This window comes from Emys orbicularis, chromosome 13 (assembly GCF_028017835.1).
Source record: "Emys orbicularis isolate rEmyOrb1 chromosome 13, rEmyOrb1.hap1, whole genome shotgun sequence".
Taxonomy (NCBI): domain Eukaryota; kingdom Metazoa; phylum Chordata; order Testudines; family Emydidae; genus Emys; species Emys orbicularis.
Window position 1 is genome coordinate 5,631,572 of NC_088695.1, and position 282,462 is coordinate 5,914,033.

The following is a 282,462-nucleotide window of genomic DNA, read 5'->3' on the forward strand; positions in this document are numbered from 1 at the left end:
GAGATTGAAGATTGGGATGGCTCAGTGTATGGCTTTTCTACAGCTGGAGTTATTCTAGAACAGCTATGCTTGAATTACTTCAGATTCAGCATGTCCACACATGGAATAAGAGCACCTTGATCTCATTTAGTTTAATCCACTTTCAAGGGGGATTTGAATTCGCTTAATCCATTTTGGAAGTAGATTAAACTAAACCCAAAAAAGGTACTCGTCTTCTGGAATAAGTGTCCACACAGAGCTCTTCGGGAACAGCTATTACATTTTAAAATTCACTTACCTTATGCCAGAGTAACTTTCACACGTAGACAAAATCTTAGAGGCAAAGAATAAGAGGGAACATGATAAGAATCAGGGCCGGCTCTAGGCACCAGCAAAGCAAGCACTTGCTTGGGGCGGCATATTTGCAGGGGCGCAAGAATCCAGCATGGGAGCTGAGAACAAACAGGGGGCCCTGGGAGCTGTAGTTCCTTCGTTAGCTCCCTGCCTATAGAGCCAGCCCTGGAGCAGGGAAAGAACTACATTTCCCAGCATTCCCTTGGCCACTAGCAACAGGAAAGGGTGGGGGAAGGAGTATGGAACTGAAACCTGCAGCTTGCTGTGAATGGTAGGGACAGAGCCAGCTCTAGGTTTTTTGCCACCCCCCACCACAGCCCTGGGCTCCTGCCTCACCCCTGTGTTGCCTCAGCCCTGAACTCTCCCCCACTCACACCCCCTGCCACCCCAGCTCTGGCCCCCAACTGCACCCCCCTGCTGCCCCAGCCCTGGGCTCTCCCACCACCCGCATCTCCTGCCACCCCAGCCCTGGGCTCTCCCCCCCCCGCACCCTCTGCTGCCCCAGCTCTGGCCCCTCCCCCACCCACACCCCCTGCCGCCCCAGCTCTGGGCTCTTCCCCCCCCCCCCGCACCCCCTGCTGCCCCAGCTCTGGCCCCCCCGCGAACCCTCTGCCGCCCAAGCTCTGGCCCCCACCTGCACCCCCCTGCTGCCCCAGCCCTGGGCTCTCCCCCCACCCGCACCTCCAGCCGCCCCAGTCCTGGGCTCTCCCCCCCCACACACACACCTCCTGCCGCCCCAGCCCTGGGCTCTCCCCCAAAGAAAGAATTGGGTGGACTAAATGGACAGTGCCCCTCTCTATCTGAAGCCTAGCAAGGCAGGTACGTGGATCCCACTAGAATTTACAATGAAAAGTAAGGGAGGGGAGGCTCTACTAGACTGGGCAGCTTTAGATACAGTACCAGGCACATAGGAGGATTTCCACTTCTGCGCCATGGAAGCAGATATTGACTTTCCAGACTTAAACACCCTCAAAATTCAGGAGTGCTCAAGCTCAATTTGGGCAGCTGTTACTTCGTTTCTCCCAAATCAAATATACTGATCCACTGTAACTTGCTGTAGAAAAAGTAGAATAAGTTGAGCAAGAAATGCTTCCCAGTGGTTATTAGGACTGGAATTGCTATTTTCAACAGCCATTGCCCTTTTTTTTTTTTTTTAAGTTTTATTTTTATTTGTTTAAAAGGAAGACCGTGATATCGCATTGGCAAATTCCCCATAGAAACAAAGAATGGAACAAAAGAATATTAAAGGCACCTCAACTTTTCCTCATTTATGGAGGAAAGTTTTAGGATATGCATCCAGATATCCTTCAATCACACAAGCTGAAAATTGTTCCACTTTACTGCAGTTCTGTAACCATATGGGAACCAATCCTGTCTGTGTTCTGTGCACATCCCAAATTCCTGCTGAATGACCCGCCCTGGGAGCGAGTTACCAGTGACCCAGGGCTGCGGCGGAAGGAGGGTGCAGTTGCGGGGGAAGGGGGAAGAAGAGAGCCCAGGGCTGGGGTGGGGGGCAGCAAAAAAACCTAGAGCTGGCCCTGATAAGAATCTATAGAAATATGACTAAAATGGAGAAGGGAGAGAGCAGGTGAGCAAGGGGACACTGAGGGCAGGTCTACATTTAAAACATTGCACGCATGCAGCTGTAGCGTTCCGTGAAGCTGCTCCTACGCCAATAGGAGAGAGGGCTCCTGTTGGTATAGTTAACCCACCTCCCTAAGAGGTGGTAGCTATGTGAATGGGAGACGCTCTTCCATCGATAATAGCACTGTCTATACACGGGGTTAGGTCAGTATAACTATGTTACTCAGCATGGATTTTTCATACCCCTGAGCAATGTCGTTGTACTGATATAGGTCTGTAGCGTAGACTAGATGTCAGGGCTCGTCTACATGAACCAGTTAATTCAGTCAGGGGTGTGTATGAATGCACCCCATACTAACCTGCTAGGAACTCTCTCCATGTAGACCTTGCTGATGTGCATTAAGTTTGTTAATGTGTTTTCAACTAGTCCTCTTTGAAACAGGATTAATCAAAGCCCATTAACTACTAATGCACATCAGCAGGGTCCACATGGACACAGTCCATGGCAGGTTAGCATGGGGTAGATTCTCACACACCCCTTACTGTGCACTAAATATTAATGCCCTCAGTAAAATTAAAATGTAGGAAATCCAAAACTGATCAAAGGAAATACTTTTAATCATATGTGAAAGACTGTGGAACTCATTGTCACACGAAGTAATTCAGGCCAAAACTTAGCAAGAGTCCCATCTCATCCTTTAGGTTAGGGGTCAGCATACCTTGCCTGTGAATTACAGCTAAGAGCTTTCGTTCCAGTGTCCCTATTCCCATATTACAGAACGGGGGTGACTTGTCCAAGGTTATGCAGCAAGTCACTGGAAGACCTGGCTCTGCCAGTCCTGAATCATATCTACTGGACAATTATGTTTTCATGAAGGTTCTTAACTCTTCACTGGCTACACACAAAAAATTATGCACCAGGGCTCAGTGCTTCGACTACAGAACTTAAAAAAAGCAATTTTCAGCAGTTATGTTTAGCTGGACTTTTTGCCTTAGGGTTTGTCTGGACAGGAAGTTACATTGGTATCGTTAAATTGGTGCAACTGCCAGTGTGGACACTTATTCTGTTATAAGAGTGTCCACACAGGGATTTATACCAATTTAACTATACTAGTTTAAATTCACACCTTACCTTATAGTGCCATAGCTTCCCAAGCAAGCAAATCTTAAGTGTCACATACCCCAACTGATGCCACGACTACGTCTACCCAAACTCTCCCCCGTCAGTGGCAGTGGGGTTACCTCCTGTTTATAGGAATTGCAGAACAGCAGGGGCTGTTGCACCCCAATAATCTACTTTGCTTGCTATGAAGCACAAGAGAGAAATCACAAATGACTCAATTCCCCCCCTAATCAGCTGAACGATTACTAAGGTGCAGTGAACATGATCATGGTCCAATTTAGTTATGCAAATTGCAAACAAAGACCACTTTCTGTCCAAAAGCATCAGAACAGCAGAAAGGGAATAAATACATTCAGATAAATAGAAAAGTGCAGACTTTCCTGCCAGGCAACCCTCCTCCTCCCTCCCCTCAGACCCCACCCATCCCAAACTTTCTCTTGGAGAAACCGGAGACTTGAGGCTTGTCTCTGAAACAAGCCTTTTTTTTTTTTTTTTTTATATATATATATATATATATATATATATATATATATATATATATATAAAGACAGGTGTTCTTAAGACACTAGGGCAGATCTTCAGCTAGTATAAGCTATCAGAGCTACATTAAGCCATGAAAATTTACACCAGCTGATCTGTACCACTAGACCTCATTAAATATGGTTTACTAATAAAGCAATCAATTTATCTCATACATTTTATTGTTCTAAATTCATCAGGTACTTCTATCCTTGGCCTAATATCAATGGACGAGCAGGTTTTACAAATTCCCAAAAATCAGTTATTGGCCAAGGAATTTTAACTAGTATTTGACCTGCTATAAACAGTTCAGGTTACCAGAAGCAGAGTAGGTATTAGTGGAAATACAGACTAAAACATGTAGTAGCAATGAAATTCAGTGTTACACTGGTATATGCCAAAGCTGCTTGAACTGATTTATTGTCAAACAAAAAGAAATAATCCATCCTTCCAATCCAGAATAGTTGAATATTCCAACTCCATAAGCATTTCAGGTGCATCTACATTCCACGCCCGAATGCTAAAAAACTGAACAGAGCCCCAAATCAAATAAAGATTAATGGCCAATGCTGTCTTTTCAGTTATGCATCTGTAGAGATCTTTAAGCGAATATGAAAGTGGTGGATAGAACTGGAATGTGCACAAATCCCTAGTGTTATTTGTTCTTAATAGGAGACTAAAAGTTCCCTTTATTATAAATACAACCACAATCTGCAGAAGTTCATGAGACGATAAATATATTTGTTCCTTTAATGCAGCCCATTGTTTCTTCATTGCGCATCAGGATATTTAGACAGAGGCAGCATTCCAAGAGACCAGATCAGTTGATGCCAATGTGAGAGGAAGAATAATCTACTCAGTTAGGGAATGGTTTTGTTTTGGGGACAACAAGCTTTGTTAGGGAACCCATCAGTATCTTGGCAACTAGGGAAAAGGAGACGTGACTGACACCGAAGCGCTACAACTTAGAGGCTTCTAAGTCTACCAATGCAGAGACTGGAGATTTCAGCATTTCTGAGACCTGCACATGGCTTAAAAAGGAACCGATTAATCTGTTAAGGTAAGTGCTTTTGCAAAATCATTACATCTTAGCTGCCTCACTCCCATAAGAACTAAATGAGAGTTGGATGGTTAACAACTTCTCTAGATGTTTCACAAAATCTCAACCCTCACACGCAGACTGAAGAGTCAATAAAGAACTATTATACCCCAGATCAACGGCCATGGGGGCTGCAGTGAAACGTGGAACAGGGCAGTTAGTTTTGTACCTGACCCGGGGCAAGTCATGAGCGCCTTCAAGTCCAGTTGTCTTCACCCAATTCATTTAGCTCCTTGGTGAATGTAGTGATCAGCCCCATCTCTTGCTCTACGTTACGGATCCTCTGCTCCACAGCGCCCATGCTTTGCACCAGCTCAGCCATCAGCGACCTCATTGCCTCCTGGTTTTTCACAATAGTTTCTAAACAAAAAGGAAGAACACTCGTATCGAATAGAACACAAGTTTCCCCTTTGCCAAAGAAAAACTAGTACACCTCGACCCCGATACAACACTCTCCTCGGGAGCCAAAAAAAAAAAATCTTACCGCGTATAGGTGAAACCACGTTATATTGAACTTGCTTTGATCTGCCAGAGTGCGCAGCCCCACCCCCCCGGAGCGCTGCTTTACCGCGTTTATCCGAAGTCGTGTTATATCAGGTCGCGTTATATTGGGGTAGAGGTGTAGAATATGTTACTGTTCAGTGAAAGAAACACACATGCCTTGTAGAGCTCATTGGAAAATAGGCTCCTCCCTCCCTCAAAATTTTGACAAATATAGTCAAGAACCAAACTATTTTGATTTAGAAATGCTGCCAGTGCCTCACGGGAGTTGTACTTCAGTTTCCTCATATATCCCCATTCTTCTTTATGAGCCAAGCTAATTTTCCCATTATGCACTACAGCACGGGACTCCCATGATGGAAGACTAGTGCATCATGGGAAAAAGTAGTTTGGCCAGAGATCCTGGCCCACATTGATCATAATCCTCTCAGCTTGTTGTCACTTCTTTCCATTCCTTTTTGCCCCACCACCAATCTTATCTTCTACTTAATTTGAAAGCACCTAGAGGCAGGAACCCTCTTTTTGTTGTTTGTATAGCAACTAGCAAATATTCATAGGGTCATAATCAGCGCCTCTAGTCTAGGGACTACAGATAGAGAGCGAGTTCTCACTTTGCTTTCAGCAGACAGGAGCAGCTGCACTTCCTCTCCCTCCTTCCATTAACCTGAACCCCTTTAAACAGCATAAATTCAGTTTTTGTGCTGCTCACCTAGTGCCAACATGCCCATCTCTTGGTTCATGTCCTGCTGGATGGGAGAGGGAGCCTCCAAGGCAAACGCCTCCTCCCGTTGCTGGGGTGCAGGAACGGTTGCTGGGATAAGTTCCTCTTGGGACTTGCTTTGATCATCTTCCTGTTTAGCAGATCTGTGGGCTGCAAGGACACCCAAGCCGCGACACTGGTTAGAGGATCCACAGCAGTCAAAACAAGATTCCTACCGCAGCCCAAACTGTTTTTTTAAGGAGCAACTACTACAGAGCAAATCACATACTGAAGAGTATGGTACCTTTGAGTGCCCCAGACTCTCACTGTTAAGACGCTGAGCTGCTAATTCCTCCCAGTTCTCCTGGGCTGCAACATAAACTCAGATTTTTCTCCCACACAAAAAATAATATATTCTATCTAAGTAGGATCCCTCACGGACCATTTTAATCAAAAGTGCGACTTCCAGCACTATATGCTTCTATTACAAACAGAAACCTCTGCAAAGCAAAAATGGGGGACAGGAATAAGGTACTAAACTCCTGAACACCAGCCATACCAATCCACAGAGCTGGAACAGCTCTTGTTCCCCAATCTCCATCCCACAGCTCAGAACCTACAGTCAGATTGTCTACCTCAGTGGTTCTTAAACTTTGGGTCATGACCCCATGTTAAGGGGGGTCACCAGAGCTGACTTAGGCTTGCTGGGGCACAGGGTCAAAGCCCAATCCCCACCACTAGGGTTGCCAATTTTGGTTGGATATATTCCTGGAGATTTCATCACATGACAATCTTTAATTAAAGATTCATCTTTAATTCCTGGAGACTCCAGGCCAATCCTGGTGGGTTAGCAGCCCTACCCACTGCCCCAGGCCAAAGCAGAAGCCTGAGGGTTTCAGCCCTAGGCAGCAGGGCTCAGTTTATAGGCACCCTGGGGCTGAAGCCCTGGGACTTTGTCCCATCCCCCACGGCAGCAGAGCTCAGGTGGGCTCAGGCTTCAGCAGGGCCAGCTCTGGCTTTTTTGCCGCCCCAGGCAAAAAAGCCTCCGGCCGCCCCCCCCCCCCGCGGGGGGGGGCGGAGCCGGGGGGGGGCGGCGAGCCCCGGCAGGGGCTCCGCTCTCCCGCCGGGGGGAGGGCGGCCGGAGCCCCGGGGCGAGGGCGGTGAGCCCCGGCGGGGGCTCCGCTCTCCCCCCGGCGGCCGGGGGGGGAGGGCGGCCGGAGCCCTGGGAGGAGGGCGGCGAGCCCCGGTGGGGGCTCGGCTCTTCCCCCCCCCCCCGGCGGCCAGAGCGGCGAGCCCCGGCAGCCGGGGGCAGGGCGGCCAGCCCCGGCAGCCGGGGGCAGGGCGGCCAGCCCCGGCAGCCGGGGGCAGGGCGGCCAGCCCCGGCAGCCGGGGGCAGGGCGGCCAGCCCCGGCAGCCGGGGGCAGGGCGGCCAGCCCCGGCAGCCGGGGGCAGGGCGGCCAGCCCCGGCAGCCGGGGGCAGGGCGGCCAGCCCCGGCAGCCGGGGGCAGGGCGGCCAGCCCCGGCAGCCGGGGGCAGGGCGGCCAGCCCCGGCAGCCGGGGGCAGGGCGGCCAGCCCCGGCAGCCGGGGGCAGGGCGGCCAGAGCGCCGCGGGGAGGGCGGCGAGCCCGGCTGTGGCCCCGCTCTCCCCGGCGGCCCGAGCGCCGCGCCGCCCCCCTCCAGGTGCCGCCCCAAGCACCAGCTTGGTTGCCTGGTGCCTGGAGCCGGCCCTGGGCTTCAGTCCCCTCTCCTGGGGTCACAGAAATGTTTGTTGTCAGAAAAGGGTTGTGGTGCAATGAAGTTCAAGAAGCCCTGGTCTACCCTCAATACATTTGTATTGAGTACCTGAAAAGTACTATAATGAAATCCCACCTAGGCCATAAATCTCTAGGAACAGAAAGATTAGGATTTTTCTTTACAAAACAATGTTAAAGAACAGAAAAAACTTTTCTAGTAAAAAAAAAAAGTAAACAAAGAGAAAACACACAGAATTAAGATCATTGGTGTTTGGTGAAGGGCAGATCCTAACTGCAAAAAAAATAAAAGGCCAGAAAGAGCCAAAGAAAAATCAAACAAACTAAACCGAGATGACAATCCATTTAGAATTGCATTGAAGAGCAGAATAAAAAGGACACCTTTTATAGGCAGGAAGTAGTAACACTTACCAAACCACGTTTTCTTTAAAACTCCCATAGCAATCTAGACAGCCCTACCCTACTAAATTACCTCGATTGTGTACTTCATTGTACCCTGATCCCCAGGAGAAAAGAACCCTAATTTATCCCGACCCCCTTTAAGTACCTGGGCACCGCTCTGCACCCCCACTCCTCAGCGGTTTCAGCCTGAGCTCACCCAGCCTAACCAATAGGGTCGAGCTCGCCCCAATCTTCTCCGGCTGCAGCGCCTGGCCGCCTTCGGGCTCCGCCGCTGTAGCTACCGCCGCTAGTTCTTCCTGCAACACGGCTCGCAGCTCAACTCCTGCAGCCACCGCGCTGCGGGCAATAGCCGCCAGCCGCTCCCCTACCGCGGCCAAGCGACCCCGCCGCTCCCCGCTCATCCTAACTACTGCGCTCCCGCCCCCACCCACCGGGGCTTTATATAAAGCAGAGCCGGACGCCACCGAATCAACCTGCTCTCCGCCAGACCTCAGCGGGGCAGTTTTCACACCGGTCCGCTCAAACTAACATTCTAACCTCCCCATGTTAATAGCAGCGTCTAGTCCACCTTCATCAGTTCTGTTCTCATCCACCTGTTTCACCCCCATTGCGTTTTTAGCCCAGCCGGAGTAGTTCCCTTTTCAGTCACGTCATCTGCTCACAAACTTCTCTCGCTCTGCTCCCAGAACAAACAAACCTGGGCCTGTTCAGTTTCCCCTTGCCACCCAGCAAACCTACTGGAAATTCAGGTAACCTTATTTGCTGAAGCAGCAAAAAGTCCTGTGGCACCTTATAGACTAACAGACGTATTGGAGCATGAGCTTTCGTGGGTGAATACCCACTTCGTCAGATGCATCCGATGAAGTGGGTATTCACCCACAAAAGCTCATGCTCCAATATGTCTGTTAGTCTATAGGGTGCCACAGGACTATTTGCTGCTTTTACAGATCCAGACTAACACGGCTACCCCTCTGATACTTATTTGCTGCGTGGCTTCATGTTTATTGAGGGCAGTGGTAGGAAAGAAGTGTGAGCTACCCAAAATTAATCCCCTAAATTATTCTACCAAATATGCTTTAGGAATTATTCTAGAATACTCTGGCCTGTGGTATACAGGATGTCAGATTAGATTGTCACAATGGTCCCTTCTGGCCAGAGAAGCTATGAATCTGTATTTATTTGTAGGGGAATACACACAGGTATAGCTTTACACACCTCATATCTGTACTTGATGTCATAGTTTGATACCCTATGATGGCATCTTATTCTCATCAGGAATCAATAATCTGAGTTAACATCAGGTTAAAGTTGTTCCATGTTAAAAAAACCTCGGCAGCCAATTAAAACCCTAGAGATTTAAAACAATGGCATGGAAGGATGAAAAGAAAAGCAGCTAAACAGTGAAATATCCAAATGGCTCAGTTACTTAAATCAAATATCGCATATTGGACGTTGAAACTAGCAAGCCACCTTAACCCTGACCTCAGCAGGAGAAAAATTGACTCTAATCTTAGTAACTCAAAGGGGAGAAAAGAAAAACAATCTTAACTCTGGCCTCAGAATGTCCAAGAGGAGATAAAAAAACAGAACCTTTACTCAAATGAGTTAAGGATTTGTTTTTCCTTATGAAACTTTTCTCATTCTCTAATTGAAATCAAATGAATACTATCATTGATTATTTATATTATTCTAGTGCCTGTGAACCTCAGTCACAGACCACGACCCGCTGTGCCAGGCACCATACAAAACACAGACCAGATAATGCCTGCCTCAAGGAGTTTACAATCTAAGTATGAAGTCTTGACTTTTTGGGAGACTCCTGCACCCCATCTAAGGCCCATTCTGACTCGTGTTTTTTCAGAACAGAGGACTCCGGACTCTGGGAATATTGGAAACTTAAGCGCTACTTTATTACAGCTAGTGAAAAGCAAGAAACAAAATGAAAGAACCCTTCTGCCCACCCCGAATGCACTGATCCCGATCCAGGCGGCTGCATTTACAGGGGAAAGATATCAGAGTCCATGGCTGATTCTAGGTCCCGTCACTCCAAACGGTAAAGAGCCTTAAATTACAAGCAAACAGACAGACCAATGAATCCAGTTCTAAAAGCAAATGACCCAGCCCCAGGAAATTCCAGGATCGGGGTTTAATGGGAGGTAAGGAATCAGTTGTTACAGTTACAGGATATTGTAATGTTAACTCCTTCTCTGCTGACAGCCGATCTCCCAGGCAGGGGACAGGTTCCAGCAGGGCCTCTGTCTCCAATTCCAGTTCTGTCCCCTTGGTGCTAGTGTACCTGTGGGGGTGAGTGTGAGTGGACAACAGCTGGGCTGTCAGGCCTTTCTGCCTGTGGCTTGAGTAGAGGGGATTGGCCTGGATTCTGATGCGACCTGGACTATTATCTCTCCCGGCTTCCTTCTCAGGTCAGATTCGCCCTCTTGAGGAACTGGGGGGAGACACCTCCCTTTACTCCTTCTGCAGAGTCATTTGTAGCCACAGAGATCAGCACCTGCCGCCCCAGATATTTCTGGCTTCTCACCCGTGCAGCGAGTTCTCAGACACGGCTTCCCAAGACCAAACCCGGCCGTGTCCCAGATCCAGCCTCTCCCTCTCTCCTCCTTTCACTCCTATCTCATGTTGCTAATGGGATCGGGGTCTCACTTCCTTCCCCCGTGCGGGTCTCTGCCTCCCATGCTCGATTGTCAGTGTTGGTGTAGACAAAAATCCTGGAGTCTCCTGTGAAACCTCCCTGAATCAGAAATGTGAATAATCACTTGCCTAACGGTGCAAATGTGACACCACCGGGGGCTATTGGGGAACAGTATAAATGTACCATTCAGGCTGGGAGGCTGTTGGGGAATCATATAAAAGTGGCACTCAGGTTGGTGGGGGGGGAGGCTGGTTGATGGGGAATGGTATAAATGTGACACCCAGAGGAGCTATATTAATGTGATGCTCAACTGAGTGTGGAGATGAGATTCTTCCTTCCCACAATGCTCAGTCAGAGGCCGACTCTTCTTAGCCCTGCCAGCACCCCGATCTCCTGCACCCCCCCTGCACCCATCAACCATCCCCACCCAGTTCCCCAAACACAAGTCCCCACCTCTGCCAGCCCCCCAAATAGGTTGGTCACCTTTCTAATGGCTGGTAACCGGAGCCCTGAAGCCCCATCCCTTGCTCTGCTTCTTCCTCAAGGCCCTTCCCCCTTCTCCGCCTCTTCCCCCGAGGCCCCGCCCCTTCTCCGCCTCTTCCCCCGAGGCCCTGCCCCTTCTCCGCCTCTTCCCCTGAGGCCCCGCCCCCTTCTCTACCTCTTCCCTTGAGGCCTTACCCCTTCACCTCTTTCCTTGAGGCCCCACACACCTGCTCCGCCTCTTCCCTGTTCCCCCCCAATTAAAAAAAATGGACATCAGGGCTTGTCAAATGGCACCCGGACACACAAGCCAAAACCCAGACTGTCTGGGTGAAAACCACATGGGTGGCAACCCTACCCCCCAAGCACTCAATCCAGCCCCCTCCCAGCACCTCGTCCTCACCTCCTCCTTTGTGCTCCAGGTGCTTAATTCGCCCCCCTCCCCTGCTAATTCTCATCCCCCCACACCTCCCCAATACTCAAGTGACCTCCTCCCCTCTGGTTCCCATCCCCCTCAGGCGTGGGATCCGGGGGTGAGCCTGGTGCTCTCGGGGGTGACACATCCTCAGGCCAGTGGCGGCCGTGGGACAGGGCACGGGTGGGTGCGTGCGTGGCGGGAGACCACCTCTCGTTGATCAGACCGTATCCCTGCCCTGTGGGGCGGCTGGGTTAGCGCCCGACAGCTGCCAGGAGCACCCACTGTCTGTCCTAGAGAGGAGGGCCTGCTGCCTGTCCCCTGTTCTGGGAAGGGGGCGGGGGGCCACTGGCCCCAGTAAACAGCTCCGGAGAAGGACGGGAAGCTGGTTAGGAAGTAGGCGGCAGCTGGGGCCAGGCCTCCTGGGGCAGGGCGGACGCCCAGCCTGAGCTACCATCCCCCAGCCGCCACGGGGTGGGAGCCACGTCCGGGGCAGGGAAGGCTTTCATGCCCCATCCCCGCAGCCCCCCGGCAGTGTGGGGGAAGGGCACGGCTGCTGCTGTGGCGTCCTCCGCCCAGGCCGGGGGCTGGCTGCTCCTCCTCTCCCCTTCCCCCCACCAGGTTGGCAGGAGGGAGAGGGCAGCCTCGGCGGCGGCGGCGGCGGCAGGGCCTCTCTGTGCTTTGGCCGGGCCAGAGGGGGCGGAGTCTTTCTCCGCCTCAGCCCCACCCCCTCCCTTAAAGGGCCGGTGTTGGGTGGCAGCAGCGTGGGCGCGCTGGTGGCGGTTGCGGTGGGAGCTGCGGCTGAAGGCCTTGCCACAGTCGGGACACTTGTACGGCTTCTCGCCCGTGTGGACGCGCCGGTGCCGCTCCAGGTGGGAGATGAAGCCGAAGCTCTTGCCGCAGACGCCGCAGGGGTAGGGTTTTTCGCCCCGGTGGGCCCGCTGGTGGGCCAGTAGCTGGGCCCCTGCCGCGAACCGCTTCCCGCAGTCCTTGCAGCGGTGGGGCCGGCCGCCAGAGTGGACGCGCTGGTGCTGGGCCAGGGTGGAGCTGACGGCAAAGGCCTTGCCACACTCGTCGCATTTGTAGGGCCGCTCGCCAGTGTGGACGCGCCGGTGCCGCTCCAGGTGGGAGCTGACGCTGAAGCCTTTCCCGCAGTCCCCGCACTCGTAGGGCCGCTCCCCGGTGTGGATGCGCCGGTGCCGCTCCAGGTGGGAGCTCCAAGCGAAGCCCTTCCCGCAGTCCCCGCACTGGAAGGGCTTCCCGGCAGCATGGGATTTCTGGTGCTTGGCCAGTGCCGCTGGCTCACCGTAGCCCTTCCCGCACTCGGGGCAGCGGTGCGGCTTGTCGCCTGCGTGGACGCGCTGGTGCCGGTCCAGGTGGGAGCTGACGCTGAAGGCCTTCCCGCAGTCGCCGCAGCGGTACGGCCGCTCCCCGGTGTGGATGCGCCGGTGCTTGATGAGGGCCGAGCACCAGCCGAAGCATTTGCCGCACTCGCCGCACTGGAAGGGCCGCTCGCCGGTGTGAATCCGCTGGTGCTTCACCAACGAGGAGCTCTGTCCGAAGCCCTTCCCACACTCGGGGCACTTGTGGGGTTTATCCGCGCAGCCTGAAGGCGCCGGGGCAGGCTCCGGTATGGCGGCCGGCGGCGGCACGCGCCGGCGCCCACAGTCGGCACACTTGGTGGGATCCCTCCCGCTGCCGGCAGGCGCGGCCTGGAGCTGGGCCACGGTGGCGGCGCTGAGGTGGTAGCTCTTCCCGCAGTCGGCGCATTTCCGCGGCTTCTCCCCGGTGTGGACGCGCCGGTGCCGGTAGAGGTGGGAGCTGCGGCTGAAGCTCTTCCCGCAGTCGTCGCACTGGAAGGGCCGCTCCCCGGTGTGGACGCGCCGGTGCCGCTCCAGGTGGGAGGTGAAGCCAAAGGCTTTGCCACACTCAGGGCATTGGAAAGGCTTTTCCCCCCGGTGCTTCCGCTGGTGGGCCAGGAGGGCAGCGCCCAGCCCGAAAGCTTTGCCGCAGTCCTGGCACCGGTGGGGCTTGTCGGCGGCGTGGACCCGGCGGTGCTGGGTCAGGGTGGAGCTGACGGTGAAGCGCTTGCCGCACTCCTCGCATTTGTAGGGCCGCTCGCCGGTGTGGACGCGCCGGTGCCGCTCCAGGTGGGAGCTGACGCTGAAGCCTTTCCCGCAGTCCCCGCACTCGTAGGGCCGCTCGCCGGTGTGGATGCGTCGGTGCCGCTCCAGGTGGGAGCTCCAGTTGAAGCCCTTCCCGCAGTCCCCGCACTGGAAGGGCTTCCCGGCCGCGTGGGACTTCTGGTGCCGGGCCAGCGCCGCCGGCTCGCCGAAGCTCTTCTCGCACTCGGGGCACTTGTGGGGCTTGTCGGTGGCGTGGAGGCGCTGGTGCCGGATCAGGTTGGACCGCTGGCTGAAGGTCTTCCCGCATTCGGCGCAGCGGAATGCCTTGTCCACCCCCGTGGGCGCCGGCGGCTGCTTGAGGACTCCTGTCTGGCCGGCAGGTTTGTCCTGATTCTTCCCCTCCAAGTTCTGCAGTTTCCCATCCGGCCCTGGGCTGGGATTCTCCACCTCCTCTTTGTCCGATGATGTCTCCTGCAGCTCTGTTTTCCCAGGAGATCCTGGTGGCTGCTCCTCCTCTTCCTCTTCCTCCTCTTCTTCCTCCTCCTCCTCCTCCTCCTCTTCACTCGCTGACCCTTCGCCTGCAGGGAAAGAGAATCCAGATGTGAGTCACGAGGGAGGAGGGTCTCCCCACTGCAGCATGTTGTACCAGGGGGTGAAATGATGCTAACCCTAAGGGTGTGAAAGGAATCATCGTCATTCCCTGTACTGGGGGGTGCAATGTGGTAGAACCTAGAGAAACTGAGAGAGATCAGGGCCCCATTGTGCCGGGCGCTGCACAGACACACAGTGAGAGACAGTCCCTGCCCCAGCTGAGATCAGGGCCCCATTGTGCCGGGCACTGCACAGACACACAGCGAGAGACAGTCCCTGCCCCAGCTGAGATCAGGGCCCCGTTGTGCCGGGCGCTGCACAGACACACAGCGAGAGACAGTCCCTGCCCCCGCTGAGATCAGTCGTTGTGCCAGGCGCTGCACAGACACACAGAGAGAGACAGTCCCTGCCCCTAAAAGCTCACAGTCTAAATATTTCACTTATATATGGTTTTCTCCTGGGCTTTACTCCTGCTCACCTGGACTGCTGCTTCTCGGGATCTCCCTGTCCTCAGAGGCCTGGAGATCTGGGACCCACGGTTCTTCCCCTCGTTCCATCCAGGAGAGCAGGTCAGGCTTAGAAATCGGAAATCCCGCTGGCAGGAGGAGAGAAGAGGACAGATTAAGTGTTGATGGGATACTAATCAGGCTGGGTTGATTGTTTTACAATAGCACATAGAGGCTCTAATCGAGATCAGGGCCCCGTTGTGCCGGGCGCTGCACAGTCACACAGGGAGAGACAGTCCCTGCCCCAGCTGAGATCAGGGCCCCATTGTGCCCGGCGCTGCACAGACACACAGGGAGAGACATGAATTGACTCCAGCACATGGTCCGTGGTTAAGAAAGGGGCTGGACCATCTCCATGACATGCATTTGACACCCTGACCTAGGTAGACAGATCAGAAAGACACAAAGGGAAAATGCTACAAACTCAGTATCTTTCCCCTAACTCCCTTTCAAAGCCCAAGGTCGTGGATTATCATTGTGGGCCCAAATCCTGTGGGATCTGGACACAGGAATCCGTCAGGGTTTTTGGAAATTCCAGCCTGAATTATTCAGCTGGGTGAAAGCCTTCCCCATGGAAGCCCCTCAGCCAACAGATCCAGTACAAAATCCCCTTGGCTTCAAGTAGCAAGAGCCACTGGTCATTCTATTTCTGAGACAATCACAACCTGGCATCCCTTAAAGGGACCTGGGTGGGCACAGGGCGTCTGGGTGAATAACAGATGTTTTGGTTCACTGCATATTCCAAAGAAATTGAGGGGGGAAAAAACATTGTTTCGGGTGGAACCAAAAATGATTTCCTTTTTTTTTTTTTTAAATTTTGGGGAAACCAAAAAGGTAAAAAACCCCGGACACAACATTTCCTTTTGACAAAACGCCAACCGTTGTGTTTGGATTTTGACCGTTCTGGAACGGTTTTTCCTGGCTCGTTGGTTCCCTTAAAGAAAAGGAGACGTTTGAAACAAAATGTCCTCTCGAAGCGGAAAATTGGACTGTTTCGTTTGGGAAAAGGTCGAAACGCTTCAATTTTCCAGAATTTTTAAAAAAGTTTTATTCGACCGCAACAGGCACCAATTCGCACAACGCTTCGGGGTCGCTGCCGCTGTAGTTTTCGTCCACAAAAAGGTTCCTCCAAAACATTTAATCCACCTCTGCTCGGGGCTTCCAGGCCTTGAGAGGTGACTCAAATAGCCCCCCCCCCCCCCCCGAGTCACTAACGGCTTTTGCAAATCTCTCGTCGCCTCCAACTCGCAGGGACTTACCCGACACCAGCTCCCTGCGGTGGGATTCGGCCATCGCGGTGATCCGCGGCATGCTGATGGCCATCTCTTCTGCTAACAAGAAACGGATGAGACGGCGATTAGACGCACCGCAGGCTGGGACGGTCTTGCCTGGGACAACCACCAGCCCAGCTCCCCTTCCCTTAGCAAAAGCAGCGCAAGGCGAAAGAAGACAGATCAACAGTGCAAGATCTGCTCCATTACCGTTGACTTTCCATTGACTTCAGATCTCTCTTACGGGGCTCCCTATTGCCACAGGATCTGAGTTCCTTTCAGTGTCTAATTAGGCTTTGGGAGAATTCAATTTTTATTTCGGTATCATTTGGACGGAGAACATCCATGTTTATTTTTAAGCATTTTTTAAAATTATCATCAATTTCAGTGCTCACGGTTGTGGGAAATTATGGGGGGCGACCCCCGAGAATAATTCTCTAATGACAGTAGACGTTGCGATTCAGAAAGTTAAAGCTTTATAATGGTTAACACACAACTGGTCAACCTCACATCAGATCTTGCTCTAGGTATTATTTCGGGGCAGTTCTCTGGCCTGTATTAGGCAGGAGGTCAGACAAAATGGATACAATGGTCCCGTCTGGCCTAGGAATTTTACAAAGTAAATTGCCTTAAATCAAACTCTACTAAATTCTCCAGCAGCATTTTCCTTGCTTTGTCCAGCCATGAATTTTGACAATTATCACTGGAAATACTGTTTGCCAGAAGTTGGAAATGGGATGGGATCACTTGATGATTCACTGTTCTGTTCATTCCCTCTGGGGCACCTGGCACTGGCCACTGTCGGAAGACAGGATACTGGGCTAGATGGACCTTTGGTCTGACCCAGTATGGCCATTCTTAGGTTCTTATGAAATAGTTTTTCCTTGCTTTGTGCATGTGCGATGAAATTGATGTTTCCCGACATTCACCAGTAGCAGTCGAATTCTGTCTGTAACATATTGTCCTCTATATAGGTAGAGCCCTGCCAAATTCACGGTCCATTTTCGTACATTTCACGGCCATAGCGTTTTTAAAATCTTGAATGTCACGGTTTCAGATATTTAAATCTTAAATTTCACAGTGCTGTAACAAAACATGAATAGGTATTTAAAAACGGCAAAATATAAACACGCAAAGCCCTGAAGACTCAGCGTTTCTCAAACTCGGGGTCCCAACCCAAAAGGGGGTTGCAAATCTATTGTAGGGGGGTCACGGTATTGCCACCCTTACTTCTGTGCTGCTTTCAGAGCTGGGCGGCCGGAGAGCAGCAGCTGCTGGCCAGGTGCCCAACTCTGAAGGCAGCACTGCCGCCAGCAGCAGCACAGAAGTAAGGGTGGCAATACCGTGACCCCCCTACAATAGCTTTTCGACCCCCTTTTGGGTTGGGACCCCCAGTTTGAGAAACGTTGTGTACTTTTGTATACTTTTACCCTATAGTATAGAGTAAAAGCACACAAAAGGCCAGATGTCATGGTCCGTGACACGTTTTTCATGGCCGTGAATTTGGTAGGGCCCTAAATATAGGGCAGAGCTGTTATCCCCATGTTACAGACCAGAATCTGAGGCCCAGAAACACTAAGGGTGCGTCTACACAGCAAGCGGCAGTCTGCGGCACTGAGTCCCAGAGCCCGGGCTGACAGACTCCGCTCCGGCGCTGAAAATAGCCATGTAGACGTTCAGGTCAGAGCTCGGGCTCTGAAGCTAAGGGATGGGGGCGGGCTGTCATTGGCCGTGTAGATGTTCCCTAAGTGACTTACCCAAGATCACGCACACAGAGTCCGTGGCAGAGCAGGGAATCGAAGGCTGGTCTCCCCCACCCGACGCAGAGACCCTCACCACTGCACCAGGCTTGCTCAAACAGCAAGAGCTCACGGCATGTCTACATTACACCATCAGTCTGGACCCTGGCTTGTGAACAGGGTGTTTCCAAGTCCATGCTTGAGCGTCTGCACTACATTGTAAATCTGGGCTTATAACTGCTAGCCCCGGGTCTCACAGCCAGGGCAACGCGTCCACACTGCACTCGGGTTTGCAGCTTGAGCTGTGTCCACACTGCAAAACGACAGGGCTTGGACCTGAGCCACAGCGGGACTCGGCCTCTCACCCAGCTAAGTCCTGAGTGCTCGCCGACCCGAGTCAGAATGATTTGTGTGCAGACAGAAGAGGGGCTTGGGCTGAAACCAGAGTCAGAGCCCAGGCTTAATGAGCAGTGTAGACACACCCTAAAAGAACTCCGCAGGGGAAAGATCTCTGGCTTGGATTCTCCAGGTGCAGAGACAAGGGGAAATCTGTAAGGAGGCAGGGCTGGGAAAAACTGAGCAGATACTTGCTAGCCAGAGGTGCAAACCTACTAGCCACTGTGAAGGAGAAGTATCTACAGCCCTTCTGCCCCCACTGAAGTCTCTAGGGAGGTTAGCAACTTGGCTGTTTCTGAATGTCCCTCGGGGAGAAGACGGGTGTGTGGTGTGGAAAACGGTCTCTCTCTCTCTGTCTCTCATGAGATCTCTAGGGGCTGAGCTTCTCCCTGCAAAAATCCAAGGCGCTCACGTTCCTTCAGGCCTATCAGACAAACCACTAAGCGAGGGAGAGTGAATCCTTACCCAGAGATATCAGCGTCTCATAATTCTCCTGCATGGCGTCCTTGCGGAGGGCTCTCCGCCAGCCCACTGCACCCTGCAGAGAGGCGCAGACTCCTCATGGAAAGCCACCAGCTCCTGGGGAAAAAAATAAGCATCCCCCACTCAGTACCAGCTGCTCCCTGGAAAATCCCACCAGCTCAGGATGGCAGGCTGGTTGCTCTGCTCTGGAATCTGGCGGCGGTTCCTGAAATCAGCAATTCCCCAGTTTTGGGGGGGACTAGGGCTCCGTCCCCACTCGAGCCAGGTGGCCACCAGAATTTCCGTTTCAAGAGAAATCCTGGGATTTTGAAATTGGCTTTCATTCCGCAAGGAGAAAAATGTCCAAATGGCCTGTTAAAAAACAAACAAACAAAAATCGCCCTCTGTCGGGGCAACCAAAATGTTTTATTTCAATAAAACTGCAATGTTTCATTTTGATGTGGGCTTTTTAAAACGGTACGTTCTATTGTACTTTATAATAGAACAAAAAACAAAATAAACTTGGGGAAAAATTCAGTCCTTTTGAAATGAAATTTTTGCAGAAATCGACACGTTCCTGCAGAATGTTTTGATGTTGAAGAAATGGCGTTTTCTGGTGGGAAAACGTTCTCTTGGACATTTTTTTGGAACTACTCTGTTCCCATCCTCCGACTCTGGGATGTCTAACCCAGGAGAACATGAGGTGGGGTTTCTGTCTCCCTCTAGTGGCTGCACCGTGCAACAGCCAATGCCCCAGTGTACCCCAGGCTAACAGCCTGCGCGTTTTTGTCTCCCTCTAGTGACTGCACTGTGCAACAGCCAATGCCTCAAAGTATATATTGCAGGCTAACAACAGGTGATTTTTGCCCCATCCCCCTTACTAGCTTCACCGTGTCCGCCACAGATTATGAGCTACAGAAACTGGGTCTTTAGATTTACGTCGTCAGATCCAGCCGTCCAGACTTCAATCCTTGTAATATTATATGCACATTTTTATACAGTGTGGAAGGATGACTGACATAAGCCGATGGTTGGGAAGGGATCGAACTCTGAATCCTTCAGGACTTACACTAACCCCTGGCTAAGAGGGTTAGGGAGGGATCTGAATCCACCATTGTCTGCTAGGCCAGTAGTTTTCAGCTGGTGGTCCGGAGATCCCTGGGGCTTCGCAGACTATGTTTAAGGAGTCCGCGAAAGGTTGTTGTTACCATAGGCCACTGGTTCTCAACCTGTGCTCCGCAGACCCCCTGGGGTCCGCAGGTCTAAGATTTCCAAAGGGATCCACACCTGCATTTGAAATTTTGTAGGGATCCTCAAATGAAGAAAAGGGTCGAGAACCCACTGCGCTAGGCGGTTTTCTGGAGCGGCTGATGCCGCCAGAAAGGCCACAGCTCAGCCTGGCAATTCCTTGTCTGTTCCTTGCTGGATGTTTTTAAGACCCCCCCCCCCAACACAGAGGGATAGCTCACTTGCTTGAGCATTGGCCTGCTAAACCCAGGGTTGTGAGTTCAATCCTTGAGGGGACCATTTAGGGAACTGGGGTAAAAATCTAATAAATTTGTTAGTCTCTAAGGTGCCACAAGTACTCCTGTTATTTTTGTCTGGGGATTGGTCCTGCTTTGAGCAGGGGGTTGGACTAGATAACCTCCTGAGGTCCCTCCAACCCTGATATTCTGTGATTCTGATTCTGACAACGCTGGGTCTCTTTCTTCCGGTGCAGATCTGGCCCCTCCCCAGCAGGACTAAACCCACCGGGACCCTGTGCCAAAGAACAGTGTCTCCGAGCCAAATGCTAGGAAAGGGGCTGTTTGGGGGGGATTTTCCCTGACACTGTCCCCTCAAAGTGGCGGGTTTGGGCAGGAACTGGCTTTTCCTCTCTCAGCTCCACAGCTTGTCCCCAGGAAAGTCAAGTCTCCCTGGGGTGATGCCAATGGGTCAGGGCAGATTTGGTGGGTGGGGGCTGGGAGCCTCTTGCCCCCTTTCTGACTCCGCCCCCCCCTTTTCTGTCTCCTTCCCCCCCTGCCTGGGAGACTTGGCTCTGATTCCTGGGCGGGTTTGCTCCCCCCCTTTCCTGCCTGGCCCCAGCGCTTCCCCCGGGTCTCCCCATCACCTGCAGGCTCCGGCTCAGGGGCTGGTGTGCGCAGAGCCCGGGGCTGGTTCCAGCCCCCCGGAGAAAGTCCCCCCCGCCCCAGGGCTGGGCGCGGAGGGGGCTCGGATCCAGGTCTCTCCCCAGGTCAGCAGCGGCTCAACCCCCGGCTGGCTCCCGGAACTGCAGCTACATCCGTCTCGCCCAGGAAACTCAACCCCCGGAGGTAGCAGCGAGTGCAAGGAAGAAACGCAGCAGCCCGTGCAATAAGGAGGGCCCTCTAGTGGGGACAGCCAAGGGGGGACCCCCCCCCCGCCAGCCAAGGGGGGACCCCCCGCCCCCATCCCCAGGCTCCCCAACCTCGGGGACAGAGCTGCCAACCAGGCAGGAGCCCAGTGCCTGGAGCTTTCACCACACGACCTGATCTTTCATGAGCCACGAATCTTTAATTCCTGGAGACTCCAGGGCCACCCTGGAAGGGTTGGGGCATCCCACACCGCGGCCTCCCCCGGGACCCCGTCGCCCCCCGGCCGCGGAGAGCAATCAGGGGAAAGGGCAGTCGCTCCCCCCTGGGGTCCCGGCCACAGCCCGGCCGAAGAGAGGTCCAAGCGCTGCGTCACGCCGGCAAATCTTCGGGCCCACTTTGGGGTCTCGTTCGAGGGCTTCTCCGCCCGCCCAGAGGTTCCCGCCTCCGGAGACGCCCGCCAGGGCTCGCTCGGAGCTTATAGCGTCAGAGAAACGCAGGGCCGGGAGAAGTCAGCCCTTAATACACTGGAACAGGGGCCCGGGGCCTGCTTGGGGGGCTGTGAGCAGGTTTCCGGGGGGCCACCAAGCCGGGCTGGCATTAGATTCGCTGGGGCCCAGGACAGAGAGCTGAAACCCCACCGCCTGGGGCCAGTCCCGGGTTTACAATGGCACCAGTGGTGCCACGGAGCCAGGCCCATGCTCAGAAGGGGTCCCAGCCGGCTCTGCTTGCACTGGGCCCCGAGACCCTGCCAGCCTGCTTGCTCCCTCCCCCACCCCCACTTACTCCTCTCGACCGGCCAGCCAAGGGCTCCTCTCCGCTCCCTGGCCCCACTCGCCGGCTCCTCTCTGCTCCCTGGCTGGACCCCAGCGCACCTCCGGCTCTGGGCAGTCTCTGCTTCCCACCACCTGTGGGGCCCCACCTGTCTCCCCGGAGCTGAGCCACCTGGGACTGGTGCAGAAGCCTGGTCAGGGTCGGTCAGTTGGAGGGGGGCAGTATGGGGGGCTTGGCTGGGCTGCTCCAGGCAAGTGGGTCCTGAGGAAGCCCGGCTGGGGCAGGCCCTGGCCTGGCTGATCTCACCACTCTTGAGGGGCCAGAGCGATTCCCGGCCCCAGGACCAGCCCTGGCTGCACTGCCAGCTTAACTTGGCAGCCGCAGTCACCTCCCAGCAGGGCCGGTGAGTGCGGCCGGGAGGCAGGGCATGGGGGAGGGGGTCTCTGGGGGGTCTGTGGGGGGGGGTGCTGGTGTGAGGGAGTGGGGAAGATCTGTGTGTGTCAGGGCACTAGGGAGTGGGGGTTCTGTGGAGGGTGCTGGGCAGTTGTGGTGAGGCAGTGGGCAGAGGGGCGCTGGGCAGAGGTGGTGTAGTGCAGGGTGCTGTGAATTTGTGAGAGGGTCTGAGGGCTATGCTGGGCATAGTGGGTCTGGGGGGGCTCTGGCCATAGGGAGTTGCGGGGCCGCTGTTGGGCAGGGGTGGGGGCTGTGTGGCATAGCATGGGCCCACCTCCAAGGGCAAGGGGCGCGCTGGTAGCACAGGGCCGGGCGGGCCACTGTGCATCTGGCAACTGCCAGTTTGTCCTCACACTGGGCTGGGCGGAGCGGGGATGCCCCCGCCATGCCATGCCCCATTGCTACCAGCCGGCCCCTCATTCTGGGGACCGACCTGTCTGCGCCAGCTCCATTGTCCCCAAGGGGGACCACAAATATATTTGGCGCTGGGCCCACAAAAGGTGAATCTGGCCCTGCCTCGGGGCTGAAACTCGGGGCCCTGAGCCCCGCCACCTGGGCTGAAGCTGAAGCCTGAAAGAAAAAGGTTGAGAACCCCTGCATTGGAAGGCTGTAAACACGCCCAGGTTTTTTTTAAACCTTTCCTTCTAGGGCAGGTTTTCTAAACCTCTGATCCTGTTTGTTGCTCTCTTCTGGATCCTCTCCAATTTGTCCACATCTTTCTTAAAGCACAGTGCCCAGAACTTGACACCGGATTCCAGCGGAGGCCTCCCCAATGCAGAGCAGAGCAGGACAACGACCTCCCATGTCTTACGTACGACACTCCGGTTAATACACCCCAGAAGGATATTAGCCTTCCTCACAGCTGCCGTCACATTGTTGGCTCATATTGAATTTGCGATCCACTAGAACCCCCAGCTCCTTTTCAGCAGTACGGCTGCCTAGCCAGCTAGTCCCCCACTTTGTAGCTGTGCATTTCATTTTTCCTTCCTAAGCGTAGCATTTTGCACTTGTCTTTATTGAATTTAATCTTGCTGATTTCAGGCCAATTCTCCCCTTTGTCAAGGTCCTGTGATTTAAAACAGGTTTAAAACAAACAAAAGGCAGTATTTCTTCACACAACGCACTGTCAACCTGTGGAACTCTTTGCCAGAGGATGTTGTGAAGGCCAAGACTATAACAGGGTTCAAAAAAGAACTAGATTAGTTCATGGAGGATAGGTCCATCGATGGCTATTAGCCAGGATGGGCAGGGATGGTGTCCCTAGCCTCTGTTTGCCAGAAGCTGGGAATGGGCGACAGGGGATGGATCACTGGATGATTCCCTGTTCTGTTCATTCCCTCTGGGGAACCTGGCATTGGCCACTGTCAGAAGACAGGATACTGGGCTAGATGGACCTTTGGTCTGACCCAGTGTGGCTGTGCTTATGTTAATATAAAATAATTATAATTAATATATAATATAAATGAACAGAATGTTTTTATTGGCCTGAAACAATTTTTCCATTCGGCAGGAAATGTTGAAATTTTTTTGTTTGTTTTCATTTCAGAACAGAAACAATTTCAAAATCGCGGCATTTCCCCTGAAACGGAAAATTGGGTTCCCACCCAGCTTTATTCGTCAGCCAGCCCCTTCTATTGCATTATGCATTGCTGCCACTAAGGGGTATTGCTTTCACATGTATTCACCAGTGTATCACAGAGATGAACGAATTTGGGGAGAAATTGGGACGGAAATCCCCCCACAACCACGGCCCAAGTTGGGCTCTGGGTTTGGGTCAGTTCTGATGAGCTCTGATCAGCATATGAGAGATTCCTTTTATAAGAAATCCCACAGCATGGGTTATCAACGTTGTTTGAACCTACGATCATTAACAATGCGGCACCGACCTCTGCCACTCCAGCTAAAGGCTGGGCTCCGTTAGGCGGTAGTAGTAATATGCCATTATCCTGTATGTGTAGCCATCACTAGCGGAGAGGGATGCAGCACAAGTGTGTTTTTGACAATGTCTTACACTGGAAATTCTGTCTGGTGTACCTACCGCCCCCGTTTCTCCCTCTTCCACCTACAGAACCATTCGGAAGTATGTCAGAACAATTGGCCTGGCATTGAACCGTTACTCTGACAGGAATGGCGAGGCCCGGTACCTGGTGAATAAAGTCTGGGCCAGGGTCAGCGAAGTGGAGAGGAACCCAGACGTTCTGGGCCATCCTGTGCGACTCTCAGAGCGAGGGAAATCCTCCGTGGAGCTGTTCTACGAGGCTCTGAGAGATGCGAGGCCTTCGCCCCGTTATACAACACAGTGCTGCCCCATTCTCCGGGTCTCTGATGTACTCCCTTTTCCTGCTATCTGAGCACCCCTGGGAGGTCGGGCAGTGCCATTATCCAGAAGTAAAACAGAGAGGCTTAAGTGACTTGCCCAAGGTCATCTGTGGCGGAGCAGGAATTGAACCCACATCCCCAGATGTAACTGTAAACGGAATGATCATCACGCGGGGGTGTTTCCAATGGGGTCCCGCTGGGATTGGTTCTTGGGCCTACTATAATTTAAGACTTTTATCAACGACCTGGAAGAAAACATAAAATCATCATGGATCAGGTTTACAGATGACACAAACATTGCGGGTGTGGTAAATAACCAAGAGGAGAGGTCACTGACACGGAGCGATTTGGTAGACTGGGCCCAAGCAAACAATATCTATTTTAATACAGCTAAATGTAAACATCTAGAAACAGGAATGCAGGCCGTACTTACAGGGTGGGGGACTCTAACCCGGGAAGCAAGGACTGAAAAAGATGAAGGGGTCGTGGTAGATAACCAGTTGAACACAAGTTCCCGGTGCGACACTATGGCGAAAAGGGGTAATGTGATCCTAGGATACGTAAACAGGGAAATCTTGAGTAGAGATCTATCTCCAGCGTTGGGAGGGGAGTGGGATCTACTGGTTGGTGCAGGGGTCAGGGGCAGGGCTGGGAACCAGGACTCCTCAGCTCTCTATTTAGCTCTGGGAGGGGAGGGGAGTCTAATGGGTTAGAGCAGGGGTGGGGTGGGGTGGGAGGGGCTAGGAGGCAGGACTCCTGGGTCATACTCCCAAAGCTGTCATTCAATTAACATCTCAGCTTCCCCATCCTGAGCCCTTTCCTCCCTGGTAGGGCTGCACCGTGCTAATTGGCTTAATGAGCATTTGTAAAACTATGGGCGATCCCAAGATTAAAAGGTCCCAGAGCAGCGCAAGGTGTTATTATTATTAATCAGCTCCCTGAACCGCATGAGTGTCTGGGGCGTGGGACACCTGGCAGCCCGGGAGGCGAAGCCAGGATGGACGTGCGGTCCCGAGCCGGAGACACGGCCCTGTGACCGCAGCCAGGGCTGTCCCAGTCTGTCGGACCCATCTTTCCGGTTCCTCTAGGGCTCCATTGATTTCCTCTGGACCCTTACGGAAGATGGCGCTGGGCGGGGAAGGAGGCTGAACCTGATGCTTAAGTGGGAATGAGGCCAGATGGCCCCAGGTCTGCTATTGTTAGAAGGAGACTTGGGGTAATTTACGTACCTTCAGTGTTTAGGGTCCAGTGTGTGGATAGTTCATTATTTTTTGTCAAGGTCCAAATTTTTTGATCAAGGTACAGGCAAGGGCCAGGCTCCAGAGAAAATAATACAAAAATAACAACAAAAATGGTACTAATGGTCAATAAAAAGATTTTGCCATCCGTTCTAAAGCATCTGACGGTCTGGATTTGGCCCACAGTCCGCCTACTGACTACCCCTGGTCTAGTGTTATGTGTGTTACAGTAGCGCTTAGACCGGGCTCCACGTGGGGAGTGGGGTCTAGTGGTTGGGGGGCTGGGAGTCAGGACTGGGGGTTCTGTCCTCAGGGCACTGCACGGACCCTGACCGAGATCAGGGCCCCCGTTGGGCTTGGCACTGCACAGACCTTGTCTGAAAGCAGCAGCCCCCAAACCTTTTGTTTTCATCACACACAAAAACCAACAAATTAACCCCCCCCCCAAAAACCAACAACAACAAAAAACCCACAACTTTTTAGTCCCCCTACAATTTTTTTGTAGTTGCTGAAAAGCTAAACAACGGTCTGCATTTGGGTTTTCAATTTAGACGTTTCGATGAAATCAGACATTTCCCTCCTGTGTGACAAACCGCCCCCCTTTGCCCCACCCCCATTTTCAACCCGCTCTGCAGCAGACATGCAGGGCCGCCCAGAGGATTCAGGGGGCCTGGGGCAAAGCAATTTCGGGGGCCCCTTCCATAAAAAAAAAGTTGCAATACCATAGAATACTATATTCTCGTGGGAGCCCCTGTGGGGCCCGGGGCCTGGGGCAAATTGCCCTACTTGCCTCCCCCCTCTGGGCGGCCCTGCAGACATGACCCTGCTCTCACGTATGACCTGGCATGGCTTCTGCGACTCCCGTCCTGATGGCAAACAGGCAAGCCATGGGAAGGCTGTGCACCCCTTCTGGAGCGGGGAGATAGCCAGAGGGCCTTGGTCTTGGGGCGGGGTCTGATTTGTCACTCTACTACTTTACTGAGCTGGGATCAGTCTTCGGGTAGCTCCGTGATGCAAACTGGGTGTAAAGCCACAGATGGCGGGGGAGGGGGAGGGGGAGCAGACCAGATAGCAAATGTGACAAATCAGGACACTTTTTTGGGAGTGGGGAGGGAGGGGAAGTTGTGTATATAAGACAAAGCCCCTAATATCGGGACAGTCCTAATAATATCGGGATGTCAGGTCACGGGGAGGCGGGGGGAATCTCCCCAGAGCAGGGCAAAGGTCCCAGGCAGGGGTCCCCTCCAAACTGGTTGGCGAGGGCTGGTCACGTCTGAAAGCCGCTTGTGTGTGTCGGTCGGTCGGAAGAATTCAAGGAACGCGTGGGGAGCTGTCGGGATGGAATGTCCTGAACCAGACGCCCCCACGACCTTCGTCACCCTCCAGGACTGATTACGAAATCGGCCCTGGCACCATCTAGCGTGTTACAACATCCCCGCTGGATGCCTGGCGCTGGGTGCTGCTAATGAGGAATGACAGGGTTGGGTCGAGGGGGGCGGCTTTCCCCTCTAGGGGGCGCTTGCTCTGTTCTGGCCCCAGGGCAGGGCGACTGGCTGGCAGGGGGAGTGAGGGAGATGGGATGGGGGTCTTTCCCCTCTAGGGAGCGCTGGGTCTATCTGTATCAGCAAATGTGTGTGTGTTGCTGTCTCGCACGCTCATGTGCACACACTGACACAATCACTGCAGGTGTCTCTGTGTATTGTGGTCGCTGTGTGTGTCATTGTGTCTGTGCCAGCCTGTCTATGTGTAGTGCCAGATCTGTGTGTGTGAGTGCAGTGTGTGAGTGCAAATGTCTGTGCATTACTCTGTGTGTGTGCGTTGCTGCCTGAGTGTGTATTGCCAGATCCATGCCCAGTGTGTGTGGCTAGTGCGCTCTGTCTCTCTGTGGGAATGTGTGTTTATGTGTGCACCAGCGTGGCTGCGTATTGCCATCTCTGTGCCAATGTGTGTTGTTATTTGTGTGTGTTTGTCAGTGTGTGCGTTGCTCTGTGTGTGTGTCAGTGTGTGCATTGCTCTGTGTGTATTGCTCTGCGTGTCAGTGTGTGCATTGCTTTGTGTGTGTCAATGTGTGTATCTGTGTGTCAGTGTGTGCATTGCTGTGTGTGTGTCAATGTGTGTATTGCTCTGTGTGTCAGTGTGTGTGTCAGTGGGTGCACTCCTGTGTGTGTATTGCTCTGTGTATGTGTCAGTGTGTGTGTCAGTGTGTGCATTGCTGTGTGTCAGTATGTGTGTGTCAGTGTGTGCGTTACTCTCTGAGTGTGTTAGTGTGTGTCAGTTTGCGCATTGCTCTCTGTGTGTCATTGTGTGTGTCTCAGTATATGCGTTGCTGTGTGTGTCAGTGTGTGTGTTGCTCTGTGTGTGTGTCAGTGTGTGTATCAGTGTGTGAGTTTTTGTGTGTGTCAGTCAGTATGTGCGTTGCTCTGTGTGTGTGTCAGTGTGTGCACTACTCTGTGTGTATCAGTGTGTGTGTGTGTCAGTGTGTGTATTGCTCCGTGTGGGTGTCAGTGTGTGCACTGCTGTGTGTGTATTGCTCTGTGTCAGTGTGTGCGTTGCTCTGTGTGTCAGTTTGTGCATTGCTCAGCGTGTGTCAGTGTGTGTATTGCTCCGTGTGGGTGTCAGTGTGTGCATTGCTGTGTGTGTATTGCTCTGTCAGTGTGTGTGTTGCTCTGTGTGTCAGTGTGTGCGTCAGTTTGTGCATTGCTCTGTGTGTGTGTCAGTGTGTTCACTGCTCTGTGTGGCTGTCAGTGTGGGTGTCAGTGTGTGCGTTGCTCTGTGTGTATGTCAGTGTATGTGTGTGCGTTGCTCTGTGTGTGTGTGAGCATTGCCACCTCGGTGCGTTGCTGTCTCAGTATGTGTCTTGTTGCGTGTGTGGCACCGACACCGGGTGTGTTGCCATCCCTCTGCCAGCATCTGCGCATGCGCTGCTCTGGCTCTGGAGCGGTGCACGTATTACTCTGCGTTTGTTTGCATCCAACTCCCCCTTCCTCACCACGCCCCCCCCTTCCCCTCCCCCTCCCCCTCCCCGCTGGAGTCCGGTTCTCCCCGCAGCCACTTCAACAAAATAAAAACCTGCTCTCCTTCGAGCCGGAATCGAACCAGCGACCTAAGGATGACTCTTCAGCGTTCTACAGTCCTCCGCTCTACCAGCTGAGCTATCGAAGGGAGTTGCTTGGGGCCCTGAGTCACGCCTCTTAGTGGCGATGTCTGGCAGGGCTGGGCAGGAGAGGGTGTGTCTGGGTCCAAGGTCTGCGGGTGTAAGAGAGCCCCAGCCTTTCACTCCCATCTGCTTAGCAAACCACGGGTCAGAAGGGGTGTCTGGGCGTGTGTGTCACCATCTGTTTCTCTCTCTCATCCAGTCTGTCTCCTTCGCTCTATTTCCTCTGCCCTTCGCTCTCTAGGGTGACCAGAGAGCAAGTGCGAAAAATCAGGACACTTTTTTTCAGTGTGTGTGTGTGTGGGGGGGGTATAGTTGCAAATATAAGACAAAGCCCCTGATATGGGGACGTCTGGGCACCCTACTCTCGTTCTGCCTGTTTCAATCTCTCTTTCACCAGCTTCCGCCTGCTGAGGGACCGGACACCTTTTCGACCTTGCTTTGTAATCTGGCTACGTTGGGTGCATCTGTCAGGAGGTGGAGTTGTGGGGACTGGATGCGGTGTGCCCAGTGCATTTCTCTGTTGAGTTCATCCTTTCGGTGGGTGTGTTTTCCGTTGCAGACCCCTCAATCGTTTCGAATAAAGGGGCGGGGACCCCTTTGGAAATCTTAGACACCGTCCACAGGCGGCAGATTGAAAACCACAGTTCTATGGTCATGACAACTGTCCGCAGACCCCTTAGACATTACCGGGGTCCCCTTAGACATGACCGGGGTCTGCGGACGACAGGTTGAAAATGGATCATGTCTAAATTGTGCCACTGGGTGTGTGTTAGATGGGATTCAATGGGGAAGGACGGTGTTTGTTTGCCACATCTTGCTCTGGGAAAGATGTTATTTTTATACAATCATAGGACAACGGGAAGGGACCTCGAGAGGTCATCTAGTCCAGTCCCCTGCACTCAAGGCAGGACTAAGTATTATCTAGACTATCCCTGGCAGGTGTTTGTCTAACCAGTTCTTAAAAATCTCCATTGATGGAGATTCCACAACCTCCCTGGGCAATTTATTCCAGTGCCTAACCACCCTGGCAGTTAGGAAGTTTTTCCTAATGTCCAACCTAAACTGCCCTTGCTGCAATTTAAGCCCATTGCTTCTTGTCTTATCCTCAGAGGTTAAGGAGAACAATTTACCTCCCTCCTCCTTGTAACAACCATGTATGTACTTGAAAACTGTGATCATTTTCTTTCTTTCTCTCTGCCTCCTTCCATCTTCCCTGCCTGCACCCTGCCGCTCCAGTAACTTCTAGCGTCACACCCTCTGTAGCTCGGTGGGTGTTTCTCTTTCGCCAGCCTTCTCTGTCTGCCTTTATGTCTCGCAAGGGATGGAGGGAAGAAAGAGAGACAGATGAGGAGGAAGAGGAGCAGGATCTGAGCAAAAAGCCAGGCAGAGAAAAGAGGTTAGTACCAAGGTAGACAGGCAGACACCACTAAGAAGAGCGACATAAGCAACCATGCCCATTCCTTCGATAGCTCAGCTGGTAGAGCGGAGGACTGTAGAATGCTAACAGAGTCATCCTTAGGTCGCTGGTTCGATTCCGGCTCGAAGGACAGGACTTTTTCCTGCCTGTTTTGAATATGATATCATCTAAGAGTGTCGGGATCAGGGGAGGGCAATAGCCCCTCTGTCAAAGGATGGATGTGTTTCTCTTCCCATATCTCCCTGCTTTCTGGAAGCCTCCCAAGTCACTCACTCAACTTCAGGTGCTCGCGTTAGATGGGAAGATCTTTGCTGTCTGTGCAGCGCCTGGCACAATGGGGCCCTGATCTCAGCTGGGGCAGGGACTGTCTCTCCCTGTGTGTCTGTGCAGCGCCTGGCACAGCGGGACCCTGATCTCAGCTGGGGCAGGGACTGTCTCTCCCTGTGTGTCTGTGCAGCGCCGGGCACAGCGGGACCCTGATCTCAGCTGAGGCAGGGACTGTCTCTCCCTGTGTGTCTATGCAGTGCCCAGCACTGCATAGACACATAACAAAAGAAATTAATAGGCAGCAGGTTTAAAACAAATAAAAGGAAGTTCTTCTTCACGCAGCGCACAGTCAACTTGTGGAACTCCTTACCTGAGGAGGTTGTGAAGGCTAGGACTATAACAATGTTTAAAAGGGGACTGGATAAATTCATGGTGGCTAAGTCCATAAATGGCTATTAGCCAGGATGGGTAAGAATGGTGTCCCTAGCCTCTGTTCGTCAGAGGATGGAGATGGATGGCAGGAGAGAGATCACTTGATCATTGCCTGTTAGGTTCACTCCCTTTGGGGCACCTGGCATTGGCCACTGTCGGTAGACAGATACTGGGCTAGATGGACCTTTGGTCTGACCCAGTACGGCCTTTCTTATGTTCTTATGTTCTTATGCACAACGGGGCCCTGATCTCACCTGAAATAGCAGCTGGCCCTAATAGGGACAAAATTAGGGTAATAACCTATCTCTCTGTGCATGTGCATCTTTAAAATTTATCTCCCAAGACAGGATTATGAAGAACAGACAATGGTTGGAGCAAGGGGGCAGGGGTTGGATGTCAGGACAGCTGGGTTTTATTCCCAGCTCTGGCAGGAGAGTGGGGGTCTCGTGACTAGAGCTGGTGGGGGGGTGGGTGTCAGGACTCCTGGGTTCTATCCCCAGTTCTAGCAGGAGCAAGCTGGTTTAGTGCTTAGAGCATGGTGGCAAATGGGTGTCAGGACTCTTGGGTTCTGACTCCCCTCCTCACTGTTTAACAAGCAGGTAGACATCTGTGACTCAGTTTCTCCTTCGGTACAGTGGGGCAAATGCTCCCCTCCCTCTTGGGGAATGTCATTAACAAGCATCTGCCGAGAGCAGGTGCCTTTCACAAGCTGTGCCTCGCTGTCAAGCTTTGATCTGTCTCTTCCTCTCCAGAGTCGGCTGGAGCTTGCTGGATTCTCCCCAGCTCTTTACCCGGCACGGCATTTCCTGGCCTGGAGGCTTGGCCCTTTCACTAGTTACAGTGGTGACCTCCGGGCTCTTTGTCCTGCCTGTGCCCCTGACAGCCATTGTACATTTGGGCCAGGCCTAGCCCGTCCCCAAGATCAGAGCAGCGCCTCCCCACTGCGCGGGGCAGCATCATGGTAAGCCTCTTTTCACTGGGGAAACTGAGGCACCAGACCTTGCCTAAAGTCACACAGGGAGTTAGCGGCACAGCCAAAGATAGACCCCGGGAGTCCTGACTCCCAACCCCCTGCCAGTTCTATCCCACTAGATCGCACTCCCTTCTCAGGGCTGGGCACAGAACCCAGGAGTCCTGACTCCCAGCCTCCCCTGCTCTAACCCACTAGACCCCACTCCCCTCCCCGAGCTGGGGAGTAAACCCAAGAATCCTGGCTCCCAACCCCCCCGAGATCACAACACCTTTGCAGAACCAGTCAAACCCACACGCTGCCTGTGCCGCATTCCTGCCAGGGAGAGAAGCTGGCGGAGTGGAAGAACCAGACAGTTACGCAAGGGGATGTTTACCTGGAGCCTCTCCAGCCCCTAGGGGATGCTCCTCCCTCTCCGCCCACACCCTGCATAAAGGGGAAGGAGTTGCCCGAGCAAAGAGAAAGGAGCCATGGAAGGCCGGGGACCGGTGGCAGAGTTGCAGCGCTCCATCATCTGCCCTATCTGCAGGGGTCCCTTCAAGGACCCGGTGCTGCTGGACTGTGACCACAGCTACTGCCGAGCCTGCATCACGGGCCAGTGGGAGCGGGAGGGGGCGGGGGTGCTGTCCTGCCCCCAATGCCAGCAGGTCTTCGAGCGGCGCAGCCTGCGCACCCACGTCAAACTGGCCGTGGAGGTCAAGATCGCCCAGAACCTCAACGCCAAGACAGCCCAGGAGGCCAAGCCCCGTCGGCGGCGCGGCGGTTGGATCCCAGTGTCGGTCATGCCAGAGGGGCAGGTAGGTGGCTGGTTAACCCGTGGGATGCCCTGCTGCAGGATTCTAATCTGTGCACGGGAGGGTGGCCCGGGAGACAAAGCACCAGCTGGGCCACAGGACCCCTGGGCTCTTTTTCTGGCTCTGCCATTGGCTTTCGGCACTTCACTCTCCCGAGCCTCAGTTTCCCCAGCTCTAAAATGGAACTAATGATCCTGACCTCCTTTGCGAAGCGCTTTGAACTCTGAAGATGAAAAGCACACGCGCAAGGGGTTATTATGATTATAATATAGGCTCCAGCGCAGCTCTCATTGCTGGGGAGCGGAGCGCCTACCCGTCGTGCATGACACAACGCACTGACACATCTGTCACCAGCTGTTCATTCTCCCAGCCACCCCACCACAGGGGAGACGCTTGTGCAGGGGAGTGTCTTGTTTTGGTAGGGTTGCTTTGTTGTTTTCTTGAATAATACAGACATGGAGAGACTGGGGGACCCAGGGATGGGGGGTATGAGGGGTCCACAGAGACGCTCCTATGGAGGGTGGGGGGAGAATGGGAGACTCTGGCAGGGGGGAAGGGCGGGCACGCAGAACTCCTGGTGTGGGCGGGGGGCGGCGGGGGGGAGACGTGATTCATTGATTCCAAGGTCAGAAGGAGTCATTGTGATCATCTGGTCTGAGCTTCTGTAGAGTGCAGGCCGGAGAACTGCCCCCCAATAATTCCTAGAGCGGCTCCCGGTCTGGGGGGCAGGGAGGGGAGAACGGGGGGGGGCACACAGCACCCTTGCCATGGGGGGGAGAAGGGAAGTGGGGGGAGAATTGGAAGCCCTTGGAATGGGGGGCAGGCAGAACCTTTGCCATGGGGGCAGGGAGAAAGGGGTGCCAAGAACTTCCATTTGGGGGGGGAGATGGGAAGCATCTGGTATGGGGACACACAGAGCTCCTATCATGTGGGGGAGAATTGGGGGCATAAAAAGCCCTTGCCATGGGGGTGGGAAATGGGGGAACAGATGCCCCCAGAGCCACCGGTATGAGGGGGACACAACTGGGAACCTTGCTATGGGGAGAGGGATCCTAAAGCTCCCCTCCATGGGGGTTGCTGGTATGGAAGAAGAGGAGGCACCCAGAGACCCTGGGAGGGGGAACACAGACAATTTGAGGTGAGAAGCTAAGAGCCCCTGCCCGGGGTCTGAGCCGGGTGCAACGAGCCAATGCTGGGGATTGAACCGAGAACCTTCGGGGCTAAAGATAGGAGCTGCGTCCCCTGTGAGGGCTGTAACAGTTACCAGCCCAACCCCTGCTTTGGGCAGCAAGGAGACACTCTTCCATGCTGAGCAGTGGGGCTGGGTTTTAAGCCATCCTGGCTCCAGCTCGTGACCCTCCTCCAGTTCCACCCATCTCCGCCCCCGTGCTGTGGTTCTGCCTGGAGGTCTCACCCCCCCCCCCGCATCGCGCCGGGCGCTGCACAAAGCAAATAGCAGCTCCCAGGTTCCCCAGGGCCTGGTCTTGCGCTGTGTGTGTGTGTGTGGGGGGGGATTTCGACAGCTCCCTCGGAGGCACCCACCACACGGCCGCTAACAGACGCTGAATGGGCCCCGTTGGTCTGATGTGGATGGCGGGGAGCCGGGATACCAGGCTAGATGGGCCGATTCCCATGCAGGGTGTCCATTATGTGGCGGGCAGGCCGGAAAGGTTACGGGTCTGTTATTTCAGTGCTGCCTACACACAGGACCCCTTTAACTGCCTCCTACGGTAACCCAGAAGCCACCCCGGTCCCTATTTTACTGGTGGGGGAACAGAAATATAGTCGGGGGGGGCTGACTCATCCAAAATCCTGACTGCCCCGCCCGACCCCCTTCATTTCTATCCCAGCGGCTCTCAACCAGGGGTACGCCGAGGTCTTCCGGGGGGACATCAGCTCCTCTAGACATAAGCCTAGTTTTACAACAGGCTGCATAAAAAACATTAGAGAAGTCAGGCCAAACTAAAGTTTCAGCCAGACAGTGACTGGTTTATCCTGCTCTATAGACTATGCACTGAAATGGAAGTACAAGATTTCTATTCCCCTTGATTTCGTTTAGAACGATATGGTAACAAGGAGAACATCAGCACTCACAGGAGCTGTGACACTTGTAGTTTTAGGTCTGATTTTGTGAGCATGTTGTTTTGAAGTGAGGGGAGACTTGGGGGTACACCAGACAAATCAGCCTCCTGAAAGGGGGACAGTAGCCTGGAAAGGTTGAGAGCCACTGGGCTAGTGCAAAAGGCTCTAGCTGTGGTTCCCATTTGTGTACTGGGGCTCCTCCCACCAAGCCATCCAGCCTTAAAGGTCATGGGGGAAAGTGCCAGCCAATCACAATGGGACAGTGCCACCATTAGACCCCACTGCCTACCCAGAGCTGGGGCTAGAACCCAGGAGTCCTGGCTCCCAGCCCCCACTCATTTCAACCTGCTAACCCCTGCTCCTCGCCCAGAGCTGGGGCTAGAACCCAGGAGTCCTGGCTCCCAGCCCTCCCCTGCTGCAAGCACTTGCCTGCGCATGCAGCTGGGCTCGGTGCCCACGTGCTGTTTACCTGGCGGTGGCAGCGGGCCAGGCCAAGGCGTGGAATGTAAACACAGGCCGCGCCCTGGGGCCCTGTCCTCGTGAATTAGTCAGCAGCCCCCCGGGCAGGTGGGAATCCTGTCATCAGCCACCGCGACCCGCCCGTGGAACCGTCCTGGCTCGTCCCACTGCATCCTTCCCCGGCTCATCACAGACCTTGGCTCACCGCACGCACGAGCCGTTCCAGCCCCACTCACCCTCTTGGAATTTATGAGCCGGCCACGTCAATATCTCCTCCTGGCACCAGCCAACCTGGGCACGCCAGCCTCAACCACGTGCCGTGGGCAGCTTGGGCCAGGCCCAGCAAAGCCAGCGCCTCTTGCCCAGCCAAGCTTTCTCCTCGCCCTCTTCCCCTGCGGGCTCATTTCCCCTCCGTCTTCTTCCTGACCCTGTTCCGGGGCACGGAGCCTGATTGGACCCCGCACCACACACTGTTACCGCCTGGGTCTATGGTGTCCAGATAGCAAGTGTGAAAAATCAGGATGGGGGTAGGGGGTAATGGGCGCCTATAGAAGACAAAGCCCCCATGGGTGGCACGTGAACCTCCCCTTTGGGGAGGTTAGCCCCCCAGCCCCTCCCCTTCCACCCAAGGCCCCACCCCTACCCCAGCGCTTCTGGCCCCCCTTGACTACTGGATCCCCCCTCCACTGCGGCCAGAGGAGCCTGCCCCGAGCCCTGGGCCAGCTGCCCCAAACCCTGGCCGGCCTGCCCGCCTCTAGTCCCAGGCCGCTGGCCGGCCTGACCCCTGGCCCCAATCCCTGGCCACCGGCTGGCCCAAGCCACTGGCCAGCCAAGTACCGAGCTTCAAGTGTCCGACCGGACTTGAGACCCCATCAGCTTCAGGAGAGAGCAGCCATTTTAGCACTTTTGAAAAGTTAAAAAAAATTGTTACGGGTTGAGTGGAAACCAAAAGTTTTTGAAATGTTCAGTGAAGCGAAAAGTGGGGGAAAAAATCATTTTGAGGCGAGCAAAACATTGTGTTTCAATTATGACCCTTTTAAAACTATTTTTGAATTTTATTAAAAATAAAAGGAAAGAAACTTAAGAAGTGAAAAGTTGTTTCCTACCAAAAAAATTGAAACATTTTGGGGTTTTTTTTGGGGGGGGGGATTTTTTTTCCCTAAAATAAACAGATCAGCTAAACTGACACAAATTTTGTGGGGGAAATTGCTTGTTTTTCTTTCAAAACAAACAATTCAGCGAAATTGACATGAATTTTGACTTTAGTTTCCAAAATGAAGAATTTGGCAAAACAGATGCAAATCCACGACACAGTAGTTTGCCAAATCTGCATTTTGTTACTCAAAAAAGTTTCTACCGAAAAATATCCCCCAGCTCTGTCCAACAGCTCCTGTCCCGTGGCCGATGGCCAACTCTACCCTGAGTCTAATGACGTCTCTCTCTGTCTTCTCTCCACCAGGGTGTCGGGAAAATCTGCAGATAGTGAGCGCCCCTTTCTTCTCCTGCATGGTGTAAGTTGGCGGGCACAGGGCCTGGCACGGATGGCGCTATCACCGGCCACCATTCACCTGCCCCCAAGGCCCCGATCTATGATTTCCCCCAGGTGTGAGCATGGCAGGGAGGAATGGCCATAATCCAAGTGCAACCTCCATGGGGGGATGTCCGGCCCTTGAGAATAGGGCGTGGAGCTTAATAGGGGAGGCGGCACCAACAGCTGATGGTCCCAGGGTCAGTGATGGAGTGTGGCGAGAGTGGCACAAGAAATGCCTGTGCTGCGGGGAGTGGGACAGAAGTGCAGTAGGGGGCGCTTTCCTCTCCCACTCAGTGCAGACCCCAATTCCCCAGTGCGGCACTAGGGGGCGCCTGATGCCGTTCGGCCATAAAGCCGCTCAGGGTTATTAAAGCTGCTTTCCTCTCAAAGCCGGGCCACTGACACTGAATTCCAGTCCGTTTAATTCCACCGCCATAAATTCTCCCAGCTGTTGCCGTTACATCCTTCTGCGCTCCCTGTCCTAAATTGCTGCGCCGCTCTTAACCAGCGGCAGCGCCCCCACCCCAGAAGTAGCTGCAGCTCAGCTCTGGGTGAGTGATCCCCGTGGAATGTCATGGTGCAGCTACCTCCCACCCCAGAGACGGCTGCATCTCCATGCTGGTGAATGACCCCAAGGAAGCATTTCGGTGCGGCTGTTCTCACCCACCGACCCACCCAGGGGTGGCTGCATCTCAGCCCTGGGTGAACGATCCCTTGCTGTGGGGCTGTTCCCCAACTGCCCCACCCCAGAGGTGGCTGCATCTCAGCGCTGGGCAAGTGTCCCTAGCATAACAAGCCTATAGATCCCTTTGGGGTGATTATCATCCATACCCTCCCTCTCTCTCTGCAGCTAACGTGATGCCGGACCCTCCCCAAACCGTCCACTCTGACCTGAGCCTCTCGGACAATATCAGGACCGTCCACCTGGGCGTTGGAGACCAGCCCTGGCTCCCAGGCAACCCCTGAGAGATTCAATGTGCTCCCGAGCCATGCCAGGCAGCCAGGGTGTCTCCTCCAGCCACATGCACCAGAGCTCGGGCGCGGCACATACAGTGACCCCCTGCGGATAGGCCTCAGCCTCGTGCCCACAGGGGTCCCCCCTCCAGGGGACAGGGACAAGCTGAATGTCGATGGACCAGCCCTGGGGACAGATGCAGAAATGCCTCCCCCTAAGAACAAAAGTGGGACCCACTGGCCCATCTTATGGAGCACAGCTAGGAAGAACCGTCTGGGGCTAATGATCAAAGCTGGCGCCCCCTAGTAGGGAAAGGCCCCATGTCCCATTCTCCCCCCCGCCCCCCGCCCCAGCCAGCTCGTCTCCCTGTCCTGGACCAGATCGGATCCTGGGACAAGAGTAGAGCCAATGCCCCATAGAGGGGAAAGGTTCCATGTCCCATTCCCTGCCCCCCGAGCCAGCCAGCCCCCCAGCCCTGGGCCAGATCAGAGCCATAGAAGGGAAAGGCCCTGTATCCTAATCCCCGAACCAGCCAGTCCCCCCCAGCTTGGGGCCAGATGAGGTCGGCCCGTAGCCCGTTCCCCTACCCCACTGAGTATTTTCATGCCGTCCGCTCTCTCGTCTCACCAGTTTTCCCTGCCGCTCTCCGCTGCAGCTGTGTTGTATTCTTGTGTGGCTGCCCCTGGAGTTTGTATTTAGTCCAGTGCAGGCCTCTATTGTGATGATTTTTTTTTTTTTTTTGAGCACAAGGGGAAAAAATAAACTCCTCTGGGAAACATGGGCCAGCCAGTCCTTCGCTCTTGGGTTTTCTTTTGAAGACCGTGGTGTGCCCCCGAAACCCCTCTATGCCAGCGGGCAAGAGAATTTCCTCACCTGGCACGTGCCATCTGGCTCACCCAAGATATCCTGGGAGGTGTTAAATGAAAACACGGGTCACATTGGTCATTAATAGCGGCATGAGGAATTGGCACAGATACTCGCTGAGACGTTTCCGATGGCTGCTGAAAGTCTGTCCCAACCAGTAGCCAGGCAGAGCTCACAAACAAGTTTCTGCCAGCCAATGCCTGCAAACTCACCTCTCTCTGCAGTCAGCCAACACAATGAGCGCTCCTTTTACATCCAAAGGCCACAGGGAGAGGTGGCACTGGAGAATGGACTAGGGGCCGACAATGAACTTTGGGGGATATTAGAGGATGCCACCCCCTTACCATGCACCTAGGAAATAATTGAGCAGTGAGATTAGTCATGAAAAAACAGGATCATCCTGAAACTTGGGCAAAAGCCCTTTGGGGCAAGGGAAACGTGATGGGTCGGTTTTGTTTAGTCCCTAGACAGTACGTTACGATTTTGTTTACTATATAGCTGGGCAGATCCATTAGCTGTACTCACTGGCTCTTGGATCTCACACAACTGGCTGTTTTCACTATCAACATCCCTCAGTGTCGCGGTACGGAGTTGAGTGCTGGAGCTGAATCAGACAAGCGGGTGTGTGTGCCATCCCCAGACGAAGACAGCAGGCCTGGGATTGCTGTAAGTGGGTAAGGGCTGCATGCTGCAGGGGAACATTGCAACGGGCATGGGGGGTTGAGTGCCCCCCCGATTGGCCTGCCAGGGGTGAGGAGGGAGAGGGGCTCTGTCCTTCTCTCCCTGCACCTCTCCCCCGGCACGTTCGGCCGCGCTCTCTGGCAGCCCAACGGGGAACGGGACGGAGCCGCTTCTGCCTGAGAGAGCCTGGCTGGGAGGCAGCTGTGGCCTGTTCCCTGCCCTGGCTGGGCTCCTGGGGACAGGGTGGTTTTGTCCATGTGGCTCTGAGGTTAAACCTCTTTGTGCATCAGTGGGGATACCAGACAGCCAGCTAAGCTTGTCGCGTGTTTGGAGGTTCACAAGCCTTTAGCCCTCCCACTAGTGGCTTGCCCTCAGGGCCGGCGCCTCAGCGGCGTTCAGGCCCCTAACTCTCATTGGGTTCAGTGGGAGAGAGGGGCCCAAAACTCTTTAGGCTCTGGACCTAAGTATTTACAGTTACGGATGAGTCACTAACAAGAGAGCCAACTGAGGCTGAGAGAGAGGAAATGACTAACTAAATGGAACCCAGGCATCCTGGCTCCCAGCCCCGCCCCTGCTCTAATCCACTAAACCCCACTCCCCTCCCAGAGCCAGGAATAGAAACTAGGTGTCCCGGCTCCCAGCCCCCCCTGCTCTAACCCACTACACCCTACTCCCCTCCCCGAGCAAGAGAACCCAGGAGTCCTGCCTCTCTCTGACCTCCCCAACCGCTTGGCAAATCAAACTCTCGGAGAAGAATTCCTCCATAAAAGGCAACTCTTTGCTGCACGCACAGAATCCCGTCCCTGGGGGCCGGCTCATGCCAGGATAATGACAGCTTCCCTCTTCCAGGCTGTTTTTCCTGGGAGTTCCCCTCAGCCTGGCTACAGGAAGATGGGCAGCCCCGCCTGGCTTGTTCCCATTATCCCAGCCTTGGGCCTGTACCAGCAGGAGCTGAGATGAGAGGGGCTGGGACGAAGCCAGGTCTGGGGCAGGGCTCCAGCTCCTTCCAGCTAGCATTGGAGTCCTCTCCGGGTCCCAGGTGCGGAATAACGATCCAGGAGCCTCTGCTGCTCCGGGAGGAAAGCGGCCGCTCCTTCGCACTCCCCCCAGCGCCCAAGCCGCTGACCCAGCCCCAAGAAGCTGGCGTATGGGGCAGGCACTAGAGGGCGACAAAGCCAACGTGGTGGTGAATGACCCCTGCCACAGTGCATTGTGGGAGCCTGCCTCAGTTATCCCCGTCCGTCCCTTGGCTGGACACAACGGCTCTCAGGGCCAGTGGGCACCTGGGAGCGCCTGACAGCTCCAGTCCCGGCCCAGCATCTCCCTCTGCACCTTACCACTTCCCAAACAAGGAGTCAGCTCCCGGGAGCACAGTCTCCCCAGGTGGGGCCCAGCAGGCCTTGCTCGGCTGCCCACCGGCCATACAGAGAAGACCGCCAAGGGGATGGAGTGGGGGCACCCGGGCCCGTGCTGCCCTGGTCTTTCTGGGATCGCCAGTGGATCGGGTCTGGCCGTCCCTGTGCACCGGCTGCCGGCTCAGATTTCAGTATCAGGCTCTGATACTCAGCCCGCTCTGCTTTAACCCACTAGACAGCACTCCCCTCCTGGAGCTGAGGATAGAACCCAGGAATCCTGCCTCCCAGTCCCCCCTTTCTCACCCACTAGAGCCCACCCCCCTCCCCAGTAGAACCCAGGAGTCCTGACTCCCAGCTCCCCACCCAGCCACTGAATAAAGAGCTGACGGAAACACTCCTGGTCAGCACTGCCCCTAACCCCCACTCTGCCTGGAGAGGGCGCTGTTCTGCTTCAGGCTGTAGTTATTTAATGAAGAAAAACCACAGCCCTTAGTGCCTGTGACAAAAGTCCCACAGCTGCTGCTCACGCGTCAGGGCCTCGGCCCACGGCATCCGTCTCTCTGAAGAGTCCTCGCGGTTGCAGAGAGGCTGTGTGAGCCAGCTGCTGTGCTCCACCCCGGAGGCAGCTGCCTTTCAGGGCAGGATGAGCAATTCCTCGGGCATACTGCTGCCTGGTTGTCACCCAGCTGCCATCCCCCACCCCAGAGGTGGCTGCATTTCCGCATTGCCCATCGACCACTGCACAGAGTTGCCGTTACAGAGTGGCTGTGCTCCACGCCAGAGGTGGCTGCATTTCCACTGCAGATGTATGATCTGCTGGAGGCCTTTGGATTGAGAATAGAGGACTATTAGCAGCGACATCCTGACTTTCGGGGACACCGTGTCTAACCATCAGAGCTAGCAGAAAGTTCAGGTAGAGGCAGCCCCGAACACAGCTGCTCATCAGGGAAAGAAGAGATACAGAGATGGGAAGGTTAAGTGAGGCATTTACGAGTTCAAAAAGGGCTAAATGAAAACATGCTGCTCTTACTCCGAGACGCACTCCCCTCCCAGAACTGGCTAAAGAACCCAGGAGTTCTAGCTCCCAGCCTCCACCCCCCCTGCCCTCTACCCACTAGATCTCACTCCCCTCCCAGAACTGGGAAAAGAACCCAGGAGTCCTAGATCCCAACTTCCATGCTCTAACCACAAGACCTCACTCCCGGCTCTGGGAGAGTACACCCAGAGTCACTGCACACGTGACAGCAGCCTCTAAGGAAAGGAAATACCACCACATATGAGACACAGTGGAGCTGTGGAGCTCATTGCTGCAGGACTATTTCACTGGGACGGATATTTATTGAAGGTAAACCACAGAGCGTGGGTACGTGGAAATCAAGCGTCAAGTTCATGCCCGTAACGAGGTATACAGAAAGCTTTCGAGGTGAGGGGTTTAGTTGGGGGGGGATGGGGGACCGGTGAGAATTTTTCTTATTAATTTAGAAAATAACAGGATGTCCACATCTTGTCTTCCCAGTTTTGCTGGAGGTTACCTCGAAGGAACCAGGAGGCAGATCAGGAGAGGTCGCAAGGGAAGGGGATTTAGGAACAGGGACTCTTTCACGAAGACAGGTTTTCTCCCAGCTGTTTTGGGGGTGTTTGAGATAAAGGCGAAGAAAGAGCGTTCAATTGAACACAAATCAGCGGAGCGCGTTTGTCTTCCAGGGTATCCGCAATGCTGTAAGCACACCAGTTCTTTAGTCACCTAGAGAGACTTCCAGGGCAGACGATACCTAGATTTCTAGTGTTAAAAAGAAATCAAGCAGGAAAAACACACCACCTTTTCCAGGTAAAATCCAACAAGCCTCCTTTATACATCAGGAAGAAGCATGGAAGGAAACAAGGCCACAGCCAAAGATTGTTTGTCCTCTTACCAGGACACTGTAAACGTTTTATGATCAACACCATTTGCAGCTATGAAAGGGAAAACAAGGGTGATTAAAGCTTCTATTTCAGGGCCTTGGCAGAGCTGTGTGTGTGATGGGGGCGGAGGGATAGTAGTAGGTGAGGACTGAGGGGCACTGGCAGAGCTGTGGGGAGGGAGGAGAAGCCAAGGGCTGGGCTAGGAGGGGGCTGCGGGTTGGGAGTGAGGGGCACCGGGCTGGCAGAGGGCTGCAGGTCAGGAGTGAGGGGCACCGGGAGAGCTAGGGGGAGGGGCTGGACTGGCAGGGGGCTGCAGGTCAGGAGTGAGGGGCACCGGCAGGGCTGGGGGAGGGAGGGGCTGTGCTGGCAGAGGGCTGTGGGTCAGGAGTGAGGGGCACCGGTGGGTGGGGGGGTTGGGCTGGCAGAGGGCTACGGGTCAGGCGTGAGGGGCACCGGTGGGACTGGGGGGGGGGGGGAGGGGATGGGCTGCCAGGGGGCTACAGGTCAGGAGTGAGGGGTACCGGGAGAGCTGGGAGGAGGGGCTGGACTGGCAGGGGGCTGTGGGTCGGGAGTGAGGGGCACCGGCAGGGCTGGGGGAGGGGGCGCTGTGCTGGCAAGGGGCTGCGGTTCGGGAGTGAGGGACACTGGCAGAGCTGGGGGGAGAAGCCCAGGGCTGGGCTAGCAGGGGGCAGTGCGTCAGGAGCAGGGGACACCGGCAGAGCTGCGCCCAGCCCCCCCACAGAAAGCAGCAGGCCGCGGCCGCTCGTGGTCACTGACACAGACGTTTAATGGAGAAGCACAGAGACGCAGCCGGCCCGTCGCTTGGTACATTCCATGCCGGGGCACCGGGCGGGACCGACAGACGACAGCAGCTCGCAGGCCACGAGGCTCACGGACAGACGGACACGCCCGCGTCCCCGGGTCAGTCCGGCGGGGTGGGGGGGCTCAGTGCTGCATGGCTGCAGCGTGGTCCTGGCCCGGCGGCTCGGCCTTGCGGGGGCTGCCCCTGCCCCCCCCGGAGCCGCCGCCCCCCCGGCCCCCGTGCTCCCCCTTCCTGTGGCCCCGGATGCAGTGGGCGTTGCCGCAGCCCTCGTCCTCCTCGTCCTCGCTCTCCGTGGAGCTCTCGCCGAAGGCCCGCGGCTTCTCGTAGATGCAGCAGCCTGGGCGGGGCGGTTACATGGAGATGGGAGGGCGATAGGGGGAAGGGAGGTTAGAGGGGATGGGGGGGCCACAGTGGAGGAATAAGGGGGTGGGGGAGCGAGGGGCGTGATGCCGGGGCAGGAGGGGGAGGGTGGAGAGAGACAGAGGGAGTCAGAAGTCCCCGAGCTGTCAGCCTGCACCCAGCCCTGTGGCCCGGCCGAGGGGTGAGGAGTGGGTGAGGAGTGGGACACAGGGCCTTTCCCCTCCAGGGGGCGCTGGCTCCGATCCAACCCCAGGGCAGGGGACTGGCTGGCTCGGGGGCGGGATGAGGAGTGGGACACGGGGCCTTTCCCATCCAGGGGGCGCTGGCTCCAATCCAGCCCCAGGGCAGGGGATTGGCTGGCTCAGGGGCGGGGTGAGGCGTGGGACACAGGGCCTTTCCCCTCCAGGGGGTGCTGGTTCCGATCCGCCCCCAGGGCAGGGGACTGGCTGGCGCAGGGGGTGGGATCCAGCAGCACTGCTGAGGTGAAGAGGTTTGTGTTGAGCATGTGGAAGCAGGAAGGGGAGGGATGGAGAACCCAGGAGTCCTGACTCCCAGCCTCCCCCGCTCTAACCACTAGCCCCCACTGCCCGCCCCATTCGGAGTGATGTGGCTAAAGGCCCTGTACCCAGATGGGGGGAGTCTCGGAAGGGGGGAGCCGTGGCTACTCACATTTGGACGACCTACGGCCCAAGTGCTCGTTGTCCACCGTGTCGCTCGACCATTCCACCTTCTTATCCGGCTTTCGCTTCCTCAGCTTGATGGTCAGGCTGCGGTTCTCCTGCCAAGGGGACAGGGCGCGGGGTGGAGAGAGAGTGGGGGGATCAGACCATGGCCGGTCACAGATGACCCACGGAGAAAGACCTTGGCTGGATTAGTAGGGAGAGACCTGAGACGGCAGGGGGCACCATGCTTCAGGGAGCAGGGTGGGGAGCTCAGTAGGGGGCACTCTGCCCTGGCAGGCAGGGCAGGCCCCAGTGCGGCACTAGGGGGCGCTGTGCTGCAGGGAGTGGGACGGGGGGCTCAGTAGGGGGTGCTCTACCCTGGCAGGCAGGGCAGGCCCCAGGGCAGCACGAGGGGGCATTGTGATGCAGGGAGTGGGGCTCAGTAGGGGGTGCTCCACCCTGGCAGGCAGGGCTGGCCACAGGGCAGCTCTAGAGGGCACTGTGATGCAGGGAGTGGGGAGGGGGGCTCAGTAGGGGGTGCTCTACCCTGGCAGGCAGGGCTGGCCACAGGGCAGCACTAGGGGGTGCTGAGTTGCAGGGAGCAGGACAGGGGCCCAGTAGGGGGCGCTCTGCCCTCAAAGTCAGTGCTGGTTGCAGTGTGGCACTATGGGGCGCTGTGATGCAGGGAGCAGGGCAGGGGGCTCAATAGGGGGCACTCTTCTATGACAGTGAGGCAAACCCTCTCACAAGGCCCCCGGGAGTCCGACTGTTGCCCGGCTCCACGGCGTGTCCCTTCCACCACCGCCTTCGGGACCACTCCGGACTTCCTGGGGACCACACCCTGCGGTTGCCGGGGCTCCCACGCCCTGCTGTTTCCATGGCTACTGTGCCCTGTTCCGGCTGTGGCAGTCACCAGGGTTACCACATTCCGTGGCTGCCAGGGTTCCCTGTGTCCCTCGCCCTGTGCTAACTGATGTGCACCACAAGAGCCACGACCTGCTGCCGCTGCCATAGCTACAACAGACAATCGTCACCGTGACGGCCACCATGAGCGTCACCATGGGTACCACACCCCATTCCTACTGGGATAGTTGCCCCACTCCCACTTCCTGCAGTCACCATAACGATTGCCGTGTCACCGTGGGCACCACGCCCTCCTGTCGCTGGGATGGTTGCCGTGGCAACCGCCGCCCCCCCTTTCACAGCAACGGTTGCTGTGACTCCCACAGCCTGCGGTTACCGTGGCTTCCCTGGCATCACGGTCGCTGTGACAACCAATGCCGTGGCACCCACGAAGGGTACAGCGCTCACGGAAGCGCCCAGCGGGGGCACATGCAGGTGGGGCCAGGGGGCCAGTTTGGGGGCCTCTGAGTGAATTTTTTAACTAACGCTCCCCACTGCTAGTTAATACTCGGCATCTAAAAGAGAGAACCGGGGCTGTTTAATCAAAACCGGATTTGATTTTAATGGTGAAAATCCAAGCCACCCGAAAATGAGTGGTTTCCCCTCAAATCCTCATTTCCCCCTACAATCCCCCCCCCCCCACGATCCCACAGGCTTGCAAAGTCTCCAAGCTCAAATCCCCATGATTTTATATTAATTCTCCCCATGTTCCTGTGATTTTATATTTAAACCCCCCAAACAAAGAAAATACAAAAAAAAAACAACAACCACCCCACATCCCTCTGATTCTACATTTAAAAACCCCCTCAAATTAAAAACCCAATTTCCCAAGATTTTAACCCCCAAAATAAACCCCCATATCCATGTGATTTTATATTAAATCCCCAAAACTAAACTAAAAAAAAAAAAAGCCACTAATCCCCATGATTTTATACTAAGCACCCCCAGATTTAAATAAAACGTACACATCCCGGTGATTGTGTGTTAACCCGCCTCCCCCAGTGTATAAAACCTCTAAAGCCCCGTGATTTTCTATTAGCCCCACACATTTTTAATCTCTCAAATTCCTGTGATTTTACAATCACCCCCATCCCCCAAATTAAAACAGACTGACAGGCAACCCCCGCTTTTCAAACCTGCAGGATTTTATTTTAGTTTTTGTTTTAAAACCCAATTCCTGCGGTTTGGAACGTTATTCCCCCCGCCCCCATTTATAAAACCCACAAACCCTGAGTTTATGTTAAACTCACCAAAAATATTTATAAACCCCCCTAATACTTGGGATTATGTATTAAATCCTCCTCAAAATGTACAACCCCCCAAATCCCTGAAATTTTATATTAACCCCTAAAATTACAACAAACAAACAAAAAACCACCCCCCAAATCCAGGGATTTTATATTTTTTAAAAACCCAAATTTACAAAAAAACCCAAATCCCTGAGATTTTATATTTACCCTCCTCCAATGTTATAAACCCGCCCCAAATCCCCCAGGATTTTAAATTAACCCCCCAAATCTATACACCCCCCCAAATTCCTGGGATTTTACATTCCTCCCCCCACGATTTTTTTTTATAACCTGCCCCAAATCCCTGGGATTTTATATTAACTTCTGCAAAATTTACAACCCCAAATCCTTGGATTTTACAATAACCCCCTCCCAAATATCCCCCCCCCATCCGGGGATTTTATATTGACACCCCCCGGGCCGGATCCCGGTATTTTCCCGCCCCCCCCCCCCGGCCCCCGATCCCGCTCACCGGCTCAATGGTGATGGTCTCGGTCACGGTGGCGCTGGCTGCCCTCCCACCGGCCGTCGCTGTCGCAGTCGCAGTCGCCTCCGCCATGGCGCTGCCCGGCCCCCACCCTCCGCGGCCCCGGTTGCCGGGGGGAAGAGTCTGCGCCGCGCACCGCCCCTGCCTCGCTCCCCCTGCGGCTGCCCCGGCTCTCCCAGCAGCTCGCGGCGAGCGACCGCCCGGCTCCCACCACCGGCCGCACGCCACTTCCGGTCACCAGCCCACTACTTCCCGCTTCCGGGTGCGAGTACCGGAACACAGTCCCCCACCCCCCGCTCCTTTGGCTCTGGAAGGAAGGGAATTCTCGGCGCGGCACTTCCGCCGTACCGGGGCGCGGCGCGCATGCGCGTCCAGAAAAAGGGGGCGGGAGAGAATTCTAGCCTGAGTCACGTCCAAGGCAGGGAGGGGCTGGTGGGAGGCCCCCCCGGGGCGGTAGCCTGAGCTGTCACGTGATGGGTCTCACGGCGGGGGGCGGCATACTCTGAGGGTCATTAAGGGGAGGTCAGTAGGACCATGGGGGGCATGTGGGGGCTACAGGGGAAGGGGGGTGCAGTGGGGGGCTCAGTAGGACTATGGGGGTGCAGTGAGACTATGGGGGTACAGGGGAAGGAGGGTGCAGTGGGGGGCTCAGTGGGACTATGGGGGTACAGGGGAAGGGGGATGTAGTGAGGGGCTCAGTGGGTCTGTGTGGTATAGGGGAAGGGAAACACTGCTGGGGTCAGTGGCACTATGGGGGCACAGGTGGAGGGCATAAGGGAAGTGGGGGGCTCAGTGGGACCATCAGGTGCACATGGGGAGAAGAGGGATACCGGGGGGGTCAGTGGGCCCAATGGGGGGACCAGTGCTGAGTGGGGGGAACATATGGGGAAAGGGGGGCTCAGTGGGGGGTAAAGACTGAGAAGGGCACAGGAGGAAGGGGTTTGCAGTTAGAGTGGGGAGGCCATGGTGGATCACAAAGGGGAGGGGGTTCAATGGGGCAAGGCCTCTGTGGGGGGCATGTGGGGAAAGGGGGGCTTAGTGGGGGGAATCAAGCCTGAGGGGGGCTAGGGCATACAGCTGGGGGGGGGAGGAACTGAGTGGGGTGGCCATGGGGGAAGCTAGGGGGGAAAGAGGCATGGTGGGGAGAGCAAAAAGGGTGGGGCTTAATAGGGGTTGTGAGGGGACAATGACTGAGGGGCATAGGGGGAAGCGTAAATACAGTTGGGGGCAGGGCTTGAGAGGCCCTGGGGGTCTCAGTGGGGCAGCCATGGGCAGGGCCAGGCTCTGCCAGCTTCAGCACTAGAGACAGTCAGGGGCTGGCAGGAAGGTGCAGTCAGTGTTTTAATAGGGAACTCAGGACACCTGGGTTCAATTCATGCCTCTGCCCCTGACTCCATGTGGGACCTTAGGCAAGTCCTTTCACTTCCCTGTGCCTGTTCCCCCTCCCACCAATTGGCTGTGATTTGGGGCAGGGCCTGTCTCTCGCTGTGTGTCTGTGCAGCACCTGGCACTAAGGGGCCCCCATCTCTGTGATTCTAGACCCAGGAGGAGAGTGAGACACGCTTGGTTCATGTACAAAATAGGATTTTATTTACTTCTCCTAGGAGTATGGGGTTGTAGACTTGCCCAGAAATATGCACCCAGGACTCCCCAGCTGGTCTGTCCTCCACAGCCCACGATCCTGAGAGAGGGGAGCAAACCCCCCATGTCTCCCCCCACAAAGCACAATACACCAACAGGCTCTCCCCAGAGAACGCAGCAGCTGGGGTCCAGCGTGGGAACTGCCAGAGCAGCCTTAAATAGTCTTGAGCTCTCCACAAATGGCTCTACATCCCCTGGGGCTGAGGACTTGAGGTTCCCCTAGGGGATGGGAAAGGGGGATGTGGTATCCCCCATGGTTACACCCTTTGGAGTCACCTCTGCAGGGCCAGAGTTGTGTTCACGCCCCTCCTTTGCTTCACTGGGCTGCAGGCACCAGTGGCGGTGAACACTGGGTGGTGGTGGCTGTCAGCCCATAGGTCGACCTGGGCCTGAGCCAAGAAAACAATCTCGTTAGGAGGTGAGGCAAGTTGTTCTGGGTAAAGGAGGGGTAGGTGTTACATCTAGTCTTCTCTTGTCCATGGCCCTCTGCCCCTGTGCTGCTCCATTCATGAGTCTTCCTTCTCCTGGAACCTGCGCACAACAAAAGCCAAGCGTCAATCCTTTGCAGAAGCTTTTCCTTTTGTATTTCTTTTTTGATCTGTGGAACTCACTGCTGCAGGATGCTGCTAAAGTCACAGGGAGACCAGAGACACTGCTGTGGGAAAGCTTCCCTCCCCTCCAGTATCCCTAATCCCTCTGGGGATGGAGATCCCCCATAAGCTGCTCTTTGGGGGTGACCGGGGGTTCCATTTAAGAGGAGATAGAGGATGCCAGCCCCACCCCGACCCACTTTACTCCTTTTCTCCACTTAGGTTGATGAGTTACGTCACACTACAGGCAGGGCATGTGGCTAAGAAGGGCAACTCCACGAAGGAAGCCAGGAGAGACTCAAATGAGGGCAGCAGGACTACACAAACTGCCCCACACTGGAAAATTAGATCTACTCAGCTACGTCGCCCAGAGGTGTGAAAAATACCCCCCCCCCCCGAGCAGAACAGTTAAGCTGACTTAAGTCCCAGTGTAGACAGTGCTTGGCTGATGGACGAATTCTTCCGTTCAACTAGCTACCGCCTCTCGGGGAGGTGGATTACCTGCGCCGATGGGAGAACCCCTCCCGCAGCGCAGGCAGTGTCTACACTACATATTTCAAGTGTAGACAAGTCCAAAGACTCTCCCAAGCTCCCAAGGACGGAAAGGCTGCAGGGAGCAGCAGCCACCTAGGAAGGACGAAGGTGAAGGATGTGTCTGCCAGAGGGAAGTCTTAGCCGGGACAGGGCGAAGAACCCTGCACAGAGTTGGGATTTAGCTGGGCAGGGCTATGCGGGGCAGTTCTTGCATTTCCCTGTGCACTTCGTGAATAAATCCAGACCACACAAGAAGCCTCCGTCCAAGTTCTTAGGCTGCTTTGGTTTTTAATTGGTAAATCTTAGGTTGCCCCGTACACACCCAATCCGACGTCAGCCAATATACAGATGTTAGGTTAGCGTGCACCACATTATACCAAGGCCTGGCTTAGCGTGAGTAAACAGCACTCTGGGAAAAATCTAAGCTACATCCCACAATACCCTGCAGTAATACCACCCAGATAGGAAAATTAAGATACACGCCTTGTGTGTCTAAGTGCAAGCCAGGGAGGCCCCTTCACAGGCCGGTACCTAGAATGCCAGTATCCACAACAAAGATAAGGAAAGGTACAGAACAAAAGGAACTGGGACAAACGGGTGGGTTGGATTTTACTGAAGAGTTTTGTAACGTATCGAATCATCCTATAAATATGACTAGCTGAAATGCTTGGGAGCACATTGTGTACACCTTGTACAGCAAGAAAGCAGAGTTAACGATTTTTTTTCTGGGCATTTCCTTTGGGGGTTTTTTTTGGGGGGGGAGGGGGTTGGGCTAACCGTGATGTCTCATTTTAAGGGAACAACCTGGATCGGTTTAGCTGATGAGGAAATACAGCGAGATCTAGGTGACCTGGGGACGGGTCTCCTCCCCTGCGGGCAATAACTCTCCAGGCTTTCCCCTCGCACGAGAGCAGTAGGGAAGGGACAGCGCCTTACTTGCACTGGCCACAGGTGTAGAAGACAGTCTGTCCTTCATCCGCTGATCTCATCTGCCGGGTGTGGTAGACCATGCCCTCGTGACCACACTGGGGGCACTTCCTGTCGATCTGAAAGGATCACCAAGGCCGAGTCAAATCCATGGAATGAAGATTCCCTCCCACCCCTCCCCAAAAAATCCTCCACTGGGATAAAAGGGAAATAAGTCAAAGTCAGGTGCTAATGTACTGGTGGGACTTCCCGCTGCAGGATGTTAGGAGACTCTTGATGTGTGTTTTCCTTCCCTCCGGTCCACAGAAATCCCCACTCACCATGGGTCCCTTGACCTCCTGCCCATCGTCCATGATCATCAGAGCCACGGAGCCCAGCCGGTTGAACTCGACACAGGACTGGACCACCTTCCCTTCGAAATCTGTGCAGGGAGAGGAAGAGAGTTATTGAGCGATGTGTGTGTCAGAGAGAGGAACTAATGCACTTTAGAGACTTGCCTCTCAGAGGGCCAGCACTCAACCTCACTCCCTTCCCAGAGCTGGGGATAGAACCCAGGAGTCCTGACTTCTAGCCTGCCCTGCTCTAACACACTGTCCGCCCTCCCCCCCTCCCCGAGGGATTTCACTAGTGGACAGAGGGGAATTCAGTTCCCCTAGATAAATGCCAGAACGTGTGTGGGGGGTGATGCTGCCACCCTCACCTCGTACATCGATGGAGAAGGAGCAGCGCACGCACGTCACCTTGTCCTGGACGCCTGGCAGAGGCAGGATGGTCCCACACTCTGGGCAGAAATCCAGGTCCGACTGGAAGCAGGAGTTGCCCAGCTCCATGGCTGCCTGCGAGAAAAGCCACTGGATTAGCTGGGCGGCCAGCGGCACCCTGACCAGCGCTGCTCTGAGCTACCGCAGGTCCCAGCCGGGCCCCCCCACACCGGGACAGGTGGGGGGAGGAGTGGGGCCTTTGCACGAGAGGCCAAATCAGGGCATGTTTATCTGCATCAATTTACACCCCGCCAGCACCCATGAAAACTCCCACCCCTCCCAGGTGCCCCTAGTGCCTCCCATAACCACACCCGCAACCCTCCCCTCACCTCAACCCTCCCCTACCCCCTCTCACCCCCACCCATCCCTGCCCCCTTACCCCAACCCTCCGCCACCCAGTCCCCACCCTTGCCCCCCAGCCCTCCGGGGGACCCCTCAATAAATCTTCCACCCCTGATTATTCGCCCCCAGCATCCCCCGGTGCCTCCTTAAAAAGGGCTGGTCCCTGTCCCTTAATCAATTCTCGTTGTGCCCCCCCCCCTCACCCCCCAGCTGCGCTGCTTCCTCTCTGCCTCCGGCCCCCCACGTGTCTGAGAGTTTGGAGCAGACAACTGCGGCCCGGCGTGGGATAGAGCGTCCCCTAGTCCTCCAGAGGAGTAGAGGGGAGGCGGGAGGCAGATTGTCACCCCCAGGAACTTTGGCTCAGCAGCCAATGGAAAACAGCTGGCAGCCCGGCCCCTCCCCCCCACAGCTCTCCCTGTGCCCCTCACTCCCAACCTGCAGCCCCCTGCCAGCCCGGCCCCACCCCGTGCCCGTCACTCCCGATCTGCAGCCAGCCCAGCCCAGCCCCTCCCCCCCCCAGCTCTCCTGATGCCCCTCACTCCCAACCTGCAGCCCCCTGCCAACCCGGCCCCTGCCCCCCCAGCTCTCCCCATGCCCCTCACTCCCAACCTGCAGCCCCCTGCCAGCCCGGCCCCACCCCGTGCCCGTCACTCCCGATCTGCAGCCAGCCCAGCCCCTCCCCCCCCCAGCTCTCCTGATGCCCCTCACTCCCGATCTGCAGCCAGCCCAGCCCAGCCCCCCCCCCCCAGCTCTCCTGATGCCCCTCACTCCCGATCTGCAGCCAGCCCAGCCCAGCCCCTCCCCCCCCAGCTCTCCCCGTGCCCCTCACTCCCAACCTGCAGCCCCCTGCCAACCCGGCCCCTGCCCCCCAGCTCTCCCTGCGCCCCTCACTCCCGACCTGCGGCCCAGCCCTCCCGGTGCCCCTCACTCCCGACCTGCGGCCCCCTGCTAGCCCAGCCTCTCCCTCCCAGCTCTCCCTGTGCCCCTCACTCCCAAACCGAACCGCAGCCCCTCCCACCCAGCTCTCCAGGTGCCCTTCACTCCCAACCTGCAGCCCCTGCCAGCCCAGCCCCTGCCCCCCAGCTCTGCCGGTGCCCCTCATTCCGGACCTGCAGCCCCCTGCCAGCCCAGTCCCTCCCCCACAGCTCTGCCTCACTCCTCATCCGCAGCCTCCTGCTAGCCAAGCTGATGGCTCCCAGGTTTCCTAGTGCCTCTCAGTGCTGACCCAGGCACCAGCTGCTATTCCCAGCCCTGTCTGCAAGCCCAGGTTGAAGCCTCTGCAGTTAATCCAGCACTAGGAGAGATGCAAGGCTCCATGTCCTGTTCTCCAGCCTCTCATCTGGGGCCAGCTCAGAACTAAAGCCCTAGAGGGGAAAGGTAGAACCCAGGATCCCAGCCCCTCCCTTCCGCCTCCCCTAACCACTAGGCTCCTCTGGCTTCCCAGAGCCAGGAATAGAACCCAGGAGCCCTGGCTCCAAGCCCCCCCTGCTCTAACCACTAAACCCCACTCCCCTCCCAGAGCTGGGGATAGAACCCAGGAGTCCTGACTCCTTGCCTTCTTCCTCTAACTGGACTGCATTACCTGTTATGTGGAGGAATCTGCTGAAAATCTTGAGCCCTTACACTGCCAGGCGGAGATCGATGATCAGCATAAGACGTGTTTACAGGGCCCATATATTAGGAATCCCCAGGCTGGGTCAGCCCAGGGGCTCACCTAGCCCAATAGCTTGTCTCTGGGCAGTGGCCAGCACCAGGTGGTTCAGGGAAAGGAGCGAGACACCCTCTAATATTCTTTACATGGTGCTTCGTTGGGCTTGGATCAGCAACATCCCTCGTCCCAAAGAGCTAAGGCCCCGATCCTGCAAAGACTTAACCGCGCTTAACTTCAGGCACACAAGTTTGACTTTGACAGTTGAGCCCCATGTTAAGTCTCTGCAGGATCCGGGCCTCAAACAAGTGAGTGAGAATAGTAGGGTTGGTGGTTGGGTGGCAGAATTCTTTTCGCCCAGACGCTAGGGTGATGGGCATTCGTCTAAAGCCCTAAGCCAGGGTAGAGCCTTGGGTCCCTGGAGTGGGAGGGTTTGTGGTCACTAGGAAGGAAGGGGAGGTGGATTTCATAGAGAGAGGCTGCTTCTGGCTTGAGCCCTTATCATAGAATCATAGAAACTTAGGGTTGGAAGAGACCTCAGGAGGTCATCTAGTCCAACCCCCTGCTCAAAGCAGGACCAATCCCCAATTAAATCATCCCAGACAGGGCTTTGTCAAGCCTGACCTTAAAAACCTCTAAGGATGGAGATTCCACCACCTCCCTAGGTAACCCATTCCACTGCTTCACCACCCTCCTAGGGAAATAGTGTTTCCTTATATCCAACTAGACCTTCCCCACTGCAACTTGAGACCATTGCTCCTTGTTCTGTCATCTGCCACCACTGAGAACAGCCGAGCTCCATCCTCTTTGGAACCCCCCTTCAGGTAGTTGAAGGCTCCTATCAAATCCCCCCTCACTCTTTTCTTCTGCAGACTAAACAAGCCCAGTTCCCTCAGCCTCTAATCGTAAGTCATGTGCCCCAGCCCCCTGATCATTTTCATTGCCCTCCGCTGGACTCTCTCCAATTTGTCCACATCCTTTCTGTAGTGGGGGGCCCAAAACTGGACGCAATACTCCAGGTGTGGCCTCACCACTTCTGAATAGAGAGGAATAATCACGTCCCTGGATCTGCTGGCCTGGCAATGCTCCTGCTAATGCAGCCCAATATGCCATTGGCCTTCTTGGCAGCAAAGGCACACTGCTGACTCATATCCAGCTTCTCATCCACTGTAATCCCCAGGTCCTTTTCTGCAGAACTGCCGCTTAGTCAGTCGGTCCCCAGCCTGTAGCGGTGCCTGGGATTCTTCTGTCCTAAGTGCAGGACTCTGTACTTGTCCTTGTTGAACCTCATCGGATTTCTTTTGGCCCAATCCTCCAATTTGTCTAGGTCACTCTGGACCCTATCCCTACCCTCCAGCCTATCTACCTCTCCCCACAGCTTAGTGTCATCGGTGAACTTGCTGAGGGTGCAATCCATCCCATCATCCAGATCATTAATAACCCTTATTGCTTGCAAAGGGTTTCTGGGGAGTGTGTTCCTATTGAAAGATTGATTGATGATCGGTTAATTAACCAGCACCATTAGCCAGCGCTTATTGCTACTTGTATCCGAATAGCTCATTAGTGGAGCTAATAGACTCCTAACGGTGAACTGATCTTCTGTTCAGTCGCTGTCAGTCCAATATAGCTATAGCAGCCCTGATTCTCTGGGACTGTTCCTGCATTTGGGAGCAGGTTAAGGGAGCTAAACCACCTTTGCGATCCCTCCGCTCCCGGGCTCTGAGTCCTCTTGTGCCTCTTCTCCACAGCAGCTGCTGGGCCACGGATTTTTCCCAGGTGGCTACGAATGGAGGGGAGGGCCTGGGCCGGAGGCGGGAGCGGGCGCAGAGCACGGGTAGCAGGGGGTGGCCAGGGTGAAGCTGCAGCGCCGGTGATATTCAGCGCCCTTGCAAAGCCCCAGAGGGGCCACGGAAGCAGAGGTGCAACTGGATCTGGATCTCAGCCTGCGCCAAGCTCCGTGGTGACTGGCTCCGGGGCTCACAAGCTGCCTCCCCGCTGTCCCTTTGTCTGTGAGCCACAATCGTTGTGGGGACCCATCTCGAGGGCCTCTAGGTTAGGAATCCCCAGGTTCTGGCCCGTCAAGCCGACGCTCCCATGGGGCTGAGGTGCGTCATGGTCCGTTTGTGGTTACGTCGTTGCAGGATCGGGGCGGACGATCCAATGCGATAAGAGAACGAGACGCATTGGAGCGTCGGGAGACAGGCTGAGGGCTGTTCCCAGGTGCGCTGGGTTTTTCATAGGCCTGCTGGGAAGCAGGGAATGGCCGCAGCGCATTGGCCATGCCCTCCCTGTACCCAGCCCCATCTATCTCACTGCTTGCCTCCAGCCCACCCCTCTGCCTGGGTGGAGGATGGGACCTGGGTAGAGTGGAGTCCAACTGGGGCATGTGCCTCAGTTTCCCATCTGTCACATCATAGAATCGTAGGACTGGAAGGGACCCAAGAGGTCATCTAGTCCAGTCCCCTGCACTCATGGCAGGACTAAGTATTATCTAGACCATCCCTGACAGGTGTTTGTTCAACCTGCTCTTAAAAATCTCCAGTGATGGAGATTCCACCACCTCCCTAGGCAATTTATTCCAGTACTTAACCACCCTGAGAGGAAGTTTTTCCTAATGTCCAACCTAAACCTCCCTTGCTGCAATTTAAGCCCATTGCTTCCTGTCCTATCCTCCTCAGAGGTTAAGAAGAACAACCTTGTAACAACCTTTTATGTACTTGAAAATTGTTATCATGCCCCCTCTCAGTCTTCACTTTTCCAGACTAAACAAACCAATTTTTTGTCAATCTTCCCTCATAGGTCATGTTTTCTAGACCTTTCATCATTTCATCAATGACCTGGGGCAGATGGGTATGGGGCAATGGAGTAAATGGACAATGACCTAGTGTAGAAGGCTATGAGGCACTGGAGTAACTGCACAATGCCTTGGTGTAGAAGGGTATTTAGTACTGGAGAAACTCCACAATGAACTGGTGCAGAAGGGGATGGGGTACTAGAGTAACTGGAGAATGACCTGCTGCAGAAGGTTATGGGGTACTGGAGTATATCCTGATGCAGAAGCGTGTGGGACACTGGAGTAACTGGAGAATGATCTGATGCAGAAGGGTATGGAGCTCTGAAGTAACTGGACAATGACCTGGGCACAAAAGGGTATGGGGTACTGGAGTATCTGCATAATAATCTGGTGCAGAAGGGTATGGGACACTGGAGTAACTGAACAGTGACCTGCTGTAGAAAAGTATGGGGTACTGGAGTAACTGTAGCAGGACCTGGTGCAGAAGGGTATGGGGTAGTGGAATAACTGACATTGACCTGGTGCAGAAGGGTATTGGGGTCTGAAGTAACTGGACAATGGCCTGGTGCAGAAGGGTTTGGAGGTACTAGAGTAACAGCACAATAACCTGGTGTAGAAGAGTAGGGGGTACTGGAGGAAATGGAGAATGACCTGCTACCGACGGGTATTGGAGTAACTTGACTTTGACCTGGGCACAGAAGGGTATAGGGTACTGGAGTAACTGGGCAATGACAGGGGCACAGAAGTGTATGGGGTACTGGAGTAACTGCACACTATTCTGGTGCAGAAGGGTTTGGGTATACTGGAGCAACTGGACAATACCCTGGTGCAGAAGGGTATGGGACGCTGGAGTAACTGGAGAATAACATGGTGCAGAATGGTATGGGGTACTGGAGTAACAGGACAATGCCCTGGTGCAGAAGGATATGGGACACTGGAATAACAGAACAATAACCTGGTGCAGAAGAGTAGGGGGTACTGGAGTAACTGGGCATTGACCTGGTGCAGAAAGGTATTGGGGTCTGCAGTAACTGGGCAATGACATGGTACAGAAGGGTATGGGGGTACTGGAGTAAAAGGACAATGCCCTGGTGTAGAAGGGTATGGGACACTGGAGTAATTGGAGAATGGCCTGGTGCAAAAGGGTCTGGGCCTCTGGAGTAACTGGATAATGAGGTGGTGCAGAAGGATGTGGGGTACTGGAGGAACTGGAAAATGACCTAGTACAGAAGGGTATTGGGGTCTGGAGTAACTGGATAATGTCCTGTTGCAGACGTGTATGGAACACTGGAGTAACTGGACAATGAGCTGTTGCAGATGGATCTGGGTACTGGAGGAACTGGAGAATAACCTGGCGCAGAAGGGTCTGGGGCACTGGAGTCACTGGCCAATGGCCTGGCGCAGAAGGGTCTGGGGCACTGGAGTAACTGGAGAATGACCTGGCGCAGAAGGGTCTGGGGCACCGGTCTGGCTGGCCTATGATCTGATGCCGAGAGATCCAGCCCCTGCCTGTGACAGAGGAAAGTTTGGGCATGGCTCAGTGCCAATTGTCCCATTTAGACTCAGTGCCCCGAGACATCACATCCCAGGGCTCCTCATTAGGCTTCGGGATGCGTCGCGCTGGGCCTTGTTAGCATCTCCGCTCCTGCTTCCAGCTGGAGGATCCAGCCATTGGGGGTCTGGGGGTTATTAAAAACACGTTCTGTTTGTGGTGCAGCCTCTGACGAGGCCCCTGGCGGGGCCATTAAAAAGTTTCCTGTTCGAGATTCAGAAGGGAATCTAAAAGTGAGTCCAAAGGGAGCCAAACACAAGCAAGTCCCACGTGCAGCAGGAGAGCTTTTGTGTTAATTTGAGTGGAATACGGGGACCCAGAGACTCACAGGTGTTAGCATGACCCTGCCAGTTGTACAACTCTAAGCAGTCAACCATGGTTTGGGGTTTTGAGGACGGAGACCTCAATCCCCTGGGCACAGCACTGGAAAATTCATGCCATGGTTGGAAATGTATTGAGTCAGACACACCGGAGGGAAAATAATTTCAACTCAAGACATGCATCAGTTTGAATCTGCCATTGGCTGGTGAGGCGAAACTAACGTAACCCAAACTTTTCCAAGGGCCTTTTTCAGAGAGGATATTGATTAGACTCTTTTATTTTGTCAAACAATCCCTGGTAGGGTGGAAGAAAGGGTTGGAGATCAGTTGATGGCTGTGACTGGTGATTCCCTTTCCTGCCTTTAACAAAGCAGAAGGATACAAGAGGAGAAGAGAGACCATAGCGGGGCAGTCCAGCTTTTCTTCATCTCAGGTGGCTGGTCAGTCTTAGGCAGATATGACTCCCATGGGGTTGGGCACCTAAATGTCTTTGAGGATCTGACCCAAAGTGTCAAACATCTAAGGGTACAGCTGCGACTCAGAGCTCAGGTCTATGCACTTGGGCTTGGACTAAAAATACCTGTGGAAACGTGCGGCCTCGGGTTCTGAGTCTTGCTGCTGTGGGTGTCTACTTGGCATGTAGACATACCCTGATATCTGTCTAGATCCTAATGCTGGGACCTGTCTATCCGCTCAGTCCCCTCCTATTCCACTGGGCTGATCTAGCCCTTTACTTAGCCTTCTGGCCTAGCTAGCTACATTGCAGCCAATACAGAGAGCGCTGTGAATGAAATCTAGATGGGGACACATTTATTAACTCAGGCACTCAGGGTTCGAGTTGGAGAGGCGAGGATGGCAGGGCAAAGTCAGTGGCGCCAGTTCAGCCCGGCGACATTAGAGCATAAAGGGAAGATTTATCACAGGCGACCATGGGTGGAGAGTCAGGAAATCCAGCGTCCCATTAGCCTGGTGACCCCGAGACCTGGACGCGGCTCCTCAAAGGCATTGAGGCTCTTAACTTCCATCGAAATCAATGGATACCGCCCCGCATGTCCTATGAGTCAGGTAGGGCTCATAATCTCCGTTTGCTGGCTGAGCTCAACCTGATGGCATTTCCCTGTCCCTGTCCTTTCTGAACACGGCTCCCGGTCGACTCCAAGACGTCAGGGGATGTTCTGGGCATCGCTGGGCAGAAGCCGATTCGTTTGGGGGAAATTCGGAAAACCAGAAGGGGAGAAACGGGGGATACGTGGAGTCCCTGCGGTCTGTTTAGCACAGTCACAGCTTCAAGCACCTCTTCAGTTGTCTAGAGATCAAAGAATTGGTTGGTGACACCCACTAATGCTTCCCAGCCTGACCATGTGGACCCCCTGAATGAATTGTCTCCCAGACAGAAAGAACAGAAATAATAATGGTGGAGGAAGTTGGGCACACAGAGCCATGGGGAGGGGGGAATGACAGGCAGTGCAGAACAGGGGTGTGCAGAGCCCCAGGGATACAGGGAGAATGGGGGAGCCTGAAATGTGGGGAGAGGGTAACGGGGGAGACACAGAGCCCCTGGTGTGAGTTGAAGGGAGTCCCTGAAACAGAGGGAGAGGAGAGGGGTACACACAGGGAGCTTGTGGGAGGGAGTGGAGGGAGCCCCTGGTGGGAGCAAGGACCTCAGCCTGCACAAGCCGTGAAGTGTGTCAATACCTAGGACAGAGGAGGAAACTGAGGTGCAGAGTGGTTAAGTGACTTGCCCAAGGTCAGACAGCAACTCTGTGGCAGGGCCAGGTTTAGTGTCCAGGACGAATATGCTGCTCTAACTCATTAGACCCCCCTCCCACCCCCCAGAGCTGGGATAGAACCTGGCTCCCAGCCCACTAGACTCTACTCCCCTCCCCTCCCCATTGACTAGCTGCCCCTGCAGGGAGGATAAAAGGATCTAGCAGCAGGACAGCTCTTCTATAGGTCAATTGTTCCTGTGTGTTTAGTGCTGCGGGACAGGGGTTCTATTCCTAGCTCCCCAGAAGTGGGTGTAGCTGGGATTTCAGTTCCTGACTGATCAGTGGGGATTCCCAGTGCGGCTTTGCCACTGCCATCCACCCCCTGGTTTGTGTAGGGCTACCATATGTCTGGATTTCCCCAGACATGTCCGGCTTTTTGATCTATAAATAGCCATCCGGGGGGGATTTCCCCCGGTCGGCTATTTATAGATCAAAAAGCGGCGCTTCTCGGCTCCCCCCATCCCCTGCAGCCTTAGCACGCCCCCGGCCCCGCAGCTGTCTCCCCTCCCCTCCCCTGAACGCTCTGCCCCCCTGCTCCTCCCCCTCCCCCGCTTCCCGCGAAGATCTGGATAGGGCATGGGAGTCCCAGGGGTCTGTCTGGGGGCGGGGGTGTGAATATGGGGTGGGGGTGTGGATAAGGGTCGGGGCAGTCGGGACAGGTAGGGTCCTAGGGGGGCAGTTAGGGTGGGGGGTTCTCAGGAGGGGGCAGTCAGGGGACAAGGAGCGGGGGGGGGTTGGGGGTTCTGAGGGGGGCAGTCAGGGGGTGGGAAGTGGGAGGGAGTGGATGGGGGCGGGGCAGGGGTGGGGCTAGAGCGGGGCTCCTCCCCACCCGTGTCCTCTTTTTTGATTGTGCAAATATGGTAACCCTAGGTTTGTGGGAAAAATCACAGGACAAGTGTGCGACTCGTTGCCTGGCAGGTTCTGTGCTCGGGGAGGCAGCTCCTCCTTATCCAAGCGTCCAACCCCTTGCACCCAATCCTCAGTGCAGATCAGAGAAGACACTCGAGCCCTTCATCTGAGCCTCGATCTCTTCTCTCGGAAGCACCAGGTCCTTCGCGAGGTCCCTCTGCTCCTCCTCCGAGCTGACCGGCCGGTACCCAAAGACCTCCATGGCCGGCTTGCAGATCTCCTGCACTTCCTGCACCTGGTGGAAGCTAAGCTGGTGCCTCCAGGCCTGCGAGACCTTGCTGGCATCCCTCCGCACTGGGAGGACCTCGGGGTCCTGAGGCCCAGACCAGTGGGTGATGTTGTGCACCCAGGCCTCGAGCCGGGGGGAGGAGGCCAAGCCGGTATAGTGGTACCACTCGGCCACCTGACCCACTGGATCCCGGACCAGGTCTTCATAGCGTGTCAGGAGGTAGCGTCCACGCAGGGCAGGAGGTGGGTGGCGCAAGGCGGCCAGGTACATGCCGGCTTGGCTGTGGCAGACTTTGCGCATGACCAGCCGGGCGTTGGGCGTGGCATTGTGGGCCCGGCTGATGAGCAGGTCGTCCGGGTAGAGCGAGATGAGCTGGCGGGAGGCGTAGACGGCCCGGGGGTCCCGCACCAGGTGGATGATGCGGAGGTCGAGGGCTGGGTCGGCCAAGAGCGGGTAAAGCGCCTCCAGCTGGAAGAACCTGACGACCTTCAGCGCCACATGGCTGTAGGTGATGCAGGCCTCTGCCGCCTTCCCGAAGGGGCTGGCGTCGCAGTGGGCCTGGCACTCCACCGGCCTCACGATGTCCCCGCGCCGGAAGGCCTCGCAGGCAGGCGGGGAGCGGAGGGCCCGACTCATGGGCCACATGAAGATCTGGGACGCCCACTGGGGCTGATGCACAAAGTCCTGCAGCGCGGCCCTCTCACACCGGAAGAGGGCGTGGAGCAGGTTCCGGGCGGGCCCCTGCAGTAGCTCCGGGCTGCCTCCGGGCAGGTGGTACCAGACATGCTTGGCTGGCTCCATCAGGTAGAAGGCGTCGGGGTGCTGGCTGAAGAGTTGGCCGGCGAAGGTGGAGCCCGAGCGCCAGCTGGAGAGGAGGAGTATGTGGGTCCTGCCGGGAGGAGGTGGCACGGCGCCGTGCCAGCAGAGGAACAGGAGCATGGACGAGAGCAGGAGCAGCAGGCGCTGGGTGGTGACTCTGGTGAACATCCTGCCCTGGCGGCGGAACCTACCGCAGACAGAACGAGGCTTAGTAGGGGCCCATCCCCTCATCCCTCTCCTCCCCCAGAAGCCTCTTGGGCAGAGCCCTGTGTTGTCATGTAATGGACACCACCTTGGCCGATGCACAGGGGATTGACTGGGGAACCTCCGTACATAAGAACATAAGAACGGCCACACTGAGTCAAACCAAAGGTCCATCTAGCCCGGTGTCCTGTCTTCTGACAGTGGCCAGTGCCAGGTGCCCCAGAGGGAATGAACAGCACGGGCGCCCATCAAGTGATCCATCCCCTGCCGCCCAATAGGTCCAATAGGGGCAGGGAGGGGGCAGAGTTGGGGCGGGGACTTTGGGGAAGGGGTTGGAATGGGGGTGGGGCGGGGCCGGGGGCGGCGGGGCGCGAGCCCCCACTGGTGCCTATGACTTCAGCCCCACTGCCAGAGATGGTTGCGTCGACTCCTGCCCCCGTGGTCGAGTCCGGACCCTTCTCGCTCGCCCAGGCCGAGCCGACAGCTACACCTCCTGTCGACCCTGGAGGTGTTTGAGGCTGCACGGGGTCTGCTCCAGCTCACGGCACCGTTCCCCCCACCTAGCCGGGAGAGGTCGCCGGCACCGGTCGCTTCCCCGGCACCGTCAAGGGGAAAGCCCGCAATGATGGCCTCGCGGTCTCCATCCCCGGTGCACCGCTCCCCTGAGCCAGAACAGGGTCAGTAGCCTCATTGGTCCCCAAGCCCTCGGTGTGGACCCTCGGCACCTCGCAGTACCACTCCTCCCTCGTCCTCCTTTTTGGAGACCTTGGAGTCAGACTCCTATCGATCTCATTGGAGCAGAAATAGATGGTCCAGATCATCACAAGACCGGCACCGTGGCCCGCGCAGTGGCAGCTCCCGGCATAATGGCTTTTGGACTCCCTGGGCCTTCACCAAGGCCAAGGGCGGAGCCACGGGTCGCATTCCAGGGTGGCAGCGGTAGCCTCGGCCACTTTCGTACCGCTTCCGGCATTGTCGGCATTGGCAGGATCGGGGGTAGCTCCATTGCTCTCTGATGCCACCATCGCAACCCCTGTGGCACCGGCGGCAGCTACGCCAGTCCCAGAGGTAACAGCGCTGATGTCCTCGGCACCGACAGCTCCAACACCATCGGTTCCGGCTTCAACAACTTTGCCAGCGGCGGCCTCTGCAACGACGTATACAGCTCCGGCACCGAGGGCCATGGCACCATCCACATCAGCTCCAGCCCCGGATACCCAAGCGCTGCGGGAGCCCTTGGGTATGGAGGGAAGAGAGCAGCCACCCCTTGCGGGGGTCTCTTCCTCCGCCTCTCCAGATGAAGCGCTGGCAGGCACTTTGGTAGCCCTGGCCCTGGAGGACAACAGGGTCCTACAGCAATTGCTGAGGAGGGTTTCCCAGGGCCTGGGTATTCAGGCGGAGGAGGTAGTGGAGGACGCAGATCCAATGGTGGACATCCTCGCCCGCTCCTGACCGGCATGTATTGCCCTACCCCTCATAAAGACCATTGCCGACACCACAAAAACCTTATGGCAGACCCCGGCTTCGTTGCCCCCTACCTCTAAACGCAATGAAAGATGCTATTTTGTGCCGTCCAGGGGCTATGAGCACTTGCATACCCATCCTCCACCAGATTCCTTGGTCATGGATGCTGCTAACCAACGCGAGCGCCAGAGCTACCAAGGCCCCTTCCCCAAAGCAGAGCTGGTGCCGCAGGACTCCTGTGCCGATTCTTGGCCCTGGTGGAGGAGGGCAAGCTCATTTCCCGAGCTTCTTTGCAGGCCGCTCTGGATGGGGCTGATGCGTCCACTCGGATGATGTCTATGGGGATTGCCATGAGAAGGAGCTCCTGGCTCCAGGTATCAGGTCTGCCATACGAGGTCCAGCAGACCATTCAGCATCTCCCCTTTGAGGGTGTGGGACTCGATTTTCTGAAAAGACGGATAAAAGGCGACATAGCTTAAAAGTCTTGCGAGCCACCCTCAGATCGCTGGGCCGCCACACCCCCGCCACACAGCAGAGGCATTTTAGGCCGCAACCTCCTCCGTGGTTCTACCAACCACAGAACCGGCAGGACGGCTCACGGAGGAGAAACAGGAGCGGCAGGTAGAGGCCGCACCCATCCTCAGGCCAGGGCTCTGGACCGTCCAAACTTTCATCCAGACAGAAGCAGGCCTTTTGAAGGGGCGAACAAGGACAGTGCACCAGCACTTGGACTGGATCCAACCTGCCTTACCTTCTCGTCCCGACTATCCCCTTTCTACCCTGCATGGGCCCGTATCATGTCAGACTGCTGGGTGCTCTGCATGGTAGAGAGGGGATACTCCTTCCAATTCTCTGCCCTCCCGCCCTTCCACCCCACTTCCCCATCCCTCTTCAGGAACCCTTCTCACGAGCAGCTCCCGCACTCGCTCCTATTGCTTGGGGCAGTGGAAGAGGTACCTCAGGAGCTGAAAAGCAAGGGCTTCTACTCCCGGTATTTCCTAATAACGAAAGCCAAAGGCGGGCTCAGGCAAAAGTGCCAGCAGTTTTGCTCCTTCCTGAATCACAGGTCAAGCTCCATCGCAGATGCGTTCCTCCTCCCATGGGGAGGCCGTCTTCTCTACGCGTTCCCACCCATCCCTCTCGTTCACAAGGTGCTTCTCAAGATACGGAGGGAACAAGCTTTGGTGATATTGATAGCTCCAGTCTGGCCCTGCCAACACTGATACACATCTCTCCTGGAAATGCCCATGGAAGCCCCAGTTACCTTGCCGCTCTTCCCAGACTTCATAACTCAGGATCACAGCTGTCTCCAGCACCCAAACCTCGAGTCGTTGCACCTTACGGCGTGGAAGATCCATGGCTGAACCCCACAGTGCTCTCCTGCTCAGACCCGGTTAGACAAGTCCTCCTTGGCAGTAGGAAACCCTCTACCAGGACTACTTACCTGGCCAAGTGGAAGAGATTCTCAATCTGGTTGGTGCAGTATCACTCATCTCTGATGCTCGCCTCTGTACCACTCATACTGGACTACCTTCTCCATCTCAAGCAGCAGGGACTGTCCATGTCGTCAATAAGGGTTCACTTGGCCTCCATCTCTGCCTTCCATCCAGGTGCAGAGGGCTGGTCGGTGTTTGCCACCCCTAATGGTCAGTCGTTTCCTGAAAGGTCTCGACAGGCTATATCCACACGTCCGGCAACCGGCCCCGACCTGGGACCTCAGTCTGGTCCTTTCCAACTTGATGGGTCCGTCCTTTGAACCACTGGCGACGTGTTTCCTGCTCTACCTGTCATACAAGATGGCGTTTCTGGTAGCGATAACCTCAGCCAGGAGGGTGTCTGAGCTCAAAGCCCTGACATCAGAGCCCCCGTACACAGTGTTCTATAAGGACAAGGTTCAGCTCAGGCCTCATCCAGTGTTCCTCCCAAAGGTTGTCTCCCAATTTCACATCAACTAGGACATCTTCCTCCCAGTATTCTAACCTAAGCCGCACTTGAGTGGCAGGGAGCAGAGGCTTCACTCATTGGACGTCCGCAGAGCATTAGCCTTCTACATCGAGAGAATTAAAGCATTCTGAAAGTCCATTCAACTGTTTGTGGCCATGGCAGACAGGATGAAGGGACTTCCAGTCTCCTCCCAATGAATTTCCTCGTGGATCACGTCCTGCATCCGTGAATGCTATAACCTGGCAGAGGTGCCTGCCTCTCCGCTCACAGCTCATTCCACTAGGGCGCAAACTTCTTCAGCAGCATTCCTGGCGCAAGTCCCGACCCAGGAAATCTGCAGAGCGGCGACATGGTCCTCCATATATACTTTCACCACGCACTATGCGATTATCCAGGAGGCCAGAGATGATGCGGCCTTTGCTAGAGCAGTGCTCCAGTCAGTGGACATCCAACCCTGCCTCTGTAACAGGCTTGTGAGTCACCTGATTGGAATGGACATGAACAATCACTTGAAGAAGAAAAAACGGTTACTCACCTTCTCGTAACTGTTGTTCTTCGAGATGTGTTGGTCATGTCCATTCCAATACCCACCCACCTATCCCTCTGTCGGAGTAGCCGGCAAGAAGGAACTGAGGGGGTGGTGGTTCGGTAGGGCCCTATATTGAGCGCCATGATGGTGCCACTCCAGGGGACGCCCTCACCGACCCAACAGATGCTGCTAGGGGGGAAAACTTCTGGCTACCGTGCACGCGCGCACATGCACCTGATTGGAATGGACACGAACAACACATCTCGAAGAACAGTAGTTATGAGAAGGTGAGTAACCGTTTTTTCCTTTTGTTTGTTTTAAACCTGCTGCCTATTAATTTCATTGGGTGACCCCTAGTTCTTGTGTTATGAGAAGGAGTAAATAACACTTCCTTATTTACTTTCTCCAAACCAGTCATGATTTTATAGACCTATATCACATCCCCCCCTTAGTCGTCTCATTTCCAAGCTGAAAAGTCCCAGTCTTATTAATCTCTCCTCATAGGGAAACTGTTCCCAGGAGCGTTGCCAGCTTTTCTGCCGCCCTAGGTGGCGGAAGGTCCTGTCCTGAAATGCCGCCCCCCACAGAGGCGGCGGAAGGTCCCGCTGCCGAAATACCGCCGCAGTCGCCGGCCCCCAAATTGTAGTGCCCTAGGTGACCGCCTAGGTCGCCTAATGGGTTGCGCCGGCCCTGACTGTTCCACACCCCTAATCATCTTTGCTGCCCTTTTCTGAATCTTTTCCAATTCCAATATATCTTTTTGGAGATGGGGTGACCACGTCAGCACACAGTATTCAAGATGTGGGCGTACCATGGATTTACATAGAGGCAGCATGATATTTTCTGTCTTATCACCTATCCCTTTCTTAGTGATTCCCAATATTCTGTTTGCTTTTTTGACTGCCACTGCACATTGAGTGGATGTTTTCAGAGAACTATAAACAATGACTCCAAGATCTCTTTCTTAAGTGGTAACAGAGGGGGTAAACAGACCCCACCATTTTGTATGTATAGGTGGTATTATGTTTTCCAATGTGCATTACTTTGCATTTATCAACCTTAAATTTCATTTGCCATTTTGTTGCCCGGTCACCCAGTTTTGTGAGATCCCTTTGTATCTCTTCGCAGTCTGCCTGGGTCTTAACCATCTTGAGTAGTTTTGGATCATCTGCAAATTTTGCCACCTCACTGTTTACCCCTTTTTCCAGATCATGTATGATCCGTAGCTAAAAGTGTGAGCTGCTACAGCTTGAGCTAAAGACACATGGCATCTGTAACAATTCAGATCCCCTGTGGATTGGCACGGAGGGGGCCCTGTGACACAAGGACCAGTGGGTTACAGTAACACAGAGCAGAGCAAACTGGATGCTGAGGAGCTGTATGTCCTTCAACTTCTGACTGCTAGAAGCTGGTAGTGGTCAACAGGGGATGGATGACTCGATAAATTGCCCTGCTCTGTTCATTACCTCTGAAGCACCTGGCACCATCTGCTATCGGAAGACAGGATACTGGGCTAGATGAACCATTGGTCAGATCCAGTATGACCGTTCTTATGTTTGCCCTGAATATTCATCACCGTTGTGTCTTCTGTCTACCACTAGGGGCGCTAGGTAGCTTTGGTCTTGGTCCACATGGACTCTCCATTACAGCTGGTTGGGAAATATTTGACTAAACGTTTTCTCGTCAGAAAAGGCTGATTCATCTGAAACAAAACTTTTCAGGGGGGCAGGTGAGTCAACATTTTGGCGGGAAAGTAAAAAAGTTTCGAAATTGTCGAAACCTCCCATTTTGACATTTGGTTTGGTAAATGAAAAGTTCCATCTTGCTGGTTTGAAACACCTTTTCCCGTAGGGAATTAAAGCGAATGAGAGTGAAAAAGGAGGAGTCAAAATGAAAGCCAAACATTTGGAAAGGATCAAAACAAAACAGGTCAACTGATGCCAATGAAAACATTTGTTTGTTGGTTTGTTTTGTGCAAATTTTCAAGGGTTCAACTTATTATCCTGCTTCCAGATGGGAGAAAGTTTCAAAATTGAAAAAAATGTCATGAAATGGAAAAACTCTTTCCTACCCATCTCTGTTCTCCAGTGTTTGCGTGCCCTGCTCAAGGTGGCATTGGTCTGTGTGAGTTATGTGAGTGGAGTAGACACTGAATTCCTACCCAAATGCCCCTCACTTTACAGCGGCTCTCAGCCTTTCCAGGCTACTGTCCCCCTTCCAGGAGGCGGATTTGTCTGGCGTACCCCAAGTTTCACCTCACTTAAAAACGACTTGCTCACAAAATCAGAGTTAAAAATACAGAAGTGTCACAGCCACTGTTACTGAAAAAGTGCTGACTTTCTCGTTTTTACCATATAATTATCAAGTGAATCAACTGGAATATAAACATTCCTAGAATATCAGGGTTGGAAGGGACCTCAGGAGGTCATCTAGTCCAACCCCCTGCTCAAAGCAGGACCAATCCCCAGACAGATTTTTACCCCAGATCCCTAAATGGCCCCCTCAAGAACCGAACTCACAACCCTGGGTTTAGCAGGCCAATGCTCAAACCACTGAGCTATCCCTCCCTCATTGTACTTATATTTCAGTGTATAGTCTGTAGAGCAGTATAAATGAGTCATTGTCTGTGTAAGGGGTCGGACTCACCCCTGCGGCGCTTCCTGCTGGTCTTCTGGGGAATCAGCTCTGTCCAGCCCGGAGCGCCTCTGCAGGCTGGTGATCCGCCTTGTCCTTTGCACTGGCCCCCTTGTCCCTCCCAGGACCCCGGTGCCCCTTGCTCTGGGTGCTGCCCCCTGCCGGGGGCAGGGCGCGGGGGGGGAGGGCGGCGCTCCCGCCGGGGGGAGGGCGGCTGGAGCCCCGGGGCGAGGGTGGCGAGCCCCGGCGGGGGCTCCGCTCTCCCCCCGGCGGCCGGGGGCAGGGCGCCGGCGGGGGGGGGGGGAGGGCGGCGAGCCCCGGCGGGGGCTCCGCTCTCCCCCCGGCGGCCGGGGGGAGGGCGCCAGAGGCGAGGGCGGCCGGAGCCCTGGGAGGAGGGCGGCGAGCCCCGGCGGGGGCTCGGCTCTCCCCCCGGCAGCCGGGGGGAGGGCGCGGGGGGGAGGGCGGCCAGAGCGCCGGGGGGAGGGCGGCGAGCCCGGCTGTGGCCCCGCTCTCCCCGGCGGCCCGAGCGCCGCGCCGCTCCCCTCCAGGTGCCGCCCCAAGCACCAGCTTGGTTGCCTGGTGCCTGGAGCCGGCCCTGCGCGGTACTCCTCTCGCCGAGCAGGAGTACCGCAGTCGACGGCGAGCACTTCCTGGTTCGACTTATCGTGTCCAGACAAGACGCGATAAGTTGAACCCAGAAGTTCGATCGCTCGCCGCCGAACTACCGGGTAAGTGTAGACCTACCCTAAGAGACCCTGAAAGGTCATTGAGTCCAGCCCCCTACCTTCACTAGCAGGACCAAGTACTAATTTTGCCCTAGATTCTTAAGTGGCCCCCTCAAGGACCGGAACTCACAACCCTGGGTTTAGGAGGCCAATGCTCAAACCACTGAACACTCGAACAGAAGCTGCTAAAGTCAGACATTTAAAAATCAGCAGGTCCAGATAACTTGCATCCAAAAGTTTTAAAAGAGCTGGCTGAGGAACTCACTGGACTGCTAATGTTAATTTTCAATAAGTCTTGGGGCATTGAGGACGTTCCAGAAGACTGAAGACAGCTAATGTTGTGCCAATTTTTAAAAAGGGTAAACAGGCTGACCCAGCTAATTATAGGTCTGTCAGCCCGACATCAATCCTGGGCAGCATAATGGAGCCGCTGATAAAGGACTTGACTAATAAAGAATTAAAGGACGGTAAGGTAATTAATGCAAATAACATTGGTTTATGAAAAATAAATCCCGTCAAACACACTGGACATCTTTTTTTCATGTGATTATGAGTTTGGTTGATAAAGGTATTAGTGGTGATGTAATATAATTAGATGTCTGCAAGGCGTTTGACTTGGTACCACATGACATTTTGATTAAAAAACTAGAATGATGTCAAATGAACATGGCACATGTTAAAAGGATTAAAAATTGTCTCACTGCTAGGTCTCAAAATGTAATTGGAAATGGGAAATCATCATCGAGTGTGTGAGTGTTTTCAGTGGGCTCCCGCTGGGGTCAGTTCTTGACTTCAGGCTATTTACCATTTTTATCAATGACCTGGAAGAAGAAAACATTATATCATCACCAATAAAGTCTGCAGATGACGCAAAAACTGGGAGAGTGGTAAATAATGACAAGGACAGGTCAGTGATTTGGATCATTTGGTAAGCTTGGGTGCAAGCAGACAGCCTGTGATTTAATACGGCTAAATGTAAATGTACGCATCTAGGAACAAAGAACGTAGGCCATAGTTACAGGACGGGGGAGGACTCTATCCTGGGAAGCAGTGACTGTGAAAAAGATTTGGAGGTTGTGACAGATAATCAGTTCAACATGAGCTCCCAGTGTGATAAACAGGAATCTCGAGTAGGAGCAGAGATGTTATTTTACCTCTGGATTTGGCATTAGTGCGACCGCTGCTGGAATCCTGTGTCCAGTTCTGGTGTCCACAAGGCAAGAAGGATGTTGGTCAATTGGAGAGGGGTCAGAGAAGAGCCACAAGAGGGATTAAAGGATTAGAAAGCCTGCCTGATAGCGATAGACTCAAAGAGCTCCATCTATGTCCTTTACCAAAGAGAAGGTGAAGGGGTGACTTCATCACAGTCCATAACCACCTACGTGGGGAACAAAGATTTAATCATGGGCTCCTCAATCTGGCAGAGGAAGGTCTAATATGCTCCAATGGCTGGAAGCTGAAGTGAGACAAAATCCAAGTGGAAATAAGGTGTAAATGTATAACGGTGAGCGGAATTAACCACTGGAGCAATTTATCAAAGGTGGCGGCAGATTCTCCATCACTGACCATTTTTATATCAAGATGGGATGTTTTTCTAAAAGATCTGCTCTAGGAATTATTTGGGGGCAGTTCTCTGGGTTGTGTGACACAGGAGGGCGGATGAAATGCTCACAGTGGTATCATCTGGCCTTGGAATCCATGAATTCCCTCTAGGGGGCGTTGTCTCCGATCCAGCCCCAGGGCAGGGGGAATGCTTGGCTCAGTGGGGCATGGAGTGGGAGATGGGGCCTTTCCCCTCTAGCAGGCACCAGCTGTGCTCAAGAAAGACCACAGGGAGGGTGGCCAATCCTCCAGGATTGTCCTGGAGTCTCCGGGAATTAAAGATCAATTTGAATTTAAGATAAACGTTGTGTGAAAATCTCCAGGAATACATCCAACCAAAATTGGCAACCCTAACTGCAGGGGTTGGAGTTACTGCTGCCGGCACTAGGGCCCTGCAAACGTGGACTTTGAACAGATAATGCTCAGGGCTTAGAGGTTTGCCTCCTTACAGCCGTCCACAAATAGTGCCACATCAAACTCCCCCAGAGAGCTAAACCAGGGAGTCCTGTCCCGCTTCCTGCCCATGCCTCATTCCCAACCAGCTGTTCAAAAGGGGGAAAACGGGTGAGGAGGGGACCATGACTTTAACTACAAGTGGCGTGAGTTGGAACGGTTCTCAGCATCCACATGATGTCTCCCATATTGTGCCGCCCGCAGCGAAGACAGGTCCCAGGGATTACCGGCCCTGGAGCAGAAATGCAGGGGCAAACGGCGATCTACCACCATAGCCCACCCATCACTGCCGCCAACTCTCAAAGCCCTTGGCAGATGATAATGAATGAGGCCTCCCCACCCTCCCCACCAGAGTGGAGGGCTGCGTTGGCTGAAGGGATAGATGCAGTTGTGGCTAAGTCACAAGACAGGGAGTCAGGACTCCTGGTTCCAGCCTTAGCGCCGAGTGGGGTCTAGGAGGTTAGAGCAGGTGTGGCTGAACCTCTGGATCCTGGGTTCCCTCCCCAGCTCTGAGCGGGATCTTGTGGTTAGAGCAAGGTGGGCTGGGTGTTACAAAACTGGGACACCACTGGCCCAAGGTCACACAGCCAATCTAGGAATAGAACCCAGGTGTCCTGATTCCTGGCTCTAACCTCTAGACCCCACTCTCCTCCTAAAGGAGAGAATAGAACCCAAGAGCCCTGACTCCCAGCCACCCCGCTTTAGCCCACTAGACCTCACTCCCCTCCCAGAGCTGGGGATAGAACCCAGGAGTCCTGATCCCCCCCACTCTAGCCACCTAGGTTGTAGTCCCTTGGGGGCTCGGAGCAACCCCTGCAGAGGGTAGGGTGACCAGACAGCAAGTGTGAAAAATCGGGACAGGGGGTGGGGGGTAATAGGAGCCTATATAAGAAAAAGACCCAAAAATTGGGACTGTCCCTATAAAATCGGGACATCTGGTCACCCTAGCAGAGGGTCTGACTAGACCATGGGATGAGGTTCTCCCACTGTCCCCTGCTCAGCTCTCCAGGCCATTCACCAGCAGAGAAGCAGCCCTGGTCCCTGCCCCGGGGGAAGAAGGGGATGCATCTTACTTTGTCAGGGTGCTGTCAGCTCCACTCCTCTTTCAGCTCCTTCCAGCCTCTTCTCCAGAGTGACAGTGACTCTGCACCTTCGTGTGTAAACAGTGGGTGGATCCAGGGTGGCCAGAGGAGGCTGGTGGAGCAGGAGCAGCCAATCTGCCCCAGGCATTGATACTGCGATGAACCGATCCCAGCAGAATCCCAATGGATAGACAGTGTTAGCTAGGGATGGGATGGGAGGGGAGTTGACTTGAGTGGGTTAGAGAAGGGGGCGCTGGGAGTCAGGACTCCTGGGGTCTATCCCCAGCTCTGGGAGGGGAGAGGGTTAGAGGCAGGGGGCTAGCAGCCAGGACTCCTGGGTTCTAACCCTAGCCCTGGGAGGGAAGTGGGGTCTAGTGGGTTAGAGCAGGAGGGGGTGGGAGCCCAGAATCCTGGGTCTCTTCTTAGCTCTGGGAGGGGACTGGAGTCTAGTGGGTCAGAGCAGTAGAGGTTGGGAGTCTAGGACCATGGGTTCAGCTCTGGTGCTGGGCCAAACATACTCTTCCAATTTTTTAAAGCACGTGTGTATGCAAGGCCCACTCGGCCCTGGAATTTATTTCACTCGCATTAATACGGTGTCAAGAATTGGGGTAGCCGTGTTAGTCTGTATCCACAAAAACAACAAGGAGTCTGGTGGCACCTTAAAGACTAACAGATTTATTTGAGCATAAGCTTCATGGGTAAAAAACCCACTTCTTCAGCTGCATGGAGTGAAAATGACAGATGCAGGCATTATATACTGACACATGGAGAGAAGGGAGTTACCTCACAAGTGGAGAACCAGTGTTGACAGGGCCAATTTGATCAGGGTGGATGTGGTCCACTCCCAATAACAGATGAGGAGGTGTCAATTCCAGGAGAGGAAAAGCTGCTTCTGTAATGAGCCAGCCACTCCCAGTCCCTATTCAAGCCCAGATTAATGGTGTTAAATTTGCAAATGAATTTTAGTTCTGCTGTTTCTCTTTGAAGTCTGTTTCTGAAGTTTTTTTGTTCAAGTATGGCTACTTTTAAATCTGTTATAGAATGTCCAGGGAGATTGAAGTGTTCTCCTACTGGCTTTTGTACGTTACCATTCCTGATGTCCGATTTGTGTCCATTTATTCTTTTACATAGGGACTGTCCGGTTTGGCCAATGTACCTGGCAGAGGGGCATTGCTGGCACATGATGGCATATATAACATTAGTAGACATGCAGGTGAATGAGCCCTTGATGGTGCGGCTGATGTGGTTGGGTCCTCTGATGGTGTCACTAGAGTAGATATGGGGACAGAGTAGGCAACGAGGTTTGCTACAGGGATTGGTTCCTGGGTTGGTGTTTCTGTGGTGTGGTGTGTAGTTGCTGATGAGTATTTGCTTCAGGTTGGGGGCTGTCTGTAAGCGAGGACAGGCCTGTCTCCCAAGGTCTGTGAGAGTGAGGGATCGTTTTCCAGGATAGGTTGTAGATCGTGGATAATGTGCTGGAGAGGTTTTAGTTGGGGGCTGTATGTGATGGCCAGTGGTGTTCAAAGAGAAACAGCAGAACTAAAATTCATTTGCAAATTTAACACCATTAATCTGGGCTTGAACAGGGACTGGGAGTGGCTGGCTCATTACAGAAGCAGCTTTTCCTCTCCTGGAATTGACACCTCCTCATCTATTACTGGGAGTGGACTACATCCACCCTGATTGAATTGGCCCTGTCACTGGTTCTCCACTTGTGACTTGTAACTCCCTTCTCTTTATGTGTCAGTATATAATGCCTGCATCTGTCATTTTCACTCCATGCATCTGAAGAAGTGGGTTTTTTACCCACGAAAGCTTATGCCCAAATAAATGTTAGTCTTTAAGGTGCCACCGGACTCCTTGTTGTTTTTATTAATATGGTGGACCACCGATAAGCGTTTGAGAGCTGTAAACCCCCTGCAACGAGGGAGAGGAGCATGTTGGGTGACGCATGAGCAAGTGTCTTGGATGAGATGGAGCGAGGGGTCATTTCAGCCAGAGGATCAGGGAACATTCCCTAATGGGGAGGGGTCTGTGAGCCAGGGGAGTTGTCTCCTGGCAGGAGTGGCTGGTGATGGACCATCTCTTGGGACACTTAAATCAAGGGCTGGGCTCCTGGGTTCTGTTCACAACTCAGTCCTACCTTTCACCCAAAGTCTCCCCTTTCCCTTACAGTCTCTCTCTCTGGTGCAGAACCTCAGTGGATGTAAACTGGAACTGTATTGTGGGAGTACCTAGAGACCCCACAGGAGATCAGGGCCCCGTTGGGCCGGGCGCTGCACAGACACACAGCGAGAGACAGTCCCTGCCCCAGCTGAGATCAGGGCCCCGTTGTGCCGGGCGCTGCACAGATACAGAGACAGTCCCTGCCCCATCTGAGATCAGGGCCCCATTGTGCTGGGCGCTGCACAGACACACAGGGAGAGACAGGCCCTGCCCCAGCTGAGATAGACTCATAGACTCATAAACTTTAAGGTCAGAAGGGACCATTATGATCATCTAGTCTGACCTCCCGCATGATGCAGGCCACAAAAGCTGACCCACCCACTCCTGGAATAATTCTCTCCCTTGACTCAGCTGTTGAAGTCCCCAAATCGTGATTTAAAGACTTCAAGTCACAGAGAATTCTCCAGCAAGCGACCCCTGCCCCATGCTGCGGAGGAAGGCGAAAAACCTCCAGGGCCTCTGCCAATCTACCCTGGAGGAAAATTCCTTCCCGACCCCAAATATGGCGATCAGCTGAACCCCGAGCATGCGGGCAAGATTCTCCAGCCAAACCCTCCGGAAAATGTTCTCTATAACAACTTATAATATCCCATCATTGACCATTGTTACTAATTACCAGCGATGGCACGTTATTGACCTATTGACTAAAATCACGTTATCCCATCAAACCATCCCCTCCATAAACTTATCAAGCTTAATCTTAAAGCCAGAGAGGTCTTTTGCCCCCACTATTTCCCTCGGAAGGCTGTTCCAGAACTTCACCCCTCTGATGGTTAGAAACCTTCGTCTAATTTCAAGCCTAAACTTCCCGACGGCCAGTTTATATCCATTTGTTCTCGTGTCCACATTAGTACTGAGCTGAAATAATTCCTCTCCCTCCCTGGTATTTATCCCTCTGATATATTTAAAGAGAGCAATCATATCCCCTCTCAGCCTTCTTTTGGTTAAGGTAAACAAACCGAGCTCCTCGAGTCTCTTTTCATACGACAGGTTTTCCATTCCTCGGATCATCCTAGTGGCCCTTCTCTGTACCCGTTCCAGTTTGAGTTCATCCTTTTTAAACATGGGAGACCAGAACTGCACGCAGTACTCCAAATGAGGTCTCACCAGTGCCTTGTACAACGGAACCAGCACCTCCTTATCCCTACTAGAAATACCTCGCCTAATGCATCCCAAGACCGCATTCGCTTTTTTCACGGCCACGTCACATTGCCGACTCATAGTCATCCTGCAATCAACCAGGACTCCGAGGTCCTTCTCCTCTTCCGTTACTTCCAACTGATGCGTCCCCAGCTTATAACTAAAATTCTTGTTAGTCATCCCTAAATGCATCACCTTACACTTCTCACTATTAAATTTCATCCTATTACTATTACTCCAGTTTACAAGGTCATCCAAATCTCCCTGCAGGATATCTCGATCCTTTTCCGAATTGGCAATACCTCCCAACTTTGTGTCATCCGCAAACTTTATCAGCCCACTCTTACATTTGGTTCCGAGGTCAGTGACAAATAGATTAAATAAAATCGGACCCAAAACCGAACCTTGAGGAACTCCACTGGTAACCCCCCTCCAACCTGACAGTTCACCTTTCAGTACGACCCGCTGCAGTCTCCCCTTTAACCAGTTCTTTATCCACCTCTGGATTTTCATATCGATCCCCATCTTTTCCAATTTAAGATCATGGCCCCATTCCCTTTTCTTGAAGAGTGGTATCATTCGATGTTTTTCTGTCACTCCTCCAGCTGCTCCCTAGCTCGCTGTGACTTTGCAGAAACACTTGCCAGAGATCCAGTGCATTTATGAACTGACTGCCGTCCAGTGTGCTGATGAGGGCTTCGTTATTACAACTCTTTCTTTCTTTCTTTCTTTCTTTCTTTCTTTCTTTCTTTCTTTCTTTCTTTCTTTCTTTCTTTCTTTCTTTCTTTCTTTCTTTCTTTCTTTTTCTTGCTAAAAACAAGAACAGTTTCAAAGAACAGCTGAGTTGTGCAGCCATGTGAGAACCATCACTGACTTTGTCTTTCTAGCCATGGTCTGTCTCTCTTTAGATTTCTCTTCTCCCCTTCTCCTCCCTTCCAAATTTTATATGTGTGGATGGGATAATTTATCTGTATTAATGCAAAAAAAAAAAAAGTTTAAAATGTAGACTTGCCAAGAGAAGGGACTGAATGAGGATGTGATGAATGCCAGATACATACAGTGCTTGGTATCACACTGACGGGTGCGATAGATAGATAGATAGATAGATAGATAGATAGATAGATAGATAGATAGATAGATAGATAGATAGGGGTGTATGGGGAGGATAGATAGATAGATAGATAGATAGATAGATAGAGAGGGGGTGTGGTGGATAGATAGATAGATAGAGAGGGGGTGTGGTGGATAGATAGATAGATAGATAGATAGATAGATAGATAGATAGATAGATAGAGATGGGGTGTATGGGGATAGATAGAGAGAGGGGGGGTGGATAGATAGATAGATAGGGGTGTATGGGGAGGATAGATAGATAGATAGAGAGGGGGTGTGGTGGATAGCTAGATAGATAGATAGAGAGGGGGTGTGGTGGATAGATAGAGAGAGAGGGGGGGGTGGATAGATAGATAGATAGATAGATAGATAGATAGATAGATAGATAGATAGATAGATAGATAGGGGTGTATGGGGAGGATAGATAGATAGATAGAGAGATAGAGAGGGGGTGTGGTGGATAGATAGATAGATAGATAGATAGATAGATAGATAGATAGATAGATAGATAGATAGGGGTGTACGGGGAGGATAGATAGATAGATAGATAGATAGATAGATAGATAGATAGATAGATAGATAGATAGATAGATAGAGATGGGTGTATGGGGAGGATAGATAGATAGATAGATAGATAGATAGATAGATAGATAGATAGATAGATAGATAGATAGATAGATAGATAGATAGGGGTGTGGTGGATAGATAGATAGATAGAGAGAGGGGGGGTGTGGTGGATAGATAGATAGATACTGAAGCATGTTGTGAGGTCAAAAACACCCACAAGCAACAGTCAAAAGGCCAAGCAATGTTACTGGCTTATTGAGGAAACGCACACAAGCACAAGGATTACCCCAGGAACTGTGTGCAATAGAAATCTCTCAGAGATAGCACTACACACTGGAAACTGTTTGACCCAGGTCACAGCAAAAGAGCTTTCCAGCAAGTGGGAAGAGGAAATAAAAGGGGGACAATGACATCATGATGGTACCTCACTCTCCCTACAATGAAACACCTGAGGAACAAAGACTGAACTGTGGGAAGTGATGGTCCCAGGCTAAAGGGGTTTCTAGCCTGTGTATGAAAACCTGGGAAACAAAGCCAAGGCAGCTTGTGCCTTAAGAATCTGCCAGCCCGTTTATCACTCAGGGTGAGAATTTACTAATTCATATGGTACCTATCTAGCGTGTTAAGCTCAGTTTGTGGTTTTGTTTATTTACTAGGTAATCTGCTTTGATCTGTTTGCTATCACTTATAGTCACTTAAAATCTATCCCTTTGTAGTTAATAACCTTATTTTATGTTTTAATCCAAAGCATATGGTAAATCAGGTTTTCAGTAACCTCTCACTCTATTAGACCTGTTTGTCTAGATGGGAGCCAAGGGCTGAAATTTCTTAAGGGGACTGATCTGGCTTCTTGTTAGCCAATGTGGTACTACGGAAGCTCTTTTGTTACTGGCTAATTATAGAATAAACCAGCATTTTTTGGCGAGTGTCTGCCCTATTTCTTGCAGGCTGCCCTGATTGTGGCATCCTCAGTGCGGCCCATCCAGGTCTCCGGTCACAGTTATCAAGGTAAAATGTCTACTGCATAGACAGGTATGGCACTTTCGAATCCTGCAGATAACGCCGAGAGCGCCTCGCTCTATTTGTGCATCGTTCTTCTCAGGAGCAGTGAGCGTTTGTCAAGCCAAGGCAATTGGTTTCTCCCTGCCACCAGGAAAACAGGAGGGAAAGAACTGCACCCACCCTCTACGGTAAAGCGTCACAAGCCAGTTGCAGCGGTAACGAGGCGTCAAAGCGTGTAAGAACTTCAGACGAGATCAGCCATTTCTTTCCTTCCTTCGATGCACACTCAGTCTTTAGTCCATTTCCATTTTTGGTTGGGTTTTTTTTGCTTGTAACGGTTCATGTAAAGGTGCCGATACTGTCGCCAAATTAGGCAGAAACTTACCATAGTCATTGAGCAGTCTTAAGAACATAAGAACCGCCATACTGGGTCAGACCAAAGGTCCACATAGCCCAGTATCCTGTCTCCTGACAGTGGCCACTGCCAGGTGCCCCAGAAGGAATGAACAGAACAGGGAATCATCAAGTGATCCCTCCCCTGTTGCTCATTCCCAGCTTCTGGCAAACAGAGGCTAGGGACACCATCCCCGACCATCCTGCCTAATAGCCATTGATGGACTTATCCTCCATGAATTTATCTAGTTCTTTTTTGAACCTTGTTATAGTTTTGGCCTTCACAAGAATGAACATAACTGTGACAGGTTCTCTGTCGGTGACTGTTGAAGAAGCCACTTTCTCTGGTGATTTCCATAAGCCCGTGGCATCAATTACATGACCAAAGTATTCAAATGAAGGTATGAAAAACACACATTTGTCTCAACATATTCTCAGGATGTGCTCTTCCAAGTGTTGCAAGGCAGCATTCGAATTTCAGAGATGATCTTCGTAATCCTGTCCTGTAACAAGGATGTCATCCAAATAGCATTGAAATCTGTTCAATCCCTTCAGGGTCTCATCCATGACTTTCTAGAGCAGGGCAGGTGCCAATGTGATACTGAAAGACAAACCTGTTAGAGCAAAATAGGTCTTTTGGCATGTTGATTGTGAGATATTTGCGAGATGTTGGATCAATCTCCATTTGTCGGTGTGCACTGAGCCAGAACACTGTCCTTCACTAAGAGTAGCAAATAAACCTTCAGGACGAGGCAGCGGATACTGGTCTGGACATAAAACTGGATTCAGTGTCACTTTGAAATCTCCACAGATTCGATGGAGCCATCCTTCTCGATCACTGGTACAACAGGTGTAGCCAGTGACAAGACTCAACTGTTCATCAAAAGGTCTACATCAGCCTTCACCAGAGGCTTTAGCGTCAACGGCACAGCTCTGGGCTGGTAATATTTTGGCTGGCTGTCAGATGTAATAGTGAGCTTCGCTGACATATTGCTTATCCGTCCAAGTTCTTTTTCGAAAACTTTGGGGCGTTTGGCCAGTATTTCTTGAAGGTTTCTAGGTGTTTTTGTGATCACCTTGATCTTGGTCCAATTCACCTTGAGCTTCTCAAGCCAAGTTCTGCCACGTAATGATGGATACTTTCCTTCGGTCACATGCAAAGGTAAAGCAACTGATTGTCCATCTAGTTGAACTTTCACCTGGAATACCTCTTTTGGGACTAATTTTTCTTCAGTATAAATCTGCAGAACCATGAAGGTTTCTTCCAGAGGAACTTGCGACAAGCGCTGCTGATAGGTAGACGCAGACATCAGTGAGATGGCAGCTCCAGAATCAAGCTCCATTCTTGTAGGAGCTCCCTCGATCAAGGGTGTGACCCAGATGCCATCTCTTACTCCAGCTTCTAACACATACAGGGCTAGATCTTGCTCATTGTCACTAGAGCTCTTGCCTTGCTCCACATTTCGAATTCCCGACTTCCGGCCTTTCTTAGGTTCAGTCTTCACAGGTGTCTTCTTGGAGGGACGGTTGCTCCGTGTTGCTGGTTGTTGAACTGAACGACAGGTCATGAGGATGAGTTCTTTCTTCTGGCACCTTCATCTCAGTGCAGGCTGCAAGCTGTCTGTCTCTGCCTGCTTAGCAGGCCAGCCAAGGTGGCTTTTTTCCCCCTCTCACTGCTCCGTCCATTTCCAGTAGCTCCAGCAGCAGCCACCTCCTTATGTTTATTTTTATTAGCCCACTTCGCCTCTCTTGCTGACTGGCCCACGCTGCCCCTGCAGCAAAAGCAGCCGTCTGCCATCGTGAGTTTCTCGGTGAAATTCTTTTCTTTTTACTCTTTCCTCTGCTTGGTCAGGCAATGGGACCGGCGGACACTTGTGCTAGAAGATTTCTCCTTGTCGATGTTATATTTAGAGGGATAAATACCAGGGAGGGAGAGGAATTATTTAAGTTAAGCGCCAAGTGGACACAAAAACAAATGGATATAAACTGGCCATAGACACGTTTCGGCTTGAAATTAGGTTTCTAACCACCAGAGGAGTGAAGTTCTGGAACCACCTTCCAAGGGGAGCAGTGGGGGCAAAAAACCTAACTGGCTTCAAGACTAAGCTTGATACGTTTATGGAGGGGGTGGTATGATGGGATAGCCTAACAAGGGCATGTGGCCGATCTGCGACTGCTAGCAGCAAATATCTCCAACAGCCAGTGATAGGACACTAGCTGGGGAGGGCTCTGAGTTACTACAGTAATTCTTTCCCAGGTGCCTGGATGGTGGGTCTCGCCCACATACTCAGGGTCTAACTTATCACCAGATTTGGGGTTGGGAAGGAACTTTCCCCCAGGTCAGAGTGGCAGAGACCCCCGGGGGGGGGGGGGGAGTTACCTGCCTCAGCAGCATTGGTCATGGGTCACTTGCAGGTTTAAACTAGTGTCAATGGTGGATTTTCTGTCACTTGAAGTCTTTAAACCATGATTTGAGGCCTTCAGTAACACAGCCAGAGGTGAGGGGTCTATCACAGGAGTGGGTGGGGGAGGTTCTGTGGCCTGCGATGGGCAGGAGGTCAGACTAGGTGATCATGATGATCCCTACTGGCCTTAAAGTCTCTGAGTCTATGAGACCCAGCAGAGAAGGAGAGAGAGATGGGAGAGCTGATTTAAACACTGCTAAACAGAAACTTAACAGAAGTGAGACTCTGGTCTGAGTACAGCCTGCCTGCTCCTTTAGAGGGGCCGGACACCAGAAGGGGAACCCAAGGAGCATGCGACTGGGATAAGATGGGGAGAGGGGTCGTTTTCGCCAGAGGATCAGGGAATGTTCTCTAATGGCGAGGAGGTCTGGGAGCCATGGGGAATCGTCTCCTGCCAGGAAAGGCTGGGTAAGCCATCTGTGGCGGGGTGTGCTTGCCCCCCCCCCGGGCAGGAAGTGGTTAACCCCACACTCTGGGCAGAGGTTAACCCCACACCACCCTGAAGGAGAGGGTGGCCATCTTGACTCTGGCCCTTAGGCCACCCCACTCTGAAGGAAAGAGCGGCCATATTGACTCTGGTCATTAGTCCATACTGACCTGGCTTCTAAGTCCTACTGTCCTGAGGCTGAGGGGAGTCGGGGGAGACTGGGGTGTGCTTGCCCCGCGACACCATCTTATTGGACACTTAAACCAAGGGCTTGGCTGAGAGCAGGAGAAAAGCCCTGGGAGGAACAATCCTCCAGTGACCCTGGAGTAACTCGCTTCGGTGTATGTGTGCGGACAGGCCCTGTGTCTCGTCCCCTACTCCCCTGAGCCAACCAATCGGAGACCCGAGCCAAGCCAATGCCCCCAAGAGGGGATAGGCCCCATGTCCGATCCCCTGCCATCATCAGCCAGCCAGCCCTGCAACTTGGGGGCCCCCTCAAGCGGAAGGGTCTGAATCTCATTCCCCACCACCTTGAGCCAGCCACCTTGGCACTCCAGCTGTAGGCAGAGCCATTCATATTGACTCTGTAACCATTCCAAGTGCTTAAAGACAGAAAACTTTTTAATGGCCCTCATGGGCCCGCCACGGGGCTCATCAGAGGATGTGTCACAAATAGCAAGTGTCTCTGATGAGATGCAGAGTCCCCTGTCGCCACCCTACCCCCGACCCAGCCGGGAGCAGGAGCCGAGATGCTAATGACGCATCCCGGCACCTAACAAGGAGCCCTGGGATGCCGACGCTCCCCACCTTGGCCTTGTCTCCGCAGGGCAAACTCGGCACCGAGCCACTCCCGATCTCTCCTCTGTCGCAGGCAGGGGCTGGCTCTCTCTAAGCAGAACCGCCCCGGCGTCCCTGGAGGGGACAGAGTAGCGAGTCCAGGTGTCACCACAGTGGGGCTGGCCAGAGGGAGAGAATGCCTGCCCCGGATCGAAACAAGGGGCGTTCGGGGCCAGCGTGCTGCCCTCCTGCCTGTGGCAAACAGATCGCCGGCCAGTCAGTCCAGTACGTCACACCCCTCTGCTCCAGATCAGTGGCCAGCTGGTCCACCGGCCCATACCCTGAAACATCTAGTCCATGTCCCAGATCCCTCCATACTGGCTCAGACCTTGGGCCTATGTACTCCAGCATCCCACCTCCCCTCATTGTCCCCGTAAATCCATAGCCTCACGGACCCTGTCCCCATAATAACGAACAGTCATTTTGCTTCCCCGCTGCAGATGTTAGAGGACTTTACAAAGAAGGGGGAATGGCGTGTCCGAGGGGAGCGGCAGGGCCAGGAACAGAGCCCTGATCTCCAGACAGACACCCTACCCACGAGACCAAGGGTAGGCAACCTATGGCACGCGTGCCAAAGGCGGCACGCGAGCTGATTTTCAGTGGCACTCACACTGCCCGGGTCCTGGCCACCGGTCTGGGGAGCTCTGCATTTTAATTTAATTTTAAACATTTTAAAAACCTTATTTACTTTACATACAACAATAGTTTAGTTATATATTATAGACTTATAGAAAGAGACCTTCTAAAAATGTTAAAATGTATTACTGGCATGCCAAACCTTAAATTCGAGTGAATAAATGAAGACTCGGCACACCACTTCTGAAAGGTTGCCGACCCCTGACCTAGACCATGCTGCCCGGCCAGAGGGACAGGCCTCCTGAACTCCATCCAGTGGCTCAGTGTTCACAGTTTCCGGGGACCCCGTACACATTCCTCTCCCGCTTTGTCGGGAGGGCTGGTGATTTTCCGACACTTGGAGGTGGTCCTCATAGTTCCCCTCGGTGGTTAGTGAAGGGAAGGCTGGGAGCGTGGGTACTGCAACAAAGAGATGCCCTGACTTGAAGGACTGATCGGGATCAATAGTAGAGTAATGAACACATCCCATGAGTCCCGACACATAGGTCACCTCCTCCCTTGCTCTAACCCCCTGGACCCCTCTCCGCTCCCAGCAATAGGGATAGAACCCAGGAGTCTGGGCTCCCAGCTCCTCCTTCTCTAACCCACTAGACCCAACTCCCCTCCCAGTGACAGGGAGAGAGCCCAGGAGTCCGGGCTCCCAGCTCTGACTGCCAGACTGCCCCACCGTGCTCTGCTTTCAGCGCATTCTGAGAACTGTCCTGGCTCGACTCACTCCCCCACTTAAAGGGACAGTCTCTGCTCCAGGGTTCTGTGGGCCGCAGGGCCTGGACTGCGTTCACACTCCCAGAGACAAGCCCTGGGGTCGAGCGGAGCCGTTGGCGCAGACGGGGCCATGTCCTAAAGGGAGGGGAGTGATCCTGGTGGTGGGGGATGGGGGGGTAGTGGTCACTTCCCCAGCACCCGTCCCCCCATGTTGTATCTCACGGCCCCTTTGGGGCATGGGGTCCCTGGGGCTCTACAGACATCGCCAGCCGAGTCCCAGCCCTTTGGGGAGGCTGCAGGGAGGCCTCCCCCCTCCTGATTCCGATGCCCATAAAAGACCTAAGTCTCTCCCCCCCCAACGGCCCTAGAGTCGGGGACGGGCTCCTTAGCTGTGCAGGGAGGAGCCTTGACAGGGCTGCACCGAGGTGCTACGCCAGCCCAGGCACATGGAGATATCATCCCCATGAGCCCAGAGCCACCACCAGGGCGGGGTTAGGGCAACGATCAGGGACAGAGGCTGTGGAGCCATCCCTCCTACCAGCCTCTAGCCGTCTTATTCCCTCCAGCATTCTGCCACTTTCTCCTGCTCTGTCTCCCTCCGTTCGTCCGTCTCTCCCCCTCCACATCCTTCTACCCCACCGTCTCTCTGCATCTCTCTCTGCTTTTCCTGCCGGCTATTTCTCTGCTTATCCACCCTTCTCTGTATCCTTCTATCCATTCTCTTCTCCCTCTCTTTCTCTGTATCCATCTCTCTCTCTCTGTCTCTTCCTCTCTTTCCCTGCCCGTCCACATCTAGCATCCATCGCTCCATCCACAATAAGTGTGTGTGTGTGCGTCTCCCTCTCCCCAGCTCTCTCCCCCAGCCGTCTCTGGGGTTTCTCTTACTCCATCACTGTGATGTCTGGGTTCCTAGGAGCCCCTTCCAGCTGAGACAGGCTCAGGGCAGCCCTGCCTGGCTGGGGCACCTGTGCTGGGGGAGTCTTTCCTTCCTCCAGGTCCCTCGTTCACACACCAAGTGGCCCTGGCTTCTGGGATGGGGCGGGGGGAGCCCGAGATCCTGCGACCCTGGCTCTGAGCATCCAGTTTGCCCCATTCCCCTCCTCTTGAAACCCCCCAGGGCCTCAGCAGCATGTGGGGCAACCCCCTGCAGCCTCTGCACTTCCAGAGCTAGAGGCGGACAGTGCTGCCCCATAGCAGGGGGACGGGGTTAGCTGGTCCCACTTAGACATTCAGTGCCAAAGCTTGGACCTGCCTCACGTCCCAGGGCCTCACTGGAGTGGGGGCTCAGCGCAGAGGAGCAGGGACTCCAGACTCTGCCCTGGCATCAGAGCTGCCCGGGCAGGAGGGATCTGGGGAGAACCGAGCCGGAGGTGAAGGAAGGTGAGTCCAGGGGGAAGGGGGTTTGAAATAGATGGAGTACGGGAAGGGGACGGGAACCGCAGAATGAATGGAGAGAGAGAGAGAGAGACGTTATTGATCAGGGTTAATCTATAATGAGGGGGACGGGCTAATGGATGGATTGGGGATAACATGGTGCTATACAGATAGATTGATCAGATTTAGTGAAGATCCCCCCACAAATCTGGCTCGGTACAAGCAAGGGCCTGTTGATGGTACAGAGATTGTGGCCCCAGTCCTGCATGTAGATCCACTGGCACCAGTGGCTGTGGCTACACAGTGTCTTGCTGGAGGCCAGGGGGTTTGTGGATCTCATTGGAAGGCCAGGACTGGTTTTAATTTGTAACCCATTCCCGCTGCTTTTCTCCTAAAGTATCAGGGGGTAGCCGTGTTAGTCTGTATCTACAAAAACAACAAGGAGTCTGGTGGCACCTTAAAGACTAAGAGATTTATTTGGGCATAAGCTTTCGTGGGTAAAAACCTCACTTCTTCGGATGCATCCGAAGAAGTGAGGTTTTTACCCACGAAAGCTTATGCCCAAATATATCTGTTAGTCTTTAAGGTGCCACCAGACTCCTTGTTGTTTTTCTCCTAAAGTTTCCTTGCTTTCCTGCTGACTTTCTCTGGGGCACATCCCCAGTGGGTGCAAACTGGAGCTATATTATGCTTGAACAGAGAAGTCCCCATCTTGATCAGGGCACTTTTTGTGGCGGGCGCTGCACAGACACACAGCGAGAGACAGTCCTTGCCCCAGCTGAGATCAGGGCCCCGTTGTGCCGGGCGGTGCACAGACTCACAGTCTGTGCCCCTATGTAGGGAGGCAAGAAAATAAAGAGGGGGGAAATGAAGAATTATTATTCACACTTTAGAGAATGGGCACAGAGATGAAGTGACTTGTCCGGGGTCACCCAGGCAGCATGTGACAGGTAGGGGGACCAGATGTCCTGATTTTCTAGGGACATTCCTGGTATTTGGGGCTTTGTCTTATATAGGCACCTCTTACCTCCCACCCCCGGCCTGATTTTTCACACTTGCTAGCTGGTCACCCTAGTAACAGATCTCCTGGGCCTTCGTCCACAAGGTCAAGTACATGGACTATCTCTCCCCATCCCCTTTCAGCTGCTCGCCTTTTGCTCTTTAGACTCTTCCCTTGTCATCATGCCACCAGTTCTCCCGTCCTACCAAAGCCATCTCCATTGAGTTAGGGCCTGCAGGTAGAATGAGCAGAGAGCATTGGCTGGGTTCAGTCTTGTTCCCTTTCCTGGAAGAGCAGTCTCGCTTGAGGCTGTTTTCCCATCACTCCTCCAGTCCCTTCCCAGCTCATCCTGACTTTTCAGAAACCAGGGAGCCAGTGCATTTATCAACTGACTGCTATCAAATGTCCGCCTGGTTGTTGTAGCCGTGTTGGTCCCAGGATATGAGTGAGGCAAGGTGGGGGAGGTGATATCTTTGATTGAACCAACTTCTGTTGGAGGAAGGGACAAGCTTTCAAGCTTTTCTCCAGACCAGAGGAAGAGTTCTGTGTCGCTCAAAAGCCGGTCCCATCCACCAACAAGAATTGGTCCAAAACAAGATATTACCTCATCTACTTTGTCTCTCTGCTGTCAAATATGCTGATGAGGTCTTCGTCCATTTCAACTTTCCCCTACTTTATTTTTCTTGCTAAAAACAGTTTTAAAAGAACAGAGCAGATGGTGGAGCCATCTGACCACCATCACGGACATCCTTCTGGCCCTGGTCTGTCTCTCTTTAGATTTCTCTTCTCCTCCTTTTCTCCCTTCCAAGGTTTATATGGAGGGATGCCATTATTTATTTGGAGGTATAAAAGACTCAGGAGGTACCTATGCTACTGTCTGGAAGTCCAATATGTTTGTAAAATTCTTAGCCCTTTTGGATAACACGGACAGAGTTGGAGGAGGGAAGGAGAGATGTGGGAGAAGATGGATGAAGATGAAAGCGAGGGTCGGGGAGAAGTTTGAAATGTGGAATTACAAAGAGAAGGGACTAAATGAGGATGTGATGAATGCCAGATACATACAGTGCTTGGTATCACACCAACGGGTGCCTTAGAAATAGGATTAGATAGATAGATCTCCTTGATGCTTGCCCCAACGCCATTCCTGAGCCACAAAATGTATTCCAGCTCATTTGATTCTGCTTGCTTTGCTGGTTTTCCTCATCGTCATGGTGAATCCCAAACTGATGCAGGGGACTGGACTAAATGACCTCTTGAGGTCCCTTCCAGTTCTACAATTCTATGATTCTACGATTCGATGTAGCCATTGACCACCTGGGTCAATCTCTAGCTTGGTTCTTAAGGTGGTCTGGCTGGATATTCAGTTTTTGGCCATCATGGGCACTCTTTCTGTGCCGTCGTAGCTTTTGGTAAGCACATCGATGCCCGCTATGTATAGTGGCGCTTCTTGGACTCTTCGTAATTCGTTGGTCTTCCATCCTGATAACACGGCCATACCAAGAAAGTTGCCAAAACTGAACCAGTTTTGATAGCTCATGGAAATTGTTACAGGGTTTGGCTTCAAATATCATCACTCTCTGACCCAACTGAGACAGGATGTGACCACAACCAAACCCTGCCAGACCCCACCACTCACACCAATGATCCCAAACGCACTGTCCCTCTCTTATAACTATAACTGGGTTCAAAAAAGAACTAGATAAGTTCATAGAGGATAGGTCCAGCAATGGCTATTAGCCAGGATGGGTAGCGATGGTGTCCCTAGTCTCTCTTTGCCAGAAGCTGGGATGGATCCTTGATGATTACCTGTTCATTCCCTCTGAAGCACCTGGCACTGGCCACTGTCGGAAGACAGGATACTGGGCTAGATGGACCTTTGGTCTGACCCAGTCTGGCCATTCTTATGTTCCAAATCCACTCTCTGTCCAGGTACCTCCCTCCTATATCCTCAGCTGGCCTGACTATGCAGGACTCCTGGTGGACACGTTTGTGTACAGATTTGGAATATACTGAATTATTCCCTGGTTTTAGTCACTATTTACTTCTTGTCAACACCTCCTGTGGATCCCAATGATAAGAACATAAGAACGGCCACACTGGGTCAGACCAAAGGTCCATCTAGCCCAGTATCCTGTCTTCCGACAGTGGCCATTGCCAGATGCTCCAGAGGGAATGAACAAACCAGGTAATCATTAAGTGATCCATCCCCGGTCGCCCATTCCCAGCTTCTGGCAAACAGAGCTAAGGTCACCATCCTGCCCATCCTGGCTAATAGCCATTGATGGACCTATACGCCAGGAACTTACCTAGTTCTTTTTTGTGATGCTCACAAATCCACCATTCCAGCCCCTCCAAATCCTTTCTCAATGTGTATCTAGGCACTTCTGAATCTTCACTTCCCCTGGCTGCCCAGGATTCATGAGGACCAAACCAAAATACCTGCTGAAGAACCCATCTGTGGGCTGGTCTACACTGGGGGGGGGGGATCAATCCAAGATACGCAACTTCAGCTACGCGAATAGCGTAGCTGAAGTCGAAGTATCTTGGATCGAATTACTTGGGGTCCAGACGGTGCGGGATCGACGGCCGCGGCTCCCCCGTCGACTGCGCTACCGCCGCTCGCTCTGGTGGAGTTCCGGAGTCGACGGTGAGCGCGTTCGGGGATCGATATATCGCGTCTTAACAAGACGCGATATATCGATCCCGGATAAATCGATTGCTACCCGCCGATACGGCGGGTAGTGAAGACGTACCCTGTGACACCAATTGTTTGAAAAACCACCATCCCAGTCCCTTCTGAATGAACTTTCCTTTTGTGTAGCTGGCCCCCTGAACAATCATCTGTCTCCACCAGCCAGAATTCCTGGCTATCAAACTGTAGATATACAGCATAGCTAACCACTCTCTGTTTTGAGCGGATGAACCATTGCTTCTCTAAAACACTTGCTCTGGATCCCACCACTGCCTCCAGTGCTAGCTGGGAGCCCACTGCTGTTACCACTACTCACAAACCCATCATTCCAGCCTCTTGCCAATCTACTCTCTCCACTAGCCCCAGGATTCATGGTTCCCAAATGAAATTCCCTACTGTTAAAACAGATGGTTCCTAATCCACCATCCTCATCTCGCCCCAATCCACTCTCTTAGTATTTGCCGAATCCCCAAATCCTCATTTCCCCCTGACCAGCCTGGAGTCATAGAGACAAGTCTCTCTTACAGCTTTGGAACATGCCTAAGTTACGAGGCCAGGTCTACACTGCAAACTTTTGCTGGTATAGTAATGTCAGTTACGGGGTGTGATTTTTAGCGACATTTCTATACTGGCAAAAGCCCTAGTGTAAACACAGTCAGAGCAGCATAAAAGTGTATCACCCTGCTGGCACCAATGCTAACAGAGATCTCACTACTGCTACCAATACTCACAAACCTACCATCCCAGCCCTTCCCATATCTACTCAATCAGTGTAAATAGCTATCTACCCCTTCCAGGATTCACAGTCACCATCCCAAAACACCCACTTCTGTTCCCACTCCTATGATCAATTATTACAAATCTCCTTAATGTAGGTTATTTTTCAGATGGGTTACAGCGAAGTGGCATGGGAAGAGGGAAACCAAAGCTCCTTGGGGGAATTCATCCTGCTGGGGGTGTCTGACCGGCCACAATTGGAGCTGCTGCTTTTTGTGCTCATCTTAATCTCCTATGTCATGACACTGCTGGGAAACACCACCATCATCGTGGTCTCATGGCTGGACCCCTGTCTCCACACGCCCATGTATTTCTTCCTCAGCAACCTCTCCTTCCTGGACCTTTGCTACAGTACCAGCCTTGGCCCCCAGATGCTGGTGAACTTCCGCAGCGCCCGCAAGTCCATCCCTTGGGCCGGCTGCGTGGCCCAGCTCTACATCTCCCTCTCGCTGGGCTCCACCGAGTGCCTCCTGCTGGCTGTCATGGCCTACGACCGCTACGCCGCTGTCTGCCAGCCGCTGCGCTACACGGCCATCATGAGCCGCCGCCTCTGCCTGCAGATGGCGGTTACCACCTGGCTGAGCGGCTCTGGCAACGCACTGGTGAAGACGTTGCTGACTCTGCGGCTGCCCCGGTGTGGGAGGAATCAGATCGACCACTTCTTCTGCGAGGTGCCGGCCCTGCTCAAGCTGGCCTGCGCTGACACCTCCACCAACATGGCTGAGCTCCTCACCGGCAGTGTGTTTTTTCTGCTGCTGCCGCTGGGCCTCATCCTGGTTTCCTATGGCTACATCGGCACCGCCGTGCTGAGGATGCGTTCGGCCGAGGGCAGGCGCAAGGTCTTCAACACCTGCACCTCTCACCTGGCCGTGGTGTCGCTTTTGTACGGCACGGCCAGCTACATGTACCTGCTGCACCCGTCCCAGGACCGGGGCAAGCTCGTCTCGCTCTTCTACACCATGGTGACCCCCATGCTCAACCCCTTGATCTACACACTGAGGAACAAGGAGGTGCACGGGGCCCTGCGGAGAGTGCTGGGGAGGAACCCGACCTCTCAGGGGACCTGATCTGGGGCCGCAGTTGGGCATGGAATCATCTGTGTCTCCCTTGGGTTCTGTAGCATCTTCCCTGCCCACATGGACCTTTCTGCTCTCTGCCCACTTCCACTCTTCCCAACTCTCCTGCCTTCTCCCACCCCAAAGAAACAACCTGCCCTCCCCAATCCATACAAGTCCTCTGCCCTCCTCCAACCCTACAACCCACCAACTCTTGGGGCACGTCTACACTTACAACACTGCATCATCACAGCTGCACTGCTTTGATGAAGCCTCTCTACGCCAACAGGAGAGAGCACTCACATCGGTGTAGTTAACCCACCTCCCCGAGAGGCGGTAGCTATGTTGATAGAAGCTCTCCTCCCGACATAACACTGTCTACAGGGGGGGTTAGGTTGGCATAACTGTGTCACTCAAGGGTGTGGATTTTTTCACCTCCCTGAGTGATGTAGTTATACCGATATAGGTCTGTAGTGTAGACCAGACTTCGGAGTTCTGAGATTACACCGGAATATCAGCTTTCATGAAAAATAAAACATTTCTTACCCCCATGGTTGGGTACTACCCCTGGAAAAGAGGAGCCCATAGCTAGAGAGGAAGACAAGCTAGCCCTTCCTCCGCTCGGGTCTCTGCTCCTCTGGAGGCCTAGAAACTGCGTCGAAGTGGTTACCCAAAATCACCAGTCGCTTTTGTAAATCTTGGTCTGTGCGTCTCGGCTGAGGGAGTTGTTCTTTTGGCTCAATCTTCCCTCTATGCTCCGATGTCTCTGGGTTGAATTGGCCGTCCCTGCCTTTGCTCTGTAGTGGTGGATCTCACCTCTCCCACCTGAAGGCTGAATGCCTGAGTTACTAACTATGCCCCAGCTGCATTTCATTCTCTGGGCTCTCTGCATTGACTGAAGTTTAGATAGCTCGACCCGCAGGCTAAGGGGCTAGATATACAGATAGAGCAGAGGTTGGCAACCTTTCAGAAGTGGTGTGCCGAGTCTTCATTTATTCACTCTGATTTAAGGTTTCGCATGCCAATAATACATTTTAACGGTTTTAGAAGGTCTTTCTATAAATCTATAATATATAACTAAACTATTGTATGTAAAGTAAATAAGGTTTTTCAAATGTTTAAGAAGCTTCATTTAAAATTAAATTAAAATGCAGAGCCCCCCGGACCGGTGGCCAGGACCGGGGCAGTGTGAGTGCCACTGAAAATCAGCTCGCATGCCGCCTTTGGCACACATGCCATAGGTTGCCTACCCCTGAGATAGAGGTTAGAGAGGCGAGGTCGGTGAGGCAGTAACTTTTATTGGACCAACTTCTGTTAGTGAGAGAGACAAGCTGTGGAACTACATGAAGAAGTTGGTCCAGTAAAAGATATTACCTCACCCACCTTGTGTCTCTAATATCCTGTGACCAACATGGCTACAACAACCCTGCGATAGATAGATAGATACATAGATAGATAGATAGCATTAGGATTTAAACAGATAGCTAGTGACTTAGTTTATTTTTAAGCCTGGAAAGTGCCCAATTATCTGCCCAGCACAGACACCTAAATGGAACAGAAGGCTAAGATATAGACCAGCATTTTTCAACCTGGGGGTCCCAACCCAAAAGGGGGTCACAAGGCTATTGTAGGGGGGTCATGAGATCCCCTTTTTCCTTGCCTTAAGACGCGGGCAGCTGGAGAGAGGCAGCTCTGGCCGGCTGCCCAGCTCTGAAGGCAGCACCACTAGCAGCAGCAGGTCAGAAATAAGGGTACGTCTACACTACCCACCAGATCGGCGGGTAGCGATCGATCTATCGGGGATCGATTTATCGCGTGTAGTGTAGAAGCGATAAATCGATCTCCGATTGCTCTCCCGTCGACTGCTGAACTCCAGCTCGGCGAGAAGTGGAAGCAAAGTCGACGGGGGAGCCACGGCCGTCGATCCCGCGCCGCGAGGACGCAAAGTAAGTAATTCTAAGTCGATCTAAGATACATCGACTTCAGCTACGCTATTCTCGTAGCTGAAGTTGCGTGTCTTAGATTGATCTCCCCCTCCCCCCCCTGCCCCGAGACCAGGCCTAAGAGTGGAGTACGGTTACTTAGCTCTGGAGGGATCTGCACTGATGTTGGGAAAGCGATGTCTGGTACCAAGTGTGTATGTGTGTGGGTGGGTCATCACAGCCTGAAATATTTTCAAAGAGGGGCCCAGCAAAACAAGTTTGAGAACCCCTGATATAAACACATGTCGCAGCCAGTCTCCTCGACTTGGGACTGGGCCGGAGCCCCCTAGAGGAAAAAAGGCCCCATATCCCATCCCTAGATCATGGCTGAGCTCATGGTTTTGAAAACGTCTGGGCATGAGGCGATTGTAGAGGTGTCATTCCCTAAGGTGTAAGTGAATCACGGACGGACAGGGGTCAGTAAGACATTTCTCAGCTGTCCATGAGGCGAGTGTTGACACGTCCCCTGAAGCTGGGCCAGCCTTGGAGGGGGTTTGGAAGGACCCGGGTGCAATCCAGCCTGGGGACTGGTACGTTCCTGTTAGATGTCTTTGTGCTGGGCTCCTCCCCAGCATGTGGAACACACCCTGAGGTTGGGTTCCCCTTGACACCCTTTGATTGACTTCTCAACCTGGCACAGAAAAAAATGTTAATGACCTGCCTGGCCCCTGTGGGCTTGTCAATGCCATTGTGTCACAAACAGCAAGTGTCTTTAATGAGACCCAGAGTCCCCTCTCGACGCATCAGCTGCGAGTGGGAGCCGACGTGCTAAAAATGCCCGTTGCGCTGCACCCCGATGCCTAATGAGGTGCCCTGGGGCAACAGCACCCAGCCCCTGGGCCCTAGCTCCTCAGGGGGCGGTGGGCACCAGGCAGCTCCCAGATCTTCCTCTGTTGCAGGTAGGGGCTGGGTCTGTTTGCACGGAGCTGCCACGGAACTGATTGAGGTGACACAGCAGAGAGTCCAGGCTCACCAGCTAAGGGCGGGGACAGAAAGGAGAGAGGCTTGACTGAGATCACAGAAATGACCCATCGGGCAATTGTCCTGCCCTCTGCCTCTGCCAGACAGATCGCTGGGCAGCGAATCCAGTTACCCCATGTCTCCCTGCCCCAGATCACTGGCCAGCTAGTCAGGGCTTGGGCTGGGGTCACAACGCCAGCGATGGGTCTGAGGGCTGGGAGATGAGACCAGGGGTTTAGGGGAGCCCTCAAGACAGATGGGGCTGAGACTAGAGCGAGGGTTGTGGCCCCAATCTTGGTGCATTGCTCAGGGGCTGGTGTCACTCCTCCCCAGGCCACTCTCCCCTAGATGGCGTTGCTGGAGCAGTCTCCTGGCCAATTGGGTGCACGGGGTCCCTGGGGCATCGGAAACCTCACCAGCCAAGTCCCAGCCCCCAGGAGGCTTCAGGGAGTCACATCTCCCGCCCCCTTCCTGGCTCCAACGTCCATAAGGGCCCTGCCTGCTCCCTCCCCTTCACCCACGGCCCCATGCACTCAGGGACAGCTATCATGAGCTGCACAAGGAGGAACCTCCCACAGTCACAGAGACACAGGGCCCTTCTCAGCTGTGCTTCGGAGCTGGGGCAGCCCAGGCGTAGTGTGACACCAGGGCTGGGGTAGGTCAGGGAGCAGGGACACAGCCTGGGATCCTACCTCCTTCCAGCCATCCACTGTACTTCTCCAGATCTATCCAGCTCTCTGGGTCTCACTCGCCATCCTTCTGATTGTCCGTCTCTCTTTCTCTCCCTCTGTATCCTTCTATCCATCTACCTCTCCACCCTCCAGCCTTCTATCCATCCATCTCTCTGCAGATCTCTCTGCTCTTCTGTCCATCTCTTTATTGCTCCTTTTATCCATCCTTCTCTCTGTCTCTCTTTCTGTCCTAACAATTCACCTCTCTCATCCCCCTGCCGCCCATCTATCCTCTCCTCTCTCAGACTCTCCCTCTCTTTTCACATCTGTGCACGTCTGGCATCCATCAGTCCATCCACACTCTCTCTCCATCCCTCTTCCTCTATCCATCTCTCTCTCTCCTTCCCATCTCTGGGATTTCTTTCATTGCATCACTGTGTTCTCTGGGCTTCTAGGAGACCCTGCCAGCTGAAAGAGGCTCAGGGTATCCCTCCTAGCCTGAAGCAACCGGCCCCCAGGAACTTCACTCACACAGTGACCTGGCTTGTTTCCTGGGAGGCAGAGGGTGTACCCTGTGACCATGCAACACTGGCTCTGAGCATCCAGTTTGCCACATTCCCTTCCTTTTGAGACCCACCCCAGGGCCCTAGCAGTGTGTGTGTGGGGGGGGGGGCAAAACATGCAGCCTCTGGGCTTCCAGAGCTAGATGTGGACGGTGCTGACCCACGGCAGGGGGCAAACTTAGCTGGTCTCCCTGACCCCGGAGCATCCTTAGACATTCAGCTCCACAGCTCGGGGCTGCCTCATCCCAAGGACTGGGGGGCTCAGCGCAGGGGAGCAGGGACTCCAGACTCTGCCCTGGCATCGGAGCATCTGAGCCGCCCGGAGCTGCCCGGACAGGAGGAACCTGGGGAGAGCAGAGCTGGAGGTGAATGGAGGTGAGTCCGGATTTTTTTCCACCACTTGTTCCTGCTTATTACTGGGGAGGGTCCAGGAGCTGGGGAGCATGTGGGCTGGTTAGATTTCTTAGCTCTGTCCGATGGGTCTGATAAAACTTCCCTGCCTCCCAGGGGTGATGTGAGGATAAACCCAGTAGAGATTGTTAGGTGCTAAGATACTGTTTCTATTGTAGTCCCTGTCAGTCGCAGAGAGAAGTACATAAACATCATAGATTCATGTTAAAGTGGCAGTAGAATCCTAGAATCCTAGACATGTAGGGCTTGAGGGTACCTCCAGAGGTCATCTGCGCCATACCCCCACACTGAGGCAGGAATAAGTTTACCTAGACCATACTTGACCAGTGTTTGTCCAACCTGTTCTTAAAACCCTCCCTGGACGGCATGGCATTCCGGGGTGCAATTCAGACTAATGAGGGGTTGGGTCACCCCTGCCCTGCTACCTTGGCTGCCTCACAATGTTTTGTTGTTGTAGCTTCCAACCTGGGTCGCTCACAAGCAGCCTGACAGCATGCAGGTCACACCGTGAGTGTCTGTGTATAGCCACAGCCCTGGTCCAGCAACTCTGACCCCAGCAGCCTGTCCGCAAACACCAGCCACACTGTGGCTTCCTGCAGCCTTGGTTACCACTTGCAGGGTGACCACAAGAAACTCCCAGTTCCAAATTCCCCCCCAAGACTTGGGTTCTGCACTGCCAGCCCCTTCCTGGACAGTTCAGATATTGTAGGTCCGTTGCCTCTCTAAGGAGATCAATATCCAAAAGTTTGCTACGTTAAATGGAGTCATCCAGACAATTCAGTTTAAATGCAGTTTGGATTATGGAATAAAACATGTTTATTTAACTACAAAGAGTTAGGTTTCAAGTGAGTACAAGTATAAGACATTCAAGTCAGAAATGGTTACAGGAGAAGTAAAGGGAAAACACTTCCTAGTACTAAAACTAATAAACTAGACTTGGCTCCAGGTGAAATCCCTTCCACATGTTCCCAGTAACATTGCTGAGCCAATTCTCAGACCAGGATCTGCTCCCAAAGTCCAAACGTTGTTTCTTTTGTCTTCTTAGGTGAAAGAGCGAGAGATGGATAGGGAGAGATACCTTGGGGTGTTTCTCCCCCTCACTTTTATAGTCCAGTCACCCTTTGATATGCATTTTATTGAGGGTTCTGCCTAGATAAAGTTCATTCCTGCTGCAAGGGAGGAGACAAAGAGTCTAATGGTGAAGGAGATGCCATGGTGTTGTTTGCTTCAATGCAGATCGGGTTGTTCCTGCCCCGCTTCCTTGCCAAAGACTGGCCACTTGATAAGTGATTGCCCATCGCCTTTGTTGATACCTGGCTAGACTCCTTTGTGTTTAAGAAACTGATTTACCCAGATTTGTCTTGTAAACGTATTTCCGACCTAATGGACATGGAGAACAATTGATCACCATCCTCTTTACAACTTCTTTACAACAATTGATCACCATCCTCTTCACAACAAATTTTCACATATTTGAAGACTGTACCAGGTCCCCCTTCAACCTTCTCTCCTCTAGACTAAACATGCCCAGTTCTTTCACCCATAAGAGGGGCAGAGGATAGTTAGCGGTGCAAATTTGGGATCATAGTTAGAAGCCCCAGTCGCGACCAGGATCCGTACAAATACAGAATAAAAGCAATGAAACAAAACAGCCTCTGTCCCAAAGACCTTATAATCTAAGCATCCATTTATCTATCACATCCTATTGCTCCCATCAACTGCCACAGATCCAGTTTTCTAGGACACTTTAATTCCCTGTTATATGGATCCTTCTTTGTCACTAACTGCCACAGAACCACTTTTCTGCGACAAAGCATTTCCCTGGCAGAAGGATCCTACCTGCCACCCAACTGGCCCAGATTTTCGATGACAAAGTCAAAAGCGGGCGTGGTTCATTCAGAGCAAATGGGGCTGCCCCTGAATGTGTCTCCCTTGTGTATGGCTGCTGGGGCTCCTTTCATCCTTATCTTTGTCCGTTCTCCCTGCAGGAGGAAAGAGGGAACGGGAGCTCTCAGTGGGAATTCATCCTATTGGGGGTCTCTGACCAACGACGCCTGGAGATGCTGCTTTTCGTGGTCTTTCTGGTCTTGTACATCATGAACCTGGTCGGGAACCTGGCCATCATTGTGGTCTTGTGGCTGGAACCCTGTCTCCACACCCCTATGTATTTCTTCCTCAGCAACCTCTCTTTCCTGGACCTTTGCTACACCACCAGCACCGTTCCTCAGATGCTGATGAACTTCCGCAGCACCCACAAGTCCATCACCTGGGCTGGCTGCGTGGCCCAGCTCTATATCTTCCTCTCGCTGGGCTGCACCGAGTGCCTCCTGCTGGCCGTCATGGCCTATGACCGCTACGTCGCCATCTGCCAGCCACTGCGCTACACAATTGTCATGAGCCGCCGCCTCTGCCTGCAGATGGCGGCCACCGTCTGGTTGAGCGGCTTCAGCAACTCCATGCTGCAGACCATCCTGACCGTGCGGCTGCCCCGGTGTGGGCGGAACCGGGTCGACCACTTCTTCTGCGAGGTGCCGGCCCTGCTCAAGCTGGCCTGTGTTAACACCTCCACTACCGAGGCCGAGCTTTTTGCTGTGAGTGCGATCTTCCTGCTGGTGCCGCTGGGCCTCATCCTGGTCTCCTACGGCTACATCGTCGCTGCTGTGCTGAGGATTCGCTCGGCCCAGGGCAGGCTCAAAGCCTTCAACACCTGCGCCTCCCACCTGGCCGTGGTGTCGCTCTTCTACGGCACGGCCATTTTCATGTATCTACAGCCTCCGTCCAGCTACTCCCAGGACCGGGGCAAGATGGTCTCCCTCTTCTATGGCATCATTGCCCCCACGCTGAACTCACTGATCTACACGCTGAGGAACAAGGATGTGCACGGGGCCCTAAGGAGGGTGCTGGGGAGGCTATTCGGGAGTAAGAGGACATGAGCCAGAGAAATGAGTCGGGACTGGTCGGCTTGGTTCTCTATGGGGCAGCAGCTCTGATCCAGCCTCAGGCCAGGGGAACTGGCTGGCTCAGGGGGCCAGGCAATGGATGATGGAGCCTTTCCCATCTAGGTGGTCTGCATTTTAATCTCTCTGTTCATGTCCACCCTGGTGCTGAGTCTGGGAAACAAGAGGTCACTCACCATGAGCCCCAGAAGGCAGAAGAGCATGTCAAGGACTGGCGGACGGTGTTGGGCACCTCACTGTGTCCTTCCTTGGCTCCGTTCATGAATAAAGCTGGCTCTGCATGGAGGAGATGGAGTGATGTGGTCATTTGAGAATCATCTCTCTGCACCAGATCCAGCCAGCACAGACCACAACCCTACCTGCCCCCAATATAAAATACCTCCAATTCTCTCTTATTGAATATTGATTAAAAAACCCACCAATGTTGCCCCTTTTCTATTTAATTCTCTGATATGGATAGTTTGGGGGCTTCTTCCCCATTCTCAGGTTAAACTGCATCTACTTCGGCATTTGGAGGGAAGCAGCTGGCACCGGTCATTCCTCCAAATTGTGGATGGGGTTAATGAAGGAGTTAAACTCATAAGAATCCACTTTCCCCTCAGATTTTGCCTCTTTTCTCTCTAATGACCAAATATTGATCTAAAATCTCCTCAGATTTTGCCTTTTTTCTCTAATTACCAAATATTGATCTAAAATCCCCTGAGATTTTCTCTTTATTGACTATCGATAGAAATGTCCCTCCATTTTGGGACTCCTCAAGTCGGGCACCTTTCCCGCTAAATGATGGAATATTGATCTAAAATCCCCCCAGATTTGACCATTTTCTTCTTTAATTGCTGAATATGGGGGGAAAAACTCTCTCACTTTGGGGTCTTTTTCCCTCCTCCCATTTTAAGTTGAAGCCACATCTGCTTTTGAAGGGAACCAGCTGGCTTGAGTTCTTGTCCCACATGGTGGATGAAGAAAAGGAGGATGTTAACTCCCCTCTGATGAAATTTCTCCTCAGATTTGACCCCTTTACTCACTCAGTCTCAAACAGAGATCTCGCACCCTCTCAAATGTTGTCCCTTTTCTCTCAGCTGTTCAAGGTTCATATGAAATGGCTGCTGTTTTGGGCGTTCCCCCCTCCATTTTATGCTGCAAGAAATTCTCCTGGTCTTGGGAAGAAGTGATTAGACCAAATCATTACCCCATGGGGTGAATGACTGGGGGAAGGAGGTTAAACATCCCAATGAACAACTTTCCCCTCCTGTAGGAGAATCAAATTCTTTTCTCTTGTGTAAATCAAAACCAGTGTGTTTGCTGATTTGAGTGACTTGCGCAATTCTATATTCAGATATTAAAGAGCTGTGTCCTTATTCAGCAAGACAGAGACCAGGGAAGAGATGAGATTAAGGCCTGGTCTATCATGGAGGATAGGTCCATCAATCGCTATTAGCCAAGATGGCCAGGGATGCAACCCCAACCATGCTTTGAGTGTCCCTAGCCTTTGATTGCCAGAAGCTGGGAGTGGACAATAGGGAATGGATCACTTGATGATTGCCCTGATCTGTTCATTCCCTCTGAAGCACCTGGCATTGGTCACTGATAGAAAACAAGATCCTGGGCTAGGTGGACCATTGGTCTGACCCAGTATGGGCGTTGTTATGTTCTTATGTACTAAAAATTAGATTGACCTAGCTACATTGCTCAGGGATGTGAAAATGTTTTTGCCTTGAGCACTGTAGTTAGCTCAACCTAACCCCCAGTGTAGACATGGCTAGGTCGAAGGAAGAATTCTTCTGTCAACCTAGCGACCGCCTCTCAGAAAGGTGAATTAATGACATCAATGAAAAAACCCCTTCTATCGATGTAGGAAGAGTCTACAGAGACCAGCTCTGTGCCAGGGATGGCCACTAACAGAGCCGTCCTTAGGATTTATGGGGCCCAGACAGTACTATTAAACTGGTGACTCTATGCCTGACTGGGTACACAGACACCACCCCTGCCCGCGGACCCCCAGAAGAACCCCCCCCCCCCCCCCCATTGCTGACACACACTGAGCTTCATATGCAGCAGACACTGCAGCAGTCCTGGCTCACAACCTTGTGGGGGAGGGATGAGACAGGAAAGCTGAGAGTCACAGTTACGCACCCAGACCCCCCTACCCTCTCCATCACGTAGAATGCGCCACGCCGGCGCATTCGGCTCTGTGAACATGGCCCCCGCCTAAGGAGACTGCAGAACGCGCTGAATGTGCAGGAGCCAACCCGCTCTTCCCTGCTGTCCCGGTAGTGCCCCAAATTTTCGGGTGCCCTACGCTGCCGCGTACGCTGCGTACACCTAACGACGGCCCTGGCCACTCATCTCTGAGGCTTGCAGAGCAGGAGCTTAGAGCTTGGGAATTTGTGACTCTTTCTTGTTGTAAAGAATCTTAATATCTGCCTGAATAATCTTCTTTAAACAGCAGCTCTGGAGAAAATGAAGTCCCTGCCCAAGAAAGAGCTTCACAAAGGATGTTTGCCTGATGTGTAACCTTGTACTATTTCTTAAAAGACTTGAGGATCATTTGGGCTGAAAGGGGCTGTACATCATTCTCAGTGGCTCCATTCAAGATGTGGCAGGGAGGCAGCAATGTCCAGTGGTTAGAGAGGGGCTGCTGATGAAGGGAAGGGAGAAGAAGGGAATTTGAAGCCAGTGGGAGTCTGGACGCCTGGCTTCTGTTCTCAGCTCTGGGAAGGGAATGGGTCTAGTGGGTCAGCGCAGAGAGGAGACTGGGAGTCAGGGTTGATCTCTGGCTCTAGGCAAAAAAAAAATTTTGTTTGTATGTAATTAATTATAAAGTAATGAATGATAATAAAATAATGACTGCAATAAAACAGTGATGACCATAAAATAAAATAAAACATCCATGCGCAGGCAGACTGAGCGAGACAGCGCCACGAGGCGCTCGCGGAGCCATAAAGGGGCAGCTGGGGAGACTGTCAATATCGCTTCGGTTTAACAGGTGTATCACCAGGCTTGACCGAATTCAAACTTTATGTTTTGATAATTTCGATGTTTATTTTTAGGCATTTTTTAATGTTATCGATTTACATCGTTGCAGTTGTGGGAATTAAGCAGGATCAGCAACAAGGGGGTTAGACAATAATTATTTAATGAGTTAATAGGCGTTGAGATTCAAAAAAGTTACAGCTTTATCACCGTTAACACACACTGTCCCCATCACATGTCTAAATATACAATGGAAATATCCGTATATCAAACTGGAATAAATTCTCAAGCAGCCTTTCTCTTGGGCTGCCTGTCTGTTAATGTTGATTATTACTGATGTGGAAATGTGTTTTGTGAGGCTAGGTGCGTGCATGGTGAAATCGACATTTACGGGTTATTTATGGCTCCTACACGTGCAGTACAGCCTCAGCGCGCCACGTCGCCAGCGCTTTGGCCTGCCGCTCCTGCCGGGGAGTGTAGGCGGCGTGGCTGGCGCCGGTGGGGCTGCGAGCTCCTGCTGCTCTGAGCAGCATGGTAAAGGGGCAGGGAGCAGGGCGATTGGATGGGGGGGCAGCAGTCAGGAGACAGGGAGCGGGGGGGGTTGGATGGAGGGGTCCCCAGGGGGCAGTCAGGAGACAGGGAGTGGGGGGGGGTTGGATGGGAGGGTCCCGGGGGGGCAGTCAGGAGACAGGGAGCAGGGGGGGTTGGATGGGTGGGGGGTTCTGAGGGGGACAGTCAGGGGGCAGGAAGTGGGAGGAGGCGGATGGGGGCGGGGGCCAGGCTGTTTGGGGAGGCACAGCCTTCCCTACCCAGACCACCATACAGTTTCGCCACGCCAATGTGGCCCTCGGGCCAAAAAGTTTGCCCACCCCTGGTCTAGATACACGAATAGAGGTTAGAGAGATGAGGTCGTTGAGGCAATATCTTTTATTGGACCAACTTCTGTTGGTGAAAGACAAGGTGCCGAACTACAAGCAGGGCCAGCTCCAGGCACCAGCGCAGGAAGCAGGTGCTTCGGACGGCCAACGGAAAGGGGCGGCACGTCCGGGTCTTCGGCGGCAACTCGGTGCGAGTCCCTCGGTAGAGCTGCCGCTGAAGTGCTGCCGATCGTGGCTTTTCTTTTTTTTTTTTTGTGCAGCTTGGGGCGGCAAAAACGCTGGAGCCGGCCCTGACTACATGAAGAAGTTGATCCAATAAAAGATATTACCTCAGCCACCTTGTCTCTCTAATATCTTGCACCCAACATGGCTACAACAACCCTGCGATAGATAGCTAGATAGACAGCATTAGGATTTAGACAGATAGGTAGTGACCTAGTTTATTTTTAAGTCTGGAAAGTGCCCAGTTATCTGCCCAGCACAGACACCTACATGGAACAGAAGGCTAAGGTATAGACCAGCATTTTTCAAACTGGGGGTCCGGACGCAAAAGGGGGGCACAAGGGTATTGTAGGAGGGTCATGAGATCCCCTTTTTCCTTGCCTTAAAATGCGGGCAGCTGGAGAGAGGCAGCTCTGGCCGGCTGCCCAGCTCTGAAGGCAGCGCCACCATCAGCAGCAGCGCAGAAGTAAGACTGGTGTACGGTTAGTTAGCTCTATAGGGCTCTGCACTGATGTCGGGAAAGGGATGTCTAGTACCAAGAGTGGCAGGAGGGTGGGGGGTGGGGTGTCATCACAGCCTGAAATATTTTCAAAGGGGGGCCCAGCAAAAAAAGTTTGAGAACCCCTGATATAGAATCATAGAATATCAGGGTTGGAAAGGACCTCAGGAGGTCATCTAGTCCAACCCCCTGCTCAAAGCAGGACCAATTCCCAATTAAATCACTAAATATAGACACATGTCTCAGCCAGTCCCCTCGACTTGGGGCTGGTCTGGAGCCCCCAGGGAAAAAAAGGCCCCATATCCCATCCCTAGATCATCACTGAGTTCATGGTTTTGAAAACGTCTGGGCATGAGGAGATTCAGCACCATTCCCTGATGGTTTTATCCCTGATTGACACTAGAGGTGAGGGAGGAAAAGTTCACTGGCACAGAACAGCGTGACCGTGTTTTTGTAGAGGTATCATTCCCTAAGGTGTAAGTGAATCACGGACGGACAGGGGTTAGTAAGGCCTGGTCTACACTAGGCGTTTATGTCGAATTTAGCGCCGTTACATCGAATTAACCCTGCACCCGTCCACACCACGAGGCTATTTAGTTCGACATAGAGGTCTCTTAAATTCAACTTCTGTACTCCTCCCCAACGAGGGGAGTAGCGCTAAATTCGACATGGCCATATCGAATTAGGCTTGGTGTGGATGGAAATCGACGCTAATAGCTCCGGGAGCTATCCCACAGTGCACCACTCTGTTGACGCTCTGGACAGCAGTCCGAGCTCGGATGCTCTGACCAGCCACACAGGAAAAGCCCCGGGAAAATTTGAATTCCTTTTCCTGTCTGGGCAGTTTGCATCTCATTTCCTGTTTGGACATCGTGGCGAGCTCAGCAGCACTGGCAACGATGCAGAGCTCTCCAGCAGAGATGGCCGTGCAATCCCAGAATAGAAAGAGGGCCCCAGCATGGACTGATCGGGAAGTCTTGGATCTCATCGCTGTGTGGGGCGATGAGTCCGTGCTTTCCGAGCTGCGCTCCAAAAGACGGAACGCAAAGATCTATGAGAAGATCTCTAAAGCCATGGCAGAGAGAGGATACAGCCGGGATGCAACGCAGTGCCGCGTGAAAATCAAGGAGCTGAGACAAGGCTACCAGAAGACCAAAGAGGCAAACGGACGATCCGGATCCCAGCCCCACACATCCCGTTTCTACGAGGCACTGCATTCCATCCTAGGTGCGGCCGTCACCACTACCCCACCACTGACCGTGGACTCTGAGGATGGGATATTGTCCACGGCCGGTTCCTCGGACATGTTAGCGGACGGGGAAGATGAGGAAGGAGATGAGGAGGACGAGGCAGTCGACAGCGCTTACCAAGCTTTATTTCCCCGACAGCCAGGAGCTCTTCATCACCCTTACAGAGATCCCCTACCAACCGTCCCCAGCATTTAACCCGGACACAGATTCAGGGGAAGGATCAAGCAGTAAGTGTTTTAAACATCTAAACATTTATTTTTAACAGAACTGGAATATTAACGATAAGAACAATGTGTTTTTCATGATTTGTGTGCCCTAGGCGATTAACGTTTCAGTCCCAACTATTTAAAAAAAATCAAACAATGTCCGGTTGTCCATGATTCTGCTGCCCAAGCCGCTCCACTCTTTAGTCCCTGCCAGTGCAGCTATATTAAAATGCAGTCTATATGACCGGGGATAGAGCTGAAATCCTCCAGGGACATCTCGACGAAGCTCTCCTGGAGGTAATTTGAAAGCCTGTTCATCAGGTTCCTGGGGAGAGCGGCCTTATTGGGTCCTCCGAAGTAGGAGACGTTTCCGCGCCAGGAGATCCTCAAGTACTCCGGGATCATAGCCTTGCACAGCATGGCTGCATAGGGCCCTGGTCTTTGCTGGCTTTCCCGGAGCATCCTTTCCTTATTGCTGTCCGAGATCCTCATTATTGTTATGTCGCTCATGATGACCTGCTTTGAATTAGGTAGGGGACTGCTTGCCCATTCCTTTACAGAACTGTAACCGCCGGTTTACAGCCACGCGGTGGAGGCGGGAGAGGGGCAGCATACAGGGATCTTTCCCTGGGACAGCCGCGAGGGGGTGGGACAGGGGCAGAGTTCATGCTTGGCCGATTGCTGGCAGCAGAGACTGGCATTGCTTTCAATGTGAAAGGAGGCCAGTGGTACTACTAAAGTTTTAAGCGCCGTTACATCGAATTAACCCTGCACCCGTCCACACCACGAGGCTATTTAGTTCGACATAGAGGTCTCTTAAATTCAACTTCTGTACTCCTCCCCAACGAGGGGAGTAGCGCTAAATTCGACATGGCCATATCGAATTAGGCTTGGTGTGGATGGAAATCGACGCTAATAGCTCCGGGAGCTATCCCACAGTGCAGTTTTAAGCAGCCACAAGTCTACGGCTTACCATGTCTGCCTGCTACAGAAATTCCGGTGTCCTGCCCCGCTTCCCAGATCGGCAGTGCAAGACCCCAGGCACTGAAGGCGAGGTCCGAAAATTCGACCTAGTCCTGAGTGCGCATGTGATAGGTGCAGTGCATGGTCTTGTTCACAGAGAAAGACTATGTTCTTTGCTCACAACTACATTTATCTTTCGGAGGAATTCACTACCTTTTTCTCATTCCCACAGCCACATCTGCGACTGTCTCCCAACCCAGCCTGGCATCACACTCCCAGAGGCTAGCGCACATTAGGCGGAGGAAGAAGAAGACGCGAGAGGACATGTTCTCAGAACTAATGGGCTGCTCCCGAGCCCAGGCAGCCCAGCAGAACCAGTGGAGGGAGAATTTGTCCCAAATGCACCGGACACACATGGAACGTGAGGAGAGGTGGCGGCAGGAAGACCAGCAGGCGACTCAAACGCTGCTTGGACTTATGAGGGAGCAAACGGACACGCTCCGGCGCCTTGTTGATGTTCTGCAGGAATGGAGGCAGGAGGACAGAGCCCCGCTGCAGTCTATCAGTAACCGCCCTCCCCCGCCACCAAGTCCCATACCCCCCTCGCCCAAAGTCCAAAGAAGGAGGGGCGGCAGAGTCCGTGAAAACTCTCACTCCACCCCTGCAGACTGCTCAAGCACCAGAAGGCTGTCATTCCCCAAAATTTGAAAAGTCCTTTCCTGCCCGCCTCACCCAAGCCCCCGTCCAAGTTTCACACCCCAGTTTCATGTGTGGTTGTTAATAAAAAATACGTTTCTGTTCATTACTGTTTCAATCATGTTCTTTTGGAGGAGAGTCTGTCTGAAGGGGGGGAAGGGGCTTGGTAATTGGACAGGACAGTCACCTTTAGCAGGCTACAGAGGCGGGGGCAGGTCCAGCAGCAGGGCACATACACAGTGCAGTGACTAGTTACCCTGGTCAGTCTGGGAGGTGGTTTTCATGTTCTGTGCGTGGGGGGGGGGGGTTGCTCTGTGACTTTGTGGCGGGGGAGGGCAGTTACAGATCTTATGCAGCGGTCCTTGTCCTGGATCACAGAGCCACGCAGCAGGGGATCTGTAACCCTCCTCCCCCTGCCATAAAGTCACATAGCCCCCACATACACGCAGTCCCGCTCAGGAGGGCTGGCAGGCTCCGTTGAAACAACCAGTCCGCCCCTGCAAATCCTGTCATTCCTGGAGTTTAGAAGGATCATTTGCATCAGTACACTACACCCGCTCCCCACCACAGTCTGCGTCCCAGGTTTAAAACATTCCCTCGAAAACAGTAATAAAGACAACGGTGTTCATTAAGAAAATAAAACTGATTTTATTTTTTTGGAAGGGGGTGAAGGGGGTATGTAACTGGAGAGGATAGTCATCATTAACTGGGTAAAGAAACGGTGACAGGTTCAGCTTCTCTGTACAGAAACTTAAAAGTCACTGGTTACCCTGCTCACTGTGGAACCTAGCTTTCAAAGCCTCCCGGATGCACAGCACGTCCCGCTGGGCTCTTCTAATCGCCCGGCTGTCTGGCTGGGCGTAATCAGATGCCAGGCTATTTGCCTCAACCTCCCACTCCGCCATAAAGGTCTCCCCCTTGCTCTCACACAGATTGTGGAGCACACAGCAAGCAGCTATAACAATGGGGATATTGGTTTCGCTGAGATCACAGCGAGTCAGTAAGCTTCTCCATCTCCCCTTGAGACGGCCAAAAGCACACTCCACCACCATTCTGCACTTGCTCAGCCGGTAGTTGAAGAGTTCTTTTTCAGTGTCCAGGGCGCCAGTGTAGGGCTTCATGAGCCAGGGCATTAGCGGGTAGGCTGGGTCCCCAAGGATCACTGTAGGCATCTCCACATCCCCAAGACTTATTTTGTGGTCCGGGAAGTAAATACCTTCCTGCAGCCGTCTAAACAGACCAGAGTTCCTGAAGACGCGAACGTCATGAACCTTGCCCGGCCATCCGACGTTGATGTTTGTAAAACGTCCCCGATGGTCCACCAGTGCTTGCAGCACCATTGAAAAGTATCCCTTTCTGTTAATGTACTGGCTGGCCTGGTGGTCCGGTCCCAGGATAGGGATGTGAGTTCCATCTATAGCCCCACCGCAGTTTGGGAATCCCATCGCGGCGAAGCCATCTATGATGACCTCCACGTTTCCCAGGGTCACTACCTTTGAGAGCAGTACCTTAACGATTGCGTTGGCTACTTGCATCACAACAACCCCCACGGTAGATTTGCCCACGCCAAACTGGTTCGCGACAGACCGGTAGCTGTCCGGCGTTGCAAGCTTCCAGAGGGCTATGGCCACTCGCTTCTGGACAGTCAGGGCTGCTCGCATCCGGGTGTCATTGCGCTTCAGGGCAGGGGACAGCAACTCACAAAGTTCAAGGAAAGTCCCCTTCCGCATGTGAAAGTTTCGCAGCCACTGGGATTCGTCCCAGACCTGCAGCACTATGCGGTCCCACCAGTCCGTGCTTGTTTCCCGTGCCCAGAATCGCCGTTCCACAACATCCACATGACCCATTGTCACCGTGATGTCCTCGGAGCTGGGTCCCGTGCTTTCTGACAGGCCTGTGCTACTCTCAGACTTCAGGCCCTCACCGCGGTGCCGTAGCCTCCTCGCCTGGTTTATCTGCATCTGCCTCTGGGAAAGGTGGATGATAAGCTGCGAGGCATTGACAACGGCCACAACTGCAGCGATGGTCGCAGCGGGATCCATGCTCGCAGTGCTGTGGCGTCCGCGCTGTCACTGACCAGAAAAGTGCGCGAACTGATTTCCCGCCGGCGCTTTCAGGGAGGGAGGGAGGGCGGTAGTGACAGAATGGGCAGCGGGGACTGCGGGAACTGTGGGATAGCTGCCCACAGTGCACCGCTTCCAATGTCGACGCTTTCCCCGTTAGTGTGGACTCACAAAGTCGAATTACTGTCCTTAGTGTGGACACACACGTTCGAATTTGCAATATCGATTCCACATATTCGATTTAAGTGAAATTGAAATACCCTCGTAGTGTAGACATACCCTGAGTCTATGAGACCCAGCAGAGAAGGAGAGAGAGATGGGAGAGCTGATTTAAACACTGCTAAACAGAAACTTAACAAAAGTGAGACTCTGGTCTGAGTACAGCCTGCCTGCTCCTTTAGAGGGGCCGGACACCAGAAGGGGAACCCAAGGAGCATGCGACTGGGATAAGATGGGGAGAGGGGTCGTTTTCGCCAGAGGATCAGGGAATGTTCCCTAATGGCGAGGAGGTCTGGGAGCCATGGGGAATCGTCTCCTGCCAGGAAAGGCTGGGTAAGCCATCTGTGGCGGGGTGTGCTTGCCCCCCCCCCGGGCAGGAAGTGGTTAACCCCACACTCTGGGCAGAGGTTAACCCCACACCACCCTGAAGGAGAGGGTGGCCATCTTGACTCTGGCCCTTAGGCCACCCCACTCTGAAGGAAAGAGCGGCCATATTGACTCTGGTCATTAGTCCATACTGACCTGGCTTCTAGGTCCTACTGTCCTGAGGCTGAGGGGAGTCGGGGGAGACTGGGGTGTGCTTGCCCCGCGACACCATCTTATTGGACACTTAAACCAAGGGCTTGGCTGAGAGCAGGAGAAAAGCCCTGGGAGGAACAATCCTCCAGTGACCCTGGAGTAACTCGCTTCGGTGTATGTGTGCGGACAGGCCCTGTGTCTCGTCCCCTACTCCCCTGAGCCAACCAATCGGAGACCCGAGCCAAGCCAATGCCCCCAAGAGGGGATAGGCCCCATGTCCGATCCCCTGCCATCATCAGCCAGCCAGCCCTGCAACTTGGGGGCCCCCTCAAGCGGAAGGGTCTGAATCTCATTCCCCACCACCTTGAGCCAGCCACCTTGGCACTCCAGCTGTAGGCAGAGCCATTCATATTGACTCTGTAACCATTCCAAGTGCTTAAAGACAGAAAACTTTTTAATGGCCCTCGTGGGCCCGCCATGGGGCTCATCAGAGGATGTGTCACAAATAGCAAGTGTCTCTGATGAGATGCAGAGTCCCCTGTCGCCACCCTACCCCCGACCCAGCCGGGAGCAGGAGCCGAGATGCTAACGACGCATCCCGGCACCTAACAAGGAGCCCTGGGATGCCGACGCTCCCCACCTTGGCCTTGTCTCCGCAGGGCAAACTCGGCACCGAGCCACTCCCGATCTCTCCTCTGTCGCAGGCAGGGGCTGGCTCTCTCTAAGCAGAACCGCCCCGGCGTCCCTGGAGGGGACAGAGTAGCGAGTCCAGGTGTCACCACAGTGGGGCTGGCCAGAGGGAGAGAATGCCTGCCCCGGATCGAAACAAGGGGCGTTCGGGGCCAGCGTGCTGCCCTCCTGCCTGTGGCAAACAGATCGCCGGCCAGTCAGTCCAGTACGTCACACCCCTCTGCTCCAGATCAGTGGCCAGCTGGTCCACCGGCCCATACCCTGAAACATCTAGTCCATGTCCCAGATCCCTCCATACTGGCTCAGACCTTGGGCCTATGTACTCCAGCATCCCACCTCCCCTCATTGTCCCCGTAAATCCATAGCCTCACGGACCCTGTCCCCATAATAACGAACAGTCATTTTGCTTCCCCGCTGCAGATGTTAGAGGACTTTACAAAGAAGGGGGAATGGCGTGTCCGAGGGGAGCGGCAGGGCCAGGAACAGAGCCCTGATCTCCAGCCGGACACCCTACCCACGAGACCAGGGGTAGGCAACCTATGGCATGCGTGCCAAAGGCGGCACGCGAGCTGATTTTCAGTGGCACTCACACTGCCCGGGTCCTGGCCACCGGTCTGGGGAGCTCTGCATTTTAATTTAATTTTAAACATTTTAAAAACCTTATTTACTTTACATACAACAATAGTTTAGTTATATATTATAGACTTATAGAAAGAGACCTTCTAAAAATGTTAAAATGTATGACTGGCACGCCAAACCTTAAATTCGAGTGAATAAATGAAGACTCGGCACACCGCTTCTGAAAGGTTGCCGACCCCTGACCTAGACCATGCTGCCCGGCCAGAGGGACAGACCTCCTGAACTCCATCCAGTGGCTCAGTGTTCACAGTTTCCGGGGACCCCGTACACATTCCTCTCCCGCTTTGTCGGGAGGGCTGGTGATTTTCCGACACTTGGAGGTGGTCCTCATAGTTCCCCTCGGTGGTTAGTGAAGGGAAGGCTGGGAGCGTGGGTACTGCAACAAAGAGATGCCCTGACTTGAAGGACTGATCGGGATCAATAGTAGAGTAATGAACACATCCCATGAGTCCCGACACATAGGTCACCTCCTCCCTTGCTCTAACCCCCTGGACCCCTCTCCGCTCCCAGCAATAGGGATAGAACCCAGGAGTCTGGGCTCCCAGCTCCTCCTTCTCTAACCCACTAGACCCAACTCCCCTCCCAGTGACAGGGAGAGAGCCCAGGAGTCCGGGCTCCCAGCTCTGACTGCCAGACTGCCCCACCGTGCTCTGCTTTCAGCGCATTCTGAGAACTGTCCTGGCTCGACTCACTCCCCCACTTAAAGGGACAGTCTCTGCTCCAGGGTTCTGTGGGCTGCAGGGCCTGGACTGCGTTCACACTCCCAGAAACAAGCCCTGGGGTCGAGCGGAGCCGTTGGCGCAGACGGGGCCATGTCCTAAAGGGAGGGGAGTGATCCTGGTGGCGGGGGATGGGGGGGTAGTGGTCACTTCCCCAGCACCCGTCCCCCCATGTTGTATCTCACGGCCCCTTTGGGGCATGGGGTCCCTGGGGCTCTACAGACATCGCCAGCCGAGTCCCAGCCCTTTGGGGAGGCTGCAGGGAGGCCTCCCCCTCCTGATTCCGATGCCCATAAAATACCTAAGTCTCTCCCCCCCTAACGGCCCTAGAGTCGAGGACGGGCTCCTTAGCTGTGCAGGGAGGAGCCTTGACAGGGCTGCACCGAGGAGCTACGCCAGCCCAGGCACATGGAGATATCATCCCCATGAGCCCAGAGCCACCACCAGGGCGGGGTTAGGGCAGCGATCAGGGACAGAGGCTGTGGAGCCATCCCTCCTACCAGCCTCTAGCCGTCTTATTCCCTCCAGCATTCTGCCACTTTCTCCTGCTCTGTCTCCCTCCGTTCATCCGTCTCTCCCCCTCCACATCCTTCTACCCCACCGTCTCTCTGCATCTCTCTCTGCTTTTCCTGCCGGCTATTTCTCTGCTTATCCACCCTTCTCTGTATCCTTCTATCCATTCTCTTCTCCCTCTCTTTCTCTGTATCCATCTCTCTCTCTCTGTCTCTTCCTCTCTTTCCCTGCCCGTCCACATCTAGCATCCATCGCTCCATCCACAATAAGTGTGTGTGTGTGCGTCTCCCTCTCCCCAGCTCTCTCCCCCAGCCGTCTCTGGGGTTTCTCTTACTCCATCACTGTGATGTCTGGGTTCCTAGGAGCCCCTTCCAGCTGAGACAGGCTCAGGGCAGCCCTGCCTGGCTGGGGCACCTGTGCTGGGGGAGTCTTTCCTTCCTCCAGGTCCCTCGTTCACACACCAAGTGGCCCTGGCTTCTGGGATGGGGCGGGGGGAGCCCGAGATCCTGCGACCCTGGCTCTGAGCATCCAGTTTGCCCCATTCCCCTCCTCTTGAGACCCCCCAGGGCCTCAGCAGCATGTGGGGCAACCCCCTGCAGCCTCTGCACTTCCAGAGCTAGAGGCGGACAGTGCTGCCCCATAGCAGGGGGACGGGGTTAGCTGGTCCCACTTAGACATTCAGTGCCAAAGCTTGGACCTGCCTCACGTCCCAGGGCCTCACTGGAGTGGGGGCTCAGCGCAGAGGAGCAGGGACTCCAGACTCTGCCCTGGCATCAGAGCTGCCCGGGCAGGAGGGATCTGGGGAGAACCGAGCCGGAGGTGAAGGAAGGTGAGTCCAGGGGGAAGGGGGTTTGAAATAGATGGAGTACGGGAAGGGGACGGGAACCGCAGAATGAATGGAGAGAGAGAGAGACGTTATTGATCAGGGTTAATCTATAATGAGGGGGACGGGCTAATGGATGGATTGGGGATAACATGGTGCTATACAGATAGATTGATCAGATTTAGTGAAGATCCCCCCACAAATCTGGCTCGGTACAAGCAAGGGCCTGTTGATGGTACAGAGATTGTGGCCCCAGTCCTGCATGTAGATCCACTGGCACCAGTGGCTGTGGCTACACAGTGTCTTGCTGGAGGCCAGGGGGTTTGTGGATCTCATTGGAAGGCCAGGACTGGTTTTAATTTGTAACCCATTCCCGCTGCTTTTCTCCTAAAGTATCAGGGGGTAGCCGTGTTAGTCTGTATCTACAAAAACAACAAGGAGTCTGGTGGCACCTTAAAGACTAAGAGATTTATTTGGGCATAAGCTTTCGTGGGTAAAAACCTCACTTCTTCGGATGCATCCGAAGAAGTGAGGTTTTTACCCACGAAAGCTTATGCCCAAATAAATCTGTTAGTCTTTAAGGTGCCACCAGACTCCTTGTTGTTTTTCTCCTAAAGTTTCCTTGCTTTCCTGCTGACTTTCTCTGGGGCACATCCCCAGTGGGTGCAAACTGGAGCTATATTATGCTTGAACAGAGAAGTCCCCATCTTGATCAGGGCACTTTTTGTGGCGGGCGCTGCACAGACACACAGCGAGAGACAGTCCTTGCCCCAGCTGAGATCAGGGCCCCGTTGTGCCGGGCGCTGCACAGACTCACAGTCTGTGCCCCTATGTAGGGAGGCAAGAAAATAAAGAGGGGGGAAATGAAGAATTATTATTCACACTTTAGAGAATGGGCACAGAGATGAAGTGACTTGTCCGGGGTCACCCAGGCAGCATGTGACAGGTAGGGGGACCAGATGTCCTGATTTTCTAGGGACATTCCTGGTATTTGGGGCTTTGTCTTATATAGGCACCTCTTACCTCCCACCCCCGGCCTGATTTTTCACACTTGCTAGCTGGTCACCCTAGTAACAGATCTCCTGGGCCTTCGTCCACAAGGTCAAGTACATGGACTATCTCTCCCCATCCCCTTTCAACTGCTCGCCTTTTGCTCTTTAGACTCTTCCCTTGTCATCATGCCACCAGTTCTCCCGTCCTACCAAAGCCATCTCCATTGAGTTAGGGCCTGCAGGTAGAATGAGCAGAGAGCATTGGCTGGGTTCAGTCTTGTTCCCTTTCCTGGAAGAGCAGTCTCGCTTGAGGCTGTTTTCCCATCACTCCTCCAGTCCCTTCCCAGCTCATCCTGACTTTTCAGAAACCAGGGAGCCAGTGCATTTATCAACTGACTGCTATCAAATGTCCGCCTGGTTGTTGTAGCCGTGTTGGTCCCAGGATATGAGTGAGGCAAGGTGGGGGAGGTGATATCTTTGATTGAACCAACTTCTGTTGGAGGAAGGGACAAGCTTTCAAGCTTTTCTCCAGACCAGAGGAAGAGTTCTGTGTCGCTCAAAAGCCGGTCCCATCCACCAACAAGAATTGGTCCAAAACAAGATATTACCTCATCTACTTTGTCTCTCTGCTGTCAAATATGCTGATGAGGTCTTCGTCCATTTCAACTTTCCCCTACTTTATTTTTCTTGCTAAAAACAGTTTTAAAAGAACAGAGCAGATGGTGGAGCCATCTGACCACCATCACGGACATCCTTCTGGCCCTGGTCTGTCTCTCTTTAGATTTCTCTTCTCCTCCTTTTCTCCTTTCCAAGGTTTATATGGAGGGATGCCATTATTTATTTGGAGGTATAAAAGACTCAGGAGGTACCTATGCTACTGTCTGGAAGTCCAATATGTTTGTAAAATTCTTAGCCCTTTTGGATAACACGGACAGAGTTGGAGGAGGGAAGGAGAGATGTGGGAGAAGATGGATGAAGATGAAAGCGAGGGTCGGGGAGAAGTTTGAAATGTGGAATTACAAAGAGAAGGGACTGAATGAGGATGTGATGAATGCCAGATACATACAGTGCTTGGTATCACACCAACGGGTGCCTTAGAAATAGGATTAGATAGATAGATCTCCTTGATGCTTGCCCCAACGCCATTCCTGAGCCACAAAATGTATTCCAGCTCATTTGATTCTGCTTGCTTTGCTGGTTTTCCTCATCGTCATGGTGAATCCCAAACTGATGCAGGGGACTGGACTAAATGACCTCTTGAGGTCCCTTCCAGTTCTACAATTCTATGATTCTACGATTCGATGTAGCCATTGACCACCTGGGTCAATCTCTAGCTTGGTTCTTAAGGTGGTCTGGCTGGATATTCAGTTTTTGGCCATCATGGGCACTCTTTCTGTGCCGTCGTAGCTTTTGGTAAGCACATCGATGCCCGCTATGTATAGTGGCGCTTCTTGGACTCTTCGTAATTCGTTGGTCTTCCATCCTGATAACACGGCCATACCAAGAAAGTTGCCAAAACTGAACCAGTGCTCATGGAAATTGTTACAGGGTTTGGCTTCAAATATCATCACTCTCTGACCCAACTGAGACAGGATGTGACCACAACCAAACCCTGCCAGACCCCACCACTCACACCAATGATCCCAAACGCACTGTCCCTCTCTTATAACTATAACTGGGTTAAAAAAAGAACTAGATAAGTTCATAGAGGATAGGTCCAGCAATGGCTATTAGCCAGGATGGGTAGCGATGGTGTCCCTAGTCTCTCTTTGCCAGAAGCTGGGATGGATCACTTGATGATTACCTGTTCATTCCCTCTGAAGCACCTGGCACTGGCCACTGTCGGAAGACAGGATACTGGGCTAGATGGACCTTTGGTCTGACCCAGTCTGGCCATTCTTATGTTCCAAATCCACTCTCTGTGCAGGTACCTCCCTCCTATATCCTCAGCTGGCCTGACTATGCAGGACTCCTGGTGGCCACGTTTGTGTACAGATTTGGAATATACTGAATTATTCCCTGGTTTTAGTCACTATTTACTTCTTGTCAACACCTCCTGTGGATCCCAATGATAAGAACATAAGAACGGCCACACTGGGTCAGACCAAAGGTCCATCTAGCCCAGTATCCTGTCTTCCGACAGTGGCCATTGCCAGATGCTCCAGAGGGAATGAACAAACCAGGTAATCATTAAGTGATCCATCCCCGGTCGCCCATTCCCAGCTTCTGGCAAACAGAGCTAAGGTCACCATCCTGCCCATCCTGGCTAATAGCCATTGATGGACCTATACGCCAGGAACTTACCTAGTTCTTTTTTGTGATGCTCACAAATCCACCATTCCAGCCCCTCCAAATCCTTTCTCAATGTGTATCTAGGCACTTCTGAATCTTCACTTCCCCTGGCTGCCCAGGATTCATGAGGACCAAACCAAAATACCTGCTGAAGAACCCATCTGTGGGCTGGTCTACACTGGGGGAGGGGGATCAATCCAAGATACGCAACTTCAGCTACGCGAATAGCGTAGCTGAAGTCGAAGTATCTTGGATCGAATTACCTGGGGTCCAGACAGTGCGGGATCGACGGCCGCGGCTCCCCCGTCGACTGCGCTACCGCCGCTCGCTCTGGTGGAGTTCCGGAGTCGACGGTGAGCGCGTTCGGGGATCGATATATCGCGTCTTAACAAGACGCGATATATCGATCCCGGATAAATCGATTGCTACCCGCCGATACGGCGGGTAGTGAAGACGTACCCTGTGACACCAATTGTTTGAAAAACCACCATCCCAGTCCCTTCTGAATGAACTTTCCTTTTGTGTAGCTGGCCCCCTGAACAATCATCTGTCTCCACCAGCCAGAATTCCTGGCTATCAAACTGTAGATATACAGCATAGCTAACCACTCTCTGTTTTGAGCGGATGAACCATTGCTTCTCTAAAACACTTGCTCTGGATCCCACCACTGCCTCCAGTGCTAGCTGGGAGCCCACTGCTGTTACCACTACTCACAAACCCATCATTCCAGCCTCTTGCCAATCTACTCTCTCCACTAGCCCCAGGATTCATGGTTCCCAAATGAAATTCCCTACTGTTAAAACAGATGGTTCCTAATCCACCATCCTCATCTCGCCCCAATCCACTCTCTTAGTATTTGCCGAATCCCCAAATCCTCATTTCCCCCTGACCAGCCTGGAGTCATAGAGACAAGTCTCTCTTACAGCTTTGGAACATGCCTAAGTTACGAGGCCAGGTCTACACTGCAAACTTTTGCTGGTATAGTAATGTCAGTTACGGGGTGTGATTTTTAGCGACATTTCTATACTGGCAAAAGCCCTAGTGTAAACACAGTCAGAGCAGCATAAAAGTGTATCACCCTGCTGGCACCAATACTAACAGAGATCTCACTACTGCTACCAATACTCACAAACCTACCATCCCAGCCCTTCCCATATCTACTCAATCAGTGTAAATAGCTATCTACCCCTTCCAGGATTCACGGTCACCATCCCAAAACACCCACTTCTGTTACCACTCCGATGATCAATTATTACAAATCTCCTTAATGCAGGTTATTTTTCAGATGGGTTACAGCGAAGTGGCATGGGAAGAGGGAAACCAAAGCTCCTTGGGGGAATTCATCCTGCTGGGGGTGTCTGACCGGCCACAATTGGAGCTGCTGCTTTTTGTGCTCATCTTAATCTCCTATGTCATGACACTGCTGGGAAACACCACCATCATCGTGGTCTCATGGCTGGACCCCTGTCTCCACACGCCCATGTATTTCTTCCTCAGCAACCTCTCCTTCCTGGACCTTTGCTACAGTACCAGCCTTGGCCCCCAGATGCTGGTGAACTTCCGCAGCGCCCGCAAGTCCATCTCTTGGGCCGGCTGCATGGCCCAGGTCTACATCTCCCTCTCGCTGGGCTCCACCGAGTGCCTCCTGCTGGCTGTCATGGCCTACGACCGCTACGCCGCTGTCTGCCAGCCGCTGCGCTACACGGCCATCATGAGCCGCCGCCTCTGCCTGCAGATGGCGGTTACCACCTGGCTGAGCGGCTCTGGCAACGCACTGGTGAAGACGTTGCTGACTCTGCGGCTGCCCTGGTGTGGGAGGAATCAGATCGACCACTTCTTCTGCGAGGTGCCGGCCCTGCTCAAGCTGGCCTGCGCCGACACCTCCACCAACATGGCTGAGCTCCTCGCCAGCAGTGTGTTTTTTCTGCTGCTGCCGCTGGGCCTCATCCTGGTTTCCTATGGCTACATCGGCACCGCCGTGCTGAGGATGCATTCGGCCGAGGGCAGGCGCAAGGTCTTCAACACCTGCACCTCCCACCTGGCCGTGGTGTCGCTTTTGTATGGCACGGCCAGCTACATGTACCTGCTGCACCCGTCCCAGGACCGGGGCAAGCTCGTCTCGCTCTTCTACACCATGGTGACCCCCATGCTCAACCCCTTGATCTACACACTGAGGAACAAGGAGGTGCACGGGGCCCTGCGGAGAGTGCTGGGGAGGAACCCGACCTCTCAGGGGACCTGATCTGGGGCCGCAGTTGGGCATGGAATCATCTGTGTCTCCCTTGGATTCTGTAGCATCTTCCCTGCCCACATGGACCTTTCTGCTCTCTGCCCACTTCCACTCTTCCCAACTCTCCTGCCTTCTCCCACCCCAAAGAAACAACCTGCCCTCCCCAATCCATACAAGTCCTCTGCCCTCCTCCAACCCTGCAACCCACCAACTCTTGGGGCACGTCTACACTTACAACACTGCATCATCACAGCTGCACTGCTTTGATGGAGCCTCTCTACGCCGACAGGAGAGAGCACTCGCATCGGTGTAGTTAACCCACCTCCCTGAGAGGCGGTGTTGGGGTCCACTAGGCATAGCTACCAGGTATCTCGGGAGAGCGGAAGACCAAAGTGTCGATGAAACTCTCTTGCTCTGGGTCTATCTGAACCCCCAAACTCCATCTTGTGAACTCTCACCTACTTCTGTGTTTACTGCTTTACATGCTCTGTAGCAGGCCAAAGCAGAAATGTATTGGTCAGCGTTTCTAGCAGATGGCTGCAGTTTTACTCACACTAGCAGAAATAATAGAGATAAGGAGCAGGGGTAGTTAGTTTGCAGATGTCTAATTCAAGGTCGCAGAGACTGGGAAAGTTTTCTCACAAGCTTATTGTAACAGTTGTCTGGAAGGGAGGGGTGGGAGAACAGCCAGACAAAGAGATGTATGCGAACAGTTTGGGGTATAAAAGGTAAACGTTATTTGTATTTGTTGCACTGGATTTGAGACATGCTGGTCTCCTAGTGCCATTTCAGAGCTCTGAAATAAACTTGGCTTGCTTTCTCCCCTCGGTGTCTTCATTGGTGCCAAGCACACCGGGCCACGGACCTTTGATGTCCCCTCGAGCCCCTCGAGCGGCCAACAGCGGTAGCTATGTTGATAGAAGCTCTCCTCCCGACATAACACTGTCTACAGGGGGGGTTAGGTTGGCATAACTGTGTCACTCAAGGGTGTGGATTTTTTCACCTCCCTGAGTGATGTAGTTATACCGATATAGGTCTGTAGTGTAGACCAGACTTTGGAGTTCTGAGATTACACCGGAATATCAGCTTTCATGAAAAATAAAACATTTCTTACCCCCATGGTTGGGTACTACCCCTGGAAAAGATGAGCCCATAGCTAGAGAGGAAGACAAGCTAGCCCTTCCTCCGCTCGGGTCTCTGCTCCTCTGGAGGCCTAGAAACTGCGTCGAAGTGGTTACCCAAAATCACCAGTCGCTTTTGTAAATCTTGGTCTGTGCGTCTCGGCTGAGGGAGTTGTTCTTTTGGCTCAATCTTCCCTTTATGCTCCGATGTCTCTGGGTTGAATTGGCCGTCCCTGCCTTTGCTCTGTAGTGGTGGATCTCACCTCTCCCACCTGAAGGCTGAATGCCTGAGTTACTAACTATGCCCCAGCTGCATTTCATTCTCTGGGCTCTCTGCATTGACTGAAGTTTAGATAGCTCGACCCGCAGGCTAAGGGGCTAGATATACAGATAGAGCAGAGGTTGGCAACCTTTCAGAAGTGGTGTGCCGAGTCTTCATTTATTCACTCTAATTTAAGGTTTCGTGTGCCAGTAATACATTTTAACGGTTTTAGAAGGTCTCTTTCTATAAGTCTATAATATATAACTAAACTATTGTTGTATGTAAAGTAAATAAGGGTTTTCAAATGTTTAAGAAGCTTCATTTAAAATTAAATTAAAATGCAGAGCTCCCCAGACCGGTGGCCAGGACCCGGGCAGTGCGAGTGCCACTGAAAATCAGCTCGCGTGCCGCCTTCGGCACACGAGCCAGAGGTTGCCTACCCCTGAGATAGAGGTTAGAGAGGCGAGGTCAGTGAGGCAGTAACTTTTATTGGACCAACTTCTGTTGGTGAGAGAGACAAGCTGTGGAACTACATGAAGAAGTTGGTCCAGTAAAAGATATTACCTCACCCACCTTGTGTCTCTAATATCCTGTGACCAACATGGCTACAACAACCCTGCGATAGATAGATAGATACATAGATAGATAGATAGCATTAGGATTTAAACAGATAGCTAGTGACTTAGTTTATTTTTAAGCCTGGAAAGTGCCCAATTATCTGCCCAGCACAGACACCTAAATGGAACAGAAGGCTAAGATATAGACCAGCATTTTTCAACCTGGGGGTCCCAACCCAAAAGGGGGTCACAAGGCTATTGTAGGGGGGTCATGAGATCCCCTTTTTCCTTGCCTTAAGACGCGGGCAGCTGGAGAGAGGCAGCTCTGGCCGGCTGCCCAGCTCTGAAGGCAGCACCACTAGCAGCAGCAGGTCAGAAATAAGGGTACGTCTACACTACCCACCAGATCGGCGGGTAGCGATCGATCTATCGGGGATCGATTTATCGCGTGTAGTGTAGAAGCGATAAATCGATCTCCGATTGCTCTCCCGTCGACTGCTGAACTCCAGCTCGGCGAGAAGTGGAAGCAAAGTCGACGGGGGAGCCACGGCCGTCGATCCCGCGCCGCGAGGACGCGAAGTAAGTAATTCTAAGTCGATCTAAGATACGTCGACTTCAGCTACGCTATTCTCGTAGCTGAAGTTGCGTGTCTTAGATTGATCTCCCCCTCCCCCCCCTGCCCCGAGACCAGGCCTAAGAGTGGAGTACGGTTACTTAGCTCTGGAGGGATCTGCACTGATGTTGGGAAAGCGATGTCTGGTACCAAGTGTGTATGTGTGTGGGTGGGTCATCACAGCCTGAAATATTTTCAAAGAGGGGCCCAGCAAAACAAGTTTGAGAACCCCTGATATAAACACATGTCGCAGCCAGTCTCCTCGACTTGGGACTGGGCCGGAGCCCCCTAGAGGAAAAAAGGCCCCATATCCCATCCCTAGATCATGGCTGAGCTCATGGTTTTGAAAACGTCTGGGCATGAGGCGATTGTAGAGGTGTCATTCCCTAAGGTGTAAGTGAATCACGGAAGGACAGGGGTCAGTAAGACATTTCTCAGCTGTCCATGAGGCGAGTGTTGACACGTCCCCTGAAGCTGGGCCAGCCTTGGAGGGGGTTTGGAAGGACCCGGGTGCAATCCAGCCTGGGGACTGGTACGTTCCTGTTAGATGTCTTTGTGCTGGGCTCCTCCCCAGCATGTGGAACACACCCTTTGATTGACTTCTCAACCTGGCACAGAAAAAAATGTTAATGACCTGCCTGGCCCCTGTGGGCTTGTCAATGCCATTGTGTCACAAACAGCAAGTGTCTTTAATGAGACCCAGAGTCCCCTCTCGACGCATCAGCTGCGAGTGGGAGCCGACGTGCTAAAAATGCCCGTTGCGCTGCACCCCGATGCCTAATGAGGTGCCCTGGGGCAACAGCACCCAGCCCCTGGGCCCTAGCTCCTCAGGGGGCGGTCGGCACCAGGCAGCTCCCAGATCTTCCTCTGTTGCAGGTAGGGGCTGGGTCTGTTTGCACGGAGCTGCCACGGAACTGATTGAGGTGACACAGCGGAGAGTCCAGGCTCACCAGCTAAGGGCGGGGACAGAAAGGAGAGAGGCTTGACTGAGATCAGAGAAATGACCCATCGGGGCAATTGTCCTGCCCTCTGCCTCTGCCAGACAGATCACTGGGCAGCGAATCCAGTTACCCCATGTCTCCCTGCCCCAGATCACTGGCCAGCTAGTCAGGGCTTGGGCTGGGGTCACAACGCCAGCGATGGGTCTGAGGGCTGGGAGATGAGACCAGGGGTTTAGGGGAGCCCTCGGGACAGATGGGGCTGAGACTAGAGCCGGGGGTGTGGCCCCAATCTTGGTGCATTGCTCAGGGGCTGGTGTCACTCCTCCCCAGGCCACTCTCCCCTAGACGGCGTTGCTGGAGCAGTCTCCTGGCCAATTGGGGGCACGGGGTCCCTGGGGCATCGCAAACCTCACCAGCCAAGTCCCAGCCCCCAGGAGGCTTCAGGGAGTCACATCTCCCGCCCCCTTCCTGGCTCCAACGTCCATAAGGGCCCTGCCTGCTCCCTCCCCTTCACCCACGGCCCCATGCACTCAGGGACAGCAATCGTGAGCTGCACAAGGAGGAACCTCCCACAGTCACAGAGACACAGGGCCCTTCTCAGCTGTGCTTCGGAGCTGGGGCAGCCCAGGCGTAGTGTGACACCAGGGCTGGGGTAGGTCAGGGAGCAGGGACACAGCCTGGGATCCTACCTCCTTCCAGCCATCCACTGTACTTCTCCAGATCTATCCAGCTCGCTGGGTCTCTCCCCAACTCGCTATCCTTCTGCTCGTCCATCTCTCTTTCCCTCCGTCTCTATCCTTCTATCCATCTACCTCTCCACCCTCCAGCCTTCTATCCATCCCTCTCTCTGCAGATCTCTCTGCTCTTCTATCTGTCTCTTTATTGCTCCTTTTATCCATCCTTCTCTCTATCTCTCTTTCTGTCCTAACAATTCACCTCTCATCCATCCTCTCCTCTCTCGGACTCTCCCTCTCTTTTCCTGTCCGTGCACGTCTGGCATCCATCAGTCCATCCACACTCTTTCTCCATTCCTCTCCCTCTATCCATCTCTCTCTCTCCTCCCCATCTCTGGGATTTCTTTCGTTCCATCACTGTGGTCTCTGGGCTTCTAGGAGACCCTGCCAGCTGAGAGAGGCTCAGGGTATCCCTCCTAGCCTGAGGCAACCTGCCCGCAGGAACTTCACTCACACAGTGACTGGGCTTGTTTCCTGGGAGGCAGAGGGGGTACCCTGTGACCATGCAACACTGGCTCTGAGCATCCAGCTTGCCACATTCTCCTCCTTTTGAGACCCACCCCAAAGCCCCAGCAGTGTGGGGGGTGGCAACACCTGCAGCCTATGGGCTTCCAGAGCCAGATGTGGATGGTGCTGACCCACGACAGGGGGCAAACTTAGCTGGTCTCTCTGCCCCCAGAACATCCTTAGACATTCAGCTTCATAGCTCGGGGCTGCCTCATCCCAGGGACTGGGGGGCTCAGTGCAGGGGAGCAGAGACTCCAGACTCTGCCCTGGCATCGGAGCATCTGAGCCGCCCGGAGCTGCCTGGGCAGGGGGGAACTGGGCAGAGCAGAGCTGGAGGTGAATGGAGGTGAGTCTGGGTTTTTTTCCACCACTCGTTCATGCTTATTACTGGGGAGGGTCCAGGAGCTGGGGAGCATGTGGGATGGTTAGATTTCTTAGCTCTGTCCGATGGGTCTGATAAAACTTCCCTGCCTCCCAGGGGTGATGTGAGGATAAACCCACTAGAGATTGTTAGGTGCTGAGATACTATGGTGCTGGGGGGCAGACAAGTGCCATCGATTGGTAGATTTGATTAGGGTTGGAATCCAGGGGCCCCTAACCCACAAACATGCAGGGATAACTTTGCACAGGTGAGTAGTTAATCACCTGGGCGAGGGTCTGCAGGACGGTGTTTGTAAAGTGCCGTGTAAACCTGTTGTCCCGTGAGGGGCCCTGATCCTGCAAAGATCTACGCACGTGCTTAACATAAGCCCACGGGCAACCCCACTGTAAGTGGTTTGGGTAAAGGAGCTTAGGGCCGGTAGGAAGCATGGGCCACATTTACAAAGGGATTTAGGTGCCTGGAAGTGCAGAAGGGTGGTAGGTGCCTAACTCCTATTGAGACCAAAGGGAGTTAGAAATTTTTTTGGAAAATCCCACTTGGTGCCTATCTGCATATTTAGCCCTATCTGAACCCATAATCCCCCTGAAAATCAGTGTGATTTGGGTGCATCATTCCTTAAAGCTGCTTTGGAAACCCCAGCTCTAACTGCTCGTAGGATTCTGGGGTGCAATCCAGACTAATGAGGGGCTGGGTCACTCCTGCCCTGCTACCTTGGCTGCCGCACAATGTTTTGTTCTTGTAGCTTCCAACCTGGGTCGCTTACAAGCAGCCTGACAGCATTCAGGTCACACCCTGAGTGTCTGTGTATAGCCACAGCCCTGGTCCAGCAACTCTGACCCCAGCAGCCTGTCTGCAAACACCAGCCACACTCTGGCTTCCTGCAGCCTTGGTTACTACTTGCAGGGTGACAACAAGAAACTCCCAGTCCCAAATTCCCCCCCAAGACTTGGGTTCTGCACTGCCCGGCCCCTTCCTGGGCAGTTCAGATATTGTAGGTCTGTTGCCTCTCTAAGGAGATCAATATCCAACAGTTTGCTACTTTAAATGGAGTTACCCACACAATTCAGTTTAAATGCAGTTTGGATTATGGACTAAAACATGTTTATTTAACTACAAAGAGTTAGGTTTCAAGTGAGTACAGGTATAAGACATTCAAGTCAGAAATGGTTACAGGAGAAGTAAAGGGAAAACACTTCCTAGTACTAAAATTAACAAACTAGATTTGGCTCAAGGTGAATTCCCTTCCACATGTTCCGAGTAACATTGCTGAGCCAATTCTCAGAACAAGATCTGCTCCCAAAGTCCAAATGTTTCTTTTGTCTTCTTAGGGGAAAGAGCGAGAGATGGATAGGGAGAGATACCTTGGGGTGTTACTCCCCCTCACTTTTATAGTCCAGTCACCCTTTGATATGCATTTTCTTGAGGGTTCTGCCTAGCTAAAGTTCATTCCTGCTGCAAGGGCGGAAACAAGGAGTCTAATGGTGAAGGAGATGCCATGGTGTTGTTTGCTTCAATGCAGATCGGGTTGTTCCTGCCCCACTTCCTTGCCAAAGACTGGCCACTTGATAAGTGATTGCCCATCGCCTTTGATGACACCTGGCTAGACTCCTTTGTGTTTAACTGATTTACCCAGACTTGCCTGGTAAACATATTTCTGACCTAATGGACATGGAGAACAATTGATCACCATTCTCTTTATGACAAATTTTCACATAATTGAAGGCTGTCACCAGGTCCCCCTTCAACCTTCTCTCTTCTAGACTAACCATACCCAGTTCTTTCACCCATAAGAGGGGCAGAGGGCAGTTAGCGCTTCAAATTTGGGTTCATAGTTAGGAGCCCCAGTTGCGACCAGGATCTGTACAAATACAGAATAAAACAGCCTCTGTCCCAAAGACCTTATAATCTAAGCATCCATTTATCTATCACATCCTATTGCTCCCACCAACTGCCACAGATCCAGTTTTCTAGGACACTTTAATTCCCTGATGTATGGATCCTCCTTTGTCACTAAGTGCCACAGAACCACTTTTCTGCGACAAAGCATTTCCCTGGCAGAAGGATCCTACCTGCCACCCAACTGGCCCAGATTTTCGATGACAAAGTCCCAAGCGGGCGTGGTTCATTCAGAGCAAATGGGGCTGCCCTTAAATGTGTCTCCCTGGTGTATGGCTGTTGGGGCTCCTTTCGTCCTTATCTTTGTCCCTTCTCCCTGCAGGAGGAAAGAGGGAACGGGAGTTCCCAGTTCGAGTTCATCCTATTGGGGGTCTCGGACCAACCACGCCTGGAGATGCTGCTTTTCGTGGTGTTCCTGGTCTTGTACATCATGAACCTGGTGGGGAACCTGGCCATCATTGTGGTCTTGTGGCTGGAACCCTGTCTCCACACCCCTATGTATTTCTTCCTCAGCAACCTCTCTTTCCTGGACCTTTGCTACACCACCAGCACCGTTCCTCAGATGCTGGTGAACTTCCGCAGCACCCACAAGTCCATCACCTGGGCCGGCTGCGTGGCCCAGCTCTACGTCTTCCTCTCGCTGGGCTGCACCGAGTGCCTCCTCCTGGTCGTCATGGCCTACGACCGCTACGTTGCCATCTGCCAGCCGCTGCGCTACACAATCGTCATGAGCCGCCGCCTCTGCCTGCAGATGGCGGCCACCGTCTGGTTCAGCGGCTTCGGCAACTCCATCCTGCAGACCATCCTGACCGTGCAGCTGCCCCGGTGTGGGCGGAACCGGGTCGACCACTTCTTCTGCGAGGTGCCGGCCCTGCTCAAACTGGCCTGTGTTGACACCTCCGCTAACGAGGCCGAGGCTTTTGCTGTCAGTGTGATCTTCCTGCTGGTGCCGCTGGGCCTCATCCTGGTCTCCTACGGCTACATCGTCGCCGCTGTGCTTAGGATTCGCTCAGCCCAGGGCAGGCTCAAGGCCTTCAACACCTGCGCCTCCCACCTGGCCGTGGTGTCGCTCTTCTACGGCACGGCCATTTTCATGTATCTACAACCTCCGTCCAGCTACTCCCAGGACCGGGGCAAGATGGTCTCCCTCTTCTATGGCATCATCGCCCCCATGCTGAACTCGCTGATCTACACCCTGAGGAACAAGGATGTGCACGGGGCCCTAAGGAGGGTGCTGGGGAGGCTATTCGGGAGTAAGAGGACTTGAGCCAGAGAAATGAATTGTGACTGGTTGGCTTGGTTCTCTATGGAGGAGCAGTTCTGATCCAGCCTCAAGCCAGGGGGACTGGCTGGCTCAGGGGGCCAGGCAATGGACAATGGAGCCTTTCCCATCTAGGAGGTCTGCATTTTAAGGTCTCTGTTCATGTCCACACATGGCGCTGGGGCTGGGAAACCAGAGGTCACTCACCATGAGCCCCAGAAGGCAGAAGAGCATTTCAAGGCCTGGTGGACAGTGTTGGGCACCTGGCTCTGAATGGAGGAGATGGAGTGATGTGGGCATTTGAGAGTCATCTCTCTGCACCAGATCCAGCCAGCACAGACCATACTGCTCCCCCCATATAATATACCTCAGATTCTCTTTTATTCAATATTGATCTAAAAAAAAACCTCCAATGTTGCCCCTTTTCTATTTAATTTTCTGATATGGATAGTTTGGGGGCTTCTTCCCCATTCTCATGTTAAACTGCAGCTACTTCGGCATTTGGAGGGAAAAAGCTGACGCCGATCATTGCTCGAAATTGTGGATGGGGTTAATGAAGGTATTAAACTCATTTGAATTAACTTTCCCTTCAGATTTTTCCTCTTTTCTCTCAATTACCAAATATTGATCTAAAATCCCCTCCGATTTTCTCTTTATTGACTATTGATAGAAATTTCTCTCAATTTATGGACTCCTCAAGTTGCGCACCTTTCCCACTAAATTATAGAATATTGATCTAAAATCTCCACAGATTTGGCCATTTTTTTCTTTAATTGCTGAATATAGGGAAAGAAACTCTCCCACTTTAGGGTCTTTTTCCCCCCTCCCATTTTAAGTTGAAGCCACATCTGCTTTTGGAGGGAACCAGCTGGCTTGAGTTCTCGACCCACATGGTGGATGAAGAAAAGGAGGATGTTAACCTCCCTCTGATCTACTTTCTTCTCAGATTTGACCCCTTTACTCACTCAGTCTCAAACAGAGATCTCACACCCTCTCAAATGTTGTCCCTTTTCTCTCAGCTGTTGAAGGTTCATATGAAATGGCTGCAGATTTGGGGGTTCCCCCCTCCATTTTATGCTGCAAGAAATTCTCCTGGTCTTGGGAAGAAGTGATTAGGCCAAATCATTACCCCATGGGGTGAATGACTGGGGGAAGGAGGTTAAACATCCCAATGAACAAATTTCCCCTCCTGTAGGAGAATCAAATTCTTTTCTCTTGTGTAAATCAAAACCAGTGTGTTTGCTGATTTGAGTGACTTGCGCAATTCTTAACGTACATCAAGGCTAGAAACCTTCACCTCTCCAGCTGGTAACTGACCTGACAGAGGCTGTCCATCACAGTTGCCCACATGAGCACCATCTCTGAGCTGTCCATCCTCAGTTTCCACCCAATCCCAATTGCCATGAAATCTTCATATTCTGGTTCCAACCTCCCCTCCCGTCTCTCCTGCTAAAGCGGAAAGCCCAAAGGGACTGTGGAGTTGTAGCGTGGGCAGCAATGCGTCTTGGGAAAGTGGGCATAGATATTAAAGAGCTGTGTCCTTTCCAGCAAGACAGAGACCAGGGAAGCGATGAGATTAAGTCCTGGTCTATCATGGAGGATAGGTCCATCAATCACTATTAGGCAAGATGGCCAGGGATGCAACCCCAACCATGCTTTGAATGTCCCTAGCCTTTGATTGCCAGAAGCTGTGAATGGACAACAGGGAATGGATCAGTTGATGATTGCCCTGATCTGTTCATTCCCTCTGAACCACCTGACATTGGCCACTGATCAAATACAAGATACTGGGCTAGGTGGACCATTGGTCTGACCCAGTGTGGGCATTGTTATGTTCTTATGTACTAAAAATTAGATTGACCTAGCTACATTGCTCAGGGATGTGAAAATGTTTTTGCCCTGAGCACTGCAGTTATCTCAATCTAACCCCCGGTGCAGACACGGCTAGGTCGAAGGAAGAATTCTTCTGTCAACGTAGCTACCGCCTCTCAGAGAGGTGAATTAATGACATCAATGAAAAAACCCCTCCCATCGATGTAGGAAGAGTCTACAGAGACCAGCTCTGTGCCAGGGATGGCCACTCATCTCTGAGGCTTGCGGAGCAGGAGCTTAGAGCCTGGGAATTTGTGACTCTTTCTTGTTGCGATGACTTTTAATATTTGCCTGAATAATCTTCTTTAAACAGCAGCTCTGGAGAAAATAAAGTCGCTGCCCAAGAAAGAGCTTCACAAAGGATGTTTGCCTGATGTGTAACCTTGTACTATTTCTTAAAAGACTTGAGGATCATTTGGGCTGAAAGGGGCTGTACATCATTCTCATCGGCTCCATTCAAGATGTGGCAGGGAGGCAGCAATGTCCAGTGGTTAGAGAGGGGCTGCTGATGAAGGGAAGGTAGAAGAAGGGAATTTGAAGCCAGTGGGAGTCTGGACTCCTGGCTTCTGTTCTCAGCTCTGGGAAGGGAATGGGTCAGCGCAGAGAGGAGACTGGGAGTCAGGGTCTATCCCTGGCACTAGGCAAAAAAAATGATTTTGTTTGTATTTAATTAATTATAAAGCAATGAATGATAATAAAATAATGACTGCAATAAAACAATGATGACCATAAAATAAAAATAAAACATACGTGGGCAGGCAGACTGAGCGAGACAGCGAGACGAGCTGCTAGCGGATCCACAAGGGGGCAGCTGGGGAGATTGTCAATATCGCTCCGGTTTAGCAGGTGTATCACCAGGCTTGTCAGAATTCCAGTTTTATGTTTTTATAATTTCAATTTTTATTTTTAGGCATTTTTTAATGTTATCGATTTACATCGTTGCAGTTGTGGGAATTAATCAGGATCAGCAACAAGGGGGTTAGACAATAATTATTTAATGAGTTAATAGGCGTTGAGATTCAAAAACGTTAAAGCTTTATCAGCGTTAAAACACACTGTCCGCATCACATGTCTAAATATACAACGGAAATATCCGTATATCAAACTGGAATAAATTCTCAAGCAGCCTTTCTCTTGGGTTGCCTGTCTGTTAATGTTGATTACTACTGATGTGGAAATGTTTTTTGTGGGGCTGTGTGTGTGCACGGTGAAATCGACGTTTACTGATCAAACCTAATCCTTCCAAGCCCAATGTATAATAGGGAGGGTTCATTTGGCTCCCAACTAATGCCACATACAGATGCCCCCCGACTTACGCAATCGTTCTGTTCCGGGAAGCCTTGTGTAACTCGAATTTTGCGTAAGTTGAAAACGTATACCCATACGTTACGCAAAAATTTCCGCAACTTGAAAATCCTATTTCTGGCTTATGGAACTTTTTCCGTAAGTGCAAATTTGCGTAAGTTGGATCTTGCTAACGCGATGAGTGTCTGTACCTCCGCACATGTGTGGACATGTGTGCACATGGGTGCAGGCATGGATATAGGCCAGGTGTTTAATTTTTCTCCAGTACAGACAGGAGCATCTGTGGGAGATCCAGGGGTCTGGGAACAATGGGGGGTGGGCTAAGGAGACTGGAAGCAGGGGGAGGACCCAAAGGGGAGGGGCAGGAAGCAAGGGGCGGGGCCAGGAAGTAGGGAGAGAAGACAAGAGGGCGTGGCCAAGGAGGGGTAGAGGGCCATGAAACAGGGGGCGGGCCAAGGGGTTGGAAGCAGGAGGAGGGGCCATGGGAGCTGGGAAGGAGAAATGGAGAGGAACCATTATTCAGTCCCTTAGGTTCGCAGTGAGCCTCACCCCACACCCCCGCTGGGGCCTGGTTTGGTTTCTCCCTCCCGATCCCACAGCCCAACAGAAAAGGTTCTCTTCACCCCTCCTCCCTCGGGCCGTACCACAGCCCCCAGTAGAGGGGAATCTGGAGGAAAGAAACCAACTCTCAGCGCTTCGCCCTCCCGGCCACACCAACGTGATAGGCACGGCGGGGGAAGAGGTGTAACAGCACTGCAAGAGGGGAGATGGAATCCTCCTCTTCCTTCCTGCAGGACTATTCAGCCCCCCCCCCCCATGTGGGATTGGACTGTTCCAGACCCCTCTCCAGGTGGGGAATTGGGCGCGTCCATTCCGTCTATTGGGGGAGACATTGATAGTTACATCAAATCCGTCTGAGAAAGGTGTTTGGGGGGTGAATCCCATAGAGAGAAAGGGGAGCGTTATGGGATGGAGCTTGCGCCTGGGGGTAATTTTAACTACAATGGAAGCAGGGTTCTCGTTCCCCCCCCGCTTCCGATCCGAATGGTTTGCTCCGCAGGAAACCCAGATCTGGCTGCGCCGCCACGGTCGAGCCGTTGGGGTGGGCGGAGGGGGCGGGGTTTCGCATGTGGGCGTGTCCAGCGTTCCAGTAAATGAGGGGGGAGTTTCTTACTGGGGGCGTGGGCCGAGGAAAATTCGGAAGGGGGCTTGACTCCCGGCCGAGCGAGGGGGAAGGAAGGGGGAGTGGTCAGCCTAAAACGTGGGGCGGGGCTAGGCTGGGGCGACGCTGGGCGGGTCGAGCGGTTGCTATGGGTTCGCTTCCGGCGCTGGCAGGCGGAAGTGGCTGGAACCTGGTGGTGATGCTGCTGTTGCTGAGGCGGCTCTGGGTCAGTGGGGAAGGGGCGGGGGGTGGGAGGCAGGAGCAGCCGCCTCGCGTCCCCGCATGTTTCCAGGCGGAGCGGGAAGGCGCTGTCCCCATGTCGCCAGGCGGGGGTGGGGAGGAGCTGCCCCCCATATCTCCAGGCGGGAGGAGTAAGGGGCTGCCCCCCATAGCCTCAGGAGGGGGGAGGAGCTGCCCCCCATATCTCCAGGCGGGAGGAGTAAGGAGCTGCCCCCCATAGCCTCAGGAGGGGGGAGGAGCTGCCCCCCATATCTCCAGGCGGGAGGAGTAAGGAGCTGCCCCCCATAGCCTCAGGAGGGGGGAGGAGCTGCCCCCCATATCTCCAGGCGGGAGGAGTAAGGAGCTGCCCCCCATAGCTCAGGAGGGGGGAGGAGCTGCCCCCCATATCTCCAGGCGGGAGGAGTAAGGGGCTGCTCCCCATAGCCTCAGGAGGGGGGAGGAGCTGCCCCCCATATCTCCGGGGAGGGGGAAAGAGCTGCCCCCTATATCTCCCATATCTCTAGGGGGGAGGCACTCCCCCCACCCCATATCTCCGGGGGGGGGTGGGCAGAGATGGACTGGGGAACTCAAGGATGAATAAATATACTACTATGTGGGGGGAAGAGAGAGGTTTCCAATGGGGTGAAGGTGCCGTCGGGCTGGAGCTCTGTATTAGGGTGAATGTCCCATGGGATTGGAGGGGTTGTTGGGGTGAATATCCTTTGGGAGCAGAGTGAGGGAAAAGATTCTGCAGGGTGGACAGGGCAGAGCGAATGTACCATGGGGCGTGTACAGGAGGTGAGACCACATGGAAATCCCACAGGAGCAGTGGGGAAGCGGCATATTGGGTGGACGTGAGTAGAGGTGGGACATTGGTCAGATATAGTACAGGAGGGTAGGTGGAGACAACATACCATGGGAGCAGTGGGGGGGGGGGACCTTTGGGGAGGAGCATATTGGGCAAACATCTCACAAGGAAGTGAAGATTTTGGGAGGATATATGATTGGAGCATAGTTGGGGAGGCATTATTGGGTGGATATACCACAAGAGAGGAAATGGAGCTATCCATAGGAGCAGAGTGTGGGTGGGATAATAGGTGGATATATTCCAGGAGAGGAGGAGGTTGATGTGACTGGAATAGGATTGAAGGGCCCTGGCTGTGTGATAGATGCTGTTAACATTGGGACTATAAGGCAGGAAACTAAACCTTGTCCTGAGAAGCAGGTTTTTGTGTGGGAGGCAGACCCAGGGAAGCAGGTCTCAGTGATACTCATCCTCTGTTACCCGTCCTGAGTAGTAGGGGAATAAAGGCAGTATGGAGGCTGATCCTGTTGGCATTAATACTAAAGAGCGGGAGTGGAAGCCAGTGTCTAATACAGTTGTGTGTCTGTTACACAGAGCCAAGAAGGAATTGAAAGGAGACGAGGATGGCACTCCGTACCCACCTCCCGGATACGAGACTAGCTGGCTGGGATCTGGTGGGACTTTAGGAGATGGGACACCAGGGCTTTGGTTTGTCCCTGAAACTGGTGGTGCACCAACTTGTGCCTGGGGAGTGAGAGCTCACCAGGAGACACGGATGAGCAGAGAGCTGCCGGACGGTAACAGCGATGAGGCGACGTGACCTGTGGGCAAGCTGCAGCAGCGCTGATCGGGAGCGGTGAAAACCAGACTCTTGTATATGCTGCCGCCCTCCTCCCCAGAGACCCGAGGGGCTGTAATGGCTTGATTCTCTGGGAGTCTTGAAAGACACTTGAGGAGAGACGGGGAGTTATTTCAAGGCTTGGAGAGACCAGTACAGAACTTGTCCGCTCCTTTCAGTGGGGGAAGCTTGGGGTGTGTGTGTTAGCTTTGAACCAGGATAGGGGGAGCTGTGTGGCCCATTCAGGAGGCGGAGAGGCCCTTTTCTGCTGTTTCTCCTGCATTGAGTCCTCAAGTGAGGCCCTGAAAGGGGGAGGGGGGAGCCTAGATACCCCCCTCCCCCAGGAGAGAACCAGAGGCCAGGAGTCCACCAGCAACACTGAGCCGACACCAATCAGGTGAGATTTATTTATGATGTGCCTTTCAAAATTGGGAGAGAAGCTAGGCTTTCCTGCTGTTCTTTCCATTGTCCTCTTGTTTCTGTTGCCCACTGGAAGACGGTTTCCTTCTGCCTTGAGTCCATCCTGCAAAGGAAGTGACTGGGAAAAGAGAATGCGTGTTGGAGGGTAAAGAAATCGCATTGGATGGTTAATCGGTGGAACTCATTGGCACAGGATTTTGAGGTACACCTCTACCTTGATATAACGCTGTCCTCGGGAGCCAAAAAATCTTACCGTGTTATAGGTGAAACCGCATTATATCGCACTTGCTTTGATCCACTGGAGTGCGCAGCCCCACCCCCCCGGAGCACTGCTTTACCGCATTATATCCGAATTCGTGTTATATCGGGTTGCGTTATATCGGGGTAGAGGTGTAGTTCAGTATGAGGCCAATAGCTTGGTAAACTAAAAGGCTGGGACTCTTCTGTGAATACATATAGTGCCTCTGGGATAGGGCTACAACGGTGATGGTTCGAGGTGTAAGATGATCAATAGCTGTGGGTTACCAACCAACATCCTTCCTGCCATGGGATCACACTGTGTGTGTGATGCCTTTGGAGCATCTGGTGCTGGCTGGCATGTGACAGTGGAACAGATGCTTCTGTTCCCTTAGAGATGGTCCCACTGAGGTGATAGAGGGGGGTTGGATGCTGGATTAGATTGGGACCAGTGGTCTGATCTGGCATGGTAGGGTGTGGATACTGGATTAGATAATAACAATAACACCTACCTCTTACCTAGCGCTTTTCATCAGTAGATCTCAAAACGCTTTACAAAGGAGGTCAGGATCGTTATGTCCATTTTACTGATGGGGAAACTGAGGCACAGAGCAGTGAGGTGATTTGCACTCAGGAGGCCAGTTGCAGAACTGGGAATGGAGTAGATGGATTACTGGAGTCCACAGGCCCAGTGGTCTGATCTGGTGGGGGTGAGGAAAAGATACTGGATTAAATGGGCCCAGTGGTTTGATCTGGCAGGGGTAGGATGGGGTGGGGCATACCAGGCTAGATGGGTCTTATCCAGCATGGCAGGGAGGTCCAGTTCCTACATTCTTGATCGCCGATGAGCCCGCCGACTGTCCCATCAGTGGCACCCTGAGCCCTGATACTGGTCCCTTGCCTTCTAATGGTGACCACCTCCCCCCTCCCTTCTTCATAGGTTGCTTGATGCATAACTGGGTGACTTGGAGCAGCGCTCTCTCTGGGCTTTGCCTCCCCAGAGGGTCCAGCAGCACTTTGGGACCAATGCTTTGATGACCACATTGGGGTGGAATCCTCTGCAGGATCCGCCCCTTTCCAGCAAGGCGGGAGTTAAACCCGAGTATTGCTCCCAAGAGGCGATGGTTTTTTCATCAGATGTGCTGGGCTGATGGGCATCTGTACTCCTGAGCTGGCAGAAGAGCAAGCTGCTCCCGCTCACTCCCACCTTCTCCCTGCCACCGGTGTGTCTGGGCCTTCTAGTGCTGAGAGGGAAGTTAAATGCGACTCTTTCAGTTCTTAGCCTCCTTGTTACACTGAAAATCATTCTCATCTGACCTGCAGAGTCCTGCTAGGAACGCAGCTGAGAACGCACATACTTGGTTTATGCACAGACCAGCTGAGAGTCATTTTCAGTGCAACTGGTGCCCTAGAAGGGAAAAGCCAGGTATCCCATTCCCTGCCCTCTCTGAGCCAGCCAGTGCCCCTGACCTGGGGTGTGACTGGAACCAGCTCCTCCTTGAGGGGAAAGGCCCCATATCCCATTCTCCAATGCCCCTGAGCCAGCCAAACCCCCTCTACCTGAGGTTGGATCGGAATTGGCGCCCCCTGTAATAAGAATGCCTAACTTCTATGAACAAGACAAGGTGGGTGAGGTAATAACTTTTCTTGGATCAGCTTCTGTTAGTGAGAGCGCCAAGGTTTTGAGCTCCACAGAGCTCTTCTTTCATATTTTGGGAGCAACATGGCTACAGCAACACTGCAAATAACGGTTATTTTAGCGCTTATCAGTAGATCTCAGCACTTTACAAAGGAAGGCTGTATCGTTATTCCCTATTTTACAGTTGGGAAAACTGTGGCATAGAGCAGGGAAGTGACTTACCCAAGTCCAGAAGGCCCCATTCCCTGAGCCTGCCAATCCTCTTCGACCTGGGGGTCTCTTCGAAGTAAAAATCCCTGTAATCCCATTCTCTGAGCCAGCCCCTCAGCGACATAGGGCTGGATTGAATTTGACCCTGCTGGAGCATTTGTAACGAGGGATGGCTGTAGGCTCCAGAACTCTGGTACCAGTCCCGCTTATAAACATCCTTTTGGTGTTCTCTGTTTAGAGACAACGATCATTGGCAGGCAGGCTGGGGGCTGATGGGTGTTTACAGGTGTTAGGAGGGAGGGATAGCTCAGTGGTTTGAGCATTGGCCTGCTAAACACAGGGTTGTGAGTTCAATCCTTGAGGGAGCCATTTAGGGTTCTGGAGCAAAAAAAAATAGTTGGGGATTGGTCCTGCTTTGAGCAGGGGGTTGGACTAGATGACCTCCTGAGGTCCCTTCCAACCCTGATATTCTATGTGTATACCCCAGTGTCCTATCTCTTCCCAATACCAGCAAAAACCAAGACATGTTTTCTTTTGTTTGTTCTGCACTGCAAACTTGAACGCAACCCATCTTCAGCGAGCGAGTGACAGCACTTTTCTGTACGCTGCTAGTTAGCCGGCAGCTAGATATTGCCTTTGCTCTTGGGTCCATCTCTATCCCATGCTCAATCCCGGCCCCTCATCTCCCCTCTATCTGGCTGTGGGACCCCAAGCTTTAACAGGGCCCGAAGGTGCTCAGAGCAACTGAAAATGAAGTTGCTGTGCCCTGACATGGTGTGTTTTGGTCGGGGGGACCTATTTTCATTTACATCAACACATTTCTTCAGTGTTAACACTACTGCTTATGTCAGTGTCCCCAGCACATTAGTAAGGGTTTGTCTACACTGCAGTCATAGGGTGTGGAGTGGACAGACCTGAGCGAGCCTTGATCTAATTAGTTCAGGTCCCGGAGTGATCTAGCTGCACAAGTAACTACCCAGGGTTCCAGATGGGCTTGTGTAGTCAGTGCTGGCACTGCTTCGCGGCTCTGGTACCTGAGCGTAGCTAAACTAAAGCGGGCTCAAGTACGTCTACATGAGCTGCAATCGCACCCTGCGATTGAAGTGTAGACGTACAGAGGCAGCTACCTAAGGTGTCTTACAAAAGGAGGTGGACAGATCAGACAGCATAAAGTTAACCTGTGAAGGAAAAACAAGTTGGTTGAATTTAATTTTAAAGAAGTGGCAGGTCTAGACTGTTTGTAATTCAGGTGATTCTTTTGTGCCTCCCTGAAAATCCAACCTCTGCACAGTTTCAACCAATTATAGGATTCTTTTCCACTTCATGTATTTTTGTTCTGTGTTTGTACAGCCCCTAGCACGCTGGGGTCCTGATCCATGACTGAGGTACTATGATAATAGAAATTACTACTACTAGCAATTATTGTTTGTTATGTTGTGCGCTGTTAAACAGCTGCCATGCCACACCCCAGAGGTGGCTGCACTTCAGCACTGGGTGAAATGTTTTGTGTATCAGTTACAATCCTTTGGGTTCTCTCGCTGAGGAGCCTGATGTAGCTGCTGAGCGAGCTCCGTCCTTTAGGATGACGGGCCCTATATAAACGCCAGTTTGTTTATTTCTATTAGGGTAGCGCCTGGAGGGCCCGTTGTGCTGGGTTCTGCACATACACAGAGCGTGAGTGCTCGGGAGGCTTGTGGGGGAAACTGGGGCTTGGCAAGATACAGGGCCTTGCCCAAGCTCCGAGAGTCAGTGGCAGAATTGAACCCCAGTCTCCGGAGTCCCAGCCTTAACCACACAGGCTCTTTTACGGTGTTCAGTCGCTCTCGACTGGGATGTTCCTTGTGCTCTCTGAACACTTTGGCAGCTAGACGCTAAACACACTTAGCATATCACGACCGCAGCAAGGATAATTCGCTTAAATTATTATCTCAAAAGGCTTGAGTGAGTTCCTGTTCCTCCATCTGTTATTTAAAAGGGAGACACTTTCAGCCGAGGTTGGCTAATAAATGGAGGCAGTGAGATGGAGAGGGGGGCGGGGGGAGGCTCTCCCAGATGATGGGAACTGTAGAGGGGAAGGTGCTTGTGTCCACAGGGGGGGCGATCGTGGGAAAGGGCAGGGAGGAGGTGGATGCTAGCTGAAGAGAGTAAAGAGACTAGATCTGCTGCTCCCCCATACTGCCCTTCCCCCCCCCCCCGGTGCTCTGGCTCCCCTCACACACACACAGCTCTACTGGGGCCCCTCAATCCTGACTCTCAGCCCCCCTGCTATTCCAGCGCTGGGCTCCCCTCTCCGGTACTACAAATCCATGGTGGTCCTGTACTTGGGGAGGCGGGTGGGGGATGAATCTGAATTGGATCTTGACATGGATGGGAAGCCAGAGCAGGGGTTGATGTGAGACACACGGCCAGTCCGCAGTTCCTGGTCCTATGTGCAGTTCTCGTTTTTTGTGGCAGAGCTGAGAGGAGGGCAGCCAAGGGCTGGGATAGCAGGGAGCTGCAGTCAGGATTGAGGGGCATTAGTAGAGTTGTGTGTGGGAGAGCCCAAGGCTGGGATACTCCAGAATTGGAGACGTTCTCAGCCCCCAACCCAGTGATGGTGCTGCTCTCTAAACTAGAGGTGGCTGCATTTCAGAGGTGGCATGGGTGAGAGAAGCTAGTGTGTTAGAGCAGTGGGGACTGGGAGTCAGGACTCCTGGGTTCTGGGAGGGGAGTGGGGTCTAGTGGCAAGTGTGAGGGGCAGGAGTCAGGGTTTGGAGTTGAGACCTATGTTCCTAATCCTGTCAGTCTCCCTGTGGGACCTTGGCCAAGTCACGGAATCTCCGTGCCTCAGTTTCCCCCTCCATACAATGCATGGTAGTGCAACATGCCTGCCTTAGTAAAGTGCTTTGAGATCAAGGGATGAAAAGTGTGATAGGTGCTTATTATGTCTGATTGATTACACAGTCCTATCATCACTAGGGGCCAGAGTGCAGCTGCCCTTCCCCATCTTCTGAGACTGGGAGGCAGAGCTGATGACAAACTCACCCGCATCTCTTCTCTGTAACCAGTTAGTGACGTAGTCAACTCTGGAAGTGGCTTTTGTCTGCATGCCACGTGGCTGAGCTTGGTTAGCAGCCCTGGCAGGAATCCTGGCAAGGGTTGGCACCTGGTTATCTTGGTGCGATCAGCTGGCCACTCTTACTTGGGTGTGTAGACCAGTTCACGCCCCGCTGCTGCTGGTATAACCAGGTAGGCCGGTTCTCCTTCCTCCGAGCTCTGTAGGACATCCATGCGCGTCCAGCGGGCTGAAGCACCGTGGGATAGCTGACTAGATTTCAGAAGGCAACTCCCTGCCAAACCCAGACATGTGCCTGGTTAGGCTGTAATATAGTCTTCTGTGGCTAGGTCCCAAGGGTGCATGAGGGGGAGTCCAGCCTCTCTCATACACTGGTCAAGATAGGATCTACCAACATCTTGGGAGACGCTTTTGCCGCTGGATCCCTTGTCTCCCCACTGCCCTGGGCTGGGGGTGTATCTCTGTCACTGGGCTCCCCAGGAAGAAAGACAGCGGGTGGCGCGGAAGGCGCTTGGTTATCGGGTTCCCCTGGGCAGCCACAGAAGAGATTTCTCTCCCTGAATTGTGCTGGCTTATCTGAGCCTTGCCCCTGCCAATGTGCCACAGCCCAGTGCCCTTTTAGGGGCAGATGAGTGGTCAGTCTCTGTAAGCCCCTGACTACCTCTCCCCATTTCGTATGCGACGGACCCGTCTGCTCTGAATTAGATTGAGACCCACCAACTCGCTTCACGCAGGGTAGACTGGGTGGAAATGACTTTTAGTCACTGCTGATCTGTGGCTAGATTGGAACCCGCCCGCCCTAAGGGGAGGACCTCTGAGCCAGCCAGCCAGTCCTACCTGGTCTTGGTTTGGAGTTATATCACAGCTAGTGCCCCCTAGTGGAGAAGGGTCCCATGTCCCAGGCCCCACCTGCTTGAGCCAGCCATTCCCCCTGCCCTGGGGCCAGATCTGAGCCAACATCCTCTAGAGAGGAAAGGCCCTGTATCCCATCCCTGCCTCCCTGAGCCAACCCTGGGGCTGGATTGGAGCTGGGACCTCAGAGAGGCAATGCCCTTTATCCCATTCCCTGAGCTAGCCAATCCCCACGATTCTTCCCCTTCGCTCTGTGAGTATTGGCTGTCGGTTTGGCAACAGGCAGGACCCAGCTGGAACCGATCAGGGCCATCTGCATGCTTGAAGTGTGTGTGAGCGGGGTTGTTTTCACTGTCCTCCACCAGGATTAGCCCTACCCTGGTGTAAGATCAGAGGTTGGGCTCCTGATTTTGTCTTGCCCAGAAGCTTATTCTCATTAGGGACTGACCTAGATTCGGACGAGTGTAACGGAGAGGAGAGGCCGGGAGAAGTTCAGGCCTCCAGCCTGCCATGTGCAGGGCTGGGCCGCGGCAACATCCCATCCCTCCTGTGGGGACCCTGTGTCTCACTGTCAACCACTGGGGCGTGACTACCTTATGCCAGCTGTTGAGGCTTCCCCTTAATTGGGAGATGCTGGGCTGGGCAACTCCTGCCCAGCTCCTGGTCATCTGTGTTCTTGAGTGTCACCACCCCTCTTCCTCCAGGAGTACTTAATGGTTTTATTAGATGGGGAAACTGAGGCACAGATTTGAGCCGTGACCGGTCCAGGATTCCAGTGGATGAATGGCAGAGCCACAAATCGAGCCTGGGCGGCCTGACTCCCAGCCCCCTGCTCTAACACTAGACCCAACTCCCTTTCCAGAACTGGGACTAGAATCCAGGAGTCCTGCGTCCTGCTCCAACCACTAGACTCCGCTCCTAGAGCTGGCAGCAGAACCCAGGGGTGCTAATCCCCTCAACCGGCCCTCCTATGCTGGGGGTGGGGGGGGAGAGATCAGCACAGAAGTGGGCTGGATGGGTTGCTAAGTTATTGTGGGGGCCAGGGGATCTGTAGGAGCAACTGGCCTTGGTTTTAACCCTTACTGACCCGACCCCATGCACTTACAATATCTTTCCCTTCCCGGTCTGAATCCCGCCCCGTCCCTTTGGGTTGCTGACCTGATTGGTGCACAGGAGACGCCTTCCCCTTATCCTGGGACCTGCTGTGCTGGCTGGTTTCCTGTTTGCCTCCTGTGCACCCCCTGCACCCCGCCCCCCTTCACAGAGAAGCCCCTCCCATCCTCTGCTGCTCTGTGATGGCTGCCGGCTGTTTCCCATTAGAGAACAGGCAGCAGAGGAGGGGAGGACAGACTGTTCCTCACATCTCCGTGTGTTTACGTCTGGCTCTGATCTACCTTTGGAAGTGAAGTAGATCTGCAGACGGCAGGGCTCTGAGCCCTCCCCGTGGTGGGCAGAGACCAGGGCTAGCTCCCCATGCACAAACCACCATCCCAATGGGGTTTGCCCTATAAGTGCCCCCCACTGGAGGTGGATAGGGGGTGGACACGGAGGCCAAGGGCTAGAGGCTGGCAAAAAGCTACTGGGTGGGGATCGAACCAGTCCTGTGTATCTAAGGGTCCGTGTTTACTAACCCCCTGAGTTACCTCTGCAGTGATCAGGCGTGAGCAGCCCCACGGCAAAGCCCTACCCAGGTTACCGCTCTGATTACTTCCCTGTGAATTGTGGGAGAACTTGTCCGCCCTTCTGGGCGCACTGGGGAATTGTGGGAAAGCGTTGGAGGACTATCAGCACTTGAATGGTTTTAGTCTGTGTCCTCACTGCAAAGTCAGCAGGCTGAGTGGAAATGGATCCTACACTCTAACCCACCCACCCCCCTCCCGCCAGGCCTCGTTAGTTCCTGGGTAGGAGCCTGGGCTAATTGCAGTGAAGAGAGACCCTGAAAGCGTGAAGCTCTACTGCCCGAGCTAAAGAACCTTATTAGCATGGAAGCAACAGCGGCGGCCTAAATCTCTCTGTGGTCCGGCCACAGAAGGGGGCTAGAGAGCCCGTCTGCCTGCCCGGGTTACCCCAACCCGGGGGCTAGTGGTTGTGAACGGAACCCGGTTCCATTGGGGAATTGGGCTGAGACTCTCCAGCTCGTTTCACGCATCCCTCTCTCCACGGGTGCATGCTGGGAAGCGAGCAGCCGTGGCATAAACCCCAGTGGAGGAGAGAGACGGCGACCCACCTAGCAGGGGAACCAGTGGGGGGAGCTTTAGAGAGGCAGCCGGAGTTGAGATTCGGCTGGGGCGCTGGAGGAAACGGCTTAATGGTTGGGCGCCGTTGGCGAACAATCACAAGTGATCAGGGCCTGTTTGCACCGTCTCATGTGAAAAGAGAGAGCCCCCTGGCTGCACCACACCTGGTCACAGCGGATGGCACTGCCCAAGAGGGGAGGGGCGCTCCCTAGTGAGACGCCCCCCACCTCTCTAGGTGCCCTCTGCAGCCCCTAGAGATCTCCCATCCAAATGCTGGCCTGGCCTGGCTCTGTTTGCTTGAAATCTCCGCTTTGAGGTGGAACAGCTATAAAAAAAAGTTTGCCCGTTAATAAATGGGGCAGATACACCTCCAATTTCCCACAGGGAACGCGCGCTTGTGTGTGTGTGTGAGATCAAGAAGGGTGTTGATGCAGATCTCTTCCCTCCATCCATCCCCCCTTTTCTGTGACTGTAACTGTCTCCCCCTGGCTTTTTCCCTTGTGCTGTGACGGGAGGGAATCTGTCTTGGCCTGGGAAGGCCCGGGGTTGTGGGCACAGCACATATGGCTGCTGAGATCCCTGGCTTGAGTCTGAACCCCGCGTTGTAATTCCTCCAGACTCCTGGGGTGGGTGAGCTGAGGACACAGCAGCTTGAATTCCTGGCTGCTTTCAAAGGCGGGGGGGGGGGGGGGGAGAATGTTCTATTTAATTCCTTGTAAGGCCCATTTCCAGACCCCCCCCTGAGCCAGCCATTCGCCCTCCAAGCTGGGGCTGGCTCCCCCAAAAGGGGAAACGTCCCCTTCCGCAACCCCTGTTGAGCCAGTCCTTTGCCCTGGAGCTGGATCAGAGCTGGTGCCCCCTAGATTAGAAAGACCCCCTTTCCCCCCCCCCCCCCCAACCTGGGGTCAGATCTGATCAGCTCCGTTTACCTCCTGAACCTCTGTCTCTGTTTCCAAGGGGAGCAGCTGCCAAAGGAACAGTTAATGGTTAACTCCCCTCTGTATGCAAACGTGGCATTAGAGATTAACTCAGGGGCTGTCTGGTGTTCAGGCTAATCAGCTGCAGGAAAGGGCTCTTTCCCCAGACCGGCTCCCAAAGCTTCATCAGCAAAGTTTGATCCTTGGCCTGTGACCCACTCTCCAATTTCTCACCCTGTCCCTGCTAGGCTCTGGGCCAGATTCTGCTTTGTTACCCCACTGCTCTCAATTCAGGCTGGGGTCACTGAAAGCAGGATCCGGCCCTGGCTCCATTGATGGCAGTGGGCTAGCTTCTGATCTATCCAGGGGCAACAACGGAGATCAGGATCTGGCCCCCTTCACCTCTCTCTTCCTGTCTCCTCTCTGCAAAGATCCTGTCAGCCTTTGATTCTCCTGTTCACCTTTCGGCCAAATATGGGTGTGTGAGGCTTAAACTCTCCCTCCCTTTCAGACTTGGGGGGGGGGGGGGGGGGCTGACTTCCTGATCGAGAGGGCCGCCCCATAGCAACCTCTGACCCTGCCTTCCTTCCTCCTCTCCTAGCCTACATGGGAGGGCCACATTTCCTGGTACCGTTGAGGGGAGTGAAACCAGCCGAGCCAGCAAGAACGGTGCCGAAACTGCTGTGCGTTAAAACTTTAACAGGACACAGCTCGGTATGGTGCTGTCCCCTCTGCTCTGTACCATTGCCCAGAGCGGATCTGTTTGCTGTTTCTCCCCCCATCCCGCCCCCCCCTGCGGCTGGAAATCAGATACCGGCAGAGAGAGAGAGAGAAGCGATTAGAGAGGAGAGTTCATAATGCTGGACTTGGGTCATTTGCCTTGTTGAACAGCGACTGGTACAGAGAGGGGCAAGAGGTTGACACAGCCAGAGTCTATAACAAGTGGGGTCCTCGAGCCGGACGCGTGCCCAGACAGAGGGGAGACTGTCTCCTGAGCTGGAGCCTTGAAGCCAGGTTTGACAGTCAGCTGAGGACCGAGAGGGGGTGAGTGTGAAATCGACACAGCATCTGGAACCCAGAAGCCCGCCTGCCTTGTTATCCGGAGAGACAAGGGGTGTGGGGGGAAGCAGAACCCCTCTCCGAGAGCTTGTGGTGATGGCGAGATAACAGCTACTCCGGTAGGAGGGGAACTTTTTATGGCTGAAACTTTTTTGCCCTCTCCAGGGAAGGGGAACAAAGAAACTTTTTAGAGACGGATCTAAAGCACTCATGACCTTCTATAAGCTGTGATCAGGTGGGTGAGACCACGTCTGCTTCTGTGTGATTGTGATCATGTCAGCTGAGATCAGGGCTGCACTGTGCCAGTTGCTGCCTAGACACACACGGAGAGACAGTCCCTGCCCTGGGGAGTTTTCAGACAAGGCAGGAGGGTGGGGGACAGAATTATATCTCCAATATGCTTTCCAGGAAGAAGCAATATTTAATGTGTTTTCTCTCCTGTCTCCTTGGCTGGTGTTTCCTTCCCATCCCAGGAGGGTTAGACAGTGTGAGGAAAATCTTTCTAGGCTCTGGAAAGCAGCCCGGCAAGGCAGCTGGGTCTGGAGGCCCCGGTGACAATATGGTCGATCCGTGGGTTTGTGTTGTGCTGTGGCGTGCTGTTCAAACAGCATTCCTGAGTCTGCCTGGTTCTGTATGACCGCCCACCATGGTAGCTGTGCTGAGTCCCAAGGCCGCAGCACATACGGGCAGTGTTATATTCTGGGTCGGCTGCTGCCGTGTTATATGTGGCTGTTTTGTACTGAGTGGCTGGGGAAGCTAAAGCAGTGGGGAGGTGTTATCTGAATCCACTAGTGTTTGAGGGATGTCAATTTGTGTTATGCAGGAAGTCAGATGAGATGATCAGAATGGACCCTTCTGGCCGGAATTCTTATCAGAGTTAATGCTGGCCATGCCAGCGCTACCGGTTGGAGGAAACAGCACCAGCGGCAATGCAAAATCCCCCAAAAGGCCGGAGTTTCTGTAGTTCCTCTGGCTTTTCCCCAGCTCAGCAGGTTTCCGATCTAGCTTGGGGGCTGGTTTCCAGGAGAGTTGGTTTCTGGGTGGGGCTGGTTTCCGAGCTAGTTTGAAGCTCCGTTCTTGCTGCTTAAAATTTGTTACAAGGTGGTCGGGCAAACTCTGTCCTTGTCCCAGCGTGGATGTGGGGGGGTTGCTCTGTCTTGAGGGGGGAAGTTCCTTGTTGGTAGCCTGGCCTAGTATGGGGTGAGAGGTTGAACCCTGTAGATCCGGAGGATTTGAGGAATGTGGGGTGTCGGACAAGGGGGAATGCTCCAGAAGGGAGACAGACAACCACAGGATCAGCCCAGGAGTTGTCAAGAAACTGGCCTGGGTGCAGTTCCCAGCTCTGCCACAAGCTCCCCGTGTGACTGTGGACAAGTCACCGTGCCTCAGTTTCCCCATCTGTAAAACAAGGAGATAATCCTTCCTTTGTTCCTTGGGGCAGGGACCGTCTCGCTCTGTACGCACAGCCCCTAGCACAAGCGGGCCACAATACACCGGTTATTAATTTGTATGGTCTAAGAGCCCAGGCCCCTGTTGCGCTAGGCACCATGCAGACAGAACAGAAGGGCAGCCCCTACCTCAAACAGCTGACAGTCTAAGGGTAAGACAAGAGACCACCAGCTGGATTCAGATAGTGGGGGACCATGACCGCCAGTGGTCTCCGAGGCCTCGTGGCAAAGCCCGGCCCCTGCAGCGTTGGACCCATTTTCCTTAACCACCCCACTCCCTTTCCTGGCTCTGCACTTGATTTGCATAAACAGCAAAGGGGGAATGTGTGTTGTTTTGACCCAGGGTCAGTTAGTCAATGTGGCTTTGATTTCAGCAAGCCCTTCCCATCAGGGAGGGAGGAGGAGGGCTGGGCTGCCAGCGCTGGCAGCCCACCCTTGAGGACTCATTACCCCCCTTAACCCTTTGAGTGCTAGGTGGGGAGGGGATGATGCCGGAGACACACCCATCCCTGCACCCTGTGCTGAGACCCCTCCTTATTTTCCTCCCTCCATCCTGGCTCTGCTGACCCAGTGCTTACTCTTGCCCACCGTGAGCAGGGTCCGGATCCCAGAAGGGGGAGGGGTTGGAAATTGGTAGCAGGAGGGGAAGGTTTCTGGGATTATGAGTCGTGTGGGGAGGGAATTTAGGGAGGGCTTTTGGCATTAGTGAAGACTGAGAATAGCAGGATGGGCTGCTGCTCTCTGACTTTACTCCCTCCAGCCTGTGGGACTCCCAGATGTGACTTTTGTTGAACAATGGAGGCAGCTGGAGGGGAAGTGAGAGAACCCACAGGAAAGCCAATGAGATTTTCCTGTCCTGGGGCTGCCCCCAACACCCTGGCTTCCGCTGACGCTTAGAACTGAGACTCTGACCTTCCAGGGTTGCCACGTATCCCCTGGTGCTTTCCTTGGGAGTCGGGGCCTAAATCCCAGAGGCCTGGCCAAATCCCAGCTGGGGGGAGGTGTTCCTTGATTCTGAAATGGTGCCCCCTTGCAGCCCACCACCCTGCTGTTTTCCCTTCCCCTCATGTCCTAAGCTAGAGAATGTTGCGGCTGTGTTCCTCCCCAGAGGCAGCTGCATTTCAGTGAGCGACTGATCTAATTCCTCTCTGTGGCTTGTAAAAGCTGGTGTGCTCTGAGATGGCTGGCAGGGCTCTTCACACAAGGGGCCTGCACTGAAAGAGAGGGCGGGAGCCAGACTTTGGGGTGGAGGAGCAGGAGGACAAAGAGACAGCCAGGCCAGCCCATCCGCATATCAGCCGCCTCTTCAACCTATTGCCTCTGGCCTGTGGTCGGACTAGTTCGGTCACAGCCCTTAGGCCGTCGCCTCTTGATAAGTGCTTTTGAAACTGGCTTCCCTAGCCAGGTAAGTATTTGATTGTGGTGAGCTGGGTGAGAGGTCACAAGAAGTGGAGGAGATTGGACCTGCTGGGCAGGGGATCTGCTGCTGCTGGGTGGCTGGAGTAGACTTCTCTGAGCTCCCGTTACCTCTCCCTTTGCCCTGGCAAAGAGCGGCCCCTGTGTTGACCATGAGCTACCTATGTCCCAGCTCTCAAATCTAAACAGAGTGGTAGGAGGCTGGGACTGGCTGCAGACAGGGAGCATCTATGGCTGCGCCGGTGTTGCCGAGGGGGGTGGCAGAACGGGATGTCCTCGGCCTCGTGAGGAGCTGCCAATGGGATGTCTCCTGTGGCCAGAGCAGCGGTTAAAAGGTTAAGCCAAGCAGGGCCTTGGCCGAGAGGCCCATCGCTCCCTCTTGAGGTTGTGAAATCGCAGTGGGAGTGACCCAGAAGTCAGGCCGGGTACCCACAATGCACAGCTCTCCCTTCCCCTGGCTCTGCTCCTAACCCAATTCCCGAGCCACGGGCCAATCTGCTGAGGCTTTCCCACTTGTTGCCAAATACCCAACGTGACGTTTTAGCTCTTTAACAAACGAACCTCAGCCCCGCAAAGCAATTAACCAGGCCTGGGGTTGGGTGACCAGGCCTGGGGCCGGCCCTGCCTAACATGCTCCTTTGCCCCACAGCACAACCAGAGGGGGCTCTGTGTCGCTGGAGCGGGGGAGCTGCCCTGGTTCTTTCCTCAGCAACCTGGGCGGAGGAGGGGGGGCTCTGAGATACCCACCCTAACCGGGCTCAGTGTCCCCTCTCGCTCTGGCATTCGAGGGGCCATTCCTCCTCAGCCTGACCATAGAGTGCGCTGTGGGGGGCTATTCTGCCTAACCGGGAACATGTTCCATCCCCTTAGCCAGGCCATAGGGGGCGCTGTGCTGTCCACCCTCATTGGGTCAGTGTACCTCCCTCATTCTGGCACTAGGGGGCGCTGTGCCTAGGAGGCACTGCATCACCCTCTGGGTCTCCCCTAGGGGGTGCTGTGCCTAACCTGGGATGCATTCTGTCACCCTCTGGGCCTGCCCTAGGGGGCGCTGTGCCTAACCTGGGATGCACTCTCACCCTCTGGGCCTGCACTAGGGGGTGCTGTGCTGCTGCCCTAGCCTGGCACATGCTCCCTGTCTCCACAGCTTGGCACTATGGGCTGCTTGGCCTGGATAATCCAGTCCCCTCTGCTGTGTTCCTAGTTGGGCTGTTTAACCCCATGGCTGGCACATTAGCAACTGAATGGCCCAATGTACGAGGACCTGGTCCCCCTTCTGCTTCCGCCTCCTGCATTCCCTGGGGGTGGAATTTAGCCCTGCGCTCCCCACTGCTAGCTAGGAGCCAGACTAGTGTCCTGCTCGCTCGCCCTCCTGCACCCGTGCTGGGCTAATGGGAGGAGAAGTTTTGCGCTGTCCTGAAACTCAACAGCTCTGTCTGAGAGCCACGCTGGGAGCAGTAGCATGCAGAGGAAGGAGAGCTGGTTTTCTTGCCCTTCCATGGACCTGCTTTCCCCACCTCCCTTACTGCCCTTTCTCTGCACTGTCAGCAGCTCCCAAACCCGCCGGCTCAATCCTCCCCTGCCCTGGCGAGCCAGGTGGAAAAAATGCAACTTGCTGCTCCAGCTCGCGTGTCTGAGCCCAGCCGCTGCTTTAGAACAACCGTTAGCTTGTCTGAGAGGGACGCAGGGCCAGCCGTTGTGCTGGAGCGGGCCTCTCTGGCGTGGGATCGCCGCCCATCAGACCAGCGGGCCCTCTTGCCCCACTGAAATCATCAGTGGGGCCCATCTATCCTAGTGTCTTCTTCACACCCCCCCTCTCTGTGCTAGATCAGACCCCAGGGCTGGAGATGCTTCAAACCAGGACCGGGTAGAGCCTGGGATTTTCTGTTCTTCAACCTCTGCGTCATGGTTTCTTCCCCCCCCCCCCCCGCCAAAAATATTCCCAGCTGACCTCACCCTATGCCTCTGCCCCCATCCCTTACGCCGCTGGGATTCCGTGGGGCGCAGCCTAGTCTACCCCTCCCCAAGGATCCAAGGTGTGTGCTCCAGTGAATCCAACTGATGGACAGGCTTAAGCAGCCGTGGTGCGAATCTCCGCCCGAGTCCTGCCAAGCAGAGACAGATGGACACCCCGGTTCTTCCTCCCCAGGGGACCTCCTTCCAGCTGGCCCTGGATCACAGCCGCCTGACTTTCCTGGCTCGGCAGCCAGATCTCGCCACTGTCATCCCAAGACAATACTGATCAGTGAGCTCGGCTGGTCAAACAAGCCTTGTGTGTCTTCCCCTTGCGCCCCGGGCTAGGAGCCAAGCTGTGCAGGGTTGGGCTGGGGCGCTTGTTTGGATGGGAGACCTCTGAGGAAATCCCCCCCTCTGGGGGATGTGGCTCAACAGATGGTGCTGGTCCCTCTAAGTCAGTGCTGACCCCAATGCCCCAGTGTGGCACTAGGGGTCACTGGGCTGCAAGCAGCGGGGTTGAGGTGCAAGTCAGTGCGGACCCCAGTGCAGTGCTGGGGGCGCTGTGCTGCAGGGAATGGGGTGGGGGCGCTGTCCCCTCGCAGTCAGCGCTGGCCCTAGAGTTAATTCCAGATGCAAAATGTAATGTGGGTAATGATTTTTTTCCTCCCTAAATCCCTCCCTGCTCTTGTTCTGAGCTATGGGATTCTCCTTCACTTCCTGTCCCAGTCAGTTGCTGGGCAGCTGTTAAATGACTGCTCCACCCCACCCCAGAGGTGGCTGCATTTCAGCGCTGGGCGAGTGACCCCCGTGCTGCATCACTGTGAGGTTGTTCCCCAGCTGCCCCACCCCAGAGGTGGCTGCATTTCAGCGCTGGGTGAGTGACCCCCTTGCTGCATTGCTGTGAGGTTGTTCCCCAGCTGCCCCACCCCAGAGGTGGCTGCATTTCAGCGCTGGGCGAGTGACCCCCGTGCTGCATCGCTGTGAGGTTGTTCCCCAGCTGCCCCACCCCGGAGGTGGCTGCGTTTCAGTGCTGGGGTGAACAGTCCCTGTGCGGCGCTGCTGCACGGCTGCTAAACAACTGCCCCGCCCCACTCCAGAGGTGGCTGCACTACGGAGAGGGATGGCTGCCTACCCAAACAGTAGTTTAGCCACATGCTGCCCAAATGGCCCTGAAGCAGGGAGTCGACCGTACGGTCGCCCTCCCTGGCGTCCTCCCCACGTGGGTTTGCAGCAGCCTGCCGCCGTGTTAAATATAGGGCCGGGGCTCTCACCGGGGGGATTAATGAGGCTCCTGATGCAGCTACTAAGCAAGGGTGGGATTACGGGCTTAAGCCGGTGCTGTGCACAGCTCCCGCCCGTGGGACCAGCGGGGTCCGAGCTGAGGTTTGTGCAGCAGCTCTTGGGGAGGGAGGGGCCTGCCAGGGCATCTCTGCACACCAGCCACTGGGTGGGGAGGAGAGGGGATCTCTGATCCGGTGTGTCTCCAGTCTTGGGCTTCATCAGCCAGTACACTCAGCTTCCCCTCCCAATGCACCCTCCTCCCCAGGCGCGGCGGGGGATTACCCTTTCTGCTCACACCTGGGGTTCCCAGGCCCTCCCCGCCCTGCAACTCCCCCACTCCACCCTATCTGGGACGGGGGGTTTCTGCTGCTTGGCCTAAGGCCCCCCCATCCTGTAGGACAACCAATTCCTGGAGTCAGGACGTGCAGGGGGAGCGTTGGCCTCTGCCCCTCCAGACAGCCGAGCCGATCACGAATTAGCTCAGCTAAAGGATAACCAAGGGGCAGGGAAGATCTTTGTTGCAGGTAGTTGAAGGGGCTGATGCTGAAGGAGGGGAGAGAGGAGCCTGGGGGTATCCCTGGGAGGAATGTGGGGACATGAAGAATGGGGCAATATAGAGTAAATGTCAGTGAAAGAGTCTGGAGGGGAAGATGTATCCGGATGGGGAATCGGCTCCCTGAGGGACGGGCTGGGGGCCCCTTTGCTGGGGACTCGTAAAACCAGGAATGGATGGAGCCCTGGAGAATAGGCTGTAGGGGCTGGGCCCTGATGGGGCGTCTCCATCTCACTAGGGGCTGGGCCCTGATGGGGTGTCTCCATCTCACTAGGGGATGGGCTGGATGGGGCGTCTCCATCTCACATGAGGATAGGCCCTGATGGGGCGTCTCCATCTCACTGGGGGCTGGACCCTGATGGGGCGTCTCCATCTCACTGGGGGCTGGACCCTGATGGGGCGTCTCCATCTCACTGGGGGATGGGCTGGGTGGGCCCTGATGGGGCATCTCCATGTCACTGGGAAGAGGCTGTAGGGAACAATCCCACCCTGGCTCCCCAAGTGGCGCTGAACCTGATGGGCACCCGATGGAGCTTACTGGCTGGAGGCCTGGAGGATAGTCTGGAGGGAGCAATCCAGCCCGGGGTCCCAGGTGGGACTTGACCAGCGGCAATCGTGACCCATTGCCGATATTCACTTGTACTTCACTGACTCCCCTTTCTGCCCCCCTAGGTCCATGGCTGTGGAGTGACACCTGAGGGATCGAGAGCACAAGCGAGCGGGGGGGGCCTCTGTCTGTGAAGGATGCTGAAGAAGAGCAGCCTGGTCCTCTGGGGCGTGGTGCTGTTTGTGGCCTGGAACGCCCTGCTCCTTTTCTTCCTGTGGACCCGGCCCCCAGCCTTTGACGACCACAGCCACTTGACCGAGGAGGTCATCCGGCTGGCCCAGGACGCTGAGCTGGAGCTGGAGAACCAGAAGGACCTGCTGCGGCAGATCCACCGGTACAGCGCCCTCTGGAGCAAGAAGAGGAAGAAGGTGGAGGAGACGGGTCGGCTCCCGCCGCCCGCCGCCGCCTCCAACACTGGGGCTTTGCCCACCACAGAGGCCGTCCCGCACCGGTCCCGGGCCTCCCCGGATGCGGTCCTGCCCGTGGTGGTGATCGCCTGTGACCGCAGCACGGTCCGTCGGTGCCTCGACAAGCTGCTGCACTACCGGCCGTCCCGGGAGCGCTTCCCCATCATCGTGAGCCAGGACTGCGGGCACGAGGAGACGGCCCGGGTCATCGCCTCCTACGGCGAGGCCGTCATGCACATCAAGCAGCCGGACCTGAGCGACATCCCGGTGCCCACAGACCACCGCAAGTTCCAGGGCTACTACAAGATCGCCCGACACTACCGCTGGGCCCTGAGCCAGGTTTTCCGCACCTTCCAGTACCAGGCGGCCATTGTGGTAGAGGATGACCTGGAAGTGGCTCCAGATTTCTTCGAGTACTTCCAGGCGGCCTTCCCGCTCCTGCTGGCTGACCCCAGCCTCTGGTGCGTCTCGGCCTGGAACGACAATGGCAAGGAGCAGATGGTGGAGGCTGGCCGGCCGGAGCTGCTCTACCGTACAGACTTCTTCCCCGGCCTGGGTTGGCTGCTGCTGTCGGAGCTGTGGGACGAGCTGGAGCCCAAGTGGCCCAGAGCCTTCTGGGACGACTGGTTGAGGCAGCCGGAGCAGCGGCGCAGCCGCTCCTGCATTAGGCCCGAGGTCTCCCGCACCATGACCTTCGGCCGCAAGGGCGTGAGCCACGGGCAGTTCTTCGACCAGTACCTGAAGTTCATCAAGCTCAACGACCGCTTCGTGCCTTTCACCCAGCTGGACCTCTCCTACCTCAAGAAGGAGGAGTATGAGCGCTCGTTCCTGCCCAAGGTCTACGACGCCCCCGAGCTGCGGGTGGAGGAGCTGCAGGGCAACCAGCGTCGGGAACTGGGCACCGTCCGCGTGCAGTACAGCAGCCGCGACTCCTTCAAGGCCTTTGCCAAGGCCCTGGGTGTTATGGATGATCTCAAGTCGGGGGTGCCCCGTGCTGGCTACCGCGGCATCGTCAGCTTTCTCTACCGCGGCCGGCGGGTCTACCTGGCGCCCCCTTCTGACTGGACGGGTTATGACCCCAGTTGGAGTTAGCACCGTCTCTCCCCGGACATTGACCCTTGAGCATGTTGGACCCATAAAGATCATGGAGCGGGTGGGCGGGGTGTGTGTGTGTGGGGCAGGGACTCAGACCTTGTATTTTTGTTTTCTGAGTGGCATTCGAGTGCATTCCGGGGTGCGGCAGGGTGTGTGTGTGTGTGTTTGTGCACTTAATACGGGGGGAGGGGAGGGGAGGGGGCAGGATTATTGTGATGCCCCGATGTGGGGGGCAGGGGACTGGGATGGGGCATGCTGAGGCTTTCCCCACTGCCCTCCCCCTCCATCCCCCCAGTGCCTATCCCCTTTCTGACATTGTGATCTCCCCTCTACCGTGTCCCTGGTGGTTTCTCCATGGTGGGTGGGTGGGGTCAGAGCCAATGCTGAACCGAACTGACCGACCAGTGGCTACTTTCCCAGCCTCTGTGAGCTGCGGGGGAAGAACGGAGAGAGGGGGTTGACCACCTCATCCAGGGAGGGCCTAATGGTGATGCCAGGACCTGCTTAGGACCTGTGGCAGTTCCCACCTCGCCATCCTTAGTTGGGGGCAGAGTGGGAGTGGGCAGGGGTCACCTCTGGCTATAGCTGGAAGGAAACATTGGAGATGACAGGACACCCTTGATGGTCCTCAAGGGCCCATCGTTAGCTGTAGGGGAGTTGTGCAGGGGCAGGGAGCTTTATGTCCATGATGACCTCTTTGGTGTCTCCATCGGACCATCTCTAGCATGGTTGGAGCATCAGAACCTTCTCGTCCTTTGATCTGTGCAGTAGTCCCCAAGCAGCCCTCTAGGTCACAGGTGTGTGAGGAGTTGTCCTGGCTTCTCTCTATCCAGCAACCTTACGTCTCCCCAGCATTCCTCTGTTTGCAGTGGGCGTTCCACCACGGCGGTCCCTTCACTTTGTCCTTCATTGCCGCTTTTCTACACTGTGCATGGAGGAAGCTTGTTACGGAGCTGGGCCTCTGCAATCTGGCTCGTGTCACTCTCCCTGGTGAGGAAGGGAGAGACCCGAGCTTGCAGCCTGCCTTAATCCTCAGCGGGGGCCTCCATCCTTTCCCGGGTTGAAGTTCGGTTCAAAGTTGGCTCAGTCCCTGCCCGATGGTGGCTGATTCCCCTGCTGCCATGGTTGAGAGGACCATTGATGTAGCAGTGGGGAGAGACATGAGATATCACCATGGAGGAGAACCCCAGGGGTGGTGGGACACAAGAAAAGGGGCTATCTGACAACGAGCCCTGCCTTATCTATGGGGGTAGAGCCCCCTCTCCAGTCTCTTAGAGGTGCTGCTAAGCTGTTCAAGAGCCAGTTTGGGGAGGGAGAGTTACAGTTCAGACCTCATTTGGCCAAAACATAGACCACACCAAAGGGTAACTTTTCCCCCCACTGTATTATTTTGCTGTATTGTCCTGTTTTTGTTTTAAATCCCCTTATATCTTCCCCAGTCCGGGAGGTGAGCCAGGGGAGGAGGGAGACCAAACCGCCCATTGGCATCCTACATCACCCATGAAATTGCTTGGTGCCCTAGGGCAAGTTTGGCAAAGGATGGGTGGGCGCAGAAGCTTCCTGCCATCCAGTCCCTGTTGGTGAGGTCAGGCAGAGAGGAGCTCCCATGTCAACAGCCAAGGAGGAGATGGTCGTTCCAAGAGAGTATTAAAGGGTCTGAAAATGTACTGTCTCCAAAGTGCCCCTTCCCTCCCAGCTCTGGTCGGCAGTATCCAAAGCGCCTGAGGCTTCCTCAGAGTAGGGGTGCTTCAGTGTGTATGTAACTTTCCTCCCCTCCTTGGGCCAGGATGGGGGGAATCTATCTGAAGGAAGAATCTCTGGGAGAGGGAAGTCCATTTGTAGGTAGGATCTTCAATGGGATCCAGCCAGCTCTTCGGGGAGCCCTCCAGGTTGGGTCGGATCCCTGCTGTTTGGGAGCTGGGCAGGCTCTTCCATCACGCCTTGCCTGCGGCAATTCAAGTGAGCCCAACCCCATTCCATTTGCTCTGGGCTGTGCCACCCTCACCACACGTGGCTCTGAGGTAGGGCTTGCTGCCCCGTGCTGCCGAGAGGCCTTAGACTCTGGTTGACTTCAAGGTGAGGAAGACGGTCCAGCGAAACAAAGCCCCTGACTACGTTGTGGCCGATGGAGCTCCCCTCGCGAACCCTCCCTGCTCCTGGCCGAAGCAGGGTGAGGTTCTGGTGGAGGGAGTTTTCCCTCTGTGGGTTTGCAAGAGAGGAGTAGATACAACCAGCTGTGGTGCTCTTACCCTCTTGGAGAGGATCCCATCCCCTCTCCCCTACCCCCAAACACTGAGGGTGCCTGGGCAGCCTCGGACAGAGCGGGGTCTGCACTGAGGGGAGTTGGGATGGAAGCCCACCCTTTGTTCAAGGAGGTTGATTTAAACCAGTTTCCTTTTCCATAGCGGTTGCTCCCCCTACCATGGGTGTTGGGATTAGTCCATGATTACCCTCTCTGCCTGCTGCCCCCTTCCCCATGGAAGGGGGTGGTGAGAGGTTGAACCACATGCCTGGACCAGTCTTGAAGCCATTCCTAGTGGAAGGGGCGGAGGAGAGGAAGGAATTTTGAGCGGGGGGGGGCTAGGGGAGAGAGGCTGTTTTTATGTCCAAATGTCATTCTGCGAAAGCAAACTTTAAGGTGCAGAAACTATTTTCCAGAATAAAATAAAAGCCAGACCTTTTTCGGCTCGACACGTCATTGCTCTCCATCTCCCTCACCTTGGATTGCTCCTAGGTTGGAATTTGCTTGGCCCTAGGTTTGAATGTCCCAAGCAACAGCCCTTCCTACAGTCATTCTTCACTGACTGTTCCCTGAAATGGGGCAAATAAGAGGAGCACAGGCAATGCATGGCCAACGGGAATACTCTATTGAGACAGACAAGTGTTAGTTATTGTTTGTGTTGAGTAGTGCCTGGGAGTCTCTCTCCTGGCTCAGGACTCTGCGGTGCTAGGTGCTGCACAAACACAAAGCAAAGGAATGCGCCCTGATCCAGGAACTGATTCCCCTTCCCGCCCTTGGCCCCTCCCGCATGGAATCCTTGAAGGGCTTAGAACAAATTGTATTGTTGTTGTTTATCTCTTAAATTAGGCCAACGTTCCCAGATGTAACCCCTGCTCCCTCCCTGTACCCCTGATGTTAGGACTATTTGTTTTACAGTAGCACATGGAGGCTACAGCTGAGATCAGGGCCCCGTTGTGCCGGGCGCTGCACAGACACACACGGAGAGACAGTTCCTGCCCCAGCTGAGATCAGGGCCCCGTTGTGCCGGGTGCTGCACAGACACACAGGGAGAGACAGTCTCTGCCCCAGCTGAGATCAGGGTCCCGTTGTGCCGGGCGCTGCACAGACACACAGGGAGAGACAGTCCCTGCCCCAGCTGAGATCAGGGTCCCGTTGTGCCGGGCGCTGCACAGACACACAGGGAGAGACAGTCTCTGCCCCAGCTGAGATCAGGGTCCCGTTGTGCCGGGCGCTGCACAGACACACACGGAGAGACAGTCCCTGCCCCAGCTGAGAGCAGGGCCCTGTTGTGCCCGGCGCTGCACAGACACACAGGGAGAGACAGTCCCTGCCCCCAAACTAGGCAAGCCAGCCAAAGGAAGGGTGGTGGTTCTCCCAAGTTTGCTGATGTACAGAACGATGGAGTGATTTGCACAAGGAGCCAGAAGTTGAACCCAGCCATCCTGAGCCCCCATCTAGGGCCTGAATCACAGGCCCCTTCATTTCTTCCCCCTTCTGCTGGTTCCAGGGCCAATGCCCCCGGGGCAGGGGAGTGCCATGGGACTTGGCACATCTGGCCTTTGCTTCCCTCTCCTATGGCTCCGCAGGGGAGGAGCCGACCAGGGCCATGGGCAGCAGGCACAAGGAGGGCTGAGAGCAGGGCCCTGGGAGATCTTTAACCCTCACGTTTCAGGGGCGCAGCTTGAGCTGGGAGCTTGGGTTCCCCACCGAGAACAGAGGGGAGAATCTCGCACTCTTGGAGCATTAGAGGCAGAGCCCAGCCCTGGGGGAAGGGCCGCTCCTGCCTGTGACACAAGAGGTGGTCGCTGTGCGTGGAAGGAAACATAGGTGTCATTGCTGGAGGGGAGCAGGGAGCGGCCCCTAACCCCAATGAGGTGCATTCGCAGCCAGCCTCTGGCACCATCAGCCCCCTGGCGACAAGTGTCTCCAGATCTGTTTCCTGCCCCAGCGGTTATGCTCTCCCTTGTCCTTTGAAGAACCAGAGAATCAGTCTATATACAGTATAGCAGCCCCCCAGGCCATGCAAAGTCAGTCCATATAAGGTAGGGCAGTCAATTAATAGCAGTTAACTCGAGCGATTAATTTGTTTTGCGTTATCTCGATTAAAAAATTACTTACAATTAATCAGTTTTAATCGCACTGTTAAACAATCATCGCAATAATACCAATTGAAACGTATTATAAATATTTTGGGATGTTTTTCTACATTTTCAAGTATATTGATTTCAATTACAACACAGAATACAAAGTGTACAGTGCTCACTTTATCCGATTACAAATATTTGCACTGTCGAAAAGATAAACAACAGAAATAGTATGTTTCGATTCACCTCGTGCAAGCACTGCAGTGCGATCTCTTTATCCTGAAAGTGCAACTTACAAATATAGAATTATTTTTCACATAACTGCACTCAAAAACAAAACAATGTAAAACTTTAGCGCCTACAAGTCCACTCAGTCTTACTTCAGCCAATTGCCAAGACAAACAAGTTCGTTTATATATACGGGAGATAATGCTGCCTGCTTCTTGTTTACCGTGTCACTTGAAAGTAAGAACAGGTGTTCGCATGGAACTTTTGTAGCCGGCATTGCAAGGTATTTATGTGCCAGATGCGCTAAACATTCATATATCCCTTCATAAGGTCCAAAAATCTTTATAACACATTTCCATTGGTATTCTATGATTGCTTAACAGTGCGATTAAAACTGCGATGAATTTTTTAAATCTTGCGATTAATCGTGATTATTTTTTTAATCGTTTGACAGCTCTCAGCCACTGAGTCAGTCCATATGAAACCTCCAACTTCCTAGTCCTTAGGTTCTGCTGCCACCTTGTGGCCATTCCCAGTCATTCTAGGACCTCAAGTCCTCATTTGTCTTTTCTCTTCCATTCTCTTCTCCCCCCTACCCCCCCCCCATCACAACAGTTTGAAACATGGGCGATGGGTGAACCACCTTCAGGGAGGCTAGCCCGCTGGCCCCGCCCCTTCCACCTACCCTGGGCGAGGAGCTGGGGTGCTCGAGATTAGCCCCTGGACCATTTCCCTGCCCCCCGGGGCGTGCTGCCCAGGGCAGGGGGAGGGTCTGGGGCTCCCCACAGCAGCCCAGGCTTCCTGGGGGGGCTCTTACTGCAGCCCAGCTCTCTGGCTTGGCCAGGGAGTGGGGCTAGGGTGGCCAGACAGCAAGTGTGAAAAATCAGGACAGGGGGTGGGGGGTAATAGGAGCCTATATAAGAAAAAGACCCCAAAATCGGTACTGTCCCTATAAAATCGGGACATCTGGTCACCCTAAGTGGGGCCTGGGGGGTGGACAGAGGAGGAGCAGGGCCTCGTGGGGGGGGGGCGCTAAGGCCCACCTCAGCCCCGCCCACAGGGAACTGGCTGGCACCGTCCCTGAGCCCTGAGCACGTGGGGAGCAGAGCCGCGGGGAAGCCAGGACAAATGCTGTCCCGGAGTCATTCAACCCAGGACCGGGACTTGAACTCTGCATTTCAGGACTGTCCTTCACCCAGTTCAGGACAGACGTTCATGCTAATGGCAGGTCCCCTATCTTAGGGGTGAGGGAAGGGTAAGTGGAGTCTCTATCTGAGCAGCCCGGGGGAGGCGTATTCATGTGCGCTGTGGGACAACTTTTCAATGATCACGCACGCATCGGCAGAGCAGCAGAGTAGGGTTGCCACCTTGGGCTACAAAAACCTGGGACATGCAGGCCCCCACACCAGGCCCAGCCCCTCACCCCCCACAGCCACCAGCACTCAAGCTCCAGCCCCTCCTACTGTTGCTCCGAGTCCCAGGCCCCCTTGGGCCGCTTGCCCCCTCATAAAGGTGGGGGGCCCAGGGGCAGTCTGGCCCTGTACTTCCCCAGCCTTCTGGCTACCACCCTCACCCGCATGGGCAGCCTTGGAAGGATTCAATTTTTATGGGTAAACATTGAGTCACCGCATGCACAACCCGAGGCAAAAATATTTCCTTCGCTAACCATCGAAATTTACGGACAGGCAAAGTAAGAAAAATTCTGCTTGAGAACCTCTGAGTTTGCTTTAAGGCTCCTGCCTATGAAGGCTTTACCATGGGCGGCTGACCGTTTGTGTTTTAACGCTTAGACAGCTTGAATGACAATTTAAATGGATGAACATTTTTAAAAGGCTGAAAATCCAGAATTTTGCACAAGAGTGAATGTTTAAATATATAAACTGCAGACCTAGATTGGGATAACTACATCTCTCCGGGGTGTGAAAAACCCACAGTCAGTGGCGGATTATCCAATGGGCCCACGGGGCCTGTGCCCAGGGGCCCCGGCCAATTGGGGGGCCCAGAAAAATGGGCACCCCAGCAGAAATCCACTGCAGGGCAGGGGAAGCCCGGAACTCTGGCAGAAGCTGTGGGGTGGGCAGGGGAAGCCCCGGGGCCCCAATCCAGGGCCCCAGCAGAAGCTAGGGTGACCAGATGTCCCGATTTTATAGGGACAGTCCCAATTTTTGGGTCTTTTTCTTATATAGGCTCCTATTACCCCCCACCCCCTGTCCCGATTTTTCACACTTGCTGTCTGGTCACCCTAGCAGAAGCGCCGGGAGGCCGGGGTGGGCAAAGACCCAGTGCCCCGACCCCGGGCCTTGGCAGAAGTGTGGGGTGCTGGGGGAAGCCCCAGTATCCGGACCCCAGCTCCGGCCCCGGGTCTGGAGAAGCTCTGGCTCCCTGCTGCTGCCTCAGGGCTGGGAAAGCTCTCGCTCCCTGCTGTGGCCCCCGGGCCCTGGTGGGGGGGGGGGGGCAGAGCTTCTCCGGTCTTGGGACCGCAGTGGGGTGGGGGGCAGAAAGGAGCCAACAGGTTGCGGGGCCGCAGTGGGGGGGGGGGCTGAAAAGGGGGCAGGGGCCAGGCAGAAGGGGTGGGAAGGGGCCCCCCACTTGCTCTGACCTAGGACCCCGGGAAACCTTAATCCGCCTCTGCCCACAGCAGAAAATACCCCTGGAGAATGTAGGTGAGCACTGCTTAGTATTAATGATGATGATGCTATTGGGCGGAGGGGTGGGGAGGGGGTGCTAAGAAAACAGGCCTTTGGTTTTGAAGTACAATGTTTGCAACCCTGCCTAGGGCTCTGCCACTGCTTTATTCTTTCCCAGCTGCCACCAGGGGGCCCTGGCTGTGGGGATGGGAGGGCCCCGCTTTCTGTCTCTCTCCCTTTAATACTATTGAGCTTCCTGGGTCAGACCCATGCGCCGGGTTGCTGCCTCCTCCATTGTGATCTGGCAGCCTGCACCCAGCAGCTGCTGCTGAGCGGGGAGAGACCTTCAGCCAGGTCCCCCCCCTGTGCCCAGCCCGGGTGGGACTTTCTCCGGTGCCTGGAACCAGCCCCTGAGCCGGAGCCTGCAGGTGATGGAGAGACCTGGGGGAAAGGGCTGGGGCCGGGCAGGAAAGTGACTCTGCCCTGGGGGCTGGACCTAGGGGTGCTGCTGCCGCACCCCCTGGCTTGAAGGGGTTCCCATCATATCCAGGGTTTACAGCCCCCCACTGTACAGATTGTTCATGCACCCCTGGGACCCGCTGCCCTTGGGGACCATGTCCCCCTTTGCTTCTGCGCTTTTCTAGCATTGGGCTCAGAGACTCTATTACTGGGGGGAGGTTAGTCCCGGTGGGAGGGGCCGGGTTGGCCCTGGGATAAAGTGACCCCGAGTTTTCGCAGCCTGGCAGAGCCGGGGTAGCCAATTCTACATAGATATTTTTGGTCAAGGTCCAGATTTCTTGGTCGAGGCGTCATTAAAGTCCAGAGTCCCATTTTTTCACACCACAATCACCAGAGGCTGATTAAGGTCTCCTGGGGATGCCGGGCCAGAGCATTGTGGGGGGGGGGGCAGTGCCAGAACCGTGGCCTGCCCCACCCTTCCACCTGTGGCCCTGCCCACAGCCCCACACTGTTCTGCCCCTTCCCCGTGGTCGTCCCCCCCCCCCCCCCCGCTCGATCTTTACCCCCTCCCCCCCGCTGTGGCGCTGAGACCAGAGAAGCTCTTCCTGCCTTGGGGCCGCAGCAGGGGAAGGTTTTTCCAGGGCCCCCAAATTGGCTGGGGAGGGGGTCGGGATTCCCGTCCCTGGACCCTGCTGAGGGGCTCCATCTCCTGTACCAGCCACTGGCTAGTGGGTGTGTGATAACCGGGAAGGCCCCTGCTCTCCTCCATCCGCTGGGGGGGACAAGGAGCTCCCACCTTCTCCCCACCCTGAAGCTTCCCGGCAGCTCTGAGCAGGGTGAGGGTGGGATTCTGCTACTCAGTGCCCCCCCCCCCCCCCGCCCCCCAGAGCTTCCATTTTATCGGCCTTCCTCCCCCATGAATAGCGGGATTGTGGCTGGGGCAGCAGGTGCTGAGTGGGGGACTCTTGTTGTTTCAGATGCCGGTGACCTTCGAGGAGGTGGCTGTGTATTTCACTCAGGGGGAGGGGGCTCTGCTGGACCCCGCTCAGAGAGCCCTCTACAGGGACGTCATGCAGGAGAACTATGAGACGGTGACCTCGCTGGGTAAGGGATTCCCGTCCCCTCGGTTATTAGAAGCTGCGCCGGGGGGGGTCTGTGATGTGGCCAGTTCACCTTCTTCTCAGGTTCTTCCCTGGTCCATTAAATTTCAGGGGACTGGGTCCCATAATCCCAGATTCAGAGAGAGAAATTTTCATCCGCACGCCCCCACCCGCCATCTGCTTTTCCCCAGGGGTTCAGTGACCATGTTCCTGTCCGTTCAGATCCCATGTCCCCCCAGCGCATCACAGGGTCGTGTTAAAATCAGTGTTCTTTGTGACAAAGGCTCTACCCATGGATGGGACACCTTGATCTCGCCTGATATCACTCCTCTCTGACTTGACTTTCTCACTGTCGCCACAGCAGGTGGAGTTCAGAGACTCGACCGACTCTCTTAGAATCCCTAAACTCTTTGGTGCCAAAATTCGGCAGCGGGAGCTGGCTCTGCAGAAGCTTCCAGCCATGTGTCTCTTGCTACTCGGGCTCCAGGCCAAGGTGAAACTTGGCAACAGGGGCTGACTCTAAGCAGGAATCCTTAATTTCCTAGCTGCATAGCTTATAAGGTCAGACGGGACCTCTGTGATCAACTTGTCTGATACCCCGCTACACACAAGCCATAGCAGGGGCGGCAGATACTGCCTAATAGTGGGAGGAGCACAAGGCCACGCCTTCTTCGTGACCCCACCCCTGCCTTCTTCTTCCCCCTGAAGCCACGCCCCCCGGCCAAGTCGGAAACTGGCCCCGCCCCACCCCTGATCTGCTTCCCTGCCTCCCCCAGACTCCCCGCCCATTGGAGGGTCTGTGGCTCCGCACAGCTGCCCGCATGGCTCTTACCCCGACCCGGCTCCAGCTTCTGGCTGGGGGGTGGGGCCTCGGGGGCCGAAGAGCCACAGCCAGGCCATGGTAGGAGCCGCCTGGGCAGCTGTGAAGAGCCGCGGACCCTCCAATGGGGGGGAGTCTCGGGAGGCAGGGAAGCGGGTCGGGGTGGGGCGGGGCCAGCTTTCGACTTGCCCGGTGGGCGTGGCTTCGGGGGGAAGAAGAAGGCAGGGGTGGGGTCATGAAGGGGCGGGGCCTGGCCCTTGGAAGGGGCGGGGCCTGGCCCTTGGAAGGGGCGGGGCCTGGCCCTTGGAAGAGGAGGGGCAGGGGCCTGGCCCTTGGAGAAAAGTGAACGGACCATGGCCCCTTCCCCCGCATCCCCCGTTCTGACGCCCCTGGGCCATAGGACTTTCCTGAGTCACTTACTGTTTGAATTAGAACAGAGCTTTCAGAACAACAACCTGGCTTGATTTAAAAATGTCCCGTTATGGAGAACCCGCACCACTCTTGGTAAGTTGTTGCAGTGGTTAATTCCCTTCACCGTTAAACTATTGCGCCCGTTTTTCAAATCCTTTGATTGTTCTTATGGCTCTTCTCTGAACTCGCTCCATGTTATCCGTCTTCTTGGACACCAGAACTGGACGCAATATTCTAGCCGAGGTCGCATTGTGGTAAATTCAGAGGTCAAATAACAACCTCTCTGCTCCTACTCGAGATTCCCCTCTTTATGCCTCCAAGCATCTCATTAGTCCTTTTAGTCACTGCATCGCGCTGGGAGCTCATGTTTAGCTGATTATCCACCATGACACCCAAATCTACGTCAGAATTACTGCCTCCTAGGATTGAGTCCCCCAGCCTGTAAGTATGGCCAATGTTCCCTGTTCCTAGATGTATACATTTACATTTAGCCGTGTTGAAGTTTGCTTGGCGCCCAGTTCACCAAGTGATCCCAATCGCTCTGCGTCAGTGACCTGCTCTCTCCATTATTTACGACTCCCCCAGTTTTTGTGTCATCGGCAAACTTTATTAGTGATGATTTGATGTTTTCTTCCAGGTCGTTAATAAGGCCAAGAACTGACAGGAAACACACTCACTTGACGGCGATTCCCTGTTTAAAATTTGGAGACCCATCAGTTAGCCAGCTTTAAAACCATTCATGTGTGCCATGTTAATTTTATATCATTCTAGTTTTTTAATCAAAATGTCATGTGGTCAGGGCCGGCTCTAGGTTTTTTGCTGCCCCAAGCAAAAAAAATTTTGGCTGCCCCCCACCCCAGCCCTGGGCTCTCACCCCACCCCCACCAGTGCCCTCCCCCACCCGCACCCCCTGCTGCCCCAGCCCCTGGGCTCCCCCACACCAGTGCTGACTCCGCCCGTTCCCCCCTCGCCTCCAGCCGGTCCGGCGCTGGCAGGGTCGGGGTAAGCAGCGGGGCTCCCAGGCCGCACCTCAGCCCCGGATCTCTCCAGCCAGGGCTCCCGCCTCCAGGACTGGCCGGGACCCAGGAGGGCAGAGCCAGGGGACCGCCCCGGCAGGGGGCTGAGGAGCTGGGGCAGGGTTGCCCCAGAGGGAGCGGAGCCCCGGAGAGCGGGACACGGGCCCCACACGGCAGCGCCCCGCCCTCTATGGCCCCGCTGCTGCTTCTGGCTGCCCTGCTGCAGTCCCTGGGTGGCTCAGCTGTGCCGCTGGGGGGCAGCCCCCAGCCCGAGTGTCCCCCGCTCGGAGCCTGCCCGGCCCAGCCACAAGGTGCGGGCGCTGCTCCCCCACGGCTGCTGCCAGGGCCGGCTCTAGGCTTTTGCCGTCCGAAGGAAAAAAAAAAAAAAAAGATGGCCGGAATGCCACCACTGAAAATGTGCCGCCCCAAGCACGTGCCTGGTTTGCTGGTGCCTAGAGCCAGCCCTGCATGTGGTAGCAAGTCTTGCGCCTTCCAGAAGTCTAAGTATAATTACATCAACACTAGTACCTTTTCAACTAGGGTTGCCAGCCTTCCAGGATTGTCCTGGAGGCTCCAGGAATTAAAGATTAATCTTTAATTAAAGATTATATCATGTGATGAAACCTCCAGGAATACATCCAACCAAAATTGGCAACCCTGTTTTCAACCAAACATGTAATCTCGTCAAAGAAAGATATCAAGTTTGTTGGACGGGATCTATTTTCCATAAATACATGTTGATTGGCATTAATTATGTTACCCTCCTTTGATTCTTTATTAATCAAGTATTGTATCAGCCACTCCATTATGTTGCCCAGGATTGATGTCAAACTGACAGGCCTATGATTACCTGAGTCATCCCATTTACCTTTTTAAATGTTGGCACAACATTAGCTTTCTTCCAGTCTTCTGGAAATTCCTTGGTTTTCCAAGCCTTATTGAAAATCAACATTAATGATCCAGTGAGCTCCTCAGCCAGTTCTTTTAAACTCTTGGATGCAAGTTATCTGGTCCTGCAGATTTAAAAATGTGTAACTTTAGTAGCTGCTGTTTAACATCCTCCTGAGATACTCATGAAATGGAAAGAGTATCATTATATAATAGACTACATTATCTGTGTCTCCCCCCCCCCCCCAAGTATGGAACAGAAATATTTGTTGAACACTTCTGCCTCATCTGCATTATTATAGAAAATTCTACCATTTCCTCTTGCAGTACCATTGTTAGGATTCTTTTTGTTCCTAATGGACTTAAAAAACTTCTTATTGTCCTTCACTCCGCTAGCCATAGAGTTTGTCTTTTGTCTCTTTGCTTTCCTTATCAATTTTCTACAATGTCTAGTGTCTGATTTATATTAGTTACTATTAACTTCTCCTTTCTACCATTTTTTATATATCTATATATTTAAATTTTTATAGCTGCATTCACTTCCTCTCTAAGCCAGTTCATTTTTTTAACCAATACCTCCTTCTTCCTGGATTGTGGGGTCATAGCTTTTTGAGCATCAAGTTCTTAAACAATTCCCAATTGTCATTCAAATTTTTCAGCTTAAATTCTTCCTCCCAGCTGATCTGGATCATAATTGTCTTCAGATTTGCAAAACTGGACCAAGTATATAAATGTGATCAAGTCGTGATCCATGGTACGTAAGTTACCATTGATTTTTAGTTCTGTGGTTAGGTCCTGTTTGAGCGAGGTAATTGCCATCTATAATGTTTAGAGATTTCAAGGACATTTTAGCACTGGTGGCATGAGACCTCCAGCGTATATCACTCAAACTGAAGTCCCCCATGATCACACAGCTTTTTTTCCCTACCCTTTATAGATAGGTTCTTAAGGAGCCGGTCATCCTGTTTCTTAGTGAAATTTGAGGGTCTGTAGCAGATACCAACTAATGCCCCATCTTGTGCTTTATCTGTTAGGACATTGATCCATAACCATTGAAGATCATTTTCTTCCAAGTCATCAGTGATGCCACTGGCTCCCCACTTTTGCCCACTCTGTCCTTCCAAAATAGGTTATAACCATTTATTTTAACCTTCCAGTCATGGGAATCATCCCACCAGGGATCCGTAATATCAGCGAGATCAGATTTATGCTTGGAAATGAGTCATTCCAATTCCTCTTGTTTCTTTCCCAGGTTCCTAACATTGGCGTATGGGCAATTCAAGAATTTCTTCTCTTCGTGTCCTTTGCATCCTTGATTAATTTTGTTCCCACCATTTTGATTTTGTGCTGAGTGCTCTGAATGTTCCTCTTTTTACCCTGCCCTTCTGTTATTAGTTTAACGCCCTCCTAATTACCATAGCCAACCAGTCCCTGAGAAGATTGGTCCCTCTTCTACTGAGGCCTTCCAAACAATACAGCCCCCTCTTCACATAAAAGGTGGACCAATGTCCCCAAACCCCCAAACTCTCCGCCTTATGCCCTTTATCTAGCCACTGATTCACTTCCAGAATCTATTGCCTTCTGTCTTCCTTTTCCCATGGGCCAGGAAGGATCTCAGAGAAGATCACTTGGACATTCCTCTTCTTCTGCACTCTGAGTTCCCTGACGTCATCTACTATCTGCAGGATATCCCACGATGCAGTGTATACCACAGTTGTTTTGTTCAGGCTAGACAATAGGAACTGCTCATTCCTGGCTATGGGCGGTGTTCCTTCAAGGGAGCTCACAATGCAATTAGGCAGCTTCAGTATTTTGGATACCAATAAAGGATTTATTACTAGAATTGGTCTGATAACTACAAAACTGGGTGTGTGCAGGCATGGGTTCATTAACATCTGGAGCAGAAATCCCCCATCATGCAGTGCTTCCCTGCTTTTCTGGTCCCAGAGTTCCATGCGGTTCTTGCCTTGGAATCTCTGGTCTCCAGTCTGTATGCTAATGGAGATGCCTCCCTGTCCCATCTTCGATGCAAATGAGGCTAGGGGAATTGCCTTAATCCTGTCACCCTTGTCCGGAGGGGTTTAGGGGTGTCTTCCACGGCCTTTTCATTGCTTTTAGTAAATCTTTCTTCTGTCTGGTTTTGGTTCAAGCAGAGGCTGGGGGGTGGGTGTCCTTCGTGAGTCAGACAGGCTGGATACTGTGCCCTGGTTCCCCAAGAACACAGAGCTGACAGGTGACAGATGAGGCAGAATAATCCAGTTGTAATGGCTCACGGAGCACCGGGGACCCACTTCAGAGAAGTTAAAACGACAGATGGGTTAGAAATTTTACCTGTCTCAATGTCCCCAGCAGTTATCCTGCTGTGTTCCCTCTCTTTGCAGTTCCCCTTTCGCCTGGCACAGGGAACGACTCGCGTCCGGATTCTCTCTCTGTCCCAGCAGCTGGCAAGATGGTGAGTGAGAACGGGGAGGAGAATCCACAGCAGGAAGGCCTTGGGCAAGTGGAACCGTGCAGAGTGTTATCGGCGACATCAGAAAGGAACTTTCCCCAGCGTCACGGGTGGGGAAAGGACTCTGGAAGTCAATGCGGGTCAGAGAGGCAGCTGGGAAACCAGCCAAGGGAGAATGTTGTTCAATCCATTCACCGTGCGGGAGGATGCAGCGATCTCAAGGAAACTGCATCCCGACCGAGAATCCACGCCGGAGAGAGAGACAACACGTGCGTGGAGTGCGGGAAAAGCTTTCATTGGCGCTCGTACCTTATTAGACATCAGAGAACCCACACAGGGGAGAAATCCTATAAATGCCTCGACTGCGGGAAAAGCTTCAGTCAGAGCTCGCTTCTCATTAGACATCAGCGAACCCACACGGGAGAAAGACCCTATAAGTGCCTCGAATGTGGGAAAAGTTTTAGTGACAACTCGCACCTCATCGCCCATCACAGAATCCACACGGGCGAAAGGCCCTACAAATGCCTGGAGTGCGGGAAAAGTTTCATCCAGAGCTCCGTTCTTGTTGCCCATCAGAGAATCCACACGGGGGAAAGACCCTATCAATGCCCCGACTGTGGGGAAAGCTTCAGTCGGACCTCAGAGCTCATTGTGCATCACAGAATCCACACGGGCGAGGAACCCTACAAATGCCTGGAGTGCGGGAAGACTTTCAATCGGAACTCCAACTTCGTGGTACATCAGAGACTGCACACGGGGGAGAGGCCCTGTAAATGCCGGCACTGTGGGAAAAGCTTCAGGCAGAGCTCCAACCTGATTGCGCATCAGAGAATCCACACGGGAGAGAAGCCCTACAACTGCCTAGAATGTGGGAAAAGCTTCATTCAGAGCTCACAGCTCATTACCCATCAGAGACTGCACAGGGGGGAGAAACCCTACAAATGCTCGGACTGTGGGAAAGGTTTCAACCTGAGCTCCAGCCTCATTAGACATCAGGGAATCCACACGGGAGAGAAACCCTATTACTGCCTTCACTGCGGGAAAAGCTTCAGCCAGAGCTCCCAGCTCATCGTGCACCAGAGAATCCACACGGCAGAAGCATCAGCCTGGGTCAGTTTGCGCCAGGCATCAGCAAATGCACCCAGGGAAGAGACCTCTTAAAGGTCGTTACCGTGGGAAAAGCTCCAAGCAGAGCGAACGCCATGTTGGACATCAGACGCTCCACCCAGGACTGAAATTTGGGGATCATGGGAGAAGGGTTAGAGAGGTGCTGCCCCATATCATTACCCCTCTGAGAGGCACTGATTTCCGTAACATCCCACTGTAGGACGCCTAAAAAAGCCTAAAGCCCTAGGAATCTCCCCTCAAAGCCAGCCCCATTGGCCTGTGACAGTTCCGCTCGTCTAGGAATTAGGCATAGGTAGCACATTTCTCCTGTCCCGGACCGAACCTCCAGCGCATTTACTCGTCTAGACCGACTGTGAGCGTCTCATTCGCAATAGTCCCCACTGTGAGCAGAGTGATTGTCAGAGTCGCTGAGTTCTTCCTTTGGGGACCAGCGCTGGGTTTACAATGGCACCAACCTGCTTGCTCTTCTCCACCCCTTCCCTCCGTGTGAGTGGTGGGCGGGGCCCCAGGGCAGAGAGGCCAAGTGGGGGCGGGGCCTTGGGTTGGAGAGCAGGTGGGCCTCGGGGGCGGGGGGAAGAAGAGGCCAAGCAGGGGCAGGGCCTCAAGGCAGAGAGACCAAGTGGGGGCAGGGCCTTGGGGCAGAGTGCCGGCAGGGCTCGGGGGGGAAAAGGCCAGGTGGGGGTGGGGCCTTAGGGGAAGAGGCCAGGTGGGGCAGGGCTTTGGGGAGGGAAGAGGCCAGGTGGGGGCGGGGCCTCGGGTGGAGCGGGAGACAGGGCCACAGTCTGGGTGCCGGGGCCCCAAACAGTTGAATCCGACCCTGTTGGCAACAGATTGTCTCATTCCTGGTTCTTCTCACTGTGCTGTAGGTTGTGCCGAAGAAGCTGCCAGCTCTGTTTGCTTATAGAATGAAAGAGGCGATTCTCAAAGAGCTGGAACAGGGGAGAGAAAAACATGGCGGTGAAGCCTCCATGTTACTTGGGGGTAAGGGGGTGAGTTACAGCGATTCCCCTCCTTCGCCCGTCACCCTGGTGGTCTCCCCTCATGACAGCAGCATCTGTCCAAGCCATGGAGAGTTTATCTCCCCCGTTCTACCCTTACGCCTGTCACATGACTCAGTGATCTCAGCTCCCCGGGCTTGGGAATTGCCCTTTGAGACCCTATGTCATTGGAGCTGAAATTGTCACGATACTAGTGTATCCCAAATCCAATGTGATCCTTCTGAGCTTAAACCCCACTTCATTGATAGAGCAGCTTCCGGGCGTTTTCCTGCCAAGCTCAGCTTGTTGGCAGGTGGGAAGGTTGGGTTTTTATAAGGTTTTGAATAATGCAAATTAATGCACATTGGAAAACATAATCCCAACGATATGTATAAAACGATGGGGTCTAAATTTGCTGTTCCCACTCAAGAAAGAGATCTTGGAGTCATTGTGGATAGTTTTTGGTGCAGCGACAGTCAAAAAAGCAAACAGAATGTTGGGAATCGTTAAGAAAGGGTTAGATAATAAAACAGAAAATATCATATTGCCTCTATAGAAATCCATGGTATGCCCATATCTTGAATACTGTGTGCAGATGTGGTCGCCCCATCTCTGAAAAGATATATTGGAATTGGAAAAGGTTCAGAAAAGGGCAACAAAAATGAGTAGGGGTATTGAACGGCTTCCATATGAGGAGAGATTAGTAAGACTGGGACTTTTCAGCTTCGAAAAAAGACAACTAAGGGGGGATACGATTGAGGTCTATGAAATCATGACTGGGGTGGGGAAAGTAAATAAGGAAGTGCTATTTACTCCTTGGCATAACACAAGAACTAGAGGTCACCAAATGAAATTAATTGGCAGCAGGTTTAAAACAAACAAAAGGAAGTATTTCTTCACACAATGCATAGTCATCCTGTGGAACTCCTTGCCAGAGGATGTTGTGAAGGCCAAGACTATAACAAAGTTCAAGAAAGAACTAGATAAGTTCATAAGGTCCATCAATGGCTATTAGCCAGGATGGGCAGGGATTGTGTCCCTAGCCTCTGTTTGCCAGAAGCTGGGAATGGACAACAGGGGATGGATCACTTGATGATTCCCTGTTCTGTTCATATCCGCTGGAGCACCTGGCATTGGCCACTGTCAGAAGACAGGACACTGGGCTAGATGGACCTTTGGTCTGATCCAGTGTGGCCGCTCTTATGATCTTATTTTGTTTTTCATTATGAGGCTGCAAACCTTTTGTAAATAATAGGGCTAAATGAGAAGGGGGCTCTGGGGGAAGCGGGTTTAGGCAGTTCAGCGGAGAACACAGGCACATCCGTTTTCCTCTATGTCAGATCGAACATGCTCTGCGATGTCAATGTGTGTGAACCTGAAATAGATTTACAGCCCACCCTCAAAGTGTCAGGTTTTGTTTAGGTACTTGAAGGCCATTTGGTCATTTGCGTCGCGCTTCGTTTAGCCTGACGGGACTTAATGTCAACGCACTGGGGACTGCACGAGACGCGATCGATTTCCCAAATACCCTTTATTTTATTCTGTTTCCACACCCTTTTGTCGTGAGTTTTTAGTGTGGTTCGAGCAATGGTCGTTATAAGTAACCATGGGCACGAACGCTGGGGAGGGGGGACGGGGGCGGAGTGAGAGTCGCAGCCCGAGAGGCAGAGACTGAACCGGGGAAGGATGTTACTGCCTGACCCCGGCAGTGCTGAGAAATACCGTCAAGACGGGGAGAGCGTGGGAGCTGGAATATACAGAGCTGGGGAGCCCGAGAACCAAGGCTGTTCTACAAGCAATGTCCTATGAGTGTAGGATGAGGACATCTCTGATTTCTATGTATGATGCCCCAAGGGAAGTTATGCAGGGGTGCGGGGGCGGGGGGGTATCCCCAGATTCCTGAGAGGAACAGGCTGAGAAGCCAACAGGCCTGAAGCCAGGCTGACCCCTATTACCGAAGCAGAGGGCAACGGAGCTGGTCACAGGTCACCCTCTCCCCATCTGCCGCAGCACCTGCGTGGGGGCAACGGAGACTCTCGTCCACGCTGGCCCCACACACACCAGGCATGTCCTGGGGTAAATAAAAGCCTCAGCTGGGATTGGAGATGCTGCTACTTCTGGACATTCGCCTTGTTCTCTAGCTCGGATTGAGCTGTGTCTCTTGAAGCGTGTGTGGCTGTGACGGGATCCCGGCGTCTCTCACGCATTCTCTCCCGTTTTCTACCAGCTGCAAAATATTGCTCTGTTTTGGTGTGTGCGAGAGCCAGGGGCAGCAATTTGCCGGGCTGGGGCTGAAACGCACCGTGCCAAGCTGGGCGTTGGGCGGGATGTCTTTTATTTCTTGCTTTGGAACAATAAAGTAGAATTCAGTTTCTCAGACTCCTAGAGTCCTTTGGTTGAACAATGAGTGAAAAAATGGCCTGGAATGGAGGTGGAGGCTGGCGGGGGGGCCTTTCGGAGCTGTTGTTTCCCCAAATAGAAATTGGGATACAAAGAAAGGTACAATAAAAGCTTTGTTATCCGGCATGTTGCAGGAATGGGGGGTGCTGGTAAGTCAAAAATTCTGGTTAACTAAGAGGAAGGGAGTTTAGGTGCAGGAGGGGGCTCAGGGCTGGGGGTTGGGAGAGGATGGGGGTGGGGCTTTGGGAGGGAGTTTGGGTGCGGGAGGGGGCTGGGGGTTGGGGCGCGGGAGAGGATGGTGGGTGGGGCTCTGGGAGGGAGTTTGGGTGCGGGAGGGGGCTCGACTGGAGATTGGGGCGTGGGAGAGGATGGGGGTGGGGCTGTGGAAGGGAGTTTGGGTACGGGAGGGGCAGGGGGTTGGGGTGCCGGATCCGGGCGGCGCTCACCTCGGGCAGCTCCCCACAAGCGCCAACATGTCCCTGCTGCTCCTAGGCAGAGGCGCGGCTACGTGACTCTGCGCACAGCCTCCACCCACAGGCGCCGCCCCCACAGTTCCCATTCGCCATGGTTCCTAGCCAATGGGAGTTGCGGAGCCAGCGGGTGGGGTGGGGGCAGCGCACGGAGCCCCCATGGCCGTTCCTCCGCCTAGCAGCAGCAGGGAAATGTCGCCGCTTCCAGGGAGCCACACGGAGGCAGGTAGGGAGCTTGCTGGCCCTGCACCAACTGGACTATAAACTGGACTTTCAATGAAGATCAGAAATGCCAGTTTCCAGTTGGTAAAGTGCCGGATAACGCCGCTTTTACTATATTTTTGTAAACTGGAAAAAGTGTTCTACAGAGTTAACCCTCAGGGCTATTGTATGGAAAACCCAGCATGAAGGTATTTTTTTCTTTTTTAATCTCGTTCCAATGTAGCTTCGGCTGCAGAGTTTCTGTGCGACACAAACGGAATGCACACACAGCACCGACCATAGTGTAAAGCGGAGCAAACCGTATTTGAAATATTCACAAATAAGGTCACAGATTCTGTGATTTTAGGTGACCGTGACTTCAGCCCCAGGCGGCGGGACTTGGCCTCCAGCTGTCAGCCCCGCGCTGGGGGGAGCAGCCTTCTGTGATTTATTTATTGCCTGTGACCTTCCCGTGATTTTTACTAAAAGTGCCCGTGACAAAATCTTGGCCTTACTCATGAATACATTTTAAAGAAAATCTACCATTGTTCCTTATACAGACTTCCCCCCACCCTCCACCCCGTTGCACATATTGCACAGGTTTTCAACACAACATTTGCAAGTCTCTACTTTGGCACAAACATGTCAGCGCGTTGCCCTCTGATCTTATTTCAGACACGTTTTCTCAGGCCTTTTCCTCCCTGCTGAAACCAAAGTGCCTTGTCCTCCACTGTGTTTTTACTTTAGAATAGCGCCTACACCTTAGTTACCCTGCGGTTAACAAACAAACAAACAAACAAAAATCACCGTTCTCAGGGAGGGAAAGACCCGGAGCTGGATTCACAAGGGGACTGGGGCGTCATGATGCCTAGGATCACGACGCCTAGCTTTTAGGCACGTAGAAAGTCTCGGGAACACCACTGCGCCGGAGTTAGGTGCACAGGGGAGAGAGAGGCACTGCAGAATGCGATCCACAGAAGCCAGCACGCCTGGCGGGGACCTGCCTCAGCCAGCCCATGGAAGATGCCAACCAGAGGGGTGTGTGCTAAGATCCACCCAGCACAGAGCTCAGTGCCTAAGTCCCCGCAGCAGGTAGGCACCTAGCTCTACCTGGCGAGCTACAAACGGGAATCTTCTTCTGGAACCAGGCAAGGTAACTGCTTCTTGTGAGAACGAGCTAGGCAGGCACCGAACTATGCACAAGTGGAACAGGAGGAAGTGATGGTGCCCACCTTGTAACTTTTAGCCCAAGGAATAAACTCATGTTATACAAAAATTGAACAACATAAGAACAGCCACACTGGCTCAGACCAAAGGTCCATCTAGCCCTGTGTCCTGTCTTCTAACAGTGGCCAATGCCAGGTGCCCCAGAGGGAATGAACAGAAGAGGTGATCATCAAGTGATCCACCCCTTGTCGCCCATTCCCAGCTTCTGGCAAACAGAGGCTAGGGACACCCTCCCTGCCCATCCTGGCTAATAGCCATTGATGGATCTATCCTCCATGAACTTGTCTAGTTCTTTCTTGAACCCTGTTATAGTCTTGGCCATTGATGGACCTACCCTCCATGAAACTAAACTAAACATGGCAAACTAAATTACACTATTGCAATACAACATTACACTAGAAACACTGTGATTTGTGATGGCTGAAGTTGCGAGCAACTATTCAGAGTTTCATTGCTTAGTTGCTATTAAAAATATACATATTAAATAGCACGGCGACATCTGTCTGCACCGTGTTAACGAAGGTGAATGATGAAGCGCTGAGAGTAACACAAATAATATTTTAAAATAAATAATGAAACTCCATTTGCAGTGGCTTACACGAAAGGGAGTCCAATAGGGTGGCCAACCCTCCAGGATTGTCCTGGAGTCGCCAGGAATTAAAGAGAAATCTTTAGTTAAAGATTACGTCATGTGATGACACCTCCAGGAATCCGTTCACCCAAACTTGGCAACCCTACAGTGCAATTCAAGCCATCAGAGAATGCTAAATAAGACAAATGTGTGACCTGGTTTGAGGTTTTATGCAGACACAGCTGATGAGTCTTTCAAACACCAAAAATATGTACGACAATTATAATTTTTTTTGAGGAGGTTGATGAGAGATAGTTCATTGAATCAAGTCTCTTTTAGCAGCTTCGTTCATCATATCTGATAGATAAGAGCTGGCAATGGGCTGCACTGGTGCTGTTTTGAAAACATCCCTGGGAAGCGGGCGCTGAGCTGTCCCAGTCTGGGGGAGGGGAAGAAAAAGCCCCTCTGCCCCCTATTTTTGAAACCACTGCAGCTGGCTCCTCTTCCATACAGGGTTGGATTTAGGGGCAGACGACCAGCTAGGGTCCCGGGCTTGCGGTGGGCCGGGCATGCAGATTACAGATCCTAGCGTGCAAATATATCGTCTTATATGACAAGGAGGAGTCACGCGTGCAAACTGTGCATCGAAGTCGTGAAATGGGCTACAAAGGCCATAAAAATAAGGTATTCAAAAGTTTAACCAGTGGTGGGGGCGGGCACTGAAGACCCTCCTCGCCTGGGTTTTCCCCCCTCTGCCACTGCCTGGCAGTGCCTCTACCCTGACTCCTACCCCATGCCCCTGATTTTGCCCCCTCTCCTTCCCCTGCCTCCAGCTGTTCGCCCCACCTGTGCAGTCAGTTTGGGCCTGACACAGACTCTGCCCATCCCTCCCCCTCCGATCTGCCCTCTTTTAGCCCCTGAGACCAGCGGGAAGCTCATGGCCATCCCAAGGCAGGGCAGCGGCTTCCCCAGCTTCAGCAGGATTTACTGGGAATCCTCAGCCAAGGGGACCAGCCGTCCCGATCTTAGGGGCTTTAGGGCGACCAGACAGCAAGTGTGAAAAATTGGGACGGGGGTGCGGGGTGATAGGAGCCTATATAAGAAAAAGACCCCAAAATCGGGACTGTCCCTATAAAATCAGGACATCTGGTCACCCTAAGGGGCTTTGTCTTATATAGGCAACTATGCGCCCCCCCCCCCAAAAAAGGACAACAGCTGATGAACCCTCCCCATCCCAGACCCAGGAGGGACCCAGCCAGATTCCTTCTCTCTGCCCTTTAAGTACAAGGACCTGCCCAGGGAATCCCACCCCACAGCCCATGTCAAGAACCAGGTCCCCTGCACTGGCTACAGTAACGCTTGGTTGCTGGGTGAATTCCTGATTCCCTGCATTGGCCGTTTGCAAGAGCCCAGAGCCTCCCTGGCTGCTGCAGCTGTGAGAGGTGAATATGGAGGAGTAACATTCCTGCTACTCCCACCAGAGACTCTCCCAGTGCCCCAGGACATCCCATACTGGGAAGACAGAGGTTCCCTTCCACAAGAGCCGAGGACCCCAGGCCAGAGAGGGCACTGGTTGGAGTGAAGGTAAGAAACAACACCCCTGCCCTGCAACAGGGAACCATGTTTCTGGCTTACACCCTGTCTGCTGGGTTACCCCGACCCTGCTGGCTGAAGGTGCTGCAGAATCTAGCCACACCCTTAATCTGTGCAAAATGTGTGTGTTGCAACCCTCCACCCCTCCACAGGGCCTGATCTACACCAGCTGGGGAGAGCCATTATTTGCACTAACTGGCTTTGGGTTACTACAGGGTCAGCAAATGCCAGGCAAAACAGACCACAACCGACCCACAAGAGGTGCCGGGGCTCTGAACTGCCCAGCCCGGAGGTGCCGGGTCTCGGCCCCGGCAATCCCTGGCCCAAATGAAGCCCTGTTTAGGATTCACTAGCCGGAGTCACTGCAAGGCAAGGGCCGGTGGGGAGGGGCTCCAGGGGGTCTGCTCCCTCTTTCCTGGGGAGCCCAGGAAAGCTGGTTCTTTCGCTTTGCCACCAGAGGGCTCTGGGTCTGGCTCCGGGAGAGGAGGCCGGTGTCTGTCTCTCTCTGCTCAGGATATCAGCCACCTAGGATTGAATTTCCTGGGTCAGGTGCGGCTTCCATTGTGAGCCGGTGTGACGCAGACTTTGCACAAGCGGCCCCACCTGTGCTCCCCGCGTGTCTGCGAGTCCCGGAGCTCCCCCACCCCCAGGAGAGGCGCAGGCTCTGACTCCGGTTAGCGCTCACCGGAGTCGATCCGGATCCGATCCAGATCTCCCAGGCGGAGGAAGAGAGGGAAGGAGGCAGAAAAGAAGCAAGGGGGGTGGGGGCAAGTTGGAACCGGTTCAGAGTTCCCAGCCCCGCCCAGATCCATTCACTGCAGCACCCCAGGCAGAGCTGACTTTCCTGGGAACAAAGTGAGGAGCCGGGAGAGGAAAAGCCAGGTCCTGTCCCACCTGAGTCCCCGGGGACTGCCAGGGTGGGATCCCCCCAAAGCGGCCCCTTTGATTCTGCTCTTTGCGGTACAAAGCGACCCAGGGGTCGGGGTGTGACATGGACTCAGGCCCCTTTTGCACCTCCCCAGTCCCCCTGGCAGGCTGCAGAATAACATGAGAACGGCCACAGTGGGTCAGACCGAAGGTCCATCTAGCCCAGTGTCCTGTCTTCCGACAGTGGCCAAGGCCAGGTGCCCCAGAGGGAATGAACAGAACAGGTGATCATCAAGTGATCCATCCCCTGTCGCTCATTCCCAGCTTCTGGTGATCAGAGGCTAGGGACACCCAGGGTTCGCTCCGGATTGTACCCACTAGCCCTCCTGGGAGATGGGCCCTGATGGTGCAGCCTGCTCAGGTTGGGGATTTCCAGGGAGCTGCTGCTGGGTTTGTACTAGAAGGGGAAGAGCAGGAAATGCAGTGGGGGGAGGACAGGGTGTGATAAACCTGCTGGGACCCTGTTGTTCACTTCTGGGGGCCTGATTTTCAAAACAGGCCCATTGGGATGGGGGGGGTGGAAACTCCCCCATTTCTGGAAAAACAGCCCCCCACAGCCCCCATGGACAGGCTGGGAAAATTGACCAGATACCCAGCCTGAGCGAGCTAGCCAGAGGCTGCTCTGGAATATGAAGGGGACACCCAGCGGTGAGGCCCGGGGGACAGGCCCCGTTCCTTCCAACCAGCTGCTGGGAATAGGGAGGGTGTTGGGATTCCTGTCCCAGGACCCTGCTCTGGGGCTCTATCTCCCGTATTAGCCCCTGGTTAGTAGCTGTGTGATAAACGGGAAGGCCCCTGCCGTCCTCCAGGTGCTGAGTGGGACAAGGAGCTCTCTCTTTCTCCCCACTCACAGCAGCCTCCTGGCTGCTCTGAGCAGGGTGAGGGTGGGAGCCTGCTAGTCTGTCTTCCCAGAGCTCCGAGTTTTAGTTTTTTGCCCTCTCTCCCTGTGACTAGTGGGATTGTGGCTGAGGCAGCAGGTGGCAAAGCTGGGGATTTTTGTTGTTTCAGGGTTTGGTGGCCTTCGAGGAGGTGGCTGTGTATTTCGCCCAGGGGCAGGGGGCTCTGCTGGACCCCGCTCAGAGAGCCCTCTACAGGGACGTTATGCAGGAGAATTACGAGACGGTGACCTCGCTGGGTAAGAGATTCCCGTCCCCTTGGTTATTATTTCTGCTCAGGTTCTTCCCTAGTCTGTTAGATTTCAGGGGACTGGGTCCCAAGATCCCCAGATCCAGGGTGAGAGAGACTTTCATTTCCACACGTCCGTGTCTCCCTCCCCGCCCCCGCCCTCCCTGCGTAAGCTGGAAGATGTGTTGATTACTTATACTGTGTGTTTACACTCGAGGCTTCTGGGTGCTTACCAAGCCCTCATGAAGGACAGTCTCTGCTCCGAGCCGCTCACAACCTAAGGCAGGGGTGGGCAAACTTTTTGGCCCAAGGGCCACAGCTGGGTATGGAAATTGTATGGCGGGCTGGAATGCTGAGGAAATTGGGAGTTGGGGTGCAGGGGGGGTGAGGGCTCTGGCTGGGGGTGTGGGCTCTGGGGTGGGGCTTGGGATGAGGGGTTGGAAGTGCAGGAGGATGTTCCAGGCTGGAACCAAGGGGTTCGGAGGGTGGGAGGGGGATCAGGGCTGGGGGAGGGGGTTGGGGTGCGGGAGGGGGTCAGGGGTGCAGGCCCTGGGCGGCACTTACCTCAAGGAGCTCCCGGAAGCAGCGGCATGTCCCCTCTCCGGCTCCTACGCAGAGGCGCGGCCAGGCGGCTCTGCACGCTGCCCCGTCCACAGGCGCCGCCCCCGCAGCTCCCATTGGCCGTGGTTCCCAGCCGCTACGAGCTGCAAGGGTGGCGCTTAGGGCGGGGCAGCGTGCAGAGACCCTTGGCTGCCCCTGCTCATAGAAGCCAGAAGGGGGACATGCCGCTGCTTCTGGGAGCCACGCTGCTCCCCAGCTGGAGCGCTGAAGCAGTGCAAGACCCGGACCCCACTCCCCAGCAGGAGCTCAAGGGCCAGATTAAAACATATGAAGGGCCAGATGCAGCCCCTGGGCTGTAGTTTGCCCACCCCTGACCTAAGGCATCTAATAATGAAAACAACCTGCATTTGAGAAGAGACGCCTATGAGTCAACTGGCTAACCAGGTGCAGTTGGACCCATGAGAACACTGAGTGCTCAGGGAGTTTACAGACATTAATGGTCCAGAATCTCTCAAATCCCGGCCTGTGTCAGTTCAGCATCCTTGATCCTCCTGGGCTGGGGGAAATGTCTCTCCCAGGTTTCTCAATCTCCCCAAAAGTTATTGTGTTGGGTTTGCTCTCTTTGCTGTTCTCACTTTTCCCCAGCACGGGGAATAACTCACCTCCAGCTTCTCTCTGTCTCTCCGTCCTTGCAGGTGATGGGGTGGCGGGTGAGACCAAACCTCAGCAGGAAGGTCTTGAGCAAATGGAACGACAGGGGGCGTTATCGGAAAGATCTGAAGGGAACGTTTGCTGGAGCTCTGTGCAGGGGAAAACCTGGGAGAGTCAGTGCGGGTCAAAGAGACAGCAGGGAAATGAGCCTGGGAAAAAAGTGGGTGAACCAATTCATGGTGTGGGAGGAGGCCAGGAGCTCAAGGAACCCCCTGCCCAGCAGAGGGTCCCCATGAGAGAGAGAAAAAACACATGCGCCGAATGTGGGAAAAGCTTCCTTAAGAACGCACACCTTGTTGCGCACCGGAGGATCCACACGGGAGAAAAACCCTATCAGTGCCTTGAATGTGGGAAAAGCTTCAATCAGCGCTCCCACCTTGTGGCGCATCAGCGAATCCACACCAAAGAGAGACCCTATAAATGCGGCGAGTGTGGGACAAGCTTTGTTCACAGCTCCCACCTTATCGTGCATCAGAGGAACCACAAGGAAGAGAGACCCTATAAATGCCTCGAGTGCGGGAAAAGCTTCACTCAGAGCTCGAGCCTGAATGTGCATCAGAGAACCCACACGGGAGACGAACCCCATAAATGCCTCGACTGTGGGAAAAGCTTCGATTACCGATCGCACCTTATAGTGCATCAGAGGATCCACACGGGGGAGAAACCCCATAAATGCTTCGTCTGTGGCACAAGCTTCATTCACAAATCAAACCTGAACGCGCACCAGAGAATCCACAAGGGAGAGAGACCTTACGAATGCCTCAACTGTGGGAGAACGTTCAAATCCAGATCAAACCTTACCAGGCATCAGAAACAACACACAGGAGAGAAATCCTATACGTGCACTGAGTGTGGGGAGCGGTTTGTTGAGAACTACGGCCTTATTAAACATCAGAGAACCCACACGGGGGAAAAACCCTATAAATGCTTTGAATGTGGGAAAAGTTTCAACTGGAGCTCAAACCTGGTTGCACATCAGAGAACGCACACCGGCGAGAGACCGTATAAATGCTTGGACTGCGGGAAAAGCTTCAATCAGAACTCAAACCTCTTTCAACATCAGAGGATCCACAGGGGAGACAAACCCTATAAATGCTCCGACTGCGGGAAAAGTTTCATTCAGAGCTCCGTTCTTATTACGCACCGGCGAATCCACACGGGGGAGAGGCCGTATAGCTGCCTTGTCTGTGGGAAAAACTTCAACTGGAGCTCAGCGCTTACTGCGCATCAGAGGATTCACACCGGAGAAAAACCTTATGAATGCACTGGCTGTGGGAAAAGTTTCAGCCGGATCTCCACCCTTGCTAGACACCAGAGGCTGCACACTGGAGAGAATCCCTCGAATGTGGAAGAAGCATCAGCTGGGCTCTGATTGTCTCGTGCATCAGCAGCTCGACATAGGGAAGAGACCTCTTAAACACCCTTAGCAAGGAAAATCCTTCAGGTGGCGCGAATGCCATATTGGACATCAGAGACTCCTCCACACCGGAGGGAAAATTGTATCAGTGCCCAGGTTAGGGCTGGCTATCATTTAAAAAACCCAACATTTCCTCGTTCCCACACACATCAGGGGCATTTGTCTCCCAAGTGTCCAGCTGCCCATCGCTGGGGTGAGGATCCAGCAGCAGCTGGTCAGTGACCCTGTGGCTCTGCCTGGTCTAAGCAAACCCCAGGCAGAGGAGAAGCCCCAATCAGCCCCTCCCCCCTGCTGCAGCCCTGGCTGCTGAGCCACAGGTGGGGGAAGAGAGAGAGAGAAACTCCTCCAGCCGCTCCCTCTGCCTGGCTGAAGTTCTCCCTTCCCCTCTCAGCCGGGATCCCCCTGCCATGGAGATGAGGAGAAGGACACTTGGGCCAGGCCCCACCTTCACTCTAGACACCTGTCCCCAACCCCCATCTTCCTCCATCCCCTGGGCTGGGCTCCCCCACTTACCTGGAGCTGTTCCCTGCAGGGGAAGTGTTCCTGGGGGCTGGTAACGCCTCCCCTTCCCAAATCCCCCAGGGTTCTGGGGGATCAACCGTTAAGGGACTGGGAGGGACGGGTGTTGGGCAGGGAACGGGGGGATTGAACTGTTGAGGCTGGGGGAGATGGGAGTGAAAGGGGGCTGGGTGCTGGGGTCATGGGATAAGAGGGGAGGGGTGCGGTTAGGAAGGTCCTGTCTCCAGTCATTAACTCCTCTTCCCCTTTTCCCTGCCCACATTCACAAATTCAGAGGGACTGATTTTCACTGGGCCTCTGGTGGGGGACTTTAAAAAGCCTAGAGTCTAGGAATCCCACCTCAGTCCTAGAAGCATCGAGCTCTGAGGGTCTGTCTGGACTAGGAAATGCGGCCCGGGTTAGCTAGCTTCTTTCCTGGTGACCTGGACCAAGCCTCTGCTTCTTTGCCTAGTCCTGACTCATTCGGAGCCACTCATGTTCCTGGTTTCAGTTTCCAAGTTTCCCCTCCAGGGAGAGATTGGCTCCGTCTCAGCTCTCTCCCACTTCTCCTGAAGAGCAGTGGGGTGTTTTTTTTCCTTTGTGGGTTTTGTTTGTAAATATAGTTATAACACCGAATGACACAGATTATAAAAGAGTTGGAGCGGGGATGGAAGGTAGGTTGTTTCAGCCTCTGTGTTAGGAGAGGGAGAGGAGATGAACTGAAAGGATTCCTGTCCCGTTCCTCAAAGGTGTTACGGCTCCTAATTGAACTCAACCTGCCCCCATCAGCATCAGGATTCTGCTCGCCACAGAAGGGTCTGGTCCAAACCCTGGAGAGTTTATCCTCCTCTTTAAGGCTGTGTCTACACTACAAAGATAAGTCGACCTCCGTTAGGTCGACTTACAGCCACTGCGTGAATTACTGCCGTGGTGCACATCCACACTACCCTCCTTGGATCGGTGGTGCGCTTCCCCCGACTGAAGAGGGGCAGTGTGGGGGACTGACAACCAGGGCTCTCCGTCCCGTGCAGCTCCCCGCTGGGAGCCCAGCTGCCCCCCAGGGCTTCTTGCCTCCATGCTCCCAGCTGGGAGTAGGAGGGAAGCTGCCCGGGGCTTCTTGCCTCCGGCGGGGAGCTCTACGTCCAGAGTCTGAGTGGCCTCTTGGGCCCAGAGCAGCTCTTTAACCCTCGCCTCACCAGTGCGGGGTTCATACTCCTTGTCACAGGCGGTAGGGTGACCAGATAGCAAGGGTGAAAAATCGGGACGGGGTGGGGGGTAATTGGCACCTATATGAGACAAAGCCCCAAATATCGGGACTGTCCCTATAAAATCGGGACATCTGGTCACCTTAACAGGCGGGCTGGTGTCTGGAGGAAGTGGGAGCAGCAATGTACCGGGCTGGGGCTGAAAGGCACTATGCTGAGGTGAGCTCTGTGGGGTGGGGGGGATTTGGTTTTTTATTTCTTGCTTGTAGAAGTTAATTTCTCAAACTCCTGGATTCCTTTGCCTTGACTAATGAATAAAAATGGCCCTTTAATGCAGAGGTTTTCAAATTGGGGGGGTATACCATCCTGAGGAAGCAGAATGTATTCTGGAGGGGGGTGCGAGAAGCATTAGGGGGAAAAAAACCTTGCTGCGTACATTTTACCCACAGCCATGAATAACTAGCAACGCTCATTCCTCCAGACCTATCAGGTCCTCGGGTGGCGCTGTGCGTTTTGACTCTAGATCTCGCTTGTGCATTCTGACCGATTTCGGTTAAGCTTGCAGAGCATTATACAAAGTCGTTACCGTAGGTACGGTGCTGTGACACGGCCTGCACATTTCATTGTAAGCGTGGACCAAAATCCCAGTTTTGCGTTTGCTCTTATTACAAGAGACCGTTGGCTTGTTTGTGCAACAGGAAAAAAATAACAACTCAAGTGAAAAACAAAGAAGCCAAAACGGATTCAAGTGAAACACCGCTGCCACGTATGTAGGCGCCGACCCGGAAAAAAATAAGCGGGTGCTTAGCTCCCACCAACAGCCTGCTCCCCTCCCCCTCCCCCAGCACCTCCCACCCACCGTCGATCAGCTGTTCCAGGAGGTGCAGGAGGCACCGGGGAGGAGCAGGGACGGGATGTGCTCAGGGGAGGGTGGGGAAGAAGCGGGGTGGGGGATTGGGGGAAGGGGTGGCATGGGGGTGGGAAGAGGCGGGGCAGGGGTGTGGGCTTGGGGGAAGGGTGGAGTGGGGACGGGGTTGAGCACCCCCCGGGGAAAATTGGAAGCCGGCGCCTGTGGCCACATATCAGTATATAGTAGAATCTCAGAGCTATGAACCCCCTGGGAACAGAGGTTGTTCGTAACTCTGAAAGGTTCGTAACTCTGAACAAAACGTGGTTCTTTCAAAAGTTTACAGCTGAACAGTGACTTAATACACCTTTGAAACTTTACTCTGCCGAAGAAAAATGCTGCTTTTAACCATCTTAATTTAAATGAAACAAGCACAGAAGCAGTTTCCTTACCTTGTCAGATCTTTTTTTTTTTTAAACTTTCCCTTTATTTTTTTAGTAGTTTACATTGAGCCCAGCGCTGTCCTGTATTTGCTTTTTTTGGTCTCTGCTGCTGCTTGGTTGGGTACTTCCGGTTCCAAATGAGGCGTGTGGTGGACCGGTCCGTTTGTAACTGGGGTTCGTAACTCTAAGGTTCTACTGTATGTACCTGTGTGGCGGGCGGAGGGTAGGGGATGGCGTAAACCAGGGCCTCAAATTCCACAGTCCTCCACTGCCACAAAACTGTTTTTCTGCATATCCAGTAGATTAAAAGCCAGGGCCCACGTTAGAGGGGAGCAAGCAGAGCAATTGTCCAGGGCCCAACACCACAGGGGGCTGACGAAGCGAAGCTGCTCGGACTTCGGCTTTCAGTCCTGGGGGGCGGGGCTCAGGCTTCAGCTTTCTGCCATGGGCCCATTAGTCTAACCCCGACCCTGCTCTCCGGTTTATTTTGGCAGACCCCCCGAAACCTGTTTACGCCCCCCCCCCCCCCCCGCCGGGGTCCCGGACCCCTGGTTGAGAACCGCTGGTATGAACTACAGACACACAGAACGGGGGTTCTGGAGCTGCCAATTTCACAAGCCCAACCAGGTCCCTGGGTGTGTGCTTAAGAGGCTAGACAGTGCTGCTTTCCCGACTGCCACGTCTCCACCACTACTGGTAGTGGAGCAAGCTACATAGGTGCTGGAAGTAGGGGGGCAGCCGCACCCCCTGGCTTGAAGTGGTTTCCATCATATCCAGGGTTTGCAGTTTGGTTCAATGGCTCTCAGCCCCCCCCCCCCCCTACTGTACAGATTGTTCCAGCCCCCCTGGCTAGTTGGATCAAACCTAGAGTGCGTCTACACCTGCTGCCTTCCCAGTGTGGTGTAGACCAGTGGTTCTCAACCAGGGGTCTGTGTACCCATGGGCGGCAGGTGTCACAGGCTGGGGGAGGCTGAGCCTCTCCAAACAGCCACCCCCAGACTCCCGCTTCCTGCTCTGGCTCCCAGTTTACCTGTGCCGAGGGGCTGATGCTGGGCTGCGCCACCCGGCACTCCGGAGCTGGGGCCGCGCTGCCTGCCTGCCTTCCCAGTGCCCCGGGGCTGGGGTCATGCCCAACACTCCAGTGCTGGGGCCACACCACCCACTAGGGTGACCAGATGTCCCAATTTTATAGGGACAGTCCCGATTTTGGGGTCTTTTTCTTATATAGGATCCTATTATCCCCCACTCCCGTCCCGATTTTTCACGCTTGCTGTCTGGTCACCCTGCTGCCTGCCTGCCTGGTACTCTGGGCCTGGGGCTACGCTGCTCGGTGGTCCGTGCTGCCTGCCCTCCCGGAGCTCTGGGGCTGGGGGCGCTAGCCTGGGGTGGGGGCTGGCAGCTGCGGTGAGGGCTCCAGCAGGGGGGCAAGAATGGGCGGGGCCTCAGGTGGAAGGGGTGGGGCTGGGAGCTAGTCTCACCGAGCTGGCAGTTCGCACGCTGCCCATGTACCTCTAGGGGTACACAGAGGTCTTCTGGGGGGGGACGAGGGACGTCAACTCATCTAGATATTTGCCTAGTATTACAACAGGCTCCATAAAAAGTCACCAATTGGTCAGTACTCGTGGCCGTGACACTTCTGTTTTTTCCTGTCGGATTGTGTAAGCAAGTGGTTCTGAAGTGAGGTGAAACTTGGGGGCTCGCGAGGCAAAGCAGCCTCCTGGAAGGGGTGCGGTAGTCTGGAAAGGTCGAGAACCACTGGTGTAGACAGGCTGATGCACCCCCCGCCAGAGGGCTCTGGTGATTGCAATGGGAGGGGAGCGCTAGTCCCTCTCTCCCGCCTCAGCATGTCAGGGCCTGAGCTTCCTGGGTCACATGCTGCAGCGTGAGCCTTGAGCTGAGAGGCAGAGACGCTGCTGCTCCCCAGCGGGGTCTGTGCGGGGAGAGACGGGCACTAACCCCCCTCTGTGCCTAGCCCGGGTGGGGATTTTCTTCGGTGGCTGGAACCAGCCCTGGGCTCTGCCGACACCAGCTCCCGAGCCGGAGCCTGCAGGTGATGGGGAGAGACCTGGGGGAAAGGCCAAACTGGGGGGATCAGGCTGGGAAAACAGCATGGAGGGACCATAAGGGGATGGGGGTTGTCCTTTGTCTCTCGGGTTTGCTTGTCAGGAAGGGAAAGGGTCAGAAAGAAGACAGTGATGGTGGGGAAAGGAGAGAGGGGAGGGCAGAGAGAGTGACCCAAAGGAGAAGGGAGAGTGTGTGATGTTACACAGACAAGGTGGGGGAGGTGATCTCTTTTGTTGGACTGACTTCAGCTGGCGAAAGAGACACGCTTCCGAGCTTACACAGAGCTTCCGTATGAGGAGGGGTGAAAAAGACTGAGACTGTTCCGCTTAGGAAAAAGCTGACTGTAGAGGTCTATAAAATCGTGACTGGTCTGGAGACAGTGAATAGAGAAACGTTATTCACCTCTTCACGTCACACAAGAACCGGGGAAGAAGGGGTCACCCGATGAACTGAATAGGCAGCAGGTTTAAAACAAACAAAAGGAAGTATTTTGCGCAGTCAATCTGTGGAACTCCTTGCCAGAGGATGTTGTGAAGGCCAAAACTATAACAGGGTTCAAAACAGAACAAGATAATTTCAGGGAGGATAGGTCCATCAATGGCTATTAGCCAGGATGGGCAGGGATGCAACTCCATGCTCTGGGTGTCCCTAATCTCTGCTTGCCAGAAGCTGGGAATGGGTGACGGGATGGATCACTTGATGATCACCTCTTCTGTTCATTCCCTCTGGGGCACCTGGCATTGGCCACTGTTGGAAGACAGGACACTGGGCTGGATGGACCATTGATCTGATCCAATATGGCCAGTCTTATGTTCTTTGTGGTTAAAGGTGATCTGTGTGCTAACCAGATTGGGGCTCAGTGAGACCCACGTTTCCCCTGAATACTGGCATTGCTCAGATGTGGTGCTGGAAAGAGATCACAGAACATCCAGACTAAGGGAGATGGGGCTTCACATTGAATGTAGGACAGAGCTGGTGGGAGGAGTGAAAGGGCCACAAAGACCGCCTGGCATGGGGTGTAAAGCAGAATTGGGGACACACAGCGTATGTCTACACTGCATTGCAACCCCAGGTCTTGGGCATCCACACTGCATTGTCAACCTGGGTTGACAATGGCCGGCCCAGGTGCACCTCTGAGCTTCCCACGTCAGTTATGAAAGTAAAAAAATGGCTCGAGCCCCGGTCCCTCTTTCATTACAAATTAAGCCCTGCCTGCAGCGTCCCTGGGTAGACTGACTTTCCTGGGAATGTGAGGAGCAGAGAGAGGAGAAGCCACTTCTTCCTTCCACCAAAACCCCTCGCTGCTGGGGGGACACACTGCCCTTGGGGACTGTCCCAGCGGGCACAGGCGCCAACTTTTTTCTGCGCCAATGGGTGCTCGCACCCCCGGCCCCGCCCCCACCCCGACTCCACCTCTGCCCCAAAGTCCCCGCCCTAACTCCGCCCCTCCCTGTCCCTATTGGACCCCTCCCCAAATCCCCGCCCCGGCCCCGCCTCCTCCCCCAAGCTGCTTTGCGGCGCAAGCGCTGGGAGGGAGGGGGGAGAAGCGGGACGCGGCAGCGCGCTCAGGGGAGGAGGTGGAGTGGAGGCCGGGGGGCCGGGCGGGGAGCTGCCGGTGGGTGCAGAGCACCCACCAATTTTTCCCCTGTGGGTGCCATGGAGTCGGCGCCTATGCCAGGGGGAATCCCCCAAAGTGGCTCCTTTGATGCTGCTCTTTTCTAGCATCTGGCTCCGAGACGCTGTTCCTGGAAGGGTTTTCAAGTGTCTCGGTGGGGTTAGTCCTGCTGGGAGGGGCCGGGGCGACGCTGTCATAAAATGACTGAGGGTCTTCCCAGCCTGCCAGAGTCTGAATATGGGTCTGCAGGGAAAGAGCCGGGGGGGGGGGGGGGGGCCTTCCGGTCGGTCACCCTTCTCGCTCCGCCAGGCTGCAGAATTACAGCCCTGGTTCTCCCCCGGGAAACGGCTGCAGCAGAGCTCATGCAGGTAGGGGAATTTGAGGGAGCTGCAGGATGGGTTTCTACTAGAGGGGGAGGGGCAGGAATTACGCAGCGCGAGGAAGGGGGAGGACAGGCTGGGCCTACCCTGCTGGGCCCTGGTTAATCTGGGGCTTGTTTTTTTTTCAGAGGAGGCCCATGGGGCGGGAGGAGTTCGCCCATTTCTGGAACAGGGAACAACCCCCCTGGGAAGGAAAACTTAACAGATCCCTGGTGCTGCAGCCTGAACCTACCAGCCAGAGGCTGCTCTGGAATATGAAGTGGGCACCCAGCATTGAGGCCCAGGGGAGAGCCCCCATCCCCTCACTCCCAGCTGCTGGGAACGGGGAGGGGGTTGGGATTCCTGCCCCTGGACCCTGCTCCGGGTCTCCATCTCCTGTGCCAACCTCTGGCTAGTGGGTGTGTGATAAACAGGAAGGCTCCTGCTCTCCTCCCGTGGGAATGTGGCTGAGGCAGCAGGTGCTGAGTGGGGGACTCCCGTGTCAGATGCCGGTGACCTTCGAGGAGGTGGCTGTGTATTTCACCCAGGGGCAGGGGGCTCTGCTGGACTCCGCTAGGAGAGAGCCCTCTACAGGGAAGTCATGCAGGAGAACTATGAGATGGGGACCTCGCCGGGTAAGGGATTCCTGTCCCCTCGGTTATTGGAAGCTAGGGGAGGGGGCGTCTGTGATGTGGCTTGTGGTGCCTTAGATTTCAAGGCTCCAATGTCCCCAGATCCAGTGTGAGAGAGACTTTACTCTCTTTGCCTTCTTCCATGAGATCAGGGAGTCAGAAATACAATGGAGAGGATTATTCATTCCCATCCCAACGGCTTTCAAGGGGGCAGAAGCAGCGCGTTGACCTGCCTGTATTAATTCTCACTCACACACAGAAGCCCTGTCCCCCTCCCTTCCTGGGACTAGCTCCATCTGTGAGGAGGGCTCTGGAGACTGAGGAAAAGGCAGGGGGCTGAATGTCAGCAAATCCCCTAGAGTGCCCAGATCCTGGAAGCGCCCCCTCCAGACATCTGCCTCTCCCAAGGGGGCTCAGTGACCGTGTTCCTGTCCGTTCAGAGTCCATGTCCCCCACAGCCCAGCACAGGGCCAGGTTAAAATCAAGGAATGTTCTTTGTAACACATCTGACCTCTTCCAATGCTTGACACACCCTGATCATGCCTGGTTTCCCCCCCCCCCTTCGCAAGCCTGACCTGATCTCCCGGCTGGAACGAGGGGAAGAGCCGTGGGTCCTGGATACCCAGGCCTCCGAGGAAAGGGAGATCCCAAGAGACGCCCATGCCGGCGAGTTGTCAATGAAATTGATGCAGAAACCATCTGAGGAGTGAAGGGAGAAGCTGGGACTCCCACCAATGTGTTGTGAGCAAATTGTTCCAGTTCTGCCTCATCTCACCCAGGTCAGGGCTGTATCCAGATTATAGAATCATAGGACTGGAAGGGCCCTTGAGAGGTCATCTACTCCAGTCCCCTGCACTCATGGCAGGACTAAGTATTATCTAGACCATCCCTGACAGGGGTTTGTCCAACCTGCTCTTGAAAATCTCCAATGATGGAGATTACACAACCTCCCTAGGCAATTTATTCCAGTGCTTAACCAGCCTGACAGGAAGTTTTTCCTAATGTCCAACCTAAACCTCCCTTGCAGTAATTTAAGTCTATTGCTTCTTGACCTATCCTCAGAGGTTAAGGAGAAGAATTTTTCTCCCTCCTCCTTGTAACAACTTTTTACATATTTGAAAACTGTTATCGTGTCTCCTCTCAGTCTTCTCTTCTCTAGACTAAACAAACAGTTTTTTCAATCTTCCCTCATGGGTCATGTTTTCTAGACCTTTCATCATTTTTGTTGCTCTCCTCTGGACTTTCACCAATTTGTCCACATCTTTCCTGAAGTGTGGCACCGTGAACTGAACACACTACTCCAGCTGAGGCCGTATCAGCGCGGAGTAGAACGGAAGAATTACTTCTTATGTCTTGCTTACAACTCTCCTGCTAATACATCCCAGCAAGATGTTTGCATATATCCTCGTGGTGGTTTTCACTCATGGTTCCCCACCCAATGTTACCGACAGCTGGCATGAGCTTGCTATCTGGTATCTGGTACTCCACCATCCACCATAACTGGATTATTCCTCCTCATCTTCCAAGCATGCCTGGAGTCTCTTTGTAGTCTCCATGCCTGGAAGGTGAGAAAGAACAACCCACTTGATCATGGACCATCAGATGTCCACTTTAGAAACGCAGGAATTACAGACAATTGGAATTTTACCTTTCTCGATCTCCCCAACAGTTACTGTGCTATGTTTCTCCTTTTTGATCTTCCCCTTTCTTTCCTTCCACCATGGCACAGTGAATAACCCATCTTTGATTCTCTCTCCCTCTGTTTCCAGCAGGTGATGGGAGGATGAGTAAGAACAAGGAGGAGAATTCTCAGCAGGAAGCCGCTGAGGAAGTGGAACTGCACAAAACTTTATCAAGAAGATCCAAAGGGAATTTTTTCCAGAGTCATAAGCAGGGGAAAGCCTGGGAGATTCCACACAAGTCAGAGAAGTGGCAGGGAAACCAGCCAGGGAAGAAAGTGGATAAAACCACTAATTGTAAGGGAAATGGCAAGGACCTCGAGGAAACCGCAGCCCAGCAGAGAATCCACAGAGACGAGAGAAAAAACACATGCACCAAGTGTGGGAAAAGCTTCAGTCGTAGCTCAAACCTTGTTTCCCATTGGAGAATCCACACAGGAGAGAGGCCGTATAAATGTAGCGAGTGCGGGAAAAGCTTCAGTCAGAGCTCTAACCTTATTTCCCATCAGAGAATTCACAGGGGAGAGAGACCCTATAAATGTCTGGACTGTGGGGAAAACTTCAACCAGAGCTCAGATCTCATCACACATCAGAGACTGCACACGGGAGAGAAACCATATAAATGTATTAAGTGTGGAAAAACCTTCAATCAGAGCTCAAATCTTATTTCACATCAGCGAATTCACAGTCGAGAGAGACCCTATAAATGCCTGGAGTGTGCGGAAAGTTTTGACTGGAGCACCCAACTTCTTAGACACCAGATAATCCATACAGGAGACGGACCCTATAAATGCTTGGACTGTGGGAAAAGCTTTAGTGACAGCTCAGCCCTTATTACACATCAGCGAACCCACACGGGAGAGAAACCCTATAAATGCCTTGAGTGTGGGAAAAGCTTCAACCAGAGCTCCACCCTGATTAGACACAAGAGGACTCACACGGGAGAAAAGCCCTATAAATGCTCAGACTGCGGGAAAAGTTTCAATCAGAGCTCGAACCTAATTACGCATCAGAGACTCCACTTAGGAGAGAAACCTTGAATGTGGGTGATGCTTCAGTTGGAATTCAATCACGTTCGCCAACAGCAAATTCAGACAGGGAAGAGAGCTCTTAAATGTCCTTAGCATGGAAAAGATTTCAGCTGGAGCAAACAATATACTGGACATCAGCAACTCCAGCAGCAGTTGAACCTGAGTTGTCAGTGGCCCTCTGGTTCTGCCTGGTCTAAGCAAATCCCAGGCAGAGGAGGAGAAGACCCAGGGAAGGTCCCAGAGCACCCACAGAAAAAAATGACTGGGTGCTTACCACCAACTGGCAGCCAGCTCCCCCACCTCGCAGCACCTCCTGCCCACCAGCGGCTCCACCGATCAACAACTCCACCGCCCTCCAAGTGCCTCCTGCATGCCCTGGATCAGCTGTTCCATGGTGTGCAGCAGGCACCGGGTGAGAGGGGGAGGAGCAAGGACTGGATGTGCTCGGGGGGAGAGAAGAGGCAGGGCAGGAGTGGGGGTTTGGGAGAAGGGGTGAGGTGTGGTTGGGGCCTGGGGTTGGGCACCCTCCAGGACAATTGGAAGCTGGTGCCTGTGATCGTTAGCATCACATGTCTCGTTCCCAGGTATTGTCACGTGGCTGAAGAGCATTTATTTCTTTGTACCTTTTTTTTTCTTTTATGAACCATAATTAGATTCTAAAACAAAGCTGGAGCATGGATAGAAAAATGAGTTCTTGCCGCTTCTGTATCACTTGGGGGGGGGGGGGGGGAGGAGCTGCCCTCTGGACTCAGCGGCTTTGTTTTCTGCTTGAACCTTGAGCATTTATCCCCCAATTCTACTCCACCTCCCCAAGCATCCCATGACCCAGCGTTCTCTGCTCTCCGTGCTTTTGCATCATGTGTTGATTACTTTGAGCCTAAATCAGACTCACCAGGGCTGGAAATGAAAGTGTCACAGACCAGGAGGGGGAATTCCAATGAATCCCAAACCCCATGGGTGATCCTTCTCAGCTTAAGTCCCAGTTTCCATCTTACAGTAAAGCAGCCTGCCGGATATTTTCCTGACAAGCTCCGGTTGTGTGCAGATGGGAAGGTGGTTTTTTTTCTTTCATGCTGATGATGCTAAAGTTCTGTAGATAACATCGCTAAATAATGAGGCATAAAGGGAAGGAAGTTTAGCTGGTTTAGAAGAGAACACAGGGAAATCTGTTCTCCTGAATTTGGGTCAACTGCAACATGCTCCAGAATTTCACATGATCTAAACCTGAAAGTGCATTATAACTCCCTGTATTCTGTTTTTCTCTTTCCTGAAGGCTGTTTTGTCACATACTTGGATATTAGTTTTTGTTTGACGGGGGGGGGGGGGGGGGGGGGGAAGAAGTTGCATAGTTTTATTGTGGAAATTTATGAGACAAATGACTATTTGGCACAATATCCCTTCATTGTTTTTGCTTTTTCGTCACTCTCTGCCATGAGATTTTAATATTGGTTGAACAGTTCATCCGTTAGTTATAAATAACTGATTTTCAAGTAACTGCTGACACAAACAGTGATGGGCACATGTGAAAGTCATGGAGAGGCAGAGCCTGAAAAGGGGAAAGGAAGGTAACTGCCTGATCCCAGGGGTGAGGTAATACCCCAGGTAGGAGTGGGAGAGCATGGGAGGTGGGGGATACAGAGCTAGGAAACTGCAGGGTTTGCTCCTGAGAGCCAGATGGCCAAGGCTGAGAACTGAGAACTCACTGCACTGCAGCTAGAAAGAGACAGGAAGTATCTTAGAAGTTTTAAGTGACTTTGTCACGTTCTCCAAAGGGAATGACGGGGTGACCCCCGGATTCCTGAAAGAATGAGACTGAGCAGAGCCAAGAAAGAAGCCGGGGACGGCAACAGGCCAGGCCAGCCCTGAATTCAGGCTGGTCCCCATCACTGAGGCCCAGCGGGCAGTAAGGAGCCTGACAGCGCTGGTCACCCCTTCCCCAACTACCGTAGTGTCTTGCGTGGGGACGACGGAGACACTGTCCGCCCCACTAACCAGGGGTGTCTGCAGTGGGGATAAAAGCTTCTGCTGGGATTGAAGATGCCGACGCTTCTGTAAATTCACTCCGTTCTCTGGATTTCCTGCTCCCGGAGCATTTGTTCGTGGGACTGAAGCTCAGCATCGCTCACGGATTCTCTACACTTTCCCACCCTCTTTAAAAAGTTGCTGTCGCTGGCATCGGGGGGAAGCGGGAGCAGCAGGGTGCTGGGATGGGGCCCCGGGCTGAGCTGGGCCCTGGGCTGAGCTGGGCCCTGGGTGGTAGGTGGGCTTAGCTTTTATTTCTTGCTTTGAAATAATAAAGTAGAATTTACGTTCTCAAACTCCCAGAGTCCTTTGCCACGGATAATGAATAAAAATGGCCTTTAAGGGACACAGCCCTGAGCCCCACGGACTGCAGATCAGGCAGTTGCCAACTCAGTGAGTTTTCAGGTTTGTCTCTAGGTGTGTAGGGAGAATCTCTTGGCTCAGAGGAAATCCCTTCCGGCAGTCATTTCCCAGGCGCTGGCCTCCTGCGGGGGGAGCGCCGATCAGCCTGGGGAGCGGCCGTGGGGACAAATGATTGGGCGAACGAAGAGGGTGATTTGTAGGGGGAGGCACAAATCCCGCCACTCTCTTTTTCCGATTCCAATGAAGTATGTCAGTGGAGGGGGGTGTTGCCCCTTTCCCTCCGTAAGCATCTGTGTTGTTAGCGCTTCCAGGCTCGCGGCACGCAATGGTCCCTTGGTGGACGACCCTGGTTCATGGAGGGCTTGTACCCCAATGCCGTGTTTGGAGCACCGTTACTTTCTTCTTGGCGGCGGCAGGGTCCAACTAGGTTTCCAAAAATGGTGTCTGGAGGGTCTCTCTCCCACCGATAAGGTTTGTCATCAAGGGGTGTGCTGGCCCCCCAGAGCACAGCCCGACAGGGTGATGGTTGGAAAAAGGACCGCGCCTCCGCCCTGCCCCCTCCCACCCACCCTACTCCGCTAGTTGCCCCCCGCTGCTTTGACCCACATGTGCTCCCCACGCATTGTTCCAATATGTGTCACTGCGCCACTCAGACAGCGCCACCTGCTTGGGGCCGAGGGGGTGGAACCTGGACGCGCCCTCCAGAGCAGTTGAGAGGTGTTGCAGCAGCAATTTATGCCATGCCAGCCCAATGCCCAGCCCTGATGGAGGGTAGCAGCAGGTGGGCAAGGAGGGGGCCCGGCATTTGAGTGAGACAACACAAGGGCTAAAGGAAGCCTGGGGGTGGGACAACGGGCAGGGACACCAAGTAGGGGGAGTGTCCCCTCTCCTTTGCTCTGGATCATCACCCTTACTCAGAGGACCGGGCTAGGAGACTGTCTGCGGTGGGGAGGGGGGCTGCCCACACCGTGGGGTAGTAGCCACCATTGGCGTTGTCAGATGGTAGATGAGGGGGGAAACCCAAGCAGGTTTGGTCACCAGCAGTGGCAGTGCCGGTGCCGACCTGGGTGGGGAGAGTGTTTCGCCTTCTTGCCAGGCCAAGGGACAGCCCCTCAGGACATGGCAGAGGACACGGCTCGAGCCTGCCCTGATGAGGCACCTGCCTGGCAGAGATACCAGCAGGGACAACACAAAGGACCCCTTGGGACTCACTTCCTCACTGTCATGGGCGACGGGAGAAGTTTCCCTGTGGGGAGGCTAGGCCCCTGCCCCGCCCCCTGCCCCGCCTCTTCTGGCCAACGCCCTCCCTCTTCCCACCGAGGCCTCACTCCCACTCACTGCTCTCTGCCCCCCTCTCTGGGGGTGGGAGGAATGAGAGTTTGGTCGAGGCCATGGAGTGGGGGGCTGAGAGCTCGGTCCCGGCCAGAGTCGAGTTCTCAGCCCCGTCCGGGACCACGGAAGAGCTCTTGGCCATGGCCGGAGCTCCAAACCCAGAGCCTCTCCCTTGTTCTGCCCTTTCCCCCTGTGGCCCCGCCCATGGCCCCAACCCATTCCACTGCTCCCCTGAGGCCCCGCCCCCCCATTTCCACTGTCTCCCCCCGCTGGCCCTGAGACTGAGCTCCTGCCCCGGGACCGTGGCGGAGGGAGTCTTTTTTGGGGCCCACAAATTGGCTGGGGCCCCTGGGCATGGGCCCCATGAGCCTGTGCAGTAATTCACCACTGCTTCCCCCTCCCCCCAGCTGGGTGCAATCACCGCAGAAGAGGACTTCCTGATGGGGCCCTTCCCCTTTTTGCTTTCCTTGGCCATTTCTGCCGGCAGCAGAGGTCTCACTGGTGGCGGGTAGCGTCAGCAATAGAGTCCTTACCTGGGCCAGCAGCTGGGAATGAGCGACAGGGGATGGATCACTTGATGATTCCCTGTTCTGTTCATTCCCTCTGGGGCACCTGGCACTGGCCACTATCGGAAGTCAGGCTACTGGGCTGGCTGGACCATTGGTCTGACCCAGTATGGCCGCTCTTATGCTGCCACCAGTGTTGCAATAGGACCAGCGATGGTGGTGGTGACCACAGGGGAGAAAGCTGAGGGTTGCTGGGTGTTCCCCTCCCTCCGTCGCCTCCCCTTTCCCCATGAATGAAGCTGCTGGAGCGGAGGTGGGTCAGAGTCCACCATTAAGAAATGGAGGTGGCTCAGAGTCCACCACCAGGTGGATGGACCATCCATTGGTGGATAAAGTAGCGGGGCCAGGGAAAGTAGCCTAACGAATCCACCCCACTATCAGGTGATTGATAGATTCCAAAGCCAGAAGCAACCTTTGTGACCACCCAGCCTGACCTCCTGCATAGCACAGGCCAGAGACCTGCCCCAAAACAATTCCTAGGGCTGTCCTGTTAGAAAAACATCCAGTCTTGCTTTCAAATTGGCGAATCCACCATCCCCCATGGTAAATTCTTCCAATGTTTAGATAATCTCACCATTATAAATGTGTGCCTTATCTCCAGTCTGATGGGAGAGGGAAATGCAACAGAAGGGGATCGGCACCTCTGGTTGCACTGTGGGAATGTGTGAAGGGGGGGGGTGACATGAGAGGGGATCAACTGAAAGGGTCAGGGCTAGAGCTCAGCATGAGCTCACAAGCCAGATAAGGCATGGACGGAAAGCCGGGAACTGCACAGGACTGTGGGAAAGACACTGGAGAACTGTGGGGAAGCGTGGGAGGGGAGACCCAGCCCAAGGCGGCGGGGAGGGGACCAGGGGGTTCGCCCGGGCAGAGTGGGGCAGCAGATAGGAGGGCTGGGAGGATGAATGCAAAACCCAAACTGCTGGGGAAAATTTAAGGAGGGGGAAACAGCCAAACAAAGGGCAAGAATAGGGCAGGGTAAGGTTGGTAGCGTGAGCCACAATCTCGGAGCGAAAGCAGGACCATAGATTGGAATGGTGGGAAGAGTGGAAAGGGAATTGCAGACTGCTGCACCCCCCTCCCCCAAAATAATGTTTATAATTGAAATACCATGAATTTCAAGACAATAAATTGGGTGTAGGGAGGTCAAAATAACAGTGTTAGGTCTGCTACAATTAAGGTTTAGCCCAGCTTTCTGTTGAAAGATCTGCTAGTATATGGGCTCTAAAATCCACCCGGTTACTTGCCTTGCCTTGAAATTTGGTGTGCATCACGGGGGCACTGGGTAGCATTAGTGAGCCAAATTTGGGGTCATCTCACCAATGGGTTACTGAGATACAGGCCCCACCCAAACCTTTGCTTTGGCCTGCGCTGGAGCCAGCAGTGTCCACTGGAAATTATCTGCAGCAAAGTGTGAAAAACTGCTCTCTGGCTTAATTTGCTATTTAGGGTGTACTGAGCTTGCTCACATGAACTGAGCATGCTCAGGAACATCTGCTGAAGCCACTGCCCTTCACCCTGCCCTTACTTGGCATAAGATTCTGTGGACTGCTTTTTACAGGGGTTAAAAAGAGGCAAAGGGGGCAAAACAGAGGAGAGGGGTGGCCAGGGCCCGGGGGAAGAAATTGACTGGCTGGAGAGTGGGAGGGGGGTCAAGCAGCTGGAAGCAGGGTTAGAATAGGGGTTGAGGGGCAAAATCAGGGATGGGGGGGGGGGGAGGAGCTGAGGTTAAGCTGAGGGGTGAGGCGCTGCCAGAAGGTGACAGAGGGCAAAACCCCGGCACAGGCAGGGCCAGAGGGGTAACCGTTACCCCGGTGGACTGAGACACCCGTGTTTGCAAAAATAGGGTGCGGGGGGGGGGGGGGCACAGAGGAGCTTTTTTATTTCCCCTCCCACAAAACAGCATGTCAGCATGGGCTTCCCAGGGCTGGGTTCTTAAAGGCACAGGCATCCCAATGCCTAGCCACTACCGCTCCTCTGTCTGATGTAACCTACTGAGGTGCTGCAGGAGACTTGATCCAGTGAAATATTTGACATAGATCCCCTCAGAAACAAAAATAACAGGAGTACTTGTGGCACCTTAGAGACTAACAAATTTATTAGAGCATAAGCTTTCGTGGGCTACAACCCACTTCTTCGGATGCAGAAACAAAGAATCCCTTATCAGTGTAGCTGACTGCCTAAAGTCTCATAGCAGTTTACCAATTTGTCTTATCTGCGGCTGGGATTCCCTGAATTGCGTTCCCGTCCTTGTAATCCATTATTTTAAATATATATTACATCAGATCATCGTTTTTTACACCGCCTTACCTAGCAGGAACTGCTACTGGTAGCAAATTACGTCAGAGGGCCGTTTTTCACCCTACACCGGCACTCCAGGTTGGTTGTAGCGGTACTGAACGGCAGAGGAACTAGTTGCTTGCAGCAGCTTGGCTGATAGGATTGTGATATGAAGAGATCTGGGGATCCATTTGAGGCAACTCCCAGAGCGGTGACCGTGAGCTGAGGAAGGCTGGGTCGGAGCCCCCTCCTGCGTGTGATCAAAGGAACGCACACGTACCTTGAGGGATCCAATACACCTCATTTCAATACTTAGCCATGTAAGTTGCATCAGTAGCAGGGCACAGGGGGGTCTTCTTGCCCTAGGGCGTGTCAGCAATTTGACCAGGCTGTAAGTGCTACTACCTTAATTTGGATGGACTAAATAGGCCCCAAGAGTCAGCAGCGTTAGCATCACCGTGTCACGGTCCAACGTGAAGAGCTTTACAAGGTCTGGAATACAGAGACCTCGGCCTGCGTCGTTTCCATGGCAACAGCCACCGTTAAAGATTTTTATAACCCCTTTTTTTTAAAGATACAAAAAAAGAAGGGGCCAAAAACCCAGTTACCGTGCAAAGTGTTAAGTAACAACATCCCTTATTCACTGAGAGAAGAGTGTTTTATAAGGAAAATCCCCTTTAGACAAGGGAAACCCCCTCCCACCCCCCAAAAACCCTCCAGACCCATAGAAAGGTCTGAACCCCCAGAGTCTGCCAGCTCTGGAATCTGACCTCCACAGTGCTCAAAGCACCTGCCTGCTGCATCCACCAAAGGCCATTTTTACCCAGTATTCATGAGAAACTAAATTTGACTTTATTATTCCCAAGCGGGAAATCAGAAGTCAAAGCCCCCCTCCCCACCCAATGCCCAGCCCTGCTTGGCATGGTGCATTTTAACCCCAGCCCAGCCCTGCTCCCGCAGGCACCAGCAACAGAGTGACCTCTTACAGCGGGTAGAAGAGGAGAGAGGATCCGAGAGACGCCCAGGATCTGGTCACAAAAGCAAACTCTCTGCAAGCAGGAAACCCAGGAAGCAGCATCTCCAATCCCAGCTGAGACATTCGTTGTGTGTGTGGGGGATAGACAAGGTAGGGAAAGCTTCCGTCATTCCTGCCCCAAACTCCTGGCAACACAAGTGCCCCATTTTCCCTCTGCAGGCCAGCGATTTGCACACCCCAGCCCTTAGGCTCCCTTGGGGCAAAGCAGAGATGACCCGTGACTGCATCTATAGAAATTGTTAGCTCCCAGAGTTCTGTGCTGGCCCTGGGGCACAGGTGCCTCCGAGTTGTCTGCCCACCCCGCTTCATTACACTCGACTTCTGGACACCCGCAACACACACAGATTCGCTGCAAAGCAACGCCCCCTCCCGTTCACTAGCTTCACCTCAGTTCAACGCTCTCCCTAGCACACGGCATCTAGTTGGGTCTATAGCGTCACCAAATAGAAGTTTATTTGCTAGAACTTTACAGTGAAGATTCAGAGAGAAGCAAGTATAAGGATGGGAAACGTATGGTTACGATAAAGGGAATATATAAAACGCCATCTCAGGACGCTGCTTATTAACAAGTTTCCTTCCCATCTACTAAGGCATTTCTCACCCAACGGTCAGTCCGTACAACGCTCATCCAGAGCTGGAATCCACTTGGAGACACTCACGCTGGCAGACGATCGCCTCCAGAATGGACACCGTCTTGTGCCTTTTTTCCCTTTCACGCGGTGCCAAACCGTATGTCTCTTTTGAGACCCAGGGCGTTTCGTTAACTCCAGTTTGTCCCCTGTTCAAGGTCTTTTTCTTGGACGCTTTTGTGCTTTGTAAAGGCCCACACCCGCGCTTTGTCTACACTTGGCTGGGCTGGGCGGAAAGATGTCAACTGTTCTCACTCTAGGCTGAGTTGGCTCCGAGAGCCACCCCGCCCCAGGTGACCAGCTTCATCTCCAGGAGCAATATTCTACACCCTTAAAACATTTCCCATACATACCTCCAGCAATAACCACGACAACTGCACACAACCCCCTTTGGTGAAGTATCGCGAAGATGGTGATCGCAGAGAAACATTCCTGTCTGGGCACGTTGAGGCAAGTCCCTGGGTATAAACTTGTAACTGTCTACCCGCGTCTGTTTTCAAACTTAAGGCACTTGGGTCACAGCTCTTTGTTGCCTCTGGCCTCGGTGATGGGGCTCACCCTGGATTTTGGAAAGGACAGGCCTGCTGACTTCCCCACCTCTCTTCTCAGCTCCACTCAGCCTCCTGGGAATCAGGAGCAGGGCCGGCTCCAGGCACCAGCACAGCAAGCAGGTGCTTGGGGCGGCCAATGGAAAGGGGCGGCACGGCCGGCTCTTCGGCGGCAAGTCCCTCAGTCCCTCTTGGAGGGAAGGACCTGCCGCCGAATTGCCGCCGAAGAAAGAAGCAGCGGCGGCAGAGCAACTGCAGAAATGCCGCCGATCGTGGCGCTTTTTTCCCCCCCTGCCGCTTGGAGTGGCAAAAACGCTGGAGTTGGCCTTGATCAGGAGACACCCCCATCATTTCCTTGGAGGGTTTTAGATTCACCTTCTTGTCTCGCTGGCCCCCATGCAGTGAATGCCGTCTCAGCTGTCTGGCTCTCAAAAGCAAACCCTGCGGGATTCTAGCTGCGTCTCTCTCCCCTCCCACCCTGCCCCATCCGACTGTATCTTACATCTCTGCCAGGGGTCAGACGTAACTTCCTGCCCCGTTTCAGCCTCTGCCTTTCGGACAGCGACTCTCACATTCGCCCATCAGCGTTTGTGCCGATGGCTGTTTATAGTGATCACTGTTCAAACAACGCTAACATCTCAGGGCAAAGGCTGGGGAAAATGCCTAGGTGCTGGAACTTGGGCTGCTGGCTTGAAGTGGTTTCCATCATATACAGGGTTTATAAGCTGGTTCAATGGCTCTCAGCACCCCCGCTGTACAAAATTGTTCCAGCACCCCTGGGAAAACGGCAAAAAATAAAATAAGAAAGGGCTATACTGGCATCTGGTCAGTTGCCTCATGAAGCCCCCAGTAAATCTGCTCTACATCCTGTCATGTGACCAAATGGCCAACAGGAAAGAGAGAACAGGCCACCCTATGGTACACTTCCATGTTCCTACCAAGTGAAATCCAGGACATGTTGCATTTGACTCAACTGCAGGAGAACAGCTTTACCTGAGTTCTCCTGTAAACGGCCTTATGCCTGTTTCACTTTGTGCCTCGTGTTTTGTATCAAAATTTTAGCACCATCGTAACGAAGGGGGAAAAGAAAGAAAGGAAAGAAACACCACCACCGCCGCCACAACAAAAAAAATCTTCCCACCTGCAAACAAAAGGAGCGTGGCTGGCAAAACCCAACAGATGGAAACTGGGACTTAGGTTCAGAATGATCATACTGCGTCTGGGATTTATTCCAATTCCCCATCTGGGTCTGTGACGCTTTCAGCTCCAGCCGTCCTGATTTAGGATCAAAGTAATCAAAGCGCAATTCCTAAGCACGGAGACCTGAGAACACTGCTGTCTGCCACTTTGGGAAATACAGGGGTAGGAGAAAGGGAAGATAAATTCTCCATGGCATGGACAGAAGGTCCATGAAATTAAGGGAGGGAAATGATGAAATTAATAGGCATCAGGTTTAAAACAAACAAAAGGAAGTACTTCTTCACACAGCGCACAGTCAACCTGTGGAACTCATTGCCAAGTGATGTTGTGAAGGCCAAAACTATAACTGGGTTCAAAAAAGAATTAGATAAAAAGGATAGGTTCATCAATGGCTATTAGCCAAGATGGTCAGGGACGCAACCCCACGTTCTAGGTGTCCCTAAGCCTCTGACGGCCAGGAGCTGGGACTGGATGACTGGGGATGGATCACTCCATAATTTCCCCGTTCTGTTCATTCCCTCTGAAGCATCTGGCATCAGCCATTGTTGGAAGATAGGATACTGGGCTAGCTGCTCCATCGGTCTGACCCAGTGTGGCCATTCTTAAGGTAAAACTGGGACGAGGAGAATGACGTGGTCATGGGGAAAGGTGAGAATCCCTCTGTCTCACCAGGTTGCCCTCAAGTAACACAAACCATTTTTCTATCCCTGCCCGAATCCATTTATAATCTATTCAGTTATGTCGTTCTGTTTTATTAAAAAAACAAAGAAGCCTTTGGGACGACCCGAAGCAAGGTAAGAAGAACTGGGGATGAGGCACTGTGTCCCCGAAGCGGGAACTCGGTGACTAGCAATCACCAGGCTAAACGAGAAGCTCAGTGTGGGTTGGGTCTGGATTAGAAAACGGGGTGAAAGTTTGGCCAGGGTCAGAAGGAAATGCGCTAGCTATCCCTGTCCACGCTTCCTAAGCTAAGAGAACACTCAGAGGCCGAGGGTGGTGAAGCTGAGAGGGGATTCCTAGGCCTCTAGGCTTTTCTAGGGATCCTACAAAGGGTACGAGGGAAAGCAGGCCCTGTCGATTTTTCATTGCAGAAGGAGCAGGGCCATGAACACTAGGGGAAATCATCTCCCTAACCCCATCTCTTCCACCTCCTCTTATCCCATGATCCCCAAATGCCTGACAGCCCCAGCACTCAGCTCCAATATTTAATACTCCAGCGCTATTCCCAAAACCTGTCCCCCTTGGTCTCTTAATCTTTGATCCCCCAGAGCCCAGCACCCTGGGGGATTCAGGGAGGGGAGGAGTTACCAGCCCCCCAGGGACACTCCCCCTGCAGGGAACAGCTCCAGGTAAGTGGGGGAGCCCAACCCAAGGGCTGGTGGAGGGTGGGGGATGGGGACAGGGGTCTAGAGTGAAGGTGGGGCCTGGCCCAAGTGTCCTTCTCCTCATCTCCATGGCAGGGGGATCCCAGCTGGGAGGGGAAGGGAAAGGGGGGAACTTCAGCCAGGCAGAGGGAGCGTCTGGAGGAGTTTCGCTCTCTCCCTTCCCCCATCTGTGGCCCATCAACTCAGCAGCCAGGGCTGCAGCAGGGAGTAGGGGCTGATCGGGGCTTCTCCTCCTCTGCCTGGGGTTTGCTTAGACCAGGCAGAGCCACAGGGTCACTGACCAGCTACTGCTGGATCCTCACCCCAGCGATGGGCAGCTGGACACTTGGGAGCCAAATGCCCCTAATATGTGTGGGAACGAGGAAACAGATTTTTTATTTTTTTACACGGTAGGCAGCCCTAATCAGGGCACTGGTAGAATCTCTCTCCTGTTGTCCAATAACTGCTTTGTCTAGGCTACCAAGTTTTCCCGGCCTAGCTAAGAGTGTGGGGGGGGAAAAATCACACATCCCCAGTCATGCTGGCAAAACTCTGAGTGTAGACGCAGCTAGTGCTTCTGTGGGTTTAGCTAATCTCCTTCCGGGAGGCTTTTTAACTAGTTTGGCAGAAGATCTCTGTTGGCTTGCGCTGCTTATCCACTAGGTGACTCTGCCAGCCAAGCTATCCCGGCCAAGGCTCTGTAAGGTAGACAAGCCCGTTAACTCTGCGTGAAGTATTTTCCACGCTCAGGATGTTTAAGAGGTATCTTCCCTGTATGGATTTGCTGAGGCCTAATATAAATAAGAGCCCCAGTTGTAGCATCTCCCCCAGTCAAGGTTTCTCTCCTGCATGGAGCTTCTTGTGCACGCTAAGGTTTGATCTCCGATTGAAGCTTTTCCCGCAGTCGGGGCATTTATAGGGTTTCTCTCCTGTGTGGAGCCGCTGATGCACACTGAGGTTTGAGCGCTGACTGAAACTTTTCCCACACTCAGTGCATTTATAGGGTTTTTCTCCCGTGTGGAGCCGCTTGTGTCTGTTCAGGGTTGAGTTTTGATTGAAACTTTTCCCACAGTCCACACAGGTATAGGGCTTCTCTCCTGTGTGGGTTCGCTGATGTGAAATAAGGGATGAGCTGTCACTATAGCTTTTCCCACAGTCGGGGCATTTATAGGGTCTTTCTCCCGTGTGGAGCATCTGATGTTTCACAAGCTGCGTACTCCATCTGAATCTTTCCCCACAGTTGGGGCACTGATAGGGTGTCTCTCTCGTGTGGATTCTCTGGTGTAAGATAAGGGTTGAACTCCGCATGAAACATTTCCCACAGTCGAAGCATTTATAAGGGATCTCTCCTGTGTGGAGTCTCTGATGTGTAACAAGTTCTGAGCTCCACTTTAAGTTTTCCCCACAGTCCAAGCACGTATAATGTTTTTCTCTGGCGTGAGTTATCATGGATGTGTCTCCTGCATGGATTATTTTGTGCGTATTAAGCTGTGATCTCTGACCGAAACTTTTCCCACACTCGGTACATTTATAGGGTCTCTCTCCCGTGTGGATTATTGTGTGTGTATTCAGGTGCGATCTCTTACTGAAGCTTTTCCCACACTCGGTACATTTATAGGGTCTCTCTCCCGTGTGGATTCTCTGATGAGAAATGAGGTTTACTCTCTGAATGAAGCTTTTCCCACACTCGGTACATTTAAAGGGTCTCTCTCCTGTGTGGATTCTCTGATGGGCAATGAGGTTTGAACTACGACTGAAGCTTTTCCAACATTCAGTGCACGTGTACTTTCTCTCTTCTGTCTGGATTTTCTGTTGGGCTGTGGTTTCCTTGGGATTACTGCATCCTCTCCTACAATTAATGGCTTTACCCACTTCTTTCCCTTTGTGCCTCTCTGACTTGTGCTGATTGCCCCAGACTTTTCCCTGTTCAGCGCTCTGGGAAAAATTCTCTTTGGATCTTCCTGATAACATCCTATGCAGTTCCTGTTGCTCAGGACTTTCCTGCTGTGGAGTCTCTTCCTTGATCTCACGCACTGTAGTTTCACCTGCTGAAATAGAGAATCCAGACAGGAGTCATTCTCTGTGCTGGGGGGAAAGGAAATAAAGGGGAACAGCAAAGGGGAAACATGACACAAGAACCGTTGGGAAGACTGAGAAAGGTAAAAGGTATTAATCCATCTATAATTTTGCCGTCTCTGAAGTGGTTACAACTGGATTATTCCTCCTCGTTTTCCAAGCACGAAGGCTCTTTTTTGTCTTGAACCTCTCTTGTCTTCACAATGTAGGTGGATCGGGGCAGAGAACTGTCTGCCTCTCTGACTCCCCAGCCAACTTCCCCTTTGAGAAGACAAACTCTAAATGATGATGAATAATCATTAGCCATCTCCAGACAGGATACGCTATCTACTTATTCATCTGTTATACAAAAGATAAAGTCCCCCATCCTCTAAGTATGGCTTACAGTCTTTGCTCCTAGATGTATATATTTACAATTAGCTGTATTAAAACCCACATTGTTTGCTTGCACCCAGTTTACCAAGTGACCCAGATTGCTCTTTATCAGTGACCTGGCCTCTTCGTTATTTACCAATCCCCCTAATTTGCGTGTCACCGGCAAACATTACCAGTGATGATTTTATGTTTTCTTCTAGGTCATTGAAAAAAGTTATATAGAGTAGGGACAAGAACCGACGCCTGCAGGACCGCACTGGAAATAAATCCACTTGATGACAATTCCCTGTTTACAGTTACATTTCGAGATCTATCACTTAGCCAGTTTTTAATCCATTTAACATGTGCCACGTTAATTTTATATCATTGTTGTTTTTTAATCAAAATGACATGCAGTACCAAATCAAACGCCTTACAGAAGTCTAAGTATATCTTGATTTTAATAAAGCTTTTGACATTTCCCTAGTTTGCTTATGAGAATGTCTCGTGGTTAGATGAAATTACTATCAGCTGGGTGCACAACTAGTTCAAAGACTGTACCCAAAGAGTAGTAATCAATGGTTTGCTGTCAAACTGGGAGGGCATATCTAGTGGGGTCCCGCAGGAGTCAGTCCTGGATCCAGTACTATTCAGTATTTTCATTAACAACTTGGATAATGGAGTGGAGTATATGCTTATCAAATCTGTATATAACATCAAGCTAGGAGGGGTTGCAAGCACTCTGGAGGACAGGATTAGAATTCAAAGCAACTTTGACAAGATGGAGAATGGGTTTGAAATCAACAAGATGAAATTCAGTAAAGAAAAGAGCAAAGTGCTACACTTAGGAAGGAAAAATCAAATCCACAAAATGGGGAATAACTGGCTGGGTGGTCGTACTGTTAAAAAGGATCTGGAGGTTATAGTGGAGCGCAAATTGAATATGAGCCAATGATGTGGCTGTGAAAAAGACTAATATGATTCTGGAGTGTGTTATCAGGAATGTTGTATGTAAGACACAAAGTAATTGTCCCGCTCTACTTGACACTGGTGAGTCCTCAGCTGGAATATTTTGTCCAGTTTTGGGCACCACGCTTGAAGAGGGTGGACAAACTGCAGAAAGTCCAGAGGAGAGCAATAAAAATATGAGGTTTAGAAAACCTGACCTATGAGGAAAGGTAAAATAAACTGGGCATGTTTAGTCTTGAGACAAGAAGACTGAGGGGGGACCTGATAACAGTCTTCCAATATGTTAAGGACTGTTATAAAGAGGACAATGACGAACAGTTCTCCATGTCCACTGAAGGTCAGAGAATAAGTAATCAGCTTAATCTGCAGCAAGGGAAATTTTGGTTAGATATTAGGAAAAGTCTTTCTAACTATGAGAACAAGAACATAAAAACGGCCATACTGGGTCAGACAAAAAGGTCCATCTAGCCCAGTATCCTGTCTTTCGACAATGGCCAATGCCAGGTGACCTAAAGGGAATCAACAGAACAGGGAATCATCAAGTGATCCATCCCCTGTTGCCCATTCCCAGCTTCTGGCAAACAGAGGCTAGGGACACCATCCCTGCCCATCCTGGCTAATAGCCATTGATGGACCTATCCTCCATGAACTTATCTAGTTCTTTTTTGAACCCTGTTATAATCTTGGCCTTCACAACACCCTCCGCAAAGAGTTCCATAGGTTAACTGTGCGTTGTATGAAGAAATACTTCCTTTTGTTTGTTTTAAACCTGCTGCCTATTAATTTCATTTGGTGACCCCTAGTTCTTGTGTTATGAGGAGTAAATAACACTTCCTTGTTTACTTTCTCCACACCAGTCATGATTTTATAGACTTCTATCATATCCCCCATTAGTTGTCTCTTTTCCAAGCTGAAAAGTCCCAGTCTTATTAATCTCTCCTCATATGGGAGCCGTTCCATACCCCTAATCATTTTTATTGCTCTTTTCTGAACCTTTTCCAATACAAAATAGTTAAGTACTCGCATAGGCTTCTGAGGGAGGCTGTGGAATAACCCATCATTGGAAGTTTTTAATAACCGGTTAGATAAATACTTGTCAGGGATGGTCCAGGTATACTTAAGAATATAAGAACGGCCATACTGGGTCAGATCAAAGGGGCATCTAGCCCAGTATCCTGTCTTTTGACAGTGGCCAATGCCGGGTGCTTCAGAGGGAATGAACAGAACAGGTAATCATCAAGTGATCCATCCCCTGTCCTTAGAGCAGGGGGCTCAACTAGATGACCGCTCGAGGTCCATTCCAGCCCTACATGTCTATGTGTCTCTGAATCCCTAGAAAAGCCCAGATTGGTGGGCAGGTTCTAGATTTGCCCAGGAAGTCCACGAACTCTCCTAAATACTCATGCTCCAGAAGGAAAAAACCTGTGAGGTTCCAGGGCAGGGGACGCAGGTTCAGTAGGAATGGGAGTTTGGGGAACCTGAAACAGACCTTACCCCCATCCCCCATGATGATCAAAGATGCTGACCTGACACATGGAGGAATTTGAGAGACTTTGGGTACCTGAACTACTAATTTCTAATGACCTGCCTGAGGGGTCAATGATTTAGTTCTTATTTTTATGTATCTAATTTGCATCTGCTTAGTCAGTTGATCTAGAGACGGCACTTCAGCTCAAATTCTTTTAATCGTTAGAAGCCTTATGTTAGAGCCCTTCATAGGACTAGAGTAGACCCGCTGCCATAATAGCGAGAGTGGGATTAAAAAGAGTTCCACGCAGGACTCTACCTTATGTCATGAGCTCCTCAGAGCAGATACTGGCCTTCATGAGGGCTTAGTAAGCAACCAGCACCCAGTGGGCACTCTAGTAAACAAACAGGAGAAGTATAGCTGGGGAAACCTGTTTGGTTGAATAGTTTATTCATTTGAAAATGCAGTTTAATTTGACCAGAAACTATTTGTGGACTTGTATCAAGTTCGGTGAATACTTTCAACCAACACCAAACACCTGAAATGTTGCAGAAATGGCTTAAACAGAACGATTCGCTACTACGAATGACAAGGAATAGTCGCCGGGCCAGGAAAGGTGAGGGCGAATGAGTCTAGATACCAGTGGGGAGGGCATTCACGTAGGATGTGGGAGACCAGTGTTTCCGTCCCTCCTCCAATGACTGTTTTCTGATGAGTAGAGAAGCTTCAATGGGAGAGACCGAGTGAAGCCTACATCAGAAGATCCCACAGCCCAGTGATCACAGCACGTTTTCTGAGAGGCGGGAGACCCAAGTTCAAATCCCTTCTTCCCGTCAGGCAGAGGGAGGAACTGAACTGGTGCTGGGCGAATACCCTAGTTCAGTGGTTCTCAAACTTCATTGCGCCACGACCCCCCTCTGACACGACACCCGCCCCAACCCCGGGCGGCAGGACAGTAGACTGAGCCCCGGGCAGGGAAACTGAAGCCGCAACGCAAGCCCTGAGCAGGGGAGGGGCTGAAGTCTGAGCCCCGCCTCCCAGAGCAGAAGCCCTCAGGCTTTGGCTTCAGCCCCAGGTGGCGGGGCTCGGGCTTCGCTCCAGTCCCGGGTCTAACATCTGCCCCGGTGACTCCATTAAAATGGGATCGTGACCCACTTTGGGGTTATGACCCATCGTTTGAGAACCGCTGCCCTAGTCCCTGGGCTAAAGGTTGTCAGTTGTCCTCCCTTGCCCCACCCCCTCAGGTGTTTTGTGCAAGAAACAGCTTAGACACCTGAATCCAGGACAGGGGTTCCCGGCGGTGGATCACCAGCAGAAACAGACGTCTCTCTCCGGCCTAGGCGCCAAAGTCCCATCATAGGACACACCCCTCTCTCCTGAGCATCTCCCCCATTGGCTAATTTAGGCGGCTCCCCACCTAGCATGCTGGAGCGGAGGTGGGACGAGACGGAGACAGAGAGGCTGTTGGTGGCCTGGACAGCTCCACCTGCTGCTACTACATTTTGAAGCTAGAGGGAGAGGTTAAAAAAGGAAGAGAGACTCTGTGCTTGGAAGATGAGGCGGAATAAGCCAATCGTTTGATGCGGCAGCTCCTGGCAGCCAAAATAGCCGGGCAGCTGCGAGTGACATCTGTCATCAGGATACGACACTTGCTGGCTACAACCCAGACCTGGATGAGATGAGGCAACACCTTTTGAGGTAGGGGGGTGTCACAGTTTTCTCCCCCCTTCGCTCAACAGGGGGTTTCTGTGTCCGAAACCGAAAACTCACCTGTGCGGGCGCCTCTCGGGATCTCCCCTTCCTTGGAGGCCTGGAGATCCGGGACCCACAGCTCTTCCCCTTGTTCCAGCTGGGTGATCAGCTCAGGTTTGGGAACGGGGTATCCTGCTCGGGGGGTGAAATCAGGCGAGATCAGCATGTGTCAGGCATTGGGAGAGTATTTGTCACAAAGCACATTCCCCTGATTTTAACCTGTGCTGGGGGGACGTGGAATCCAAACCAACTGCGGTACCCCGTGATCACTCAGTACTCACGGTGATTGTGAGAGCTCTGCTCTATATCCACTCTGTGTGCATAACAACAAGAACTTCACTGCCCCTCGGTCCAGATTCTGTCTGGGAAGGTCAGCCCTTAAAGGCACAGCCCCTAATACCACACAGATGGGAACATAGCCTTCGAGGCTCCTTCGGTGAGGCACATCTTTGGGTGTGGAGGTGGTGTGGGGGAGTTGCGCCTGTGATACTGCTTCCACCCCTGGAAAGCTTGAGGGATGGGGGTGAACTGGCATCCTCACTGCGTGGCTGGCTCCCCTGTCCCATGGGAGGGGTGCGCAGATGAAAGTCTCACACTGGATCAGGAGACTGGGAAATCTAACTGACCAGGAAAGAACCTGAGCAGAAAAACTGGGCACATCACAGACCCCCCCCCTTCCCCCCCCCCGGCTTTTAATAACCGAGGGGATGGGAATCCCTTACCCAGCGAGGTCACCGTCTCGTAGTTCTCCTGCATGACGTCCCTGTAGAGGGCTCTCTGAGCGGGGTCCAGCAGAGCCCCCTGCCCCTGGGTGAAATACACAGCCACCTCCTCGAAGGTCACCGACCCCTGAAACAACAAGAGTCCCCCACTCAGCACCTGCTGCCCCAGCCACAATCCTGCTAGTCACAGGGGAGGAGGGCCAATAAAATGGAAGCTCTGGGGGGTCACAGAGTAGCAGAATCCCACCCCCACCCTGCTCAGAGCAGCCAGGAGGCTTCAGGGTGGGGAGAAGGTGAGAGCTCTTTGTCCCTCCCAGCCGATGGAGGGGGGCAGGGGCCTTCCCGTTCATCACACACCTACTAGCCAGAGGCTGATACAGGAGATGGAGCCCCTCAGCAGGGTCCAGGGACAGGAATCCCGACCCCCTCCCCATTGGGGGTGAGGGGACGAGGCCTCTCCCCTGGGTGCCCACTTCGTATTCCAGAGCAGCCCTGGCTAGTTGGTCCAGGCTCCAGCACTGAGATTTTCTTAGCTCTGTCCCCACCCTGGGGAAATTCCCACTCCTTGACAACAGGGAGGTTCCCGTCCCAGCAAGTTTTCACACCCTGCCCCTGCCCCCTTCTTCACCCTACTTCCTGTCCCGCTCCCAGACACCAACCCACCCGCAGCTCCCTGAAAATCCCCTACCTGAGCTGGTATCACTACAGCCATTTCCCTGCCCCGGGGCCCTGGGAGGATGGGACAAGCTGGTGGTTACTCTGCAGCCTGTCGGGGCGAGAGGGGCGATGGGGGAGGTTTCAGAAGGGGCTGGAGTCTGTTTCACATCCCCAACGCTCCCCGGGCTCCTTCCCGGCAGACAGATGTTCTGGACCCTGCCCCACTGGGTCACTTTACTCCAGCACAGACCCGGCCCCTCCTCCCAGGACCGAAACCACTGAGACTTTTAAACCCTCCCAGGAACAGAGACTTTGGCCCTAAGGCTAGAAAAGAGCAGAATCAACGGAGCTGCGTTTTGGAGCTTCCACAGAGCCCAGACCTGAAGAAGAGCTCACAAGCGTGTCTCTCTCACCAACAGAAGTTGGTCCAATAAAAGATATCACCTCCCTCACCTTGTCTCTCTAGATTTTTTTAAGGCCATAAGGGAGTGATACAGCTCAGAGCAACGGCCCCTGTATTTTTCTCATAAGTGATCCAGCCAAGGCCCCAACTTTCAGGCTTTGCCTTTCTTGGGCGGGAACGTCCCTCTCCCCCTCCTGGGGACCATACCTGCCTGCACGGTCCCCTGACTATACTGTGATATCCCCAGCCAAAGACAGACCGCCTCAGCATCTCCCCTCGGAGACGGTACGCGACGTGACTGCCACAGGTATAACTTACCGCACGGCTGTTTCTAAGCAAGCAGGTTTAGAAAACATTACAGAGAAAGCGTATTAAATACAATAAAAAGAACCTACACACATGGTAATAAGCTTACCAGAGATCACCCCCTCCCTTCAGCAAGGGCTCTGGCTGGCGATTAGGCCTTCAACTCCCACACAAGGCCTTTCATAAGAAGGTCATAAGAAGCCCATCACAGCTTCAACTCAGTCTTATGGGGCTTCAGGAGGCCAAAGTCCTTCCAGTACTTTCCTAAGGATTGGGGCCCGGCCCACCTAGAACCAGAGGTCCTGCCCCTTTACTGGGTCCTGAGCCAGTTTAAAACGAGGTTGTCTCACCAAAAAATTTTCCTTGTCTTTTGGGCCCTGGAGAATCCAGTTTTAGGTGACCCTCTCTCTAGGGGATGGTGTATCTCTGGAGATGTGTCCACCAGAGTGAATTTACTTAATCACCCCCCTGCTGTTATCCTATTTGCCCTTCCCATGGTGGAAGTTCATCCAATCCCTCAATAACACACAAACCATTGCGTTTTTAGTACAATGGACTCCAAAGGGAGGCACAGGAATGTGTCAAGGAAGGCAAGAGCTGTGTGTTTTTTAGGGGATTGCTTTTTTTGAAGACGCTGGCTGTCAGCCATGGATGGCTGGGGCTCAAACAAAAGGGCTGTGCACACCTGGGAAGCAGGGATAAAGGGTACAGCTGGGCTTTCCTACCCCCCCCCCCCCACCTCCCCATTCCCTCACCGGGAGGCAGCCCAGATTTGGACTCTCCTTCCCTCCCCCCAAATCCCTCACCTGGAGGCAGCGGGGCACTGGCTGTCAGCCTTGGGGTGGCAGCAACGCAGAAGTAAGGGTGGCAATGGGGCGCTAAGTCTGCTGTAAAAAGTGATATAAACAAATATCAAACTTTTCACATGGCCACCCTTACTTCTGTGCTGCTGCTGGCGGCAGCGCTGCCTTCAGAGCTGGGCACCCGGCCAGCAGCCGCTGCTCTCCAGTCTGCCTTCAGAGCTGGGTGGCCGTATATGTACTTGGAGGGGGGTAAATGACGACAGACCAGAAGGGGGGCCCGGTCAAAAAAGTTGGAGAACCACTGATATAGTCTGATGTATAAAATCTACAACACAGGCCTAAGAATTTCATCCAGATACCCCAAGCACTGAGCCCAATAACTTTTGTTTGACTAAAGTGCATAGCCCAGAAAGGCCTCCGATCTCTTTGGAAGACATCAATAAAGGAAGAACCCACCTCCTTCCCTTGGTGGTTTGTTTCAATAATTAATGATTCTCCCGATTAAAAATGTGCCTTATTTCTAATCTGAATTTGTCTGGCTCCAGTGTCCAGTTACTGGTTCTGGTTCTGCCTTGCTCCACTCAAAGTCCTTCCCAAGTTGGTATTTTCTCCCTGTGAAAGGATTTTTATACACTATCATCAACTCTCCTCCCAGTCCTCTTTTTGCTAAAATAAATAGATTGAGCCCTTTAAGTCTCTCACTGTGCATTGTTTTCACCCTCCCTTCAATCAATGTTGTGGCTCTTCTCTGCACCCTCTCCAATTTTTCAGTATGCAGACCCTGGAAATGTACACAGCACTACAGTACCTGTCTCATCAAACGCCATTGACAGAGGTAAAATCACCTCCTTCCTCTTATTCCTTTGCCACAGGAGCCCAATGGGAGCTCCCGTTCTTTGTCTGTCATGACCCCGAAATCCTTTGCAGAGTCACTGCTTTCCAAGATACAATCCCCCACCCTGAAGGTTTGACCGGCATTTGTTGGGCCTGATTTTCAAAAGTAGGTGCCTAAAACTGTAGCACTGAAGAGGCCCCAGTCATACATCAGGATGCCACAAACACATAAGAACATAAGAATGGCACTACTGGGTCAGCCCAGTATCCTGTCTTCCGACAGTAGCAAATGCCAGGTGTCCCAGAGAGAATGAACAGAACAGGGAATCATCAAGTGATCCACCCCCGTCGCTCATTCCCAGCTTCTGGCAAACAGAGGCTAGGGACACTATTCCTGCCCATCCTGGCTAATAGCCATTGATGGATCTGTCCTCCATGAATTTATCCAGTTCCTTTTTGAAACCTCTTATGGTCTTGGCCTTCACAACATCCTCTGGCAAGGAGTTCCACAGGTTGACTGTGTGTTGTGTGAAGAAATGCTTCCTTTTATTTGTTTTAAACCTGCTGCCTATTAATTTCATTTGGTGACCCCTAGTTCTTGTGTTATGAGAAGTAGTAAACAACACTTCCTTATCTACTTTCTCTAAACCAGTCATGATTTTATAGACCTCAATCATATCTCCCCTTAGCCATCTCTTTTCCAAGCTGAAAAGTCCCAGTTTTATTAATCTCTCCTCATACAGAAGCAGTTCCATACCCCTAATCATTTTTGTTGCCCTTTTCTGAACCTTTTCCAATTCCAATATATCTTTTTTGATATGGGGCGACCACATCTGCACACAGTATTCAAGATGTGGGCGTACCGTGGATTTATATAGAGGCAACATGATATTTTCTGTCCTATTATCTATTCCTTTCTTAATTATTCCCAGCATTCTGCTCACTTTTTTGACTGTCGCTGCACGTTGAGTGGATGTTTTCAGAGAACTATCCACAATGACTCCAAGATCTTTCTTGAGTGGTAACAGCTAATTTAGACCCCATCATTTTATATGTATAGTTGGGATTATGCTTTCCAATGTGCATTACTTTGCATTTATCAACATTAAATTTCATCTACCATTTTGTTGCCCAGTCACCCAGTTTTGAGAGATCCTTTTGTAGCTCTTCGCAGTCTGCCTGGGTCTTAACTGTCTTTAGTAATTTTGTATCATCTGCAAATTTTGCTGCCTCACTGTTTACCCCTTTTTCCAGATCATTTATGAATATGTTGAATAGGACTGGTCCCAGAACATACCCCTGGGGACACCACTATTTACCCCCCTCCATTCTGAAAACTGACCATTTATATCTACCCTTTGTTTCCTATCTTTTAACCAGTTACCAATCCGTGGCAGCTTACTTTGTATAAGAGCCTTTGGTGAGTGGCCTTGTCAAAGGCTTTCTGAAAATCTAAATACACAATATCCACTTGGTCCACATGCTTGTTGACCCCGCTCAAAGAATTCTAGTAGATTGGTGAGACATGATTTCCCTTTACTAAAACCATGTTGACTCTTCCTCTTTCTGCTCATCTATGTCAATATTGTTCATTATAGTTTCAACCAGTTTGCCCGGTACTGAAGTCAGGCTTACAGGCCTATAATTGCCGGGATCACCTCTGGAGCCCTTTTTAAAAATTGGCATCACATTAGCTATCCTCCAGTCATCTGGTACAGAAGCTGATTTAAATGATAGGTAACAGACTACAGTTAGTGGTTCTGCAATTTCACATCTGAGTTCCTTCACAACTCTTGGGTAAATACTATCTGGTCCTGGTGACTTATTGTTGTTTAATTTATCAATTTGTTCCAAAACCTCCTCTAATGATACCTCAATCTGGGACAGTTCCTCAGATCTGTCACCTAAAAAGGATGTCTCAAGTTTGGGAATCTCCCTCACATCCTCAGCCATGAAGCCGGATGCAAAGAATTCATTTAGTTTCTCCGCAATGGCCTTATCATCCTTGAGTGCTCCTTTAGCATCTCGACCGTCCAGTGGCCCCACTGGTTGTTTAGCAGGCTTCCTGCTTCTGATGTACTTTAAAAAAAATTTGCTATTACTTTGCTATTACTTAGTCTTTGGCTAACTGTTCCTCAAATTCTTTTTGGACTTCCTAATTGTATTTTTACACTTCATTTGCCAGTGTTTATGCTTCTTCTATTTTCCTCATTAGGATTTAACTTCCACTTTTTAAAGGATGCCTTTTTGCCTCTCACTGCTTCTTTTACTTTGTTGTTTAGCCACGGTGGCTCTTTCTTGGTTCTCTTACTAGGTTTTCTAATTTGGGGTATACATTTACATTGAGTCTTTATTATGGGGTCTTTAAATGTTTCCATGCAGCTTGCAGGGATTTCATTTTAGGCACTGTACCCGTTAATTTCTGTTTAACTAACCTCCTCATTTTTGTGTAGTTCCCCTTTCTGAAATTAAATGCTACACTGAAATGGAAGTACAATATTTATATTGCAATCGATATATTTTATAATTATATGGTTACAATGAGAAACTCAGCAATTTTTCAGTTCTCGTAAACTGAAAAATTTAGTCTGATTTTAAGTGTTTTTTAAGTGAGGTGAAACTTGGGGGTACATCAGACAAGTAGCCTGAAAAGCCGCTGGACTAGATGACTTTCTAAGCCTATGATTCTCTGAGTTGCTGAGCCGGAAGTAACCCAAAGCTAGTTTGTACCAACTGTTGCTAAAAATAGGCACGGTATGTTTATACGTTTTCAAGCCAAGCTCCACACCCAGGGTAAAGTGGTGTGGCTCCAACAGGGCCCGATCCCCGGCTGGCGTCAATCAGCTGTAACCGCACTGGAATCAATGAATCCAGATTCCATCTGGTGTGAATCGGCCACAGCTCCACTCTGACCTGGTGGGAGCGACCCCGGTTTGCACGAGCCGAGGGTGCAGCTGCAGGCCTGGGGAGAGGGGGGGTGCAATGCACACACACACACGTTTTGCACAGGTTCCCAAGGAGCGCCTGGCAACGTGAACATCCACGCCTAGCAAATAAACGTGCCGCCGGCAGGAAAAAAGGGAGGAAGGCGCAGGCATCAATCGACCCCGCTGAGCGGATTTTTCAGCCTCAAATCGCCAGCCAACGGCTCAGGGGGGTGGGATGGGTTAACCAAAGTCTGCAGGGGGAGGGTATAACCTTGGTGGGGTGCAAAGGGAAGGTCTCTCTTACCTTCGCTCCAAGGGGTGTCCTCACTGGGGAGCAGGGGGCTGCTCAGCGGGGATCGTCCGGGGTCCCCCCTTCTTTGCTGGAAGTTCTGCTTCCCTAGGCGGGGGTGTCCCGGGCAGGTTGGGGTTTGCAAACTGGGGGAGCGGGGGGGGGGGGATGCTACTCCTGGATATTCACCTCGCCCGGCTGCAGCCAGAGCTCGGGGGGCTCCTGCAAGGGACAATGCAGAGCTCCCACCAGAAGCAACAAAGGGTTACTGTGTAGAGCAAATCACTTCCTGCTCCTGCGTGACGCCCTTCCCCGGCTCCCGACAGGGTCCTAGCGGCGAACCGATCGCATTGCGAGCCGCCCTGGACCCGAGCCTCCCGCCCCTGCCTCGCCTAGCCAGGGGCAGCCTCGCCCCGGCCCTCCCTGGGCTGCTGCAGGGGACGCGGTTCTGGGTGCCCCTGGCCCCGGGGGCGATTCGAGCTGTAGTTAAGGAGCCTGGCCAGGTGCAAATGTTGCCAGCGCCTGCAGGCCTCCGTTTGCTGCGTGGCTGGTCCTGAACCGGCTCGTGCAAAGGGAGGATCTTCGGTGCCCAGGGCTTCGTTTGTGCCCTGGCACCTCTGGGCTCGGCAGTTCATAGCCCCGGCACCTCTGGGCTCGGCAGTTCATAGCCCCGGCACCTCTGGGCTTGCAGCGTCAGTTATGGATGTTAAAAAAAAAAAATGACTTGAGCCCAGGGCTCCTCTTTCATTACAAATTAAGCCCTGTCCTTGACATCTGCAGAGCCTGCTCCCCTCTCTTGGGATGGCCAATAATAACAGTAAAGGGGGCAGAGCGGATGTGGGCAAAATCTGGGCAGGGGCTAAACTGACTGCACAGGAAGAACCGACAGCTGGAGGCAGGGGGTAGGAGTCAGGGTTGAGGCACTGCCAGGCAGTGGCAGCAGAGAGGGGGAAAGCCCAGGATGGGGCAGGGCAGAGGGGTAAAAGTTACCCCCAAATGGGGCCAGCCAGCTGCAATGGTTGCAAAAATAGGGTATGGGGATCATGTCCTCCAGCCCTGCTTCCCAGGGCTGTTTTCTTGAAGGCGCAGGACGTCCCGTTCTCTAGACAGGGCGGCTCTTCCCGATCAGATACGATGCATTGAGCTGCTAAAGGAGACTCGAGTCAGTGAAATAGTTTACCAAAAAATAATAATGGTCACACGTGTTTTTAGCATTTAAAAGAATCCATCACCAGATTGTATTTCTGTGTAAAGCCTAGGGTGACCAGATTGTCCCGATTTTATAGGGACAGTCCCGATATTTGGGGCTTTGTCTTTTATAGGCGCCTATTACGCCTGTTTCAATTTTTCACACTTGCTCTCTGGTCACCCTAGTAAAGCCCCACAGCAATTTGCACATTTGCCTTTGCTGTTGTTCTGATTGCCTGGATTGAAAGGCCTTTTTCCTGTAACCCACTGCAAATGGAATTTTGCTCCTTTAAATTATTTACTTTTTAAAATGATATTTTTGGCCACTGTCAGAAGACAGGCCCCTGGGCCAGATGGGCCATTGGGCTGACCCAGTATGGCCGTTCTTATTACTCTTCGCACTTCGTCATTTACCTTCATTAACATTGCGCAGACGGATGTCCTTGTGCAATTTAATTTATATTTTTAATAGTAAATCATTGAAAATATTAATAGTTAATATTAATAGTAGCTTCAGCCATCACAAATCACAGAGTTTCTGGTCTAATGCTTCCTGTTTATATTCTGACACTAGTTTTTAATTCTAAATGTTCTTTCTTTCTTTGGGATCATATGACTTCAAGGCTGACTGATTTCCTGTGTTGGTGTCAAAATTTCTTCAGTTACTTTTGATCTACCAAAAGGGATTGTCTTTGTCAACTGTTATTCGCTTCTCCATCCGGCACCCTAATGCTTTTGCACATCACCACATGTGTGTAGAACTTGACTCCCAGATATTCACTAGACCGGCAGTGCTCAAACTTTAGCCACCCGAGGACCCCCATTATGATTTTAAACATTTTGGGGACCCCCAAGCCTCCCACTGAGCCCTTGCTCTGCCCCCTTCTCCGAGGCCCCGCCCCTGTTCACTCCATCCCCCCTCCCTCCGTCAGTCACTCTCCCCCACCTCACTCACTTTCACCAGGCTGAGGCAGGGAGGTTGGGTGCGGGAGGGGGGGCGGGATCTGGCAGGGAGTTTGGGTGTGGGGTGCAGGCTCTGGTTCAGGCACTGGTGGTACCCCCACTTTTAGGGAACTTCTGTCCCTCTTGGTAAGGGACCATTCAATCTAAAGTGGCCCGTTAACACCTCTGTAGTCTGAGAACAAAAAGGGGCCTTAGTAGCTTATAGGTGGTTGTAATAAGCCATAACTCCAACAGAAGTTGGTCCAATAAAAGATATTGTCTCTTGTCTCTCTAATATCCTGCAACCCACACGGCTAAAACAATACTGTTTACATTTCTATAACATTCAATTCTGTTTTGGCCTTCCAGTAACATGTGCCTCCCCCTCCCCCTTTGTAATTGAAAATGTATTAACCCCCCCCCCCCCCCATCCAGTGCAAACACAGCCAGTCCTTTGTTGTCTACACATAGATGTTGATTGATTGTTCTACGGAATTGTTTGTACTTCTAATTGCAGATTTTAATTTCATAACCTTCTATGTGTGCTACGTATTTTGCCATGATACATCGCAGGGCTGTTCCTTATTATGACACGTTTAGTGTTTTGTCCGCCCAAAATCGAAGATTTTTTATAATGAATTATCCTGATACTCCTGGCATTGGTCAGGTGTGTGGGGGAATAGCGCTGACCTCACCTAGTCTCGGGGCTGAAGCCCCGAGCCCCGGTGCCTCCTCACCCCCATGGGGCTGAAGCGGGGAGCAGTGCGGGGCTCACGCCATGAGCCTCAGCACCCCCCCCTCCTGCGGGGCAGAAGCGGGGAGCAGCACGGGGCTTAAGCCCAGAGCCCTGGTGCCCCCTGCAGGGCTGAAGTGGAGTGCGGTGCAGAGCTGAAGCCCTGAGCCCCGGCACATCCCCCCATGGGGCTGAAGCCAGGAGCAGTGTGGGGCCTCAGCCTTGAGTCCCCCAACCCCCTGCAGCCGGGAGCAATGCAGGGCTGAAACCCTGAGCTCCCCCCGCCTCCCTGAAGCCAGGAGCAGCGGGGCTGAAGCCCCACTGCCACGGGCAGAAACCTTGAGCCCATGGGCAGAGTTGAGGGGGAAGAAGGGTGTTGCCCCTCCAAACTGCAGTGCCTTATCCAGAGTGGGGAGTCTTGGGGGCAGCCCCCCCTTCCCCCACCTCCTCTTCTTCCTCAGCCCCCCTCAGGCCCTACCCTCTGGCCAGATCCTAGGCAGGATGACAGAGCTAGGCAGTGAGGGGCAGCTGTTCCTCTGGCGGTGGTGCCCTGGAGTGGGCAGCCGTGGCATCCCCCCATCTGCTCCTCAGCTCCCAGCCTCCTTTGACTGCTCACGCAGCCGGTCAGAGCTGCCCAGGCAGCTCCGGGCCCAGCAGAGCCCTCGGGGAGTAGCCACCGGCACACAGCCCCAGACAGGTGGGTGGCCTGATGAGGTGAGTCAGGGGCTGGAGGTGGCCCTCCCTCCCTGGACCCTGCTGTGCAGAGCTGGCCCGAGCCCTGCGGGTCCTTGGCCTCCCAATAGAAATCAAACTATGCCTATGCCCCAGGGTCCCACCCCTGGCCTGAAGAGTTGTCCCCTCCCCCCCCCCGCCACTGGGCCCTGGAGTTTTTCTAGCATGTTGAGGAGAGCCTCAGAAAGAAAAGGGTTGAGAACCCCTGGTCTATGCCTAGTTGACTGATTGGTGAAACTAAGGCCACGTCTACAACATTAAGTCGACCTAACTTACGTCGGCAGACAGCTGCCACGGTAATTCCATCGCTCGTGTTGGCGGTGCGCGTCCTCACCCGGAGCGCTTGTATCCAATGCACTGTCAGTGTGGCATGGCTCCTGACAGCCCGTGACAGTCGAAGTAAGCAACGCAGTGTCTACAGCTACATCGACCGTGACTGCACTACTTGGGGAGGCGGTGTTGCTAAATCGATGTAGAGTGGCACCTCAGTGGGAGCCAAATAAGGTAACCAGGTGTCCAGTTTTCGACCAGAACACCCGATGGAAAAGGGACCCTGCTGACTCCGGTCAGCACTGCCAATCAGGCCGTTAAAAGTCCAGTCGGTGGTGCTGTGGGACTAAGGCAGGCTAGTCCCTACCTGTCTTGGCACCACGCTACGCCCCGGAAGTGGCCAGCAGGTCTGGCTCCTAGGTGGTGGTGGGGAGACATGGGTACCAAGGCTAATGGGAGCTGCGGGGGTGGTGCCTGCAGGCAAGAGCAGCGCGCAGAGCCGCCTGCGCGCCTCCACCTAGGAGCCGGATCTGCTGGGGGCTTCTGGGGCATAGCGCGGAGTCAGGACAGGCCACTGCACTACTGACTGGGAGCCACCTGAGGTAAGCCCGAGCCCCAACCCTCTGCCCCAGCCCTGAGCCCCCCCAAATCCAGAGCCCCCTCCTGCACCCCAAACCACTCATCCCTGGCCCCATCCCAGAACACACCCCCCCAGACGGAGCCCTCACCCCCTCCCGCACTCCAACCCCCTACCCCAGCCCAGTGAAAGTGAGTGAGGGTGGGGGAGAGCAAGCCACTGAGGGAGGGGGAATGTGGTGAGCAGGGGGCAGGGCCTCGGGGAAGGGGCGGGGCTAGGGTGTTCAGTTTTGTGCAATTAGAAAGTTGGCAACCCTAGAGCCAAATTGAAGTGAGGACACTTCCCCAGCTAGGTTGGCTCAAGGCAGCTTGCGTCGCACTAACCGTGTAGCGTACTTCCGGCCTACGTTGCCTTGTCTGCACTTTGTTTTTGTAGTGGGACGGCTAAAGCATGTTAATTACCCCATGGAAAAACAGACATTTTCTTAGTAGGATCCACTGTGTTTTTCACACACTGAGAAGTTGAATCCCTACGTCAAGTGCAAAAGTTAACAGCTTCTGAAGTTGCCAGTGTCTCATAAGTGTGGCCATAGCGGGTCAGACCAAAGGTCCATCTAGTCCAGTGTCTTGTCTTCCGACAGTCGTCAATGTCAGGTGCCCCAGAGGGAATGAACAGAACAGGGAATCATCAAGTGAGCCATCCCCTGGCGTCCATTCCCAGCTTCTGGCAATCAGAGGGTAGGGACACCACCTTTCTGGGGGGTTTTCTATTCTGATGGGCAGCTCCTTCATGTCTCTCATGACATGTATGTACAGCGTCTAGCACAACAAGGCACTGGTCTTGGGCGGGACCTGGAGGTGCAGCTCTAAGACAAATCATCATGTTCGTAAATGAAATGTGACACATATTCATGGGTGGCGGGTATCACAGGCCAGGGGAGGCTAAGACTCCCCAAACAGCCAGGCATGGCCCTGCCCATGGTCCTCCCCAAGGCCCCCTCATGGGTTCCCTGCTCTTCCCCCAAGGGGCCAGCCAGCCAGCAGGCTGGGACTCGGGGCGGCTGGGGCACGACTCCTCCGGTCACAGTGAAGGGGGAGGCCTGGGGCCCTGGTGGGGAAGGGTGATGGAAGGGGCGGGGCCTCGGGCAGAAGGGGTGGGGCTGGAGGCTAGCCTCCTGGAACAGGTGGTTCACATGCTGCCCGTGCCCGTATTTCGTCGTCCGTAAAGAACCAACGGGGAACAAATTGTGGCATGAGGATCAGGCCTAATAAAATGTGCACGTGCGTGTACACACACACACACACACACACACACACACACACACACACACACACACACACCCCAGCTTAGGTGGGAAAAGCACACCTCAAAGAGGTTTCCTTGACAGCCTCTGAATCTATTCAAGGCCATTTCTACTCATAATTCAAGACCAAGGACACTGGGAGTTTGAGAAACTAAATTCTACTTTCTAATTTCAAAGCAAGAAATAAAAAGCTCCCCCCTGACCCTCCACCCAACGCCCAGCTCAGTGCGGTGCATTTCAGCCCCAGCCCAGCCCAGGACAGTGCTACCCCCAGCTCCCACAGGCCTCAGCAACAGAGCCAACATTTTACAGCGGGCAGAAAAGTGCAGAATCTCTGGGAGAGACGCCGGGATCTAGTCACAAATGCTCCGAGAACAGGAAACCCAGGGAAAGCGGTTTCATGGGAGCCAGAGAACAGGGTAAACTGACAGCAGCGTCGGCATCTCTAGTCCCAGCCGAGGCTTTTATCCCCGTGGGGGTGCACCTGGTGGGTGGGGCAGAGACAGTCTCCCCCCACAGGATGCTGTGCTAGACGGGAAGGGGTGACCAGGTGGGCTGTCAGCTTGCTTGTCTCTCCAGCCTCGGAGATGGAGGTAGACCTGTCTTCAAGGCTAGTCAGACCTACTGATGTCCCCTGCTTCCTTCTCAGCTCTGCACAGCCTCGTCCTCTGGGGAATCAGATGACCTCCCTCCACATCGCTCAACTTGAAGCATCATTCGTTGCCCTTTAGGATTAAGGGATGGCTTCACCCGCTGCTTAGATGGCATTTCCTGTCTCTCTTTTGCCCAGGTGCAGCGAGTTAACAGTTCTCAGCCTCAGCTGTCTGGCTCTCCAGAGCAAACCTTACCGTTCCCCCCGTCTCCCGCCTCCCACCCTGACTGGATCCCATGGCACTGCAGGGATCGATCAATAGCTTCCTTCTCCATATCACTTGCTGCCTCTTGAACTGCGACCCTCACAGTCACCCATCAGTGTGTATGTCGATACTTATTTATAATGGTCATTGTTCAAACACCACTAAGGTCACATGGCGAAGGGTGGGGAAGCAGTAAAAAACAAATGAGAAAGGACTGTTCTGGCAAATGCTCCTTTGTCAGAGGCAGGTATCCAATAAATCCGCTGTACATCCTACCAAGCCAAACTAATATCCAAGTATGTGATCCAAACGTCTTCAGGAAAGAGAGAAACCCAAAAGTACAAGGGATGAAAATCCAATTTCAAGTTCACATCAGTTGAAATCCAAGAGCATGTTGCATCTGACTGAAATACAGGAGACCAATTTTGCCCGTGTTCCTTTTCAAATTGGCTGCACCTACTTCACTTTGTGCCTCATTAGTTGTATTATTTACAACATTTTAGCACCATCATAATGAAAGGAAAACAAACAAAACAAAAAATCCCCCAAACTTGCTGTCTGCAACCAATCTGAACTTTGCAAGGAAAAAAGCCCTGAAGCAGAAGCCACTTTATCAACAGATGGAAACTGGGATTTCAATTCAGAAGGATCACACCGTGTCTGGGATTCAATTGCATTCCTCTTCCAGGTCTGTGACACTTTCATCTCCAGCCCTCAGGAGTCTGATTTAGGATCAAAGAAATCAAAGTGCATGGAGAGCCAACACTTTGGGAGGTGGAAGGGTGGAATGTGGGGAGGATAAACAATCCGTGAGCTAATAGGGGGGTGGGGGGATCAACATGGTGATGGAGGGAATTTCTCTGACTCATCCCATCACCCTCCAGTAACCCACAGGCTGAGTCAACACATTTTTCTGTCCCTGCTCCAGCTATTTTAGAATCTATTCAATTCTGCTTCATAAAATACAAAAGGTAGAAATATAAATGCTCTTCAGCACAAGTGAGAGCGAGGTAAGAATCACTTGGAATGACACAATCTGTCCCGACAAGGGGGAACTCGGTGCCTGTAACCATCACATCTCTAAAGGAGGTGCTGCTATAAATGAGATCATAGAATCATAGAAGATTAGGGTTGGAAGAGACCTCAGGAGGTCATCTAGTCCATCCCCCTGCTCAAAGCAGGACCAACCGCAACTAAATCATCCCTGCCAGGACTCTGTCAAGCCAGGCCTTAAAAATCTCTAAGGAAGGAGATTCCACCACCTTCCTAGGGAACCCATTCCAGTGCTTCACCACCCTCCTAGTGAAATAGTTTTTCCTAATATTCAACCTAAATCTCCCCCACTGCAACCTGAGACCATTGCTCCTTGTTCTGTCATCTGCCACCACTGAGAACAGCCGAGCTCCATCCTCTTTGGAACCCCCTTTCAGGTAGTTGAAAGCAGCTATCTAATCCCGCCTCACTTTTCTCTTCTGCAGACTAAACAATCCCAGTTCCCTCAGCCTCTCCTCATAAGTCATGTGCCCCAGCCCCCTAATCATTTTCATTGCCCTCCGCTGAACTCTCTCCAATTTGTCCACATCCTTTCTGTATTGGGGGTCCAAAACTGGATGCCATACTCCAGATGTGGCTTCACCAGTGCTGAATAGAAGGGAATAATCACTTCCCTGGATCTGCTGGCAACGCTCCTACTAATGCAGCCCAATATGCCATTAGCCTTCTTGGCAACAAGGGCACACTGCTGACTCAAATCCAGCTTCTCGTCCACTGTAACCCTCAGATGTTCAGGCTCAGTCAGGAACACTGGCAGAAGTTTGACCCGGATCAGAGGGAAACGTGCTAGCTAACCCCAGTTGAACCCAGACCATATTTCCTACCCTCAGAGGCTGATGCTCCCAGGGCTGAGGTGGGATTCCTAGGCCTCTAGCCTTTTCTAGGCCTCTTTCAAGGGCTGTATGGAAATCAGTCCCTGTCAATGCCTGAGCATGGAAGGGGGCAGATCAAAGGGGCAGAAGGGGTGAACAACAGGGAGCAGAATCTCTAAGCCCATCCCTTCCCTCCCCTCTTACTCCATCATCCCCAAATACTAGCGAGTGCCAGCCTAGCGCCCCATCTGGTTCCCATCTACACAAGCCCCAAACCTTCAGTCTTCCAGTTTCCGGGTCTCCTAATATTTCATTCCCCAGAACCCAGCACCCTGGGGGACTGGTAGAGGGAAGTGGACACATTGTCAGCTGTCAGGGACACGTCCCTTGCAGGGAACAGCTCCAGGTAGTGGAGTGGGAGTGGGCGGCAGGGGATGGATCACTTGATGAGTGCCCGTGCTGTTCATTCCCTTCAGGGGCACCTGGAATTGGCCACTGTCGGAAGACAGGATACTGGGCTAGATGGACCTTTGGTCTGACCCAGTCTGGCTGTTGTTATATAGGCAAGTTGGGGAGCCCAGCCCGGGGCTGGTGGAAGATGGGGGTGGGGACAGGTGTGTAGAGTGAAGGTGGGGCCTGGCCCAAGTGTCCTTCTCCTCATCTCCATGGCAGGGGGATCCCGGCTGGGAGGGGAAGGGAGAGGGGGGAACTTCAGCCAGGCAGAGGGAGCGGTTGGAGGAGTTTCTCTCTCTCCCTTCCCCCACCTGTGGCCCACCAGCTCAGCAGCCAGGGCTGCAGCAGGGAGGAGGGGCTGATCGGGGCTTCTCCTCCTCTGTCTGGGGTTTGCTTAGACCAGGCAGAGCCAGTGGGTCACTGACCAGCTGCTGCTGGATCCTCACCCCAGTGATGGGCAGCTGGACACTTGGGAGCCAAATGCCCCAGATACATGTGGGAATTAGGACAGTGGTTGGCACTTGTAGAATTTCCTGTGTGAAGTCTCTGAGGTCTGATATCAGTTTAGTCTATGCTACAAAGTTTTGCCAGCATAGCTATGAACATAAGAACATAAGCACGGCCACACTGGGTCAGACCAAAGGCCCATCTAGCCCAGTGTCCTGTCTTCCGGCAGTGGCCAATGCCAGGTGCCCCCAGGGGAATGAACAGAACAGGGAATCATCAAGTGATCCATCCCCTGTTGTCCATTCCCAGCTTCCGGCAAACAGAGGCTAGGGACACCATCCCTGCCCATCCTGGCTAATAGCCATTGATGGATCTATGTTGGCGAGGAGTGTGAAAAAAATCATACACCCCCTAGACAACCTAGCTATCCTGGCAAAAAATCCCAGTGTAAGCACAGCTAGTGCTTCCGTGGGCTTAGCAAAGGTCCTTCCAGGAGGTGGTTTAGCCATTTCAGCAGATCTCCTTCTGTTGGCTTAAGCTGCGTCTCCACTAGGACACTCTGCCAGCAGAGATATACCGGCCAAGGCTCTGCAGTGTAGACAAGCCCGTTAACTCTGAAGGATTTTCCAAGCTAAGGACATTTAAGAGGCATTTTCCCTGTATAGATTTGCCGATGGCTGGCACAATCAGACCCCGAGTTATAGCTGCTCTAGGGTGACCAGATAGCAAGTGTGAAAAATTGGGACAAGGATGGGGGGTTAATAGGCACCTATATAAGACAAACCCCCAAATATCATGACTGTGCCTATAAAATTGGGACCTCTGGTCACCCTAAGCTGCTCCCACATTCAAGGTTTCTGGGCCATGTGAAGTCTCTGATGCGTAGTAAGGTTTGAGCTCTGATTGAAACGTTTCCCACAGTCGAGGCATTTATAGGGTTTCTCTCCGGTGTGGGTTCTCCTGTGCCTAATAAGGGTTGAGTTCTGATGGAAGCTTTTCCCACAGTCAAGGCATTTATAGGGTCTCTCCCCTGTGTGGATTCTCCGGTGTGAAATAAGGGTGGAGCTGTCGCTGAAACTTTTCCCACAGTCCAAGCATTTATACGGTTTCTCTCCCGTATGGAAGATCTGATGTTTAATAAGCTGTGAGCTCCAGTCAAAACTTTCCCCGCAGTCTAAGCATTTATAGGGTCTCTCTCTCGTGTGGATTCTCTGATGCGAAATGAGGTTTGAGCGGCAAATGAAACTTTTCCCACAGTCCGTGCACGTGTAGGGCCTCTCTCCCGTGTGCAGTCTCTGGTGCGTAATAAGATCTGAGCTCTGATTGAAGTTTTCCCCACAGTCAGGGCATTTGTAGGGCCGGTCTCCCGTGTGGAGTCTTTGATGCGTAATAAGGTTGGAGCTCTGATTGAAGCTTTTCCCGCATTCAATACACTTATAGGGTCTCTCTCCCGTGTGGATTCTACGATGAGAAATCAGATTGGAGGTTTGACTGAAGCTCTTCCCACACTCCGTGCATTTATAGGGTTTCTCTCCGGTGTGGGTTCTCCGATGAGAAATCAGATTTGAGCTCCGATTGAAGGTTTTCCCACACTCAGTGCATGTGTTTTTTCTCTCTTCCGCATGGATTCTCTTCTGGGCTGAGGTTTCCTTGAGGCTTTTATATCCTTCCTCACAATTAAGGGTCTTACCCACTCTTTTCCTCGGTTGGTTGCCCAGCCGCTTCTTTGACTTGTGCTGTTTCCCCCAGTTTTTCCCCTGCTCGCAACTCTGGGGAAAATTCCCCTTGGATCTTTCCAATAAGGTCCCCTGAGATGCCACTTGCTCAGGACCTTCCCGCTGTAGATTCTCCTCCTTTTTGTCATTCTCCATCCCATCACCTGCTGGAATAAAGAGAAAGAATTCAGACATGAATCATTCCCCGTGCTTGGGTGAAAGGAAAGAATGAGGAAGAGTGAAGAGGGGAAACACAACAAGTGTTGGGGAAATTGAGAAAGGTATAATTTACTGAACCATCTGTAATTGTTCTTTCTCTGAAGTGGGCACCAGGAGCTCCATGATCCATTATAACTGGGTTACATCTCCACATCATCCAAGCATAGAGGGGACGATGTGTGTGAAAGACAGAGAGAAAATAGTAGTAGAAGAAGAAGAGCCATCACTCTTGAAAGATGAGGAAGAATAACCCTGTTGTGGTCGATCACAGGGCAGGGGGATGAGATCCTACATCTGTCAGCCAGGGTGGGTGGGTGGGAAGCCATACGTGACATTCACCATGATGATACAACTGATTAGGCCACTGTCATAAATATAAAGTTCTGTTTTTAAGAATCTGATTGGGTTTTTAGTGTCCTAAAAACCCAAGGGTCTGGTCTGGTCTGTGCTCACCTTGGTTACCTATTCAGTTGGTATATTATTCTCAAGCCTCCCCAGGAAAGGGGGTGAAGGGGTTTGGGGGGATATTTTGGGGAAACAGGAACTCCAAGTGGTCCTTTTCCTGAATCTTTGTCTAACTCACTTGATGGTGGAAGCAATACCATCTCAGGGCAAGAACTTTGTGCCTTGGGGAAGTCTTTAACCTAAGATGGTGGAATATAAGCTTAGGGGGTCTTTCATGCGGGTCCCCACATCTGTACCCCAGAGTTCATAGTGGGGAGGGAACCCTGACAGCCACGCTGATGACTGCCTAGGAAGGAGTACTGTGGAAAGGGATCTGGGGGTCATAGAGGATCACAAGCTAAATATGAGTTAACAGTGTAACCCTGTTGCAAAAAAAGCAAACATCATTCTGGGATGCATTAACAGGTGTGTTGTGAGCAAGACACGAGAAGTAATTCTTCCGCTCTACTCCACGCTGATACGGCCTCAACTGGAATATTGTGTCCAGTTCTGGGCACCACATTTCAGGAAAGATGTGGACAAATTGGAGAAAGTCCAGAGAAGAGTAACAAAAATTATGAAAGGTCTAGAAAACAAGACCTATGAGGGAAGATTGAAAAAATTGGGTTTGTTTAGTCTGGAGAAGAGCAGACAGAGAGGGGACATGATACCAGTTTTCAAGTACATAAAAGGTTGTTACAAGGAGGAGGGAGAAACATTGTTCTCCTTAACCTCTGAGGATAGGACAAGAAGCAATGGTCTTAAATTGCAGCAAGGGCGGTTTAGGTTGGACATTAGGGAAAACTTCCTGTCAGGGTGGTTAAGCACTGGAATAAATTGCCTGGGGAGGTTGTGGAATCTCCATCATTGGAGATTTTTAAGAGCAGGTTAGACAAACACCTGTCAGGGATGGTCTAGATAATACTTAGTCCTGCTGTGAGTGCAGGTCCCTTCCCGTCCTATGACACCTGCTGGCCACAGCCCTGACATGGGTGAGATGAGGCAGAACTGGGAGAGCTCATTCACAACATGTTTATGGGAGTCCCCGCTTTTTGCTTCACTCTCTGATTGCTTCTGTGTCAGTTTGATTGATTCATCTGTTCGGGCACCTCTCGTGATTTCCCTTTCCTTAAAGCCCTGGAGATCTGGAACCCACGGCTCTTCCCCTCGTTCCAGCCAGCTGATCAGGCCACAAGGTTCCTAAAAGGGGGGGGGGGGGACATTGGTGCCTGACCCGTGGCCCTGAGCCTGAGGCCCCGCCAAACCCCTGCCCTCGCATCGTCCCCTTCTGCCCGAGCCCCCACGCTGCCTCTTCCCCCTAGACCCCGCCTCCCGCTTTTTCCTCTCCACCCTCTCACCCTGTAGCTCACCCTTATGGCTAGTAAAAAGAGGCAGGGCATAGCCCCCTGGCCACCTCTGTTCTGGTGCCCCTGACCAGTCACTGAGCCCCCTTGGGACGGGAAGAGGGAGATGTGCCTTTGACAGATTTGGAGCCGCTCTGTAATAAGTTATGAATATTATATGTTCTCTTTTTCTGACAGTTGTAAGGGTGGTGGCTGCAAGACTACAAGGGGTTAATTCAAGAAAGGCTTGGTTGCAGGTACACAGGAAGACAGTGACTTCAGATAACCACCCTTTGCACTCAAGATATGCTTGTGACAGAGTGCTGGAGGCTAATAAGTGATCACTTAGGCACCCATAGGTGCTGACTTTTGGTTTTCCCCAGGCATGCTCCTCCCTGAAGCCCTGCCCCCACTCTACCCCTCCCCTGACACCCCACCCTTGCTCGCTTCTTCCCGCCCTCGCTCCGCCCCTCCCCCGAGGCCCCCACCCGCCCATCATTCACTGCTCTCAGCCCTCCCCCAAGCACCTCCCCCAGCCTCTAAACAGCTGATTGGCAGCCCTGCACACCCACAGCGTCGGCGCCTTTATAGGCACAGATTTGTTCCCCAGGAGAAGACTGATTGGGGAATATGCGGCTAATTAGCCGGTCAGTCTGGGGACTGATGAACCAATTAGCCATCCGTAGAGGGCTAGGAAAGAAGACACAGGAAGGACATGGAGAGGGGCAGATGGGATGGTTTGTGGGGTTTAGATGAAACTCCATTTGGTTTTCAGGAGGCTGTTTGCAGTCACAGTATTCGCTGCTGCTCACTAGTTCCTGAAGGGAAGAACCGCGGGCCTATTTCTAACCCCCAAGTGCCCAGAGCCCTGCCCAGGGATGGAGCTAGTCCCGGGAAGGGAGGGGAAGAGGGATTCTGTGTGTGAATGAGAATTCAGACAGGCAGGTCAGGACAGTTCTTCTGACACCTTGAGATCTGGAGGGGATGGAGCTAAATGAGCATCTCCACTGGGTTTCGGACTCCTCCATCCTATGGGAAGGGGTGTGGAGATCTGTCTCTCTCACTCTGGATCTGAGGATTATCAGGTCCATGCCCCTGAAATTGAAGTGGCCAGGGAAGACCCTGAGAAGAAGCTGATCTGGCCACATCCTAAACCCCTCAGCTTCCAATAACCGAGGCGACAGGAACCCCTTACCTGGTGAGGTCACCGTCTCATAGTTCTCCTGCATGACGTCCCTGTGGAGGGCTCTCTGAGCGGGGTCCAGCAGAGCCCCCTGCCCCTGGGTGAAATACACAGCCACCTCCTCGAAGGTCACCGGCCCCTGAAACAACAAGAGACTCCCACTCAGCACCTGCTGCCCCAGCCACAATCCCACTAGTCACAGGGGAGGAGGGCCAATAAAATGGAAGCTCGGGGGGGAGGGGGGACAGCGTAGCAGAATCCCACCCCCACCCTGCTCAGAGCAGCCAGGAGGCTTCAGGGTGGGGAGAAAGAGAGAGCCCCTTGTCTCCCCCCCACACCCCTCCCAGCAGATGGTGGAGGGCAGGGGCCTTCCCGTTTATCACACACCTACTAGCCACAGGCTGATACAGGAAGTGGAGCCGGCGGAGAACTGGAAATATCAATCATATCATATTTCCTCTCATACATGAGCATTTCCACTTCCTCTTATTTATCACCTAGGCCCCTCGCATTAGAAGACAGACAGGTTGGATTTGTCATACCTATGATGACTTGAGGCTGGTTTACAAGCTTGGGTATCGGTACCATGATTGCCCTGTTATCCCCCTCCCACTTCCTGGTTAGTTTAAACCCCTCACGGTTGTTCTAGCAGCTCATCTGTCGCCCAGGAGTTCGGTGACCCTACCACTGAAAGAGAGGCTGTCAGAACCGTATGGCCTCCTCTCTCCATAGTCTGCGCTGTGACTGCTAGTGCGGATGCATGGGTGTGACTCAGTATCATATTGCCTCTGTATAAATCCATGGTACGCCCGCATCTGGAATACGGCGTGCAGATGTGGTCGCCACATCCTCAAAAAGATATATTGGAATTGGAAAAGGTTCAGAAAAGGGCAACAAAAATGATCAGGGGTATGGAACGGCTTCCGTATGAGGAGAGATTAATAAGACTGGGGCTTTTCAGCTTGGAAAAGAGATGACTAAGGGGGGATAGGATAGAGGTCTATAAAATCACGACTGGTGTGGGGAAAGTAAATAAGGAAGCGTTATTTACTCCTTCGCATAACACAAAAATGAGGGGTCACCAAATGAAATTAATAGGCAGCAGGATTAAAACAACCAAGAGGAAGTATTTCTTCACACAACGCACAGTCAACCCATGGAACTCCTTGCCAGAAGATGTTGTGAAGGCCAAGACTATAACAGGGTTCAAAACAGAACTAGATAATTTCAGGGAGGATAGGTCCATCAATGGCTATTAGCCAGAAGCTGAGAATGGGCGACACGGGATGGATCACTTGATGATTCCCTGTTCTGTTCATTTCCTCTGAAGCACCTGGCACTGGCCATTGTTAGAAGACAGGACACTGGGCTAGATGGACCTTTGGTCTCACCCACTATGGCCGTTCTTATGTTCCCCCCTCACTGTGCATTGTTACTTCTCAGGGAGGGGGGAAGGGATTCGCATCCTTCTTGAAATAGGACACGCAATGCGGTGACTTGTGGAGGGAAGCCAAATAAGCATCAATGAACTATCAGAAACTAAAACCACTGGGGGATAATTAATGCAAATCCCTAGACTGATAAACGAGTGTAAAAATACCACTCTTACTGGTGAAAATTGCATACCCGGGGTTAAAGAAACAAAGAACTGAGCATTGTAAAAAGGGGGAAGGGTTTGAAGGACTTTGAAACCTACCAGCGTCTCCATGTGGAAGGTGGGTGATGGCTGATAAGACAGGCCTGCGTGTCAGCTGTTTGACAGTGCTGGGGAGTTCAGGTTAGGACCTGCTTTCTGCTTAAAGGTGGAACTCTTCTAATCACTCTAAAATCTGCATGGGTATTCGGATTGTCTTGACATTTGCTGTGCGGCATGGAAACGTGGGGGCGGCTTAGTGACCTACATTTAAGGTTGTTTGATTATGTGGTTCCTGAGATACATCTCCCCCACCACCAATAAAAGTTTTTCTTAAGGTTCAGGGATTCTACCAACATTTTTTTTTTGCACAGCCTAGGGATCAAACCAGGGCTCTGCTCTGGCACAAAGGTCTCCTTCACTTGAGAGCTACTTCAGCAAGCGCATGACGTCCACTACCCCTTTGGGTCAGCAACATTGAAAATTGTATTCACCAAAGAATGTCTAATAAGCATCTACCTAACCGCTCACACGGCGCATGCACACTGGCTTGTCCCAGCTCCTTCAGAACAGTTGTAACCGTCACGGGGATGTGTCACTTGGGGTGACCGGACACTTATATTGTCAGCTGCAGCCAGCTCCTTATTGGATTATTGAATTAATAAACAATTAAGTAATTAGTAACTTCAATTTGTATCACATTCAGTCATGTTAATTTGATCAAATTTCTAAAAAAAATAACAATCTGACACTGACGTATTTTTAAATATTTTTTTGGCCTTTGAAGAAGGAATTGGGAGCCACAAATAAGTAGCTGGAAATAAGGAGCCAATTTTAGCATCCTAACAGTTCTACCAATTAAATACCTACCCCAGTGGCTCTCAACCTTTCCCGACTACTGTACCCCATTCAGGAGTCTGATTTGTCTGGCGTACCCCCAAGTTTCGCCTCCCTTAAAAACGACTTGCTCACAAAATCAGACATGAAAATACAAAAGGGTCACAGCCACTAATCCTGAAAAAATGGCTGACTTTCTCATTTTTTACCATATCATTGTAAAATAAATCAATTGGAATAGAAACATTGTACATCCATGTCAGTCTACAGAGCAGTATAAACCAGTCATGGTCTGTGTGAGATTTTAGTTTGGACTGACTTCGCTGGTGCTTTCTATGGAGCCTGTTGTACCACTAGGCAAATATCTAGATGAGTTGAATTCCCCAATGGAAGGCGTCTGCGTACCCTCAGGGGTACATGTACCCCCGTTTGAGAACCACTGGCCTAGCCCATGTGTTTGAAACCCTCTGGGCTTCAGCTTCTACTCAGCTTTCCCATATGTGCCTGTGGACTTGGGTGCTAATTCCATTGTTTCAGCCACTCAATTACAATGCTTTCTTCAGTGTTATTCTGAATGGAAGGCAGGGGCCAGGCCTGCCCCATAACAAGGTTTAGCCCAACCCATAACAGCATTTACACCTTAATCAACTCAAAGTCACCTCTTGATTTTCTTTTCGATAAGCTAACAGGTTAAGCTCTTTAAGGGCAGGTCTACACTGAGAACGCTGCATAGACACCATTGCAGCACTTTAATGAAGACGCTCTAAGTGGACAGAAGAGAGCTCTCCCTTTGCCTTAGTTAACCCACTTCTGCAAGAGGTGGAAAGTAAGTGCTGTGTACACGGGGGCGAGGTCGCTATAACCATGTTGATCGGGGGGGATGGATTTTTCAGCCTCTGAGTGACGTAGTTAAGAACATAAGAACGGCCATACTGGATGAGACCAATGGTCTATCTAGCCCAGTGTCCTGTCTTCCAACAGTGGCCAATGCCAGGTGCCCCAGAGGGAATGAACAGAACAGGGAATCATCAAGTGATCCATCCCCTGTCGCCCATTCCCAGCTTCTGGCAAACAGAGGCTAGGGACACCGTTCCTGCGCATCCTGGCTAATAGCCATTGATGGACCTATCCTCCATGAACTTACCAAATTCTTTTTTGAACCCTGTTGTAGTCTTGGCCTTCACAACATCCTCTGGCAAGGAGTTCCACAGGTTGACTGTGCATTATACCGACAGAGGTGTGTTGTGTAGACCAGACCTAAGACTTTTGCTATAAAGCACGTTCTCCGGCCCCTGAATCTTTTCTGCATGCCTTTCCAATTTTGCCAACATCCTTTTTAATATGTGGACACCAGAATGGCAGGCAGTATTCCAATACCAGTCTCACCAATGTTGCAGAAAGGTAAAAGCAGTTTCCTATTCCTACTCACTGCTATTTAAACATCCAAGGATCGCATCAGCCCTGTGTGCCACAGCATCACACTGGGAGCTCATGTTGAGTTCCTTATCCACTACGACCCCTAAATCCATTCCAGAGTCACTGCTTTCCAGGAAACAGACCCCATTCTGTAGGTATGGCCTACACCAGCGGTTCTCAACCAGGGGCACACATCTCCCTGGGGGCACCCAGAGGTCTTCCAGGTGGTACATCAACTCATCTAGATCAGTGTTTCTCAACCTGAGGGTTCTGACCCCCAGGGGGGTCACGGGATGGATTTAGGGGGGTTGCAAATGCAGGGCCGGCATTAGAGGTGGCAAACAGGGCAATTGTCCAGGGCCCCACAAAGCTAAGTTACATGTTTCAGCTCCAGGTGGCAGGGCTCAGGCAAAATCTAGAAGCCAGGGTGGATAGGTAATATCTCTTATTGGATAAACTTATGTTAGTGAAAGAGACAGATCTCTTCGTCAGCTCAGGCCCAGCCTTAAGTTGAAGCACTGTGCGTAAACTCGAAAGCTTGTCTCTGTCACCAACACAAGTTGGCCCAAGAAAAGATATCCTCATCCACCTGGACTTATTGAGGTAGGCCCTACACAAACACAGAACAGACCTCTGCCCTTTGTGCCTTTGAAAATCACCCCCTAAAATCCTAGTGTAGACAAGGCCTTTAAAAATATAACAACAGAATAAAATAACATAACAAAAATCGTGAGCTAGCAGGCTTTGTCCCTTTGTAGTTTGCTTATAGAAAGAAAGAGATCTTGGAGTTGTGGATACTTCCCTGAAAACATCCACTCAATGTGCAGCGGCAGTCAAAAAAGCGAACAGAATGTTGGGAATCATTAAGAAAGGGATAGATAATAGAGGCAATATGATATTTTCTGTCATATGTAAATCCATGGTATGCCCACATCTTGAATACCATGTGCAGATGTGGTCGCCCCATCTCAAAAAAGATATATTGGAATTGGAAAAGGTTCGGAAAATGTCAACAAAAATGCTTGGGGGTATGGAACGGCTTCCATATGAGGAGAGATTAATAAAACTGGGACTTTTCAGTTTAGAAACGAGATGAATAAGGGGGGATAGCGGGGTGTATAAAGTCATGAGTGGTTTGGAGAAAGTAAATAAGGAAGTGTTATTTACTCCTTATACCACAAGAACTAGAGGTAACCAAATGAAATTAATGGGCAGCAATTTTTAAGCAAACAAATGTAAATATTTCTTCACACAACGCGCAGTCAACGGGTGGAACTCTTTGCCAGAGGATGTTGTGAAGGCCAAGACACTAACAGGGTTAATAAAAGAACTAGATAAATACCCGGAGGATAGGTCCATCAACGGCTATTAGCCAGGATGGGCGGGGATGCAAAACCAAAATCATATTCCACTTGGTCGGGCATTAGCTGACACTGGAGGAGACTAAAGCAGCTTTGTACAAATTGTTACGTTAATAAACACTGTTAATACAGTGGGGTTTTTTCCCCAAGCCAGATCTCCAGCTGCTCTCCATCAGCTCCATTAACTTCCCCAGAGTTATGGAAATTCACCAGCCCCTGGAGTTTGCAAGGCACAGGCACTTCGCACCCCTACACTGCACAGGGATGTGAAAATTCACTCGTGAAATATACACACACACACACACACCCCGGCCTAACCCTCTTCCCCTTTCTCGCCCATAGAGGCGTAGTGGCTGGGAAGGTTTCTTTTCCCTAGACTTACTTGGTGCTGTCCCTGCAGGCAGAGGCCGCTCGGCTGGGATCCCCAGCTCTGCGCGGGGCGGGGGAAAGGGGATTTGGGACTCACTCACCCAGACCGCAACAACAAAGAGTTACTGTAGCGACCGGGGGGGGGGGCAAATCGCATCACTTCCTGCTGCCGGGCCAGCGTGACCCCCGCCCAGCTCGCGTCTGGGTCCTAGCGATAAACTGCCTCGCTCCGCAGCCCAGAGGCCCTGGGACTAGGGGGGGCCCGGCTTGAAGGGGTTTCCATCCTATCCAGGGTTTGCAGTTTGGGTCAATGGCTCTCAGCCCCCCCCCTGTACAAGTTGTTCCAGTGCCCCTGCTGCAGCGCCCCACGCTCCACCCAGCCCCAAGCCCCCCTGCCTTTTTGGGGGGACACTAGGGTGACCAGATGTCCCGATTTTATAGGGACAGTCCCGATTTCTGGGTCTCTCTCTTATATAGGTTCCTATTACCCCCCCACCCCCTGTCCTGATTTTTCACACTTGCTGTCTGGTCACCCTAGGGTGCGCCCCCCCGACACACACAGGCAGCCCATCCCAGCAAGTCCCCAGCCTCCTGCAGTCCATGACTCAGAGTCTGGGGGTGATCTGCAGGATTCCCCCCCGGGGGTCCTGCTTTGGGGGCCCGTGTGCAGAACGGGGCCCTGGTTTTTTTGCACAGAGAGGGAAGCTGCGCTCGCTCTGTTTCTTGTTTATCTTCCTGGGTCAGACACCGCCTCCTCCTCCATGGTGAGCGGGGAGCCCGGCCTGAGCAGCTGTTGCTCCAGCTGGGGAGAGACCGGTATTAACCCCCCTCTGTGCCCAACCCAGGAAGTGACTTTCTCCAATGGCTGGAACCAGCCCCTGGGGCAGCCCCGATCTCTGCCCATACCAGCCCCGAGCTGGAGCCTGCAGGTGTTGGAGAGAGACCTGGGGAAAGAGCTGGAGCCAGTGAAAAACTGCTATCTGCTGTAATTTCCTACCAATAGCAATTACTGATATTAAACTGCTATTGGACTTAATCGGCTACTGGTATGGGGGTAGCAAATTGTAACCAGTAGCAGTTTCTGATACGTAAGGTTGTGCTTATTTGCTGACTCGTCCTAATTTGCTAAAACGTGGCAGTGGTGTGGGATGGAACCATAAAGTCTTTGGCTTCCAAACGACCCTGCCTGGTGCACAGATGTATTGATACCTCTGAACAGGGTGAGGTCATTGAAACATCCTTTCTTTTGCAGCTTCGTTTCCTGTGGTGTCAAAACTAGAAACGCAGGTGTCATTGCTAAAAGGACTAGCAAATACTCACGGGTGCATATTTTCAATGAGGATTATGCAAATATAAATTAAATAGCACATCTGCACAAGAACAAAGCTAAATGATGACGTGCTAAGAGTAATTCAGGAAATCCAGCAGCAGATAAGACAAGTTGGTGAACTGCTCGGAGACTCTATGCAATCAGATACACTGATGAGCGATTCTTTGTTTCTAAGGGGGTATATGTAAAATGTTTCACTAATCAAGTCTCCTGCAGTAGGTTACATCCGATAGAGAGGAGCTGCAGTGACTAGGCATTGGGATGCCTGTGTCTTTAAGAACCCAGCCCTGGGAAGCCCATGCTTAGAGGTGCTGTCTTAGAGGAGAAATAAAAAAGCCCCTCTGCCCCCCACACCCTATTTTTGCAAACACTGGTGTCTCAGTCCACCGGGGTAACGGTTCCCCCTCTGCCTCTCCCTGTGCTGGGGTTTTACCCTCTGGCAGCACCTCTCCCCTGAGCTTAACCCCAGCTCCTTTCCCCCCCCCATCCCTGCTTCCAGCTGCTTGACCCCCCTCCCCAGCCAGTCAATTTCCACTCCCAGGCCCTGGCCACCCCTCTCCTCCGATTTGCCCCCTTTGCGCCTTTTTAACCCCTGTTAAAAGCAGTCCACAGAATCTTATGCCAAGTAAGGGCAGGGTGAAGGGCAATGGCTTCAGCAGATGTTACCGAGCATGCTCAGTTCGTGTGTGCATGCTCAGCACACCCCAAGTAGCAAATTAAGACAGAGAGCAGTTTTTCACACTACACAGCAGACTAAAATAGAGAGCTGAGATGAAAGGGGCAGAAGGAGATGTAAGTAGGGTCAGAGGTTCCCAGTTCCTGCTGCAGCATCCCTGGGCAGATTAACTGTCCTGGGAACAAGGTGAGCAGCAGACATTGGAAAAGCCAGTTCCTGCCTCTGCTAAGTCGGGGCACTGCGCTGCCCTGGGGGGACAATTTCAGGGGTGATTCCCCAAAGCGGGTCCTTTGGTTCAGCTGTTTTCCCGCATTTAGCTCAGAGACTCTAGGCTTGTCGACACTACAGGGACAGCGCTGTAGCTACATGGGCAGAACCCCGTCGTGTAGACACAGCGTCCATCGTCACCTCCCCAGCCAACGTAGCAAGGCCAATGGAAGCATTCTCCCATCCACCTAGCTGGGTCTATGCTGGGGGTTAGGCCCGTGTAATGTCTAGGGGTGTGGATTTTCCACACTGCACTGAGAGAAGTAGTTGTGTCAGTGGTGCCCAAACTTTTCAGGGTCATGCCCCCCCTTACCCCTGTCCACACAACCCCACTGAACTGGGGCCAGGAGTGGGACCGTGGCTTGTGGGAGTGGGGGTGGTGCAGACAGGAGTAAGGGGGGGCCAAAGTTGGGGCCACAGCTGGGGGTGGGTCTTGGGCCAGGAGCAGGGCTGGGAATGGGGCCAAGTTTGGGGGTGGGGCTGGCTGGGTGGCACTCTCTCCCCGTCTCCCTGTGGGGCCTCGACTGGGACAGGAATGGAGCCGTGGCCAGGGGGCAGGGGTGGGGCCAGGCAGGGCCGGCTTTATGAACTGCAGGGCCCGATTCGAATACCTGGCGGCGGTCCGGGGCTTCGGCAGCAGGGGGTCCGCTCTGAGTCTTCCGCGGCACCGAAGGACCCCCCGCCGCTGAAATGCCGCCAAAGACCCGGAGCGGATCCCCCCCCCCCCGCTGCCAAAGTGCTGCCAAAGACCCGGAGCGGGCCCCCCCCCCCCCCCCCGCTGCCAAAGTGCTGCCAAAGACCCGGAGTGGACCCCTCCCCGCCACCGAAGACTCGCCCACCCACCCCCCGCGGGTGCCGGGTGAGTAAAAAAAATTTAAAAATTAAAAAGGCGCCTAAGGTGCGAGGCCCTCTTAGGCGTGGGGCCTGATTCCCGGGAATCGGGTGAATCGGCCTAAAGCCGGCCCTGGGGCCAGGAGCAGACCCGCAGCCAGGCTGCGGTGGGGGCTGGCAGCCGGGCCTGCCATCAGGTGCAGAGCCAGGGATGGGGCTAGGCACAGGGCCAGGAGCTGGGGCTATGGTTGGGGGCGGGGCCGCAGCAAAGCTGGGGGCAGGGCTGGATGGCGCTCTCTCCCCGTCCCCCGTGGGCCCCATCACGCCCTGCCTGAACAGTCCTCCCCCACAGTTTGGGGACCTCTGAGCTCTGTCAACCTATATTTTAAGTGTAGACCAGTTAGGTTTAAAATGTGGGTTTAGTCCTGGTGGGTCTGCGCTGGAATAAAGCGACCACGAGTTTTCTCAGCGTGGCCAAGTCTAGAACCTTTATCTGCAGGGCAAGAAACCTGGATGGAACCTGGCTGCGAGACGGACTCACGCCCCTCCTGAGACCTTCCCCATTGCCCTGACAGGCTGCATTATAATGATCACATTTTGCTCCTGATCATCCCATCTGCTGTTTTAATTTTGAGGGTATAAACGAGCCCAGAGAGTCTTCTCCAGACCCTGTCCCTGAGCCTTGAACAGTTAAACATGATTTGGGGTCCTGAGTACAGAGATCTGGATTTGCTTCGGCCCGTGGCAAGCGACAGACAATTCATGCCAGACTTTGGGGAGATTATTCATTCAGATACACAAAAAAAAAGAAAAGAAAAGAATCAAAACATAGAACATTGTGAAATCGAAACGGAGTGCTTATGAAAAATGAACTGAATCCAACCGCATTCCGTTCCCCGTTCCAGAGAGAGGATCCCAGTTAGAATCACTGATGCGGTCAAACAGCCCTTCTTGGCGGGGAAGAAAGGGTTCGTTCTGTGCCTGCGTTTGCACTCGCATGCTGGGAATGGTGGGAACTTTCCCTGCTTTTGACAAAACAGGCAGAGAGAAGTGGAGGAGAGAGGGGATAGGAACGGGGTGGTGGTGGTGGTGGGGAAAGTACATCTTTTATAGCTGCTCTCAAGACACAAGTTCAACAACTGAGCTCCCAGTTGGGATAGGCCCGCTAGACCCCATTTAGGACAACACGTCCTCCCCGGGGCCGAGGAAGTAAAATATTTGTCACGATCCATTGCAGCTGTGTTGTTTCTCCTCCCCTTCCGAGCACCGAGACGCCACTCTTTGATGACCTCTCTCTTCAAGGTCATGATGTAGGGTTTGTCTACGCTAGAAGTGGGCCGTAGACACTACCTACGCTGCTCCCATCGCTGTAGTTAATCCGCCTCGGCAAGAGGCAGTAGCTAAGTCAATGGAAGAATTCGTCCGTCGGCCTAGCACTGTCTACACCGGCACTTAGGTCAGTTTAACTACGTTGCTCGGGTGGATTCTTTCACGGGAAATAAAGTGTGAGCTTTGACTGAGGCTTTTCCCACACTCGGTGCATGTGTTTTTTCTCTCTTCTGTGGGAATTCTCTGCTGGGCTGTGGTTTCCTTGAGGTCCCGACAACCTCCCCCAAATGTAGTGGATTTAATAACTTTCTGCCCTGGCTGCTTCCCCCGCTGCCCCTCTGACCTCTCCAAGAATCCAGGAAATGTTCTCTCTGGAGCTTTCTAAAAATACGCCATGTGCTTCCGTTTCCTTATAACCTTCCTGCTGTGGATTTTCCCTCCCTTGTTCTTCCTTAACATCCCATCCCCTGCTGGGATAGAGAGAGAATCCCGCCAGGAGTCACTGTCCCTGTCCTGCCTGGGGACAATGGAGATTCTTTCTCCCCCCTCTCGCGGACATCAGGGATGTCCCCAAAAGAATAAAAGCCTCAGCTGGGACTGGAGATGCTGGCACCGCTGTGAATTCACCCCGTTCTCTGGGGCCCCCATTAACCGGAGCTCCCTGGGTTTCGGGCTTGCGGAGCGTTTTCTTTTGGGACCGGATCCCGGCATGCCTCCTGGATTCTCGGCACTTTTCTCCCAGCTGTAAGAGGTGGCTCTGTTGCTGGTGCCGGTGGGAGCCGGGAGCAGTGATGCGCTGGGCTGGGGCTGAAAGGCACCGGGCTGGGCTGGGGCTGGGGCTTCAACCTTTTTATTTCTATCTTTGGCACAATAAAGTAGAATTTAGTTTTGTCTCAAATCACCAGTAAAAATGGCTTGGAATGGATCCGGGGCCATCGGGGAAGCCTCTCTGGGTTGTTATTTCCCCAGCCATAGGCGCCGACTCCGTGGGTGCTCCGGGGCTGGAGCACCCACGGAAAAAAATTGATGGGTGCTCAGCACCCACCGGCAGCTCCCCGTGGCCCCGCCCCACCCCCCTGCTCCAGCTCACCTTCGCCTCCGCGTCCTGCTTCTCCCCCCTCCCTCCCAGCACTTGTGCCGTGAAACAGCTGATTCGTGGGGCAGGGAGGGAGGGGGAAGGAGGGGGAACACGGCACGCTGGGGGAAGAGGCGGGGCCGGGGTGGGGATTTGGGGAAGGGATCCAATAGGGGAAGGGATGGGGTGGAGTTAGGGTGGGGACTTTGGAGTGGGGTTGGAATGGGGGCAGGGCCAGGGGCGGGGTGGAGTCGGGTGGGGCCAGGGGCTATTTTTGAAGCCGGGTGGAACAGCCAGGAGGAGAAAATGTTTTGGAGGATTAGTAGGGGAAGACACACATGATGTCACTTCCCTTCTCCACCCCCAGCTCTGCCTCCTATGTCGCTGAAGGGCAAGGTGCCAGGGGCACTGGAACGGGGGGGAGGGGGGAGTCTGGGGCCCCATCACTTTTTACTGTCCGTAAGGGCGAGCGACGGGAGAGGGAGGGGAGAGGAGCAAGTCGGGGTGGGGTCTTGGGAGGAAGAGGCGATATGGGGGCAGGGCCTTGGGTGAAGGGGCGGGGCAGGGTGCGGGTGGAGGTTCAGCGCAGGGGGCGGGGCCACCAGCAGTCCCTCCACTTTTAAGGAGCTTCGGCTGCTCCTGCAAGGTGCCCCTTTGTGGATTGGCTCAGTCCATATCTGTGGGCCCCCAGAGGATACAGGTCCCTTTGAGGAAGATCCCTTAGTCGTCGAGGGGTCATTGAAAAACTATTTGCAAACCCAGTTCTTCCTCAAAGCTGTATTCATAAGCACATAAGAATGGCCATATTGGGTCAGACCAAAGGTCCATCTAGCCCAGGGCCCTGTCTTTTGACAGTGACCAATGCCAGGTGCCCCAGAGGGAATGAACAGCACCGGCGCTCATCAAGTGATCCATCCCCTGTCGCCCATTCCCAGCTTCTGGCAAACGGAGGCTAGGGACACCATCAATAGCCATTGATGGATCTATCCTCCATGAGCTTTTCTAGTTCATTTTTGAACCGTTATAGTCTTGGCCTTCACAACATCCTCTGGCAAGGAGTTCCACAGGTTGACTGTGCCTTGTGTGAAGAAATACTTCCTTTTGTTTGTTTTAAAACTGCTGCCTATTCATTTCATTGGGCGACCCCTAGTTCTTGTGTTACGAGAAGGAATAAATTACACTTCCTTATTTACTTTCTCCACACCGGTCATGATTTTATAGACCTCTGTCATATCCCCCCTTATTCATCACACTGGATTTCCAGAAGCAAAGGGTTTGGATGGTCCACTATCCTAACACGTGGCTTTGTCTAGGGCTGTGAAGGCCCCTGAGTAGCTGTGCCAGAGCATGGCCCCAAGGGGTGGAAGTCGGCAAAGGGGCAGAGCCCCCCACTACATCGTCCTACACTACTCCAGTTCTCCGCTATATCCCCCCTCATTGCTCTGACCCCCCCCACACTGTTCCAACACGCAACATCACTCCAACCTCCTCCCCGTCCTGTCCCGCCCAGCATTCCCTGCATCACACCCATTGCTCTGCTTACACCCCACCTAACTAAAAAACGCCACAGCCATCACAGCAGGGGAATTCTTCGTCAGACTTTGTCTTACCGGATAAAGTGCTCACAAGAGATTGGTTCTTGGCCCTACGCTATTTAACATTTTTATCAGTGATGTGGAAGAAAACAGAAAATCATCACTGATCACATTTGCCAATGACACAACATTTAGGGGAGTGGTAATTAATGAAGAGGACAGGTCACTTGTACAGAGCAATCTGAATTGGGTGCAAGCAAACCATCTGCATTTGAATACGGCTAACTGTAAATGTACACATCTAGGACCAAAGAATATGGGCCATACTTAGAGGATGGGAAACTCTATCCTGGGAAGCAGCGACTGTGAAAAAGATTTGGCGGATAATCAGCGGAACATGAGCTCCCAGTGTGACTCCAGCCAAAAGAGCTAATGGGATCCTGGGATGTATAAACAGGGGAATCTCAAGTAGGAGCCGAGAGGTTATTTTTACTTCTGTGTTTGGCACTGGTGTGACCGCCGCTGGAATCCTGTGCAGGGGTGGCTCCAGGCACCAGTGCAGCAAGCGCGTGCCTGGGGCAGCAAGCTGCGGGGGGCGGCGTGCCAGTCGCAGTGAGGGCGGCAGTCAGGCAGCTTTCGGCGGCATGCCTGCGGCAGGTCCGCTGGTCCCACGGCTTTGGTGGCAATTCGGCAGCAGGTACGCCGAAGGCGCGGGACCGGCAGATCACCCGCAGATACGCCACCGAATCCGCGTGACCAGTGGACCACCTGCAGGCATGCCGCCGAAGGCCGCCTGACTGCCGTGCTTGGGGCGGCAAAAAACATAGAGCCGCCCCTGATCCTGTGTCCAGTTCTGGTGCCCACAATTCAGGAAGGATGGTGATAAACTTGAGAGGGTTCAGAGAAGAGCCACAAGAATGATTAAAGGATTAGAAAACCTGCTTTATTGACTCCAGGAGCTCAATCTATTTAGCATAACAAAGAGAAGGCTAAGAGGTGGTTTGATCACAGTCTGTAAGTACCTACTGTGACAGACCCAGACCAGTGGGGTACAGGAGTCTGGTAGAGGGCAAATATACTGGTCACTGGATGAGTAGTTTTCTGTTCCCTGAGTGACCAGAGCAGGGGCTGCACTAGAGTAATCAGGAACCTGCTAGAACCAGTTAAGGCAGGCAGGCTAATTAGGACACCTGGAGCCAATTAAGAAGAAGCTGCTAGAATCAATTAAGGCAGGCTAATCAGGGCACCTGGGTTTTAAAAGGAGCTCAGTTCAGTTTGTGGTGCGAGTGTGAGGAGCTGGGGGCAAGAGGTGCAAGGAGCTGAGAGTGAGAGGGTGTGCTGCTGGAGGACTGAGGAGCACAAGCGTTATCAGACACCAGGAGGCAGGTCCTGTGGTGAGAATAAGGAAGGTGTTTGGAGAAGGCCATGGGGAAGTAGCCCAGGGAGTTGTAGCTTTCATGCAGCTGTTACAGGAGACACTATAGACAGCTGCAGTCCACAGGGCCCTGGGCTGGAACCCGGAGTAGAGGGCGGGCCCGGGTTCCCCCAAAACCTCCCAATTGACCTGGACTGTGGGTTCTTCCAGAGGGGAAGGTCTCTGGGCTGTTCCCCAACCCACATGGTGAATCTCTGAGGCAAGAAAATCCACCAATAAGCGCAGGACCCACCAAGATAGAGGAGGAACTTTGTCACACTACCTGGGGAACAAATATTTAATAATGGGCTCTTCAATCTAGCAGAGAAAGGTCTAACACGATCCAATGGCTGGGAGTTGAAGCTAGACAAATTCAGACTGGAAATGCGGTGTAAATTTTTAACAGCGTTTTTGGGATAGCCTTCAAGACGTTCCCCAAGAACTCAGTTCGACTCCAATTTTGTCACTCAAGTTCCTTTATTTGGCATACAGCAAAGCTATGCTGAGTTGATCAGACTCAAACATTGGGGGTGGGTACAGGGTATACCACACATCCAAAGTTACACCGAAACCGCCTTCCTTTAGATACATTTACATATTACATTACATTCAGTATACCTTGCATCCCCACTATACACTGCATAAGTGTGCTTTAACAGCAAAAAGCAACCCAGCATCAGTAAAATAAAGTAAATCAGTAAACATAAGGAGCGAAGCCCAATCACCAAAATTCCATTCAAAAGTGCCATCCACTTTGTTTTTTTTAAACAAACAGTTTATGAATTATAAATAATGAAGCTACTTTAAAGGGTGCAGTGGGCATTCAAAAACATGTCCAAACCGCCAACCATTCAAATCCTATCCAAAAGTTCTGCTTAACTGTACTGTAAAATAAATGTTACTAAGAAAGTAAAAACAAAAACTATATAGTAAAGGTTTGAAAACTTAAAAAAAAGCAAACTGAAATGGCTGAAACTAAAAACAAGTCCAAATAGTTTAGGGTTAAAGCCTATTAAAAAATATTACACAACAATGTTCAGTTTATTTATGTGTCTGTGTTATTAAATTTTACCAATCTGCATAAAAAATGATGCCCACTAAAATTTGGTGAAGTATCATTAAAAACAGATAAAAGAACTTTCTAAACAAAAATGTATACTTTAAAATTTTAAAATATACTGCCAAAACATAAAACTGCCAAGGCAGGGAGGGGATGGCAGGCAAGCAAACACCCCCTAGGGTTACCATATTAAAACATTTAAAAGAGAGGACACTCCACGGGGCCCCGGCCCCGCCCCAACTCCGCCCCTTCCCCGGCCCCGCCCCAACTCCGCCCCCATTCCAACCCCTTCCCCAAAGTCCCCGCCCCAACTCCGCCCCCTCCCCTGAGCGCCCTGCATTCCCCCAACTCCACCCCTTGCCCTGAGCGCCCCGCATTCCCCCTCCTCCTCCCTCCCATCCATGTGAAACAGCTGCCCGAGTGCTACCGGCTTCACGGTTTGCCGGGCAGCCCCCAGACCTCCAGACCCAGCGCAGCCGGAGCCCGGGAGGGGAAGCGCCCGGCCGGGGGCGCAGGGTCTGGAGGTCTGGGGGCTGCCCGGCAAACCGTGAAGCCGGTAGCGCTGGGGCAGCTCGGCTCTTCAGCGACACAGAGCTGAGGTGTCTGGGGGGAGCAGCAGCAGCTGCCGCTGCCGCTCTAAGGTAAGCAGGGGACAGGGATGTCGGCAAAGCATTTTCCCGGACATGTTCGGCTTTTTGGCAATTCCCCCCGGACGGGGATTTGAGGACCAAAAAGCCAGACATGTCCGGGAAAATCCGGACGTATGGTAACCCTAACACCCACCCCCCCCAAACTGTTCAAAATTAGTATGATACTCTAAAACCAAACTGACGTAAATATGCTGTAAAAACATAACCAAGCATTTCAACAGAAAATACTGGAAGCAAAGTACTGGAGCCATTAAATAAGAAAAAAACCTCCTTAATAAAGCTTTGTTATAATATACATAATGTTGACATTGCTTTTAAAAAGTTATAAAATTAAGTCAATGTGTTCTAATAACATGTGCAAAAGACATGCTATACAAAGTAAAAGCAGCCTTAAGTAAAATGAAGCAAAAAACCTTGTCCTCTTTGGTCACCACAAAAGTTAAAAATTTAAGACAATAAAAATGACAACAGTTGGTGCAAATTAATAATAATAATAATAATAAAAATATCAACAAGGGTCTGATAGCAGGAAGTTAAATGTAAAACCACTGCAACTGATGTGGTATAAAAAAAAAGTTTCATTTCCCTAATCAAATACTGTTAGAAAACAACACAAAGTCTAAAAACTCCCAGACTTGTTCTGCTGTTTGCATCTGGGAAACTTACACAGGCAGGTGTAACATCTTACAGACAAAGTTGCAGGCACAAGGGTTTGCTTTGGGAAAAGAGGCTCCAAATTGCACAGCAGGGTTAAAACACTGAAATGTTAGTAACGTAAAAATTGCCTATGCTGGTGATAACAAACATTGTCTGGGGGCTAAAAAGGATCTCTTCTGGCATGGACTCAGGAAATGTTAATTGAATTGACCTATGTTCTGTTTCACACCTAAATTTCTTGTGGTAATGAAAGGAAATATATATATATATATATTGTACCAGGTTTTTTTTTTTTTTTTATATAATGAAATTAAAATAAAAGCAAAATTAAAATGACAAAAAACGCTTTAAAGGCAAAGCAAGTTTCTAATGTGGAATTACACCCTGGTGGGCTGTAGCAAAGAGGTAAACTTCCACCTCCTAGTTAGTACTTTAAACCTAGTATTAATGGTGGTTCAAATAATTACAGTTACTGTAGCCTTAAAATTGTGTTGCTAAGTAGTCCACTGCAAAAAACAAACACAAAAATCCTAAAATATAATGCAACTAAAACAAAGAACTAGATAGGTTCATGGAGGATAGGTCCATCAATGGCTACTAGCCAGGACGGGCAGGGATGGTGTCCCTAGTCTCTGTTTGCCAGAAGCTGGGAATGGGTGATGGGGGATGGATCACTTGATGATTCCCTGTTCTGTTCATTCCCTCTGCGGCACTTGGCATTGGCCATTGTCGGAAGACAGGATACTGAGCTAGATGGGCCTTTGGTCTGACCCAGTGTGGCTGTTCTTATGTACATACTAATATAAAAAAGAAAAAACAAAAGCAGTGGAACATAGGCCTGACTTGACATGAGTAATTGAACATGGGTCAGGCCTAATTTCTCAAGTGACAGGATTAGGGAGGTAAATAAATCAGCAGGCTGGAAGCAGAATGTTTGTATGAGCTAAAATAAGGGGGAACCCCCAGGGAACCATCTACAATGGACACAATAACAATGGGTAAGAGACACCTGGATCATAAGATGAGGTAAAGAATAAGTCGTCCAATGACAGTGCGTGGATTGAGTATGCTGTACAGGGATTGGTTCCTGCAAAGTGACCAAGCCAATCCCAAAATGGGTGATGCAATGTGTAGCGAATGCTGGGTAACATGTAAATGTCTACAAAGGAAGAGGTTTGCTGTTTAACTATGGGTGTGGGGTACGCTCTCCACCTGCACTCTACGCTTGAGTCTGATCAACTGAGCGTAACTTTGCTGTGTGCCAAATACAGGGACCAAAGCGCCCAGACTGGAGTGGAACTAAGTTCTTGGGGAACCAAGTGCAACAGACGTGGCTCTAAAGGCTTTGTAGGGAAAAATGCACAGGGGTGGTAGTTGTTACCACCTGATCTCCCCTTTGCATGGTTTGTTTGATCACTAAAGATTTTATTCGGCATGACTACACCGAGTTCTGCTGCCATAACTGGGTTTTATTATTGAATCAAGCACATTTAACACTTTAATGTATTACTTTTTAAAAGACTTTCAAAGATTTTTACTGTTTTTAACTGTTTAATTTTTTTAACTCTGCAGTGTCAATTTGTGCAAAAACTCGTTGACTGTTTTTATTTAATTACTTATGTTTTTAAAGTGACACATTTTGTAGCCAATTTTTTTTGGCAACTTTAAGCTTATATATATATATATATATATATATTTGCACTTCTTTTTTTAGCTTCATACACTTTGCCTGCAAAGCTGTCCTTACTAAATACAGTTTCTGAAGGACAGCTGCTTTCTACCTGGGATCTAAGGCAACAGTTAAACTTGTGGGGGGTTTTTTATTATTGTTATTTTGGAATTTTTTAATTTAGCTTCCCCCCCCCCCCCCCCACAACTCTGATTTGCTTGTTATGCTTTTTGCATTTATTTGGTAAGGTGGCACCTTGTGTTTGTGAAGTTTTAGCCACTAGAAATAATCCTTGTGAAACTGCAGCCTTGATTTGGGCTTTTTTTGCTTTACGAGAAAAACAACAAGAAGATCCTATTTTTTATGGCTGCAAATGGGTCCTATCTTTTAACATTTGATTGGCACTCAGACTTCTCCTGTGCTTTGCCCAGCATTCTTTTACATAAGTCTAGAAAGTACCTTTCAAATATTGTTACAACTTTTATTTTATTTTAAAACTGCTTTGCCAGGCTGCATGGCGTGAACTTTATAGATCTCTTTTTTGCTCCTTCAGCCCATTCTTTTCTTCCTCAACATTTTTTACATAAGGGTTAATTCCTTTACTTCTCTACACTGGGCTTTTATTTTTAGAATAACTCTCTGCAATAACAAGTTATTTGCCTTTTTTTTGGGGGGTTGCGTTTGTTATTTAGCACTATTCAGTGACGTTCCTTTTCCACCCAGACCCAGTTTCTCCCTAATACCTATCTGGGAGTCTATAGGGTCCACCTTTGCATTTAACTTAGTTCCCTAATGATCCGGAAATCTCTTCAAATTTAAGCCCTACCAATGCCATTGCTAAAGTGCTGGGTTGCGATCCTTGACAGTAAAGCTAGACATGTAATAAACGATACCTTACCGGCTCCAGGTGAATGGATCCGATCCGAGTCGCTGCATCACTACAATGGAGTAGTCTTTGAAACCTCTTCCACTTGATTCCCCAAGAACTCAGGTCAAATCCAGTCTCATCACTCAGGTTTCTTTATTTGGCATAAAGCTACGCCAAGTTAATCAAACTCAAACGTGGGAACTGGGCATACCACACATCGGAAGTTACACAACCGCCCCCACCCCCTTTTCTTTACATACATTTACACATCCCATTACATTCCCTATACATGCTGTATAATTGGCTTGGTTACTTTGCAAAGACCAATCCCTGTGCAGCATGCTCTGTCCACGGTCAGCTTTCCTCTTTACCTGTCTTTACGCTCCTGACTTTTCTTGTCCATTGTCATCTTGTTCTTAGTAAATGTTTCCCTGGGTGTTCTCCTTCTTATCTTAACTAGCTCAGACATTCTGTCTTTTAGCTTAGCGCAGGTCTCCACTTAAACGTCTGGGCCGCACCCCTGGAGTGCTATAATGAAGACACTCTATGCTGACAGGAGAGAGCTGGCCCGTCGGCTTAGTTAATCCACCTCCGTGAGAGGCGGTAGCGATGTTGGCAGAAGCTCTCCTGCCAAAACAGCACTGTCTACACTGGTATATAACTGTCTACACTGTGTACACTGTGTAAGCTCTCCTGCCAAAACAGCACTGTCTACACTGGTATATAACTCAGGGGTGTGAATGATTCAACCCCAGGACCACGTAGTTATGACAAAGTAATTCTGTAGTGTGTAGACTTGCTGTTAGTGACCCATTTACTTATCTTAGCCCAAACATTCAGTTTTCAGTCTACTGATCTAGTTACCTCCCTAATCTTGTCTTCCAAAAATTAAAGCCTTCCTAATGACTCGTGTTCAAGCCAGGCCTACAAGAGTAACTAACCACTGGCCCAATTTACCAAGGGTCATGGCGGATTCTCCATCACTGAGAATTTTAAAATCAAGATTGGAGGGTTTTGCTAAAAGGTTCTTCTCCAGGAATTCTCTGGGGGAGTTCTCTGGCTGGTGTAATACAGGAGGTTGTGGGGATGTAAAGTTCCATAAGAGGGTAAAGGTCACGATGGGACACTTGCCTGGCAATAAATCATGGCCTTATGTAAGGCCCCCTGGTGGTTACATAGGGTGAGGCCTTATGTGAGGCCCCCTGGTGGTTATATAAGATGAGGCCTTATGTAAGGCCCCCTGGTGGTTATATAAGATGAGGCCTTATGTAAGGAACAATTGAACCAATTGGTGTGGGGCTATACATGTGATGAACACATGATTCTCCTTCTTGTCCAATCAGTAGATGTGTGATTATAGCCTAATTGTGTTATGTAATGTTAAGAAAGACTATAAAAGAAAGCTTGTAATAAACAGAGTTGGAGTCAGCTTGCAACCACATTGGTCGTGTGCTTTATCCGCGCCGCATGGGACGCCACAAATGGTGACCCCGACGTGATTCGGCATGGACATCAAGGCAGCCGATTAAAGCCTAAGAAAGAAAAGGAAGGTACTGAAGATGAAAATGAGGAAACTTCCAAAAGCAATAATGCAAAGAGGAAAAAGAAGAAGAAAAAGCATGAGAGGAATAATACAGCTTGGGTGGAAATAAATGGAAATGGTAATCATAATGAAGAAGAAAAACAAACACATATAAAGAAACAAAAACGTAAACATGCAGAAGAACCTTACACCAGAACAAAAAGAATGAAATATATAAAAACATCTGCAGCCACAGAAACTGAAAAAAGTGAGGATGCAGCCATGGAAACTAAAGAAATTGGGGATGCAAATAAAGACTGTCCAAATTCTCCTATCACGTATGCAAACACAGCCGACTGAAGTGTTCAGTGAGAAAAGGCGGAGGTGGCAGCCGCAGCAGGAGGTACCGGAGGATACCGGCTCCTGGTCGTCCGAGAGAGGCGTTCGTGAGCTCACAGGTGAGCGGCTGCATTCGATGGCAGCCGCGGCAGGAGGTACCGGAGGATACCGGCTCCTGGTCGTCCGAGAGAGGCGTTCGTGAGCTCATGGGTGAGCGGCTGCATTCCATAAAATGGGCTCTGCTTTGTCTGCAGAGGAGGAGACGGTGCATGATTTTTTATTACGCATCGCTGAAAAAAAAAAAGGGAGAGAAGCTTCCCTCTGACGCGTTGTCCCGTTTGCTGAAATGGGGACAAAGACGCGGGGTTTTTGTTATACCAGCAACTTCAATAGAAAATTTTAATGAAGTGTATCTTGTGACAAATTTAATGGGTGCTGACTTGAAAAACATTGTAAAGTGCCAGAAGCTAACAGATGACCATATACAGTTTCATCCGATGTTTCCACCCTGCGACATGCTTCGAACAATATCCCGGGCGGCTCGGGCCCCCCGGACCCCATAAGGCGTTGGCACGGACTTATTAGGGAAGCCCATATAGATGGGAAATTTGCGCCCGAGGCTTATCCAGTAGTGACACCGGACCTGCACTTATTGTTTGTCACAGCCTAGACACCTAATAATGCTGTACTTCCTTATTTAAGAAAAAGGGGGGAGGTGTGGGGATGTAAAGTTCCATAAGAGGGTAAAGGTCACGATGGGACACTTGCCTGGCAATAAATCGTGGCCTTATGTAAGGCCCCCTGGTGGTTATATAAGATGAGGCCTTATGTGAGGCCCCCTGGTGGTTACATAGGATGAGGCCTTATGTGAGGCCCCCTGGTGGTTATATAAGATGAGGCCTTATGTAAGGCCCCCTGGTGGTTATATAAGATGAGGCCTTATGTAAGGCCCCCTGGTGGTTATATAAGATGAGGCCTTATGTAAGGAACAATTGAACCAATCGGTGTGGGGCTATACATGTGATAAACACATGATTCTCCTTCTTGTCCAATCAGTAGATGTGTGATTATAGCCTAATTGTGTTATGTAATGTTAAGAAAGACTATAAAAGAAAGCTTGTAATAAACAGAGTTGGAGTCAGCTTGAGTCACTTGCAACCACATTGGTCGTGTGCTTTATCCGCGCCGCATGGGACGCCACAGGAGGTCAGACAAGAAGATTACAATGGTCTCTCCTGGCCTTGGAATCTATCAACCCCACTACCCAAATCCAGGGTGTAATTTGTGCCAGGGCTTGCCAGAGCTGAGCCCCGGCACCGCTGGGCCTGGCAGTTCAGAGCCCCGGCACCGCTGGGCCTGGCAGTTCACAGCCCCGGCACCTCTGGGCTTGTCGTGTCAGTTATTAAAGTAAAAACATATCCTTGAGCCCCGACACCTCTTTCATTACAAATTAAGCACTGCCCAAGCCCCCCACATCCACGCCCCTCAATCACCAGCTCTAACCTTCTCCTGGTCACCCTGTGTCCTTGGTAAGCGTGGAGGGGCTATGGGGAGGTGGGAAGGCAGTGGGGTTGTGAGGGATGCCTGGAGGCCATAAAGGATACCTGGAGGCCATACCCAGATCACAGAGGGTTCCTGGGTATCTGGAGCACTCCAGATTTAGGCACCCAAATCGCAATTTTCGGCACCACTGTGATCCACCAAACCCCCGCCTGGCTACCAATTAACACGCACCTAAACTCACCGGGCACTGAAATTTTTGCACTGGGTATGCACTCTGCTGCCTCAGGTAAGCACCAGGTGCCGGTCTCATACCTAAGCCTCAATATGATCTCCCAAGCAGCCAAAGATGGGTGGGGCCCTCCCGGCCCAGTTGTATAGACTCTGCTCTCTAAAGCCCCAAAGGGTTCAAGGTGTTTATCAACTCTCTGTGTCCAGCATTAAACAGCAATAGGTGGGTTCGGGGACAGTTTTAAACAGAGCCCTTGGTTTCACTCAGTGACTTGGCCAAAACTGAAAAGCGTCCATTCAAACTGAAAGTTTATTGATTAAACACAAGAAAAGAACAAGAAATCAAAACAGGCCAAAATCAAAATCAATGGCTATTACCCAGGATGGGCAGGGATGGTGTCCCTTGCCTGTTGGCCAGAAGCTGGGAATGGGCAACAGGGGATGGATCACTTGATGATCACCTGTTGTGTTCATTCCCTCTGGGGCACCTGGCATTGGCCACTGTTGGAAGACAGGACACTGGGCTAGATGGACCTTTGGTCTGACCCAGTATGGCCGTTCTTATGTTTTTACGTATGGCCTTTATCTGGAAACTGCAGTCAAGTGATTACACAAAACAAATGTAGAGCTTATCGAAACCTCTCTGCTTTAGAGTCTCTTGTTTTCAGGGCAACCTTTCTTTGCTGAAAGGGAGATGGTTAATTTTAGTCTCAGTCCTGATTGGAATGGCATTCACGTATCCTGTTCTGAACAGAGACAGACAGGGTGGAGGAGAGACGGGACAGAGAAGATGGGTGAAATATGGCTTTTGTGGAGGTTTTTGGACTACTGGTTAGTTACAAGTGGATGCTTTATCTGGCAAGTGAACCACAATACCAGCTGCGTGATCCGGTTAGTTATGAACTGGTCAGGGCTGTCATCTGATGGCATCCTTTCTCCTTCGACAAGACAGGTTTGGAGGATTGCAATATACTTGACTTCAGGATTTGACAAAAAGCCAAGAGAGCGAGGTAGGATGAGAGGAAAGAAACAGTGGGGCAGAAAACAACACAACAAAGGAAGGGAATACAATACAGGATCTCATGCACCTTCCTGGTGCTGGTAATTCTATCTCCCCACTGGTGGGCTGAGATCTGGACGTCACGATAATGAGATGACTTTCAGCACTCACAGGTGAAAACAAAGTTCCCCAAAGAAGAGCAAGTCCTTTAGATGAGTCGAGATGAGATGAAGCACTGGCAGATCGGGGGATGAGCTGAGGGAAGATGAGATGAGGCGAAGCAAGCTCACACCTTCTACTCCTACTCCAGAAGGGAAAAAAATTGGGAGGCAGAGTTCATCGCCCTCCTTATTTTGCCCACCAATTAGGCCTAATATCTGTCTCACCAATATTGGCTTATTAACTTCCGTCTCCACCTCTCCTGTTTTCACCCAGCATAATTTCAATACAGGCCTTGTATCGCATCAACTTGCCCTATGTTGTTTGGACTTACTTAATCTCTCTGGCTGCTTCTCTTGCATCTGCTCAGTAGTTTGAGCATTGGCCTGCTAAACCCAGGGTTGTGAGTTCAATCCTTGAGGGGGCCATTTAGGGATCGGGGGCAAAAATCTGTCTGGGGATTGGTCCTGCTTTGAGCAGCGGGTTGGACTAGATGACCTCCTGAGGTCCCTTCCAACCCTGATATTCTATGATTCTATGATCTGTTTAGAACATATTCTATTGAAAAATAACTTGACCTACTTTCCACAGTGAACTCCTAAGTAGGCAAGAGTTATAGGCCAATTGTCACAACAGCCATATTCATGATCAGATCTCTCCTAACTGCACCCAAAACAGCTGTTGGGAGGGGCACGACTCTCTTATAACTTTTAGCCTAGAGCAGTTACCCAGGACGTGGGACACCCCAGGCCAATTTCCCCCTCTGCCTGGGTGGGGAAAAGGGATTTGAATAGGGATCTCCCACCTTTCAGTACAGCTACCACTAACACAGTGAGTAGGTGCAGATACTTTCCCCTGGATGCTGCCAGCTCCAGGGGGGAAGAGCTAAGGTTGCATGGGCGTGTACCTTAACGCTGTATTGCCTGGTTTTCAGAAGGATTTTCCCCCCTGAATTCTGCCTTCGGCAAGGGCACAAGTTATCACCAGGCAGCCTTAGCCTGTGTTAACGAAGTTTTTTGGCAGTGAATTTCCTAGCTTTTTTAACAGAAAAATATTGGAGGAGGGGTCATTTAGTCTGTTGATGTTTGCACCAATATTAACAGCTGATACGCTGCCAGGGCTAGAGAAGCACAAAAAGACCCAGCTTTTAAACAGAGCTTTACATCAGTAAACCCCAAAGAATGACCCCCATTTTACAGATGGGAAGCTGAGGCACGGGGAGCTGATGGGCCTTGCCCAAGTTCACCCCGTGGGCCAGGGGCAGACCCAGGAATAGTCCCAGCCCGATGGTTTCTCCACTAGGCCACACGGTTGTTATGTGATTCCTAAGTGCTCCGCCCGCACCCTGTGCATTTTGCGATCGTGGAATAGGGTTAATAGTCGTGCTTTGAAATATTTGGAGTGCATCGTTGCAAACAGGGCGGAGGAGAGAAATCACAGACAAGGGCTAGGTCCCAAAATCCTGGCAGCTTTATGACATGCCTCTGACAGTAAGGGTACGTCTATACTTACCTCCGGGTCTGGCGGTAAGCAATTGATCTTCTGGGATCGATTTATCGCGTCTTGTCTAGATGCGATAGATCGATCCCGGAAGTGCTCGCCGTCGACGCCGGTACTCCTGCTCGGCGAGAGGAGTACGCGGAGTCGACGGGGGAGCCTGTCTGCCGCGTGTGGACCCGTGGTAAGTTCGAACTAAGATAGTTCAACTTCAGCGACGTGAATAACGTCGCTGAAGTTGTGTATCTTAGTTCGAAGTGGGGGGTTAGTGTGGACCAGCCCTAACTTTAAGCATGTGAGAGAAGGCTACTGTGTCTCCCGCCTCAAACAACATACCCCCCCCACACACACACCGTTTTTAGCTCACTCTCCCCTTCCTGTCCCATTAAGCCATTAGTAGATAAGAAGCTACGTGTGCACTGAAAAAGTGGGTAGCATAGGTGGTGGGTATAATAGGCCTCCCCTGGCACAGCTGGTGTCGCCCTGCCACCTGGGCTGTGGTGGCCCCGCCTGTGCTCCGCCTCTTTCCGTCCCTGCTCCGCCCCTTCCCCGAGGTCCCCACACCCACCACTGCCTGGCTGAGTCCCTTCTCTCCTCCACCCCTCCTCTCCCACGAGGCCCCCACGGCCCGCCGTGTCCCTGTGGGCAGTGGAGGCCTTGCAGGGTAGGAGAAGAGGAATGTGTGAACTAGAGCGGGGAAGGGGGCGGAGCAGAGGCGGGGCCACGGACAGAAGAGGTGGGACAAGGAGCTAGCTCCCTGAACCTGAGCCCCAATGAGCTCTCCTCACTGCCCCCTGTGTCCGCAGCGCATGTTCTCGGGGCATGCTCCGAGCACGCCTCTTATCTCCCCACCACAAGGGCCCCGTCCCCCTCGACCCAGCTCATATGGTGAGGGGCAGAGTCCTTCAGTCGAAGAAGGGACCCCTCCAAGCTTGGTTCACATGGGGGGGAAGGAGCTCTGACCCCCCCATGGACAAGGCCCCTAATCCCATGAGTGGGGGCAGGGAGAGGGGCTCAGACACCCCCAAGAGACAGCCCTCTCCCCAGATCCCATCTTATATAAGTGAGGCAGGGATGGGGGCAGAGACATCCCCAGAGGCGCAAGGGTCATATGAGGGGGAACAGGGAGGGGGAAATCAGACCCACCCCCTAGGGGGACATGGACTCCACCATCCCTGCCCACATTCAAAGGTAGGGAGAGCGGCTCAGACCCCCTCCACTCCCCCTCCCCCAAGAAAGGCAGCTCCTATAGATCACGACACACATGGGAAGAGAGAATTTGATGCTGATAGACACCCCTGGCTCTAGTTCCCTCAACCCTCTGTCATTTTCCCCCCACATCCTCCTCCTCCTGGCCCCGCTGCAACTCTCCTTGGCCCTTCTCCCCATCCCCATCACACATCCTCATTTCTCCTGTCCCATAATCCCCCCCGTCCCATGATACAGCCCTGAGCCATCAAACATCTTCATCAAACACACCCAGTCCACCTGGGACTGCTGCAGCAGCCTGTGACCTCAGTCAATGGTGTCGTCTCAGACGTCGTGGAGTGAAGTTCTCAGATCTGGCTCAATCCTGTGAAGCCACCAATGTCCGGGGTGGCCCCGGGGGCGGCACCGGGGAGAGTCAGGGCACACACCCTGCTGGAGCTTTTTTCTCCATCGCGGCGAGACGGCCACCGTGGCCGCGCCGCTTTTTGATAGAACGAACGGCGGATTGAAGGCCAGGTCGCTGCAGGATTGTCACGTTTCGCACCAAGTCAAGCCACTTTATGCCTGTCTTCCCCATCCCTCCCCACTCAAAAATTCTCCTCCCTTCCCAGCAAGCATTCATATGTCTAATTTCTTTCCCCCCCCAAAAAAATAATACCATTGATTGCATTCCCCCACCCCCATAACATTTTCCCTTCTCAGGACATCGAGGAAGTTTCTTCCCTGTATGGATTTGCTGATTCCAAACCCAACCAAAGCCCCGACTGCAACCGCTCCCGCATTCAAGATTTCAACCTCGTGTGGACTTTCTGATGTTTAATCAGATGCGAGTTCTGACTAAAGCTTCTCCCACAGTCGAGGCATTTATAGGGTCTTTCCCCCGTGTGGATTCTCCGGTGCGTAACTAGGTTGGAGCTCAGATTGAAGCTTTTCCCACAATCCAGGCATTTGTAGGGTCTCTCTCCCGTGTGGGTTCTCTGGTGTCGAATACAGGTTGAGCTGTCACTAAACCCTTTCCCGCATTCCGGGCATTTATAGGGTTTCTGTCCCGAATGGATTCTTCGGTGCTTAATCAGGGCTGAGTTGTCGCTGAACATTTTCCCACACTCTGGGCACTGACAGTTTTTTTCTCCCGTGTGGATTTTTTGGTGCGTCGTCAGGTTGGAGCTCTGAATGAAACTCTTCCCACATTTGGTGCATTTGTGGGGTTTGTCTCCCGTGTGGATTCTCTGATGCACGACGAGGCTCGAGCTCCGATTGAAACTTTTCCCGCAGTCGAGGCATTTGTAGGGCCTCTCCCCCGTGTGCGTTCGCTGGTGCAGAATAAGGTTGGAGCTCTGATTGAAACTTTTCCCGCACTCCTGGCATTTATAGGGCTTCTCTGCCGAGTGGGGGAGCTGAGATCTACCAAGCTGTTTGCTCATATTGAATCTTTTCTCACATTCGGTGGGTGGGTTTTTTTTTTCTCTTGTATGGGTTCTTTGCTGCATTGAGGTTTCCAGGATGTCCTTTCCACCTCTACTAGAGCTAATGGCTTGACACCCTTTCTTCCCTGGCTGCTTTCCCTGCTGCCTTTCTGCCCTGTGCTGACTCTCAGAGGCTTTTCCCTGCTCGAGGCTTGATGCAATGTCTTCTTTGGAGCATCTGGATGATGCCCCATGGGGTTGTGGCTCCTTACAGCCTGCCTGCCGTGGATTCTCTTCCTCATCCTCTCTCACCATCCTGTCGCCCGCTGGAGTAAAGAGAGAGAACCCGGACAGGAGTCATCCCCTCTGCTGGGGTGAAAGGAAAGAAAGGGGCATAGCAAAGAAGAGAGACACAGCACAATAATGGTTGGGGAGAATGAGGGCTTGTCTACCCGCAGGATCGACGGGCAGCGATCGATCCAGCGGGGGTCGATTTATTGCGTCTAGTCTAGACACGATAAATTGACCGCCGAGCGCTCTCCCGTCGACTCCGGTACTCCACCGGAGTGAGAGGCGCAGGTGGAGTCGACGGGGGAGCGTCAGCAGTTGACTCACCGCAGTGAAGACACCGCGGTGAGTAGATCTAAGTATGTCGACTTCAGCTACGTTATTCACGTAGCTGAAGTTGTGTAACTTAGATCGATCCCCGCCCCCAGTGTAGACCAGACCCGAGAAAGGTAAAAAAATTGACCTCTGTGTAAATTTTCTTTCTCTGAAGTGCGAAGGGGGCACGTGGAGCGCTCTGATCCATTACAGCCAGGTTATTCCTCCTCATCTTTCAAACATGGAGTGTCCTCTGTCCCCTCCCCACAAATCCACCCCATATTTCCTCTCTCTAGCTTCACAATATAGTGGTTGCAGGTGGACTGCACATGTGTGTGTGTGCGCGTGTAATAGAAATGAAGGCTTATCCCACCTATCAGGGATGGTCTAGGTTTACTTGGTCCTGCCTCAGCCCAGGGGGCTGGACTTGATGACTTCTCGAGGTCCCCTCCAGCCCTACATTTCTATGATTCCTTCCAGCAGCGGTGAGGCCCTGGGGAGCTACAGAAGCAGTCAGTTCTCTGAACAGCGCTGCCTGATGACACTACGGTGTGAAGCTAGAGAGAGAGATGAACAACACAGCAATGATGAGGGAAGCCTGCATGTTTGGAAGAGGAAGTGGAATAACCCAGTGGTAACGGATCACGGAACAGCAGGTGCCCACAAGGGAGAAATAGGATTCTGCCATGCACACGCTTAGGGGGAAGTAAATTTGGGGAGGGAGATCCTGCCAGCTGTCTATCAGGATGGGTGAGGCGCTGTGAGTGACATGGTGAGGGGTAGGACCCTATCTAATTCACAGTCCGTTTTGGTCAATTTCACAGTCATAGGATTTTTAAAATGGTAAATTTCATGATTTCAGCTATTTCAGTCTGAAATTTCACGGTGCTGTAATTGTAGGGGTCCTGACCCAAAAAGGAGCTGCAGGGGAGTTGCAAGGTTACTGTAGGAGGGGTGGGCTTGCGGTACTGCTGCCCTTACTTCTGCGCTGCTGCTGACGGTAGCGCTGCCTTCAGAGCCGGGCAGCTGGAGAGCGGCGGCTGCTGGCCGGGATCCCAGCTCTGAAGGCAGAGCCGCCGCCAGCAGCAGCAGTACAGACGGCATGGTATGGTATTGACACCTTTACTTCTGTGCTACTGCCTTCAGAGCTGGGCCCTCAATCAGCAGCCGCCACTCTCCGGCTGCCCAGCTCTGAAGCCAGCAGCACAGAAGTAAGGGTGGCATGGTATGGTATTGCCACCCTTACTTCTGCGCTGCTGTTGGCGGGGTGCTGCCTTCAGAGCTGGGTGCCCAGCTAACAACCGCCACTCTCCAGCCACCCAGATCTGAACGCAGCGCAGAAGTAAGGGTGGCAGAACTGCAGAGTCTCAATGCGTGGATGAGACGATGGTGGAGGGAGGAGGGGTTTAGATTTATTAGGAACTGGGGAAACTTTTGGGAAAGGGGGAACCTATACAGGAAGGATGGGGGAAAGCTGACAGGTGCAGAGGAACACGTGGTTCGGACATCCCTTAGGGGAGGAAATATGAATAGAGAATATCTATGTCCTAGTGAGGATGAGAGGATAGAAAATGATAAAATACAGGCAGGGTCTGATAAGAAACAGTCAAATAAAAAAGAGTCCCATTCAATTACATGGTGTAATGGCAGACAGCTAAAAGGAGACAAGTTTTTAAAGAGCATATATACCAATGCTAGAAGTCTAAAGAATAAAATGGGTGTACTAGAGTGCCCTGTATTAAATGAGGATATTGAAATAACAGGCATCACAGAAACTGGGTGGAATGAGGATAATCAATGGGATACAGTAATACCAGGGTACAAAGTATATCGGAAGGACAGAACAGGTTGTGCTGGTGGGGGAGTGGCATTATATGTGAAAGAAAGCGTAGAATCAAATGAAGTAAAAATTGTAAATGAATCAAACTGTACCATAGAATCTCTATGGAGAGAAATTCCATGTTCTAATAAGAAGAATATAGCAGTAGGGATATATTATCGACCACCTGACCATGATGGTGATAGTGGATTGTGAAATGCTCAGGGAGATTAGAGAGGCTATTAAAATAAAAAACTCAATAATAATTATGGGGGATTTCAATTATCCCCATATTGACTGGGTACATGTCACCTCAGGACGGGATGCAGAGATAAAGTTTCTTGACACCTGAAATGACTGCTTCTTGGAGCAGCTGGTCCTGGAACCCACCAGAGGAGAGGCAATTCTAGATTTAGTCCTAAGTGGAGCACTGGATCTGGTCCAAGAGGTGAATATAGCTGGACTGTTTGGTAATAGCGACCATAATATAATTAAATTTAATATCCCCGTGGCAGGAAAAACACCACAGCCGCCCAACACTGTAGCATTCAATTTCAGAAAGGGGAACTACACAAAAATGAGGAGGTTGGTTAAACAGAAATTGAAGGGTACAGTGCCAAAAGTGAAATCTCTGCAAGCTGCGTGGAAACTTTTTAAAGACACCATAATAGAGGCTCAACTGAAATGTATACCCCAAATTAAAAAACGTAGTAAGAGAACCAAAAAAGAGCCACCGTGGCTAAACAACAAAGTAAAAGAAGCAGTGAGAGGCAAAAAGGCATCCTTTAAAAAGTGGAAGTTAAATCCTAGTGAGGAAAATGGAAAGGAGCATAAACACTGGCAAATGAAGTGTAAAAATACAATTAGGAAAGCCAAAAAAGAATTTGAGGAACAGTTAGCCAAAGACTCCAAGTAATAGCAATTTAAAAAATATATATTTGAGAAGCAGGAAGCCTGCTAAACAACCAATCCAATTGGATTGTGGGGCCACTGGACGATGGAGAAACTAAATGAATTCTTTGCATCGGTCTTCACGGCTGAGAGTGTGAGGGAGATTCCCAAACCTGAGCCATTCTTTTTAGATGACAGATCTGAGGAACTGTCCCAGATTGAGGTATCATTAGAGGAGGTTTTGGAACAAATTAAACAGCAATAAGTCACCAGGACCAGATGGTATTCACCCAAGAGTTCTGAAGGAACTCAGATGTGAAATTGCAGAACTACTAACTGTAGTCTCTTAACCATTTAAATCAACTTCTGTACCATGAAATCTGGTCTCCCACCATGAAATCTGGTCTTCTGTGTGCTTTTACCCTTTACTATACAGATTTCACAGAGGAGACCAGCCTTTCTTAAATTGGGGGTCCTGACCCAAAAGGAAGTTGCAGGGGGGCTCACAAGGTTATTTTTGCAGGGGGGGGGGTCACAATATTAACAACATAAGAATCGCCCTACTGGGTCAGACCAAAGGTCCATCTAGCCCAGTAGCCTGTCTTCCGACAGTGGCCAGTGCCAGTGCCCCAAAGGGAATGAACAGAACAGGTAATCAACAGAGGCTAGGGACACCATTCCTGCCCATCCTGGCTAATAGCCATTGATGGACCTACCCTCCATGAAATTATCTAGTTCTTTTTTGAACCCTGTTATGGACTTGGCCTTCACAACATCCTCTGGCAAGAAGTTCCACAGGTTGACTGTGCGTTGTGTGAAGAAATACTTCCTTTTGTTTGTTTTAAACCTGCTGCCTATTAATTTCATTGGGGTACCCCTGGTTCTTGTGTTATGAGAAATAGTAAACAACACTTCCTTATCTACTTTCTCTACACCAGATTTTATAGACCTCAATCATATCTCCCCTTAGCTGTTTCTTTTCCAAGCTAAAAAGTCCCAGTCTTATTAATCTCTCCTCATACGGAAGCCGTTCAATACCCCTAATCATTTTTGTTGCCCTTTTCTGAACCTTTTCCAATTCCTATACATCTTTTTTTGAGATGGGGCGACCACGTCAGCAAACAGTATTCAAGATGTGGGCATACCATGGATTTATATAGAGGCAACATGATATTTTCTGTCCCATTATCTATCCCTTTCTTAATTATTCCCAGCATTCTGTTCACTTTTTTGACTGCCACTGCATGTTGAGTGGATGTTTTCAGAGAACTTTCCACAATGACTCCAAGATCTCTTTTTTGAGTGGTAACAGCTAATTTAGACCCCATCATTTTATATGTATAGTTGGGATTATTCTTTCCAATGTGCATTACTTTACATTTATCAACATTAAATTTCATCTGCCATTTTGTTGCCCAGTCACCCTGTTTTGAGAGATCCTTTTGTAGCTCTTCGCAGTCTGCCTGGGTCTTAACTATCTTTAGTAATTTTGTATCATCTGCAAATTTTGCCACCTCACTATTTACCCCTTTTTCCAGATCATTTATGAATATGTTGACTAGGACTGGTCCCAGAACAGACTCCTGGGGGACACCACTATTTACCTCTCTCCATTCTGAAAACTGACCATTTATACCTACCCTTTGTTTCCTATCTTTTAACCAGTTACCAATTCATGAGAGCACCTTCCCTCTTATCTCGTGGCAGCTTACTTTGCATAAGAGCCTTTGGTGAGGGACCTTGCCAAAGAGTTTCTGAAAATCTAAGTACACTATATCCACTGGATCCCCTTTGGCCACATGCTTGTTGACTCCCTCAAAGAATTCTAGTAGATTGGAGAGGCATGATTTCCCTTTACTAAAACCATGTTGGCTCTTCCTCAACAAATTATGTTCATCTATATGTCTGACAATATTGTTCTTTATTATTGTTTCAACCAGTTTGCCCGGTACTGAAGTCAGGCTTACAGGCCTGTAATTGCCGGGATCACTTCTGGAGTCCTTTTTAAAAACTGGCGTCACATTAGCTATCCTCCAGACATCTGGTACAGAAGCTGATTTATATGATAGGTTACAGACTACAATCAAAACAATGAGGAGTCCTTGTGACACCTTAGAGACTAACAAGTTTATTTGGGCATAATCTTTCGTGGGCTAGAACCCACTTCATCAGATGTATGGAGTGGAAAATACAGTAGCAGGTATAAATACACAGCACATGAAAAGATGTGCCAGCAATGCCCCTCTCCCATGTACATTGGCCATACTGGACAGTCTCTACGCAAAAGAATAAATGGACACAAATCTGACATCCTGAATTATAACATTCAAAAACCAGTAGGAGAGCACTTCAATCTCCCTGGACAGTCAATAACAGACCTAAAAGTGGCAATTCTTCAATAAAAAACTTCAGAAACAGACTCCAATGTGAAACTGCAGAACTGGAATTAATTTGCAAACTGGACACCATCAAATTAGGCCTGAATAAGGACTGGAAGTGGTTGGGTCATTACAAAACCTAATTTCCCCCATACTAATTTCTCCCTACTGTTACTCACACCTTCTTGTCAACTGTTTGAAATGGGCCACTCATTACCACTACAAAAGTGATTTTTCCTCCCTTGGTATCCTACTGTTAATTTAATTGTCTCGTTAGACTGACCTCCCACTTGGTAAGGCAACTCCCATCTTTTCATGTATTTATACCTGCTACTGTATTTTCCACTCCATGCATCTAATGAAGTGTGTTCTAACCCACGAAAGCTTATGCCCAAATAAATGTGAAAGGCCTGGTCTACACTACACCTTTAATTCGGATTTAGTGGCTTTAATTCGAATTAACTCTGGAACCGTCCACACAACGAAGCCATTTAATTCGAATTAAAGGGCCCTTTAATTCGATTTCTGTACTCCACCCCGACGAGCGGAGTAGCGCCAAAATCGAATTTGTCAATTCGAATTAGCGTTAGTGTGGCCGCAATTCGATGTTATTGGCCTCCAGGAGCTATCCCACAGTGCACCATTGTGACCGCTCTGGCCAGCAATCTGAACTCGCATGCACTGGCCAGGTGGACAGGAAAAGCCCCGGGAACATTTGAATTTCATTTCCTGTTTGCACAGCGTGGAGAGCACAGGTGACCACAGAGAGCTCATCAGCACAGGTAACCATGCAGGCTGATAATCGAAAAAGAGCACCAGCATGGACCGTACAGGAGGTACTGGATTTGATCTCTATATGGGGAGAGGATTCAGTGCTAGCTGAACTGCGTTCGAAAAGACGAAATGCCAAAACTTATGAAAAAATTTCCAAGGGCATGATGGAGAGAGGCCACAATAGGGACACAGATCAGTGCCGCGTGAAAGTCAAGGAGCTCAGACAAGCCTATCAAAAAGCAAAGGAGGCAAACGGTCGCTCCGGGTCAGAGCCGCGGACATGCCGCTTCTACGCTGAGCTAAATGCATTTCTAGGGGGGGCCGCCACCACTACCCCACCTCTGACTGTGGATTCCGAGCTGGGGATAATCTCATCAGGGACACCTGATGATTCCGCGGAAGGGGAAGAGGAGGAGGAGGAGGAGGACGAGCTGGCAGAGAGCACCCAGCTCTCCGTTCTCCCCAACAGCCAGGAACTGTTTCTCACCCTGACTGAAGTACCCTCCCAAGCCTCCCAAGCCAGCACCCAAGACCATGACCCCATGGAAGGGACCTCAGGTGAGTTTACCTTTTAAAATATAAAACATGGTTTAAAAGCAAGCATTTTTAATGATTAATTTGCCCTGAGCACTTGGGATGCATTCGCAGCCAGTACAGCTACTGGAAAAGTCTGTTAACATGTCTGGGGATGGAGCGGAAATCCTCCAGGGACATCTCCATGAAGCTCTCCTGGAGGTACTCCAAAAGCCTTGCCACAAGGTTTCTGGGCAGTGCAGCCTTATTCCGTCCTCCATGGTAGGACACTTGACCACGCCATGCTAGTAGCAAGTAATCTGGTATCATTGCCTGACAGAGCCTGGCAGCGTATGGTCCCGGTGTTTGCTGGCATTCAAGCAACATCCGTTCTTTATCTTGCTGTGTAATCCTCAGGAGAGTGATATCGCTTAGGGTAACCTGGTTGAAATAAGGGAATTTAATTAAGGGGACTGAGGTGGCCGTTCCTACTGGGCTGTTTGCCTGTGGCTGAAAAGAAATCCTTCCCTGCATTTAGCCAAGTGCAAGGGGGGGGGGAGGATTGGCCCAGAGCTTTTCGCGTTTTGCTAGCAGGGATCTTCCCTGATACCAGCCAGGCGGTGAGGGGAGGGATAAAGCACTCATCCCAGAGAATTCATGGCGGGTGGGGGGGGGGGGGTGTTAGTTTGGTTCCTGCAGGGATCTTCCCTGATACCAGCCAGGCGGTGGGGGGAGGGATAAAGCTCTCATCCCAGAGAATTCATGGCGGGTGGGGGGGGGGGTGTTAGTTTGGTTCCTGCAGGGATCTTCCCTGATACCAGCCACGCGGTGGGGGGAGGGATAAAGCACTCATCCCAGAGAATTCATGGCGGGTGGGGGGGGGGGGGTGTTAGTTTGGTTCCTGCAGGGATCTTCCCTGATACCAGCCACGCGGTGGGGGGAGGGATAAAGCACTCATCCCAGAGAATTCATGGCGGGTGGGGGGGGGGTGTTAGTTTGGTTCCTGCAGGGATCTTCCCTGATACCAGCCACGCGGTGGGGGGAGGGATAAAGCACTCATCCCAGAGAATTCATGGCGGGTGGGGGGGGTTTGTTAGTTTGGTTCCTGCAGGGATCTTCCCTGATACCAGCCAGGCGGTGGGGGGAGGGATAAAGCACTCATCCCAGAGAATTGGATGGGGGGGGGGTGTTAACCTTCAGCAGCAGAAAACAAGCTAACAGGAAAACTGCAGCACAACGGGCTTTGCTTGGTATGTGGGAAAGCAGGGCGCAGAAGCCTAAAGACAGTGGCTTACCATGGCAGCATGCAAGGTGAATTCTGTTTCCCCGACCTGCGTCTGTGATCTCTAGCAGCAAAGCCACAGGCACTCAATATTAAGAGGCAAAATGCGACCTTGCACAGAAATCACATGTGCTATGTAATGTGAATAGTATACACCGTGAAAGAGTATAAGCATTGTTCTGAAAAATGTATCTTTTAAAAAAATTCTCTCCTTTTTTCACTCCCTCCAGCAGGTGCAAATGTTTCAAGCCTCCCTCCTCCTTCCCGAAGGCTATCCCAGATAAGGCGTCGTAAAAAAAAAACGAGAGAAGAGATGTTTTCCGAAATCATGCAATCCACCAGGAATGAAAGAGCTCATCTGAATGAGTGGAAGGAGACGGTTTGCAAGTATAGGAAAGAAGCCAGTGACCGTGAGGACAGGAGGGACCAACGTGAGGACATGAGGGACCAACGTGAGGACAGGAGGGACCAACGTGAGGAGAGGAGAGACGCTCGAGATGAGAGGTGGCGGCAGGAAGATCAGAGGAGTCGGGAAGCAACGCTGGGGCTGCTGCGTGAGCAAACAGACATGCTCCGGCGTCTGGTGGAGCTTCAGGAACGGCTGCTGGAGAACCGAGTGCCGCTACAGCCCCTGTATAACCCCCCTACCTCCTCACCATGTTCCATAGCCTCCACACCCAGACGTGTAAGAACACGGGGGGGGAGGCTCCGTACACCCTCCCATTCCACCCCAGTGGACAGCCCAAGCAAAAGGCTGCCATTTTTTTAACCTTTTTTTACTGGGCTTTTCCTTCCCGCAGATCCTCCTCCCAAACCCCACTCAGGTTCTGTGCCGCTACAGCCCCTGTATAACCCCCCTACCTCCTCACCATTTTCCATAGCCTCCACACCCAGATGTGTAAGAACACGGGGGGGGGGAGGCTCCGTACACCCTCCCATTCCACCCCAGTGGACAGCCCAAGCAAAAGGCTGCCATTTTCTTAATCTTTTTTTACTGGGCTTTTCCTTCCCGCTGATCCTCCTCCCAAACCCCACTCAGGTTCTCTCCCTCTTTTTATAATCAATTCATAAAGAATAAATGATTTTTAAACAATGGTGACTTTATTTCCTTTGAAAGCAAGCTGGGGGAAGGGGGAGGGTGGGTTCCTTACAGAGAATGAGTCAATAAAGGGGGCGGGTTTTCAGGAAGGATAAACAAACATAAATTTCACACTGTAGCCTGGCCAGTCATGAAACTGGTTTTCAAAGCTTCCCTAATGCGCAGCGCTTCATCGTGTGCTCTTCTAATCGCCCTGGTGTCTGGCTGCGAGTAATCAGCAGCCAGGCGATTTGCCTCAGCCTCCCACCCTGCCATAAAGGTCTCCCCCTTGCTCTCACAGAGATTGTGAAGCACACAGCAAGCAGTAATAACAATGGGGATATTGGTTTGGCTGAGGTCTGAGCGAGTCAATAAGGATCGCCAGCGACCTTTTAAACGGCCAAATGCACATTCTACCACCATTCTGCACTTGCTCAGCCTGTAGTTGAACAACTCCTGACTCCTGTCCAGGCTGCCTGTGTATGGCTTCATGAGCCATGGCATTAAGGGGTAGGCTGGGTCCCCAAGAATAACAATTGGCATTTCAACATCCCCCACGGTTATTTTCTGGTCCGGAAAGTAAGTCCCTTGCTGCAGCCGTTTAAACAGATTGGTGTTCCTGAAGACGCGAGCGTCATGAACCCTTCCCGGCCAGCCCACATGGATGTTGGTGAAACGTCCCTTGTGATCCACAAGTGCTTGCAGCACCATTGAGAAGTACCCCTTGCGGTTTATGTACTGGGTACCCTGGTGCTCCGGTGCCAAGATAGGAATATGGGTTCCATCTATTGCCCCACCACAGTTAGGGAATCCCATTGCAGCAAAGCCATCCACTATGACCTGCACATTTCCCAGAGTCACTACCTTTCGTAGCAGCACCTCCGTGATTGCTTTGGCTACTTGCATCACAGCAGCCCCCACAGTAGATTTGCCCACTCCAAATTGATTCCCGACTGACCGGTAGCTGTCTGGCGTTGCAAGCTTCCACAGGGCTATCGCCACTCGCTTCTCAACTGTGAGGGCTGCTCTCATCTTGGTATTCTGGCGCTTCAGGGCAGGGGAAAGCAAGTCACAAAGTTCCATGAAAGTGCCCTTACGCATGCGAAAGTTTCTCAGCCACTGGGAATCGTCCCACACCTGCAACACTATGCGGTCCCACCAGTCTGTGCTTGTTTCCCGGGCCCAGAATCGGCGTTCAAAGCCTATAACCTGGCCCATTAACATCATAATCTCCAAAGCACCGGGGCCCGCGGTCTCAGAGAATTCTGTGTCCGTGTCCATGTCCTCATCACGCTGGTCGCTGCGCTGCAATCGCCGCCTCCTCCTCCTCCTCGCCTCTTGTTTCTGGTCCTGTGTAAGCATAAACTCCACGAGAAAGCGCGAGGTGTTTATAATGTTCAAGACTGCGTTCTGGAGCACAACGGGATCCATGCTTGATGCAGAATGGAGTCTGCAGAGTTCACTCAGGAAAAAAGGCGCGAAATGGTTGTCTGCCGTTGCTTTCAGGGAGGGAGGGGGAGGCTGTACCCAGAACTACCTGCGACAATGTTTTTTGCCCCATCATGCACTGGGGTCTCAACCCAGAATTCCAAGGGGGGTGGAGACTGCGGGAACTATGGGATAGCTATGTAAAAGCTACCCACAATGCAACGCTCTGGAAATCGATGCTACTATGGTAGCTTGGACGCACACCACCGAATTAATGGTGCCTAGTGTGGCCGAATACATTCGAATTTATAAAATCGGTTTCCTAAATTCGAATTATATAAATTCGAATTAATCCTGTAGTGTAGACATACCCTTAGTCTCTAAGGTGCCACAAGGATTTCTCGTTGTTTTTGCTGATACAGACTAACACGGCTACCACTCTGAAACCAGACTACAGTCAGTAGTTCTGCAATTTCACATTTGAGTTCCTTCACAACTCTTGGGTGAATCCCATCTGGTCCTGGTGACTTATTGCTGTTTAATTTATCAATTTGTTCCAAAATCTCCTCTAATGATACCTCAATCTGGGACAGTTCCTCAGATTTGTCACCTAAAAAGAATGGTTCAAGTTTGGGAATCTCCCTCACATCCTCAGCCATGAAGACCGATGCAAAGAATTCATTTAGTTTCTCCGCAATGGCCTTATCGTCCTTGAGTGCTCCTTTCGCACCTCGATCGTCCCGTGGCCCCACTGGTTGTTTAGCAGGCTTCTTGCTTCTGATGTACTTAACAAATTTTTTTGCTATTACTTTTTGAGTCTTTGGCTAACTGTTCCTCAAATTCTTTTTTGGCCTTCCTAATTGTACTTTTACACTTCATTTGCCAGTGTTTATGCTTCTTTCTATTTTCCTCACTAGGATTTAACTTCCACTTTTTAAAGGATGCCTTTTTGCCTCTCACTGCTTCTTTTACTTCGTTGTTTAGCCACGGTGGCTCTTGTTTGGTTCTCTTACTATGTTTTTTAATTTGGGGTGTGCATTTACGTTGAGTCTCTATTATGGTGTCTTTAAAAAGTTTCCACGCAGCCTGCAGAGATTTCACTTTTGGCACTGTACCCTTCAATTTCTGTTTAACTAACCTCCTCATTTTTGTGTAGTTCCCCTTTCTGAAATTGAATGCTACAGTGTTGGGCGGCTGTGGTGTTTTTCCAGCCACGGGGATATGAAATTTAATTATATTATGGTCACTATTACCAAGCGGTCCAGCTATATTCACCTCTTGGACCAGATCCAGTGCTCCACTTAGGACTAAATCAAGAATTGCCTCTCCTCTGGTGGGTTCCAGGCCCAGCTGTTCCAAGAAGCAGTCATTTCAGGTGTCAAGAAACTTTATCTCTGCATCCCGTCCTGAGGTGACATGTACCCAGTCAATATGGGGATAATTGAAATCCCCCATTATTATTATTGAGTTTTTTATTTTAATAGCCTCTCTAATCTCCCTGGGCATTTCACAATCCACTATCACCATCATGGTCAGGTGGTCGGTAATATATCCCTACTGCTATATTCTTCTTATTAGAGCATGGAATTTCTCTCCATAGAGATTCTATGGTACAGTTTGATTCATTTACAATTTTTACTTCATTTGATTCTACGCTTTCTTTCACATATAATGCCACTCCCCCCCCCCAGCACGACCTGTTCTGTCCTTCCGATATATTTTGTACCCTGGTATTACTGTATCCCATTGATTATCCTCATTCCACCAAGTTTCTGTGATGCCTATTTTATCAATATCCTCATTTAATATGAGGCATTCTAGTTCACCCATCTTATTATTTAGACTTCTAGCATTGGTATATATGCTCTTTAAAAACTTGTCTCCTTTTAGCTGTCTGCCATTACACCATGTAATTGAATGGGACTCTTTTTTATTTGACTGTTTCTTATCAGACCCTGCCTGTATTTTATCATTTTCTATCCTCTCATCCTCACTAGGACATAGAGATTCTCTATTCATATTTCCTCCCCTAAGGGATGTCCGAACCACGTGTTCCTCCACACCTGTCGGCTTTCCCCCAGCCCTTAGTTTAAAAACTGTTCTACAACTTTTTTTGATGCCAACAATCTGGTTCCATTTTGGTTTAGGTGGAGCCCATGCTTCCTGTATAGGCTCCCCCTCTCCCAAAAGTTTCCCCAGTTCCTAATAAATCTAAACCCCTCCTCCCTACACCATCGTCTCATCCATGCATTGAGACTCTGCAGTTCTGCCTGCCTAACTGGCCCTACACGTGGAACTGGGAGCATCTTAATGCTATCATGGAGGTCCTGGACTTCCATCTCTTACCTAGCAGCGTACATTTGGCCTCCAGGACCTCTCTCCTATCCTTCCCTATGTCATTGGTACCTACATGTTCCACGACCACCGTCTCCTCCCCGGCACTACAGATAAGTCTATCTAGATGTCTTGAGAGATCCGCAACCTTTGCACCAGGCAGGCAAATCACCACGCAGTTCTCCTGATCATCGCAAACCCAGCTATCTATGTTTCTAATGATCAAATCGCCCATTACTAATACCTGTTTCTCCCCCAGAGAGGTATCCTCAGTGCGAGAGGATACCACAACATCATCTGGAAGGAGGGTCCCAACTATGGGATTTTTCCTTCTGCTCCAGTTGGATGCTCTCCTTCCCTGGGACTTTCATCCTCCGGAACAGCACAGAAAGAAAGAGATCTTGGAGTCATTGTGGATAGTTCTCTGAAAACATCCACTCAATGTGCAGCGGCAGTCAAAAAAGCGAACAGAATGTTGGGAATAATTAAGAAATACTTCCTTTTGTTTGATTTAAACCTGCTGCCTATTAATTTCATTGGGTGACCCTGATTCTTGTGTTATGTGAAGGGGTAAATAACACTTCCTTATTCACCTTCTCCACACCAGCCATGATTTTATAGATTTCTATCATATCCCTCCTTTAGCTGTCTCTTTTTCCAAGCTGAACAGTCAGTCTTTTTAATCTCTCCTCATAAGGAAGCTGTTCCATACCTTCATTGTTTTGGTTGCTCTTCTCTGTACCCTTTCCAATTCTAATATAACTTTTTTGAGATGGGGTGACCAGAACTGCATACAGTAGTAAAACTCTGGATTTATATAGAGGCAATATGATATTTTCGGTCTTGTTACCTATTCATTTTCTAATGGTTCCTAACATTCTGTTTGCTTTTTTGACTGACGCTGCACATTGAGCAGATGTTTCCAGAGAACTAACCACAATGACTCCAAGATCTCTCTTGAGTGGTAACAGCTCATTTAGACCCCATCATTTTGTAAGTATAGTTGGGATTATGTTTCCAATAGGCATTACTTTGCATTACTCAAGGTTGAATTTCATCTGCCATTTTGTTGCCCAGCCAGCCAGTTCTGAGAGATCCCTTTGTAACCCTTTGTAGTCAGCCTTGGAGTTAATGATCTTGAGTAATTCGGTATCATCTTCAAACTGCCACCTCACAGTTTACCTCTTTTTCTAGATCATTTATGAATATGTTGAATAGGACTGATCCTAGTACAGATCCCTGGGGGACACCACTATTTACCGCTCTCCATTCTGAAAACTGACCATTTATTCCTACCCTTTGTTTTTTATCTTTTAACCAGTTACTGATCCATGAGAGGACCTTCCCTCTTATCCCTTGACTGCTTACTTTACTTAAGAGTCTTTGGTGAGGCACCTTGCAAAGGCTTTCTGAAAGTCCAAGTACTCTGTATCCACTGGGTCATCCTTGTCCACATGCTTGTTGACCCCCTCAAAGAATTCTAATAGATTGGTGAGACATGATTTCTGTTTACAAAAACCACGTTGACTCCTTCCCAACTAACCATGTTCATCTCTGTGTCTGATAATTCTGTTCTTTACTATAGTTTCAACCAGTTTGTCCGGTACTGAAGTTAGGCTTACCGGCCTGTAACTGCCAGGATCGCCTCTGGTGCCTTTTTTTAAAAAAAAATCAGTGTTGTATTAGCTATCCTCCAGTCATCTGGTACAGAAGATGATTTAAATGATAGGTTACATACCACAGTTAGGAGTTCTGCAATTTCACATTTGAGTTCCTTCAGAACTCTTGGGTGAATCCCATCTGGTCCTGGCGACTTATTACTGTTTAGTTTATCAATTTGTTCCAAAACCTCCTCTAATGACACCTCAGTCTGGGACAGTTCCTCAGATTTGTCACCTAAAAAGAATGGCTCAGGTTTGGGAATATCCCTCACATCCTCTCAGTCATGAAGACCGATGCAAAGAATTTATTTAGCTTCTCCCCACAGCCTGGTCCTCCTTTAGCACCTCGATCGCCCTGTGGCCCCACTGACTGTTTGGCAGGCTTCCTGCTTCTGATGTACTCAAAAAGCTTTTTGTGTCTTTTGCTAGTGGCTCTTCAAATTATTTTTGGCCTGCCTAAATAAACTTTTACATCTGACCTGCCACAGTTTATGTTCCTTTCTGTTTTCCTCAGTCAGATTTGACTTCCAATTTTTAAAGGACGCCTTTTTGCCTCTTTTTTGTTGTTTAGCCAAGGTGGGGTTTTGGGTTTTTTCGGTCCTCTTACTGTTTTTTTAATTAAATTTGGGCATACATTTAATTTGAGCCTCTGTTATCGTGGTTTTAAAAAGTTTCCATACAGCATGCATGCAATTCACTCTTGTGACTGTTCCTTTTATTTTCCGTTTAGCTAGCTTCCTCATTTTTGGGCAGTTCCTCTTTTTTTAAGCTAAATGCTACTGTGGTGGGCTTCTTTGGTATTTCCCTCCCAAGGATGTTTAAATTTAATTACATTATGGTTGCTGTTGCCGAGCAGTTCAGCTATATTCACTTCTTGGACCAGATCCTCTGCACCACTTAGGACTAAATGAAGAATTGCCTCTCCTCTTGTGGGTTCTAGGACTAGCCACTCCCAAGAAGCCGTCGTTAATGGAGTCTGGAAATGTTATCTCCGTTCAGAGATGACATGTACCCAGTCAGTACAGGGATAGTTAAAATCCCCCATTATTAGTGAGTCTTCTATTTTTGTAGCTTCTCTAATCTCTGTGAGCATTTCACAGTCCTGGTCTGGTGGTTGGTAGTATATACCTGCTGCTATATTCTTCTTATTCAAGCATGGAATTTCTATCCATAGAGACAGAAATTGGCTAACAAACTGTTATTGTATTACTGATGAGTAAACCCATGGGTGACATTCTCCACTTAAGAATCAGCGGACGGGGAAAGGCGAGGGCTAGCAAACTGTGACGGGACAACCAAAAAGAATGGCTGGGTGTCAGCAACTGCTCCTGGTAGCAAGTTGTGCCAGCGAACAGTTTGTAAAACTAGAGTTAATGCCACTCCACAAACGATTTCCGACCAGAATTGGCTACTTTGCTGTTATGGAGCATGCTCCAGCGATCTGAATGCGCGCAGTAACATGTGCTGAAGGTGCATCTGCTCACTGCTTTAAAGAGGAACCAGAGGGGCTGGCTCGCAGGGGAGCGATGGGCAGAATTTGACCCGGGGATCGTAAACCAGATAGACACTACGTGGTGCAGGAGCTGGGGTTGAAATAGGGGGAGATGGGTTGCAAAGTGGCAGAGAGGAAAAACCCTAGAATAGGAGGGGTTGCAGAGGGGATGAAAGTTACCACAAACAGGTGAAGTAGGGTGAGGGTGGTGGATGGGCTTTTATTCCTCTTTAGGTAGCACATCTCAGCCCCAACCCCCACAGCTGTGGTGTTGAAGTCACAATGTGGCCCATAGATACAGCAGCTCTTCTCTATCTGAAATGAGGTCTCAAGCTGCCGAAGGAGGCTGGATTCGGTGAAGGGGTTTGCACATCCACCACCTTAACTAATTTTGGAATTCTTGTTCATGTCTTTGGTGTGAAAAGATTTCCTCGTTCGTTTACGCAAGTGTCACCTGCCTGCACAGAGCCTCATGGATCCCTCGCAAATCTGTCTTATCTGCTCTTCTGATTGTCTCAATGGTGATCCACTGCCCGTGATTTGTGTATTTATTTAAATTGTGGTTTTATAACTCATTGTCCTTAGCCCACCAGTGTTTAGCTTGGTTAACAGTGAGCAGATGGATGTCACGGTGCCACTTAATGGAGGGTTCACAGAAAAGGATCATTGAGGCTAGTAGCTAAGCAATCCATTCATAGGAGTGTTCTGTAGTATAACGTGTCCTAGATTCTTATTCTGATGTGGTAATTTACCCTTTTTATTTCAAAATCGCCTCTTTTCTTCTACTCCCCATTCCCGTTTACACACCCAAGGATTACCTTTGCTCTTTCTGTCACAGTATCCCACCAGGAGCTCATGCTGAGTTCCTTGCCCACTGAGTTCCTTGCTGGCGGCGCCCCTGTCCACAATGGCCTTATCGTCCTTGAGTGCTTCTTTAGCACCTTGATCATCCAGTGGCCCCACTGGTTGTGTAGCAGGCTTCCTGCTTCTGATGTACTTAAATTTTTTTTGCTATTTTTACTTTTTGAGTCTTTGGCTAACTGTTCTTCAATCCATTCCAGAGTCACTGCTTTCCAAGACAGTCTCTCCCCCCACCTCTCCTCTGGTCTGTAGTTATGACCTCAATTCTTTGGGCTAGGTTTTCAAAGCTATCTAGGGTACCCAAAAATGCAGCTCCCATAAGCGCCACATGGATCAGGTTGCCACTGTGCTAGGAGCTGTACAAACTCAAAACATGCCATTTGCGCCTTTGAAAATCTCCCCCTAAAATATTAGCGCAGACAAGGTCTTAATTCTTTTTTTTTAAATCTTGATCTAACAGGCATTTTCCCTCTACAGTTTGTTTGTATTCCACTTTGTCTGACATTTGCTGCTTCTGAAGGAACTCAAAGCCAATTCGTACAAACAGTTACCCAAAAAAGTACTGTATGTTACTACAAATTGTTCAAGCCAGATCCCCACCTGGGGTCAATGGATCACAACTCCACCAGCATAAATGGGGCCAGATCCCCAGCTGGTGTCAATGGATCACAGCTCCACCAGTATAAATGGGGCCAGATCCCCAACTGGTGACAATGGATCACCGCTCCACCAGCATAAACGGGGCCAGATCCCCAGCTGGTGTCATAAGAACATAAAAATGGCCCTCCTGGGTCAGACAAAAAGGTCCATCTAGCCCAGTATCCTGTCTTCCGACAGTGGCCAGTGCCAGGTGCCCCAGGGGGAATGAACAGAAGAGGTAAACATCAAGTGATCTATCCCCTGTCGCTCATTGCCAACTTCTGGCAAACAGAGGGACACCATCCCTGCCCATCCTGGCTAATAACCATTGATGGACCTATCCTCCATGAAATTATCTAGTTCTTTTTTGAACCCTGTTATGGTCTTGGCTTTCCCAACATCCTCTGGCAAGGAGTTCCACAGGTTGACTGTGCGTTGTGTGAAGAAATACTTCCTTTTATTTGTTTTAAACCTGCTGCCTATTAATTTCATTTGGTGACCCCTAGTTCTTGTGTTATGAGAAGTAGTAAGCAACACTTCCTTATCTACTTTCTCTACGCCAGTCATGATTGTATAGACCTCAATCATATCTCCCCTTAGCCATCTCTTTTCCAAGCTGAAAAGTCCCAGTTTTATTAATCTCTCCTCATACGGAAGCCGTTCAATACCCCTAATCACTTTTGTTGCCTTTTTCTGAACCTTTTCCAATTCTAATATATCTTTTTTGAGATGGGGCGACCACATCTGCACACAGTATTCAAGATGTGGGTGTACCATAGATTTATATAGAGGCAACATGATATTTTCTGTCCTATTATCCAACCCTTTCTTAATTATTCCCAGCATTCTGTTCACTTTTTTGACTGCCGCTGCACATTGAGTGGATGTTTTCAGAGAACTATCCACAATGACTCCAAGATCTCTTTCTTGAGTGGGAACAGCTCATTTAGACCCCATCATTTTATATGTATAGTTGGGATTATGCTTTCCAATGTGCATCAACATTAAATTTCATCTGCCATTTTGTTGCCCAGTCACCCAGTTTTGAGAGATCCTTTTGTAGCTCTTCGCAGTCTGCCTGGGACTTAACTATCTTTAGTAATTTTGTATCATCTGCAAATTTTGCCACTTCACTGTTTACCCCTTTTTCCAGATCATTTATGAATATGTTGACTAGGACTGGTCCCAGAACGGACCTCTGGAGGACACCACTATTTACCTCTCTCCATTCTGAAAACTGACCATTTATACCTACCCTTTGTTTTCTATCTATTAACAAGTTAACAATCCATGAGAGCACCTTCCCTCTTATCCCGTGGCAGCTTACTTTGCATAAGAGCCTTTGGTGAGGGACCTTGCCAAAGACTTTCTGAAAATCTAAGTACACTATATCCCTGGATCCCCTTGGCCCACATGCTTGTTGACCCCCTCAAAGAATTCTAGTAGATTGGAGAGGCATGATTTCCCTTTACTAAAACCATGTTGACTCATCTATGTCTGACAATATTGTTCTTTATTATAGTTTCAACCAGTTTGCCCGGTACTGAAGTCAGGCTTACAGGCCTGTAATTGCCGGGATCACTTCTGGAGCCCTTTTTAAAAATTGGCATCACATTAGCTATCCTCCAGTCATCTGGTACAGAAGCTGATTTAAATGATAGGTTACAGACTACAGTTAGGAGTTCTGCAATTTCACATTTGAGTTCCTTCACAACTCTTGGGTGAATCCCATCTGGTCCTGGTGACTTATTGCTGTTTAATTTATCAATTTGTTCCAAAACCTCCTCTAATGATACCTCAATCTGGGACAGTTCCTCAGATCTGTCACCTAAAATGAATGGCTCAGGTTTGGGAATCTCCCTCACATCCTCAGCTGCAAAGAATTCATTTAGTTTCTCCGCAATCAGGGCTGGCGGTCGCCTAGGGCACTACAATTTGGGGGGCGGCGACCGCGGCGGTATTTCGGCGACGGGACCTTCCGCCGCCTCTGTGGGGGGGCGGCATTTCAGGGTGGGACCTTCCGCCGCCTAGGGCTGCAGAAATGCTGGCGGCGCTCCTGTCCACAATGGCCTTATCATCCTTGAGTGCTTCTTTAGCTCCTTAATCATCCAGTGGCCCCACTGGTTGTGTAGCAGGCTTCCTGCTTCTGATGTACTTAACAAATTTTTGCTATTACTTTTTGAGTCTTTGGCTAACTGTTACTCAAATTCTTTTTTGGATTTCCTAATTGTATTTTTACACTTCATTTGCCAGTGTTTATGCTCCTTCTATTTTCCTCACTAGGATTTAACTTCCACTTTTTAAAGGATGCTTTTTTGCCTCTCACTGCTTCTTCTTTGTTGTTTAGCCACGGTGGCTCTTTTTTGGTTCTCTTACTATGTTTTTTAATTTGGGGAATACATTTCAGTTGAGCCTCTATTATGGTATCTTTAAAAAGTTTCCACGCAGCTTGCAGAGATTTCACTTTTGGCACTGTACCCTTCAATTTCTGTTTAACCAACCTCCTCATTTTTGTGTAGTTCCCCTTTCTGAAATTAAATGCTCCAGTGTTGGGCAGCTGTGGTGTTTTTCCAGCCACGGGGATATGAAATTTAATTATATTATGGTCGCTATTACCAAACAGTCCAGCTATATTCACCTCTTGGACCAGATCCTGTGCTCCACTTAGGACTAAATCAAGAATTGCCTCTCCTCTGGTGGGTTCCAGGCCCAGCTGCTCCAAGAAGCAGTTGTTTCAGGTGTCAAGAAACTTTATCTCTGCATCCCATCCTGAGGTGACATGTACCCAGTCAATATGGGGATAATTGAAATCCCCCATTATTATTATTGAATTTTTTATTTTAATAGCCTCTCTAATCTCCCTGAGCATTTCACAGTCACTATCACCATCATGGTCAGGTGGTCGGTAATAGATCCCTACCTCTATATTGTTATTATTAGAGCATGGAATTTCTACCCATAGAGATTCTATGGTACAGTTTGGTTCATTTACAATTTTTACTTCATTTGATTCTACGCTTTCTTTCACATATAATGCCACTCCCCCACCAGCACAACCTGTTCTGTCCTTCCGATATATTTTGTACCCTGGTATTACTGTATCCCATTGATTATCCTCATTCCACCCAGTTTCTGTGATGCCTGTTATTTCAATATCCTCATTTAATACGAGGCACTCTAGTTCACCCATTTCATTCTTTAGACTTCTAGCAGTGGTATATAAGCACTTTACAAACTTGTCTCCTTTTAGCTGTCTGCCATTACACGATGTAATTGAATGGGACTCTTTTTTTTATTTGATGGTTTCTGATCAGACCCTGCCTGTGTCAGTGGATCACAGCTCCACCGGGATAAATGGGGCCAGATCCCCAGCTGGTGTCAATGGATCACAGCTCCACCAGAATAAATGGGGCCAGATCCCCAGCTGGTGGCAATGGATCACAGCTCCACCGGGATAAATGGGGCCAGATCCCCAGCTGGTGGCAATGGATCACAGCTCCACCGGGATAAATGGGGCCAGATCCCCAGCTGGTGGCAATGGATCACAGCTCCACCGGGATAAATGGGGCCAGATCCCCTGCTGGTGGCAATGGATCACAGCTCCACCGGGATAAATGGGGCCAGATCCCCAGCTGGTGGCAATGGATCACAGCTCCACCAGAATAAATGGGGCCAGATCCCCAGCTGGTGGCAATGGATCACAGCTCCACCGGGATAAATGGGGCCAGATCCCCAGCTGGTGGCAATGGATCACAGCTCCACCGGGATAAATGGGGCCAGATCCCCAGCTGGTGGCAATGGATCACAGCTCCACCGGGATAAATGGGGCAGATCCCCAGCTGGTGGCAATGGATCACAGCTCCACCGGGATAAATGGGGCCAGATCCCCAGCTGGTGCATATTGACCACAGCACTTTTGACTTCCTGGAGCGACACTGATTTGACACCAGCTGAGGATTTGGCCCCTGTGGTTTTGCACCACACAAACACACATTTTGCACGGATTCCCCTAGTCCGTGCCAGGAGATGAACATTCACCCATAACAAAGAAGAACCATTAAATAAAATAAAATAAAGCCCAGTAAATCAAGCTGAGCCGATCTTCCACATTCAAATCCCCAGTCAGCATCTCAGGGGGCTGGGATTGTTTCACCAGAGTCGGCAGACCATTTAGCGAGCAGGATCCGCTGCAGAGCGGGGGTCACTGGCAGGCAGGGGATGGGAAAGTCTCTTACCTGCGCTCCAAGTGGAGCAGGCGCTGCTCAGCGGGAGGTGTCTTCCTCCTGGATCTGGGGTCCCAGCTCTTTTGGGGGGGAGGGGGGCGGAAGATCTGTCTTCCCTTTAGGGAAAGTCCTGGGCAGGCCGAGGTCTCTGCGAGCCTCTTGGGAAGCCGCAGGGCTGAGACGCCCGCGATATGAACCTCTCCCCCCTGCGGCCGGGGCTCGGGGATCTCGCAAGGGGACGCCGCAGGGCGCCGGGCATGCACACAGCAGCGCCCGGGAGTTACCCTGGAGCGAGTGAACTCCACTTCCTGCTGCTGGGGCCGTGTGTGACCTCCCGTCACCGCTCCCAGCCCAGCGCCTCCTGGGTCCTAGCGAGACCTCGATTGCTTGGCAGCCCCCTGCCTCTCGGGCGCGGGCAGCATCTCCCAGCCTCGCACCGCGTGGCCTGGGGTGGATTAGCAGGAAGGGGGGATTACAGGGAGGGGAGAGAGGGTGACACAGAGGTGAGAGGGGGGTATGTCTGCTGTTGGGGGTGTTGTTAGAAAAATCTAACCCCATTTCTGCCTCCTAGGCTGAGACAAGCTGGGGGTCCCCTTGAACAATACCAGGGGTGGGCAAACTTGTTGGCCCGAGGGCCACAGCTGGGTATGGAAATTGTATGGTGGGCCATGAATGCTCATGAAATTGGGGGTTGGGGTGCAGGAGGGGGTGAGGGCTCCGGCTGGGGGGAAAACAAAGGGTAGGTATAAATGGTCAGTTTTCAGAATGGAGAGAGGTAAATAGTGGTGTCCTCCAGAGGTCCGTTCTGGGACCAGTCCTAGTCAACATATTCATAAATGATCTGGAAAAAGGGGTAAACAGTGAAGTGGCAAAATTTGCAGATGATACAAAATTTTTGCAAGACAGGATGTGTGTGGGGGGAGAATAGATGATTAGGCTGAAAACAGAATGTTGGTGCTAACTCAAAGAAGTGACTAGGTGGGTCAGGTAAAGAGACACAATGCCTGAGTGAGCTAAAGATCCGAGGGAGAACCCGCAGGGGACTATTTATTAGGAAAAAGATCATAGGAATGTAAAAACAAGTAGGGCGAACACACACAGCGCGTGGCCAGAGCGTGCGGTGCAGAGATTGGTGTTTGCTAAGTAACGGCGCCAGTTTTAACATGGGCGATGCAACGTAGAGTGAAGGCAAAGAGATGGAGACGTGTATATAAAGAGAGAGGGGTTGCCTGTAACTTTGGAGTCGCGCTGTCCTCTGCATTTATATTTAATTAGCTCAGCGTAGCCTGGCTGGATGCTCAATAAAAAAATACTTGAGGGACGAAGTCAGGAGTTGAACTGAGTTTTTGGGAAGCCGAGTGGAAACAGGTTTCGGTGCTGGGACTCCCATCACCTAACTGATTTTGATAAAAAATCCCCTCTGATTATAATCCATTCTCTCTATTTATGCATTATGAGTATCTGCATAAATTGCTTATTTTCCCCTCTAGGTATCCACTATTGATATAAGACTTTTCCTGTCTAATCAATGAAAATATACAAATCTGAGATTTTCCTATTTTTTTCTTTTAATGACCAAATACTGATATAAAAGCCTCACAACTGTCACTAATTTTTGCTGTCGAATGATCTAACAATACAAGATTCCCCCAAAGCAGCTCCTTCGATTCCGCTCTTTTCTTGCTTCCGGCTCAGTTGCTCTGTCAGTGGGAGGGTGTCGTGGATTTAACCCTGGTAGGAGGGGCTGCATCTGCCATGTAATAAAGTGACCTAAAATTTTCCCTCATGCAAAGTCTAGGACATCTGTCTGCAGCAAAAACAAAACAAAAAACCACCGCAGGGGGCATCGGGGTGTGAAACGGACTCACACCCCTTCTGAAACTTTCCCCATCACCAATCTCAGGTCACCCTAACAGACTGAAGAATGACAACCACTTTTCACACCCGATCAGTGCCTCCTCCTGATGGAGGGACAGAAGTGGCTGTGGTGAAGTTGGCTCAGGTAGGGGATTTCCAGGGAGCTGCTGGTGGTTTTGTATGAGAGAAAGACAGAGAGAGAGAGAGGGAGGGGCAGGAAACATGCAGGGTGAGGAAGGGAGGGAGGACAGGAGCTGACAGACTTCCTGGGAGGTGGCCAATCCGTTCTGGGGCATGACTTCCCCATTTCTGTAACAGAAAACAAACCTCCTGGGCAGGGCTGGGTACACTGACCAGACTCCCCGTGCTGGAGCCTCAAGCTACTAGCTAGAGCAGTGGTCCCCAGACTGTGGGGCGCACCCCACTAAAGGGGCATGGAGGAACATTCAAAGGGGGCGCGGTGAGGCCGGGGCCACCCCCAAGGGGAGCAGGGAGGGAGCGCCACCCAGCCCTGCTCCGCTCCTCAGCTCTGCTCCAGCTTGTCTCCTGCCCTCGGCCCCCGGCCCCAGCTCCGGCTCGGCTCCCACCCCCGGCCCCTGGATCCACTCCTGGCCCCGGCCATGACTCCACTCCTGCCCCGGACCTGATTCAGGCCCCACCTCTGGCCCCCGGCCTCAGCCCAGCTCCAGCCCCAGCTCCACCTGCCCTCATTCCTTGTCCACCCTCATCCCCAGTTCTACCCCCAGCTCCGCCTTCAGCCCAAGCTCCCCTGCTGAGCCAACAGTGCAGGAATGGAGGAGAGGGGGACACAGACAGATTCCATTACTGGTAAGGGCGGGCGTGACAGGAAAAGTTGGGGCCCCAAAAGTGCACACACAGCCCATGGGTCTGGGACCCCTTCCCCAGCCTCATACCTGCACACAGCCCACAGGTACCCCTCCCCCCACTCCCATTCTCCTCTCTGATTATCAGGGAGGACCCAAAATCCCCTCAGATTTTGCCCTTTCCTTCATTATTGAATTCTCTCAGATTTTGTCATTTCCCCCTGTATTTCTGAAATATTGATCTAAAACCCACCTCGGATCTGAGGGGATTCCCCCTCCCCGCTTTTTTAACTGCACCAACTTCTTGTTTTGGAGGGAAATTATTGCCCTGAGTCATTCCCCGGATGGGATGGAGGAGAGGATAGTGCAGGGGACACGGGTGGGACTGAGGAGTGAGCACGGAGATGCGGCTGCCTCTGGGGTGGGACATAGGGCTAGATCCACAAAGAGGACTCAGGGTACATCTTCACTGCAATCAAAGACCCCACCACAGCCAGTCTCAGAGCCCAGAACGACTGGCCCAGACTGGCAGGGCTCATTGCTACAGGGCTGAGCACAGCAGTGTAGATGTTGGAAAATAAAGGCTGTACAGAGGTGCCGACTTTCTAATTTCCCAATAATAATAATGGGGGATTTCAATTATCCCCATATTGACTGGGTACATGTCACCTCAGGATGGGATGCAGAGATAAAGTTTCTTGACACCTTAAAAGACTGCTGGTCCTGGAACCCACCAGAGGAGAGGCAATTCTTGATTTAGTCCTAAGTGGAGCATAGGATCTGGTCCAAGAGGTGAATATAGCTGGACTGTTTGGTAATAGTGACCATAATATAATTAAATTTAATATCCCTGTGGCTGGAAAAACACCACAGCTGCCCAACACTGGAGCATTCAATTTCAGAAAGGGGAACTACACAAAAATGAGGAGGTTGGTTAAACAGAAATTGAAGGGTACAGTGCCAAA

The 282,462-nt window shown here is 52.4% G+C and overlaps 11 protein-coding genes and 2 non-coding genes across 13 annotated transcripts in view; 7 read left to right on the top strand and 6 right to left on the bottom strand.

Moving 5' to 3' along the window:
- Positions 1 to 11,946: 11,946 nt before the first annotated feature.
- On the bottom strand, positions 11,947 to 214,819 carry LOC135888153 (zinc finger protein 721-like). The gene is made up of 6 exons (XM_065415965.1): positions 214,745 to 214,819; positions 208,511 to 208,637; positions 207,807 to 207,920; positions 202,006 to 203,217; positions 13,285 to 14,006; positions 11,947 to 13,182 (listed from the first exon to the last, which is right to left on the bottom strand). The coding sequence occupies exons 2-6, from the start codon at positions 208,542 to 208,544 to the stop codon at positions 11,947 to 11,949; spliced, it is 3,318 nt and encodes a 1,105-aa protein (XP_065272037.1). The 5' UTR covers positions 208,545 to 208,637; positions 214,745 to 214,819.
- Positions 28,838 to 28,924, bottom strand: TRNAY-GUA (transfer RNA tyrosine (anticodon GUA)). The gene is given in 2 exon segments: positions 28,838 to 28,873; positions 28,888 to 28,924. It is a non-coding gene; the product is annotated as a tRNA-Tyr (tRNA).
- TRNAY-GUA (transfer RNA tyrosine (anticodon GUA)) lies at positions 30,379 to 30,466 on the top strand. Its single transcript is given in 2 exon segments — positions 30,379 to 30,415; positions 30,431 to 30,466. It is a non-coding gene; the product is annotated as a tRNA-Tyr (tRNA).
- Positions 43,231 to 47,228, bottom strand: PPP1R11 (protein phosphatase 1 regulatory inhibitor subunit 11). The gene is made up of 3 exons (XM_065416244.1): positions 47,138 to 47,228; positions 44,481 to 44,589; positions 43,231 to 43,788 (listed from the first exon to the last, which is right to left on the bottom strand). Exons 1-3 carry the CDS (start codon positions 47,222 to 47,224, stop codon positions 43,574 to 43,576), a joined length of 411 nt encoding a protein of 136 aa, XP_065272316.1. The 5' UTR covers positions 47,225 to 47,228; the 3' UTR covers positions 43,231 to 43,573.
- On the bottom strand, positions 48,722 to 52,205 carry POLR1H (RNA polymerase I subunit H). Its single transcript, XM_065416245.1, has 5 exons — positions 52,151 to 52,205; positions 51,545 to 51,680; positions 51,165 to 51,265; positions 50,854 to 50,963; positions 48,722 to 49,324 (listed from the first exon to the last, which is right to left on the bottom strand). The coding sequence occupies exons 2-5, from the start codon at positions 51,672 to 51,674 to the stop codon at positions 49,300 to 49,302; spliced, it is 366 nt and encodes a 121-aa protein (XP_065272317.1). The 5' UTR covers positions 51,675 to 51,680; positions 52,151 to 52,205; the 3' UTR covers positions 48,722 to 49,299.
- On the bottom strand, positions 61,010 to 63,375 carry LOC135888064 (carbohydrate sulfotransferase 5-like). The gene is made up of 2 exons (XM_065415877.1): positions 63,086 to 63,375; positions 61,010 to 62,174 (listed from the first exon to the last, which is right to left on the bottom strand). The coding sequence occupies exons 1-2, from the start codon at positions 63,373 to 63,375 to the stop codon at positions 61,010 to 61,012; spliced, it is 1,455 nt and encodes a 484-aa protein (XP_065271949.1).
- On the top strand, positions 90,089 to 91,045 carry LOC135888065 (putative olfactory receptor 2B8). The gene has a single exon (XM_065415878.1). It carries the CDS (start codon positions 90,089 to 90,091, stop codon positions 91,043 to 91,045), a length of 957 nt encoding a protein of 318 aa, XP_065271950.1.
- On the top strand, positions 95,579 to 98,553 carry LOC135888066 (putative olfactory receptor 2B3). Its single transcript, XM_065415880.1, has 2 exons — positions 95,579 to 95,584; positions 97,609 to 98,553. The coding sequence occupies exons 1-2, from the start codon at positions 95,579 to 95,581 to the stop codon at positions 98,551 to 98,553; spliced, it is 951 nt and encodes a 316-aa protein (XP_065271952.1).
- Positions 117,019 to 117,975, top strand: LOC135888069 (putative olfactory receptor 2B8). Its single transcript, XM_065415883.1, has one exon. The coding sequence runs from the start codon at positions 117,019 to 117,021 to the stop codon at positions 117,973 to 117,975; it is 957 nt and encodes a 318-aa protein (XP_065271955.1).
- On the top strand, positions 123,039 to 126,243 carry LOC135888070 (olfactory receptor 2B2-like). Its single transcript, XM_065415884.1, has 2 exons — positions 123,039 to 123,044; positions 125,299 to 126,243. The coding sequence occupies exons 1-2, from the start codon at positions 123,039 to 123,041 to the stop codon at positions 126,241 to 126,243; spliced, it is 951 nt and encodes a 316-aa protein (XP_065271956.1).
- MGAT1 (alpha-1,3-mannosyl-glycoprotein 2-beta-N-acetylglucosaminyltransferase) lies at positions 150,460 to 151,821 on the top strand. Its single transcript, XM_065416230.1, has one exon. The coding sequence runs from the start codon at positions 150,460 to 150,462 to the stop codon at positions 151,819 to 151,821; it is 1,362 nt and encodes a 453-aa protein (XP_065272302.1).
- Positions 160,442 to 189,838, top strand: LOC135888071 (zinc finger protein 850-like). The gene is made up of 5 exons (XM_065415885.1): positions 160,442 to 160,568; positions 166,081 to 166,195; positions 166,466 to 167,089; positions 178,292 to 179,379; positions 189,165 to 189,838. The coding sequence occupies exons 1-5, from the start codon at positions 160,442 to 160,444 to the stop codon at positions 189,836 to 189,838; spliced, it is 2,628 nt and encodes an 875-aa protein (XP_065271957.1).
- Positions 214,820 to 256,216: 41,397 nt separating the features above from the next.
- The window catches only part of LOC135888154 (zinc finger protein 436-like), a 31,497-nt gene continuing 5,251 nt past the window's right edge, over positions 256,217 to 282,462 (bottom strand). Inside the window, exon 5 of the mRNA XM_065415966.1 lies at positions 256,217 to 256,821. Within this exon, the coding sequence (XP_065272038.1) occupies positions 256,217 to 256,821 (605 nt within the window). The remainder of the gene's footprint in view (positions 256,822 to 282,462) is intronic.

What these genes read in the sequence shown, in the direction of transcription:
- PPP1R11 (XM_065416244.1), bottom strand. Translation starts at nt 47,224, where the DNA reads ATGGCGGAGGCGACTGCGACTGCGACAGCGACGGCCGGTGGGAGGGCA. An exon ending in AGACCATCACCATTGAGCCG is followed by an intron (nt 44,590 to 47,137) that starts GTGAGCGGGATC and finishes TCCCCTTGGCAG; the next exon opens with GAGAACCGCAGCCTGACCAT. An exon ending in GGGCCGTAGGTCGTCCAAAT is followed by an intron (nt 43,789 to 44,480) that starts GTGAGTAGCCAC and finishes CGCCCCGCCCAG; the next exon opens with GCTGCTGCATCTACGAGAAG.
- POLR1H (XM_065416245.1), bottom strand. Translation starts at nt 51,674, where the DNA reads ATGGAGCTGGGCAACTCCTGCTTCCAGTCGGACCTGGATTTCTGCCCA. An exon ending in CTTCTCCATCGATGTACGAG is followed by an intron (nt 51,266 to 51,544) that starts GTGAGGGTGGCA and finishes CTCCCTGCACAG; the next exon opens with ATTTCGAAGGGAAGGTGGTC. An exon ending in AGGAGGTCAAGGGACCCATG is followed by an intron (nt 50,964 to 51,164) that starts GTGAGTGGGGAT and finishes TGATCCTTTCAG; the next exon opens with ATCGACAGGAAGTGCCCCCA.
- LOC135888064 (XM_065415877.1), bottom strand. Translation starts at nt 63,375, where the DNA reads ATGGCCCTCGGTGCCGGAGCTGTATACGTCGTTGCAGAGGCCGCCGCT. An exon ending in TGGCTCCGCCCTTGGCCTTG is followed by an intron (nt 62,175 to 63,085) that starts GTGAAGGCCCAG and finishes TGTCTGCGGTAG; the next exon opens with GTTCCGCCGCCAGGGCAGGA.
- LOC135888065 (XM_065415878.1), top strand. Translation starts at nt 90,089, where the DNA reads ATGGGTTACAGCGAAGTGGCATGGGAAGAGGGAAACCAAAGCTCCTTG.
- LOC135888069 (XM_065415883.1), top strand. Translation starts at nt 117,019, where the DNA reads ATGGGTTACAGCGAAGTGGCATGGGAAGAGGGAAACCAAAGCTCCTTG.
- MGAT1 (XM_065416230.1), top strand. Translation starts at nt 150,460, where the DNA reads ATGCTGAAGAAGAGCAGCCTGGTCCTCTGGGGCGTGGTGCTGTTTGTG.
- LOC135888071 (XM_065415885.1), top strand. Translation starts at nt 160,442, where the DNA reads ATGCCGGTGACCTTCGAGGAGGTGGCTGTGTATTTCACTCAGGGGGAG. An exon ending in TGAGACGGTGACCTCGCTGG is followed by an intron (nt 160,569 to 166,080) that starts GTAAGGGATTCC and finishes CTCTCTTTGCAG; the next exon opens with TTCCCCTTTCGCCTGGCACA. An exon ending in CCACAGCAGGAAGGCCTTGG is followed by an intron (nt 166,196 to 166,465) that starts GCAAGTGGAACC and finishes GTACCTTATTAG; the next exon opens with ACATCAGAGAACCCACACAG.
- LOC135888153 (XM_065415965.1), bottom strand. Translation starts at nt 208,544, where the DNA reads ATGCAGGAGAACTACGAGACGGTGACCTCGCTGG. An exon ending in CGAGACGGTGACCTCGCTGG is followed by an intron (nt 207,921 to 208,510) that starts GTAAGGGATTCC and finishes CCCCCCGAGCAG; the next exon opens with GATACCCCGTTCCCAAACCT. An exon ending in CCCGAGAGGCGCCCGCACAG is followed by an intron (nt 203,218 to 207,806) that starts GTGAGTTTTCGG and finishes TCTCTATTTCAG; the next exon opens with CAGGTGAAACTACAGTGCGT.